Source organism: Staurois parvus, unplaced genomic scaffold, assembly GCF_062004578.1.
Source record: "Staurois parvus isolate SC_StPar_1 unplaced genomic scaffold, SC_StPar_1.0 ptg000729l, whole genome shotgun sequence".
Classification (NCBI taxonomy): Eukaryota; Metazoa; Chordata; class Amphibia; order Anura; family Ranidae; genus Staurois; species Staurois parvus.
In genome coordinates, this window is record NW_028318525.1 from 165,036 (window position 1) to 447,943 (window position 282,908).

The 282,908-nt window shown below is 42.4% G+C and overlaps 2 protein-coding genes across 13 annotated transcripts; one reads left to right on the top strand and one right to left on the bottom strand.

Annotated features, from left to right (window-relative positions):
- Positions 1-5,163: 5,163 nt before the first annotated feature.
- Positions 5,164-215,786, bottom strand: KTN1 (kinectin 1). 12 transcript variants are annotated; one of them, XM_089653942.1, is made up of 47 exons: positions 215,641-215,785; positions 149,713-150,273; positions 136,264-136,413; positions 135,301-135,465; positions 124,217-124,347; positions 118,098-118,211; positions 105,901-106,041; positions 102,021-102,127; positions 100,198-100,330; positions 97,649-97,736; positions 95,784-95,929; positions 93,655-93,723; positions 93,478-93,515; positions 92,940-93,030; positions 88,660-88,728; positions 85,328-85,365; positions 84,307-84,397; positions 80,966-81,034; positions 78,945-78,982; positions 78,774-78,864; positions 75,915-75,983; positions 75,784-75,818; positions 73,274-73,364; positions 72,476-72,544; positions 72,335-72,372; positions 71,121-71,211; positions 69,276-69,344; positions 68,118-68,155; positions 65,562-65,652; positions 64,404-64,469; positions 63,480-63,520; positions 62,190-62,277; positions 62,021-62,098; positions 54,814-54,851; positions 50,902-50,992; positions 48,670-48,756; positions 35,660-35,749; positions 34,784-34,864; positions 34,510-34,599; positions 30,783-30,875; positions 26,957-27,028; positions 23,100-23,183; positions 18,519-18,602; positions 15,540-15,623; positions 12,367-12,459; positions 9,720-9,843; positions 5,164-5,650 (listed from the first exon to the last, which is right to left on the bottom strand). In XM_089653942.1, the coding sequence occupies exons 2-47, from the start codon at positions 150,236-150,238 to the stop codon at positions 5,646-5,648; spliced, it is 4,275 nt and encodes a 1,424-aa protein (XP_089510068.1). In that variant the 5' UTR covers positions 150,239-150,273; positions 215,641-215,785; the 3' UTR covers positions 5,164-5,645. The 12 variants fall into 12 exon arrangements, with proteins under 12 accessions (XP_089510068.1, XP_089510067.1, XP_089510066.1 ...); XM_089653941.1 differs by having other exon boundaries at positions 95,778-95,929; XM_089653940.1 differs by having other exon boundaries at positions 135,289-135,465.
- An 18,662-nt stretch (positions 215,787-234,448) lies between these two features.
- On the top strand, positions 234,449-264,673 carry LOC149445310 (TATA box-binding protein-like 2). Its single transcript, XM_089653938.1, is given in 8 exon segments — positions 234,449-234,521; positions 254,043-254,493; positions 258,096-258,183; positions 258,262-258,353; positions 260,007-260,085; positions 260,087-260,169; positions 263,092-263,192; positions 264,536-264,673. Coding segments are annotated over 8 exon segments (1,044 nt in total). The 3' UTR covers positions 264,613-264,673.
- Positions 264,674-282,908: the final 18,235 nt, after the last annotated feature.

The following is a 282,908-nucleotide window of genomic DNA, read 5'->3' on the forward strand; positions in this document are numbered from 1 at the left end:
GACGCCTACCATTACACACACATGAACTTTAATGGCATCCCAGTCTAGTCTGTAGGGTTCAATATTGAGTTGGCCCACCCTTTGCAGCTATAACAGCTTCAACTCTTCTGGGAAGGCTGTCCGCAAGGTTTAGGAGTGTGTCTATGGGAAGGTTTGACCATTCTTCTAGAAGCGCATTTGTGAGGTCAGGCACTGATGTTGATGAGAAGGCCTGGCTTACAGTCTCTGCTCTAATTCATCCCAAAGGAGTTCTGTTGGGTTGAGGTCAGGACTGTGCAGGCCAGTCAAGTTTCTCCACCCTAAACGCGCTCATCCATTGTCTTTATGGACCTTGCTTTGTGCAGTGGTGCACAGTCATGTTGGAACAGGAAGGGGCCATCCCCAAATTGTTCCCACAATGTTGGGAGCATGAAATTGTCCAAAATGATGCCTTAAGAGTTCCCTTCACTGGAACTAAGAGGCAAAGCCCAACCCCACACCATAATCCCCCCTCCACCCAACTTTACACTTGGCACAATGCAGTCAGGCAATTACCGTTCTCCTGACAACCGGCAAACCCAGACATGTTCATCGGATTGCCAGACAGAGAAGTGTGACTCGTCACTCCAGAGAACATGTCTCCACTGCTCTAGAGTCCAGTGGTGGCGAGCTTTACACCACTGCATCCGACACTTTGCATTGCACTTGGTGATGTAAGGCTTGGATGCAGCTGCTCAGCCATAGATACCCATTCCATGAAGCTCTCTAATCACTGTTGTGTTACTCTGAAGGCCATACAAAGTTTGAAGATCTTTAGCTATTGACTCTGCAGACAGTTGGCAACTTCTGTGCACTGTGCGCTTCAGCACACGCTGACCCCGCTCTGTCATTTTATGTGGCCTACCACTCTGTGGCTGAGTTGTTGTTCCCAGTTGCTTCCACTTTGTTATAATTCCACTAACAGTTGACCGTGGAATAATTAGTAGCAAGGAAATTTCACGGATGGGGTTATTGCACAGGTGGCAACCTATCACGGTACCACCCTTGAATTCACTGACCCCCTCAGAGCGACCCATTCTTTCAAAAATGTTTGTAGAAGCCATCTGCATGCCTAGGTGCTTGATTTCTTTTTTTTTAAAGCTGTGGCCATGGAGATTGGAACACCTGAATCCAATGATTTGGAGGGGTGTCCCAATACTTCTGGCAATGTACTGTATCATGTGGCGTCATTGGAAAAGCTCAGTTTGGTGTGTATTGCTAGAGGTTTTTTTTTCTCGAGAGAGTGCATGTGATCAGCACAGTGCAAACGGCACTGTCTAGACCAGTGGTTCTCAACCTTCCTAATGCCGTGACCCTTTAATACAGTTCCTCATGTTGTGGTGACCCCCAACCATAAAATTATTTACCCAGTAATTATAATTCATGAGTGTCGTTTTACCTCCAATACTGCTGCTTTCAACACAGCAGCTGCTTTCTACACAGTAGCTGCTCTTTACACATCGGAAATATGTGTTTTCTGATGGTCTTAGGGGACCCCTGTGAAAGGGTCATTCGACCCCCAAAGGGGTCGCGACCCACAGGTTGAGAACCACTGTCTAGACAGAGGTCGGGGTTCTGCATCCTCCTAAAGCAAAATGAAAACTCCTCCGAGTGCACGGCTGGACTCTGATATAAGTCATAAAACTGCTCTAACTGCTGATGAAAAAAGGTATTTAGCAGTTTATATTTTCTAAAATAATTGCATTTCAGTGTTGTATGTAAGGTGGGAGAGGAGATTTAGTAACACTTGAAGGCAGTGCATTATGGGATATGATCTACATGACAATGAAATCAGAAAACATCAAAATTCAAAACAAAAAAATGACAGCTTCCTTTTTAATGTGAGAGAACATTGGGATGACTGGGACAGAAAGGACAGTGGATTTTCAACTAAACAAACTCTCCTGCAAATGTATGTTACAGGGAGCATACACTTCATTTATCAGTGACAGGGGTGCTTACAATGATCAACTTTTATTTATCCATGTAAAACTCTTATCCCAAAAGGAAAAAAAAAAACCTGTACTGTACTGTAGTTACTTGCTGTAACTACTTGTTTAACTGCAGAGTGAGCTGGAGTTTGGCTTTAATTTATTAGGTGTACTAGCAAATTGAAATAAACACTCCCCTCCCCCCAGATTAACAATGCTGCTGTCCAAAGGTGGCCCCTGTGGGGAGCACTCTGATACAGGTGATATGTTACTGGACAGATCACCAAGTAAAAATAGAGTGGGAAAAAAGCCATAAAACCACTAATGGAGCCACCACAAATAATGATTGGTAAACTGAAATATATTTTGGTTTTGGGTTTAATATTGCTTTAATCTGGTTGCTATGAGGCAACACCAAAAGAAATAACATCCAACACAGATACATAATTGTTAAATTGAACTTCTACCAAAATTAAATACTACTCTTTAATTCCTGCAGAAGACGCATGATCCATGCCTAGGGAATGTAATACTGTGGGAACATGCATGTGCCATTTCTACAGCACAAGTATTTTCTACTTAAGACTGTATGGGATGCAAGATCATTTTCAAGACAGGTCAAACCTAGCATGTAGTTGGTAACAGCAGGCTCTCGAATCGCTACCACAGGATGCAAACAATTTAGGATTTTTTTTTTGGTTTTGTTTTAAGCCTGAAGTAATACTGAAAGTTTAATAAGTTATCTTTTTGAGAGACATGCATCTCAATTTTTTTCTAACACGTAGAACTTTCAGTTTAAATACCTCCGCACTAGCGATGGATCTTACAAACCAAAAATTAACCCTGTGACTGAGACAGCTACGATCTGTAGCCCCAGGTAATACCTCCTGATTATGACAATGCTGAAAGAGTGTTCAACCTTGGACTCCAGGCCCCACCCCTTCGCCAAGACTGGCACAACTAAATCAAACTTATTTCACTCACTTTGGATGCTGGTGCAAGAGTCAAGAGCATCTCTGTGCCAGTTATTCAAAGTCAATCTGGCAAACCTCCTATAATATTTAGAAGTGAATGTTCTGCCTTAGAAAAGACACCACAGGCTACCTGCTAATAATTTGCTTTATTAGAAGACCTTCATGTTTGTCTTTTTGACACTAGTTTCCCTTTGTTACAAGAGCCTACACTTCCCAACTTAAACCGGATCAAAAGGTTATTTCCCTGTCCAAAGAGTGTTATTGACCATTGTGGCACTGTTATTGAACAGAGGTATGTGAGTTGGAGGAGCATGACGCTCAAGTCTGGACCATACCAAGTGGAACTAGTTTCAGAGAAGGACTCAGAAAATGGATTTTACATGGAGTACAAAAATCCTCTTTCTTGGGAATCCATTGAAGGACATGGGAAGTCTAACTTTCAGGTTACACTGCCACCTAAAAGGAGGATTTGACACTGGCAGAAGAAGAAAAAAAAAAAAACTATAGGCAAGGCAAAGCACGTACAAAAATCTTTTTTTTCTCATCCATTGGGAGAAACGGGAAGTCTTTCACATTCAAAACATCTAAAAGCAGTCAGAGGGGTGGACAACATGGCAAACTGCCATTGGCCCCATATGAACACCACAAAACTGGGTACTGCCTGCAACTCAAAGCGCTACCTTAAGGTAGCTGGATTCAGATCAGGCCAAAAAACTTCTGTCCACCTTAATCCAAATGGGAGATCCTCCAGTAGGAAGGTCCAATGCTGCAGAAAGCACAATTGCTGTAGGTTTCAGAAAGTTCATTGTGAGATGAGACTCCTGTGACCACAAAATCTCCTGCACCTACAGCGTTCTCAGGATTCCTTGCCAGTTCATCAGGTTGGCATCTGCCATGTGAATCCTCCAAAAATATGGGAATGAAAGACTTACAATTTCAGAGCCAGTTCCTTCAGCCGCAAAGTCAGGGATGACCTGGTCCCCCATGACAAAGATTGGTCTGTCCAGAGACTGGATCAACTTGTCCCATGACGACATATTATTGTGGAGTGATACTGGGCAAATGAAAATACCACTAAAGCGGCTACCATCAGACCTAGAACGCTCATGCAAAATATCAGACAAACCCTTGAATTAAGAGTTTGAATCGAAGACAGGAAGTTTCTACTGTGTAAGAAACACTCTGGTCTGAACTGTCTAGGACTAGGCCCAGATACTCCAAATGAGTTTATTCCAGCGATGATTTCTGAAGGTTCAGGATTCATATGAATCAACTGAATGTCTGGCTGGTCAACGACTTTCCCGCAAAATGGCACTATCAAAAAAACTGAGGCATGCAGGTAGTAGGAGGGGCTATCCTGGCCTGGCCTACAGCAGGTTAATAACATCCTGTGTTAATAACATTCCCTCAAGGAATAAGAAAGAAAAGGGTTTTCTGGCTAGTAAGGAGGCACCTTGTGGTTTTCTTTTTAAAACAGCTCATAGGTTCCCTTGAATATTAAATTGTATTACTGAATACTGTTATATGCAACAAACCATGAGCAGCATATGTTGTAAACACATACTTTTATTTATTACAGGTTTCAATTTCCAGCAATAGGTTCCTGATGGGCTGGGAGCTGTAGTGTTGGATGTGAGCAGAGGGTGCGTCTAATCTCCTTTAAAGTCTATCAATAGACAAAATAAGGGTATTGGCTAATGACATATAGCTGTATTAAAAAAAATAAAATGTCCTGCTACCCATTCCTCAGATCTTTATGCCATTTTGGAGTCCAACCACTATCAGAATATCCCAGAAGTGCCAGATACCTGTATACGCCACTGTTTACTGTGCTTTCATCCACTAGCAACTTCATCACAGCTATGTTCTAGCAGAGTTGCTAGCAGACACCCAGAAGTGTTGCATGTGAGGATTCTGCTGGAAGGTGTAGCTCTTGAGTGAAGAACCAACAAACGGACAATAGGAGAGACAAGTACAAAACGTCTCTTTTGCTGCTTTTTTTCTTTTTTACATTTTGATATGGTGTCAGGGTCACTTTAGGCGCTCAGATTTTTGCTGCATATATTAACATGTCATTGCTGCGTATTTGCATAAAAGACCATAGCATCTGCAGGCCACTGTGGAAACACAAAGACACCACCCAACTCTCACTCAGATGCCGCAAATTGGCCTCTGATAACCAAGACTCAGCTATAACAACTGGCCCATGCTTAATCTGCTGACATCATTCAAGAAGAAAATAAAAATAAAGTGTTTTATTTGAGGTCGAAGAGGTGTCTACTTCCAAAGTGGATTTAAGTAAAACAGTGTACAACGTCTGTAATAAAAGGATATATATATATATTTGTTACATCATCTTTACCATAGTTGATTCTTCTGCATAAATCTGTATTGAACAAAAAGGGAAGAAAAAAAAAAAAAAAAAAAAAAAAGGTAGACGTCTTTACTGCAGCTTCAGGAATGTAAAGATCTATATATCCAAAAAGAATTTCATTTTTTCATTTTTTTTACTATAAAACTAAACTGTCTGCGGAGTGTTTTTTTTATATTTATTATCGTCCGGTTTAAATCAGTAGTTTAATAAGAATTAGAAAAGACGTAGCACTGTTCAGTGTTTCTGACAAAGTAGAAAGGGTGAAGACATAAATAAGGCTTTAATTTTGGCAAAACATGATTACAATGTCTTCCATTTCATCCTCAGTGGTGCAGTCCCTCGGGTAATTCAACCTGCGGAGACAGACAACAGGACACACAATCAGCAAGTTAGTTTATTATTGAGATTCCATAATTATTAAATGAAGGACTATGAAAAGAACTCCATGCAAACAGCTAATATGCAGATAAAATGTATATATAGGGGGTGGTTTTACCTGTATTGCTTTGTATTTGTCAGCCATTTCTGATATTATAGGGAACAGAGTTTGAATTTTGGGGGTGGCCTGCAAACACCACCAAGCTCATCACAAGTTAATTTAAACATCAACTGATCCAGGTAGAAAAAAAAACAAAACAGCTAAACAGTGAAATCACGGTTAGGCAGCACAAGCAGCTGCCATGCTGATTTTCTTTCTCTATCAGACTGAAAGGCAGAAATTTGAGCCATTATGGGGTCCTTGCCTGGCAGGACAGCAGATCTGGTTATGTTCCTGCGCCTGCAGTTTAACAACACCTACATGATTTGTTCCTAAACTATTACTTAAAAGATTTGAGAAAAGCAGGATAAGTTAATCTTTTGTAACATGTTACACCCATATTCAGGGAGTAATATGTAATATGTTACAATCTGACCAGCCCCTGCACCCCAATTCCTGCTGTGACAGCTAGTGGGGAATCTTCTCTCTGCTAGCTTTAATAATTAAAAAAAAAAAAAAAAAAAGGTGGCTGAGCGGGGCTCCGCCCATCCGGCCACATCATTCATTCACAGCAATCTGTGAATGGGAAAACTACAAGTCCCGGCAACCTTTGCAGCTGGCAGCTTGTAGTTTTCAATGAACTACCGCAGCGCTTCACAGCACTGTGGTAGTTCATTGAGCCTTCTTGACAGTAGTATCTGCTTGCTCATACAGGATATACGAGAAGCCAGATATACTGGCAGGGCAAGGGGAGACCTGCATGGCACCAGCGATCTGCTGATCATTGGTGCAATGCTTTAGAGGCTCCGCAAACAAAAATAAATGCATATTTTTTTATTTGCATTTATTATTTTTTGTTAAAAGGTGAATTTATCCTTTAAATCAGATGTCTCCGACCCCTGCAGACTGGTACCGGTCCGTGGCCTGTTAGAAATCGGGCTGCACAGCAAGAGGCTTGATCTGTAGTGAACTCACATGGGCATGGGGACAGCTGCTGAGCACTTTACCACTCTGGCAGCTATCTGTTCCAAGCTTTGGTAAGGGGCAATGTGGTGCACAATTCAGCGCATCACACTGCTCCCTTTTTTTTTCTGTACAAAACTTTATCTGAAGTGTGCAAAACACACACTTCATTCATGATAATGTACAGCAAGAACTATGCACTGCACTGCTGTAAGTTGCCATGCGATTTGGCAAAGTGTACTGTGATATAATGCAGCATGCCTGCATTTTATTTCTGCAGCACAGCCATAGGTTGTGTTGCATGTGTTGCAGTGTGAATGGGAAACATAGGAAACAATTGTTTTGGGTTTGTCCTTGAGGTGAGAGACGTTTTACAATGCAGTAAAACATCTGTCACCACACACTGGTGAATCGGTCCTGCTCACATTAACCCCTGAACAGTCTCCTCTCTCCCATGTGTGACCCCGGGCAGCATTGGGATTGGACCTTCAGGCATTGGATTTACCCCACTTTATTCCATCTTCTTGCCTCTGACCTCATCAGTCGCATACTTGTTTGTATTCATCAGCCATGATTTAGTTCCTTTTGTGGGTTATTTTCTACAGGTCACTTGTACCCCCTGAACAAGCTAGAAGTGAAATGTGCTGGGACATCTTTCACCTTATCTGTGGTTTTTCTCCTCACTATCTACATGATATGCTGTTACTGGAATATTTAATATTAGACCTAGCATTTGTAGAACAAAGATGTTGACGGGTGGCTGAGCTGCTTACAATTTATATTTTATGTTTCTAGGGTTATTTTTACCCCAAGAACTTTTAATGGTGTTGTAATAAAAGTTCTTATTTTATATCCAAATATATTTATTTCGAGTTGCATTTCTGATCGGAGGTTTTCAGCACAGTAAAAGTCCCACTATTTTTCTTTTTGAGGCCTAATATATTACGAATGTTTGTTTTCAAATTTTCTCCTGCTAGTTTGAGGTCATGCCCTAGTGTTTTGGATCTCAGCTTCATATTAAAATTACTGCCCTCATGTTATATTCATCAGAACGTTTTCTTGCTCACGGATTTTAAATATATGTGAATGTGCATGTGTAAATATATACACACACATATATACATACACAGATGTTTGCCTGGAGTTCAGGTTTAACATGATTGCTTTCTTGGCACATAAAGCCCCAGGTGCTGATGCCTTTGGAAACCAGATAACTATTTGTCTTCAGACCTGGCTAGAAAAGAATAAAAAAAAAAAAAAAAAATTGACAGCTGGATGCTGACTCCTTTGCTCTGGGCAAGAAGAGCACCTGTCAGCGACCCTAACCTGCTGGAGTGGGACAGTCTCATTCACACAGACTACATTTGCAGCAACCATGGAACCAAGTTCATAAATGAAGCTTTTTGTTAACCCCAATTACCAAACAGATGGGGCGAATGCATACATTAGTGGCTGCTTATCTTTGGGTGATGGGACTCCGAGGGAAGGCTTGAATGATAACACTTTGATATAATACAGAGCATTTGGAGATTAAAGCACTTTCTAAAAGCACCTTATTATCTGCCGCATTATTTACAAGAAGATTACACGTTCATTTGCAATTTCTTTAAATGATGACTTGTGCTGCTGTAATGTATTTCTGTTAAATCGCCCTACAGGGAATTTGATTTACAGAGCAGCACATCTGCTAGGGAAATCTGCTGGCAGGAGCTACAAGACTTGCTAGTGGTAGTGAGGCTTTTTTTTATCTTTCACTGCCAAGTCATCCCAATCAGACTCTTCAAAATCTCGCTGCCTACTTCTCCGTTGGATAAGGATGGTGTGTGACAGTACTACCACTGGAAAGTGCCGTTACTAATGTCACTCACTCTGTCAGAGTGTTCCTTTTCACTAAGCACATTACTATGCATTTAGAACTGCAGTTTCCGTTGCTTTAACCATTCTTCCAGTACTGCCAAATTATATTCCATATTACAAACACCTCAATCTCAATATATCAAGCTGACTGGTTCTGGCCAGCTCAGTGGATTGCTTTAAAAAAGGCCTGGATTCTTTCTTAGATACACAGAATATAACTGGATACTAACATTTATAGGTAAAGTTGATCCAGGGAATATCCAATTGCCTCTCAGGGGATCAGGAAGGAATTTGTTTCCCAGCAGGAGCAAATTGGATCATACTTTGCTGGTTTTTTTTGCCTTCCTCTGGATCAACTGTGGGTATAGGATTATAACTTTTTTTTTTGTATGGTTGAACTGGATGGACTTTTGTCTTTTTTCAGTCAGACTATGTCACTATGACCGCACAACTTTGTGTATTAGGCAAAAAAATATACATTGACAACCAAACCTTTAGTTACCTACAAACAGTGCAGTGTACAAGCCTGATAGTTACAACAGCCCATGATTCAGAACTTCCAGGATTTAGAAGACAAATGTAAGCAACATGTAGTGCTTACATTTTTTGGTACAGTTTGGGTATATAGGTCTCACTCCAAAAGGGTTACTCAAGCTAGGAGGTATGGAGCAAGGTGAGATAGGATTAATATGCAACTAAAGTTCGCATCTCTTCCAATGTAACAACCCGGTTCTCAGGCTTTGGAGGCTTGTCACCCTGTATAAATTTGGACACATTTTGTTGATCCAACTTCTACATGTTAGCCAGAGGGGATAAAAGGATGATAGGTGCAACAAGCCCAGAGATTACAGTTTATAGATTTTTTGAGCAATACACTCCCCTCTGCTCACTCCATTTTTAAGAACAGGTGAGGGGCATCAGACAAGTGGATTTTACATCTATGTTGCAAGGAATATCTTCATAATAGGCTTACCATGAGAGGAGTTGATTCCAATACATACAATATAAATATTTTTGGGGGGCTCTCCCCGAGTTATTATATATCATTCAGAAAGCCTCTAGAGGACGTGAAACAAGGTAACGTACAATGAGTCAAACAAAGCAAGTCGCCCTTCATCTTATACCTATAATCTGAACGTTTTCTCTTCCCTTTGTGAGTTGCTGGTTCACTGCCTGAAGACACTGCTGCAATTGTGTGACAGTCTGGCTTAAGCTTTGTGGCATCTTCTCTATTCTGTCCTGCTCCTCCTGGGGAGAAGAAACACGTGGGACGTTACAATCTTGTAGACAACAAGCAGACATTAGTCTACAGAAGATGTGGGGTGAATGCATACTTGATGAATACATGAGTGTCTTATCTTCATAACACCCCTGATTATGTGAGGAAAGGAGGAAGAAAAAGTATAAACTGCCAGCCTATTTGAATTCAACCATTTAAGACCATAAATATTCACAACTTGTGTTGTCTGGCTGCATAGAGCACATATTCAAACTACTGCCTGAACAACTAATTTAAAGTGTTAATAAACCCACAACAGTAAAACCAGTCTGTATATACAGTAAAGCATGCTCCTTATGCTCCTCTTTCCCCCTTCCCGTGCCCCCCCCCCCCATCCTTTCCATCACTACCAACAACACCACCATCAATCCCGCCCCGCAAGCCAAGGTCCTTGGCGTCATTCTGGACTCAAACCTTTCCTTTCAACCTCATATCAAATCTCTCACAAACTCATGCAGGCTCCACCTCCGGAACATCTCCAAGATACGCTCCTTCCTTACCCCAGACACCACTAAACTACTCGTTCACTCCCTGATTATCTCACGCCTTGACTACTGCAACTCCCTCCTCACCGGCCTACCCCAGTGCAAACTCACCCCGCTTCAGACCATCCTGAACTCAGCTGCCAGACTCATCCACCTCACCAGCCGCTCCACCTCTGCCACCCCCCTCTGCCTCTCCCTCCACTGGCTCCCCATTGCCCAACGCATTAAATTCAAACTGCTCACTCTGACCTATAAAGCCATTCACAACACTGCCCCTAACTACCTCACCGATCTGATTCCCAGATACCACCCTACCCGTACCCTTCGCTCTTCACAGGACCTCCTTCTATCTTGCTCCCTGGTCTCCTCCTCCCACGCACGACTGCAAGACTTCTCCAGGTCCTCCCCCATCCTCTGGAACTCACTACCCCAACCCATCAGACTGTCACCTTCCCTCCTCACCTTCAGGCGCTCCCTGAAAACCCACCTCATCAGGGAAGCCTACCCCACCCTCACCTAACAGCCGCTGCCCTTCCCTCCTCCTTCCACTCCATCCCCCACAGCCATTTCCTCCTGTACCTCTACCCCCTCCCTCCTAGATTGTAAGCTCGAAAGAGTAGGGCCCTCTTACCCCTTGTGTGCTGTTTGATGTTACTGTACTGTTTCATGTATTGTCCCCCCTCTATTGTACAGCGCTGAGCAAACCCTTTGGCGCTATATAAACTCGATAAATAAATAAATAAAATAAATAAATAAACCTAAGGGGTTAATCATTTGCATTGTGTAAAACCGCTGTTTGATCCTGATCCTCCCCTTCTTCCAGTGCCCCACTCTTATCTCCTGATAAGACATATCGTGTGGAGTCAGTCTGCACATGCTCAGTTTGGTGTGTATTGCTAGAGAGGTTGTTTTTTTTCCTCTTGGGAGGGTGCATGTGATCAACACAGGGCCAATCAGCACTGTCTAGACAGAGGTCAGGGGTCTTGCATCTTCCTAGAGCAGAATGAAAACTCCTACAAGCTTTAACATGTGCTCGCCTGGCACTTCCATGTTGTGTGTACTGTGGGAGACCAGATATACTGAATGCAGGGTCCTGGGTTTAGTAACACTTTAAGCTAACAGAGCAACAGGACAGGCAGAGGCTGCAGGATCCCACTCCACAAGAGATGAATCTGGGAATTAGGGGCAATTTGGGCAGCACAGTGGCTAAATGGTTAGCACGTCCGCCTATCAGTACTAGGGTCATAGGTTTGAATCCCACCCATTGCACCAACTGCCTGGAGTTTGCATGTTCTTCATGTGCCTGCGTGGGTGTCCTCCAGATACTCTGGTTTCCTTCCACACTCCAAAGACATGCTGGTAGGTTAACTCGATCCTGTCTAAATTGTCCCTAGTATGGATATGTATGAATGTGAGTTAGGGACCTTAGATTGTATGCCCCTTGAGGGTTAGGGACTGATGTGAATGTACAATATATATGAAAAGCGCTGCGTAAATAGACTGCGCTATATAAGTACCTGTAATAAAGAAATACATTTTAAAAAGGCAGCCTCAAGGAGATGAACAACTTAAAAAAAGAAATATGGGATTTTTTTTTTTTTTCCCCAATATCATACTTACCTAGGTGGATGCAGCATCGTTCCCATGCTGCATCTGTCCCCCACCGAGTCTAAGTGTGAAAACTCCACGATCACATGAGCACTGATCGCCGAGTTATCACCGCCACTGTGAGCAGAGAGTGGTGACTGTCAGCACATTATGGCTCAAACCATCCAACCCCCACCCTTTTTACACTTACACACACACACTTTACATCTTCTTTGACTTAAGTCATTCCAACACTTTAATTACCATTCTCTGCTCTAGAAACAGACAAATTTGGCTTCTCTTAAATCAAATTGTTTGCCAAGTCACAGACAGTTTTCTTGGCATCAAGAGGGAAAAGATTTAGCCACATTCACAAGTATTCATTACCATGTACTTCACATTGTGCAGTCACTCACTTACCTTTTCGAGAGATATGCCGCTGTTCTCTATGACATTGGAGTCTCCAGAGCCCTTGAGTATTTCAACCTGAATGAGGTCCAGGGATTTCTGTGCCTGAACAATGGGGACAAGACACATCAGAAGATATAAATATGGATCAATAACAGCATTCAGCAGCAGCTGGCAAATACAACTGTACATGATGCTTTACCAGGTAGCGTAAAAGCAGCATTAAATTCCATGAGCAGCCTGACAAGTCCCAGGAGGCTGCTGGAGAGTCTGAAAACTCTGCACAAGGAGTCAGCTGTGAGAAATAAGTCATAGCTGGCTCTCATATCCACGGCAGAGATCCGAAGTCTGGCAAAGAATTTGCTTCAGTGAAGACAGTGCTGGACTTCTGGGCAGGTAAGTGCATGTTTGTAAAAATCAGCAGCTACAGTATTTGTAGCTACAGAATTTCAATTTTTTACAATGGGACTGAAGTAGTTATTTTCATCAGTCTTGCGATTCCCCCGGTCACAGTGCAATGCCAGGAAGACATCCCACTATTCACTACAATTTCCTCATCACACTTTCGAGTTTGCCCTTGTACTCGCCTTCTCCACTAGTTACTAGTCCTGCTACCTTCAACACCTTACCCTCTAGTTCCCAGTGACAGAAAACAGATTGGCAGCATTGTGTAAAGCTGCAGCAAACAGTTGACAAGGTCAGTCCTCAGTATAAAGGAGTACACCCCAATGGATTTGTCAGAAAACCTTTACTTTCCTATCAGAATCAATATTTTCTTTGGGACACTATACTACAAAAAATACTCCCATAAATGCGGGCCATTGATTCCAAACATGTATTTTTCTTAACAAATTAATTCAAGAGCGTGTTGTAAAAATGAATACACCCCAATGAAAGTGATAGGAGCAAAGCCACATTTTAGACAACAAAATTCTTATTAACAAGAATTCCACTACAGGTGAGTCTAATATTCATTAAACAGGTGTCCAGCAGACAATTAATTATAAAAGGGTGTTCGTTAGCATGAAATGGGAGGGGTTTTCTTTGTTGTCAGCAATGGCACCACATGGAAGAGAAATGTCACAAGGCCTAAGAAAATACATTTATTTACACAAGAAATGTGACGGCTACAAGAAGATCAACAAAGCTTTACTTATCAGTCAGAATACTGTAGCAAAATTGAAACAAAAATGTAACAAAGCTGGAACTGCAACCATCTCATAGAGACATCCAGGCAGTCCACGGAAGTTAACACCACGACAGGAGCGTCTTCTGATGCGAAGGGTTGAAGAAAATGCATGCATGGGTGTCATCCATAAAGGAAGCCTCTCCTAAATTCTAAGCACAAAAAAGCCCGCCTAGAATTTGCTAGGGCCCATGCTAAAAAAGAAGACTACTGGGACTCTGTGCTCTGTAGTGATGAGACCAAGATAAACTTTTTTGGAACTGATGGCTTCAAAACTGTATGGCGTCGCAAAGGTCCAAGGAGTGCAAAGAAAAATGCATGGTGCCTACAGTGAAATGTGATGATGGCAGTGTCCTTCTGTGGGGCTGCATGAGTGCTGCTGGTGTTAGGGAGCTGTATTTCATTGATGGTATCATGAATTCACAGATGTACTGTTCTTTATTGAAAAGGAATATGCTACCATCACTATGTGCCCTTGGTCGTCGTGCACTTTCCCTACATGACAATGATCCAAAACACACATCTAATGCCACTGTTTTCTGATAAAGAACAGTGATTCAGTGGCCAAGTATGTCTCCTGATCTGAATCAAATCGAACACCAATGGGGAATTCTGAAGAGAAAGCCGAGCATCACTCTCCATCTACTCTAAAAAGAGGTCGTTCTTAAAAAGATAGATGCTGCAATATGTCACCAACTTGTTCATTCCATGCCTAGAAGACTTGGTGCTGTCCTTACAAATCATGGCGGTCATATTAAATACTAGATGGAGTAGTTTTTGTTGTGAGGTGGATTCATTTTTCCCCTCAACTAATTTGAGTAAAACTGAAGATTTTGTAATCCAAGTTATATTATTAACCTTACTTTCATATAATAACAAATGTTCTATATAACTCAGTTTTGTAAAAAGTTTGGAAATTGTTCTTGTGTTCATTGAGATTTTGATTAAAATCTTACTTTTCAAAAGGGATGTACTCATTTATGCTGAGCAATGTATATTACATCCTACTGTCAGTGATTTCTGCTGCACAAGGAATAAAGGTAAGATAATATAAAGACAGATTTGAGGCAGATAGACTAGCAGTATTCTGAATAGCATTTCATGGCTTTAAAACATTCAATTTAGGGGTGTTTTTGTCTGCAGTTCCACTTTAGAATATACAAATTGTAAGCTGCTTAGGGTACAAAAAAGACAAGAAGGTGTCATGAGATGAAAAAATATGATATTATATACGCACGGTGTGTATATACACACACATCAACATTCATCTAAGCACAGATGAAGCAGTTTATTACCCATTAAGAGGTAGAACTAAATCTGCCAAGCAATGTCTAACCTTTGGGGGGGGGGGGGGGAGCTACCTGCTCCCACAATTGCCACTCTCACTTGGACCAGACCTTAAGAATTAAGAAGAAGAATAGCACAATCAGATTCTGGCAGTGTGGGCTTGTCTGGATTGTGTCAGTTGTCTAAATGGAGCTGTTGGCCTTTTGGAACATTTGTAAAAGCATGTCAGATGTTCTGATCACCACACTCCTGCTCAGTCCCAGAATGTACCAGGTGAAGCATTGTCCTAATGCTGGGTACTCACTATCTGCCTTTTTTTTTTTTCATTCAACCCAGAGGACTGAATGAAAAGAAAAAAATGAAGGGCTCAGGAGGTGCTCGCTGTACCATCGATCCGATGTTAGTACAGTGATCTTCCTGCTGCACTATTGTGTTCTGATAGGGGGAAGGCCCCCCTGCCAACCTGCCAAAACACACCGGTCAGCGCTAACAGCCACTGGCTGCCAGCACTGATCAGATACTGGTTTTCCAGCATGCCTGTTCGGCTGGCTTCTGTCAGGACAGGCGTGTGTACACATGGGCCGAATGTCGACCAGTTTCTACTGAACTGGCCGATATTTGGCCAATGTTTATGGTCCTAGAAGCCTGCCATCAAACACAAGTTCAATGACTTCCTGCACAATAGACATGTGGTGTGTTCGGATTTTCTCACCTCGTGTAAATCACTGGCCACTTTTTGACGCTCGCTTTGCTCCACTTCCAGTTTCCTTAGCGTATCATTCAGTTGACTCTTCAGCTATTGGTGTTAAAAGAAAAAACGAAGTTTTTCTCTCTGTACATTACAGTCATTAAGCAAAGCGACATTGAGAGACTGTGCCACCAGACCATTCATTTCAACAACAATCCTTCTATGAGAATACATATTCATTTTCATAGCACATTCATTCACATAGTATACCTTAAAAATTAAACATTCTGCTTAGATTGTACTTGATCTTTTCTCAAACTGCCAAAACTAAAGTATCCCTCTGGTATGCTTATCAGTTAATGTGTATACAATAACACCTTGTCTGTACTGTGGTGGAAGATCTTACTATCAGTGTCTGCCTTAAAGCAAGCTATAGATGATGCAATTTTCTAAACTGCAACTACAGGTTGCAGGAAAGAAAATCACTCGATTCCTCTTTCAACAGTCAGTGTTGATAGGGGAATCCCTCACGAGTGCTACCGAGTTCTCCTAGCAGGGAGCTTTCCCTGCTGGCAGAACACCGATTACTGCTGGTGGCTATAGATGCCTGCAGTAATCACATGCAAATCCAACAGGCTGCTTGTACTGATGTCGGTCGATGGATCGACTTCAGTACAACCAGCCTGCCCAAAGATAGATTGAATCTCAGCCAGTCCCTGAAGAACCGGCCGGGATTTAAACCATCTATGGCCGACTTAAGGGCACATCCATTGTCATTAGATTGTTACTTGAAGGACTATGGATACCTTTCATTTTGCTGTGCTCAGACCAATTTTTAAATTTAAAGCCCAAATTATCTTTGGCTATTTTATACTTCAATACAGTCTGGATGCATTTACAGTAATAAATACACCTGCTGAACTGGCTAAGATTAGACACATATATGGCTGGCTTAACAGAGTTAAAGATTTATAAACTGGGCTGTTGCATTGAATTAAAGGAAATGCTGTGTTCCTCTTTTTGAAGCAGGTCTCAGACAGACTGCAAGCTACTCTCCCACTGACAAAAACCTAAAATGTAAGATTTTTTTTTTTCATTAATTTGGGGTATGCTGTGTGAATGGGAGCACATACCATATCTGGGTTTTCTCATATTTGACCAAAAAAGTGGAAATACACCTATTAAGACCACTGCTGGTTGCAGCATCCAAACTCAGAACTGTTACTCAAGTGACACTCAACATTATTCCCCTTCACTCTGCCCTGGCTGCTACAGTAAGTTATTAGGTAAGTTGTCCTCAAAACAAAAGATATTGACAACCTGGTAAAGCCCAAGTCCACCATGGGTTATTTCCAGGCTATGGTCATAATGTCCAGTCCAGCAGGGACTGGACACAGAATCGCAAAAGAGAGACAGGGATGGTCACACTAAAAGCAATGGAAGAGACTAGCTCTGGCAGTGATGTAGAGAAAAATTTGATAGTAAAAGAAAAAGCTAGGTACCTGGATTTGTCTTGTTCCTGCTACAGATCGAGGAAGAGCTTTCAACAAAGGAAAATCAAGCAGAATTCCTTTTGTCTATACTGGTTTTAAATTATTGTCCCATAAAATATTGAAGCCCAAGTATCTACACAATAAAAGGAGCAGTCAGCACAGACTCCATGTTATGTAATTAGACTCCTCTTATGTAATTACAGGTCAGCTTTAAAAGGATAGGTTCAGTTTTAGGAGCAGGTTACACCCATATTTATCTACACCCATATTCACCCACTCCCCTCCCTGTGATAGCAGGCAGCGGTTCTTCTCCTCGCACCCGCTGTCACATATTGAAAACTGTGCCTCATGCATTCACAGCGACCTCTGAATAAGAAAACTACAAGTCCTGTCTGCCAATGCAGCAGACAGCTTGTAATTCTCAATGAAGTGAGAGGTTGCTGATGAATGCCCTCATAGCTCATTCACAAGCCCTGCAATTTTCAATCAGACAGCCTGAACAGAGGTATGGGCAGATGGCTGTAGGGCTTGTCTGAAGAAGCCCAACACTGCACCTGAGATGTACTAATCATGGGTGCAATGCTCTGCAGGCTCCTGTGAAAAAAAATAATAAATGCACATCTTTATCCTGCAAAAATACGCACATTAATTTTTTTCACAAATCTGATCTTGGCATTTAAATAATTTGGAGAGAAGAGAAAGAGAGAAAGGATAGTAAACTCAGAGAGAGGAAGGACTTTCTAGGAATGGATCCACCTACACAATATTTTTTCCATATCATCATTTGAGTGTCACCTGTCCAACTACAGATTATGTCATCAAACTTCAGTCATATTCATATTACATAAAAACCAAACATGAACTGAGAGGCTTTACTATTACTAGAGATCACCCAAATATCAATAAAACATTGTTTTCATTACAATTTTAAAAAACAGACTAACAAAAGTAATTAAAAACAGTTATGAGGTCATCACTAAAACATTCTGATCATCTCTTCTTTTCAAACTGCTTGAAAAGAAGAGATGATCAGTATAATTGAGTGATGACCTCATGACTGTTTTTAATGTTTGTCAGTCTGTATTTTAAAATATTTTGATATAACTTGGGTGATTCCTGGTACCAGAAAAGTCCGCCAGTTCATGTCTGGTTTTAATGTCTTATGTTGGTACACAGCAGGGCCAGCTAACATTTTTTCTATATAATTTTCATATTTATATTACGCAGACGTTATTGCATTTTTTATTACAAGATCAAGCTTAATACAAACTCTTGAAACTCAGTCCATCTGCAGCATAACAGACTTCATGCATGCATTGGTATTAACTACTTTAAGTGGATTAGAAGTTAAAAATACTGGTATTGTTTAATCATGTTAGAAAGGTAAACAAGCAAAAGACTGAAAGCTTGACAAAGGGATAGACCGTTCCTCATTCCACCCAACACAAAAGCTGAGTAGACAGGTAGGAGCAGGAGTCTCCAGAGACACAGAAGAGAGACATCTTCTTACCAAGGTCAGCTCTTCATTCTGCCTTACTGCTTCTGAATATGAACCGTCAAGCTTTCTTTGCAATTCAGTCAACAGATCTTTCAGCTGAAATGAAGTTCAGAGTTTGTAAAGCAGCTCTCCCATCACAAGTATAGAACACATGGGCCACACTTAACAAGGTGTATGAAAGGAAAGTGTAGATGTTGCCCATATCCACCAGTCTGAGTCTTCCTTTTATTTTTCTGTACCTGCTGAAAAGTTTCAGTTCGAATCCACACTGGTAAATATGATCAAGAAAGACATTTTCCTTACAGATACTTAAAGTGAACCTGTGCTTTGTCCATAGGGGAAAGCAAAAGGCTGACAGTAATGGAAGCTCCACCAACGGATTTTCAGCACCTTCTCTTTTCTCTATTGTTATGTTTGCTCTCTGGGAGCAAAGAGAAGTCCCTTGTAAGCTTTCAGCCATAATTAGAAGCTTACATAGGGCCTGGGACTCTCTCCTATCTCTTCATATGATGGCGCTGCCAAGAGGGAGAAAGGGGAGTGACTTGCAATATCCCCACACCCTGAAGTAGTGGATACATATTCTTGCTCTAAATGGACAAACAGGGAAGCAAAAGAGAAATAAGCAGATGGTGGTGCTGTCATTAAATTAGCCTGTTGCTTTGCCCTGCATTGGTAAAGCACAGTTTCACTATGAAGAATAACTGTTCATTATAACAGATTTCTAATATAGAATATATCTCAAAAGACATTGAGCAAATTTAGAAATACAACCTTTAACAGCTATCTTTCCACCCTGTAATTTAAGATCTAACTTTACAGGCCCAGGCAACATCGCTTCTTTGCGTTGCTGATTTTCAGCCAGTCTGAAGGTTGCACTGTAAAGCAGCATGGTAAACAGCACGATTACAATCAGGAGAGGGACAGATTTCCTTCTGGATGTGCATTTGCGATTTCCACAATAGGCTGTCGACCACATGTGATGGGGTATTGGACAAAGCGTATGTACACACCGATTTCCCCCCCCTCCCCCCCTGCAGTTTGTGGCCAAGACACCAACTCAAACAAATTCTCTACAGTAGTGGTCTCCAAACTGCAGCCAGGGTGCAGCCGTTTGCCTGCTCTTATCTGGCCCTTGGGGCAATATTTCATCCTTTGACACAAACAATGGGGCCTAATTTTCACCACTGACACCACTGATGAGGCACAATTATTCACAATGACACCAGCGATGGGGCACAGTACCACCCAATAACACTAATGATGAGGCACAATTTCTCCCAGTGACACCGACGAAGGGTCATGATTTTTCCCACCCAATGACACCAACAATAAAGCAAAATTCCTTGCACTGACACTAAAGTTAGTGCGTGGTTTACTCCCACTGATGCCAGGACATTTTCTTCTTCCAATGAACACAGTCCTACCCCCTAAAAGTATGATGGGAAGTAAACTGGCCCTTTGTAAGAAAGTTTGGTCCCCCTGCTCGACAGTGTGCTGCTAATCTGTGCACACACTTGGTAGGCTGAATGTACAGAATAATTGGAATGACTCGTGCATGTGATGACAGTTCTCAGAATACACAGAAAGAAGAGGTTGCTTTGTGTCTGGGTTTTGTTGGGATATGGTAAAAAACAAAAAAAACAATATATTTTACTTGCTTATCTCTGGATACAGTGGCTAAATGGTTAGCACTTCTGTCTGTCAATACTAGGGTTGTTGGTTCGAAATCTAACCACGGCACCACCTGTCTGGAGTTTGCATGTTCTCCCTGTGCTGCATGGGTTTCCTCCAGTTACCTCCCACTCTCCAAAGACATACTGGTAGGTTAATTGGATCCTGTCTAAATTGGTCCTAGTATGTGTATGAATGCAAGTTAGGGACCTAAGATTGTATGCCCCTTGAGGGTTAGGGACTGATGTGAATGTACAATATATATGTAAAGCGCTGCGCAAATTGATGGCACTATACAAGTACCTGTAATAATAATAAGATCAATGTATTTTACTTGTCTTTGGATATATTATAAAAACAGAACAAATGTATATTACTTATCCATCTCTGGATATAATTAGGAACCAAGTACTATTATCCTTTGGAAAGGGTCTACAGATAAATGCATGGACTTCCTAGTTATTAGTCAGTTTGCAAACTATTCTAATCACACTTTGCTTGGATCTCTTAATATTAGTAGCAGCTTCCACAATTTGTTGATAACAAATCCAAACATTATATTTTTGATATCAGACAGTTTTTCTGCTCTCAATACACTTTTTATTGTATAGAGCAGTTTACCGCTGCAAAATTAGCAATTGCCGAGACCAAAAAGGCAACAAAGCAGTAAAAGCCATGCCACGGAATTGCAAATGGAAAGTCTCTAGACCAGTAAATACAGCTTATAGTCCAGGGGCTTGCTAACCCAAAAGGGAATGAGCACTCAGGCATGCTACAGGATCAGTAATAGAGAAAGATGGAATTGCACATGAATAAACTTTTTTGACTAAATAACATATCAGAGAAGGGGGAAAGGGCATGATAACTCCTCTCTGGATGGCTGCCGGTAGGTCGAATCATCTACCAGATGGCTACATTTCTCAAGGACTCTAGTGGCTAGATCAAACGGCTATAGTTCTTGGTTTTCACGCCACCTTACCGGTCTCAAAGGCTCATTTTTTCTGATGTACAGTATTTCTCGGAGATGTAAAATAAATGGAAATGTTCATCCAAGAGTCTATCAATGGTTTTCTTTTTAGAAACCAGTGAAACCACCATCGTTTTGTGGCATCCCTTAGAAACGTAAGAAGTGGATTTATGATTCTGACTATTCATATTGCGGAGAATGCATCTCTTAAGATGAAGCTTATCATGCTGAGCATATATTTTATATACTAGCAAAAAACAAATGACCTTTCTACAGTGAGCCTGAATCTGTGTACAATGTACCTCTTATCTAAGTTTAAGTATGTCTGAACTTCCTTTAATATCCTTCTCCAGCCAAAAAACGTTTAAAAGGGATGATGTCATGAAATATTAACTGCTATTATTGAATGCTACTTTGGGAATGCCTGTCATTTGGATACTTGGCCTTCCAAGCTGTTTTAGTCACTGACCCTGAACAAGTATAGAAAAATTTACACCACACTTGTTATAGGACTGTGACTGAAAAATACTGAAGTCACACAAAGCCAGGCATCTAGCATTTTCAGAAAGAGGCAAAAAATGGTAACTTATTGGCAAATTTTCAGTTGGTGGGAGAGGGTAAGAATCTGTTAAGATTTACATGCTGTATGCTTTTCTATTGTGGATATTCCAAACATTTTCCTTGTCTACCTGTACTATCTGACTTCTCACAAATGCTGCGCACCCTACCCTCTAACATTAAATATCCACCCAAAATCCTTCCTTCGGTTCTCCAGTGTGTGGTGAAGTCACAGTGTTCTGTCCAGCGTGATTCAATCCTAGTGTTGGATGCAGTGTTTACCATCACGAATGTATGATTTTATTTTAATAATCCATTCTTTTGAGGCAATGAGCAGCTTCTAATTTTTTCTAATTATGTGATCCGTTTGCAAAAAGATCCATTTGCACTGGCTGCTGCGAACAAGTGTATTTACACCTTTTCATCAAGAATGGTGCTATCCACGACTCCTCCCAGGAGTCGTGGATAGCACCATTAGTATTTTTTAAACCACTGGGCACCATTTAGATATTAGAGTTCTCTTTCCCTTAGTTGTTTGACTACCTGATACCTGTAAAACAGCCCTAAAATGGACAGACTTTCCTTCTCTTCATGTTCTGACAACCAACAGATAGAATAAGTGCCAAACAAAGGTTCTCAACTCTCTTCACTCCTCCACCTCCCCTCCATTGCTGCCTTCAGAGTTTCATTACTGGCCTCTCATTGTAATGGACAGCTTCACTCATTATTATATTCAGTAGAGCAAAACATTGCAACTAGAGGAAGACAGGTTAAGCACCTTGGCTCTCTGAAGGGTCACTATAGGTATGTATCGTCACCTCTAAAGAGGAGTATACATTGTCAGTTTTTATTTTAGTTCAGCCTACTGGTTGAATGGAAAAAAAAAACTGACCGATTCCCACATCAACACAACCATGTGGATGCAGGGAACTCTCCCTATGAGCTACTGTATTCTGACAGGGTGGACTAACTCTGTCAGAATACCCAGATAAGCTCTGCTGTCATTGGCTGCATGTGCTGATCGAATGCTAGCTTTCCAGACTGTAAGACTGAAGATGGTCATTAGACCGGCTTCTGTTACCCAGTGGTACACACATACTGCAAGTCAGCCAGTTTCTGCTGAATCGGACAGCTTTCAGCACGCGTGTACCAGGTGTAAGCTCCAGAATTTAACCAAGGATGTGCAAAACTAACTTTTAATGCTAATTAACTTTTAACAGGTTCACCTTAAGCATACAGACTAGCTGAAACCCCATTCCTTGGGATAAAGGCAATTTCTATATACAGAAGAGCAGCTCTGTCCAACTTGAATCAATAGTTGCAGCAAATGAATCTTGGATCATTGTACTACACCATGCTCAGTGCAGTAAAAATCTAAAAACACATTCATAAATTACCTCTCTGACTTCTGACACATAGGTGGTTCTCTCAAGCTCTGCCTTTTCCAGCTCTGTTTCCAAATTCTCTTTCTCCTTTAGCAACTTAAGAAATATAAACAAGTATTACTTCAAATGTTACAGTCAGGATGCCAATGTTTATCTTCAAGCTAAAGCTTCAATTTACAGACCCTAGAGCATGCAGTATTTTCAATACTATGTATAATGTTTTTCTAATTTTAAAGCGGAACTTAACCAAAAAGAAGACGTTCCGCACTTTATACCCAACCTCAACCCCCTCAATATTTAGACTGCAGAAACATGGAAAAAGTAATGAGAATCGCCACAAACTTTCCTTTGACACATAAAATGTATATAAATCAGTGAGCGCTCTAATAAAAGCAGCTATTGCACTAAAAGGTAACCAAATAAAACCTCAAAACATATATAAGATCCATAAATAAAAGAAATGCAGCGCTCGAGCGGCCAGCCAGAGGTCCCCTCCAAGGGATGGATGGGTGTTTGCAGCCCGTCCACAGGAACTCCCTCCTCTGGATACTGCGATGGATTCCTTTGCAACCCAGGAACACCTGCTATGATGTATGCTACCCAGAGGGAGGATGTTCCATGCCTGGCCTATCTCGCTTCCTTAAAGGGGACCTCTGAGTGTGTATTTGCATGCGTATTTCCAATACGCATCTGGTGAGTAATTTTACCATATCTTCAAGCACAAGCACTGAAGCATTTCCATTACTGCAACTAGCACCCTAGCACGGATTGTCACTTTATGAACTTTATATTTATTTATATATTTCACTTTACACAGAAATTGAACTGCATGTTCAATTCAAGACCCTATTAAGTACAAAAGAATACTGAATTGTCTGTTGATCTGACAGAAATGCACTTGACCTCTAATTACTGTTATGGGCTGATAAAATCCATAATTTTTGCAGAGTATTTGGTGTTGGCCCTACCCAGCTGTCTTTTGCTAAACTACTCAAACTTTCTGCCTATTCTAGTGTCCTTACCTTGAAACCTTAATGTGATGAACTATGAGGACTAATTAGACACCTTGAATTGTTCACAGGACAGCACTAAATTTGCACCATGGATAAAAAACATTTTGCACTAATCGAACAGTCAGAAAACTTCCATTTACTTCACTGATCAAATTGGGTGCAAGAGGAGAACACTGATGTACTTTAAAGTAGAAATAAAGTCAAAATGTATATATACGCGCATATCATTTATATATATATATATATAGACACACACACACACACACATACACTATATTGCCGAAAGTATTGGGGCGCCGGCCTTTACATGCACAATATTGAGTTGGCCTACCCTTTCCAGCTATAACAGCTTCAACTCTTCTGGGAAGTCTGTCCACAAGGTTTAGGAGTGTCTATGGGAATGTTTGACCATTCTTCCAGAAGCACATTTGTGAGGTTAGGCACTGATGTTGGACGAGAAGGCCTGGCTTGCAGTCTCCGCAATAATTCATCCCAAAGGTGTTCTATCAGGTTGAGGTCAGGACTGTGCAGGCCAGTCAAGTTCCTCCACCCCAAATTCGCTCATCCATGTCATTATGGACCTTGCTTTGTGCACTGGTGTGCAGTCATGTTGGAACAGGAAGGGGCCATCCTCAAACTGTTCCCACAAAGCTGGGAGCATGAAATTGTCCAAAATGTCTTGGTATGCTGACGCCTTACGGAGTTCCCTTCACTGAAACTAAGGAGCCAAGCCCAACCCCTGAAAATCAACCCCACACCATAATCTCTTCTCCACCAATACATTTGGCACAATGCAGTCAGGCAAGTACCGTTTACCAGGCAACCACCAAACCCAGACACAGCCACTGAATTGCCAGACAGAGAAGTGTAATTCGTCACTCCAGAGAACACATCTCCACTGCTCTAGAGTCCAGTGGCGGCGTGCTTTACACCACAGCGTCTGACGTTTTGCATTGTACTTAGTGATGTAAGGCTTGGATGCAGCTGCTCAGCCATGGAAACCCATTCCATGAAGCTCTCTACACACTGTTGTTGTGCTAAACTGAAGGCCACACGAACTTTGGAGGTCTTTGGCTATTGACTCTGCAGACAGTTGCCGACTTCTGTACAAGCATGCGCTGACCCCGCTCTGTCATTTTACGTGGCCTACCACTTCGTGCTTCCACTTTCTTATAATACCACCAGTTGACTGCAGAATATTTAGTAGCAAGGAAATTTCACGGATGGACTTATTGTACAAGTGGCACAATGTTTGTAGAAGCAGTCTGCATGCCTAGGTGCTTGATTTTATACACCTCTGGCTATGGAGGTGATTGGAACACCTGAATCCAATGATTTGGGAGGGGTTTCCCAATACTTTTGGCAATATAGTGTATACACACACACACATATATATATATATATATATATATATATACACATATACACACACACTGCAATCATAAATTATTCAGTCTCCCTTCACGTTTTTCAATTTTGTTATGTTGCATCCTGATAATACAGTTAGAAAAAAAGATTTAATTCACTTTTTTTCCCTCATTAATCTACACTCAGTACCCCATAATGACAAAGTGAAAACAGTATTTTAGAAATGTTTGCAAATGTATGAAAAAGGAAAAACTAAAATATCACATTGGCATACGTATTCAGACCCTTTGCAACAACACTTGAAATTTAGCTCAGGTCGTGATTGTTGCTGAGATGTTTCTACACCTTGATTGGATTCCACCTGCGGTAAATTAAATTGATTTGACATGATTTCATGATTTGGAAAGGCACACACTTCTGTATAAAAGGCCTCACAGCTGACAATGCATACTGTATCAGAGCAAAATCCATGAAGTCAAGGGAACTGCCTGCAGAGCTCAGAGACTGTATTATTGCAAGGTACAGATCTTGGGAAGGCTACCAAAAAAAAAAAAAAAAAGGCTAGTGCACTGAAGATTCCCAAGAGCACAGTGGCCTCCATAATTCTCACATATAAGAAGTCTGGCACAACCAAGACTCTTCCAAAAGCTGTTCACCCGGCCAAACTGAGAAATCCAATGGTCACTGTGACTGATTTTCAGAGATCCTGTGTGGAGATGGGACAAAGTTCCAGAAGGATAACCATCACTACAGCTCTCCACTGATCTGGGCTTTATGGCAGAGTGGCTAGATGGAAGCCTTTCTTCAGTGAAAAACACATGAAAGCCCGCTTGGAGTTTGGAAAAAACACCTAAAGGACTCTCAGACTGAGGAACAAGATTCTCTGGTCTGATAAAACAAAGATTGAACGGTTTGGCCTCAATTCTAAAGCACACAGCCAAGACAACACAGGAGCATATTAGGGACAACTCTGTGAAAGTCTTTGAGTGGCCCAGCCAGAGCCCTGACTTGAACCCTAATGAACATCTCTGAAGGAACCTGAAAATGTCTGTCCACCGACGCCCCCATCCAACCTGACTGGGCTTGAGAGGATCTGCAAAGAACTGCAAAATGTCCCCCACACCAGATGTGCAAAGCTTGTCATGTCACAGCCAAAATGAAATCGAGGCTGTAATTGCTGCCAAAGGTACCACAACAAATTACTGAGTAAAGGATTTGAAAACTTAAGTACATGTGATATTTCATTTTTTTTTTCTTTTTAATAAAATCCACAGACATTTCTAAAATTCTGTTTTCAATTTGTCATTATGGGGTACTGAGCGTAGATTAATGGAAAAAAAAAAGAATTTAAATAACTGTATCTGGCTGCAAGAGAACGAAATTGAAAAAAGTGAATACTTTATCAAATATACACAGACACACACTACACTACACAGATTCTCCATTTTGTATCCAAAATAGATAATGTGGGCTAATATTTGCACTCACATTTTCTGTATCCTTATTTCGTCTTTTCAGTTTGTCAACCTCCTGTTCCAATAATTGAACTGCAGATGCTGCCTAAAAAAAAAAAAAAAATTAATCAATTCTACACATAAAAAAAAAGAAAAAAATAGGCAGTCCAATTTATTAAAACATGCCATATTGCTTTAAGTGAAAGTAAAATGACCTAATAATAGTAACAAAATTATTGTGCTTCTCTGAAAGGGTAGTAATTGTCTATATTATAAAAGAACAACTGCCTCCAGATATGACAGAGGCAATGGCAGAAATACAGTTCATAAATTATGGCACATACCATGGTGCAGATTTGTTCAGCTATAAAATGTAGGAGGAGAAGGAGCTTCAATCGTACCAATTATTGAAGCAAAGCAGACAGAGACTGCTCATACATCTAAACTTAACTATACATATGATTGCACAAGAACCTCCCATAAATATACCAACTATACCAACAAAGTGCAAAAACAAAGCTAGGCTCCCCATTAACCACTTGCCCTCCTGAGGATTTACCCCCCTTTCCTGACCAGGCCATTTTTTTGTTACAGCGCTGTGTTACTTTAACTGACAATTGTGCGGTCATACAATGCTGCACCCAAATGAAATTTATGTCCTTTTTTCCATTTATTGAGCTTTCTTTTGGTGGCATTTGATTGGTTGTGCGTCTTAATTTTTTGTGGTGTGATTATATATATATATATATATATATATATATATTTTTATATATATTAGACAGACAATTTTGGGGAAAAAAAACAATATTTTTGAATTTGTGCTATTACATGCCCAGTAAAAACATTTTAAAAATCAAATTTCAAAAAAATATTTAGGCCAAAATGTATTCTGCTACATGTCTTTACTAAAAAAAAAAATTCCCGATATGTGTAAATTATTTGGTTTAATTGAAAGTTATAGCATTTACAAATGGCGGTATAGATACTGGAATTTTTTTTTTAAATCTTACTAGTAATGGCGGCGATCAGCAACTTATAGCGGAACTGTGTTGGGCATTCAGACACTGGAGGGAACTGACGTGGTGTCACTGACATCCCCAGAGACACCAATACAGATCAGTGGTAAAAAAAAAAAAGCACTGACACGACACTACTAATGGTACTGGGCAGGAAGGGGTTAACATGAGGGGTGATCAAAGGGTTAACTGTGTGCGTTTTACTATGGGGCCGTGTGTTTGTGCTTTACTGTAATCACACTGCTTTGCATGGCTGTGCTGTGCACAGGCATCCAAAGCAGTGTGCACGAGCTAACAGGGAAGAGGATTATTTTGTTTACAAACAGTACTCCCTGTCGGAGATGCTCAGCAATCACCGGGCGCCGGAGAGAGTAATCACAGGCTGGGACACAGTGATTGACAGCGGCACGGGTAGGGCGTGCGCCCCCTACCTGGAAATGCAAAATCACATACATACACACACACATACACACACACATACACACACACACACACACACATATATATATATATATATATATATATACACATATATATATATATACACATATATATATATATACACATATATATATATATATATATACACATATATATATACAGTCATGGCCGAAATTGTTGGCACCCTTGATATTTCTCCAGGAAATCATGTATTTCTCACGAAACGTATTGCATTAACACATGTTTTGCTATACACATGTTTATTCCCTTTGTGTGTATTGGGACAAAACAAAAAAAGGGAGGAAAGAAAGCAAATTCGACATAATGTCACACAAACCTCCAAAAATGGGCTGGACAAAAGTATTGGCACCCTTTCACAACTGCGGATAAATAAGAATGTTACAAGCATGTGATGCTCCTGTAAACTCACCTGGGGCAAGTAACAGGTGTGGGCAATATAGAAATCACACCTGAAAGCAGATAAAAAGGAGAGACGTTCACTTAACCTTTGCATTGTGTGTCTGTCTGTGCCACACTAAGCATGGACAACAGAAAGAGGAGACGAGAACTGTCTGAGGACCTGAGAACCAAAATTGTGGCAAAATATCAACAATCTCAAGGTTACAAGTCCATCTCCAGAGAACTAGATTTGCCTTTGTCCACAGTGCGCAACATTATCAAGAAGTTTGCAACCCATGGCACTGTAGCTAATCTCCCTGGTCGTGGACGGATGAGGAAAATTGATGAAAGATTGCAACGCAGAATAGTCCGGATGGTGGATAAGCAGCCCCAAACATGTTCCAAAGACATTCAAGCTGTCCTGCAGGCTCAGGGAGCATCAGTGTCAGCGCGAACTATCCGTCGACATTTAAATGAAATGAAACGCTATGGCAGGAGACCCAGGAGGACCCCACTGCTGACACAGAGACATAAAAAAGCAAGACTACAGTTTGCCAAAATGTACTTGAGTAAGCCAAAAGCCTTCTGGGAAAACGTCTTGTGGACAGATGAGACCAAGATAGAGCTTTTCGGTAAAGCACATCATTCTACTGTTTACCGAAAACGGAATGAGGCCTACAAAGAACAAAACACAGTACCTACGGTAAAATATGGTGGAGGTTCAATGATGTTTTGGGGTTGTTTTGCTGCCTCTGGCACTGGGTGCCTTGACTGTGTGCAAGGCATCATGAAATCTGAGGATTACCAAAGGATTTTGGGTCGCACTGTAGGGCCCAGTGTCAGAAAGCTGGGTTTGCGTCCAAGATCCTGGGTCTTCCAGCAGGACAATGACCCCAAACATACGTCAAAAAGCACTCAGAAATGGATGGCAAAGAAGCGCTGGAGAGTTCTGAAGTGGCCAGCAATGAGCCCAGATCTAAATCCCATTGAACACCTGTGGAGAGATCTTAAAATTGCTGTTGGGAAAAGGTGTCCTTCCAATAAGAGAGACCTGGAGCTGTTTGCAAAGGAAGAGTGGTCCAAAATTCCGGGTGAGAGGTGTCAGAAGCTTATTGATGGTTATAGGAAGCGACTGATTTCAGTTATGTTTTCCAAAGGGTGTGCAACCAAATATTAAGTTAAGGGTGCCAATACTTTTGTCCAGCCCATTTTTGGGGTTTTGTGTGACATTATGTCATATTTGCTTTTCTGCCTCTGTTTTATATTTGTTCCAATACATACAAAGGGAATAAACATGTGTATAGCAAAACATGTGTTAATGCAATACCTTTTTTGTGTGAAATACTTGATTTTCAGGAAAAATATCAAGGGTGCCAACAATTTCGGCCATGACTGTATATATATATATACACACACACACACACACATATATATATATATATATATATACACACTCACATACACACACACACGTGATTTTCCGCACCCGTGCCGCCCTGTAGCAGTATATCAGCCATAGGGCAGTCGGGAAGCGGTGTATATGTATGTATGTGAGTATATATACACACACACACACACACACACACACACACACACACACACACACACATACATACACACACACACATATACACAGTAGCATTAGTCTATATGTCATGTCTTCCAAAGACTGCTAGCAGTCGGTTTAGCAGCCTATTTACAGTGCTCAACAGCTAAAGCTACACTTTGCCCATAGAACACAAATATCATTGGCAAATAACTAATTTTGGGAAAATAAGTATACTTATCCACTTCAATAATCTTAATGAATTCAGCCTAATAATTAGTCGCAGCAGCTAAGATCAGAGCTCTGTCTGAAGTTTTTCATTTGATAAAGCCAGAGAGGAAGCAGGCTGCTACTGCTTTGTATACTGTGTAAACAAATATTGTATACATATAATATTTATGCATCTACATTATATATATAAAAAAAAATACACTTGCATATCTATTTGTTACACTTACCTCTCTTAGTTCATTCTGAGACTCCTCCTGCTTTAGTTTCCACCGTCCCTCCTCTTCCTCCACACTGCGCTGCAACCTCTGCAGAATTCCTTCCTGCAAGTACAAGTATCACAATAGAAAAAATGATCAAAAAACTTCAGCGCAAATTAACAAACTCCTACTTCCTATATATATTAATGCTGCTGACACTCAATGTGTTCCCATATGTGTAAACAATTTTCCTATATATCAGTGCAGCATCAAACAATCTCATATGTGCAATTTATAAAATGTAAGTGCTGGTGCAATACTTCTATAACCATCTGTAAAGTGCATATTGTGCATAAACAATGTGATATGGATATCTCATAATTGAGAAAGTCCTTGTGTATAAAATCTTCAACACACAATTGCTTAATTCTTGTACAAATCAGTGCACGTTTCCATGTGCACAAAAACACCCTTCTGTGCTCCTCCACCACTGTCACACATATATACTCTCACCTTCTTATTTGACCTACAGATATTAGGTCAAACAGTGCATTCCCTTTTAACCTGGGTAGGTATAAACCCTTTGTAACTCCACTCTCCTTCACACTCTACTCCAGAGGGTTCCTCCTACTTCTTATCCATCATATCCTCCAACATAGTGTAGCATTTATATTCACCAATATTTATAAAAAAAAATTTGAGTGCACTCAAATTAAAAAAAAAAGTGTCCATCTGGGACACTGCCGTAGAAAAGCTTCCAATCTATCACATTCTGTGTGCTCTGGTCGCTCACAAAACGGCAGATCGCAAACTTCTGGTTGTGCGGCTTGACGTCATCGGCCCACCCTACGCATTACGTCACAACGTGACTTCATCAGGAGATCACTCCTGATGAAGTCTTACACCAGCACTTTAATTTTATAAATTGCACATATGAGATTGTTTATTGTGTGGCACTGATATATAGGAAAAAAAATAGTATCACAATAGAATTAAGTAAACATTAAACCTATTTTAATTAAGCCCGGTCATGCCCAAACCGGTGAAAGTGATGTGAGGAACCGTTTTGATTGATGGCTGTGATATCCTTTTGATTCATTACTTTTGTGAGTGCATGTTTTATTTGAATAAACTGTTCATATTTTATGGGGTTGCACTATGATCTATTCCATTTATTTTTGATCATATACACCTTAATTCCACTGGCTTTCTGAGGGCATGATCCCTTAAAGGGCCAGAACTAATGAAGTAGCTACTGAGGATCGGCAGTGGATAAGTAGAACTTGGTTTCACCCCTAAGCGTGTATGACCTATTTGTTAGGTCAGGGAAGAAGGTGAGTGCATGTGCACCTACCTGGTGATGGGAAACACCACAATACAACCAGCATGGTGGAGTAATGCATATAAGTTCACCATAATTCGGAGTCACATATAATTTGTTTAACCTCTCGGGCCGGCCGAACGCAAATGTGTGGCCTCCTTTCGTCTGGGCCTAGACGCCAAGCGGCCGCACATTTGCGTTCTATTAAAAAAACATATGTGCTAAGAGCGCACGCCCTGCGCGCTCCCAGCACATACATTTGGTACTCAAGCAAAGGTCCCGATATCTTACGATCGAGACCTTTCCTGATCATGTGACCGCCGTGAGAGCGAATCACGGCGGTCACATGACCCTATAACCCCATCTGCCTCCCGGCTTGTGGAACCCTTAAAGGGCCGGGAAGCGCCGGCGCCAAGGGGTTAATGTGAGTGGATACTTTAACACATTTCATTTTTGGTTATATAAAACGGTGTTGCAGATGGTATGTTTTTGTTTTATTTTGCACGGATCTGGAGTTTAAAAAAGCATAATACATGGAAGGAACACGTCACGCATCAGAAATCTGGAGACACATTTTCCTTATAAAGCGTGTTTTGGCCTGTTATAATCTATAGGTCAATGGTCAAGGTGAGCAGTGGGGGAGTGGGGCCACAAGTCCAGCATGGTGTTAATTATTGCTGGCTGATAACACAACATATATCTGGAAAAAAAAAATGTTCTTGGGACTGTCACTTTATGTTTCTAAAGCTTATGGTTCTAGTTATGATGAGATAGTGCACAACATTTTTTTCATTCAAACATTAAACCTGCATATTACTGAAGTTGAACTTAAGGCAGCTTATAAAGAAACCAATTGACACAGTTATGTATTTCTTTAGAAAAAAGCAGAAAGGCTCTCTTATGTTTCAGCTAGCAGGTCTCAGACTGTACAATCTGTTACACTGACAGAACCCTATTATAATTTACAGCTGACAAAACACTACTTAGCTAACATTGTAGACTGTATGTGCAATTTGTACAGCAGTTCTGGTAATTTATACTTTGGTAAACCCTGCTTGGTATACATTTTTTACCTGCCTATGTTTGCTCCTATGCTTTCTCTGTGATATACTCTCCCATCAAATTATTGGAAAAGTTGAATAAACCGTTAATAAAAAGATGGCTAAAGGTGTTGAATTGAAAAGAGACTGAACAAAGAGGTAAAAAGGTGCTTGTGGACATCACACGATGATAGAGAGGCAAGTCCTATGCTTCAAAAGGAGAAGTGCAGCCAAAGCTCGTTTGGCTGTACTTCTACTGTGTATCACAGGAGTGCAGTTTGTTCTGCATTCCTATGACCCATTTTCAGCTGACAGTGGGGGGTTGTTCAGAACAGAGAAGTGACCAAGTCACCAGCTCTCTGCTCACAGAGCACGGAGAACTGAGCAATCAGCAGACTTTGATCATTCAGGTCTTAGAGCCAGCGGGGGACAGATGCTGCATCCACCTAGGTAAGTATGATTTCTACAAAAAAACACCCATACTTCTCTCTTAAGTACCTGAATGTACTATGGTACTGACTTTCTGTAAGTCACTTCACAGCAGACTGCAAGAGGTAGGGTTAGCATATAGCCAATCAGAGCTATGTAGTGAGTTCAGTGTACATGCTTACATATGGAAAGCGTCAACTAGTACTCCTTTGTCCAAGCATAAACTGAAAAGCGGGGTACTAGACAAGCCTCTTGTGTAACTGCAAAGGAGCCAGCATGGAGGTCCAGGGTCTACCTGTGCTGCATGGCAGAGTTGCCTGGATAACACGACTGGCTAAATATAAATGACAAATCCTAGGGTAGGTAAAGCAATTTGCATGTATGTATTTCAAAAATGAGTGTAGCTGAAGATCTGCTTAAAGTGTTACTAAACCCATATCAGTAAAATCATGTATATGCCGTAAAGCATGCTTGTTATACTCACTGTGGAACCTAAGGGGTTAATCCTCCACATAATGTAAAATGGCTCTTTGACCCTCCTCTTGTACTGTCCCCAGTCCATCTGCTGACAGTACAGAGCCCTAGGAGTCCCTCTGCACATGCTCAGTTTAGTGTGCATTGCTAGAGTTTGGGGAGTTTTTTCCTCTGGGAGGGTGCATGTGATCAGCAGAGGGGATATGCAGAGTCAGGGGTTATGCAGCCTCATATGACAGTGAGAGGTGAACAAAAACTCTTCCCACAAGCTTTAACCAGTGCTCAGCTGGACACTGCTAAAAGTCACAAAACTGCTATATACTGCTGATGAAAAAAGGTATTAAGCAGTTTCTATTTACTACAATAATTGCATTTCCATTTTCTGTGTATTATGGGAGAACAGATGATATAGTGAATGCAGGGTCCTGGGTTTAGTAACACTTTAAGTAATAGCTCAGTACAGTATAATAAAATGTACCACAGGATATAATACCGTTTCTGCCAGCACCGATTTGTATTTCTCACACTCGAGCTTCAGCAGTATATGGATTTCTTCTCCTTCCTTCAGCTTCTGCTCCAGTGTCTTAAAAGAGAGACATTTTCTGCATTATCCATATCTACAATTTGCGTAAAATAGATTTAAGAACCAGACCAACAGACTTCACAATACTGAAGCAAAAACATCCAAATATTTAGACAAACTTCAAGCAGGTCATACAGTGTGGCACTAATCTGCAAACCCAACATCCAAGTCATGCAAAATTTACCTTCACTTTCTCAGCTCCACCATTTTCATTTAAACAGACTTTAGCCAACCTCTCAAATTCTTGGATCCATTTGCCATGATGCTAGGGGAAGACAAACATTCCTTCAATGACAATAAGCTGTACAAAATTATATTAAAAATTCCATCACAGATAAACATGTTAAGTTTCTCATCTACCATCAAAAGATCATTCTCTTGGACATCAGGCGCTCCTTCTTTCCTATTATTCCAAGTATACGTGTGGAAACGACCTTATGGCTATACCAGAAAGGCAGCAGCCCAAACCCTAGGAGGGTTTACCGCCAATATCCACCATTGGGCAGAGCCCCACTGGAGGAACATCTCCCTACCCACGCACACAACCTTCCACCTACGGCCAGTGACTGATCCAGTCAGTCCAACGCAGTCTTCAGCACAAACGAGTTTCTTAATAGGGAAATTTTCTTTGACATCCTGTCCTATAGACTCAACATGAAGGGAGTGGAAATCTTTTTAATAGGATGGAAATCCAAACAGTGGTTATAAGATCAAGTACCCCCACTGCAAGATAATCCTTTTATTCCTGTTTTGGTGGCAACTAAAATAGTTTTTGCGCTCACCTTTTTTTTTTCCCAGTGAAACTGGTGATCAAGGCAATTAGCAAGAAAGAATCTCCCTACGGGGCACATAGACAACAATAAAAACCCAAGTGGTTCTAAACCCTTACCACTATATTCAAATACTCAAAAAAAAAAATGTTTTGGCATCAGTAATACTCTAATTTGGAATGGCGAAAAGATACTCTTTTAAAGGGATGTTTGATGGATTTAAAGTGGTTTTCTACAATAAAAGGTAGCTTATAAAGTAGCCGTACTGACCCTTAAACTGTATTTCTTACCAAACTGGAAGAAACAGACACATTTGGGAAGATTTTCTGCAGGATTTCTCGTGCTTCCATTTCCCCAGTGTGAAGGTTCTGTGGTTTCTCCTAGAAGAGGACAAGATATCAGCCACCTGTTAACATGCAGGTCAAAGACTGAGAGATTCTGGACAGAGATTGGAGTAAAGGCACTAATACACATGTTATGTTGCTGAGGGATGGGGGGGGGGGGGAATCAAACCACAGACAGAGTAAATTACACTTCACATGCGAATGGAGTCTAACAATTTCAGTTTTTTTTTTCTAATATTAAAAGTAAACCTGTCAATTGAAGCTACCATTGCTGACTTCACTTGTCAAATTGCTAGTTTCCTGGCTGTCATTCTTACCCATTGACTTCAATATTCTGAGCTCCTGACCCAGAAACTGTGTGCAGATATGGACATCCAACTCTTGTCCTCCGGCTCCTTCATCTGTATACTCACTATAACTCAGTGACTTAAAGCACTGGGGCCTGAGGATCAGCATAACAGTCGGTAACTAGTATTTTCAGAAGGAGGCCAGCAAACAGTGCCCATATTTCTCTCAGAACAGGTTTACTTTAAAGATGAATCCATTCATTCTAGCACCCTAGCTGTAAGATGCAAGCAGTCATTAGTAATCCTATATAATAGATCCACAGCACACTGTATTTATGTGATGCAAGCACCATCACAATTACGTAAAATAATCCAATAGTCCAGGACAATGCAACTATTGTAAAGAGAGGAAAAGCCACAATTCAGCAGCTGGGAGTGCAGAGAAACGCACAGCTGATGGAGCTGGCATTAAAGCCCAACTCCGGGCTTCGTGCTCTTACACCCACCCTCTACCCACACACACTGTTGCGTTCCCTGTTACTAATATTTTATACTTATCTATTCTGAAGTCTTCAAGACAGTCACAGAAATTTGTGAGGTTCTGTTCTCTAAGATAGGCAGGCCTCAATGCAGAGAAAGGTGGTAAGCTGATGCACAGTACAAAGTAAATGTACAATGCCATAGTGATGTCCTTCACTCACAGTATGTCCTCAATCTTCTGGTTTAAGCAATACTCAGCCTCATTTAACACAGAGGACATCTTGTGGCAGAGAAGTGGACCGGTAGGTCTCCTTATGCTAGTTATAAACTGATGTAAGCAGGTGCTGGCTTTAAGCTTCAGTCTAGGTTCTTGCGCAGCCCGCATTTGCACAGGCATGGCAGATCATTCATTTGAGTGGGCTGCTGTGCCCATGTGCCCCACGAAACATTGGTTTCGTACTGCAAATTCCCTGCAGTCCCCGCACCAGCAAATATGCTGTGCGCAGGGGTGCCATTAAGAATGCATGGCAGCCCGGCGTGTCTTTACACTGCAGCACAATATGGCTGCGGGTGGTTGTGGGTGCAGGAACATCTGTGATTCCTGCACCCGCAAACACCAGCTCAGCTGCAGCTAAGTGTGAACCAAGCTTTATTGGAAAACTAAGGAAAGACATGAAAGAGTATACCTGCAAGTTTGATGTGCCTGAATGTATTAAAGGAGCTAATGAGGTTTTGAAAATGCACTTTTTGTTTAATAGATGTAAAGAGAAGATGGCTATAATTTCCCTGCAGCACCATCTGCACAGATGTCTCAAGCCTGACAAATACCTCTAAGCCACCGACTGTGGGACCATAGGCTGGAGGGGCAATATTAAAAAAAAGAGGGTGTTTTAGAATGACAAACTGGGTGGGGGCACAGAGGTAACCAATCCTGTAATTTCATCCTCACACCACCCTTTCAAATACAAAAAAAAATATGAAGCTAAGCCACAAAAAGACCCCAAAACTATCATTGTAAGATTTAAACCAATTACATACTTTGAGATCTTTAAGGCATTTGTGGTGGATGAAATTTCCTATTCATTAAATACACTGCTCAAAAAAAAAATGAAAGGAACACTTTGAAAACACACCAGATCTAAATGGGGAAAAATATCATGCTGGATATCTATACTGATATGGACTGGGTAATGTGTTAGGAACGTAAGGATGCCCCAACGTTTGATGGAAATGAAAATGATCAACCTACTGAATTAAAAGACACCCCGAAAATCAAAGTGAAAAAAAAGATGCAGCAGGCTAGTCAATTTTGCTGAAATTTTGTTGCATCAACTCATGACAGATGGTGTCCTGGGGTATTTCCTCTCAGATCTGGACCAGGGCATCACTGAGCTCCTGGACAGTCTGAGGTGCAACCTGGCGGTGTCAGATGGACGGACACATGATATCCCAGAGGTGTTCTATTGGATTTAGGTCAGGTTAGCATGGGGGCCATTCAATGTAATCAATTCCTTCATCCTCCAGGGACTGCCTGTATACTTTCGCCACACGAGGCCGGGTATTGTCGTGCACCTGGAGGTACCCAGGACCCACTGCACCAGTAGGGTCAGACAATGGGTTCAAGGACTTAACCCTGATACCTAATGGCAGTCAGGGTGCCACTGTCGAGCCTGTAGAGGTTTGTGTCCCTCCATGGATACGCCTCCCCAGACCATCACCAAAATGGTCATGCTGAACGATGTTACAGGCAGCATGACGTTCTCCATGGCTTCTCCAGACCCTTTCAAGTGTCACATGTGCTCAGGGTGAACCTGCTCTCATCTGTGAAAAGCACAGGGCGCCTATGGCGGACCTGCCAATTCTGGTGTTCAATGGCAAATTCCTATTGAGCTCTATTGTGCCGGGCAGTGAGCACAGGGCCCACTAGAGGACATCGGGCCCTAAGGCCACCCTCATGAAGTCTGTTTCTGATTGTTTGGTTAGAGACATTCACACCAGTGACCTGCTGGAGGTCATTTTGTAGGGCTCTGGCAGTGCTCATCCTGTTCATCCTTGCACAAAGGAGCAGACACCGGTCCTGCTGATGGCTTAAGGACATTCTATGGCCTTGTCCAGCTCTCCTAGGGTAACTGTCTCCTGGAATCTCCTCCATGCTCTTGAGACTGTACTGGGACACACAGCAAACCTTCTGGCAATGGCATGTATTGGTGTGCCGTCCTGGAGGAGTTGGACTGCCTGAGCAACCTCTGTAAGGTCCAGGTATCGCCTCATGCTACTAGTAATGACACTAACCCTAGCCAAATCCAAAACTAGTGAAAAACAGTACGAAGAGAGGAGTAGGAAAAAAAAAGTCAATGGCCTCCACCTGTAAAACCATTCCTGTTTTGGGGATCATCTCATTGTTGCCCATCTAGTGCACCTGTTAATTTAATTAAAACCAAAGCAGCTGAAACTGATTAACAACCCCCTCTGCTACTTAACTGACCAGATCAATATCTCAGGAGTTTAATTGACTTGATTCTATACACTGATTAAAAAGTGTCCCTTTAATTTTTTGAGCAGTGTATATACATGCTTTAACATACAGTTTGTCTACCTGACAGCCCTTTAGATATTCCATATCTCACCTGAGTTGTGTAAAGGTTGAACCCACCCTAAAAACTGATTTATTTCTGACCACCTGGGAGTTTTGGGTGTCCCCATCCACATTTGCATACGTCAGCAATTCCTGTTGTATTCTTTAGGATATAAAATTTAAAAATCATATAGGGAGAGTAGGAGCCCCTAATAATGTCCACATCAGGTGTACAGAGCTGGTAACACAATTCCAGAGATTTCACCAATATAACCCCAGAGAAATCTAAAAAAGTGCTAGATTGTTTCATGCTCTAGAATCTAAGAGCTGAAATAAGATTTGCTATGAACTACCTTCAAACTGCTCACAGATATTACATGTTGACAAGACTGGGGGTAGAAGCACTAGTCTCTACTGAAAGTCAGTATCCCAAGAGGGGTGAAAAAGTATTTTTTGTGTATACAGAAAACTATATAGTGTGATATGGCCGTAAACTGTGTCAATAGGTTAACATCTTCAAAATAACAGAGAGCGTCATTAGATTTTAAAAAGCTACATAAAGTTAATAAGTTGCAGAGTTCTTAAAAAATGTCTATATATATTATGAGCTTGGATTTTGCAAAAGAGTTTGACAAAGTTCCCCACACACGGGTAATGTGTAAGGTAAAGTCGATGGGCTTGGAAAAATCCGTATGTAAATGGACAGAAAACTGATCGTATTCAGAGAGTAGTGGTTAATGATTCATACTCTGAATGGTCTAGGGTTGTCAGTGGTGTACCCCAGGGTTCAGTGTTGGGACCCTTGCTTTTTAATATATTTATAAACGATATAGGGTCTGGGATTAAAAATCCCATTTCAGTCTTTGCAGATGACACCAAGCTGTGCAGTGGAATAACGCCCTTAGAGGATGTCTCCAACTTACAAGCCAACCTCAATGCACTGTTTAGTTGGGCAACTATGTGGCAAATGAGGTTTAATGTTGATAAATGTAAGGTTATGCACTTGGGGGCTAATAATATGCATGCATCATATATACTCGGGGGGGTACAACTGGGGGAATCAATGGTGGAGAAGGATCTGGGAATTCTGGTAGATCACAAGCTAAATAATGGCACGCAATGCCAAGCTGCAGTTTCTAAAGCGAGCAAAATCCTCTGTTGTATTAAAAGAGGTATAGACTCCAGAGAGAGAGAGATATCATATTACCCCGGTACAAATCATTAGTAAGACCTCATCTGGAATATGCAGTTCAGCTTTGGGCACCAATTCCCAAAAAGAACATTGGGGAACTGGAGAAAGTACAGAGAAGGGCAACCAAACTAATAAGAGGCATGGAGGAGATATGCTATCTTTTAGCATACCCCCTACGAGTATGTGCTAGAGCACGAAACGCGTCAGCAGGAGCTACAACGCTGTGATGCCGCGAGGCCCTGTGTTGGTCCGGTGGCCATCTTGCCTACATACGGTCAGTGGTTTTTTCTCTTGTTTTTTGCCTTCTATTGTACCTGTGACTGGATTATTAAATATTTGAAGCAGTATCACACTATGTGGCCTCCTTTTCTTGGACTCTTGATAAGTCTAACCACCCGCAGAGTTCTTTGAGAAGGAGAGGGAAGTTGCTGCCATCCACGAGTTATCCAGGGAGGAATCCATACCAGGCTATAGAGGCCCTATAAGACGCTTCAGCTGACCTTCTGACACATTGTATTCTCAAAATGCGCAATGAAGCTGCGCATCTGGTGAGTGCGCAATGTATTACTTGATTGTCACCAGAAGATTTGGGAAGGAATCGCTCCCTATATTGATATCTCACTAATAGACTTCACATTTAACCGTTCATGTGGACTTGGTTTGCACCTTATGCACGAATCTTCACTATGTTGAGTGATTGGTTATTGGACACACTCCTATAAGTTATATCTTAATTTACATTATTGGACTGATATTTATTATATGATTCATATTGCTGGTTTAATCCTTAATTTTAATGATATCTATATAAGTGCTGCACCTTTATTTCATACTTTATAACTGGATACTAACATTTATAGGTAAAGTTGATCCAGGGAATATCTGATTGCCTCTCGGGGGATCAGGAAGGAATTGTTTTCCCTGCAGGAGCAAATTGCATCATGCTTTGCTGGGGGTTTTTTTGCCTTCCTCTGGATCAACTGTGGGTATAGGATTATAACTTTTTTTTTTAATGGTTGAAATGGATGGACTTTTGTCTTTTTTCAGCCAGACCAACTATGTAACTATGTAGCTCAGAGGGTCCACACCACCAGGATTTGAAACTACCAATGGCTACTACACCAGTGACCAGAGAAAGCTGCATGTTCCCCCACTAAAGCATAAGTATTACATGGTAAGTTTGCCTTTTGAAAAATAAGCTTAAGATGGGTGGCTATGGGCACCAGCAGATACTACTAGTTGAAGCTTCATGTGGAAATGATGGAACAGGTTAAAAGCCAATTCCAATAACTATAGGGTTTTTCTCTGCTAAGTGATTGTTGGTGGTGTCTGCATTGCTCCACAGGCCTAAACACAAATGTTATATCAATGATCACTTTTGAGCAGTGTGTGCCCTGTAAGCACCCTACCACACAACATCTCGTTATCTGAAAATTGAAAGAGCCGAACAGATAAATTTGGATACAGTTGCTGTCTGGCCTAATCAGTTGAAGTCACTGTTGGCAGTGCTCATTGTATTCCAACTAGAAATGGGAAGGCCTGGAGAAAAGTAACTGAAAAATTGAGAATAGTTTTTTTCAGGTTTTTTTCCCCAAAGCCGTTTTCTGCTGGAAAAATTGGAGAGAAAAAAAAAAAAGTGTGGAATACGGTCTTTTACAATGATAAATATTATATCTATGACATGGACTCCAACTATATAACATTAGGACCATAATGAAAGATTGCTGAGACTTTATGTAAAGTCTTAAATTATTGCACGCTCTCTCAGCTGAAGACAAGCAAATCCTGGAATACAATTCAAGTAGCACTGTACTTCTCCAAGCAGTTCAAAAAGAAAAGAAATATGCATTTCTGCCACTAGAAGGCACTGCATGGGAAAGGCTCAAATTTAGCTTGTGGGTCCTATCTTGTACCTCCTACAACTGGGTGATTGTTAGCATACAGTAGATCAGGGATCTCCAAACTATGGCCCTCCAAGTGTTAAGGAACAGCAAGTCCCATTAGGCTTTGCAAGCCTCTGACAGCCACAGGCAAGACTCCCAGAGGCAGAGGCATGATGGGACTTGTAGTATTTCAACAGCTGGAGGGCCATAGTTTGGAGACCCCTGCAGTAGATTATAGTTTCTGTCCTCTCAAGCCTTAATTGACAGATAAGAGTGTAATTTATCTGCCAAATTAATTTGCCAACTTGACACATGAAAGGGTAGAAACGGTTGTTTTAATTTGTGCAAACCTTACGTTTTTAAAAGCCCACGAGGGAAAAAAAAAAAAAAGACAAATCTGAAGAGGAAGAAGAAATGGCAAATGATAGCAGTAGCTTAGAAAATGAGATAGATTAAATTGCATGTATGTGTTGTGCCTGATTCGCTTTTTTTTTTCTTTTTTTTTTTTTCCTTAAAGCACCACTCAAAAGTTAAAATTCACTATGGAACTTAAATATTGAGGTGGACCTTACATTCCCCAATGTCCATATCCAACTGGCAGAAATAATTCCAGTTACTTACCTATTTGCTATTGGTGCTAAGGGGCAAATCTGATTTTTTTTTTTTTTTTTTTTAATGTTGATTGGTTATTGCTTTTGAGGAAAAGGGTGTGGTTACAGGTTCTCATGTATAGTTGAAATGTTCTGAACATATACAGTCCTTGTTACTCGGTTTGTAATAAAAAATCAAATCCTGAAATGCAGGTCTAGTTTATTTACTGAATAAGCTGTACTTTTATTGCAAGCAAAATGCTTTAATATACACTGCATTTCATATTCCCAGTGTAGCAATATGACTTATATTGTAACTATTCCGCACCGATTTTTTTTACCCCAATTCTTTCCAAAAAATTTCCATTTTCTTTCCGGGAAAAAACAGGGAAATTATTTTTTTCTAATGGTTTAAAAATTTCTGGAAATTTTACATCTCTAAAAATTTAAACGCTGGCTGTCAAAATATAATAGTTGCAGTGGGAGATTCATCCATTTGTGCTATTTAATGGAAATCGAGGAATCTGTTAGATTTTTATCTGTTCTGCTCTCAGGCTAAAAAAAAAAAAATCTATTTCAGTATTAGCAGCTTAAAGTGGTTCTAAAGGCTCAAGTTTTTTTTTTTTACCTTCATGCATTCTATGTATGATGTTAAAAAAACATCTGTGGGCGTAGCCCCTTCAGCCTCGGCTATCCAGAGATTCACCCTCCTCATTGGCAGTGGGAGCCGCTGGCAATCACACCCGGTGAACCAAAGAGAAGAGAGAAAGGGTGGGGCCGAGCCAGGGCCCTGTGGGTGAATGGAGTGAGCCTGCTTGGGTGCCCCCTTAGCAAGCTATTTGTTCTTGGGGCACTTGGCAGGCGAGAGAGGCAAGGAGCGCCAGCAGGGGATGCTAGAAGAGGAGGATCGAGGCTGCTCTGTGCAAAAGCACTGCACACAGCAGTTACAGTTGCAAGAAAAAGTATGTGAACCCCTTGGGATTACATGGCGTTTTGCATGAATTGGGCATAAAATGTGCTCTGAACGTCATCTAAGTCACAGCAATAGAAGAACACAGTCTGCTGAACATAATACTACACAAACATTAGATGTTGCCATGGTTTAATTGCACATAACATGTAAACATTCACAGTGTAGGGAGGAAAACGTATGTGAGGCCCTAGCTTAATGACTTCTCCCAGAGCTAATTGGAGCCAGGAGTCAGCCAACCTTGACTCCAATCAGTGTGATGATATTGGATGTGTTGCTGACAGCTGTCCTGCCCTTAAAAAACACACACCTGTTTTGGGTTTACTGGTTTCAAGAAGCACTGTCTGATGTGAACCTTGCCTCGCAGAAAAGAGCTCTCAGAAGACCTACCATCAAGAATTGTTGACTTGCATGAAGCTGGAAAGGGTTACAAAAGTATCTCCAAAAGCCTTGATGTTCATGTGTCCACGGTAAGACAGACTGTCTACAAATGGAGAAAGTTTAGCACTGTTGCTACTCTCCCTAGGCGTGGTCGTCCTGTAAAAATGACTGCAAGAGCACAGCGCAGAATGCTGCATGAGGTAAAGAAGAATCCCAGAGTGTCAGCTAAAGACCTACAGAAATGTCTGGCACATGCTAACATTTTTGTTGACACATCTACAATAAGGAAAACATTAAACAAGAATGGAGTACATGGGAGGACATCACGGAGGAAGCCATTGCTGTCCAAAAAGAATATTGCAGCACGTTTGAAGTTTGCAAAGAGCACCTGGATGTTCCACAGCACTACTAGCAAAATATTCTGTGGACAGATGAAACCAAGATTGAGTTGTTTGGGAAGAACACACAACACTATGTGTGGAGAAAAAAAGGCACAGCACACCAACATCAAAACCTCACCCCCCACTGTAAAACATGGCGGAGGGAGCGTCATGGTTTGGGGCTGCTTTGCTGCCTCAGGGACTGGACGGATTGTTGTCATTGATGGGAAAATGAATTCCAGAGTTTATCAAGACATTTTGCAGGAAAACGTACGACCATCTGTCCACCAACTGAAGCTCCGCAGAGGATGGGTGATGCAACAGGACAATGACCCAAAGCATACAAGTAATTCAACAAAACAATGGCTGCAACAACACAGAATACGCCTTTTGGAGTGGCCCAGTCAGAGTCCTGACCTCAACCCGATTGAAATGCTGTGGCATGACCTTAAGAGAGTGATTCACACCAGACATCCCAAGAATATTGCTACACTGAAATAGTTTTGTGAAGAGGAGTGGTCCAAAATTACTCCAGATGATTGTGCAGGTCTGATCTGCAACTACAGGAAACGTTTGGTTGAGGTTATTGCTGCCAACGGAGGGTCAACCAGTTATTAAGTCCAAAGGTTCACATACTTTTTCCTCCCTGCACTGTGAATGTTTACATGTTATTTGCAATTAAACCATGGCAACATCTAATGTTTGTGTAGTATTATGTTCAGCAGACTGTGTTGTTCTATTGTTGTGACTTATATGACGTTCAGAGCACATTTTACGCCCAATTCATGCAAAACTCCACGTAATCCCAAGGGGTTCACATACTTTTTATTGCAACTGTATGTATGATATATATATTTTTTTTTAATTGCCTTTAGTATCACTTTAAGGCTGCTTTTCCAAAAGCTTACAACAGCAAACTATAAGCTCTATGCCCAAAGGAGGCAGAGCATTTTGAAGCCAAGTAGTGCTGCAGTGAAGTCTACAGAAAGAGTACCAAAAGGCAGAATACTTCATCAAATCACATATAGATAGTTGCAACGGCAAGCAGTGTGTTTTCTTTAGGAAGCAGCACCTGGCAACTGCTAGATGGCTCTAGAAAGTCCATGCCTGAAACAATTAATACCATACCTATATCTTCTGCATGCTAATAAACCACACTGCAAATACTTAATCATTAACATATTTTACCATATATACTCGAGTATAAGCCGAGTTTTTCAGCACATTTTTTGTGCTGAAAAACGGCCCCCTCGGCTTATACTCGAGTCAACGTCTGCAGATGACATGCTGTCCCTGTCATCTGGACACACCCCCGGGATTAATCCTCGCCGGTGATTGGCCGCCGGAACTGTAGCTCAGAAGAGGCACACAGGCGCCCAATCACCGGCGAGGAGGTGGAGCTTGGAGAGGAGGAGCCGAGCGGCACCGCGAAGATCGAGCGAGTGAAGAGGAGGAGAGCGGCCGGAAAAGGAAGACATCTGACCGGTAAGTGTGTACCATGGGAGAGGGAGGGAGGGAGCGAGCGAGCCCAGGCTGGAGCAGGGGTCACCAACGATGGGGCACTATTCCTCCCCCCACTGACACCAACGATGGGGCACTATTCCTCCCCCCACTGACACCAACGATGGGGCACTATTCCTCCCCCCACTGACACCAACGATGGGGCACTATTCCTCCCCCCACTGACACCAACGATGGGGCACTATTCCTCCCCCCCTCGGCTTATACTCGAGTCAATAGTTTTTCCCAGTTTTTTGTGGTAAAATTAGGTACCTCAGCTTATATTCGGGTCGGCTTATACTCGAGTATATACGGTAGGTATGGAAAGTCTCAGCAAAGGCTGTGAGTAAAAAAGCCACTGAATTCAAATCTAGTGTTGAGTTTTTCTGGCTTCAGCGCAACCGCAAAGCTGACTGTCAGTGCAATTTAATGGCTTGGTGACATCTGTGTGACTTAATTTAACAAATGTCAATGCAAGTTGCAATGAAGTCGCAGAGAGATGGTGCAGGAACCGTTTTCAGTCACTGCGACTTGGGTCGTTGAGTGAATCGAATGGTTTCATTGCTGCAAATGGGGTGCGACTTGCCATGCGACTTTGAACTATCCAGTTGTATGACAAGTCGCACTGGTGTGAACCAAGGCTTAAAAAGCAGCAAGCATAGTAGGCAGAAGGACACTAAGAGTGCCACTGCATTGCTTTTCAGAACTGCAAGCTCTTTGATGCTACTGCACAAGCAAACACTTCTTGATACCTGTAAATTTACCTGTTGTCTTTCCTAAAGACAAGGCCTCTAACATGTATGATCAATGCAGACTACACAAAGTGCACTTTTAGGTTTACCCACAGCACGTGCCAATGACCCTCTTCCCAAAACAAAATTAAAAACATTCTTTTTTAAAGCACGTATACACACACGCATACACACAAAAGGGAATTCAATGAAAAGATCAGCATGCCCATGGAACAAAACATAGAAATACAGAACAATCTAGCATCAAGAAAGAAGAGACAGAAATAAAGTGCAGAGAAAGACAAATAGTTATGATTTGAAATGGTGTTCATTGTAGCCAATCACGGCTTTGCTGCATGTTAATCTCTGCTGTGATGTAGAAACAAGGATATGAATGAAGACTATCCGCAACTCCATCACAGCAACAGCTAACAAGTGTGCAACGGCTCCATCTGCTGTTTTAACCAAGTGTCTGGGTGGGAGGAGCTACATGCTGGTTCTGCCATCAGTGCAACAATCATCAACAAAACTGGATACTTTAATGTTATAAAAGTATCTAAATTATGTAGAAAAATGACAAAAATGTCTGAGGCAGCTGCCTGCCCAATAATGAAGTGTGGGGGAAAAAATAACACACACACACTAAAAGCTCTAACACCGAGAACTGAGGGATCACATGACCGCCGATCACTCAGTTCTCAGTCCATTCTGAAATGAGAGTGGTCACTGAACTGTCAAGTCACCGCTCTCTGCTATGCTTCTCCAGCACTCAATGGAGCTCAGGACTGAGGAAGGGGCAGGAGTGGCTGGCTCAGACTCTCAGTGGCACACTGAGAAGCTGTGCCAAGCTGCTGATCAGGCATCTGGGTTGATTCCAGCATTATTGTCGGGATCCTTCAAAGCCTAAACCAGCTGCCCTCTTTTGACACAGAATTCTAAGCATTACCCTCCTTAGTGCTCAGTACTATGAAAGGTTGCTGAAAGTGGCTGATGTACATTACACTCACAATAGGCCAGGTAAACCCCCTACATTTTAATACCACTATTGTGTGCTCTGGATAGTTTTTGAAATTTTTGATGATTTTTACTTCCTTTCTGAAGCTACAATTTAACCCTAAGCTCCAGGCAGGTATTTATCATGAATAAAAAAATCATAATTAACAAAAAATGTGAAATTTATTTTTAAATGCAGCTAGGAGAAAGTGACTTTAATTGCAAGATCTGCCTCTTATGAACCCAGCACAGTGGAAATCAGTGTGGAAGAGGCAGCACATCAGGTGAGTGACATGTAAGTTCACCGACAAGGAACCTGTTCAGGGAAGGACTAAGCAAAGAGATGAGTCATCAACCCGCTGCTGTTCCTTCACTTTCCAATCACAGCCTGGGGAGAAAAAGGTGACCCCCTTCTGTATCTCATCTCAATGGTAAAAATTCAGCTTGCCAGCCCAGCTGTGCGATAAGAGCTGTGTAAATCTCAGACATTGATGGACAGAATAAATATCGTTTGGCACATGAGTCCCATGTATGAATGTCAACTGTGTATTTAGCTGTTTTTGCCTGAAGTTCAGCTTTAATGTGTAAAGTTTGTCTTTTTTGAGGGAGAAGGGCAGATGTTGGTCCAAGTGATTTTAAAGTAGATATCAGCAAAACTGCCCTTAGTAATCTAAGCACAAAAAAAAAAAATTACTGGTTAAAAAAGACCAGATGACACCCAATGCCACTGCTTCCTATTTAAATTAAAAAAAAAAAAAGTATGAGCTTTGTTGATTATAGGCTAAATAATTCAATAATTTGAGATTTTTTTGAGGTTTCACAAATTAAAATGGAAAGATCTTCAACTTTATTTAAAACAGTTGCCATTGTCACTCTTGGCAGTTACAGCATTTAATAGTATAGACTCTGTCCCATGTATAAGAGACTGGGCTAAGCACCAGCATGGCCGTACACTACACAGTCTGAGCTATGTCCCCACCAGTAGCATTACAACCTTGGCGGTCTTGTTGACTCTCTCTTGTAGCATTTTTTCAGTTGATGCCAATGCCTCCATTGCTTTCCAGTTTTTCTCCCGAAGGTCCTAATTATTTTTAGAAAAAGTTATTTCAGCGACCCATAAACTACAATCAATTCATGCGTCATATGGTCATTTTCATACTGAAGGTAACTTGCTGGAAAGAGGCCTCTTATTATTACGGGCTGCCTTAAAACTAGACTCTACCAATATTACCAGCAGATATACTGGATGCAGTTTTACACGGCAGCAACCATAATGCTCAACCAATGCTCAGCATATTATAGCAACAAAAGCAAATGCCAATGTTATGTTGAAATTTGAAACGCTACTATTGGGGCTCTACTTCCAATCTTGGCCAGAAGGATTGACTGTAAAAGTAAGGTTCACAGATAAGACAGAGCAGAAACCAACCCACCAAAGAGAAACAAAAATTAGGCCAGATTTTTTCCACAAACAACACTCCGAAGCATATTTTTATCAATGGGGCTTGTCCATAAAAACTGAAGCTATGCTGGAATTTTTTTCCCCACAGCCAATCAGGTTTCATGTATCAAAACAGAGGTGGGTGGACACTGGAGCCAAAAATAAAATGGCAGCAATAGTGAAGCAACCAGATTCCAAACTGTTTTAGAGTAAGGGTCAGTCCACTTAAAAAGTGATATTTTAGTTATAAGCTGAACCAAATTTGCGCCTGCGGTTTTTGGGTGTCCTTCCCATAGGTTTACTCTCAGCTTTTCCTGTTGTATTCTACACAGTATAAGTAAATTTAACAAATCCAACATGGAGAATAGGGGCCCTTCATTACAGGCACAGCCAGTATGTAGAGCCAGGAATTTAGATTTCCCAAGAGAAGAAATAATGAGGTGGTGCAAGATGGTATCTCCCAAAAACTGAAACATCACTTTTACATGGACTGACATTTTTTAAAAAGCTGGAATGAAATTTATATGCATCCAGTAAATAGTGACTCCAAAGACATGCTGGTAGGTTAATTGGCTCCTGTCTAAATTGTCCATAGTATGTATGAATGAGACTTAGGGACCTTAGATTGTACGCCCCTTGAAGGTTAGGGACCGATGTGAATGTACAACTATATGTAAAGCGCTGCGTAAAATTGACGGCGCTATATAAGTACCTAAAATAAATAAAAATAATAGTGAGGGAAAAGTGTAACTCAAGAGGAAGGAATACCAATCTTAGTGATGGGTGTAGAGATTGTAAGCTACTGCTGTGTTATCCTGACAACATTGGTTTTCTTCCAAATAGTCCATTCAAGTATAATCACTGGATGTGATGCATGGAATCATCAGTTTTTCTGATGGTCGATGTATAATTAACTGTTGTTGTGTTATATTTATACAAACTTGGCATGAAAATCAAATTTGGAACACCACTTGTAAGTTTTGAGGTACCAATGGGCACCAAAACACATGAGTCTCTAACTAATACACATAAATGTCATTATTCTGTAGAAATTCAATAACTGCATGGATTTTGCCATTTAAAAAAAAGATATGAAAGAGTGTCAAAGCTCGATAGCTGGGGATGCATATGGAGCTTCACCTTCACATGGTGAAATAAAAAGGCAGCAAATGAAGCAAACAATATGGCAAACCAGCAAAATGGGATAAAATGCAGAGGCAGAAATAGTAAGGACATGATAGAGAGCTGTGAAGAAAATTTGAAGTAGCTATACTGTATTTCAATGATGTATTCAGGGAAGTGTTTCCTTGTATTCCCCTACAGCAGCCATTGGTACACAAGGCTTCAAGTGGAGCTCCAGACAAAAGGTTTTGTTTCTTTTGGATAGAGTAGACAAGCATTGGAACCACTATCAAGATTTTATTGCTGCAGAGTTTTACTCCCACTTCTTGAAATGCTTTGTATAAGTGAAGTAGGATTGGACCTCGTCAGCAATAGAGGTCTAAAGCAACTCGATTAGTGGAGAGTCATGGAAAAGGTTCCTTCAAATGTTGAAGAATCACAAGGCCTTGTACACGTGTTTTTTTTTTGTTTTTTTTTTAATGAGGCCAGCACTTCTCACCCACTGTCACTAATCCATCAGTAAAACCAGACAGATTCCAATGCTTCCACACTCTACTCAGAACTGAAAACAATACCTGGCGTTCTACCTTGAAGAAAAAAAAAAAAGTAATTACACACACTCTGTGGAGGGAATAAAACTCCATAAATTTTTGAGGTACTCACATTATTCTTCTTCCTTTGTTGCTCTACTGAAGCTTTTTGAGATTCCACTTCCCTTAACAGCTCTGTTATAGATCTGTCTTTTTCTGCGAGTCTAAAGGCACAAGCATGAATCAGATACATATACTTGAAACACTAAAAATATTGTGTCCATACAGGCAGAGACAAGCTGAACATCCAAAATGACCAATCTATCTAAGAACTTCTCAGCAAAGGGCTTAAGTCTATTCCAGTAATAGATATTATCTATACAGTTGTGTTCAAAATAGCAGTCCAACACCACTAACCTGATCAATCACTGATTTGGGTATAAATTATATTTCTACATGGCAAATAATTTACTAGCAGGCGTAGTAGAGTAATAGAAACCCAACAGACCCAACAGTCATGACATGCATGCTGCTGATTCTGTGTAATTGAATTATAAAACCGCTTACCGACCGCCCTATAGCAGAACTACTGCTACAGGGTGGCAGGGCTGCACAAAATCAAGTATATATACACACACACATGATTTTGTATTTCTGACTAGAGGGCGTGCGTGCCCTACCCGCGCCACCATTGGCGGCGTCAGCTGTCGACCGGGTGATTCCCTGCGATTCACCCAGCGATCACCGAGTATCACTGACGGGGGAGAGGTCTGTATGTAAACAATACAGATCTCTCCTGTGTCAGCTTCAAACAGTAAAGCACACTGTAAAACAACCACAGCACACAGTTAACCCTTTGATCGCCCCAGATGTTAACCCCTTCCTGCCCAGTGTCATTAATACAGTGTCAGTGCTTTTTATTAGCACTGATCACTGTATTAGTGTCACTGGGGATGTCAGTGACAGTCAGTTTCCGCCCCCCCCCCCCAGTGTCAGAATGCCACCTGTAGCCCCGCTATAATGTCGCTGACCGCAGCCATTACCAGTATAATAAATAATCCAGTATACATATCGCCCTTTGTAGAATACAGTTTGGCAAAAAGTCAAAAATATATATATATTTTTTTTTAGCAAAATTGTCAGTCTGTTTTTGTTTATAGCGCACAGGTGATCAAATACCAGCAAAAGAAAGCTCCATTTGTGGGGAAAAAAAAGAACACATTTCATTTGGGAGCACCGTTGCAGCAAAATTGTCAGTTAAAAGTAACGCAGCGACGAATAACAAAAAATGGCCTGCTCAGGAAGGGGGGGGGGGGGGGGGGGGGGGGGAGTGTGTAAATCCTCTGGAGGGCAAGTGGTTAATTGAAAGGGGCATATTCAAAATAAAAGCAGTGTGAAGATCAATCAGTGAGGTCATTCAGTCCGTAAAAAAAACAGCTGGCCCTTATTTAAGAACGAAGGCAGCAAATGTACATACTGGGTATAATGCATTTCTCTCTGAAAATCGGAGCAAAATGGGTCACTCCAGACACTGTTCAGAGGAACAGCGTACTTTGATTAAAAATTTGATTGAAGAGGGGAAAAAATATAAACAAGTGCAGAAATTGATAGGCTGCTCACCTAAAATTATCTCAAATGCTTTAAAATGGAAACCAAAACCAGAAAGACGTGGAAGAAAGTGGAAAACTACCATTCTAATGGATCGAAGCTCCAGGGTGATCAAAGAAGGTGTAAAGTTACCTGTGAGTAGTGTTATAATTAGAAGACGCCTATGTAAAGCCAAGCTATCTGCAAGAAGCCACTGCAAAGTCCCATTGATAAAAAAAAAAAAACGAAAAAAAAAACAATGTGCTGAAGAGGTTACAATTTGCCAAAGAACATATTGACTGGCTTAAAGTGAAATGGCGCAACATTTTGTGAACTTGTTCTTTTTGGGTCTATTTTGGTTTGTCAGACGACTCCCAAACACTGAATTCAAGCCACAGTACACTGTGAAGACAGTGAAGCATGGTTACGCAAGCATCATGATATGGGGATGTTTCTCATACTACGGTGTTGGGCCTATTTATCGCATACCAGGGATCATGGATCAGTTGGAAAATATAAAAATACTTGAAAAGGTCATGCTGCCTTATGCCGAAGAGGAAATTTCCTTGAAAAGGTGTTTCAACAAGACAACGACCCCAAATACACCAGTAAGCGAGCAACATCTTGGTTCCAGACCAACAAGGTTAACATTATGGAGTGGCCAGCCCAATCCCCAGACCTTTATCCAATAGAAAACTTGTGGGGTGACAAAAATACAGTTTCTGAGGTAACACCAAGAAATGCAGAGGAAATGTGCGATGTAATGCAATCATCTTGGGCTGGAATGCCTGTTCAGAGGTAATACAAAACAAGAAAAAGAAAAGGGCACACCAGCCTTGCGCATTACCTCAGTGATGGCATTTTACTAGTAAAATGTAACAGATGTAAACTCAGAAACGCCAAAAATCACAAGCATGTAATAACCAAACAGCCCATGGCCTGGAATACGGTCATAGGCTCCTCCCACCTACTGGTGGGTGGGTATAAGAATGGGGAATACAACTATGTGATGCACATGATACCCATACTCAAAAAGGCAAGAACATAATATAATGACACCAATGGGTGAGAAGGACAAGGTATATAATGGCTAGTGTTACAGCATTGCAAATGGGCTCTGAGGAAGAGAGGATTCTCCCTCGAAAAGCATCAAATTCTTTGAGCGTCTCCTGAATCTGGGACTCGCACAATATTCCAGGCCATGGGCCATTGTTGGTTATGACATGCTTGTGATTTTTGGCATTTCTGAGTATTCATCTGTTACAATTTACTAACAAAATACCATCACTGAGATAATGAGTAAGGCTGGTGGTCCCTTTTCTTTTTCTGTGTAGTGCTTTTCTGGGCTTCCCCAGCATTACCTGGCTGGATTGAATGAAAAGGTCAATTTAGATCTATCCACACATGCCTGATCTGGTCTTTTGAGCACAGGAGGGTTTCTCTTCTACCTGCCAGAAGTTGGTCAAATCCATGCAACACAAATGTGAAGCCGTTTTCAGAAACAGTGGTTATACAACTAAATATTAGTTCAGTGATTCACAGGAAACCTAAATCATCAAACATTTTTCAGTGTATACAGTAAATGTTTGAGTTTGTAAAGAAAAATGCAAACACTGCTATTTTTTTTTTGAACAGCTTAATATTCCTTTTTCTAAACTCTCTGTAAAGTAAGAACACATTTGAAACATTTTTCTTCATGCTTTGATTTGGAATAGACTACGCAGTGTTCCCAATGTGTTTGTGTGTATGGAAATAAAAGCTATTAGAAGGATTTTGAGCTTTACTCACTTTTTTAAATACACTGCTATTATTTTGAACACAACTGTATGACAAGGTTGGATACATATAGACTCGGTTAAGTCTACATGTATCCCAGGACCGCCACGAAGCGTATGCAGTTTACAGCTATGGCGGCGATCAGCTAAATTGACTCTACGCTGTGTGTTAGGCCATCATCACCCTCTCTTTAGCCACTACAGCCATTAGCATGTGTACAATATGATTCTGCTGCCTTAGTAGCTAAGGAGAGGGGGGTAAAGCTGTGGCTATACTGCCTATTTTTACCACCTCCCAACCACAAGTGTAGAGTAAGCCTTCGTTTCATTTTAAGTGGGGGAGCTCAGAAATAACGCAAAACATAATTTATGACAATCCAGTTTTCCTTAAATCAACCTATTTTAACTGACGGTTTTAAAAATATCCATATGCACATTTTCAGCAACTGTCAGTTACTTGGCTCATATCCCTCCAGCCTTTCTGTGATCCAATACAAAAGAATACCAGAAAAAATGGGTGTATAGAGCATTTCAGCAAAACCATTTTCTGCAGCTAAACTAGTTTTGTTTCCGTCAAACTCCCTGTCCCTCTTTAGTCAATGGCATTACAGAGGTATTCCATTAAAATAACAAGGTACATTTAGCTAATCATAACTCAAATGACTTCAAATATAAAAACTTACGCTTTTAATAGCTCTTCACTTTGAGCAACTGAAGAAACCTGAAATGAAAAGACATTAGGTATTGACAAAATTGTAGTCTAAGGAAAGAAAATATGCATGGTAAAGCCAGTACTACATGGGACTAGAGGATTTATAGCTAGCTCGGTGGAACACTAATATACCGGTCTACAGTTTTAAAATGTAACCATTATGTATTTCACAATCAACAAAGGGTCTTCAGCACCACAAAGTTATATGCATGCTCTGCGACGTCACAAGTTTGCCGAACATGAATCACAAAGGCCACACTGATGCTACTGTAAATAATGTTTTATGGAAATAACCTATTCAACAGAATGACCACATAATCCAACCGCAACCCTCGGCAAGATTTCAATCAGTGCAGTCACTTACTAAAATAATATGCATCCAAAACACACTAAAAATATAAATATTGTATGGTGTAAAATAAGATACAAATACACAAGTTTTTCTAGTGTCTTATACTGTACAATTAAGATATTATGGTGATAGAAAAGGGTATTTTTTTGGTAACAAAAAAAAAATTCCCATTTTTGAGTTCATTGAAGGACACAGCTCTTCTATTCCTGACCATAGAGTTTATAGCACCACCTACAGGAGTAGGACACTAGGCAGAAAATGAACACAGCCCCACCTATGTGCAAGTCCTAGCTGATAAAAAAAACCCTCTCTGCGATTGGTAAGCCTGCCAGTCACAAAGCTGTGCAAGAAGATAGAAAAACCTCAAGAAGAGGGGTGGGTGCTGTGTTTGTCAACAAACTTATAGAAAGGGATCTTACAGAGAGTAACCGAAAAAAAAAAAATCTTGTTTTCTCTTACATTCATTGACGGGCACATACACAGCTCTTCTATGCTTGACCATAGGGCCTTCCCAAAGCAGAGAGGTGGGCAGCAAACCAAAAGAAAGAAAAAACTGGAGCAAGCAACCTAACATGCCATTCACCCTTCCCCCCCCCCCCCCCAAACCCAAGGAACCCTAAAAAACCCTTTGAGATATCACAAAGAATTTCACAACGTACTTACCAGCCCTTTCTAACAGTTTATGGTGAAAACAGAGGGTATGGTTTCTAAACTCTATGGCTACTTAGCGTTAGGACTGCAGTATACATAGAGGTCACTGCGGCTTACACACGTATATTTGCAAACATGTGCAAACAAAACCCTTTGTTTTGAAGGAAAACGGTTAGACAGGGCCAGTTTGGTGGTTTTGCAGGCTGGCTGGAAAATCCTTTGTTTGTGATGTGTGTTGCCCTTCCAACTGCACCTTGTTCCTAAAGCCACTTATAGGTTGGGGTTGGTTACCACTTTTTTCTACAACCCTTTGAGATCGCAGTAGGGAACAACCCGAACCCACTCAAAATGAGGCTTCTGAAAGACCAAAAGAACCAAGTTCAGGGCTCAGAACAATGAGTGGGAACGCACAGGAGGTTCCACATTGCAAACTCCTTGGATGAAGGTACGAACATGTGACCAAGGTTGGCAGAAGGAGAATGCCACTGCAGAAAACTGGCTGTCAATGTTACCCCAGGCAAGCATCTGTTCAATGCCTGCTAGAAAAGACCAAAACCCGAGTTACCAAACAGGGGCATGGATGGACACCCACAACCTCACACCAGGCGATATAAGCCATCCAGGTACCATGATAAATCTCCTGAGAGGTAAACCTGTACGTTTGCAACACAGTCTGGATCATCGAAACTGAAAACCCCCTTACTCTGACAACTAGGCTTAATAGCCATGCACTCAGAGGCAGAAATGGTAAGCAAGGTGGAAGATCGATTCTTGGTATGAAAAAAAATCTTCCCAAACGAGCCACCGCCAGACAGAAATTGCGACCAGCCAGCCACCAGAAAGACTGGAACCCCATCAGCCGCTACCCAACACAGATGACAAGGAATGAACTTGAGGAGGAAATGCATAAATGAAACAATACTGACCCCACAGTGCCACTAAGTGTGTCTGTCAGGGGTCCCTCACTCTTGCCATTAACCTCAGCACCTTCCTGTAAAGGCGAGACACCAGCAGCTTCACATCTAATATGTCCCAGCATAGGCAGATCTGACAGAACACGTCCAGGTGGACCACTCTCCCTAATCCAGCATCTGACGATAGATGCAAATAACCTGCCAGTTCCCAATGCCTGGAATGTACACAACGTTGAGAGCTAGTAAGGTAAAGGTAGAGGCCTCCCGTGCAGCTGTTGAACGCCTCAAACTGCCCTGGAGTTAACATAGACCACCACAGTGCGTCGTCTGATTGGATCCTGATCGGGTGCCATCAGGAAAGGTCTAACTATCCAGACACAGCCTAATCGCTTAAAGCTCCAGGACAGAGATGGGCAAATCGAGCCTCGTCTGCCGTCAACGACCCGGAGCTGAACTCAACCCTAGGACCACCCCCCTTTTGGCCTGCACTGAGTCAGACCCAGTATCAGACATAGATACTCCTGCCCTTTGGTCAGGGACAAAACAGACTCTTGATGGAGGATGAGCAAGTACGCATCCACAATGGCAAGGGAGGCAAGAAAATTACCCTGATGAAGGGAAGTCACCACAGAATGGATGGATTCCATTTTGACTACTGCACCCGCATGGTAATTCAGGGCCTTGAGGTCCAGGATTAGACTATTCCCATCCACTCCTGGAACTGTAACCAGGTTGGAGTAAAACCATCGTGACAGCTTCGGCTCGCGGATCAGGACAATCACTCTATGGAGTAGCAAATCCTGGCCTGCCCCATACAGGGCACACAGACAAGACAAGGGAAGACAAAGACTGGACAGGAAAAATTGCTCCAGAGGAGAAGAAGAAAATTCTATTTTGAAAGCCAGACAGAAGAAGCTTGTGGGTCCAGTTGTCACAGATGAGGGAGGCCCATGGGCTTGTGAACCAGCAAAGAAGACACTTCCCAACCCCACCCTGGAAACAGATGGGACCAAACCTTAAAGCTGAAGAGTACCTGTTCGTGGGCTTTGGCCCATGTGAGGCCAAGAACATTTCGCACCAGGTATTTCGGGTTCCTTGCAAGGCTTGGAGCCCTTGCATGAGGAGCCAGGAAGGGTAAGACTGCCCGTACAGGCAAGCAGATTTGCTGACAGACCTGCTTGGCACCAGCGATCTGTTGAACACTAGTGCAATGCTCTAGAGGCTCCAGAAACACAAAAAAATTAATGCACTTTTTTTTTACCTGCAAAAAAATGTGCATTTATCATTTTTTGAAAAAATGTGAATTTATCCTTTAAAAACGGTCTAGTGTCCTCTACATGGCAGTGTTTCGTATAATACTGTCTAGTGCCCTCTACATGGCAGTGTTTCGTATAATACTGTCTAGTGCCCTCTACATGGCAGTGTTTCGTATAATACTGTCTAGTGCCCTCTACATGGCAGGGTTTCATATAATACTGTCTAGTGCCCTCTACATGGCAGTGTTTCATATAATACTGTCTAGTGCCCTCTACATGGCAGTGTTTCATATGAAACACTGCCACAGTATTATATGAAACACTGCCATGTAGAGGACATTAGACACTATTATATGAAACACTGCCATGTAGAAGACATTAGACATATTATATAATACTGTCTAATGTCCTCTACATGGCAGTGTTTCATATAATACTGTCTAGTGTCCTCTATATGGCAGTGTTTCATATAATACTGTCTAGTGTCCTCTACATGGCAGTGTTTCATATAATACTGTCTAGTGTCCTCTACATGGCAGTGTTTCATATAATACTGTCTAGTGTCCTCTACATGGCAGTGTTTCATATAATACTGTCTAGTGTCCTCTACATGGCAATGTTTCATATATTACTGTCTAGTGTCCTCTACATGGCAGTGTTTCATATATTACTGTCTAGTGTCCTCTACATGGCAGTGTTTCATATAATACTGTCTAGTGTCCTCTACATGGCAGTGTTTCATATAATACTGTCTAGTGTCCTCTACATGGCAATGTTTCATATATTACTGTCTAGTGTCCTCTACATGGCAGTGTTTCATATATTACTGTCTAGTGCCCTCTACATGGCAATGTTTCATATATTACTGTCTAGTGTCCTCTACATGGCAGTGTTTCATATATTACTGTCTAGTGTCCTCTACATGGCAGTGTTTCACATAATACTGTCTAGTGTCCTCTACATGGCAGTGTTTCACATAATACGGTCTAGTGTCCTCTACATGGCAGTGTTTCATATAATACGGTCTAGTGTCCTCTACATGGCAGTGTTTCATATAATACGGTCTAGTGTCCTCTACATGGCAGTGTTTCATATAATACTGTCTAATGTCCTCTACATGGCAGTGTTTCATATAATACTGTCTAGTGTCCTCTACATGGCAGTGTTTCATATAATACTGTCGTGTCCTCTACATGGCAGTGTTTCATATAATACTGTCTAGTGTCCTCTACATGGCAGTGTTTCATATAATACTGTCTAGTGTCCTCTACATGGCAGTGTTTCATATAATACTGTCTAGTGTCCTCTACATGGCAATGTTTCATATATTACTGTCTAGTGTCCTCTACATGGCAGTGTTTCATATATTACTGTCTAGTGTCCTCTACATGGCAGTGTTTCATATAATACTGTCTAGTGTCCTCTACATGGCAGTGTTTCATATAATACTGTCTAGTGTCCTCTACATGGCAATGTTTCATATATTACTGTCTAGTGTCCTCTACATGGCAGTGTTTCATATATTACTGTCTAGTGCCCTCTACATGGCAATGTTTCATATATTACTGTCTAGTGTCCTCTACATGGCAGTGTTTCATATATTACTGTCTAGTGTCCTCTACATGGCAGTGTTTCACATAATACTGTCTAGTGTCCTCTACATGGCAGTGTTTCACATAATACGGTCTAGTGTCCTCTACATGGCAGTGTTTCATATAATACGGTCTAGTGTCCTCTACATGGCAGTGTTTCATATATTACTGTCTAGTGTCCTCTACATGGCAATGTTTCATATATTACTGTCTAGTGTCCTCTACATGGCAATGTTTCATATAATACTGTCTAGTGTCCTCTACATGGCAATGTTTCATATAATACTGTCTAGTGTCCTCTACATGGCAGTGTTTCATATAATACTGTCTAGTGTCCTCTACATGGCAATGTTTCATATAATACTGTCTAGTGCCCTCTACATGGCAGTGTTTCATATGAAACACTGCCACAGTATTATATGAAACACTGCCATGTAGAGGACATTAGACACTATTATATGAAACACTGCCATGTAGAAGACATTAGACATATTATATAATACTGTCTAATGTCCTCTACATGGCAGTGTTTCATATAATACTGTCTAGTGTCCTCTATATGGCAGTGTTTCATATAATACTGTCTAGTGTCCTCTACATGGCAGTGTTTCATATAATACTGTCTAGTGTCCTCTACATGGCAGTGTTTCATATAATACTGTCTAGTGTCCTCTATATGGCAGTGTTTCATATAATACTGTCTAGTGTCCTCTACATGGCAGTGTTTCATATAATACTGTCTAGTGTCCTCTACATGGCAGTGTTTCATATAATACTGTCTAGTGTCCTCTACATGGCAATGTTTCATATATTACTGTCTAGTGTCCTCTACATGGCAGTGTTTCATATAATACTGTCTAGTGTCCTCTACATGGCAGTGTTTCATATAATACTGTCTAGTGTCCTCTACATGGCAATGTTTCATATATTACTGTCTAGTGTCCTCTACATGGCAGTGTTTCATATATTACTGTCTAGTGCCCTCTACATGGCAATGTTTCATATATTACTGTCTAGTGTCCTCTACATGGCAGTGTTTCATATATTACTGTCTAGTGTCCTCTACATGGCAGTGTTTCACATAATACTGTCTAGTGTCCTCTACATGGCAGTGTTTCACATAATACGGTCTAGTGTCCTCTACATGGCAGTGTTTCATATAATACGGTCTAGTGTCCTCTACATGGCAGTGTTTCATATAATACGGTCTAGTGTCCTCTACATGGCAGTGTTTCATATAATACTGTCTAATGTCCTCTACATGGCAGTGTTTCATATAATACTGTCTAGTGTCCTCTATATGGCAGTGTTTCATATAATACTGTCGTGTCCTCTACATGGCAGTGTTTCATATAATACTGTCTAGTGTCCTCTACATGGCAGTGTTTCATATAATACTGTCTAGTGTCCTCTACATGGCAGTGTTTCATATAATACTGTCTAGTGTCCTCTACATGGCAATGTTTCATATATTACTGTCTAGTGTCCTCTACATGGCAGTGTTTCATATATTACTGTCTAGTGTCCTCTACATGGCAGTGTTTCATATAATACTGTCTAGTGTCCTCTACATGGCAGTGTTTCATATAATACTGTCTAGTGTCCTCTACATGGCAATGTTTCATATATTACTGTCTAGTGTCCTCTACATGGCAGTGTTTCATATATTACTGTCTAGTGCCCTCTACATGGCAATGTTTCATATATTACTGTCTAGTGCCCTCTACATGGCAATGTTTCATATATTACTGTCTAGTGTCCTCTACATGGCAGTGTTTCATATATTACTGTCTAGTGTCCTCTACATGGCAGTGTTTCACATAATACTGTCTAGTGTCCTCTACATGGCAGTGTTTCATATATTACTGTCTAGTGTCCTCTACATGGCAGTGTTTCATATAATACGGTCTAGTGTCCTCTACATGGCAGTGTTTCATATATTACTGTCTAGTGTCCTCTACATGGCAATGTTTCATATATTACTGTCTAGTGTCCTCTACATGGCAATGTTTCATATAATACTGTCTAGTGTCCTCTACATGGCAATGTTTCATATAATACTGTCTAGTGTCCTCTACATGGCAGTGTTTCATATAATACTGTCTAGTGTCCTCTACATGGCAATGTTTCATATAATACTGTCTAGTGTCCTCTACATGGCAGTGTTTCATATAATACGGTCTAGTGTCCTCTACATGGCAGTGTTTCATATAATACGGTCTAGTGTCCTCTACATGGCAGTGTTTCATAGAATACTGTCTAGTGTCCTCTACATGGCAGTGTTTCATAGAATACTGTCTAGTGTCCTCTACATGGCAGTGTTTCATATAAACTGTAACTCCTAGGCTACACATGCAGCTCTCCCTAGTTTGGAACGTATGTCTGCACTGTCCATATGCAATGCCTTACAAACCTGTTGCAACTGTTGATCATGTTTTTTTTGCAGTTCATTGGCCTGAATTTTCAAAATTTCATTTTCTTTTTTCAGACCCTGTCAAAAAAACATAAAAATAAAAGAACAATGAAGAGGTGGCCAGGGATAACACAACAACTGACAAATTCTTGCAGATCTGTTGCATTACCGTTAGTTCCTGAGTTGTGCCTGCAATGCTCCTCTCTCTCTCCAGTATTATTGCCTCCATATCCTTTATTTTTTGATCCTGTTTCACTCTGCAAAATATTTAAAAGAAAAGTTAAGTCTGTTATTGTGTGTTTATGACAATGCAGCATTCTCTGCAATTGAGATGAGCAAAGAGAATGCAAGAAACTAAAACAAGGGCAGTGGGAGAAGAAAAAGCACATGGAATAGGTTGTCTCTAGCACATTAGTTTCCAGGTTCCAAACCTTCTCCTGGTCGCTGTAAACTAGCAGACAGTTTAAAAGCAAACTACCAGCACACTAGCAATAGAGTCCAAACCCCAAAGCCTTCCTCCCTACCCTCATTTACTTGAAAAGCCATTTCAATTAGCCTGGGCTGATGGTGGAGGAATATTCACTGCCAGAATATTGCATTCTGACAGTGGCACCTACCACGGTCAGAATACACTGATCAGCAGCTGTACCTGCTGCCTGACAGAAATATTTCCAACATGCGGGGAAGCCCACACAATGATTGAAATTTGGCTGGTCCCTGCTGGAGAGGCCAAATTCTGATCGGAATATGGCCATCTTAACTTCTGGGAGATTGCTTTTATATCTGATATACACATCCAGAGGACATTTCGTAGAGAACGGAAAAAAGTCCAAATTCTTCCTAATCAACTAACAAGGTAACTATGTGCAGTCCTAGTCAAGAATTTATACTTTTGTATACATATTTAAAGGATAAGTTCACCTTTGGAACACGTTACACTTTCCACCCATTTCTAGGGTGGAACATGTAACATGTTTCCATGGCTGCAGTTGTGCCCCACCCCACAGATAGTACAGGGAGAAGTTTCCCCCTACAATCTGTCAGATTTGAAAACAGTGTGGCCGTATCACTCATTCACAGTGTTCTGTGAATGAGTGCCTACAAGTCCCGACAGTCTTAGCAGCTGTAGGCTTGTAGTATTCAATGAACTACCACGGCGCATTGGAGCAAAAAAAATGTGCATTTATTATTTTTCTCCTTATAATGGGTGTATCAGAATTGGGAACAAAGACAATGTGACCCCAGGTAGAGCACCTAAACTCTGTCCATCCCTCCCTCTCTTGGCATCGATTTGTCCTTTGCCTAGGCTCTTCAATATTTTCTCCTTTTTCCTTCGTTATCTGTTACTGTCAAACGCGAATACAGATTTACAAACAAATATAAAATTCTAGCCTTCATTACAAATAAACTAAAAACATGATGACACTGCAAAATAATGCAAACTGTGGCCAACACTTACATCCTCTGAAGGTTCGGTGCTTCTGTTGACCCAGAATCTTGCTATAAATGACAGATACAAAAACAAAATTACTTGAAAAGCACAATTCATTTTAAGTATTAAAATGCAGATAATCCAAAATGGATTTCTAGCAGACATTAAAGTAACCTTGTACTCCACAAGAATAAAAGTGAAAGTTCATCCAAACACTAAAACGTAAATCTACTCCTACCCCCATTCTAAGCCTATTCTAGCTACCCTGTAAAAGGAAATCTGAATACCTATGCAACTATTCTGAGGGCACTATGGTCTGGTCACATGATCATGTGACCAGACCAGAGCATGCTCAGCATAGGTAAATATACAAGGTATATATACAAGGTAGCTAGAATAGGCTTAGAATGGGGGTGTGAGTAGATACAGGTATTGTTAGTTTGACTGCAACTCCATTTTAATCCAATAGAGACTGTTCCCTTAGGCATCAGACTTTACATTGTAGCATGTTGGGGGGGTTGCATATGCATGCCTCATATCTGAAAGAACTACTTTTTCCTCATAGGTGCAGCAACAGATGAGGTGGTGGATGGCACTTTGTAGTTTGAAGCCGTTGTTGCCTTACTTTGCCCCTTTTCCAGCTTAGTGCTGGGTTTTCTTAATGTGGCCCAAAATCTTCCAGTCTTAGCTGAAGGATGACAGTGGGTGTTTCCACACTAATACACAATATGCTTTTAATTGCATTTAACTAAATTCGTTTTTCAGATTATAGACACTTTAAAATGGCCAGGAGGTACATGGATCTGGATAACATGACACTTTTGTTAAAAATATAAATGAAGGTAAAACTGTTTTTTAGTTTTTTTTTTTAGTGAAGAGGGTGTAGAACCACTGCCAGCTTGTTATTGATGTGTCCCCGAAGATTTACTCTAACTGTACTGTTATTCATACCTGTTGTAGTCTGTGCTGGACTTCTTCAATGTGGACTTTCAACTGTGAACACTCCTTCTGCAAATCCTATTCAAGCAAAGACCAACCACACAGTTAAAATTTATACATAGGAGTGCAACATATAAAAGTAAAACATGTTCCCTTGCCATACTTGCCAAAATAAAAAGGTTCACATAATAGGAGTCACCACAAAATGATAGCACTCTGGCTGCCAGAACATCCCAAAACCCAAATCTGTACAGGGCTCAGCATGCATTAGCACACCTATGCACCCACTGCTACTTTAAAGGGGAGACAGGGAAGTGTCACATGCTCACCCATATCCTAAAGTACCAGATATTTCTCAGAGTTCTAGCAGTGGGTATCACGGGAAAAGGAAGTACTGTCTGCCTATACATACGAGTCAATAGGTGTGCTTTGAAAATGATATCAATAAGTGATGCTTTCATTTACCATAAAGTGCAAGTGCATATAACAGAATAAATAAATGAATACATAAATAAGAATTTCATCATACAAATAAATACCATTAAAAAATAGATACTGAATAAAGAAAAGTGTTCATGCCATCTACAGTTCATGTGACCATAGTCCATGCCAGTGCCTTCTAGTAAGACCAAAGAATAAATACATGGTAAGCACCTTCCCATGTGTATCCTCCACCACAGATCACACAGCATCTTACCAAATTGTGTCGATCTCTTGATTGTATAGAGATCAACATGCACTTTGTATCAATCAGACCCCTGGGAGACCACTTGCTTCAGCCAGTAGGGATCTCCAAACCTTCCACTCTGTTTATGCCAAGAATTAACAACGCACTACACTGGACTCAATTTATCCTGTGTACCTGAGCACTATAATGTAACATGTATTGGCATCTTCTGACCCAAGAACAGATACTGAGCTGTCATTTGGAGTAGTAGAAGCCAGTTCCCTTTGATGAATGTATAAACATCCTTTAGGTCCATATATCTGTGATAGTTGACTGGTTAGCTCTTGGGCTAGCTCCTTAATCTGATCATGCATCTGTATAATCCAGGAAATGGACTGGCTGACATGGAGCCTCCGATTCCCAATTAAAACAGGCAATACATTAAAACCTGCCTATGCATAGAGCAGACCTGTCATTTTGCCTAGTATTAAACACATAATCACCTCAATCTGCCTTTCCTTCTCAAGAATCAGTTTCTCATGTTCATTAAACCGTTCCTCCTCCTTCTTTAAGGCCTCTTCTTTCCCCTTCAACCTAAGAAAAAAAATTAAGAAATAACAAGCATGCATTTAATGCTCTATAAACTACAGGATTTATGTAGAACTGCAAATGAAAACAGAAGTCGGACAATCTGCTCATCAGGCCTGCTTATGCTCACAAGAATCATTTTCTGTAAGCCTAGGTTCACACATCAGCGTTGCGAAAAAAAAGTTTGATTCAGCGGTGCAAGTTGACCAGCAATTAAAAAATGCAGTTTCCATGTCAGTTTAAAAGCTCTGTAATCTCTCCGTGGAAAATCAGATTGCACTGTGCCAAACTCGCACAGAACCCTTTTGTAAAATCGCAGTGCGAATCACCTGCACATATGTGAGCACCCTCCACAGAAACACTGCCTATTACAAATATCATCTGATTCTAGCTTGTAAAAAACGCATATATGTGAACTAGGGCTAAAAGGAGAAAGCCAACTTTTGTTTCAATGAATTTACAGAGTGGTTAGCCTCCTCTTGGAGAGTATTCAGCATTTATACCAGGTAAAAAGGATGGCGCTGGTTTTTCTACTAGTACACGAAGCTATAAATGTATTGCTACAAATAATAAAATTAAAAATACTATCACATCTTCACTTATAAATTCCACTCAGCTGCCGATAGGCCTCTAAGTTTATATCTAAACTGCTTTACACAGTAAATGTCCTTTTCAGTGTATATTTTTTACTGCAAGATAAACTCCACGCAGATAATATACAAAAAAAACAATGCATCTAAATTTTTAATGAAATCAATAAATTTATATTTATTGGCTAACAAAGATAGTGCAAGTATCCAAAGCAGTCATAATTTCTTAAAATCCCCTGTTCTAGCAGCTTTTGACTGGGAGAGGTAAGGCCACAACTTGGAGGCAATCAGGTTCTGCTGCATGCACATAAGCCGACAGCGATTGTACTGACAAGCTAAAGGAGCAGCACGATAGCAGCTCTTGAATCTTTGCTATTGCCTTAATGTACAATCAGCGGACGGGGAATGCATTCTTGACCAAGACGTGTGTCTACTGCAGTGGAGGATGAGGATCTGGCTATGCTACCTGGGGAGAGTATCTTGATCACAAAACTGACTTAAAGGAATTACAAATCACATTATGTAGTTTGACTACTTATTCAACTGCTTGCCCAAAGATCAGGTTTTTTTTTTTTAAATAGTTTATCGTTTTCTAAATTGAAAAAGTTACAAAACAAAAAACTTTGGGGCATTCCCCGGCTCAAAAAATATGAAACTACATTAACACCCATAGTCCAGCTCAACCAGAACAATCCTCAGTGATGAGGGCAGGAGTATACTCAATAGGATTGGAAACAAACAGAAATTTTGGAAACATTGAAGAAAGAACTTTAGAGAGATCAGGTATCTAATTGAGTATATTGGACCAGTTCACAAAGAATACTGAGAATAATTCTACTAGTTCTCTTTGTTTACGAGGAGGGCTGGAAAGTTGTGTTCGCCATAATTCACCCTGTTTGTACAGTGCTAGCAGAATGCATCTTATCAGTTGTAAACTAAATTTGACCACTATCTACCCAGCTTCTCTCAACATTTGCAACACAGTTAGCCTTGAAATAACTTTCTGGCCTCTGGGAACCCCTGCTAAAAATTATTATATCTACAACTCATGATAGTGTGGGAAGGTCAGTCAGAAGAATGTTCCTTACACTTGTGGTCACTGGGAAGAATTAACCCTTACAGATATCTAAAAGGATCAACAGTGTAAGTGGGAACATACCTGAGAGGCAGAAATTGCGCAAGGACACCCAGCAACCTCTGGAGGAACACTAGAGTTCCATGGAACCAAGGTTGAGAAACCCTGGTCTATTCTAAAAAAGGGTAAAGCTGGCCATAGATGGGCTGAATCTCTGCTGGTTCAGCAGGGACCGGCCGAGATTAAATCCATGTATGGGCAGGCTGACTGTACCCAAGTTAATCCATCGATCGACTTAGGTACAACGAGCATGTTGGATTTCTAGCATGCAATTATTGCCAGCGGCTATAGCCGCTAGTAATAATCACTGTGCTCTCATGGCAAGGATGGCTGCACACAAACGCCCCCCTTACCCATTGGGAAAACACAATAGCTCTGTGGGAGGGATTCCCCACCAACACTGCAGGAAAGAAAATTGCATCATCTATGGCCTGCTTTACAGATTTACAAGCTGGGTTTCTCTATTGTATGTTAATGACCGAGAGCTCACCCAGTCCCTTAGCCTTTTTATTGGAATAGATCACAATGAACTTGCTGAAGTTGAATCTTGCAGTTAGAAATGTAATTTTTTTTTATTTATTTATATAAGTTTTTAAGTATGTTGCATGAATTGGAAAACAAACACATAGTTGGGTTTTTCCTCAAACTTGACTACAAAACTGGAAATGCACGTTGAATCAGTGTTTAGCATTTCATCTTCTCAGAAACATTACAGTTAACTACAGCAACCTCTGAGTTATACATACTGATTTTGAAGGTCCTGAACTTGTGCAATACTGGAAACCTGAAAAAGATCAACCAAAAAGGATGACATAAGAAAACAAAAATCTTGGATCTTACAGGAGAACTTTTGTCTTATGATAAACGTTGGCATGACATAGCTGAGGTGGGTAGTGCAGAACACCCAGTAAATGGTTTACCCTATCAGTATATATACGCAGGTGGAACACTGCCCAATCTGAGCGTCCTAAACACAGAGTTGCTTTATTCCCTTTCCTCGGGGCAGATACCTACTTAGGGGGGTGAGGGGAGGAGAGAGGAAGGAGGTTTTTGTGCAAGACTGGCTCACAGTACATAATGCAAAGACTTGGAAATATAAGCCAGTCAACCCCCCCTAGTGAGAAGGCAAACACTAAAGTTGTAAACCCTGCCCCAGCCCTGTAAATGCTAGGCAGTGATAACAAGCTTTGCTACATTATTGAGGTATACAGTAAAAGGTAGGTTAGTACACACTATATCATTAAAAACCACCATTATTTTTTATTAACTCTAGAGCTTTAAAAACATTTTATGTAACTCATGGAGTGATGAGGGAACATCTGGTACACAGCACTTCATATGTCACTGTGCGCAGTAGATTGGCAGAGTCAAAGCAAGAGTATGAACATAAAAAGTCAGTCTTCAGTTAATAGGAAAGATATAAGTTAGAACTGCCTCCTTGGCTTCCTTCAAAAGATGAAAAGCTTTATAATTGTGATCCTCTGCAAAGTTCCCGCTGCCTGGCACCCTTCCAGCCCTCAGCTCCCCTCTGAAGCATACTGGGAAGTTGGAAAATACCTACAGACTTCTATAAGCCTGGCTTCTTCAATCAGCATGCTGTAGAGTGGAGCTCAGGGACTGGAAACGTTCCAGGCAGTGATACTCTGCAGATGAATTTTTAAAGCAGCTTCTTTACCAAAATTAACCTCATCACTGCAGGCCCAGAGCCTCTGTTTACAGCCTAACTATGGAATCATTCCAATTAAGTGCCAACAGAGACATAGGTGAGATCATGGTCTCTTGTGGGACCTGCTCCCACTGTGCTGGCTACTTGTTTGATGATGAATCCTTACTAAGACCACTCAGAGCTGTTCTATGTCCAGCTTCTGCTGTACTTTAGCTCAATATGTTTGTATGCTTGTTACCTGTTCAGCCTTTTCAAGCTGGCTGTTTCCTAAAGCTTCTTTCAGTGCTTCAATTTCTTTAGTCAATGCCTTGACAGCAATAAAAATAAGACAAATGGGAGACAAGACCACAACACTATGGTACACAAAAACAAAATTGCATGCATTAAAGGTTCATGTCCAGAGTCACATGAGAATGTATGGTGATTTATTACAAATCAACAAAAAAATGACAGCTGTCCAGTACCATAATGCTTTTAGCAGTCAATGTTGTTGCGCATTACAAGGACCAACTGGTGATAAGCAAATCGACTTGGAACTCAATATTCATGAGCCGTGCATTATGCATTGGACAGGAGATGAGTGCACACATATTAAGGGGGACTGCAATGAGAGAAGAGTGAGATACACTGCTGAATTTTGTTTAGTTGTTGCCTCTAATTTCACTATATGGTTTAAAAAAAATCATGTTCCACATGGCATGGCTTTCTTTAGAAATGAAACTATGTGATCACCATATCCATGTTAACATGGTATTCAATGGCTCTGAGATAAACAAAGCTGTTCGATGACAACCGCAAGGCAATAACTTCAATTTTATGAAGAGTGGATGGCATCTCCCAGACTATTGCCAACATCCCAAATATAATCTACAAAATGTAAAACGTATTAATACACTTTGTACAAGGCGATGACATTTGGCAGAGGGAAAGTTTTTAGCTTTCTTGATCAACTATGGTAATTGTAAAAAAAAGCAGCCCACAAAAAATTTTAATTTGTATGATAAAGGGGTTTAATTTTTACATGTGTTTTCACACAAAATCCACACAACTTTCACCCAAGATAAACAAACGTTTTCTAATTTATATCAACTGAAAAAAATGTGTGGCTCCTGGGTAAAAGTTATGGGAATCTTGTGTAAAAACATTTTATAATCAGTCTACAAATACTTTAGAGCAATAAATAACAACCTAAAAATGTAAATGGACCAAAAACTTTCCTTTCAAAATATGGCCTAAGGGAAAAGTAGGTCTGCTGAAATCACGAAATAAAAACATTTCACTTATTTGTTTTCCCCTTGCTATAGAAGAGAATGTTTAATTAAGGGACTGGGCATTGTGAAAGAACATGTGTGTGCCTACATCCAACCTCTCCACTACATCATGACACTAAAGCCTTGTGGTTTGCATAGATGTGGGGGTCATCAAGCAAGGAGCCAAGTGTAATGGACATACTGAGATTGATTTATCAAAAGGTAGGTAGGTTGTTCACTAGCAAGACAATTTCCCCCTTGCTTAGTGAAAACGTTGACGCTCTGCTGCCTTCTATAATTGAATCAAGCGCAAGCAAAAATACGTTTTCCCCCACACTTTCCTTACACATGATTCAGAGTTCTTTTGCAAAGTGATTTTTACCATATTCACCAGGCTACGGGAAAATGTCCCATGCGAAGTGAAAATCTTTGAAAGTGAACAGCCTATTACCTTTAGAAAATAAACTCCATACTGTCTAAATAAGGGTGCAATCCTATTTTGTACCTGAGCTCGTAATCACAGACCACAGAGCGCAACATATCTGTATGAAGCTTAGTGTTACACTTGTGACCCGCTTTCTACTTCAAACTTGGGCATATAAAAATGTTGGGTGTCTTAGACCTTTTCAGTCTCGTTTTATGCTAATATGGCAGAGACAAGCTACATTTTTACACCAAATCTTTCACAAATATTATAACATCATACATTCTTTTATTGTACTTTGCTTAATGAATGTTAGCATGCAAATACATGAAAACGATTGAACGCTCATAAACACAACAAATTTCTATTCAATAGTAACAAACTTGGAGGATTAATATTAAGTAAGTACCTGTACAGTCTTTCCCTCGTTATCAGCCCGTAACTGCTCAGCTTGGAGCAGATCTTCTACAGACCTGATTTTGCCATCCTTTTCATGGATGCTAGAATAGAAACGGTTAATGTTTACTTTAGGCAAGTTTTTTTTTTTTTTTTTTTTTTTAAATATTCATATTGTACATATTTTCATATTGTATATTTACTCTTGTGCCACAACTACAGGCACCCAGATCAAGACTGAAATTTAGTTCCTGGTAAATCAAGTAATCTGACCTCACAAGTGATAATGTAACAGGTACGTCACATTGTTTATAGGTAAGGACTTTCTTTCCTCTAACCATCGGACTACAATATTTATTGAGGTTAAAAGTCATCTAAAGCCAAAGTTTTTTTGTGTAATTTTGGATAGAGTGGTGATGGGTTAGACCAGGGGCGGACTGACAACTCATGGGGCCCCCAGGCAATAGGGGATCATGGGGCCCCTGTGTCCTTGCCCAAACTCAAAAAAGCCTATGAAAAAGGTACCAAGGGCATCTCATGGGGCCCCCTACTGACCCCGGGCCCTCGGGCGGTGCCCGAGTTTCCAGATGGTCAGTCCGCCCCTGGGTTAGACCCACTATCGGGGTTTTATTGTTTGTGAATCCTGCTGTTGAGATTCACTCAATTTGTCTAAAACCTAATGGTTGTCACTCGAACAAGAATTAAAGAGAAAAACTCCTGTGGGAACACCCACTCCTCTGTGACAACTGTCTAAAAGGGTAAATCCCCTTACTTTGAACAGAATTTCTATCACTGCCTATGGTATCTCTGGGACAGATAGTGAAGGGAAATCTCCACAGGGCACACAAAAAAAAAAAAAAAAAAAGCATGACAGGTGTTTGCCATTCCCTACATTTTCTAAAACTAAAGAAAAAAGTTTTAGCTTTAGAAACATTTTCATGGGTCGAGACACAGTGTGTAGGCAAAGGAATTGTGGCACTCTGGCCTAATTTGACATTCAAAAAAAAAAAAAAGGCAGAAGAGAATAGTGTTCCCATCGGACAGAGCAAGCTTCTTCCATTTCATTCTTTAAATAATAAAGTCGCGGACTCGTAACAACATTCTTGGTCGAGCTATGCTATTAATTTCCATCTTAAATTAGCCTTGTCCGAAATGAACTCTGCAGGCCTCTAACTTGTTCAGAGGTCCCATACTCAGCACTTTATGCTGAAGAACGCGGACACTTACACGTGCTTTAGATCTTCTACAACAGATGACAAGGCTACCTAAAAGGGAAAAATACAAACCGTCATTACAAAGGTATAAAAGAACCGGTACATGCTTTATGTGGGGCTGACAAACCTACCACCATTTTTATGAAACCATTACCTGGTCATTATGCTGAGCCTTCAGATTCTGCACATCCATTCTTAAAGATGCATTTTCATCTCTCATCAACTAAAACATAAATCATTCTAATTAAAATAAATGCTAATACTATCAAACAAACTAGTATTCGATATCAGACACCTACAGATTACTTGAACACAGGTTCAAGTAATGCATGAATCTGATATCGAAGTGATTTTATGACACACCTGTAGCTACAGTAAATGCTTGGATAAAGACAAAATTCCCCATAAACAGTATTAAAGTGCATCTAAACCCAAGAACATAAAGGGAAAAAAATATTATATTGCAGCTTACAAGTCTGTAGATGTGGTGGCTGCATTAGTTTTTCTTTAGACTTCGTTTTGTCATTTATTTTTATATCTGGTGATCCAAGTAACAGTGCTCATTTAGCATCATTGTCCGCCTAGGACAGGACTATAGAACCAACACCACTACCTTCACCCCACCCACCTCCTCCTTCCATACAATTTGGGAGAGGTTCTGTAGTCGTAGTCAATGGCATGTTTAACAGGCCAAAAAAATAATAAAAGTGAATTGCAGGGTTTACATACAGTTTAATGTAATAGGAGTGAGTGCCAGTGCTTATCGTTTTGAAGTATTGTGCAGCATTTCCTTTTTTGACTGCCTGGCTACTCAATTACACCCGGCTGAAAAGAATTCTTGAGAGGATTCTATTACCTTTCTAGGTCAGAAAGAACTGCTTAATTGCTATATTTATTAACACCGTGTTTTCCTCTAAATGTTAAAATTAACCAAAAAAGTATTAATCTCTACCCTCAATTCTTCTTCCTTGTTTGCAACCTGTATCAGTCCAGTTTCCAAAAGTTCTTCAACCGTCTTGATCTTTTCATCTTTCTCTTGCATACTAAAAAAAAAAAAAAAATAGCAACAAAGACTTTTTGAAAACTCATATCTATACAAAATGAATCCTCTGCTCTAGATATAGTGGTGCTATAGTGATGACATCTGTGGAAAGACTGGGACTAAAATGTAACCATAGACTTCAGTTATATACCTCCTGCTGTATACTATGCCATGCAATTGTACTAGGATTCTCTCCATCAATAAAGTTGCTTTTTGTGACCAGAATTTTTTTTTTCCCCATGACTTAGGGAGCATTCAAGCTTTAAGTAAAATAGAACACTAATCATTTACTACTCAAGGATCATGTACAAGGACATGTTGGGATCTAGTCAGTTTTCCTCTCCTAATGTGGTACAAATTTTTAAAGAACTTCATGATCACAAGATCTGAGAGTGAGAGACTTCAAACACTGAAAACCCACCTTTAAAATTGGTTGCAAATGATGAAGCTATTTTTTTTTTTTTTTAACACCTTAACTTAATGCATTCTCTGCATTAAGGTAAAAAAACCTTCTGTGTCCAAGATCCCCAGCACCCCTCAAATGCTTACCTGAGTCCAATCTTGATCCAGCATTGTGCAGGAGAGCAGTGGCTCTATCCCTCTTCACTGGGCAGATTGATAGAAGTGGGAGCCATTGACTCCTGCTGCTGTTAATCAAATACTTTGATGAGGGAGAAGGGGGTGGGGGGAAAGAGGCCTAGCCCCACTACCTGTGTCTATGGACAGACAGTGGGGCTCGAGAGAAAGCCTCTCCCTATGGGGGCAATCGCTGAAGAGGAGGTGCCAGGCGCACTGGCAGTGGACCCCAGAGGAAGAAGCTCAGGGATAATCTTTGCAAAACCATTGCACACAGCAGATAAGTATAAAATGTTTATTATATTGTTAAATCTAAATTATGATTCGGCATTTATATTGATGGCAAGCTTGCAAAATATTTGGTTTTTATGATTAGTCATAATTAATATTAATATGTGTAAGTGGTCTTTGACAAATGGTAGTATTTACTATTCTTCAATTATAGCTGAGACCAAAAGATATACAAGTTAAGCTGAAATAGTATATACCAGTTGAAAGTTGAGTAGACTATATTTAGAGATAGTTGGTTAAAAGTATTTGGTAGTTATGTCAAGGTTATTAGAAGTGACTTACTATTACATTACGTATTTTCTGTGTATATTTAGTATACGTCTCTAACACTGATACATATATAGTTTAGTGATTATACATTGATATGTTCTTAAGCTATACTATCTTTTAAATATATAGCTAAGGGTTACATCATTGGTACATCAGCATACATATGTTCCTGTCCATCAAACATCATATGTTTAGCATCTTTACCTTATATGAAATGGCTTTGCTAAGCAATAATATTTCCATAGAAGGTATTAAGATCACGAAGTATGACGTACATTTGCCTCTTAAAAGTGCATGAGACACAGAGACACGGGAACACACACTCACGGTCACACACTCTCTCTGATACACACAAGCAACATGACTCTTGCAAACACACGTCTGAGAAGCTGCAACAGGTGCTGCAAGACAAGAGATCATCATTAACGTCACTTCCGTCTTCTCTCTCGGACTTTGAGTTGGACAAGGACATGAGAATCGCACATGGCAAGAACAGCCATGACAGATAATGGTGACTTTTTCTTTGAACTTTCGCTTGTCAGTTTTACAGTAGTTTCATCTAGATGGAACTGTTCATAATACGCTTTACATTGTTTATTTGACACCATTGTGTGATAGAATAAAATCACACTTCATTTTTTATTACAATGGCTCTTTCATTCATAATCGCCTCAAGACACTAGAAGCAGTATTATATGTGTCTAAAAATCCAACAATATGAAAAAAAAAAAACCTTTAAACAAAATCACTTTAAGGTGCAAGTCTCAAACTTCTACCCTCTTGTATGTCCGCACAGATGGACATCTATGGGACCAGCACCAAACTCTGGCCAGCTGTGCTTGTGCCTCTTATACAGAAAAAAGAAGAAGCCAGTTTGACATGTACACTGCCATTGGCAAAGGCACGTCTGCCATTCCTATGACAGATGTGTCACCGCTTTCTGCATAAGGTGAGTGGCCAGGGGAAAGGGTTAAAGATAGAAGTGGGGGATAAGCAGTTGACCTAATAAATCTTAATTTGCACATCAGCAACCTGCTTTCTCTACATGTTTAGAGAAAGAAGGAATGCAATTAAAATGGACATAGCAGATTATAGTGGCAACACTAGGATTACATTCTTGGGCAAAAACAAACCTCAACTTGTTGCTTCATATAGTTCTGTACAACTGTAACTTCAAAAACATTTGCTGCTTTTAAGACACTTGTGTGTTACTGTTCAACTATTTCCTTTAATTCACAAATTCAAAAGTGGATTATACGACCACAATAAACCCCAACAATTACCTCTTCTCCATCTGCCCGAGTAATTCTTTGCTTGCCTAAAAATAAAAAATATAAACATTCTGAATACAATTTAATTACGTCATAGAGGCCATAAAAAATTGAAGAATATTCTTCTTTTTTTTTTTTTTTACCTGATCCAGTAACTGTTCCTGCAGTTTCTTTACTTGTACCTGTAATTCATTATTTAGACTTTGTAGCACCTGAAACAAAAATTACTAAATGAAACAAATTAAAGGATCAATCCACAAATGTTATAGGTCATTTCTGGTGGGCTGAGTCACTCATTGACTTTTAAAAGGCTTTAAAAGTAAGATCTCTACGCGACGGTTCATGGTTCTGTTCCCACCCATCAATGCCTGGGAGTTTGCACTCCTGTTGCATTCTGGGTAATAAAACCCAAACGAAAACATCCAACAGAGAGAGAGTGAGAGTCTCTTGTAATAACCAGGGTCGGAGTATAGATCTGGGAATTCAAGTTCAGACGTCTCGGCACTGGAGTCCCTGACAAAGATTGACAGAGTCCAACCAAACACGTAACTCTCCAGCAAAGGAAAAAAAAGAAACACTAAAATTTTAAAAATAAGACCAGTAATGTGCAACTATTCAATCCCTTTTCTGTAGGGCCTCAGTCACACGGCTGATAACTTCTGTGTCCTGTGCAGGGTCATGTTTTGCTGGTATGGGGAGGCACGCAACCAGGGGCGGACTGACCATTTGGAAACGCGGGCACTGCCCGAGGGCCCGGGGTCAGTAGGGGGCCCCATGAGATGCCCGTTACCTTTTTCATAGGCTTTTTTGAGTTTGGGCAAGGACACAGGGGCCCCATGATCCCCTATTGCCCGGGGGCCCCATGAGTTGTCAGTCCGCCCCTGCATGCAACACCTATGCATCTTTGTACCAGCAAACATGACCCTGCAATCCCTAGCACTTCTATGGGCAGTCCCATAGAAGTCTATTGGGGGACACAGCTGCACGGACACAGCTGCTGTGTCTCAAGGGGGATGATTTACTAAAACTGTAGAGTGCAAAATCTGGTACAGCTCTGCACAGAAACCAATCAGCTTCAAGGTATTTTGTCAAGGCTTAACAGAACAAGCTAAAGCTGATTGGCTATCATACACAGCTTCACCACATTTTGCACTTTCCAGTTTTAGTAAATCAACCCAATGTGACATCCATGTGTGTGCGTGTCCCCAAACTGTGCCAACACATCCACATGGATGGGACCCACAGTGGCCGTGTTCATTAAGCTGTGCCAATAGACATCTATTGGTCTGCCGACACAGGAATGCAACATCTGTACATCCTCGTGCTGGCAAAACAAGGCCATGCACAGCACATTGAAACAATTGGCAATGTGAATGAGGCCTAAAAACGTAAGAAAAATAAATAAATAAATCACTACCTAAAGACAATTTGTATTATATATAACATAACATAACATTTAATCATGTTTGACACTATGCAGTAGTAATGCGGACTCTGTCAAATTTACAGTTTATCTCTGCTGTCTTTTCGAGACCACAGCTTGTTGAATGTTGTGTATGCCCATATCTTTGTAGAGTTTAGGAATACTTAATTCTATTATTGTAAAGAGAAAACTGTAAATTTCTGTCCATAGATGGAGTAACAGCTGGTCTGTTTCGTAATGTATGTTGGCGGTCTCATTGCCCTGTTTATGGTAGTTATGAGATCACATTCGGATTTCTCAGGATTTTCATTTTCTCTGTTGGTACACTAATAGTAATCTCTGCCATCAGCTGAACAACAGGTCTCACAACAGGTCTGAGCATTAAGGAAATGTATGTCCATTCTGCTTCTGAGATTGTACTAGAAATTCTAGCAATATTACCCTCTGATGGGTTTATCCACTTAAGATTTTACCCCCTTCAAGACCAGAGCATTTTTTCTATTCAGCACTGTGCTACTTCAACTAGCAATTGCCTGGTCATACAGCACTGTACCTAAATTACATTTTTATAATTTTTTTTTCAAATAGAGCTTTCTTTTGCTGGTATTTGATCACCACTGAGTTTTTTATTTTTTTATAAACAAAAAAAGACCAAATAAATTTGAAAAAAATATTTTCTACTTTCGGCTTTTAAAACGTATACAATAAAGAAATTTTAAAAAAATCAAATGTAGGCCAAAGTGTATTCTGCTACATGGTCTTTGGTAAAAAAAAATACTAACTTTTCTGTTAAAGTTTAGGCGTCTACAAACTATGGTATATACTGGAATTTAGACAGCTATGACACTACACTGGTAATGGCGGTGATCAGCGACTTATAGTAAGACTGATAGGGTGACGGGCAATCTGGCGCTAGCTGACACTGCCTGGGAGGGACACTGACATCAATACTGACACTAAAAGTGATCAGTGTGAATATTGTATGCAGTCAGTGTACTAATGACACTGGCTGGGAAGATGTTGACATCTAGGGGCAATCAAAGGGTTAACTGCGTGCCTAACAAAGTGTAATGTGTGTAATGTGTGCTGCTAAAAGAAGTGGCTGTTTTTTCACCCTGCTTTACAGGGAGGAAAAAAAGCCACATATCTGCAAGTTGTTTGTAAACACAGGGCTCTGTACTGTGACTCACTAAACTGATCAGCAGGTCAGGACCTGCTGACCAACTTGTGCTGTACCAAATCACAGCACATAATGGACAGGGGGCACACACACGCACCCTATACCCGGAAATGCTGGATCACATACACGCAGGGCTGCCCGCTTGCAGCCAAATAACAGTGGGAGGGCTTTAAGCTGTTGGAAAAAAAAAAATCACATTGGGTTTAAGGAAATGACTCTTACCATGGCAAGTCATACATGAGGAAAGCTTGTGCATGCTTTTATAAATGGAATGTGTAGACTCACTGTGCACTGCTAATTTGCATGAACCCAATGTTGTTGTAAATGTAGACTTTTATTTCTACATAATCATTTACATTAATCCAAAAGATGCAGTAAAATAATTTATCTGGGGAGTACCTTGTGCTCCTCAAGGTTGGTGGTTTCTTTCCCAAACTGAGCTTCTAGTCTCTCCTCCAGTGCTGTAATTTTTTCATCTTTTTCAGTAACACTGAAGAAAAAAAAAATATTCATAGAATTTAGGGTCAAATACTGCATACAGATATCTCTATTATCAAGTGCTATTTTTACCTTCTTTCCAACTGTTCTAAAGTTTGGGAAGCAACTTCCTATAAAAAGGAACAAAAAAAAAAAAAAATTACAAATATATTACAAATAAGAACATTTTTTTTCAAATGTAAAAATAAATTGCAAACACAAATTTTTTTTATTAATGGAGAGTTTAGGGTTTACAAAAATGTTGTTCATCCCTTGTGACAACAATAAGGTTAAAAAAATAAATAAAATGTAAAAAAAAAATGAATTAAAAAAATAGTTTAAAGCACCCGTCCCCGCCCTGGGAAATGGACATGTACAGGAGTTAGACAAAAAAAATGGAAACACTACATGTTTTGCAGGTGTGAAAGTGATGACATGTTTTGCTTAGAAAGCGGAAGTGATGTAACACTCTTGCCTCTGCTGTGTGATGAGACACCTTGCTAACAGATGGGAATCCTCACTTTACTCATTGACTGTGTGCGCTGCTAGTAATACAGAGTCATGTCAGAGCTTACTGAGCTTCAAAGAGGGCAAAGGTTATGACGGCTTATACAGTTTCTGGGAAACAGTCATCCGATAAGCATAAGCACAGTCAACATGGTCAAATGAAAGAGAAAAGTACATTGCGCAGAATTGTGATCTGGAATAAAAAAACAACTGCTGCAAAAGTGACTGCAGAGCTCAATCTCAGTCCTGTGAAGACAATCTATATATCTGAAGATTACCTATAAAGGTTTTATAGATAATTTAAGCACCGTAGTTTGCCTCCATTTCATAGGAGAAAATTTTAAATCTTGACATGGTTGGTATCTATTTATCAATATCATCTTTTATATTTTGCCAAAAAACGTGGATATTATATTGTGTCTGTGTGTGCTAAAATACATTTCAGTGTATTTTTTTCCTGAAATTTTGCATTTGATAAACAGCTGCGCAAATTCCATGCAACATTAAAAAAACTGCAACAACCACCATTTCATTCTCCAGAGCCTCTGCTTTCAGTGGAGGAATTCCTTCACTGATACTGAGCACTACTCAATCCACTGACAGCAACGGTGGGTCACTGCTCCTCCCATCCCACTGACACCAATGAGGTATGGGCACTATCCATCCCAGTGACACCAACAATGGGGCGCTATTTTTCCCACTGATAAACAATGGGACCTCCCAATGACCACAAAGATGGGGCTCTACTGCTGCCACTGCCTACATAATTCATAGTCAGTGGGAGGAACAGTGCCCCAAGGGACAGATAAATGCAACAGCCGCATGCAGCCTGCGGGCCACAGTTTGGATACTGCTCTAGTGGATAGTTAGAATAGCATCCTGGCAGCACAGACACCACAACTCTGTTCTGTTGCAACTGGGTCTTCAGAAGGGAAGGAGAAGGTACTTACTGCCAGAAAAGTGTTTGAAGATGAATTCCAAGAATGGTATATTTTCTACAAAGATACAATGGTCCAACTTAAACCAATGTGACTATGCATCTATGTAAATACTATAACTGGCTGCTGGAAGCTGAAACTCACAGAAGAACACACCGCTATCCAGTGAGCTCTACTTGCTTCTGGGCCCTGTGCCGAGCGGCCAATCTGACGCATTCTAAACACAGGAAGTCAGCTATTTGGCACAGACCCTATTCAGAGAATGCTTTGCTTTCTCTGAATGAATAAACACATTCTCTGATTGGGCGAGGTGGAAAAGCAAGGTAGTAACATCATGTTCTCCACCTTGTCCAATCAGAGAACACTTGGCATTTGATCAGAAAATGCTAAAGCATTCTCTGAATGGCCCTGTACTGAGCAGCCCATCCCCTGCATTCAGAATACATCAGAACAACCACTCAGCACGGGAACCAGAAGCAAGCAGAGCTCACTGGAATAGATTCTACTTCAGTGATTTCCAGAGACATCAACCAGGTATGGTATATATACATAGTCCAAGCTCGATCAATGTGATCATATTAAAATACACCATACCTGGAATTCATCTTTAAGGTGACATTTTCAGTCCTACCTCAACAGTTGATAGTACAAGACAACACTATACCTCACCTGCTCACTCCTTACTGTGTGAATTTTTTGTAGTTCAGATTTCAAAGATATGTTTTCTCTTTGTAGTGTCTGAAAAAGAACCACAAACTTACAAAAAGGACAAACATTTTTCAATATTTTTTAACATATACACTAAGACAGTGACCAGGTTAATTATTGCAAAAATTCAAATTATATCATTTTAAACACTAATCTGCCACATTCATTTAAAAACTACAAAATTGTGGTCACATATTTCAGCACTGCCATCTACAAATACTGCAGAAATCAGCCTCAGGCTGGCAGTGCGCCTGTTAATGGCTGTGAACCAAGCAGTCATTAGATGTCTTGGTGTACAGACATGGAAAAGAGCCAATTCGAGTTGCTTTGTATCTAGTGATTACTGCAATGATCAGTCACAAGCACCTTCCGGGATATCAGCCTCATTGCCCACATATGTGTCACCAGCAAAAAAAGACATAACTTGCCCACCAAACCTTTAGTTAAATCACCTAGATATAGATAAATAGAACAGGACATAGTACAGAGCCTTGTGGAAGACCATTAGTGACCGGTTCCTGCTCAGAATGAATCCCATTTACAACCACACTTTGGTATCTATCCTTTAGCTAACTGCATATCCACTGAATCACCCTAGGTGTCAGGACCCAGATCTGAACCCATAATTTCTGCTGTGTCTGGTAGTATCTCTTCTTGATAAGCCACCTGAGATGCTGTAGAGCTCCATGGACAATTCCTTGGACATTCTTGCCTTGCACCTTGTTTCTAGCAAACCTTGAGCTCTTTGCTCCTCCCATGAGCTTCCTTTTTAAGCCATGATTTTGGACTGCCAGATTAATGTGCTCTCTCTCTAGCCAATATCTTGCTCTTGTCACTCCTACTGCCATCCGTATCTTTCGCTACCACTCATTACCGACCTTTGCCTTGTTCCTCGACTGCTCTTCCATTTGATGCCAACCTGCAACCACTTGTTACCAACTATTGATTTGTTTACCGACTATGCTTCTTCTTAATCCCTACTTGCTATGTCCGCTACTGGACCCCTGCTTGCTTGTCTCCTGATGAGTCGATCCTGAGGACCTTAACCTGGTACTAACAAGCAGCTAAACCAATCTCCTCCACCAGGAGCTCTGATGAATACGAGTTAGTGCTCAGACCTCGCACCTCGGGTAAGAGTGTGTCATCCGCCAAGGTAACCTGCTTGTATACTTATCCTGATGACCCCTGCCCATGAAACAATAGCTACAGGAGAAGTACAGCCAAAGCGCTTTTGGCTGTACTTCTACTGTGGATCACAGGACTGCAGTTGGCTCTGCACTCCTGTGACCTGTCTTCAGCTGACAGCAGGCTGAAGCCCGCTGTCAGCTGATGTCACTCAGCCAGTCCAGACTTGAGAAAGATCCTGACTTTAAAGTCGGGATCCACCCCAGAGTCTGGAGCGGCATCTGGCTCAGCCACTCAGCGTTTGGGCTGAGAGCGTGAGCCAGCCGCTCCCTCCCCTCACAATCCAGCGCTCCAATGAGTGTGTGTTTGTGGGATTTTTTACACCACAGCAGACATGCAACGCCCCAGTGTGAACACATACATAGGGAAGCATTTTTCATAAATTTTTCTAGCGGTTTTTTTTTTTTTTTTTTTAAACACAAAAGAGCTTCCAAACACCTCAGTGTGAATGCAGCCTAACTTGACTACAACAGATGGTATCAATGTTAAATTAATGACACCCCAAAACAGGTTTCAAAACACCGTGCAATTGCAAGAATCGGATTGCATGGGTGTTCATACCCATGTGATCTGATTCCGATGCCGTGAGAATTGAGCCCATACAAAAAGGAACGGGCTCAAATCCCACTACAAAGTATTGCATGTGATTTGAACAGGAATACAGTGTGACTCCTGTGTGAATCGCATGTGATTTCTAGCGCCACTATAGTTTGAGTCATTAGAACCCCAACATTCAGTTAGAATGCTGACTGACCTGTCTTATAAAAAGGCACACATCACAGAGAGCCGCATCAAATCAGCAAAAAAAAAAAAAAAAAGGGGGCTGAATAGATGACACAGTAAGCTTCTTACATGAACCTATCTGTATCTGCACTAAGGAAGAAGTGTCCATACTAGACACTCCTTACTAGGAGAACTCACTTCCACTGGCCCTCCCCTACCAACCGTATCTACCACACTGACAAGTGCATGGCTGAGAAACTGTGTACGGAGGTGGGTAGAGCCTGATGGGGAATGGAGAAACTAGTTCTCCATCAGGCCAGCTTTACTCCTGATTGGCAGAGCATGGAAGTGAGCAGATCTATAGTTGCTATGCAGTACAGTAGTGGTTTCTGCTCACTACCACATGCAGTCAATCAAAGGTAAGGTGGACCTGATGGGGAACTAGCCTCTCAGTACAGGGATACTGCTGTACTGTGCAGGAAGCTGTCACATGACAGCTTCCCAGCACATTCAGGCCCTGCCCTGAATACTGGCATACCTCTGTATGCCAGCTCAGATTTGGTCTTAATTGCCGCCAGTTCCCTAATCTGAGAACTGGTGACTGTCACTGGCATAGTGACAGATTTAAAAAATGGTGTTAGTGCGAACTACCTGAATTTGTTGCACATGTCAGTAATATTCCCAACATTGGTGCAAATGCTTGCCTGAATTAGATAAAGGCAGTTCTTAAGAGAACTACAGTCAGAAAAGTGCTCTTAGGGATGTTTTGAATTCCATGGTACATACTCAAGTGAATACTGTACTTAAAAGTTACCTGTAAGATGCTGTATTTTCAAAAGAATTTTATTTTATTATAGGACATCTACCACAAATTAAGATAAAGAAGACATCATAAAATGAAGCCTTTAAAACAAAGGAGTTTTCTTTTAAATATATATGTAGAATTGATGAACGTATTATAAATAAGGTTATCAGAATGTGTTAATGAATTAAAAACCTTGTTCTATATATATATAGTTTATAAATGTACATGCATACAAGGCCCATTACACTAAAAACTCTACTGTGTAGTGGTCATGCATTTGAGCCTTGATGATCCTTGTATATCTGCAGTCACGGCACCTCTGAACAATAACCAAAGACTCTCTGTAGTCGCTTATGATGCAAAACCCTCACAGTGCTCCTGGTAGCCACAGACCACGTGATTTAAATTGCCCTGGATTTAGATCACAAAATGGAATTTAAAAGTAGCAGTTTATATATATTTTATCCATAGCCAAAATAGTTGCTATTTTCCGCAAAACAAAAGGATTTAGTAACGCCGATATGCACAACTGACTCATATGACAGGTCTGCTTTGACAGCTTCAAAGTATGCAATTCCATTATGTTTACCTTTAGCTCCTCTCCACTGTTGGCAAAATTGGCTTGCTCAAGAGCCACAGCATCTCTCATCTGCTTTATTTCCTTTTCCTTTTCTCCAATGCTGTAAAAGTAAAATATTTCAGGTATTGCCCCATCTTAGATCATGCCAGACAATAAAAAAAAAAATCCAGGGCAAAAATCTGTAAATTAACTCAAAACAAGACCTGCAAGAAAAGCTGTTTTTCTCAAAGGGGAACTTCTACAAAAATGCAGAATTTTATCATGTACTGCTGTTGAAGTCATAAAAGCTACCATCACACACTATGGGTGTATGGAACATGTGCAAAACTGAGCGCTTTCCTGACACGCACAGAAACACCCGCCCTTTAGCAGCAATGGGCCAGTGCTATTTATACTTAATGGCACCACCTCGCATCTGCAAAGGTGATTTTGGAAAAGGGTTGGGGACTTTTTTTTGCATGTTTTTCACACTTAAAGCAGCCCACTGAAATGAATGGGCTGCCCTACATATGACATGCAGAAATGTGTGTGCACCTGCATGGTGTGAGTAGAGGGGCAAATATAAAAGAGCAGATAATGTTCTCCATTGCACACAGCACAGTAGGCCTGCATTTTACAAATCCACAAAACACAGGCCGTGGTGTAAAGCATCAGTGTTGGCAGTATGCAAAATTAATTGTTTTCTGCATTGCACTTCAAATAAATAAGAAACACTAAGATAGGAGTAGAGACTGATACTGTGACTGGTGCCAGACTCTACACACAGTTTTCTCCTTTTTAATGAAAATTAATTAGGATGTGTTTGCTTTCTTTTATAAATTGCCACTAAATATAATTAACACTTTTAAGTCAGAAAAAAAGGTAAAAAAAAGGTTAAAAAAAAAGGGGGGGGGAATGTATTTTTTTTTTACAAGGAACTGCTCTTATTTCATGCATTAAAAAAATGACATTTTTACAAAATGACACAAAAAATGTATTCATAAATCACATTGTGTTGATTATATATTAGTTGCTTGCTAAAACAACTTACATTTTTTGCAGTTCCTCTACAAGGACCGTGGCTGAAGCCTGAAAAATAATGTGCAGGGTGTTAGTTTTGAATATTAGTAGACCATACTTTTAAAAATGCACACAGAGTAAAAGCTGTCCACAAAATATTTGCTAGCAAATAAAAATCTTGTTATTAAAGCCGAGCTTCAGGGAAGCACTTACGTACTACATTAAACTATGGATATGGGTAGATTTGTAATGCTCTGCAGTCCGGCTCAAGATCCAGGCACACAGAACACTCAGATCCTCACCTTCAGTGTAATAACACATCTTGGTCACGAAAACGACTCCATATCACTCCTACTAACTGCTAAATGTCTCATTCCTCGCCTGTGGAACAGGAACGATGCCCTACTCTACTAGAATGGAAAGTGAGGGAAGATAAAGCCATAGAAGTAAAACGATGAGTTCACAAGCTCAGATAACTACGAGAGGATTTACAAAATATGAGTTTGTTGGCTATATTATTCTCCACAGATCACCAAATTATCAATCTATGCTAGGTCTACACAGGACTGCTAGGACTGTATAAAATCCCTCCTATTGTTCTTGTTTACATAGTAATAGTACAGATTAACTAACTCCATAAGATATCCTTGTTGGAGCTCCAAGTTATTTTTTTAAGGGTGGAAACACTCCGCATCTTTACCACTGAACAATCTGATCTACCAATTCAAACTTCTTGTTAAAGCGCAAAACTGGACTCGAATTATAAAAGACCTTCACCCAAAAGGGAAAGTTCTCCTTGTTTGCCTCTACTATGTCATGTGGTCAGCTGTGTCCAAAGAACACAAAGATCACAAGACAGTGCCGGGTGCGCGCCGCTGGGGGTGCGTCTTGGGAGGACGTCATAGGTTAAGAAGCCTATCCTGCTTCTAACTAATAAACTGGTTTTACGTTCTCCATCAGTTCATTCCCCACAGTTGTAACCTTTTGTATCACTTAACACTCTTGCAGATTGTAAGCTCTAGCAAGCAGGGCCCTCTGATTCCTCTTGTACCAAACTGTATTATAAATAATGTCTGCTTTCAGTTTGTAAAGCGCTCTGCAAACTGCTGGCGCTATAAAAAGCCTGTATAATAAAAATAATAATACCCTTAAGGGTATTAACACTACATGCGTTGCAGCGTGCTCTTTTTCTGCATCCAAAACGCACAGAAAGTAGGTTATGTGACTGTTATGGGCATAGAATCAGGGGACACAGGATCACAATTGTGACCCCACTCATGCTCCATGGGCCTTGTGCTGTCTCCCTGTACTATGACAGGCAAAGTGGAATACAGAGCAAAGCGGAAGTTCTGAGTTTTTGACTCCATTTCCAAGTCCTGAGCCAGAGAGTAGTGGAGGAAGGACTGGGTGAGGTCAGCCGACACCGAGCTAAGCGAAGGAGGAGAGCACCGTCCAGGAGTTGGTACTGCTGTCATTGGGGAGGTTTTAAAAAAAAAAAAAAAAAAAAAAGAAGAAGATACTGGTCGGATCTGCGCAGAGAACAAACCCAAACCGCCCCATCCCTCCCCACAACTTCCCAGAACTCCTGCTGCCACACACAAAAATTCTCACAAAATCCTGTAGAGTCTTGAGGGACTGCAGACTCCAGATGCTGCAGATTTTACTGTGACAGTTTGAGCAGAGGGGGAGCTGGATGAGGAATCTCATTGTCAGATGGGGTGGGGGAATAATATGACATTACCAGGATGGAGGGTGGTGGGGGAATCAATAATTCCTTGGGGGGCCATGTATCGTTACTAGGAGAACGGCACCTGATGAAGTTGGGGGGGTTCAAGGGTAATCTGTCATTACCTGGTGGGGAAAGGGGGTCATCTGTCATTATTTAATGAGGGAAGGGGGTCATTACCAGTAGAGGAAGTCATCAGTCTTTATAGGAGGAGGGAGTCATTAATGATTACCTAAAGTGGGGGGTTGTTGAAGGAGGAGGTAATCTGTAAATATAAAGAGGAGGCAGGAGGGCATGTGTCAGTACCAGGAAGGGGATGTTACTTTTCCCTAATATCCTGCACCTCCATATTACTGCATCCTGGCCACGAGAGAGGTAATTGAGTGCTGTTTAAGAACGTATAAAAGAAAAATGTTTAAAAAGAAAGAAAAAAAAAGAAGAAGGTGTGATATCCGCAGTGGCACACTCTCCGATCAGCCGCCCAGCCAGACATGTACAATACCCCCTTCCCACCCCTGCATGTGCACACAAGCTGGGGGCGGGCAGGCCACACGGAGCTGCTGGGTGAAAGCGTTGGGCTTGTATGTGGATCTGGAAGTCAGAGGGCCTGCTGAGTTTCCTCTTTTACATACAAACCTACCACTTTCACCTCAACAGCTCAGAGTGTGGCCTGCCCCCACCTTGTGTGAACGTGAAGATAGCAGCAGGAGAGAGAGAAGAGAGACAGCCACCATACAGCTATCATATCTTGGCGCACGTTGGGGGGCCCCAGGAAAGCGTTTGCATTGGCGCCCACAAGCTTCAAGCTACACAGCACAGTGGTCTTTACCTGCACTATACAGATGGGCATAGGAGATTCCAGCCAGGGCAGTGCAGTAATAAAACTCAGTAGTAACAAAAAGTCAACAACAAACCAGCTAGGGGACGATTTATCTGTTCCAAAATGTTTCTAAAAGGATAAGTTCAACTTTGGAACACATGTTAAATACTCCACCCTGCCGCTTGATCTCACCAACCACCCACAGAGTTCTGTGAATGAATGAACTATAACTCCCGACAGCCTTAACGACTGTCAGCTTGTAGTCCTCAATGAAGTACTACTGTGCTGTGGAGCGCCATTAAAGAAAAGAGTTGATCCCAATTTACAAAAAAAAAAGAAAAAGAAAGGGGGGGGGGGGGGGGGGGAATTGGTGGGAGGCTTTTATGAAAGAAAGAAACCCTATTGGCCTCTTCCATCAAAAATGCTACTTCTTGCCTGTCAGCGGTAATGTGCACTGACCAGCACATGCGCAGCTCAGCTTATATTTATGGCACCCCTCTTTGTCCAAGTTGATGTGACTCCAATGCACATGCCCAATAGTGATGTCATTGGGGCAAATGCCATCCAAGGAGCCGAACATGAAAGGAAGACCGGGTGAAGACAGAAGCACTCATGACCAGCAGGAGCACTGACATCGCACTGCTGAAGGACATCATTTGAATGAAGTCAGCCATAATGTGCAACTATGAGGTACATACTACCACATTATGGCATAAAGCTCTGGGGGACGTTTTATTAAAAAAAAAATAAAGCTTTATACAAGTCTACCTGCCTGCACCTGGGTTTATAACTTTTTTTTTTTTTTCTTTTTTTTTACCTGAGTTTGCACTTGTGAAATGTATTTTTGAATCTGGATGTTCATTGATTCATTCTGTTTCCTTAAACCCTGCAATAAAGTATTCGAGGAAAAATTAAAACCTCCGAGTTTTTATATAAACAGGTTCATTTAATGCCCCCATCCCCAGCAGCTCATTTCCCCCTCAACCCTCGGCGTTCTGTTCAGCTGTGAGCAGAAGAGAAAATATTTAGCACTTCTGGGTGTGGATGAGCATGTGATTTGTTCCCCTTCCACTAATGTGACAGCACTGGTGCGTGGCCCAATGCAGTCAAAAGAGGGTTGAGAGTACTTCAAATACAAATTATACAGGGTTTCCTTTGTTTTTCAACACAGCAGAAGAGGCGCACCGAAAAGGAAACCATAAAGCGAGCCTGCTGCTTTGTCCAAAAAACAGGTTTGGTATAAGTTGAACTCCAGGCAAAAAGCAAAATTGCTAATTTAAATGTGTTTATTTACCCATTAAAGGATCTGCAATTGTGTACAGCAAAACGTATAGTAGTCACGTCTTTGCCACACGTTATATTAACCACTTGCACTCCAGAGGATTTACCCCCCTTCCTGACCAGGCCATTTTTTACGTTACGGCGCTGCATTACTTTAACTGACAATTGCACGGTCATGCAACGCTGCACCCAAATTAAAGTTATGTCCTTTTTTACCCACAAAAAGGGCTTTCTTTTGGTGGTATTTGATCGCCTGTGCTTTTTTTTATTGCACTACAAAAAAAAAAAAAAAAAAGCCGCCAATTTTGAGGAAAAAAACACTTATTTTTGACCTTATGCAATTAAACATGTCCAGTAAAAAAAAATTTTTTTTAAAAATCTAATTTCGTCATAAATTTAGGCCAAAATGTATTCTGCTACATGTCTTTGCTAAAAAATAAATCCCAATACGTGTAAATGAATTTGTGAAAAGTTATAGCGTTTATTTATCTTTACTAGTAATGGCGGCGATCAGTGACTTCTAGCGGGACTGCAGTGGGCATTCTGACACTGGTAGGAACTGACTTGGTGTTACTTAATACATGAAATACTCAGTGCATATAAAAATCACATGAATAAAGTCCCAATAGCAAATCAAAGTCCACAATCCACTTACAATGTGACAGTGCTCCAATTCATTTCAAATGTATGGATTAACTTCCATGATCCACTAAGTGACGGTACTTCCAGTATGGAGCCACGGACCAGATGTCCAGGTAGTTACATTACGCTTACATTACGAGACTACAGTTATAAAACGGGTGCAGCTAGAGGGCTCTTTATGAGCGCCACCCTTTCAGTACCAAACTTAAGGAGGGACCCCAAAGGTGCATAAGTGTCTGAGGAACCAGGGAATTTGGCCATGATGGATGTTTAGCGAGAGCGCAGCCTGACCTGAGATCCAAGGACCCAGATGTACCTGATGAGAGAGGAATTTGCTTTCATGCGTACCTTAAACGCACTTCTGGTGAGTGCGTATTTCACTTATTTCCTGTTCACCTGTGGATTATTTATCGTGGTTTGAAAAGGAGATACGACAGAATTTGTATATCACACTCCTGGTGTGGTTTTGGGACCATAAACTGAACCTTTAATTATGATCTAAGATTATTATTTGCACACTTTTTTCAATTCATGTTGATATAGCTCTACTGGCATTATTAGCGCTGCACCCTTTTTTCTATATATATTGTCTTGGAAGGTTATGTTGGTTACCTTTTTGGTGTTTTTAACAGCTTGCATCGAATTTTCACAACAGTGGGCGCTCGCTATACAATCTATATTTAGTTACATTACGCTTGTTACTTCTTATGTTTGTGGGTTGGAATTTGGCATATTTTTTCAATAAACGTTAATACATAATGCAAGGATTTTTTCTTTTCCCCATGGGGATGCAAAGAGGAGGAGAAGGCACCGCTGATTGGAGTATAGTGAATACCATTATGGAGCAATTATACAGCAGGAGAAGCACTGCCATCTTGAGTCCATAATAGGGAATTTATCAAGCATATTAGACCTGTATACGTTGATATATAGGTCCTGTTCTCAGGTGAGCGGCCATCCATATGTGTGGTGGGACACGCTGGTGACGCATACAGTTATTAAGATCACGGAAGTTAATCCATACGTTTGAAGTTAACTGGAGCACGGTCACATTATAAATGGATTATGGACTTTGATTTGCTATTGGGACATTATTTATTCATGATTTTTATATGCACCAAGTATTTCGTGTATTGGGTGTTATATTTTCCATCTCTGCCAATCCCTTCACTGGCTCCCGATTGCCCAGCGCATCAAATTCAAATTACTAACTCAGACCTACAAAGCCACTTACAACGCCGCCCCAAACTACCTAACTGACCTGATACCCAAATACCACCCTACCCATGCCCTTCGCTCCACAGAGGACCTCCTACTCTCTAGCTCCCTGGTCTCCTCATCCCACACCTGATTGCATGACTTCTCCAGGACTTCCCCCATCCTCTGGAACTCCCTACCCCAATCCATAGACTGTCAGCTACCCTCCTCAACTTCAGGCGCACCCTGAAAACCCATCTCTTCAGGGAAGCCTACCCCACCCTCACCTAACAACCGATCTCCTCCACTTCTCCCACCACTCCATCCCCCACAGCCACTTCCTCCTGTACCACTTCACCTCCCTTCTAGATTGTGAGCTCGAAAGAGCAGGGCCTTCTAACCCCTTGTGTATTGTACTGTTACTGTTTTGTCTCATGTTCTGTCCCCCTTGCTATTGTACAGCGCTGAGCAAACCCTTTGGCGCTATAAAAATACTGTATAATAATAATAATAATAATAATATATGTAATAAAGTATTATGGAATAGCGCAAGGTGTGAGATCACTAGCAGTGGTTGCAGCAACTCTTGGCAATTTATTATTTTTAGCAGGTGGGTGGCACATTTATTTAAGTTAAAAAAATCAGCTGCTAAAAGCACTTAAAAAAAAAAAAAAAGTTAAAAATCGCTTTAAAGTATATCTCCAAGTATGAAATCAATCAAAAAAACCTTTGCAATTTTTTTTTGTTCTCACACATATTAAAAATTAAAAGGAATATTTGTTATCTTTCTAGGTGTTTGTTTGCAGCAGGTTTTGGGCAGACTGCAAGCTACTCTGAACAATTTGAAATGAGAGCAAACTTAGTCTGCCCTCACTGACAAGCAGCATAGCAGAGAAAAACTCCAGTTTTGGAGTTTTCAGAAGAGAACTAGTAAAACGGTAAGCAATTTCAACCCCATCGAGCTGCCACCTCCCAACTCTTTAAGATGTTCTAAATGCAGGGAGATGCAGGCAGGCATTCTGAACATGTGAATGCTGTGATTGGCAGTCACAGTGGTCACATGATCGGAAAGCTCCCGATTACAAGTATACATTGGGGGCCTTCTGGTTCCCATCGGTACCTGTGAGGGGAGCATGCAGGGAGTGCGCTCTTAACACAGGAAAATGTTTAAACAGAGATGCATGGGGGGGGGGGGGGGGGGGGAGGGGGGGGGGGAGGGGTGCCACTAAGTGCAGTATTAAAAAAACGAATTTAATAGACAAGTGGTGATGTACACTCACAGAAAGAGAAGGATGTCGCTTGTCATGAGTAAAAAATCACCGTCAGTCCTTCCCAACCAAGCCTGCCCAAGGACTTCCGATCTCACAGCTTTCAGGCTCCTCTCCACCTTTCCATCGATGTCTTCAGTGAGACACAGATGGATCCTATAGGTTGGGTAGGACTGACGGTGATTTTTACTCATAAGTGACATTCATATCTTCTTTTTGTGACATCATCCCTTGCCTATTAAATTAGTTTAATACTGCACTTAGTGGGGTCTCCCCTTGTTTCTTTCTTGTTCCCTATATACAGAGCTGGCATAATCTGAGGATGGCTGCCGGTGATGCTGCTGTTAATTAAAGGATTAATGGACATTCTTGGACTTTTAGTTAATTGTTAGCACAGGACCTAGTAACTAATCCCTTTATTGTGTCCTTGCTTTTTCCTCTTACTCAGGGACACATATATGTGGTCTCTCGAGCCCACCCACTGAGAGGCTGCATAAATGCGTACCTCCAGCAGGCACTGGTTAAGTGATTTTATGTGAATAAGAACATATAAACACATATAAAGCAGATGTTAGCCCAATTTGGCTGCAAAAGTGGAAATACACTTTATGCAAAACACAAAATGGATTACAACTGTGTATTTAGCCGTTTGCCTGGAGTTCTAATTTAACATGAATTTTGTTAAACACAATACTAACGCTTTCTGTACCTTCAGCTCTTCTTCACTGTTAGCAAAACTAACACGTTCCAGAGACAGAGACTCCTCCATCTGTTTCATCTCCTTATCCTTCTCTTCAATTCTAAAAAACACATTAAGAAAGGTCACAGTTTCAATAAAGACTCTTCAGTGGCTGAGCAGCCTAGGACTTAAAGCAATCTGTCAGTGAAAAGAGCCTTAAACTCAAGAGAAAGAGAAAAGAGACCAAAAGAAATCTACAGGAAGAACATCAGGGCTCAGGTAAGTTTGTGTCTGAGATTATTTTCCTCTCCATAAAAGTTAATGAGAATGCAAAAGCAGTTTGAAGCAACTCAGAAGCAGCGCAAAACCAACATTGCTAAAAAATCCGGGAAATTAAGACTTTGCATTTTAACCCAAGTGTATTTGGGGGACTTTTTTTTTTTCGAAGACAACAGCAATATTTAGAGAATGGTGACACGTCCACCAAGCACAACAAAGTAGTGATTACAGTCAGGCTCAAAATTTCAAATACGTGACAACAACAAAAAGACAAAAAAATTCTACTTACGTTTTCTGCAACTCCTCCACAATGACTGATGCAGAAGACTAGAAAAAAATAGCAAAAGAGAAAGATCAACATACATACCCATTTTTGAACATATATAATAAACACTTGCTTCACACTTTCTTCTCCTCAAATGACTGCAAAAGGAAAAAAAAAAAAAAAAAGGTAAATTCTTCTTACCTGAGCTTGCACCTGGGAATGGTATTTCTGAATCTGGACGTTCAGTGCTTCATTTTGCTTCAACAAATCCTTACAGACAAAAAAAAAAAAGTTAGCCTTCTCTTAAATTTTTACATGGCTTCCAGCAATTTATTTGAACTTTTTTCAGTTCACAAGTAATAAGAATTCATACAAATTTTGTCAGTTTATGTTGCAAATAAACAAATACAATAATCACTTAAGAAAACCCGGAGTCAACAGTCTCTACGACTCCCTAGAAGTAATATACAGTGAGGAACAGAAGTATTTGAACACCCTGCGATTTTGCAAGTTCTCCCACTTAGAAATCATGGAGTGGTCTGAAATTCACATTGTAGGTGCATTCCGCCTCTGAGAGACAGAATTTAAAAACAAAAATTCAGGAAATCACATTGTATGATTTTTAAAGAATTTGTCTTGCACTGCTGAACATAAGTATTTGAACACCTGAGAAAATCAGTGTTAATATTTGGTACAGAAGCCATTGTTTGCAATTACAGAGGTCAAACTTTTCCTGTAGTTCTTGACCAGGTTTGCACACACTGCAACAGGGATTTTGGCGCACTCCTCCACACAGATCTCCTCTAGATCTGTCAGGTTTCGGGGCTGTCGCTGAGCAACACAGAGTTTCAGCTCCCTCCAAAGATGTTCTATTGGATTTAGGTCTGGAGACTGGCTAGGCTACTCCAGAACCTTGATATGCTTCTTACGGAGCCACTCCTTGGTTATCCTGGCTGTGTGCTTTGGGTCGCTGTCATGTTGGAAGACCCAGCCATGACCCATCTTCAATGCTCTGACTGAGGGAAGGAGGTTGTTGCTCAAAATCTCACAATAAATGGCCCCATTCATCCTCTCCTTAATACAGTGCAGTCGTCCTGTCCCCTTCGCAGAAAAGTACCCCCAAAGCATGATGTTACCACCCCCATGCTTCACAGTAGGGATGGTGTTCTTGGGATGCAACTCATCCTTTTTCTTCCAAACACGACGAGTGAAGTTTAGACCAAAAAGTTCTACTTCGGTCTCATCTGACCACATGACTTTATCCCAATGCCTCCTCTGGATCATCCAGATGGTCATTGGCAAACTTCAGACGGGCCTGGACATGTGATGACTTGAGCAGGGGAACCTTCCATGCAATGCATTATTTGAAACCATGACGGCGTAGTGTTCTACTGACAGTGACCTTTGAAACTGTGGTCCCAGCGCTCTTCATGTCATTGACCAGCTCCTCCCTTGTAGTTCTGGGCTGATTCCTCACCTTTCTTATCATCAATGATACCCCACGAGGTGAGATCTTGCATGGAGCCCCAGTCCGAGGGAGACTGGCAGTCGTCTTTAACCTCTTCCATTTTCTAACAATTGCTCCAACAATTGATCTATTTTCACCAAGCTGCTTGGCAATTGCCCCATAGCCCTTTCCAGCCTTGTGGAGGTCCACAATTTTGTCTCTGGTGTCTTTTGACAGCTCTATGGTCTTGCCCATGGTAGTAGTTGGCGTCTGACTGACTGTGGGGTGGACAGGTGTCTTTAAAGAGCTCAGACAGGTGCTACTAAGTTAGATTAATGAGTGGAGTAGAGGTGGACTTTTTAAAGGCACAGTAACAGGTCTTTGAGAGCCAGAATTCTTGCTGTTTCTAAGGTTTTCAAATACTTATGTTCAGCAGTGCAAGACAAATAAATTCTTTAAAAATCATACAATGGGATTTCCTGAATTTTTTTTTTTTTTTAATTCTGTCTCTCAGAGTGGGAATGCACCTACAATGTGAATTTTCAGACCCCTGCATGATTTCTAAGTGGGAGAACTTGCAAAATCGCAGGGTGTTCAAATACTTCTGTTCCTCACTGTATATCAAATATTCATATGCCTTACCACCAATATTTTTTCATATGAAATGTGTTTAAGTCCTGAACCTCCTAAATATTTATAATACAATGCATTCAGCATTTCCCCAGAGAAATAGTTATTTTAAGCTGACACTGGGAGAATAGGTTCATATAGGAGTCAGGTGAAAACCTGGAGGACCAAGGTTGTCCACAATTACCAAGTGTCAGCAGGGGTATCACAACAAACATCTTTGTTAAAGAAAAGCCAAACAAGACAGTACCTGCACCTGAATCTGAAGGTTGTCATCTTGCCCTGCCTCCATGAGCTGCATGAGTCTCTGCTCCAGTTGCTGGTTGCTCACCATAGTGTCCGTTAGCTTGCTGTGTAGACTCTGAATTTCTGCATCCTTGGCAATAAGCTTTGATTGAAAATCTGTAAAAAGGAAATGTCAGGTGATTACAAAAAAAGACAAAAGAGGGCACATAATCGCATTCATAATCAGCAATAAACCGGCCTAATAAAATATACAAGCTACAAACTTCTCTTAGGGTTCATGTCAAAAGGCATTTGCTGGGTAGTCCATTAGAAGAAACGCAGGTGCGTTTGAACAGAAACCAGGTTTGACATGAAAATGCTGCTTTTGACCAGCTTTCAAATTCAAATGCACCTCAAGAGGACATGCTGCACCCAGAGAAATGCAGTGGAACACAAAGCAGGGACCTCTAAACTGCTAAGCGGGCTGCTCCTTTAAAGTCTATTAGATTTCAGTGACCTGCATTTAACACACACGTCAAGTGCAGGAAAACCATGCCCTTTGACTCAAGTCCTTCAATAGGCTATCACTGGGAGGATGAGGGAAGGCAAACTGCTACAGGCAATAAGTGCAGGTGAGGTGCCCATAGTTGCAAAGTAGCCTTCAAAGCCTTCCTGTCACAGCTAAATGCTAGGCTGTTCAAAGAGGCAAAGCTTCCACACTTCAGGGGTGTTGGAGCTTGCTGCCAAGTCTGTCTACCACACATTCCTACTGGGACATCTTCTCAGGCCCTCTTACATCTGTAGGGCAGGAGGTGAAATAGAAATCTCTACAACAGGACACACACAGTTAAAAAAAAAAATAAACAGGAGAGGAGGTTTAACTTTCCTACTCTAACCAATTCTAAATCAGTTTTGCTAATAAATACTTTTTACAGAACCAGAAAATGCATGACTCCATTAACAGAAAATTATCTGAAGCATTGAGTGCTAGATCCTTTTTTTTTTTTTTTTTTTGCCCATTGACTTCCTGGCTTTGGGGATTTCAGACAGAGTACACTACAGTACCCATCTGATGTAAAGTGAAAGATTACTATATTTAGAAAAACAGAGAACAGAGCATTAATTATTCAAAAACAAATGTAGTTCTGCCATAGCCAGCATACAAACTGTTCCAGCAGTATGAACAAAATCCAACATACAAGTGTTTTGTTTAAATCTCATGCTTATGAGCTTTGTTGTAAGCTGACTTGCAGCACTATGTATAGTATCGTGCCTTTAGTTTGGTGGACAAGCACCTGAAAGGCAATCTGTCATTTCCTAATCAGCCATGACCTGCCGATTTATTTTTCTGTTATTCTAGGTATGGAGGAGCATGTGGCCATCGCCTCTTATTCCCAGGACATGGTGCATATGACTGAGTGATCAATTGTCACATCTCAACATGGTCAACAAGTGGGGAAGGGAGAATGTAATTAATCCTGTGTAAGCTCCAATATGAGCAGGGCCCTCGATCCCCTCATGTTTTGCATTGTATTGGTATTGTTCTGTCACATGTTCTGTTCCCCTCTGTAATGTACAGCGCTGAGCGAACTATTGGCGCTTTATAAATACTGTATAATAATAATAATAATATGGAACTAACAAAAAGATAGGATCCACCAATTCAACAGACAGTGTGGTGGTTGCTGAGTTTGGACAAAGTAACAGGTTTTAGGTTATATCTTTGCCAGTCGCTTACAAACCCCCAAATGTGCTATATAGTTCTTTAAGTCTTTTTTAGGATGAAGCTAACATTGAACCCTTTAAAAACAAACCCCATTTATTTTACAATCCAGGACTCTACCCATTTTTAAAAATACTGACTGAAAAAAAGAAAGGAGGTGAGAAAAAGTTCACCTTGCTGAGCCTTTTCTGCATCAGATTCTCGTTTCCGTAGATATGATTCAATTTCTTCCCATCTTCTTTCTGCGTCCTGTATCTTAGCCTGTCATTCACAGTAGATCAGAAAAATAAAACTGAGAAAAATATGCAAGAACAATTCCAATAAACCATACTGCATGTATAAGAAAGAAAAAAAAAATCTGCACAATAAAAACTCGTTCGTAAACTAAACAAGCACTGTGGAACATCTTTATTGCACAAGCAAATTTAGCATTTCATATTCACTTTTTGACTGTCTCCAATGAAAAGTCCATACAGTTCCACAATGGCTAGCTACAAGTGATTAATATGAAGAAATCATTCGTAATATGACCATTTACCAAACAAAATAAGTCCCCACAAATTTTTACACAGTTGAATTTTTAATTATATTTATAGTATATTATGACGCATGAAATAGTTTTTCATAACTGAAGCAACGATTACTACACCATTGTTCATTTAGCCCTGATAAAGAGGGGTCCATTAGAAAGCCCAAAAGGGGGTGGTAGGTCCTTTTACGGTTTTATAATGAAAAACTCTTCCTGGTCTCTGAACATTAGGTCTAGTACTACTGTAACTAAACAAAGTAGGATTTTGGCATTCACAATGCTTTACTTGGAGTCCTTTGCAGGACACAAGAAGTCTTTCACCTTTGGCTTATACCGCTGCCTACAGGAAGATTAGACACTGGCAAACAAAAACTGTAGGTCAGCCCAGGATAACATTTACTACTGTCAGTATGCCACGAAGCCACATTGTTCTTAGAAAAACTAGAAAAAGTTATTTGCATGAAGAGGTTGCAAGTTCAGACACTTCTCACTAATAAGTGCACTGTCACTTTAAGATGCTATTCATACTAATGCAGATACGTTTTCCTAAAATTAGTGCAAAATATGAATAAAATTAAGAACAAAAACAAAGATCAATAAAACGACCATATATGTGAAATAGAGTGCAAACAGTTCCAAAGTTGAGAATACCGAACTATGAATCAATCCGAATAAGTGCTTTCCAGAATGACACCAGTGCTCACACGCTTTGCTGTGAAACAGCTACAATATCCCCAATGGAAGTCAGGTTTGATATGGCTCCAGACAGATGGAAAGACTGCAACTAATAGAAACCAAATTTGTCTCTTGGTGCTCCAGCCACAATATCTCAAACAGCTACTTGGGTCTGCTATGGTTACTTTCATATAGCATATGAAATAAAGAGACTTATAGTAAACAAATCTTAAAATCATAAAAATGTATTTCAATAATTCACTCACATGAGGTAAATGGGAAAATCGCAGTTTGCACAAACCAAGATGATCTCACAAACCTAGACTCCACCCAACATGTTACCACCACATAGTCATCATCAAGGAATGAGAGTTCGTACACCAAGCACAGGGAATCCCTTTATAGTTTTTCATAACAGTTAAGGCACTTCCCTCACAGAGGTGATGGCAATAAGGAATACCACATTGTGGGTTAGAGTAAAAGGAATGTCTCTAAATACGTACAAACTGCATTTTTCAAGTGCATAGAGAAAACCAGATTGAGATCCCAATGCATCACAGGGAAACAACCAGAGGGACCTACATAGAAGACTCCCTGTACAAAGGTCTTCATCAAGGAGTGAGAGACCAACTGTCTCTGAATCAAGATTGAAAGAGCAGAAACCGGACCTTTGTTAGTGCTAGGAGCAAAAAGATGGGTTCAGAGGATTCATCCTGTGGGAAACTTCTGGGATGGAAGCCCCAAGACACATACCAAGTAATAAATGCCTTTGATATTCAATAATAGATCCCGCAGGAAGCAAACCTTCTAGCTTTTAGCATCATAGCAATCACCAAATCATATATGTCCCCATCTTTCAGAACCAAGATTTTAAGAGCCATGCCATTAAAGCCAGAGACTGTGAAACAAATTGATAAACTGGTCTTTTGAGACAAAAGATGGAACGATCTCAAAGAACCCACAGAGGTCCACCAAGAGTCATAGCAGATCTGTATACAACATCCATCTGGGCCAGCCATAACCCTGGTATTTTTTTTCTTTTAGCTGACAGCCAGCTTTCTATCGAAAGTGGTCCTAGTGGCTCTTCAGACACCGGTTTGATTTCCGTAGTGGCAGGAGAAGACGTCCCAGAAAATGCTTGGTCTTCAAGTGGTTAAGGTAAGAAAAACGGTTAGGCTTTATACCCACGTTTACTGTTATTGGCAGACAAATCAATGTCAAACAAACAGAAAGGGGCAGAGCTAAAGAAAACATGCCACATTCCTGAGAACACCAGCAAAAAGTGTGGTGTGATGGTTGTGGGCAGCATTATCCTGTATTGTTCAAGAGTTTTTATGTTTACAATCTTAATTTCCTTTATGGGCAGCAGCATAATCCAACAGTATAAGAATTCCTGGGTGAGAAATGAGTTTTGATTAGCGTTGAAGACTAATTTAGTAAAATGTGCACAATCACTATTCCACTGTACATTCTGTCCAAGTCCTGAGAACTTCACATGAACAGGACATATTTTCTCACCTTCAACCCTGCCACCACCTGCTCCTGATTCTTGTTATGCTGTTCCTCCTGAGCCAAACTGCTGTTCTTATCATTCAATTCTTTCACGAGCCTGGTATAATCCTGACGCAGCTTAATAAGCTCATTAGACTGCCTGGGGGAAAAAACAGAGCTCTTCAGGACTATATTGTATATCTAAAAATCTAATGCTATAAAAGAATCATACTATTAAAGCGTCTGATCTAAAGACTGAACACTAAATGGAACACACTTGACAAAAATGCAACATTTTAAGATGTGATGTACAAAGCCTCCTGATACATTCAGAATTAAAATGAACCGAACCTGACGTGTCATTATATAGGACATAATACTAATATCAGTAGGGATATAAAAGTGAGAGACTTTCAGCTGGTAGGTTTGTTGAGACCTAGAAATATCAAGACATTCAACTTGCGCTTTGTGAGGAGATCCTGAAAGACTACACTTTTACCATAAGTTGTGATAAACAGAAAAGTGTTAAAAGCTGACTTTTAGTGATTTTTTTTTTTTAAACATTACTAGGGGCAGTAGTTACAATGAATGAAGTGTTCAGTGTGCAGGTGGGTGCTGTGTTAGACTGAAGCATTCATTCCTCTGCCCCCAAGGAACCCTTCAGCTCTTCTCTTACCCTATGCTGTGGTGGTTAATATGAGTGGCTGCACCTGTGCCAGGCACTCATCAAAAGTGAACTATGCCTGCCTATTTTTCCTCTGTGCTCCACTCATAGAAGCCATACTGTTGGTTGCCACAATGAAAAGCACTTAAGGAATGGAGGAGGCTGATCGTCCATTCATCTGACCATTCTCCTTGCATTGTGGGAACAAACAGCATAGCATCTATAAATGGAGCAGGGGGGAGGGCATAGTTGGCTCTCTTGACAAGTGCCTGTGCACAACTGCAGCCTCCCTAAAGAATATGTAAATCTAATATTTCATATTCCTGATATATGTGCCTGCTGCACCATGTACTTGTATGAGAAAGTATCCTGTTCTCGTTATATTGCTTCCTTTGTGTGAAATCTCTAATGTTCCTGCCAGTCCCTCTGCTTCCCTGTTAAAAACCGACCACACTAATGTGCTGGGAACTCAGCCTGCTCTCCTCCAACAATCAGACTTGTCCCTTACACACACCCTCACCCCCACCCAGCCTTTCACTGGGAAGATTAGTGTAATGCTGTTTCTTCTCCCCTGGCTCTTAAGCAGACGAGAAGATGGGGTATGCGATCACTTATAAAAGGAGGGGGGGGGGATGTTTATACTTATATTAAAACATATAAATGTTTTACCTTTCACTTCTATTTTAAATTGAATGGGTTGTTTTACAAGGTGACTGTTCACAATTGACCCACCGCAGCACCAAAAACAAAAATCACATCACAGCTGCATGGGGTATCTGGGGGCAGGGGAATGTAGATTTCAACCTAACACAGCAGCTATCAGTACATGGGACACTCTTCATTCATTTTAAGTACCATCCCCAATTGTTTTTTTCTTTTTAATTCGCTAAACTTCAGCCCCCAGCATTCCTATTGGTGAGCTTTTTCTAAAAATTAACAAATTTGAACTATGAATTGAACGATGAAAAAAAAGCAGCTGAACACAAATTTTTCTAACATGTCCTTTCCAAGGACGTCGATTACACAACTGACTTTTGTCGTGCAGGGAAGACCACACACTGATCACAATTTGACAAGGCTCCACTTGCTAGCTTGACTTAACATCTGCAGCTGCTGTCATTTACTCCTACAAAGGTTCTAGAGTGTTCTGCCACAACACAGGGCTTACTTGCAGAAGTACACTTACTTGCTTTCCATCTGATTGGTGGCTGAGCTCACTGCATCTCTTAGGATACCATTCTCCTGCTTCAAATGGGCAAGCTGGTTCTCCAACTGCTCACGAACCTGCTGAAACTAAGCACACGAAAAAAAAATGCCAGATTAATTCCCCTTAATTCCCCTTATACATAGCAAAGTAAACAAGCATCTAGTAAAAACAGAATTGGTCACTTACAGTAATATATATCCACAAATATAACATGTAAAAGCCCAACACCAATTAAAACTTTTTTTTTTTTTGTTTTAAACATCACTTTGGATTGAGTGGTGAAGGTTTAAAACATTTGTTTTTCATTTCCTTTTGGTATTCTGTGTTCCTGTTAGGCCCATTTCATACAGGGTGGACTCTGGTTTGATCAGCAGGGGATCTGTATTCTGATTCCCTGCTGATCAGAGCTGAGCAGGAGGATGAGCCATCTCTGTCCGCTCAGTTTATTCAGACAACACAGACAGAGCCTGCTCTGCTCTATGGGCGGCCAAGTGTAAAAAAAAGACTGTCCATTTACACCTGACTGCTCTCCGATCAGTTGAAGGGGGATAGATCCCGTTCCTTTTTTTTTTTTTTTAAGCAGACTAGATTGAGATAGATGAGTGTAAATGGACGCAAATCCTTTTACACCTGGTGATCCATGAGACTGAATAGAGCGTACGATCAGGTCTGCTTGAAAAACTGACAGGCAAACCTGATCGGATTGTCTGTGTGAAAGGGGCCTTAATGTCAACAGGCAAAAAAAAATAAAACCACAGAGAGTCTGCATATAGATGATGTTTCATACTTTCTAACAGTTGGTATGTTAAATTTTCACTGTCTTAAAAAGCTACTGGCTATTCAACAGTACATTCTATGGTATTTTCCTTCATTCCTTCCATTACGGCTACGTAAAAAGGTTAAGTAGCAAGGTAAGGTTTAAAGGAGCTGGGACAGCACAGACTGTAATTAGACACTCCCAGAAGAGAAGAAGGCTATGATGTGCAAGGAGAGAGAAGGCTGTACCTAGGTAAAGGACACACCAGAACATCATAAGCATACTGCAAATTTATCAAACATAACTTATGGAAAAGGAAAAAAAATGCTGCAAGCAAGAAAATTGATTTTTTTCTCTGTGCTTTTAACTGTCATTTAAGTTTGTGATAGGGTCTCTTTAACCAAGGGCCTGCTGGGAAGAGAAGTATACAGATTCTTCTATTACATGTTGGCTCAGTTTTATTTTTTTATCCTCATTAAGCAGGTCATCCTTGTGTTGCCTTTGTAAGAAAGTCCCCATCCCACTGTCCTGCCTATGAAACCTGAATGTAGTTGTTGCATTCCACATTAATATCACAGCCCCAAAAAAAAGTTTTTCATGGTGCCTTGCTGTTCTTGGGGTTAATTTGGGGAGCTGAAAATTGCATTGGCTACACTGTCGAACATACATAGTTGTGAAAAAAATCTTGCTGATCAACTTGTTGTTCTATTACCTAGTTTGTGCTTTTGTGTACAAGTTAATCAGATATAGTGAGTGTTTACATACTTGCAACTGTAATTTTCCATAAAAAACAGTGTGATATAGTTAGGATTGTAATATAGTTATGATCGACCAGAGTGTTCAGCGGTATATGGCATTTATGCTGCATCCCAAAAACTAGAGCAGATAGGGAAAATTGGTGCCATGTGGAATCATGTTGGCCTGTGTCATTACACAGATTTGTTCTATTAAGAGCATTTACTTGGAGAATAATGAACTACTTCTGCAATCTGATGACGATGCTATATAAAATGATACATTTATTAGTAATAATAGGAGTAGCAAAACTAACAAAAGTAGAAGCAATAGCCTGTCAAGTTGCATGGACCATCTCATTTGCCTTTTGCCATAAATGTGTCATTGTGACTTGTTTTACACTCTGGCCTCTTGCTCTGAGGGAGGACGCAATTTATTTATAACCGCGCAGCTACGCACAGGTACGCCTAAGGATGCCTCAAAGGCACCATCTGTTCGCAGATTACATTCGGTCTTGGTATTAGAGGAAGCTGAGCCACAGTTGAGTCCATATCCATAAACAAAACATCTGTGCCTAAGGTTATTTAAAGCAACACTAGATATGTCACCAATAAGAAGACATTGAGGCACTGGGCTGTGATGTACAGCAAGATGAGCACAGCATTACAGTGCTCAGAGAATTCAGCACAAGAAAAACAGGGATCTGCATGACGGAGAAAAACTAAACAGACTAGTGAGTGCCACAAATCTGCTCAATATCTACAGATCCATTCATAAAAAGGATACAGAGTGTCTGCACATGAGTAGCTTGTCTATCAACTGTCCCATCAGTGTTAAAGGGAAGACAAGTGAAGATGGCAGGAACAATCCACTGCTGGACGTGGGGGAGCACTGTTTTCCAAAGGATCGGGTAAGTATAGTCGTTCGGTGCGCCCCTGAACAAAACAAGTCAACCCATGCAGTGCGGGCACAGCCCCAGTAAAAAAGAAAAAAAAAATTCCCAGAGTTCTTCTTTAATGTTTGAAACCCTTGTTTCTAGGTACTGTTCGTACTTGTAAATGTGCATGGGGCAGCCATATTTGTCCACTACATAGGCTGCTTCCTGCTATGCAGTGCTACACAATGAATTTGTTTTCTTTCAAAAATTGTGATAGTAAAGCGGTAGCAAACCCCAACCTTTAAAGTAAAATAAAATAAATAAAATAAAAAAAAAAACAAAAACAAAACCTGCAAGACAATAGCATAATTTGCTAGTATGCATCGCATACTAGCACACTAATAGCAAACTTACATTAAAAAGAAGCTCTCCAGCGGCGCGCTGCTACCATTGCTAGGGCTTCCATCTTCACTCGGTCCACCTTTTGGGTTTGCAAGATCCGGCACCTTGGATGGCTGAGATGCGATAACGTTACTCCCGTGCATGTGCGCGGGAGTCATTTTTTGCTGCATACAGTTTTGAAGCAAATGGCACGGGTATGCGGTCCCCTTAGAGTGCATGTGCCGTTGTCTTTTACAGGTAAATATCTCCTAAAAACAGTGCACGTTTAGGAGATATTTACAGAAAAGTAACAAAAATTCTTAAAGCTGAACTCAGGGATTTCAAAAATAATTCAAAAGCAATATTTTTTTTAACTAAGCCATGGGCAATAGTTTAGCATAAATTAAATATTTAAATGCAAATATTGTTATTCCTAAAAAGGCCCGACTATGAAAGGCTGAAGGGGGGTTGCAGATGCATGATCAATTCAGTCTATGGTACTTTAAAAGCACTGCTTATATCTAATGATTTATGATTTTATGTCAATTTTTTATTTTTTTTAACTTAAAGTTTAACTAAAGGCAAAACTTTTTCTTCCATTTTGGATAGAGTGGAGAGGGATTACAACACCTATTTGGTTTTTATTGCTGTATGTGCCCTCATTAGGGAGCTTCACCCCTAATAAGAATATATTTTGGATTATCTCCAAAAAAGTAATAGGAGGGGAAATCTTCTGATGGGGACTCTAGTTCTGGTTTCCTGGGAGGCCCCAAGGCAGGGATTTCCTCTCACTTCTTTTTTAAGCTATGGGACAGGAAGTGAAGGTAAACCTTCTCAATGGGACACAGATGGCAGCAAAGAACTGACAGGGGTTATATTTACTCTAACCAGGATAACAAAAAAAGTTTTGCCTATAGTTCTACTTTAAAAGGAATAACTAATGTAATAAACGCAGCAATCTGAAACATCAAAAACATAAAATGAAACAGGCTCATAACAAGTCTTCCATACTTCAAAATGTGAGCCCAACATGTCTGTTTTGCTAAATATAAAGCCAAAGAAAAACAGCTTCACTGCACCACGCTAATCCTGGACTCCCCTTTCCGTACCTTAACTTGCATTTGCTGAGCATCCTGGAAACTGCTGTGTAATTTGCTTTGAAACACTCCATTTTCCTTCTCCAGCATGCTGATCCGCTCCCGAGCCTTTACTTCAACCAAATTTGACTTTTGTTTTTCAGCTACCAATTCCTTTAATGAAAAAACATGAATAGCTGCAAGTTATAATATGCAAGACAAACAAGTATTTATTACGCAACATTGACTGTCAAGATGTCTTCTGTAAGAAGTTGAATGGATTCCTGTATCAAAAAGTACCCTGAAATGGGAATGCTGACAAAAATGAACATGCGGTTATTTAAAATAATGGGACAGGCCAGAAAGACATATGACAAGAAGCTGCAAAACTGGCCAAAGTCCCTTCTAAACACAGAAGTAGTGTAAGGCTGCTTTGATTATTTTTTTTTTTTTAAACTCACTTTTTTGTTATTTTCCTTTTTGTGTTGCCATGTTACCATCTCCGTTATTGACAATATTTGCTGTCTGCATAATGCTCTGTTAACACCTCAATAGATCAAATCTGATAACATTGCTGTATCAGAAATGGGATTTTTTTGAAGCAGCAGTTCACCCAACATGGATGTTTGTTTTTCATGGAGTTAAAGTGACCCTGTCACCACAAGGTTGGAGATATACAGTGGGGATCAAAAGTTTGGGCACCCCAGCTAAAAATTTGTATTAATGTGCATAAAAAAGCCAAGGAAAGATGGAAAAATCTCCAAAAGGCATCAAATTACAGATTAGACATTCTTATAATATGTCAACAAAAGTTAGATTTTATTTCCATCATTTACACTTTCAAAATAACAAAAAACAAAAAAATGGCATCTGCAAAAGTTTGGGCACCCTGCAGAATTTATAGCATGTACTGCCCCCTTTGCAAAGCTGAGACCTGCCAGTGTCATGGATTGTTCTCAATCATCGTCTGGGAAGACCAGGTGATGTCAATCTCAAAGGTTTTAAATGCCCAGACTCATCTGACCTTGCCCCAACAATCAGCACCATGGGTTCTTCTAAGCAGTTGTCTAGAAAACTGAAACTGAAAATAGTTGACGCTCACAAAGCTGGAGAAGGCTATAAGAAGATAGCAAAGCGTTTTCAGATGTCAATATCCTCTGTTCGGAATGTAATTAAGAAATGGCAGTCATCAGGAACAGTGGAAGTTAAAGCAAGATCTGGAAGACCAAGAAAAATATCAGACAGAACAGCTCGCAGGATTGTGAGAAAAACAATTCAAAACCCACGTTTGACTGCACGATCCCTCCAGAAAGATCTGGCAGACACTGGAGTTGTGGTACACTATTCCACTATAAAGAGATACTTGTATAAATATGGTCTTCATGGAAGAGTCATCAGAAGAAAACCTCTTCTATGTCCTCACCACAAAAATCATCGTTTGAACTTTGCAAGTGAACATATAGACAAGCCTGATGCATTTTGGAAACAAGTTCTGTGGACCGATGAGGTTAAAATTGAACTTTTTGGCCGTAATGAGCAAAGGTACGTTTGGAGAAGAAGGGGCACAGAATTTAATGAAAAGAACCTCTGTCCAACTGTTAAGCATGGGGTTGGATCAATCAGGCTTTCGGGTTGTGTTGCAGCCAGTGGCACAGGGAACATCTCACGAGTAGAAGGAAAAATGGATTCAATAAAATTTCAGCAAATTTTGGATGGTAACTTGATGCCATCTGTGAAAAAGCTGAAGTGAAAGAGAGGATGGCTTCTACAAATGGATAATGATCCTAAACACACCTCGAAATCCACGGGGGATTACATCAAGAGGCGTAAACTGAAGGTTTTGCCATGGCCTTCACAATCTCCTGACCTCAACATAATTGAAAATCTATGGATAGACCTTAAAAGAGCAGTGCGTGACAGACAGCCCAGAAATCTCAAAGAACTGGAAGACTTTTGTAAGGAATAATGGGCAAAGATACCTCAAACAAGAATTGAAAGACTCTTGGCTGGCTACAAAAAGCGTTTACAAGCTGTGATACTTGCCAAAGGGGGCAGTACAAGATATTAACTCTGCAGGGTGCCCAAACATTTGCAGATGCCATTTTTTTGTTTTCTGTTATTTTGAAAGTGTAAATGATGGAAATAAAATCTAACTTTTGTTGACATATTATAAGAATGTCTAATCTGTAATTTGATGCCTTTTGGAGATTTTTCCATCTTTCCTTGGCTTCTTTATGCACATTAATACAAATTTTTAGCTGGGGTGCCCAAACTTTCGATCCCCACTGTAGATATATATAGATATATAATCACAATAATTTCAGTGCTCTCCAGCAGCAACAGGTATTCAACCAGGCCAGCTGAGTGGGAACACCAAAAATACCCAGGTGTACAGAACAGAGATAGGAAATATAGTAGGATGATGTCACTGTTGGAATACCTAATATGTAAAGGAGGCCAAGCTCCAGGCTCTACCTATACTGGTGCACTGACCCTTAGGCCTCGTACACACCAATGCAGTTTGCATTTGATCCGTTTGCTGCAGTGCTGTTTGCAGTGCCTTTTGCAGTTTTGCACATGCATTTATGAAAAATGCCCAAAAACCGCTTTAAAAACGCACTACATGTGGTTTCTGCAGCCTCTCCATTGAAGTCTATTGAAATCTATCCAAAAATGTACCATTTTAAAAAAGTCCCTGACCCTTTCCAAAATGCAGTGGATGAAAAATTAATAGGAATGAACGTGTCCCATAGGAAACAATGTTAAATGGACTGGAGTGTGTTTCTGCAAAAAGCACTAAAAACGCATTGGTGTGAACCAAGCCTAAAAGCACCAAATACATGCCCTAATACTGGCAGAAAATGCATGATTATGTCATCATTATCGCCGTGTGCAATTTGAATGATCGATCTGTGAGAGTGTCAGCATCACCAGAGATTAGACAGGTTGGGTTTCATTGTCTTTATATTTTAACATGTAAACAAGGTAGTCATGTTAGTCTGATTCAGAGATATAAGGCGTCATCGTAACATCATTTACTGTAGGAAAACATCATACTTTGGCATATCAATCACTGTGCGATAATGACTATTTGAAATGTGTTAAGGGGAGGGGAAATACACATTTTTGTTTCCCGCATGCATGAACTATCTGCTTTAGCAGCAAAACCTAATGTAATATATTTAAAGAAGTAGGATCACCTTCCTCTTAGGCCAGCCATACATTATACAATTTTCTTATACAACTTTTACTTTAGATTTCCCAAAACCGTATAATATGAGGTCAAACCTAAACACTTTTCAATTTGTATGCAAATTGGGCAGGCTCTTGCACTACATACAGTGAAGGAAATAAGTATTTGATCCCCTGCTGATTTTGAATGTTTGCCCACTCACAAAGACATGATCAGTCTAAAAATCGAACGGTAGGTGTATTGTAACACAGAGACAGAATAGCAGCAACAAATTCAAAAGAAATGCATGTCTAACAAATTATGCACTGATTTGCATGTTCATGAGGGAAATAAATATTTGATCCCCTTCACAAAACATGACTTAGTATTTGGTGGCAAATCCCTTGTTGGCAATCATAGAGGTCAGACGTTTCCTGTAGTTGGCTACCAGGTTTACACACATCTCAGGAGGGATTTTGGCCCATTCCTCTTGGCAGATCCTCTCCAAGTCATTAAGGTTTGGTGGCTGACATTTGGCAACTCAAACGTTCAGCTCCCTCCACAGATTTTCAATCGGATTAAGGTCTGGAGACTAGCTAGGCCACCTCAGGAACTTAATGTGCTTCTTCTTGAGCCACTCCTTTGTTGCCTTAGCTGTGTGTTTTGGGTCATTGTCATGCTGGAACACCCATCCATGTCCCATTTTCAATGCCCTGGCTGAGGGAAGAAGGTTCTCATCCAAGATTTGACATACATTGCCCCGTCCATCGTCCCTTTGATGTGGTGCAGTTATCATGTTTGACATTTGGGATGGTGTTCTTGGGGTCATAGGCAGCATTCCTCCTCCTCCAAACACGGCGAGTTGAGTTGATACCAAAGAGCTCGATTTTGGTCTCATCTGACCACAACATTTCAACCAGTCCTCCTCTGCATCATTCAGATGTTCAGTGGCAAACTTCAGACGGGCCTGGACATGTGCTTGCTTGAGCAGAGGGACCTTGCGGGCACTGCAGGATTTCAATCCTTGTCGGCGTCGTGTGTTACCAATTGTTTTCTTGGTGACTGTGGTCCCAGCTGCCTGGAGATCATTGACAAGATCCTCACGTGTAGTTCTGGGATGATTCCTGACTGTTCTCATGATAATTGACACTCCACGAGGTGAGATCTTGCATGGTGCACCAGACCTAGGGAGACTGACAGTTGTTTTGCATTTCTTCCATTTGCGAATGATTGCACCAACTGTTGTCACCTTCTCACCAAGCTGCTTGGCAGCCCAGTCCAGCCTTGTGTAGGTCTACAATCTTGTCCCTGACAGCCTTGCACAGTTCTTTGGTCTTTGCTATGGTGGAGAGTTTGGAATCGGATTGTTTGATTGCTCCTGTGGACAGGTGTCTTTTACACAGGTAACAAAATGAGATTAGCAGCACTCCCTGTAAGGCTGGCCATACACGATACAATTTTCTTTAGATTTTTGCTTTAGATTTACCGAAAACCATATAATATGAGGTCAAACCCAAACAACACTTTCAGTTATATCCAATTAGGCAGGCTCTTGCACTACATAGTTGAAGGTACATCTAAAGGAAATTGGGCAGAAATTGGACAGAAAATTGTATAGTGTATGGCCAGCCCAAGAGACTGCTTCTAATCTCAGCTTGTTACCTGTATGAAAGACACCTGGTAGCCAGAAATCCTGCAGAATGATAGGGGATCCAATACTTTTTTCCCTCATGAACATGCAAATCAGTGCATAATTTGTTAGACATGCATTTCTTTTGAATTTTTTGTTGCTATTCTGTCTCTCAGTGTTACAATACACCTACCATTCGATTTTTAGACTGATGATTTCTTTGTGAGTGGCAAACATTCAAAATCAGCAGGGGATCAAATACTTATTTCCTTCACTGTAATTGAAAGGAAATTTAAAGGAAATTGAATTAAAAAAAAAAAAATTTGTATAATGTACGGCCAGCTTTACAATTTAACAGCAGCTCCAAAGTTATATTCAATTTCAAGCGATCAAAAGGAAAATGAAAATAATATCTGGGGAGGAATGTAAACTGACACTGTGTGATTACACATTTAGATCAATAAAAATAAAACACAAATAGTAATAAAACAAACCAGCAAATATGGTAAAGAGTTATGCTACATACTGTATATACTGTGTTGTGTACATATATCACATTTGTTTTTTGTTTTTTTAAACAGTCTCTTCAGCCACAGCACAGTCAGCTAGTTCTGGGAGTCCATTTATCAGGCACGCTCTGTGACAGCTGTGTCCAAACGATCACAGATTCACAAATTAAAGGGCCAATCATCATGTGATCAGTTGTGTCCAATCACAGCTGATCACATTGTAAACAGACTTGCCGGGCATCGGTTGTCATTTCCTTGCACGTTGTCACAACGTGAGGAAGGAGAGCAGGTAACCAGCAATTCTGACAGGTAACATTTACATTAATAATCAGGGCACAGATCGTCAATGCCCTGACTATCAATGCAGCACCATCAGTGAAGAAGAAAAATTACTTATTTGCAAAATTTTATACCAGAAACTAACAAAAATGTTTTTCTACAAACCTTTCATTTTTTCTATTTGTTTAGCAAATAAATACAAAAAAAATTACAAAACCCAGTGGTAATTAAATACCATCCAAAAAAGCTCTACTTGTCTAAAAAAAAAAAAAAATGATAAAAATGTTATATGGGCACAGTGTTGCATGACCACGCAATTGTCATTCAAAGTGTGACAGTGCTGAAAGCTGAAAATTGGCCTGGGCAGGAAGGCAGTGAAAGTGCCCTGTAGGCAAGTGGTTATTATGGCATACCACCTGGAATACACTTGTTCTACAGTTACAAAAATACACTATTTTGACATTTAAAAAAAAACGCCCTTGAAAAAAAACACGTAACATCATTACTAAGATGAATAAAGTAATTACATCAAACTTGCCAGTTTATTTCTTTATGATTAATAAAACCATGAACAACTGCTGCGACTACAACTTTCCATTGTACGCAGTAACCTGCAGACTTTCCATACTGCTCATTGCTACAAATGAATCCCTCCAAACGTTCAGCAGTTTAGGTTAAAAGCTTCAAATTTCAGCCACATATCCACTCAAAGACATGGCCCAAAATTCTGTACAGAAACTGTACAACTTTTTAAAGGGACCCTTACATAGCACACTCAAAACTCCCACTAAGCACAGGAAACTGCCATTGTTGCAAAGTTGGGTACATTTTTTCGTTCAGCAAAAATCTGAGCAGCTCAAGAGAAGGTATCTGTACTAACTATTCAATGTTAATACAGCAATTTCCCTCTGGAACTGCCCTGCCAATCAGTTGCTGGTTTTCAGGAACAACGGTATTTTAACATTCAGGTTATATCAGCCATCAACAAAAGGATTGGACACTGGCAAAAAAAAAAACAAAACAAAAACCAACCTTTAGGCCAACCCAGGATAACCCCTTCTACTATCAAGCCTTTTTTAGGCTTAGTGGCACCAACAATAGATGGGTATGACCAGTGTCCTTCACTGAGCTCCATGAAAATAAGACTTGCAAAAAATTCCTTTTATTTGCATTCATTCCAGGAACAAAGCTCTGCCTTTAAATCATTACTTACTAGGTATAGTGCCACCTGCAGAGTAGAACACTGTTCAGAACTAAAAGACAAAATGAAAGCCAAGGAGCAGCCCTTGCTGGTGGCCAAACCCCCACAAACTGTGGAACATGCGCCGTTAGGCCTCTTCTACACAGGGCAGTCTTCGCCAGGAGTCTGCTTGCTCAGCAAGTAGATGGCTGGTCCGTGTCTGCTCTGCTTATGCACAGCGGACACCAACACATCCCGCTCTTCTCTATGGGCAGTCGGATGTAAACCGACCACGTGTCCATTTACATCCAACTGCCAGCCGATCTTCTAGACCAGTAGTCACTAAAAGGCGGACCGCAGCCATGCACCGCCATGTACCCTCCCTCGGGCCCAGGTGCGGACTGGCCATAGGGCACACCAGGCATTTGCCCTGTGGGCCAGGGCTGCAAGGCTTAAGATGACCAAGCCACACAGCGGGAGGTAAGCGGCGACCATGGTCTGGACAAGGCTAATATAGACCACAGCCGCTGATCACCTCCCTCTGCGCAGCTATGCCTAAAGCAGGGCCAACAGAAGGAGCGAAAGTGATGGCTCCAGATGACAAGCAGGAAGCACAACTGACACAGGGACACCTCCACGGCCGGCCGCTGCACTGAAGGGATAACGGCGGCCTCTCATCTTCACCCACCGGCACACTGACAGCTCTGTAGTGGCGGTGGATGGGGCTGTCTCTGCTAGACGGAAATGTCTCTTTGATGGATGGCAATGTCTCTTTGCTCAATTGGGTCCAGCAAAGAAACATCCCAAGCCAGCAAAGACAGCCCAGTCCAAGAAGGGACATCACTGTCCAGAAAAGAGACATCCCAACCTTGCTACATATATTTGCTCTGTTGTTAGGGACGCTGTGTTGTGTTAAGGGGCGCTGTGATGTAAAGGGGGGCAGCGATGTGAAGGGAAAAGAGGACACTGTGGGACTTCTTTAAAGGAGGGGACTGTGATGTAGAGGGGACTACAGTGTGAAAGGTACGCTAAAGATCATAATGTACCAGGGGACTGTGATGTGTTATATCGCTAACGAGATTAGGACCTCTGCTGGAAGAAAATTTTGCTGACCGGACATCCGTAAATTTTAATTCAAGACCTCTGCTCTAGACAGAAGCAAACAGATCCCCATCCATCTGTTTTTAGCAGATTTGATTGGACATAGGTGGGTGTAAACTGACACAGTCCATTTACACCTGCCACTCCATGGAGGAGAATGGAGAATCCAATCGGGCCTGCCTAAAAAACCGATAAGCAGACACGATCGGGCTGCCTGTGTGAAAGGGGCCTTAAATGACACATCAGCAGAAAAGACATCCAATGAACACAGAGAAAAGGAGTACCACAAAAATAATTTTCCCTTTCAGTTGTTGGAGGACACAGATCTAGTTTAGATCATCACCTACTGAGATGTTCATAAGCAGTGCTGCAATGTAGCAGGCACAAATTTGAGAAAATAGACTGTCCCAAAGAAAAACAACCAGCTGCAAAATGTTACCCTCAAAACTGGCCTCAGCTGATACTACATACACCTTGTAAAATGTGGTAAACGTATGTGCCGATGACCAAATCGCTGCCTTACAAACCTAAGAAATCAATGCTCGATGGCAGAAAGCCAAAGATGTACTAACCAATTTCAGTGTGCGGTTACTGGGAACCGGGGGTCTCGGTGCTTGATAGCATACACCTATTGCCTGAACAAGCATGAAATGGTAACAGCTGAGATTAAGGCCCTTCTATATGCCCTCTATAGCCATGGACAGGGAATCTGCGAAATCCAGATATGGCATTTAAACACACCCTAATCTCAGTAAGTACATCAAATGAGTACGGCGGCTTCTTTAGGGTGGACTTGTGACAAAGCAACGAAAGCACGTCTTCATTCAAGTGGAAAACCGATACCACTTGAGGCAAAAAGGAGACTTGGGTGCAGAACAATCCTATCCTTATAAAGAATGAAAAATGGAGGCTGGTAAGACAACAACTCAGAGACGCTATGATCCAAAGTAATGCTACTAGAAGGGCCACTCTCTAAGAGTGTTAGCAGCAGAACTACCTTAAATCATTGCAAAGAATATTTTAATGCACACAAAACCAGATTAAGGTCCCACAGTGACATCAGTGGTATGACTTGAGGGAGGATGGAAGTGTGCAACACCCTGAAATAGGACTGCCAATGTTAACCTTTAATGGTGTTTAAGGCCAACAACTGCTCTAGCCTGCACTGAAGAAAAGCCGGGGGAGGGGCAAGAGAAAGAACAAAAGCGTACCCCTAGATACACACCAGACAAAGTACATTTGCCAAGTACGAAAACATATCTTACGAGATATGGCTGGTCCAGCCTTAGAGCTCATCTATAGTTAAAATGTCAAATCTTATATTAATTTCCACATTGTATTTCAATTATTTCTGGCATATTCCTATTATTCTTAACAATCTTTAAATTTGTATCCTTACTTTGTAAAGATCCCCACACACTTACCTCCTTGAATTCTGTGACATTCGATATACCCTGTGAGTAGGCACTGCTGTGTCACATATTCCACAGAGAATGCCTTCTGAACTACTGAGGTACTGAGAGGGGGAGTTACATAGTTAGTCTGACTGAAAAAAGACAAAAGTCCATCCAGTTCAACCATAAAAAAAAAAAAGTTATAATCCTATACCCACAGTTGATCCAGAGGAAGGCAAAAAAAAAACAGCAAAGCATGATCCAATTTGCTCCTGCTGGGAAAAAAAATCATTCCTGATCCCCCGGGAAGCAATCGGATATTCCCTGGATCAACTTTACCTATAGTCAGTACAGGAATCACTGCATGCAGGCATTAGGCTACCATGGGATTTGTAGTTCTTAGAAACTAAACTGCAGATGAGAAGCTGCAAAGCATGCAGGGAACTCAAGATGTTGTGAAAAGTGGATGGCCAGCAACCAGGCAGCACTCACAACATGAAGAGGGATTTCTCAAGAAATCTTACATTGGATTGTCAAATATGACTATTGCGTTTACTGCTCCTACAATGTTGACATTACAAAATGGAAGTGTATGCTGTGAATAAAAAAACTCATTTATGGATAGCTGACATGGATGATAGCATCTAACAGCCCTCTCTTCCTTAGAACTTGGCTTTGAAACAGCCAAGCCATTATCACCAGCAGCTGTAAAGCAGGGTTGTAAATCAGCCCATAAGACACAACAGGTCTTCTCAAAGGAGGTAGAAACCAAGGAGTGTCCAATAACTGACCAATATGATTCATGTACCCTGACCTATGGGGCCAATCCAGAACCCCCAGGATCACTGAAATTAATCAACTTTTACCTGCAGGTAAGCATACACTATATAACAGTGTAGTCATCCCACAGAGTCACCAATTTGATATCAAGGGTACTTTGCTCTGGCCAAAAACTTGCCTACCTATAGATGGAGGCACACCTCCAGAAGATTGACATCAGGTGCTCCCTACCGCTGACAGATTTGTTGAAGGGCCCACTCTCCTAAGTCTAGACCTTTTCGAGGTACTTTACTTCCTTTCTACTCCTGATATGTGCACTGCAGACAAAGCCAGCACACAATTCTCTGCTCATCTTCGAAAGCAAGAAACTACCCCCATGCTCTGCACCAACCCCCAATGGCTTCCATATGCCAACACTGTGGCACTGTAACTGCACCTGCACAGGGTGTACTTCAAGAAGCGGCATCCAGTGAAGCAGAGCCACCCTGATGGTTCTAAACTCCAACACACTGATGGGATGCAGGGACTCCTCCCAGCTCCAATAACCCTGGGTGAACAAAAGACCCAAGTACTCATCACCATCCGCTAAATACCTCAAAGAAAGCAGTTGTTGCATCCCCAGTTTCTCTGATGGGAGAAACATCTTGGTCTGGTTGGTATCCAAGATAAGCCACAGGTATTCCAGGTGAACTGACCGAACCAGGAAGGGCTTGGTGAAATTTAAAATCCACTCAATACTTCGACAGCGTACAAAATGGTGTTTGACAGAAAGGCTCCAGCTTTTTGTAAGACTCACCTAAAAGATGATAATTTATGAACCCCATGACTGGTATCACTCTTTACCTCAAGGTGGATAACACAGGGCTACTGCTTTGGCATACACCTGAGCAGCCATGTCTAGTCCAAAGGGCTCAGACAGCAAACTGATAACACTCTCCCAAAACTGCTAAGTATAAGGACTGCTGGCGACCCTGGTAAACAGATCCATGGATACATGTATTCTTGATATACAGCATATGATGCCAGAAACCCCCATGATGTTCAGACGAACCTACCCAACATTTCTAATCCATTTGGAACTTGCAGATTCTGACAAAAACGTTCAATCCCTTAACATCCAAGACAGGATCGTACTATTGTCCTTCTTAGGCACCATGAAGAGGTTTGAGTAGAAAACTTTGTTGTTGAGCTTTGAGCATTGTAAGAATCACAGACTCAGCAATATGACTTTCCCATAAAATCTGGATTTAACCGGCCATGTTGGCAAAACTAGCAACCAAGAAGCAGCATGACAAATCTGCATTTGTGACAGAAGATGACTATCTTGCCATGACCAGTGAGCGTCTACCTGAAGTTCTACCAAGCCAACATACCACATTTTCCTAGGATAGTCCGTCGTGAGCAATGAGAATCACTACAATGCCCTCTGTGCAAAACAGATCAGAAAAACATTTGGGGGGAGGAAAAACAGAGATCAGGGCATGCTGAACCCACAGAACAACTAGGGTATCCACTTCTTCCACCAGGATACCTGGATACAAACCAGTCAGTTAAGAGATCTACATCTGACCTCACCCACCTGCAGTATATGCTGTAAAATACCAATTATGTTTAAAAACCTCCCTCCCGTCTGATAAAGTCTTCCTGCTAAATACCCTATTGCCTGGAATGTAAACACATGAAAAGGCTGGAATGTGAAGTTCTGTTTTTGGACTCAAATGTAAACATTACAAAAATCTTTTAGATATGGCCAAATGAATGCCATTATGACAGGAGAAGCTCATACTTCTTGGTAGTATCAAAGCTTGCTGCTAAGCCCTGCTCCCTTGGCCCATTACTACTTTTAGATGGGCTGCCTCACCGAGCAACAGTACTGTGCAGGAGACCAAAAGGATGGGTAAACTTTCAGCAATATGAAGAATATGAGAAGGCCTTTCGGAAGAAGTAGGGAATTGGTCATAACCAGAGGCTTCTTTAAGAATCTGCAGTTTTTTCTCCCTGGATATACAGTCTGCTCAAAGAGGAGTAGGGGAAAAATGCAGACACACAGCAAGTTTCACATGCTGATCTAAATGATTACCAAAGATCCAATAAAGGTCTAATACCTGAGAGATTTAATTTTATTCAAGTCATATTTAGCCCCTAAAACACAGCTAGAGTGCATGGATCAGACAGAACACAATACCTGTGTGAGCTGCTTGCACTGCTCCTTGATGATTGCAGCCTCATCCCTGGCAGAAGACAGCTGCTTCTCCTTCTCTTGTAACTGCAATGCAGCAGCTGGGCCTCCCTTATTAGCCTAAAAGAAATTAAGAACCAGAGTGAAAAGCTGAAACAACATTGTTATATTAGACCCACTATTTAAACTGCAATGCAACCATTAGCCCAGATGGAAAGTAGCAATCTAAGAAAAGTGGCAAATGTACACAAAATCTACAATGAACTTAATGTGTTAAGGCAGATGGAAGTAACCTACGAAAGTATCTTAACTCCAGGAATGGCCAAAGTGCAAATACGAGCTAGAATGTGCAAACTGCAGATGCCTTTAAAGCGGAGTTCCAGCCTTTTTTTTTTCTCTCCCCAATGGTCTCCCTTTTCACAGTCCGTTTGGCAATATATAGATTTTTTTCCTAAATACCTTTAATTGATAATTTCTGTGTCCACTTCCTGTCCCGGCCGCCTAGGCGATTACATCATCAGGCATTCCCTAGGGCTTCTGGGATATCAGCGCCATCTATCCCAGCAGTCCTAGGGAATGCCTAATACCAAAGTCTTGTGTTATTATGAGACCGGAAGTGACGCGATAGCAGGTATTTCTTCACACTGTGCAGGTGCAAGATCGTTCCTTCGTCACACTGTGCAGGCGCAAGATAGGCTCGCGTCTTCTTCACACTGTGCAGGCGCAATAAAGTGCCGCACCTTCTTCACACTGTGCAGGCACAAGAAAGTGCCGCACCTTCTTCACACTGTGCAGGCGCAATAAAGTGCCGCACCTTCTTCACACTGCGCAGGCGCAAGATAGTGCCGCACCTTCTTCACACTGTGCACGCACAAGAAAGTGCCGCACCTTCTTCACACTGTGCAGGCGCAAGATAGTGCCGCACTTTCTTCACACTGCGCAGGACCGAGAACGGGAGGTCCATGCTGGGTAGCCAGCTGCAAAATTTCCCGGAAGAAAGTCTGAGCGGGCTTCAGGTGCCCACACTTAAGAGGACAGCGTTCACAATATGAGGGTGCAGTAAGTAATTTTATTATTTATAAGGAAAGCAAAGGATTACAAGTACAGGTGATCTCAACTTGCATTGCCTAAGCTGCCACTCTCACGTGGGTGCCTTTAGAAAAAAATCAAACGGCTGGAACTCCGCTTTAAGGTGGACAGCCCAGTGGTTAGCACTTCTTCCTGACAGTACTAGGGTTGTCGGCTCAAATCCCAACCATAGCATCACCTGCATGGAGTTTGCATGGGTTTGAACTTATTAGTATGATCAACAATGTTTATTTTGCTTTTGGCCGAGTCAGGAGTGCTTTAAAAAACAAGCCATGTAGTTCCATCTAGATTTCTATTCCATTCTATATTTATTTCTTTTAATATGGGAAAGTTTGCCTGGAAAAACTTATACAGAAGGAATCATGGATGCAGTACAGCCAGTAACTCTTCAGCCATAAAGAAGTTCATTTGAATTTTTTTCCTTTGCACTATTAACAGCCAAGAAAACTACAATAGGCAAATGACATAGTCTGCAGAACCCATTGTGATATTTCCGACGGAGGCTGGCACAAACTGTTCCACAAAGCTGGAGTTCACCCAACCCTGAAATGAAACCCACCCACATTTAGGATCTCGATTTGTTAATCAGGAAACACCACCAGGAACTAGTCAACGGAAAGAAAGAGCAGAGAGAAACTCATCGCATTCTTTCACAAGTTTTCAGTAAATAGTGATCAGCATTGAGAAACAAGGCAATAAGATACTGACATTCTATACTTTACACATGGCATAACATACTCCTCTGGAACAGGGTGCTAAACTATGTAAATTATTAGAAAGCTGTTTACTAAAGACTACGGATGACTGTTTACCTCCTAACAGAAAACTACTAGCACACTTGGATTACACATTTAAAATGGTTAAATGAACAAAATACATTTTAAAGCAGAACTCCAGCCTTACCTTCAGTGTTAAAAACTGCTTACTCTGACAACACTACACACTGTGAGCTTATACAAGTGTACATTAGAAGCTGCAGCAGGTCAGGTATCATAAGTGGACACTACCTAGAAAGTCTGTATGCAAATACAGTTGTGTCCAAAATTATTCAACCCCCAATGCTGTAAAGGGGTTTAGGGACTATAGTGTACATTTGGAATTGTATTCAGAATCAAATCCTACAAGGACGTTGTAACTACCCAAATGCAACTAAAATGACATCAATTGTTTATGTAATACAGTAGTAAATGGTTCTTATGTGGTTTCTTCATTGCCACAATTATTCAACCCCTTAAAGACTACCACTCTGAAGAACAGAGGTTCATACAGGTGCTTTCCATCAGGTATTGAAAACACCTGTGGATGTCACCGAGCAGCAATCAAGCATAATAAGCACCAATTAGGCAGCTTTAAAATGACTGTGATACTCAGCTCCTTCTAGACATTTACTGGTGTGGTTACAAACATGGTGAAGGCAAGAGAATGGTCCAGGAAGACAAGAGAAGAGGTGATTTCTCTTCACAGGAAGGGCAATGGCTATAAGAAGATTGCAAAGATGTTAAACATACCAAGAGACACCTTAGGAAGCATCATTCGCAAATTCAAGGCAAAGGGCACTGTTGAAACGCTACCTGGTCGTGGCAGAAAGAAGATGCTGACTTCGACTGCTGTGCGCTACCTGAAGCGTAGAGTGGAGAGAAGTCCCCGTGTGACTGCTGAGGAACTGAGAAAAGATTTGTCAGATGTGGGTACAGAAGTTTCAGCCCAGACAATAAGACGCACACTGCGTAATGAAGGCCTCCGTGCCAGAACTCCCAGGCGTACCCCCTTGCTGTCTCCAAAGAATAAGAAGAGTCGACTGCAGTATGCCAAAAGCCATGTGGACAAACCACAAAAGTTGTGGGATAGTGTTCTGTGGACTGATGAAACAAAATTAGAACTGTTTGGGCCCATGGATCAACGCTATGTTTGGAGGAGGAAGAACAAGGCCTATGATGAAAAGAACACCTTGCCTACTGTGAAGCATGGTGGAGGGTCAATCATGCTTTGGGGCTGTTTTGCTTCTGCAGGTACAGGGAAGCTTCAGCGTGTGCAAGGTACCATGAATTCTCTTCAGTACCAGGAGATATTGGATGGAAACGTGATGCAGTCCGTCACACACCTGAGGCTTGGGAGACGTTGGACCTTTCAACAGGACAATGATCCCAAGCATACCTCCAAGTCCACTAGAGCATGGTTGCAGAGGAAAGGCTGGAACATTTTGGAGTGGCCATCGCAGTCACCAGACTTAAATCCGATTGAGAACCTCTGGTGGGACTTAAAGAAAGCAGTTGCAGTGCGCAAGCCTAAGAATGTGACTGAACTGGAGGCCTTTGCCCATGAAGAATGGGCGAAGATACCCGTAGATCGCTGCAAGACACTTGTGTCAAGCTATGCTTCACGTTTAAAAGCTGTTATAACTGTAAAAGGATGCTGTACTAAGTACTAAGATTGAATGTCACTTGGGGGTTGAATAAAACTGATAATGCTGTGAGCACAGAAAAGACATTTGTGGTTATTTCATTATAACTGTTATGTTATATTTGTCTGACCTACAAGTGCCTCTTTAATGTAAATGTAAGCAAGATGACTGAATGATCAAAAGCAATGTCAAACTGGCCAAAACACTCAATTTCAGTGGGGGTTGAATAATTTTGGACACAACTGTACAGCTTGCCAAGAAACGTCCACTCCTCCAAACTCACATCCACTTATCTAGGCATTTTGAGATTTACACAATTCCTCCCAGCCCTCTGCTTGCATCATGGATGAGAGTTATTAAGAGAAGTACTGAGGCAGGGAGCTGTGGTGCCATCTACAGTACCCTGCTGGCTCCTCCCACAAGACATGTTCTGCCTGCATAGCATTCAGAAGCACAGAGATCCAGTGATGACATCATGGGGTCTATAAAAGGTATGTAAAGAAACTGGAAAAGGATTTTACATTTCATTAAAAAGTTGATTGAGGGTGCGGAAGAGAAGAAAAAAACAGTTACCGTATTTTTCGCCGTATAAGACTCACCTGACCATAAGACGCACCTAGGTTTTAGAGGCAGAAAACAGGGGAAAAAAAATTCTGAACTAATGGACTGCAGACACAGTACAGGAGATGACCAGAGACTGCAGACACAGTACAGGAGATGACCAGAGACTGCAGACACAGTACAGGAGATGACCAGAGACTGCAGACACAGTACAGGAGATGACCAGAGACTGCGGACAGCACGGGGATGACCAGAGACTGCGGACAGCACGGGGATGACCAGAGACTGCGGACAGCACGGGGATGACCAGAGACTGCGGACAGCACGGGGATGACCAGAGACTGCGGACAGCACGGGGATGACCAGAGACTGCGGACAGCACGGGGATGACCAGAGACTGCGGACAGCACGGGGATGACCAGAGACTGCGGACAGCACGGGGATGACCAGAGACTGCGGACAGCACGGGGATGACCAGAGACTGCGGACAGCACGGGGATGACCAGAGACTGCGGACAGCACGGGGATGACCAGAGACTGCGGACAGCACGGGGATGACCAGAGACTGCGGACAGCACGGGGATGACCAGAGACTGCGGACAGCACGGGGATGACCAGAGACTGCGGACAGCACGGGGATGACCAGAGACTGCGGACAGCACGGGGATGACCAGAGACTGCGGACAGCACGGGGATGACCAGAGACTGCGGACAGCACGGGGATGACCAGAGACTGCGGACAGCACGGGGATGACCAGAGACTGCGGACAGCACGGGGATGACCAGAGACTGCGGACAGTACAGATGACTGCTGACCTTTGGGGAGGTGGGGAGCGGGTACCTGAATTTGACAGGTACCCGATCTTACTTCCGCAGAGTTTTTGTTTGATCTTACCTGTTCCTCAATCCAGCCGTGCGCTGTCTTCCCGGCTTCTGTAATGGCGCTCGGCATGACAGCCGGGTGCCCAGTGCGCATGAGCGAGAAGCACTTGCGCTTTGTGATTGGTCCAGCGGCTTCTGGGATCTGTCATGTGTCCCAGGTACCGCCTTACCATTCACAAAAAGCACCGCTTCTTGCGCATGCGCACTTGGCACCCGGCTGTCATGCCCAGTGCCCACACTACAGAAGCCGGAAGACAGCGCGCCGCTGGATAGAGGAACAGGTAAGGTCCCGCTGCAGAGCTGAGCGGCCGGCCCGGTATTCTGACACGGCCGCGGTGGAAATACCGGACCGGCCGCTCCATATTCGCCCCATAAGACTGACACTGACATTTCCCCCCCAGTTTTGGGAAAGAAAAAGTGCGTCTTATACGGCGAAAAATACGGTAAGGCAAAATAGAAGCAGACTATGTATAAGACTATTACAATCTGCAATGTTTTAGCCCAATAATAGTTTAAGAAATGACAAAACTGCTAAATTATGCAAGAAGTGTAACCACAATGACTTATAATTAGAGTTGCACCGATAGTTTTTTGGGTTTTTTTATCATCAAGTATGGGTACCAACACTTGTACTCAAGTACTCGCTGATACCAATTACCAATACCTTTGCTGTGCGAGTTGAGCCCCTATAAAATGAATGGGCTTAAGTCACACTGCAGAGTATTGCATGCAATTTGAACAGGATTGCGGTGCAATTCCTGTCCAAACCACATGTATTTCCCCTGCAGGTGCGGTGTATTTTGAGATATTTTGTATGGCTCAAATATCACTGCACCCGCAGGGAAACTGCATGTGATTCGGACAGGAATTGCACCGCAATTCTGTTCAAATCACATGGCACTTCCTTGCATTCCAATTTGAGCCCATTCATTTTTTATGCAAATGCTCAGTACCAGTATCGGAGCTACCCTACTTATAATGGTTTGGGGTTAAATTTAAAAAAATTTAAAAAAATAAAATTAAAAAAAAAAAAACACATATGGACATACCTCTGCTGTATAAATACATATGTGCAGATTTAAAAAAAAAAAACAAACAAAAACCGAGAAAATAGAACTGAATGCCCACTTTTAAAGCAGCTTTTTTTCCCCAGTTAGTTTACTGCATAATACGGCAATGTGTGTCATCTTACCTTATGTACCATGTCCTTTACAGAATTGGATTTATCTTTCAGCATTGCCACCACAGACATAGCCTCGTCATCTGAGAAAATCATGCTCCTTAAGGTTGCAACAAAATCCTTAAACTTCACTTCTGCATTTTCTGAAAAATATGTACAAAACGGATATTATACAAAGAGAATATACACTACACAGAAGGAATGTTTCAATTGTCTTTACTCTGAAGAGCCAACAAATATGGATTCCAGATAATAAAATATCTGACATCTTCTATGCCAGTTTATTGCAAGGTTCACCTCAGTACTATATGTCCAGGCTAGGCTCTGTGTTTACAGACATTAAAGAAGTTACAGGCCATTACATTTTTTTTTTTAAGTTTTTATTGGCGTAAATGTTCATACATAGAAAATAATACAGAAAAGTGTTCTTCGTTTTGCCTTTTTACTTTCTATTAAAGCTACGTATGCTGTATATGCTATAGTGCTAATCATAATAAAGCAAGGTGCAGCAACTTGCCCGTTTTGAGTCAACTCTTGTCTCCACTCCCTACCCACCTCCGAGCAACATGTCTTTTGGTCCCCCCCTAGTCAACTTCCAGTACTGCCCCTTTTACAGAATACAGTACCAAGCATGATTTTGTGGTGCAAAGTATTTTGTGTGGAATTTGTTAACAAGTACAAGAAAAGCAGTAAAATAGACCCCTGCAGCCAGCAAAAATAAACAGCATCCCCCAGCAACAAAAGACGCCCTACCCAGCAACAATAGACCCACACACAAAAATAGATCCTCTGCAATGACAATAGATCCCCAACATCCAACATCATTAGACCCTCCAACACCACTTGCCATTACATACATTTGGTGCTGGAGGTGCGAAACTGCGTTCCCACTGAAAAAAAAGGCACTGTGTAGTTTTCTGTCCCCCCATTGGAAATCAAGGCAGCAGCAGGAGAGCGGGGGGGGGGGGGGGGGTTTAGCTGGTTGGCTGGTGGGAGCCAAGTTGTGTGCTTCAGTGGACATACAGAGCACAGCTCTGGAGTGAGCCGGCATGAGTGCCCCCATAGCCAGCGGCTTGCTATGGGATCACTCAGCGCGGTGGGGAGGAGCCATCAGTACCGGCAGGGGACCCCAGAAGAGGAGGCTCAAGGCTGCTCTGTGCAAATCCATTACACAGTGTGTACAAGCATGACCTTTTTTTCCCTTTAGAATCACTTTATACATGCTCATCAATTCAAATGAAAAGAATACTTGAACAGTGAATTAACACACAGGAGTGCAATAAAAATAAACATGACCATTAATATTACCTACAGCTTCTATTTTACTGTGATCTGCTTATTTATTCTGCCTTTGTTGTTTTCCCATCACAGAAAATACTATATAAAGAGTCTCAAGGCCTAACCTGTATTAGTTATTACCGGTTTCCTTATTATTCTGTGCTTCTAGGGTTTCCTGTGATTCCACCCATCTGAATCAAATGTTTTTGGACATTCTCCAATTTAAAAAATTATTGTTATGTCATCACAATTTTTCCATACTTTTAAGCCTGCTGCATCTGTGTGCAGTATGTCAATTTTAATGCCATCATTTTTCTAGCAGAAAAAAAAAAAAGAACCCAAGAAATGTCTTGGTAGCCTTGTTCATGACTGTATAATCAATAACCCCCAGTAAGCACATCAATGGGTTACAAACTTTAGTGCAGATAACTTAAAATTATTAATGTGTTTAACTTTTGACCAAAAGGGCCTAACCTTGCCACACTCCTACACCATAAGAAAGCATATCCCTTCAGTTATCAGGCACTTATGATATAATGAATTTCCTCTCTTTCCCATTTCATGTAATCTGACGGGTATAATATGTCTATAGGAGATATCTCAGTTGGGTCATTTTATCTTTGGAGGAAAGAAGTGTGTCCAAATATGTATTCAAAACCTCTGTCCAAGCTTCCTCCAATAGATTGGGTATATAAACATGCCATTTATCTCTAGCGTGATGTTTAGCTTTAGTCTGAGTCAGGGAGATTTAGTATCTGGAGATTTGTTTAATATATTCCAAGGATATAAGAAATGTCCTTATCTTAGTAGTAAACAATCACATCTCGTCAACCAAACTCCACTGCAGCCATATGTTTAAACGGAATATATTTATATTTCCAGGTTACAGGAATATTCATTTCTCAAATCCTCAGAATCTTAGCATATAACTGGTGTGCATAGTTTATTCTGCATTTAACTCATCTAAACCCCCCTTTCCTCCTACTCATTAAATATGAATTAAATCATAAAGGAGCCATTGAAATTTTTGATGTCAGAACATCAGTGGGCAGCACAGGCTCTCGCAGTTGATCAAGTAATGATATGGAGGGGCTATATCCGAACACAAGATTACGGTCCAAAGTTTGGACCTAGAATTCAAAAGGGCTACAAAGCTATCAGTTTGAAGGCTAAACACAGATACTTGCTGGTACCCCAAGGTGTTACAGTCAGTGCTCCGAGGTCTATTAATAAAACAATGATTTGCTGTTGGACTCCAGGCAAATTGTTACATTTTCAAATGCATATGTATGAATCAAGTCATCTATAAAAAAAAAAAAGATAAGCAACTTTGTTCAGCCAGTCCTTTCCAAGTAACCCTGACAGGCATCAGAAACTCAAGCTGGTGACCTGATTTTTCTCTACTGCAGTTAACCACTTACCGACCGCCCACAGTACTTTTACTGTGGACAGGCAGCGCAGGCTGGTTGGATCACATACATGTAAGGCATCCGGCCTGCTCCGGGTTAGGGGTGCATAGCGTGCCCCTCCTGAGACCGCTGTGTCTGGTGGAATGCAGATCTCTGTATGAGATCAAATGATCACAGTGTCAACAAATCTGCTATAAATGAAATCATTTATAACAGTTGGGTTTCTTATGCTGTGATTGGTCCTCAGCTATCACATGGTACCTGGGCCAATCATAGCACCGTTATTAGCTGTAGCCAATAACTGTTACTAGTGACCAAAGCGGTCATGAATGTAACCCATTCATGACAATTGAAAACTCCGCTCTTACAATGAAGCTCATTGTAACAGCAAAGTGGTAAAAAAAAAAAAAATCCCTGATCAGCCCTTCTGAGTAGTGCAGTGTTACTATGGTGACAATGAACTACTCAGATGAAAGTATGTAAAAAAAATGAAAAATCAAATGTTAAAAATGGGGGGAGAAAAAAAAAAAAGTTCACTGCGTACCATGGTATATCTAATGCCTTGGAAAATCTTTTGTACCCTTCTCCTGACTGACACCTTTTAACAATGAGATCCCTCGAATGCTTTCGAAGCTCTCTGCGGACCATGGCTTTTGCTGTAGGATGCGACTAAGAAAATGTCAGGAAAGACCTACAAGACCAGCTGAACTTATTTGGGGTTATCAGAGGCACTTTAAACACTTCAAGTCCGGACACTTTCACCCCCTTCCTGTCCAGGCCAATTTTCAGCACGATCACACTTTGAATGATAATTGCGCGGTCATGCAACACTGTAACCACATGAATTTTTTAGCATTTTTTTGAGACAGATATTTATCTGGTATTTATTTACCACTGGGATTTTTATTTTTTTTTTTTGCTATATAAACGAAAAAGTCCAAAAATTTTGAAAAAAAAAGTGTTTTTCTTATAAAATTTTGCAAAGAAATAATATTTCTTCATAAATCTTATCTTTTTAGTAAAAATTAATAAAATAATCAACACAAATAAGTTTATAACCAAAAATTATAAATTTTTCAAAAAATGTTTTTACATTTTTATTTATTTATTTATTTATTTTTTTACATACGGTCCCCCTAGCAGTAGTGTCACCATGGTGACAATGTACTACTTGTGGGGGGTGATGATTTTTTTTTTTTTTCTACACCGATTACTTTTACACCCATAAAGGCTGTAAAAGCAACCATTTCTCCTCTCTGGCTGCATTCTTGCAGCCATTAAGAAATACTGTGAGAGCTGTGATTGGTCACAGTTTGTTACATGGTACAATGCTGTTGTGAATAGCCTTGTACCATGTGACCTCTGTGATCATTCACAGATTTCACACATAGTAAGGAATGTTAGAAGTGACATCTTGCTTACTACTCTTTATGTGATCACTGATTGGCCAATCAGTGATCACATGATCGGGACCTCACACAGAGGTCCCATACAACGATCGGTGTTCCACTGTGTCCAGAGGACACAGCGGGCACCGGATCGCGGTGCTGCGCACTCCCAGGGAGTGCGCACAAGCAGGGGTCAGGGAGGCCGTTTATAAACATCCACCCACCCCTGCACTACTCCCAATCCAGCCGTTTATATACATGGGCTGGACGGGAAGTGGTTAAATGATGGCAGCTGTGTACTGACTCCAATTTAACATGATTTTGAATGTCATTGCTTAATTCTGAACACAGCTACATTCCCAGTTATAAGAGGGTGTGCACACTTATGCAACCACATTATTTTAGTTTATGTTTACTTTCCTCCCTAAAAGATTTCTGTTTGTTTTTTAATTGAGTTGTACAGTTTATAGGTCACATTAAAAAGGGGAAAAAGTTCAGAAATTATTTTTCTTTGTCTCATTTTTTAACATCACAGAAACCTGACATTTTAACAAGGGTGTGTAGACTTTTTATATCCACTATAAATGTATGCCAAATTGTATTTCGCTACGTCTTTGGTAAAAAAAAAAAAAATCCCAATAAGTGTATAATTTAATTGATTAGTGTGAAAGTTATAGCGTCTATAAACTATGGTATATATATTGGAAAACTGATCAACTCTTATGTACTGACTGTCTCTCTCATTTCTTGAAGCTTTTAAAATGTAAGGGAAGTATAAATACACCTAAATGGCCCCCTTTTTGAAAGTAGACAGTCTGAGGTATTTCGTAAGAGACATGATGAGTTTTCTGAAGTGGTAATTTTGTCACTTTTTTTTGGAAAATGAAGAAATTTTACTTTTATGCATACTGCCAACAGTGTAATATAGTGGCATGACTGTTCTGCCAGTGATATCAGGGATACTGATTGGTGACAGTATGTTAAAATAAATTAAATAGTTTTTTATTAAAATTAAAAAAAATAAATAAATTTTTGTTTTTGTTTTTTTGTTTTTGTTTTTTACCCATACTTTCAACAGAGTAGTTCAGTGTCACCATAGTGATACTGTACTACTCTGGAGGGTGATGAGGGATTTTTTTTTTTTTACACTTAGCTGTTACTGTGATCATCACTGTAACAGAAATCAATGTTTTACACTGATGAACGGATTACATTCAAAACAGAAAAGCATATGGGAGGGCCAAAGGGGTCACCCTTACAGCGGCTTTAAGGAAGGACCAACCGCATTGTAACCAAACCATTCAGCTTTATTGAGATAAAAATTTTCTAAAATTGGTCAAATTCCCAGCAATTCTCCAATCACCATTAAAATAAGGCAGATAATGCTATCACCTTAAAAAACAAGCCTGAGCTCCGCGCACCCACTCAAACACATTGCCATGCACACGCTGGGTTTGAGAGTATGTGTAGCTTAACAGGCCATCAGTCTAAGGAATGGGCAGTCAAGGTAGACAATTTGTCACGTACCTGACAGACCAAATCGACCTGTCCGCTACCACTCAATGAGTGAGAGAACTAGCCCCCTCCAGAGCACGATGGCCAGACTCCAATGGGTCACCAAGTATACCGTGAAGCAAGTACACCAAGATCCCTGTATGGGTAAATATCCTGAGGAGCTCCGCTGTCGTGTACAGCATGAGTTGCATGTGGCAAGTCTGTTGTTGCTGCAGAGCATAATATAGGAGTAGGTACCCCAACCTGTGTGGAATAGGGTTAGTCCACAGTGAGAAACTAGATGGCAGGCTGAGCATACGGGTAGTGTGACTCAGTAATCAAGAGGCCAACCAAAAAGTAGATCACTTAAATCAAATCCACCTACATGCCACAGTTCAGGAAAAACAAATGGCTAGGGGTCTTCCTGGACCTAGTACAGGAAGATCTCACCAAACTGGGCTGGGACAATCCCATACAGGAAAATCTTACCATTAATGAGAGAAGGGAACTAAAAGAACTAAGGGAAACTAAAAATCTAGTAATCAAAAAAAGTGATAAGGGTGGCAATGTGGTCCTCTTAACTCTTAACTGAAGAGCTATACGAAAAAGAAGTCCGAAGACCGCTCGCAGACAGCTCTACATATACTAGACTTGGTTACAATCCTTTTCCAGGATTGGTGGCCCTACTGAATGAGAACCTGTCTTTCGCATGTGAGGCTAGTCTGAGTATCTAAGCTTGGGGGAGTTTAATACCCCCATGTTTTACATCATTCCAAAAAGATACACAAAAATGTCACAAACCCCCCGGGTCGACCCATTGTCTCAGCTATTAAGGGCCCATTGGAAAAAATTGGCAAATACATTGACTATCTGATCAAAGATATGGTAGTTAGGCTGCCCAAGTAAGTGAAAGACACCAAGGATGTTCTGGATAAAAGTGAGATCAGTGTTGTTGAAGGGGCACTACTTGTGGGAGTTGACGTGGAGTCCTATATACAGCTATACCCCATGAATGGGGGGTGGCGGTGGTGTCCCACTATTTAGATGCAAACTTTCCAACTATGGGGGCCCAAAATTAATTTATCATCAAATTACTGGAGTTGGCGCTGCAGAATCATTTTTTTCAATTCTGTGGTGTGAACTACCAGCAGATTACAGCCATGTCTATGGGGGCCCCTTCGGGCCTCAGTCTATGCCTGTCTCTATCTGGGATGGTGGGAAGAGGATGCAGTATATAACTCACCAATGTACCTCGGCCATGTGCGTCTGTGGCTGAGGTACATTGATGATGTCTTGATGTTGTGGAATTGCTCTATTGGTGAGCTGGAGAGGTTTATGGTGGAACTCGGGAATAACTCCAGCAACATAAAACTAACCTTTACAGTGGACATTGGGGAGGTATCATTTCTAGATCTCTCCATTTGGATTGAAAATGATAAACTCAAGACAAAAACCTTTAGGAAACAGACGGCAGCGAATACACTCCTTCACGCTACCAGTCACCACCCTAGTTCCCTTGTTAGAGGTATACTCGTTAGAGCAGTTTCTTTGGATTCTCATAAACTGTCCGAGGATGAGGACTATAAGAGTGAAAAGGGTGACCTCTATAGTAGATTTAAAGAGAAGAGATATTCACACCGCACGCTTAAAGAGGCCAAGAAAAGAGCAGCTAGTAAGTGGCGACATGACCTCATTAGACCTAGGGAGGTGGTAAAAGAGAAAGATATATCTAATGATAGCCCAGTGAGAATTATTACCCAATTTGGGACCCAGGGGAATGAGGTGCATGAGATTTTTAAACGACATTGACACGCTCACATGAATTAGAAGCAACTGTAGGCCCAAGACCCTTCATGGTAGCGAAGAGAGCGAAAAACCTAAATGACATGCTTGTACAGTCTGAGTTCATTACCACTTGCCTACTGGGCACTTATACCCCCCTCCTGTGACAGTGTAAGGAAAGTGCAGCCGACAACCAGCACCTGCATTTACCCGGTGATTTGCTGGGTCATTGGACACAGCTGATCACGTGGTAAAAGGCCGCTGTGATTGGCCTTTTACCACATCACACGATCAGCTGTGTCCGTAGGACACAGAGACCATGAAGATCAACGGATGTGCGCCGCTGGGGGCGCACGGGAGGGTGCATTCTGGGAGGACGTCATATGACACCCTCCCATAACTGGACAACCGCACTGTAGCCATCATTCAGCTATAGCTCGGTTGTCCAGTGGTTAAAACAACAGGAATAAACTGGTTGACAGACCTTCCAGAGATGAAAGGAATGCTTCCCTGTGGGCATTGTAATATATGTAAATTGTTGAAAGAACGAAGGTGTTCACCGACTCTGAAGGGAAGAAAAGTTACCAAATTAGACAATTCATTAACTGTGCTACAAGAGTACTCTATATCATAGAATTTCCGTGTAAGAAATATTACATGGTCAAAACTAAACGTCAACTTCGCATCAGGGTAGGTGAACACCTTAAAAGTATAAGGCTGAATGAGAATACACCGATAGCCTAACATTACACCGAATTTCATGGTGCTCAAACAACTGGATTGAAGGTCAAAGGCTTTTATGCCCTTAAGTCATCACACAGACAAGGTGACTTCAACACAGTGCTACTGAGAAAAGAAAAAAAGCTGGATTTCTAAGCTAGGAACCATGACACCAAAAGGACTCAATAATGAAAGGAGTCTAAAAGTGTTTCTTGAACCATAAATATATGTGGACCTTCATATCCGCCTCCCATTAGTTAATTTATCTTTGATCCCCCTTCTTTCCCCTAATGGGGTGGATGCAGATATGTCTCTATCTGTGGATATTCATTTGATGTATAATTTGACTATTGCCTAGTCCAGCTTTGAAGTATATTGTGATGTCTAGATGGTGAGCTTAGGTTAACCCATGTACAATACTATTATAAATGAAATGTTATTCATCTAGAACGACCAATATCTCTTATACCCTTTCCTTTATATCTAACAATACTATCTGTATCTTTTAAATGATTGCTGTCACTTTACGTAATGGACATCCCCCAGCCATCATCATTGGTTGAAAGGGTTGATAGCACCTTTAAGAGCCCAGTGGTGTGAATGTCCTGACGAAGCTCACGGTCACGCAGGCGAAACACGATGACGTAGACAGCATCAACAAGCCATGGGCCAGCCCCCACTGGCGGCGCAGGCACCAGCTACCTAGAAACTTAATAGCGGACTTTCTCGCTTGCCTAATAACACGTGGATCCTGAAATAGATCGCCACACGCAAAGCCTGCCACCACCCAGTGGAGGACTGGATATCAGAGGGCACAGCATTAAAAGCCTGCCTTCATGAAGCTACATCATACCATGTGGCAGACTGGACACCAGTGAGCACAACCCGTCATTAGCACCAACCAATACACGGGAGTGGTGAGAGTCCTCAGGCATATTACATGTGACTGCTTATCAATACATATGCCACCTTTTCAATCTGATTAGAGGACACATTGACTGTGGCTTCACCACTGTGCTATCGGCATGCTTTTCTTATATTCTGTATCCAATTTATGAGCTAAGCTCCCTGTGCTGATTGGGTCTGTCCACAATACGGGATATATTCCCTATACTTATTATAAGGGCTTGGGCTGTACATGGACTGAATTAAGTGACAGATTCACCTTTTGGTTGGCCTCTTGATTACCAAGTCACACTACCAGTTTGCTCAGCCTGCCCAGTTCATCTAGTTTCTCACTGTGGACTAACCCTATTCCACACAAGTTGGGGTACCTACTGTTATATTATGCTCCGCAGCACATGCAACTCATGCTGTACATGATAGCGGAGCGCCTCAGGATATATACCCATACAGGGATCTTGGTGTATTTGTTTCATGGTTTATTGGTGACCCATTGGGATCTGGCCATCATGCTCTGGAGGGGGCTAGTTCTATCACTCATTGAGTGGTAGCGGACAGTTTGATATGATCAGTCAGCTACGTGACAAATTGTCTACCTAGACTGCCTGTTCCTTAGACTGATGGCCTGTTGGGCTACACATACTCTCAGACCCAGTGTATGTATGGCAGCACGTTTGAGTGGGTGTGCGGAGCACAGGCTTGTTTTTTTAAGGTGATAGCGTTATTTGCCTTATTTTAATGGTGATTGCTGGTAATTTGACCAATTTTATAAAACTTTTATCTCAATAAAGCTGTATGGTTTGGTTACAATGCGGTTGGTCCTCCTTTAAAGCCTCTGTAAGGGTGGCCCCTTTGGCCCCCATATGCTTTTTTCTATATAGGACTATGGCTTTGGAGTACCCCACTGTAAAATACACGGTGAGTCGGTCACCCATGACAAGTAACCGTGGGTTGAGATCTCCCCTAAGGGGGCTATATACCCTTATATAATACACATATTATCTTTGTTACATTCTTAACAGCTGTGATTACCATCGTGCGCTGTGATTGGCCCATAGTTATCACATTGTACAGGTTGTTGTGATTGGCCCAGGTAGCAAGTGATAGCTGTGGGCCAATCACAGAATCACTATAAGAAATCACAGTTATGAATTAAATTTATTCATAATATCTTTGTTGACAATGTAATCACATGATCCTCCGGGCCAACCGCAAACCAGTACCCGACAGGTAAATTGCTTAACCTGCTGGTGCATGTACTGTTGGCAGTCTGAAAATGGTTAAAGGAGAACAATTGGATTTAAATTTATACAACAGAAACAAAATAGCAGTAAACGATCTATCCCTACCCTTATTCACAGCAGCATAATGGAAAAGAAAAAGGGTTCTCTTTAAACCTTTAAATTAATCTGACATGAACACAAGGGCTGCCATTGTGGACCTTCTTCTGAAAATGCACACCTGCTAATTTGAATACTTTTAAGTCACTGACCTAAATCAAGCATGCATTAGGGGAAAACCAGAGGTCAATTTCTACATACTTATTCCAGGTGAAAGACTCAAAGAACTGAAGCAAGAAGGTCCACATGACATGCCAAGTATCTACTAATTTCAAAGAGAGCTCAGCAACAGCAGCCTTCAGATTTGTATCAGGACAGCTTTACAAGCTGTTCGAAAGTCATGGCGCCGCCTCTAACATCAGCCGATCTGGCGTAAAACTTTCTCCTGCCCCTTTTTAGCGATCTTAACTGTGCAGCCCTGCCCCAGGCTACAGTTTTTTTCCCTCCAGAAATTGTCCTTTCAAATTTCTCTTCATTCTCCGCATGCGTGACTTGGCCGATTCATTGCAATAGAGAAAGCAATACTCTACACAAGACTGCTGAAGGCTGCCATAAGTTTCAAATAGGAATGAATGGGGTTGCTTCAGGCATATACAGAATAAGGACAACCTGGCTAACTGAGGACCACAGAACAAAGTTTGCTGGAACAGGCTAGGTGGGTTGAACAAAGGGTTGGGGCCATGCTTTAAAGGAAAGCATGTATGGTGTAAATGTCCTTTAAATATGCATTAATATAAATTTAAATAAAAAGAAACAAAGCTTGGTATTACCTTTGTGCTCACCTTTGTCGGTAACGTTCTTGCCCTTCTTACCGCCACTCTTGTGGGTCACTTCTGGTATCTCCACCTTCTCAAAGTTGACAGCTTCCTTCTTTTCCAGAGGTGGCTCAGAGTTGTCCATCAGGGGGATATACACAGTGGGCTTAATAAGCGGCTCATTCACCAGTGCTGAAAGTGAAGACAGAATTGTAATTTTGAAAAACTCAATATGATTTTCATACTTTACAACTAATAATTACAAGACAATATAATTGGATACCTTATTTTTGCCAGAGACAGCAGAGTACTGCCAGATCTGAGAGCCAATGTAGAGTTAACTTAGCACTACTTGTTCTTTTATTACGGGGTGGTTTTAATCCAGGAAATATGATTAGGAGCCAGCCCGGTCATAAAGGAAGATCCTACTTTTTGATGGTGCCATCTGCTATTATTGCAGAAGCCTATGAAAATTGTTGATTGGACAAGGAATTCTCAAGGCTCAGGATGAAACCTAAGTGAGAGGTGTCAATGTAGGGGTTTCAGAAAAGTGCCTGGTTTCTCATTCTCGGGTGAAGATGGAAGCCTGGGGGAGCCGCGAGAGCACTCCACTGGAGGGCTATGTTTCAAATTAAGTCCTTCATAATGTGCTAGTATGCAAAGCACACTAGCAAATTATGCCTTTACCATTCAGGGGTTGTTTTTCTTTGTTTCTTTTTTTTTATTTGATGCGGTTTACTACCGCTGTAATCCCCTGAATACCAGACATTTATAAACCCATACTTGGCCAACAAGGGGTTAACAAAGCTCTCTGTTATAAACCTACTATTTTATAAAGGAACATGAAGGTTTAACAACAAATCAGTGCCTTCAAATAAAAAAAATGACTAGACAAACTGCACAGAAACTTCCCTAATATATGTCTGCATTATAAATGCACAGACCCGTAAGATGCTGGTTTATATCCAATTCCACTCCAACACTACTTACGGTTCTCGGTTTTCGGTTTCTTTTTCGGAGCCGACTTCTTTCCTGACCCAGATTCCTGTGGCTTCACCTCTGCCAGCGGAATGACCGCTGCCTGCTTCTTGGACGGCACCACCTGTTCATTTTTTGGTTCTGGGCTAATCGGGGTGTCATCTAATCAAAACAAAAAACACATGTTAAGCCTGAAAGTCTGGGAAGTGTCAGCAGTTTTTGCATTCAGAAAAATACCAAAATGACTACAGACTATTCTTAAACCAGCAAAATGAAATGATTCCGCAATGTCCGCATGACTTCCTGCAGCTATCATTTTTCAGAGGGGCACAAGTTAAAATCTGTATATATTTTTTTTTTACTAGAAATTACTGTAACTCCCAAAAATTATTTTCTGAAAGCAGAGACCCAGAGATTAAAAGGGCGGTAGCTGCAATTTATGTTGCAAGACATTTGTCCAGCTTTCTATCAAACACATATTTTCTGGGGAAAAAAATACACCAACATGAATTTTAGTACAAACAAAATAAAATGATACTGAATTTTTTTGTAAAATATAAAAGACTGAGATACATCGAGTAAATAGATACTAAAATTGTGCACACTGAAACATTTTAAAAAGCCTTTGCAGATCGTCAGTTTAGAGAGAACAAACTAAGGTGTCCTTTTATGACACAGAGAATAGCTGCGATTCAACAGATCTCAGCTATTCTCTGGTCATTCACAGTTTATGACACTCAGGAGATCATGTCAGCCCTTCTCTGGAAATCTGTGTTCTCCCTCCAGATTCTCCAGCCCAGAGCTGCAGAATCAGAGGGACCGAAAACTAAGCAGAGATAACTTACCTCTGCTTAGTAAACTGATCTTTTACTGTAATCTCACGAGATTATAGTAAAATGAGCCGTTTTTCAGAGTGTGTAGACCGTTCTCCAGCGTTTGGAGACCGTTCTTCCTTCGTTCGGAGAACTGCTTCATAAACTGCATTCACAGGAGAACTGTGTTCTCCGAGAATGCCGGAGAACTGAGCAGCGATCTATTACCGCTGGTTCATAAATGGACACCTAAGGCCCTAGAACCCTTGATTTCCTTACATAAAGTCCTCGCCCTATGCTGCGTTTGATGTGAGGTGCTTATGAGGGTGATGAAGGAACTGAAACAGGAACTGCACTGCATCTGAGCACAAACCAAAAATGCACTTTAATTCATTAATATTCAAAGCAAACGCCCCCAGCCATCCATATCTCAATGCTTAATTTAGCTGAGAAATCCTTTGGAAAAAAACACAACCTGGCATTTCCGGCAGTGCCCATCTTAAATAAGGGCAGATGATTAGTGTAACATTTACTTCCTGGAATCCACCTGCCCTTAACTCAGGCATTGGCTGAGCTGAGAACCCTCCCTATCTGAAGACTGCTGGGATTTATGACACTTGCCTAGGCATGGGAACCAGGAAGTAACTGAAAAAAAAATGTAAATTAAAGTCTCAGCAAAGAAAACAGGATATACTTTCCTATCCATTTACTGTTAGTAGCATAAGGATTAAAAATAGCCCATGTTGATTGAGAAAGTGAAGTTCCACTTTAATTTAATTTATTTTTTTTAAATATTTACATTGTATAGTTTGTTTTTTTAAAATATAGAACTTAATTGCTGGAGGAGGGCTAGGGGGAAAACAACTCCACTACATGATAGCATGGACAGGTGCCATTGGGGGTTTTATTAGACCCCCAATGTCTCACCTGCCCTTTAATGTAGCCATTTAAGCAAAGACCATGTTTAAATAGCTGCCTCCTCAGCTGCACTAGCGGAGGAATGACAGCGGTGACCCCAGAATGTAATACACATTGCATTCGGGGTCAATAATCGCAGGAGGGATTGGAGGATGACGTTCCTCAAGTTCCTCCTGCACACTGGACAAGCGGTTTCCCACGGTCCTGGGCTCCCCGGAGGAACATGAGGGCCCTAAGACAGGGATCAGGTAGCCTGGATTACTTTTATCAGACTCTTCACTGTGAGGTGGTTAATGATAAAGATCTATTCAAGCTATATAAATCATTAAATACAGAATTTGGGATATATAGATATTTTCTGATCTTTACCATACTTTCATACTTCTGGGTATGTAGAAGCAAGCGACCGCACTGGGTCAATCAAACCTATAAAATAGTTGAGTCCATAATCTTGTGTGTAGTGGGTGCACTGAAATGAAAATTCTGGTGCCGAAATCGATATAGAAAATTCCGAATGCATGTGGCCGAAAACCAAACTGAAAAGTCTGCGTATGTGGGGGTGGGGAGGCTTCAATTTGTTTTTGTATTTTTTTCAACTTTCATGTATATTTTTATATTTTATTTTTTTTAACTTATGATTTTATTGCTATCACATAGGGGACCAATAGTCCCCTAAGTGATTGCATATGAGTGACAGGTCCTCTTTGAAGAGGGGAGCAGGTGGGGGGCAGTGTGTGCAAGAAGGGGGCAGGAGAGGAGCACAGTGTATACAGAGAGGCTCCCTCACTGGCTGTCACTATATGTCAGTACCGGTTTATAAATGCAATTGTCGGGTTTTTATTTTCTTCACTATAGTCATAGAATTAGCTGTCACTTTCCCTTGAGCTAAAGGAAGCTTTGTTTCTTTTAGCTGTGGGGAAGTGACAGCTAATTCTGTGAGCTACAGTGAAGGAAAAAAAAAAAAAAAAAAGCCGGCAATTACATTTAAAAACCGGCATCGACATATAGTGACAGCCAGTGAGGGAGCCTCTCTGTATACACTGCTCCTCTCTGTATACACTGTGCTCCTCTCTGTATACACTGCTCCTCTCTGTATACACTGTGCTCCTCCCTGTATACACTGTGCTCCTCTCTGTATACACTGCTCCTCTCTGTATACACTGTGCTCCTCTCTGTATACACTGCTCCTCTCTGTATACACTGTGCTCCTCCCTGTATACACTGTGCTCCTCTCTGTATACACTGTGCTCCTCTCTGTATACACTGTGCTCCTCTCTGTATACACTGTGCTCCTCTCTGTATACACTGTGCTCCTCTCCTGCCTTTCTTAGCCGTCCCCCCCTTCCCTCACATCTACAGTACACGGTCTCCTGTATCGGCACTTGTATCAGTAAATTCAGCAAAATGCCAATAGGGCTATTTTCGGCCAACATGTTTCGGTGGCCGTAATTTCGGTGCATCCTTACTTGTGGGAGCCATTACACCATTGATTAACAGCTTCAACAGGGCTCCACTTTTACTATCCGCAGCTGACAGAAGCAACAGGGAAGTGAAGGAAAAGTAAGTCTAAGCGTCTGTGGAGGTTTGCATTAAAGGAACCCATATGGGCACAGCCTAGATTCAACTTTGGATGTCATCCTATCCACAAACCAACATTGAAGCACAGATATCTAATACTTAGCAAACCTTCAGAGGAAGGGCTGCAAAAAAAAAAAAAAATACTGAGGCAACGTCATGTCCCTTCGTCACTGGATTAGTCCAGGGGTCTCCAAACTTTCTAAACAAAGGCCCAGTTTACGGTTGTTGAGAATTTAAGGGGGCCGGACTAGGGTCACTGGGAATAGAAAATGCCCTAACTTTGTCAGTGGGAGGACTAGTGCCCCGTCCTTGGGGTCAGTGGGAGGCATTGTGCCCCGTCCTTGGGGTCAGTGGGAGGCATTGTGCCCCGTCCTTGGGGTCAGTGGGAGGCATTGTGCCCCGTCCTTGGGGTCAGTGGGAGGCATTGTGCCCCGTCCTTGGGGTCAGTGGGAGGCATTGTGCCCCGTCCTTGGGGTCAGTGGGAGGCATTGTGCCCCGTCCTTGGGGTCAGTGGGAGGCATTGTGCCCCGTCCTTGGGGTCAGTGGGAGGCATTGTGCCCCGTCCTTGGGGTCAGTGGGAGGCATTGTGCCCCGTCCTTGGGGTCAGTGGGAGGCATTGTGCCCCGTCCTTGGGGTCAGTGGGAGGCATTGTGCCCCGTCCTTGGGGTCAGTGGGAGGCATTGTGCCCCGTCCTTGGGGTCAGTGGGAGGAATTGTGCCCCGTCCTTGGGGTCAGTGGGAGGAATTGTGCCCTTACTTTGGGGTCAGTGGGAGGAATATTGGCCCATCATTGGCATCACTGGAAGGAGTTATGTCCCATTGTTGGTGTCAGTGGGAGGAATTGTGCCCTTTCAATTGTGTCAGTGGAAGGAATATCGACCCACTGTTGATGTCATACAGAAATTATGCCCCATTGTTGGTGTCGGATAAAGACAAGCAAAGGGCCACCTTAGGGCCCCGGCCACAGTTTGAAGACCACTGGATTAGTCAATCTCCTCCACCATTTCACCAGGTATTTACTTGATGGGTTTTGCTATACACCAAGAGCTTCATTTTAAAAATGCTTCGCTCTGTGGGAGGAGAAAAATAAGTGGGCGGAGTCATGTGAACAGTTTGTTCCTCTTTTTTTTCAAAAGAAAATTCTCTGCAGACATGTGAACATGACAGCTCCATACGAACTTAAAGCTCACACAGGAAGGCTAGGATCACACTTGCTGAGTCTCTGAAAACCTATCGGGGGGTGGATGGCTTTTCAGAGTGTGGCTAAGCAGCCACTGTCAGGAATTAAAGTGAATGTAAACCTCAGGCAACAAATGTGAACAAAGCATATCCCTCTAGAGTGTGTACTTGTCTCAGTCCAGAGTACTAAGTGTCACTGCTGCCCTGTTCCTCTGCTATCAGTACGATTCACTTCTGACAAGTTTTCCTAACACCAAGAGAAAAATGGTGACGGAGAGGGAGCTCCAGCAAACTGACAGCATCAGCTCTGTTCCTGTGTGCTGTGTGTATCTCTTCCCTCCAATCAGCTCTCAGAGTTCTACTCACTGAGCTCTGCAGAATACCTTCAGCTCTCCAACCCTTTTTTTCTGAACTCTCAGACAAGCTTTGAAAATTCAGCACTTTGAACAGATGTAAAGCAAAAACTGCATATAAACCGGTACAACTTCTGTAGAAGGATTTACTTCATCTCTGTGTATCACCTGAGGCCATTCACTTCACTGGGCATATTTAAGGGTTTACAAACACTTTAAGGATACGATCCTGTCACCTCCTGAACTCCCCTTTTTTAGCCTTCTGACGCTTTTCAATGGGGCTAATGTGCTGCAGATGTAAGCCAAGCACTTACAGTTGCAGTGTGGCCCTACTGACCTCAATGGGCAAGTTTGACACTGCTGTCTGTCAACTTGACATGCCTTGTTAACCGCCTCCCACCCGCCATATAAGGAAATGACAGGCGTATGGCGATTCTCTCGTTCTGGGAGGACGTCATATGGCGTCCTCCCACTCTATGGGCGCACAGCGTGGCGATCGGTAGTGCACTGTATCCCTCGGACACCGATCACCGATCAACGGAAAGAGCCGAAGATGGCGGCTCTGTCATGTGATCAGCTGTGTCCAATCACAGCTGATCGCTTTTAAATAAGGAAATGCAGGTTATCGGCATTTCTCTCCTCACGCTGACAGCTTGTGAGGAGAGGAGAGCCGGTAATCAGCATTCCTCAGAGGGGACATGTACACAGATCATCAGAGCACTGATCATCAGTGTGCCTTGATGATCAGTGTAGCCCCATCACTGCCACCTGTCAGTGCCCATCAATGCCAGCTGTCAGTGCCCATCTGAGCTGCCTTTCAGTGCCACCTATCAGTGCCCGTCAGTGCCAATTATGAGTGCTGCGTTTCAGTGTCACCTATCAGTGTCCGTCAGCGCCATATATGAGTGCTGCCTTTCAGTGCCCATCCGTGATGCCTGTCAATGCCCATCAGTGCCACCTACCAGTGCCTTATCAGTGCCCATCACTGCAGCCTCATTAGCGCACATCAGTGAAGGAGAGAAATCACTTACTTACAAAATTTTATAACAGAAACTAAGAAAAAACACTTTTTTAAAAAAATTATGGTACAGTGTTGCATGATCGCGCAATTGTCATTCAAAGTGTGACAGCACTGAAAGCTGAAAATTGGTCTGGGCAAAAAGGGGGTAGAAATGCCCTGTAGGCAAGTGGTTAATTATGTCACAGCTACATCACAACTACAGAATGCTTACAGCCCCTCTGGCTGTATTTTAGGCTTTAGGTGAATGGTCAGTAAAATGGTGACTTTCTTTTACCTCCCCCAGGCCACCCATATGAAGGAGGCCAAAAAAATCCCATGTGTAATTTCTATTTTGCATGCACTCCTAATGCAGAGTTCTACAAATATAAAAAAAACTGACAGCACAATCAATGCCAGCAACAAGACAAAGCAGATGCAAAGCATCCTATTGATAAAACTGAATAATAACCACCTTGACCAGAAAATATTTTTTTCTCTTTAAAAAGCAATAATAGTATATACCCACTGGCACTTCTGCTCCAAGAGTATGTCAGCACAGAGGCGCATTCATTCTGGATTAATGGCTCTATATTTAGGTTGTATCTGTGCGATAAACCAGTGACTCTGAATGCAATAGGGTCACAGGGACAGGAAGGAATCACTTCCAATACTTCAAAATGAGGAATAACCTCCCGATTTTCTTGTATTATTAAACAGACACTCTCACCTTGTCTATTCAATGACCGTATCTTTGTAAAGTGCTCCCCCCCCCAATTACAGTCTGCCTTGCAGCTCTGCCACAAAGCCCTCCAACCCACATCTGCCCTTCCAGGATATTTTTCTGAACAACCTTTTGGTCGCTATAATTTTATGGTTGTTTTATATCAGGACAAAACACGGGGTGATGATGGCTTAAGGAGAGTATAGGGAATCATTCATACTATCTTTCAATGTCAATGTTCGTTCACAACACAAAATCAAATAGGAACGTAAAAGTGTTTGCAGTGTAATGCTACTCACTGCATGCAAATGCCCTGCACTGCTTTCTTAAATACTGCACTGCTTATTTTGTGAGCACTGAGATGTGCTCAAAGCCCTTTAAATATTAATTGGCTGCTTATCTTAATGCACCTCAACACACCATAGTGAGTGCTTTGAAGCACACTGCGTTAAGACTTACAGATTTAAAGTGGATGTAAAAGTATATATTTATTTTTAAATAAACAAACATGTTATACTTACCTGCTCTGTGCAAAAGAATTGCAAAGAGCAGCCCCAATCCTCCTTTTGTGAGGTCCCACACCAGCACTCCTGGCTCCTCCACTACTCTTCATCTTCCTTTGGGTTTGTATACACTTTATACAGACAAAGCAATTTGCCACTAGAGGGAACTCTAGCTGGCTCAGTGTACTTACTCTTCTGAGAACAGTTTTGATAAAATATCAGCCAATTTATTGACATGGAGCAGTAAAGCACAACCACCGGGCAGCACTGCAAAGCAGAGGCCGAGTATGCAATAAATATAGCTGCTCCCATGTACTGTACATTAATAATCATAAACTATATACAGGAGCAAGATTTTTCATAGCTATCAAAACAAAAAGAAAAAAAAAGGACAATACTAGATGATCCCATGAAAAGTATTACAGGCACAGTTTAGGACCACAGTGACAATAATTCCTTAGGGCCTCGTTCCCACCATACGTGCATGAAAACTGACGCGCAGATTTCACTTTTTACATCGGTTTTCATGTGCGCTTCAAGGAGTTTTATACACATTGCAGATTCCTGCGCAAAAAAAAAAAAATTTGCACGTGATGTTAGTGTTGTGGTGTGAGCAGGGCACATAGAGAACAGTGAGTTTGTGTTGCCCTTGCAGAACGCGTGCAGAAAAACTGCCATCTCTGCACCATGGTGTGAACGAGCCCACTATCAGTTATCACACCATGTCCTAGCATCCTTGTCCGACCAGAATGCCACATCTTATTCCACCTAATACTGCATGACAAGCGCTTTCCTTTTCATCGCCTTACAGCTAAAGAAGAGGCTCATGTAAACAGGCGACCATAGCTCATCATTTAGTACAAAAAGTTTGCTATATTAAAAAGCAAACATTTTAGACCATAAAACCAATGAGGCGTCTCACAGTTAGGATCCAATATTATAAGGGCTCAATCTACCCAAAACTACTTATTTTAGCTTTTAAAAATTCTACTTGAGATAGACTTTTTTTTTTTCAACAGGGAAGAAAATTATTGGGCAACTGCCATCTGGACTTCTCCTTTAAATGGGTACTAAATGCTTTTAGCAAGTACAAAGATTGTCAAACTTTGGGGCTCAGAAATGGATACCATCACTCTAGGTGTGATCCCATGGACTGTTCATAACCTGGAGTGGAAAGAAATCTCGGTGCAGCCCTCGTCAGACCGGGGAAATCCAACAGTGCACAAAAACATGAAAACAAAGAGGGCACAAATGCCTAGTGCATTACCTTAAAACAATTCATTGAAAATAAAAGACAAAGGTTTTACTCACAAACCAAGAAGGTGATTGGCATGTGGTTGCATAAACACACAATGTGAACCGCTCTTCACCTCCAACTGAAGACAAGATGGTGTGAGCTTCTGACGCGTTTCAGGGACCCTGCCCCCTTCCTCAGAGCAAAGGCCTTTTTGTCTGGTCTTCAAGAGCGGTCCATATGTTGTGTTTATGCAACCACATGCCAATTACCTATTTGGTTTGTGAGTAAAACTTTTGTCTTTTATGTTCAATAAATTGTTTTAAGGTAATGCGCTAGGCGTTTGCATCCTCTTTGTTTCCATGTTTTTGTGCTAAAGGCTTTTGCCTTAATGCAGGGGTGGGCAATTCATTTTCCCATGAGAAGGAGAGACTATTGTGGAGGGCCAAACCGATAGTACCTGACCTGCACTTGTATGTAGAGTGGCAGGCTGAATCACGGTCATCCCCCAGGGAGAAAGACTGAGGGCTAATTCACATCATTCACCGGCTAGTGTGCTGTGCAGTCTGGCAGGACCCCTGCAGTACCAATGCGCCAATCTCTGAACATCGCACTGTTCACCTTTTTTTCTTTTTCTTTTTTTTTTTTTTAAACAAACTTTTGAAAATATCACACGGATATTTAAAGTGTTACTAAACCTAGGACCCTGCATTCACTATATCTGGTCTGCCACAGAACATGGAAATGCAATTATTTTAATAAATATAAACTGCTAAATACCTTTTCTCATCAGAAGTATATAGCAGAGAACTGGTTAAAGCTTGGAGGAGTTTTCATTCCCCCTTGATTGTCCTATGAGGCTGCAGGACCCCATGACCCTCTGTCTGGACAGCCCTGATTGGCCTGTACCGATCACATGCACTTTCCCAAGAAAAAACAAAACAAAAAAACTCTAGAAATACACACTAAACTGAGCATGTGCAGCTTGCCCCTAAGGCTCTGTTCTAGATGGATTGGTGATAGTAGAAGAAGGGGAGGGTCAGAGAAGACAAAACAAAACATCATTTTTACACAATGCAGATTAACCCCTTCGGTTCCACAGGGAGTATAAAAACCATGCTTTACTGCATATACATACTGATTTTATGGTTGTTGGTTTAGTAACACTAAGTTCAACTGGACACCAGATAATTTGAGGTGACAGAATGCTTCACACTGCGCTAAAATACCTACTGCGGGCAGCATTTTTTATCGCACACAACACCGCAATGCAGTGGTGTGAATGGTGCACAAGCAGTAAGAGACCAGGCATTTTACCCGTCATGTGCTGGGACTGTGCTGGAATAATAACACAATGCAGTCCCACTGCATCTGCTGTGAATGAACCCTAAATGTGCAGCTGCAAACGCTGGACATCTCACTAATAATAGTGAAGGCACTGACAGACTGATCGCAGCGATCAGAGGAGGAGGAGGATCAGGTACGTGCTGGGGCAGAGCGATCAGAGGAGGAGGACCAGGGACATGCTGGGGCAGAGCGATCAAAGGAGGAGGACCAGGTACATGCTGGGGCAGAGCGATCAAAGGAGGAGGACCAGGTACATGCTGGGGCAGAGCGATCAGAGGAGGAGGATCAGGTACATGCTGGGGCAGTCCGGGATGGATCACTGTCGCCCTAGCGGGAAAAAAAAAAAGACTGCAGCTGCAAGCACAGGGTAGCTGGGTAATCGCAGTATGTCTGCAGTCGCTGTCCATCCCCTGCAGTATGTCTGCAGTCGCTGTCCATCCCCTGCAGTATCTCCCCAGTCTCTGACCATCTTCTTTATCATGTCCACATTGCATACCATCTCTTATCTCATGCCCATAGTCTTTTGACATCTGTAATGTATAATGTATCTGCTGTCTATGACTCAAAATATTGACTGAATTTTATGTGCGTCCCTTTGGTGAGGTTGAGGGTCACACAGGAGGGCCCTCACATCAAAAAAGTTAATCACTACTGAGGATTTCTGTTTTTTATTTAAAAAAAAAAAAAAAAAAAAACATAACATAGCCGTTAGTATCACTTGAAGGACAGGCAACACCGAGCAGAAAAACTGTGAAGCAAACTTCCATAAATGTGAAACTGTACAGGTATTGGATGTTCTACTCAAATGATTGGAAAGGATATTGTTCTCTCTAATATAATGCATATCACTCGGGGGGGGTTGTGGTCCTTTAACTGCTTTCCGGCCATAATCTGTAGATTAACATTCCCTTGCAAGAAGCCCCATGCTGAGGGGAAATTTTCCCACTTTGACAACTCACAAACAGCACTGTAAGGTCTCTTGCACGAGTGAAAAAGGAGAAAAGAATATGTTACATTTGGATGCAGTAATTACGTGTATACTTGAAAGTACATATGAGCATATACGTATAAATTGAAACATTGGTACTGAGAAGAGGATGATTTTTCTGCACCTGTTTGTTGGTACACTGAAGTGATCTGCAAGCCTCTGTAAGAAAGATCCTGTGTATAAAGATCAGTAAATATTACATCTGTGTGCAAGAGAGCCAAAGGGTACATGTACAGGCCGTATGAAAACTTGGCAACCAGGACACAATCTTGCTGGCAAGCAGAAGCTGGCAACAAGATACTCTTTAAAAAGTGCTCTGTACTCACACAAGGAGTATGAATTGTTACAATGCTTATGTATGTTAATTCTCCTTTTTTCTTTTGTATGCTTTCTGGACATCCAGTTCAAGATAATCAGCGTTTTTTTTCTCCTGAAGAAGCCCACCAGGACGAAACATGTTGGGAATCTTCACAAACATTTATGTTACTGTTAAAAGTACTGGTAACCACTTGCTTTGCTGTTGAAGTGTTTATAAACATCATGATTCTTTTAATTTTGTAATTAAATAAATTGTGAATGATTTTAGAAATCTGTGTGTTAAACTCTCGTTGTGTGTGAAGCACCACAGAAAAGTCCAAATTTTCTTTGACTAACTGCACACAATGAGCAGTGTAAGGCGTGTTTACATGTGTATGACACTACAGTATTAGTAGCCCAATTACTAGAACACAGGAGGTCTCTCAAAGAAGCCACCTAGCATTCTTCAGTTGCTAGAACAAAAGGTGGCTTTTGCTTTCAATAAAGTTAAATCTTTCCAAAAAATATCTGAGGAAAAAAAAAAAAGGAGTTTCCTCTTAGTAAATACAGCAATTTAACATTTTGAAACTAACAGAAAGCATCTAAAAATAAATAAGTGCAGGAGAGAAAAAAAAAAAAAAAAAAAGTTTAAAAACAGAAGAAGTTTAGGGGGTTTTTTTTGTTTTTTTTAACTATACCTAGGTGGATGCAGCATCGGTTCAATGCTGCATCTGTCCCCCACCACCTCTAACACAGAGCTGAGCAATCAAATTCCACTGATCACTCAGTGCTCCATGAGCAGAGACCTGGTCACTGTGTAGTTCAAGTGGTTATACCAGGATGATGCCTGTAGCTACAAGCATCATCCTGGTATTTTTTTTTTTTTAGCCGATGGATGGCTTTTATGTAATCGCAATCCTAGCAGCTCATAAACCGCTGGATTGCTGCTCCAGGCAGCAGGAGGGGTCTTCCCCCTGCCTACCGATGCCACTCCAGGCTTTACCGTCTCAGCTGTGAGCCCGGACTGAAGCCAGGGGTTATGCCCACTTACCACAGAGCTGATCAGGGATTGGATCGTCCTTGATCATCTTTATGGTATAGGAAAATGGAAGCGATGAGTATTGTGTCACTTCCGGTTTTGCCAGATATGAACGAAGACAATTTGGGCTTGGGAAAGCATCTGATCACATTGATTTTGGTGTGATCAGAAGCTTTTAAGGGCAGAAGACATATTGGGTCTAACAGACACCAGAGCTTTTCATAAAGAGGACCTGTCACCACTTGTTATCACAAGGGATGTTTACATCATACATGAGGTATATTGCTGCAAGCATCAGAGCGAGAGCAATAATTCTAACATCAGACCTCCTGTGTAACTATAAACTGGTAGCTTGTAAAGGCTTTTAAAGCATCGGCTATGGAGATTTTAGAAATACCATAGTTTGGCGCCATTTCACAAGTGTGTGCAATTTTAAAGCATGACATAGTTGGTATCCATATACTCAGCGTTAAACTATCTTTTATATTGTACCAAAAATTGGGTATTACAGTATATTGTGTGCATTATACTTAATTTAAAGTATTTTTTTTTTTTAAATTTACATTTGAAAAACCGCTGTGCAAATACCATGTGGCATAAAATAAATTGCAAACCCCACCATTTTATTCTTCAGGGCCTCTGAAAAAAAAAATGTTTGGGGGTACCAAGTACATTTCTAGCAAATTATACTGATTTTAACATGTAAACAAAAGTGTCAGAAAAGGCCTGGTCTTAAGTGGTTACACGGTACTTTCTTTTCCCACTGCCAGCAGCCCTGAAGCAAGGAAAAGCAGTATAGAATGCTGTAAGTTAGGAGATATGGGAGCAATTAAGAGAAACTCTGACCTTTGGGCAAAAGGAAAGTATGACAGAGTTGAAATCTGAGCCTAATCTTTAGGGCCCCAATTCATTTCTCTTGCGCATGCTCTGCTTATGCAAGTACAGGTATGTCAAAGTTCTTTAAAGTGTTAGTTTACCTTTACAATTGTGTATTGAGGTAAAGGATGTTTGTAGATTAAAAAAACTGTGCAGCTCTGACTAAAGTTGAATAATACCTTTGCTATAGGTGTAGGCCACTTACGCAACTCATGAAACGTGGCTAGAATACTCCCAGGACATTGCTAGGACATTGCCAAGTAAGACCTAGTTGTTTCTTTTCTCCCCCACCATCACAGAAGTGAGCTCTTTCTCCAATTCAAAACCCATCACATGCACTCACTCTTGCCTGATGCAGAGCTCTGAGCTCAGTGTTTGAGTGCTAGCTGCTGTGATGGAAGAGGTGAGCAGTAACAACTAGGCCTCACTTAGAAAAGTTCGGGGAGTCGTCATCTGGTAAGGCTTAGGGAGGTACATAAATTACCTACATCTATAGCAGAGGGACAATATTCAACTTTAGTCTGAGCTGTGGTTTGATTTTATCTACAGACACCCTTTACCTTCATAGGAAAGGTCATATAAAAAGTTTAAGATTAAAAAAAAAAAATATTTAGTACCTTGTCCATTCTTCTGCTTTTTCTGCCCTGTTTTCTTCTTGGATCCAGTCGTTTCAGGTGGTGGAGTTGGCTGTTTAGTTACAGGAACAGATTCCGGCTTCTTTACAGGTATCTTTGTTCCATTGACTTCCTTAGTAACCGGCTCCTTGACCACTGGCTTTGGAGGCTTTTTCTCCTTCTTCTTGCGCTCCCTGACACTGCCAATGGTCTCTGCGGGAACTATAGCAGCAGGAACAACGTGCTCCTCTTCGCTGGGCAGAGCATCTCCCAAATCAAAATCACGTAGGGCCATCTCGGAATCTGATTCATGAAGGTTTCCGTTCTGAGTTTCTTTCTTCTTGTTCTTTTTTTTGTCGGTTTTCTTTTTGTCTATTTTAGCAGGGGGCAGCTTCTGGTCTTTCTTCTGCTTGGCAAGGACCTCGTCATATGATGTCTCCTTCATAAAGAGCCAGAAGAAGAGCAGGAGGGCTGTGATCACCACAATTGGGAACAGGACAATAAAATAAGTTGACTCGTAAAACTCCATTGTGCTTTCTTAATCTTGTGTAGTACTTCTCCTTACTAGAAAAAGGAAAGATGGTCAAATTAGTTATTTCACTTATAAAAAACATATAATTCAATCATAATCATTTTAATCAATATATTTTAGTTACAAGCCAAATAGCAAAACTGTCATCATTGACCCTTTCTGAACTTTTTGGGTTTCTATGTCACCCACTGGATTATCATTTTGGAATCCTGTTTTGTAGATAGATAAGTATAACCCAATCTTTTTTAATCAAGGTGATAGCCAAGTATACTGTATTCTCCATGTTGAAATTTGCAGCCAAAAACCTACATTGCCCAGCACTCATCTTGTGAGATTTAATAGTCTCAGCACTCCTAGAATCTCACCAAAAGACATGTACAGTCAACCTAGTTTAAGTACCCCAAGCAGAAGCCTGAGTATGATGATTTTTTTTGTTTCCTGAAGCATGTTTACGGCAGGAGTATAAATAGAGGCAGATGTAAGGTCCACTTTAAATTTAAATTTTTATGATGGACTGCCACTAAGATGTCAGCCCAGAACACAAGTCAAGGGTTGTGGTTTAGATTCATTGACTTCTAACAGCAAGCACAGTAATTAGCTTTATTACTTTACACACTACACAGTATTAAAAGTAATAGTAGCCATGAATCTTTATTCTTTCATCAAAGGAAAAGGTTGAAAGTATTTTTAGCAGCTATTACTCAGCTTTGTAGTTGAAAGAACTGCACTCTAAGTTCACCAGCCGGTCCCTTTAAACCCCAGGAACATATGTCTGCTGCAGCAGCAGCGGAAGAATGAAAAGCATTTACCTAGAGGGCATCTGAAGCGCTGAGATTATGGTGTTCAGCAAATAGTCTGATTGGATCATGTTAATCAAGTGAAGAGCAAAAGGATTTCATGATGGTTGGGCTGTCGCTCACTAGCCTTGACAAAAACTCCCTTTATTATGCTCCCATTTGCTTTTACAAGGCAGTGGGAGCCTGGCAGAGCCTGGGCAAACTGTCTGAGCACAGAACAGTGATTGGATCCAGACTATACACACAATTGTCAGTGACACGCTGTCATAGTACATAGGGGAAATGACAGTAGGGGATTGTTCTGAAGGGAATATACTGCAGAGATGTTTGTGTATCTTACAAGATCATCTGACAATACACAGTAAAGTGTACTTTTTTTTTTTTGTTTGTTTTTTTTAAGGCAAAATGTGTAATATACAATTATCCAAAGCAGCCAATACGTTCGTCTATCATTTGCTCTCACTGTTAGAAAAACCCGTGAGCTCAGTTGTGAATACAGCACCTCACCAATCATTACATTTTACTTCAAACACATTAAATCTTTCCATTAACCAATAACGCAGTCCAGGAAATATTGAATTATTTTAGGCGCTAAACGTAATTTAAGTTACTCTTTTTTATATACATAATGGGGCTTAGAGAATACATCTTATGCAAAACAGCAAATCGCTTGCCAGTCATTCTGCACTGTGCAGCCTTCCTCCCCGATTACCCATTTAATGTTGGCTATAGTCAAGATAGGGTTTTATTTTACACTAAGGGCCAATTCACACATTATGTGGTAACAGATGTTTTACTGCATTGTAAAATGCATGTCACCACAAGGATACACAAAAAACTGTTTCCTGTGTGTCCCATTCACACTGCAACGCAACCCAGAGCTGCAATAAAAACGCAGACATGCTGCATTTTATGGCAACACACTGTACAGAATTGCATGGCACTGTACTGCAGCTAAGCACATCGGGCTGATATACCAATCCATGAATGCAATGTACATTTTGTACACTTCATATAAATTCTGTTCAAAATAAAAAGGAAAATAAAAAAAGGGAGAGCCATGCGATTCGGAAGGCTGTGTTCACACTAGAGCGGACAGCTATCAAAGTGCTTTACCTGTAACTAGGGGGTAGTGTGGTACGCGATTCAGCGCATCACATGGCCCTTTTTAGGTTTGTTTTGGCCAAACTAGATTTACAAAACCTACACTTGATTCATGGCGCTGTACAGTAGCGCGATGTGCTTCTGTACAGTGCGCTGTGATAAAATGCAGCATGTGTGCATTTTATCACAACAGGCTGTGTTGCAGTATGAATGAGACACATAGGAAACAATTGTTTTCTGGGTGTCCTTGTGGTGTCACTGCACTGTGTGTGAATTAGCCCTTAATGATCATAACCAAAATGGTTTACTCTCAAGCATGCATAAGAATGGACTACATAAGTAGTCACAAGACTTTGCATCCTTCTAACCCTAAACCTGCAGCTCATTCAGGTAAAAAAAAAAAAAAAAAGTTAAATTTTTTCTAAAAGGGTGCAAACAGCATGCCACGTTCTCTACAAGATCTTTTATAATACTAGCTGTCCTTTTTAAAACAATCTTCTGAGGGCAGATGATATAAACGACGACCAGGAAGAAACCATTTTCATGATTCAGGTTAGGTTCCCACAACTGCAGCTGCACTTTTATGTATTTTTTTTGTGTAAAAACTATGCATTGTTGCACCCTTCATTTACACCTTATGAACCAGTGAGCCTTGGAGGTTTTTACTTTAATGCATTTTATACATTAGGGTAACGCTTGAGGTGATTGTAGTCGTATTAATGCATTTGCGACAAAAACAATTGAGTACTGTCTGTGATACTTTTTTTATTTGCACTAACATACAATTTTGAGGACAAGCTTTCGGGGAGCGTCCCCTTCTTCAAGGTCCAAGCAGTACTATACAAATCACAAAGTTTTAGCAGAATATTAGAAGAGATGAAAAAAAAAAAAAAAAAGGCTAGAGATAAGACACAGCAAAAGCAAAGGGGGGGGAGACAACACTCACATCACAGAGGGTAAAAATCCTTCGGTGCCAGAGGGTCCCCCTCAACCCCCCTTATACTTACCTGAGCCCAATCTCGATCCAGCAATGTGCAGGAGAGCAGCGGCTTGTTCCATCCTCACTGGGCCATTGGCTTCTGCTGCTGTCAATCAAATTTTTTGATGAGGCAGAGGGGCTGAGCAGCACTGTCTGTGTCTACAGGGCAGCTTGGGAGTGGGCCCACATAGAAAGCATCAATCTCTGGGGACACTCACAGAACAGGAGGAGCCAGGAGCGCCAGCGGGGGACCCCCGAAGAGGAGGATCGGGGCTGCTCTGTGCAATACCAATGCACAAAGCAGGCAAGTATAACATTTTTTGTTAAAATTAAAATAAATCGAAGCTTTATTACAACTTTAATATATGGCCATATTTTATATACATTGCGTAACACTGACAAAGTTGCTGCTTTAAAAGTATAATATGCTTTATCAACAGAAATAGTTTCTAGTTAACACATGCTGTGTTTTTTTTTTTTTTTTTGTAACAACCAGAATGTTCCTTAATTGAAAACACTGGCATGGTACAACTACACCAGAAACAAGGTAGTACATGGAATGACAGTATCGCACACACAGTGCAAACATGGCGACATGTACTTTTTAGAGCCATTTTGCTAATGGAAGCTTGTAGTTTGATGAGTCCTGTCCATCACTTTTCACATCCAACCCTCTGGAGGCGGCTGGCCGCTGGGTTCATGAAGTGCAGCGCAGCATAAACTTGTTATCCATTTTAAATAGGCTTAACTAAATCAGCCTGAATGTTTTCACAGCTCTGCTTATTCTGATGCTCATATGTAAACCAAAGTGTTCTTTAAGCTGTCCTTTTAAACCCTTGGTTGCCTCCCAGCTGCTGGTTTATATGTGTACATCTAAACCCAGAGAAATGCAGATATAACTACTGAACGACTGGATGCACTACAATTGAAAAGAGAAGAGAGCAACAAATTACAATGGTCATTACTGACTTCAGAAAATGTTCCCTTCTTTACTTCACCCGTGTCCCAGGCTCTGTGGCTACCTTTTGATGATGCCCGATACTCACATTTTCTGAGACTATATATAAGCTGGACCTCCACCCCCATGCTATCTTTTCTCAACCCCACTCAGGACATTTTTATTATTTTTGTTTTATTATTTTTTTTATTTTTTTTATTATTTTTTATTTTTATTATTTTTTATTTTCTGAGACTATATATAAACTGGACCTCCACCCCCATGCTATCTTTTCTCAACCACACTCAGGACATTTTTATTAATATTTTTTTTTTATAGAGTCATATCTGCTGTCTCTGGTTTGAACCTATGGTGGAGCAGGTTTAAACAGAAAAAGGGGAAATACCTTTTTTTTTTTTTTTTTTTTTTTTTTGAGGAGCACAGCCTAAGCTTTTACTTTCATCGCCTGGGTGGCAATGATGCTCCTAGTTGCCTGAAGCCTTCTGGGATAGCCACATCACGCTTCCCAGGAGGCTTCATAGCTATATGGAGCATCATCAAGGAGCCAGCTGTTAGGACCCATTAAAGACTTCCAGCTACCAATGATATCACAGGAGTCTCCATGTGGCCACCTTCGTATATAGCAGGACAACTCTGGACATGTATAAGTTTTGAAGATAAATCAGGGAAGCAGGTAAGAGGGAAAAAAAAAAAAATACGTTACACGGAGGGTCATGAAGTTCCACCTTAATGGCTAGGGAGTGCCAGCTTTACATCTACATGCCTATTCTTTCACCAATCATTTCTGTCTAAACCTGCCCCGCCATAGGTTCAAAAATGAATCTGAAGATATTTTGTTGCCCCCAGCTGCACAAAAAAAAGAAACATAACCGAGTTTGCCTTAGAATTTTCTCTACAGAAAGGGCACAGCCATCTTTGTTTGGGTTTTGCCCAAAGTTAGCGCCTGCTTCCAAGAATGAAATACTGACTCACACAAAATCATACAATTCAGTGGTCAAATTCCACTTTATTGGTAATCAGATATATCCACATCCAATGTGTTTCAGAGGATTGGGGCACCCCTTTCATGAGGGTACTGGGCATATGGTAACTCCCCTCGTGGCTGAGTTTCATGAGATTTCCTAGTTCTCATGTACAAAAAATATTAGAAAAAAAAAAAAAAAATAAGCAACCTGGGCACCAGCTAGAGTCAGAACTCTAAATAAAGGGGTACTCTAGTTCCCCACAACACACTGTTTCTTTAGCTGGCCACACACAAATAAGTTGTTCTTTTTCATTAAGCCACGCTAAACAGCATGGATGGATGAAACTCGCACCTTGGTTGTTGTATTCTGACAGCCAGCTGTCAAAATGCCTGAACATTAACTGCATTTAACTGGATGCAGGTACAGTGCAGCCAACAAATTTGAACCCAGCTCCTTCTATTTTTTTATTTTAGGCTAGAGGGTGACCACCCACTGAGAAAACTTGCTCTGTGCACGACCAAGCTTTATGAAAAGCGCTCCTCACTCAACACACGCTAATGTCACTTAGGAACCAGGACCCAGCCTGGGTCTTCTATGAGTTGAGCATCTTAGGACTGATATTTGGGCCCAATACACCAATACCAACTTTGGCTTCAAGATACCAACACAAAGACTGGCCATTCAGCATTGCCATACTCCCCATATATTGGATCAGAAATGACAGTCATGTAAATCCTGGTGCCTATCTAGTTTCTGCATGTGTTCAAAAAGTTTCTGAAGAGGAAACCAGACTAAGGAAGTGCTTTCTCCTGCCTGCAGACTTGACGACATCAACTCGGCTATGACATTGTACTGGTAGTCAATGACTGCTTTTTAATAATAATTGTGGATCTTCTAAAAAAAATAAATAAATACATTCAATTTCTTTATATTGCGAGTGATGAGAATTGATTGCTTCATTGCACACTAAGGACCTCTTCTGGGAGTGTCTAATTACTATCTGTGCTAGCCCAGCTCCTGCGTCCTTTTCCTCCCCTTCATAAAAAACCTTTTACATAGCTGCAGGAATGAGTGCTGGAGAACACTACAGTGCCACCTGAGAGACAGCTCTGAGTCTGCCATGGCTGTTGGCATCCATGACAGTATTGCCCAAACGTAGTTCCAGGGCTTTTGGGCATCAACACAAGGAAGGCTTTTACCGGTAACATATCTAAAATTTGTTAAATGCACATATAATCCTATGGGAAGATGGATGATGAAATGAATGGTCAGTAAAAGGGTCTCTATCAAGGTATGGCGCATTGATCATAAGCAAATGCCACTAGCATTCTCCTTGAACAAGAAGTATCAGTGAGTGCTGCCTATTGTAGGAGACTTCCTCAGTGAGCTGGCATAAGGCTCCATACACACGGGGAGTTTTAATAACGTTGGTAACGTTAGCTGTATAACGTTAAGTTAAAAACGTGAGTTTTTCAGCGGTTTTTAGCGTTTTTGCATTAGCGTTTAGCCACATTTTTACAGCTAAAGAAAAGAGGGGTTTTTTTTTGCGAAAAAAAAAAAATCCAAAAAGCACCAGTTTGCCACGATTTACCGCGTTTTACAGCTAAAAAAACTCCACTAGAAACACACTAGTTCTGGGGTTTTTCCAGCCAAAAAACGCTGATTACAGTCTATGTGTGCATGGACACATAGGATAACATGCTGGGGAGTTTACTGGCTGTAGAAAAATACATCAAAAGCCAAAAACAGCCGCTGTAAAACCGTCCAGTGTGCACGAGGACTAAGTAGGAACTTTCTATAATGAGACATTGAATAAAATACTGCTGAGTAATGAAGTATAAATATGACCGGAAGGCTTCCTGCTAAGCCTCCTTGCAAGGCAACAGAGAGATTCCTGTAGAGACGTGTGAAGTCATGTTGCAGAGTGTTTCATAAGCTGCCCCTTCATTCTTAGAAACTCCATTTCTGCCTAAGACAGAAAATATCTCTTAGGCACAGAACTGACCACACGAAACACAAAATAGATTCTAAGGTCAATATTTCAAGAATAACTCTGACCTAATTAACAAAAACCATCAATAATACATTAACAGCTGTTTAAGTCAGTGTAAATTGCCTAAATTGGAACTATAGGCATTTTTTGGAAAATTGCTAGCAGGTAAGCTTTGATTGCAGAAGAGACTACAGATCTCTTCATCAATAAACCTGCCAGAAATCATCTTCTAATTGTGTACTGAGCTGCACATACACAATAAAAGCTGGATATGTATACTAGAATTTCAAAAAAATTTGTATGAAGTTTCTTAGGAAAATTCATAGGAAGTTCTCACAACATTCGAGTGGTGTTCGAAAATCCTTAAAAAAAATTGGCGCTTTATGACGCAAGTATGCCATTATGGGCAAATATGTTGTGCATACTTGCATGTTATGGCAAAAGCCCTGAGGAACCACATATATTCAGTTATAATTCAGGTAATGGTAGATTAAGAAGACTACAGAGAAGATATTGAGGATCTCACTGTGGACCTCTGCTTCTGCCAGCTGACCATCATGCTTAGCTGTCAGCTTTAAAACTCTGGGGCACAAACCTGGAACACAAATGCAGACCTGGATGTCCTATTATTTATTTATTTCAGGTACTTATATAGCGCCATCAATTTCCGCAGCACTTTACATAAATATATATTGTACATTCACATCAATCCCTAACCCTCAAGGGGCGTACAATCTAAGGTCCCGAACACACATTCATACATAAATATACTAGGGCCAATTTAGACAGGATCCAATTAACTTACCAGCATGTCTTTGGAGTGTGGGAGGAAACCGGAGTACCCGGAGGAAACCCATGCAGGCACAGGGAGAACATGCAAACTCCAGGCAGGTGGTGCTGTGGCTGGGATTTGAACCAATGACCCTAGTACTGCCAGGTGGAAGTGCTAACCATTTAGCCACTGTGCTGCCGTGCTATTAGGCATCATTTTTAGCAGTAAGCCATCTATGGAAGCCCTTGAACCCATGACACCCTAGTCCAGCCTTTCCTCAACCTTCTTACCCCAGAGAACCCTTGAAATACAATTCATGTCTTGGAGAACCCCTGATAAAAAAAAAAACAATTTATTGTGGGGGCAGTGAGAAAAAAAGTCTAAGCCTAGGTTCACACCTAAGCTTTTTCTGCGGCATTTTACGTTTTACAGAAATGCACTACAATCCATTTAACATGATTTCCTAAGGGACAGGATCACATTTTCACCCAGTGTGTTTTTTAGAAAAGGTCAGGGACTTTTTTTTTTTTTAAACGCACAAAGGTTGCGGTGTTGGTTCTATAGATTTCAATTGAAATGCTACAGAAAAGCATGTTGTGTGTTTTTGCTGAGTTTTAAATCTCCCTAGAAACAAGAAAAAACGCGTCAAAAATGCATGTGCAAAAACCGCAAAACGCAATGTGGAAATGGATCAAACGCAAACTGCATAGGTGTGAACCTAGCCTAACATTGGTGGTCAGAATGCCATCCTTTAGAGAAATAAAAAGATCACTGTTGCCGCTGGCTCTGCCAAGTGGAATTTGGCCTGGAATTATTGAGTCATAATGGAATGGGAGGTCAATCAGCTGCAGGTCAAGGAATCTCCTAGCAACCTCTGGAGAAAACCACAGGTTCCATGGAACCTTGGTTGGAAATAGCCAGTCAATTCACTAAGCCACAGCTATTCTCTTAAAGTGACATTAAACCTTTGTTGCTGGGTGTTTTTTCTCTCCACTAAAATAACAAACGTGGTATACTTACCTGCTCTGTGCAATGGTACTGCTCAGAACAGTCCAAATGCTCCTCTTTTTGGGTTCCCCTCTGGTGCTCCAGGCTCCACCTCTTTGGCAGGTGCGCATGTAGAAAACCACTTTCCATGGGGGCACCCATGCAGGCTTGTTCCCAAGCCAACCTGTCGGCGTCCATTGACACAGAACGGGCGGCTCAGCCCTGCCCCCTGCTGGCTTGACACAGCATTTGATTGATAGCAGCAGGAGCTATCAATCTGCCCAGTGAGGAGGGAGACAGTGACAAGAACCACTGCTGCTCTTGTGCACATCCTTGGATCGGGCTCAGGTAAGTATATGGGGAGGTGCTGGGGATCCTGCAGGACAGAAGGTCTTTCATCTTAGTGCAAAGAATGCATTAAAATGGAAAATTTTAAGGCTGTAGAACCGCTTTAACTAAAGTGGACCTTTTAGTAACTCTTACTGCTTAAATGAATTCCTGACATGTCATAATATAAAGCAAACGTATTCAGTATAACTACAAGCAAAACTTGTGATTGCCCTGATGGTGTCAAATTGGAGGCTAGGGGTGCCACATGGGGGTGGGGAAAGTCTATCTAAGCGTCAACTGGGGCACACAAAGATTGCACTGGGCTACGTCTCTTTTTCGGTGGCTGAACCAAAGGAAATGTCATTAGGAACAACTAAGGAAAAGGGAATTAAACTGCACCTGTTGCACTGTTCTGCATGAAGCACAGGATCACATAAAAGACGAAAGAACTCTAATGCCCCGTACACACTAAGAAAATCGGACGAACGATCGTCCGATTATCATTGATTGTACACAGCAATGCCTTTATTGTACAATATGAGAATATTGTACGATAAAGGCATTGCGTACGAACGTCGTAGCGTAGCTGTGGGAGTGATGTAATGTACCTGTGACCCTGTAGCCACACCTTTCGGTGCCATATTTGTTATCCCTCATCAACGGATCTTTTGTGACGAATTTTTGAAATCATCATAGATACCGTATCCGAATGTTCTGAAAATATTGCAAATTGCCATTATGGGTTTTGGAATTCTGGTTTTATTTTTACAACAACATGCAAACACACATTCATTGTGATTCAGCGGCATATGGAATGTTTGTTTTTTGGGGGTGGGTTGAAGATAACTGTTTACTGACAGTAATGGCTGTAATGCTTACGAATATTCTTTGGTGATTATTTTCTTCAGGTTCTTTCGGGTCATAAGCAGCTTCCGATTATGCGCGGTCTTTTGTGTCCAATTCTTCTCGTATGAAAACAGTACACATTAAACGAAAATCGTTTGTTCTGTTCCCAAATGACAAAAATTTTGATGTTTGCACCATCGTTAATTTTTGTTCGTAAGATCAGAATCGGCTGTCGAAAATGATTTACACACTGTCAGAAAATTGCACGATTGCTCGACGGACTAATACGTTCGTCCTATTTTCTATTAGTGTGTACGGGGCACAAGGCTAGCTTCACACAGCTGCAATGTGAAGCAATTTTCAGTACTACTTGGATATGGTCTGCATATACTATGGGGTCCAAAATCGTGCTGGAATCGCAGCAAAGTAGTACAGGAACCTTCTCCAAGTTCGGTCTGTGCCGAGTCAAACTGAGTGAACAAACACCACTGAAAACAATGTGATTTCCATTGCTGTGCAGTTCTGTGCAACTCAAGTCACATCTGAAAACGCACTAGCATCAGCGAAGACTCATTGACCATTTTTAATGCAAACACTGTTTAGGTAAAAAAAGAAGTCTGCAAAAATTGTAATTAAAAAAAAAAAAAAAAAAAACACACACAAATATAAATGACATAACCAGCAAGTGCAATTGGCAAGAACCGCGGTGCCACTTTGTTTATAGCAGTTCCCAAGTACAATTGGAGGAAGGAAACACAAAGGCGTTACACACATCAACCACACACGGATTGCTGGAATCTGCCAAGTTACTATGGGCAACGTGTCAACTTTTCCTTTTAAAAAAAAAAAAGCCTTACAGGATAAGTTCACCTCTGGAATATCTTACGTTACACCCGTGTTTAGGGTGGAACATGTAACATGTTCCTATAGCCGCACCCGCCGCACCCCTCTCCCCTCTATCATAGTACGGGGAGAAGTTTCCCTGTACTATCTATCAGATTTGAAAACAGCGTGGCAACGCAGGGCTCCGCCCACACGGCCGCGTCACTCATTCACAGAGATCTGTGAATGAGTGCCTACAAGTCCCGGAAATCTTAGCGGCTGTTGGCTTGTAGTTTTCAATGAACTACCACAGCGCTGTGGAGCTCCATGGTAGCTTCCTGTCAGATATCTGCTTGCTTGTACATCCCATATGGCTAGCAGATATTCTGACAGGTCTGCAGGAGACCTGCATGGCATCACTGATCTACTGATCACTGATGCAATGCTGCACAGGCTCCTTTGGACAAAAAAAAATGCACATTTTTTTACCTACAATAAAAATATGCATTTATTATTCTTGTCCAAAAGGTGAACTTATCCTTTATAAGGAGAAGTATAGCCAAATCTAATTTGGCTATGCTTCTATGGATCACAGGAATGCAGTTAGTTCTGCACTCCTCTGGCCCCTTTTCAGTTGAAACAGATGCCTGGACTGGCAGCTGGCTCAGTCTCTCAGCAACCCACTGAGAACCAGAGCCAGCCGCTCCAGCCCCCTTCACAGTCCAGCACTCCAGTGAGCACTGGAGGGGCAGAGCAGAGAGCCGGTGACTGCCAGTCACTGGCTCTCTGTAGGCTGAAGACCAAGAACTGAGTGATCAGCGGTGATCAGTCATTTCTTGGTCTTAGAGGTGGGTGGGGGGACAGCTGCAGCTGAGATCAGTGCTGCAGCCACCAAGGAAGCCATACTTCTATTTTAATCATGGCTCAAACTGTTACCCCTAACATTCAGTAAGATTCAGCCTCTCCTCTGCCATCCAGCACTGGAAAACAAGAAATGGGGACACCTTGTCACCTCTACAACAGCTCAGACAGACTCTTCCTTGGAAAACTCTGCAAGGAAAGATTAGGAAGACATTTCAGGATAACTATGTGTAGGCTAGAATATTTAGGGTATTTTCACACCATATGGTACATAAAAACCCATGCCAAAGCATCAAACATGCATGTGCACTGAAGTGCATTTAACATGCATTTTCATGCTCATTGTAATGCATTTTATCCGTCCCCTACACTCCACTGAAACCGCCCTCCTCAAAATCACTAACGACCTACTCAACGCCAAAGCCAAGGGCGACTACTCTGTCCTCCTCCTCCTGGACCTCTCTGCGGCCTTCGACACAGTTGACCACCCCCTCCTTCTTAATAAACTACTCTCCCTTGGCATCGGAGATGCTGCTCTCTCTTGGTTCTCATCCTACCTATCCCGACGCTCCTTCAGTGTCACCTACAATGGTGCCATCTCCCCCTCCCTCCCCCTCTCTGTTGGGGTCCCCCAAGGCTCTGTCCTTGGACCCCTTCTCTTCTCCATCTACACCTCCTCCCTGGGCAAACTCATACAATCTCACGGCTTCAACTATCACCTCTATGCTGACGACACCCAAATCTACCTCTCCACCCCTCACCTCACCCCCACTATCTCCGCCCGCATCACTCACCTCCTAAATGACATCTCAGACTGGATGTCGCTACATTTCCTCAAGATTAACCTCTCCAAAACCGAGCTTCTCGTCTTTCCCCCTGCCCACACCCCCCCCCCCCATCCTATCCATCATCACCAACAACTCCACTATCACTTCCGCCCCGCAAGCCAAAGTCCTTGGCGTCATTCTTGACGCGAACCTCTCCCTCCAACCGCATGTCAAATCACTCACAAACACATGCAGGCTCCATCTTCGCAACATTGCCAAGATCCGCTCCTTCCTCACCCCAGACACCACCAAACTTCTAGTACACTCCCTCATCATCTCACGCCTTGACTACTGCAACTCCCTCCTCACTGGCCTACCCAAGTGCAGGCTCTCCCCGCTCCAGACCATCCTGAACTCAGCTGCCAGACTCATCCACCTTACCACCCGCTCCACCTCTGCCACCCCCCTCTGCCTCTCCCTCCACTGGCTCCCGATTGCCCAACGCATCAAATTTAAACTCCTTACCCTGACCTACAAAGCCGTTCACAACACTGCCCCTGACTACCTCACCAATCTGATCACCAGGTACCACCCTACCCGTACCCTTCGCTCCTCACAGGACCTCCTTCTATCCTGCTCCATGGTCTCCTCCTCCCATGCACGACTGCAGGACTTCTCCAGGTCCTCCCCCATCCTCTGGAACTCACTGCCCCAATCCATCAGACTGTCGCCTTCTCTATTCACATTCAGGCGCTCCCTCAAAACCCATCTCTTCAGGGAAGCCTACCCCACCCTCACCTAACGGCCATCCTCCCTCATTCCTCCTACCACTTCATCCCCCCCAGCCACTTCCTACTGTACCTTTACCCCCTCCCTCCTAGATTGTAAGCTCGTAAGAGTAGGGCCCTCTTACCCCTCGTACGCTGTCTGTCTTTGTTGTACTGTGCCATGTATTGTCCCCCCCTATTGTACAGCGCTGAGCAAACCCTTTGGCGCTATATAAACTCGTAGTAATAATAATAATAATAATAATAATTTTATGTTGTGGTGAAGTGACAGGTCTCTGGAAGGGTCAAAACATTTTTTTAGATCTTTACTTTCAGTTGCTTTGCATTTACATAAATTCATGTGCATTGCGTTAAATGCAAACAGGTTCAATTTTAACCCAACAAACGTACACAATATTGCAGTGTGAACAAGGCACACAGAAAACCACATGATCTATGTGCCCTAGCAGTAATCTGGGCACTTCATATTTATAAAGCAGTGAATGTGAAATTAATCAAATTTTCACTGCAGGTGAATCTGGTCATCCCATGTGCTTTAAAGCAAATCATTAATTATCTCTGGATGTTTGCTAAATGTCACATTCCCCACTTTATACCTCATGAGATAAAAGCGGCAAAGACAATCCAGCATCTTTTTAAACTTTGCATCCGTTATAGCCACAAGTTTTGCCACACATCAACGGCACATTTTTACACACATAAAAATGTGTTTCTGTATTGTTTTGGGGCAGCTAACAAATGGTATCATCTCAGCACTCATCTTATGAAAGTGAGCAAAAATCAGATTTAGATAGAAGTCACTATCAGCTGCTTGAAAACCCCTGTACATCATCTGTCATCTGATAGGAGGAGAGAGCAGAGTGACAGGCAATAAATGATCAGTCCACTGCTTCTCTTTCACTGTCCAAGGCTTGGGCAGAGACAAGATCTAAGTATCAATGCAATAGAGAAAAGTTATGCATTCACCCTGTTTAAATCAACAGACAAAAATAAATATGGGAGTGGTTTTACCTGGCAACAGATTTACACAAGTATTTCATCCGTATATCCAACTGTTGGCCTGGAGTTCAGCTTTGAATGCTTCCAAGGTCAATGCACATTAAGAGTCTTCCCATAATCAGCATACCATGCTACCGCCATGGACTGTACTAGGCAATCACACATGACTAGACAAGAGGATAAACTTAGCTGTGATCTGTTCATTCTCTGAAAACTCACAAGTGGGTGGAAATAAAGGGAAATGATCCTATGGTTACTTCTGAGACAAGCAAAGCACCAAAACCCACAGCTGACCACAATTCAAGAGAATGTGCAATCCAAAGAGAGGACCTTAATCGCCCTTTAATTGCTTCACATTTGCAGCTCTCAAATAAACCCACAAGAATTTTTTAAGTGTATCTACAGCCAAACCCCTTTTTTTGTTTGGGCGAGTACATATAGTTTAACCCCTTGACACCGACGGCACACAAATATGCGGCCTCACAGAACTGGGCATTTTTCCGTGGGGCTGCATATTTGCGTACCTGTCTTTGTGCTGGGAGCGCACCGCTCAGCACACTCCCAGCACAGAGACTGCGGTGTCACTGAGAGCCTCGGGTCCCATTCTAACGATCGGGACCCGGGACTCCCGATTACGGGTCATGTGATCGCTGTGATAGCCTCTGATTGGTGATCAGTCACTGTGCAGCCCGGCCCCCTTGTTTTTTCTCTCTCTATGAATGGACATAGAGAGATAAAAAAAAATGTTTGTAAAAATAAATAAATATTAAAAAATAAGAGAGAAAATAAATAAAAATACCTAGATCAAGGTTTGATCTAGTTCAGTACCAAGGTTAGTGTCTGGGTCAAGGTCAAAATTTAAAAAAAAAATTGGTATCAGAATCAGTGTGTTTTAGGTAAAAAAAAAAATAACAAAAACAAAACGCGCACTATTGTTCTGGGCTGTACTACGAGTACAAACAACAAATAACATACACATATATGGCATCCCTGCGATCGTCAAGAGCTGGAGAATTTATTTTGGATTGCTCTATGGAGGTAGGTTATGGTCGTAACAAGAAACACAGCTAAATAAAAAAAAAAAACTATTTTTTTTTTACTATTTTGGGCCAGATTTCCTTTGATAATAAAAAAAAAAAAAATTAGGAGCTATCCATTACCATTTACCACCAAATGAAAGCCCAATTTGTCCTGAAAAAAAACGCGGTATAATCCACCTGAATGTACAAAGTAGTTGTGATGATATGTACGGTTTTACTAACACATGTCAACGTTGCAGAATTGTGCTTAGGCATTTAGATTTGTTTTACCCTTAGGTGTGAAGGGGTTAAGGACAACAAACCAATGCATTGAGGTCAACACACCATAATGCACAGCACAGCACAGAACATCCAAGTCTAGTAGGCACCGAGGAACCCACATTGCAGTGTTATGTGCCACAACACTAAGTGAAGGCGCCCTAATTGTTTTTTTTTGCAGTCTACATACTTTTTGGCAGCCATCCCTTCACTTCCACTTGTGTCCTTGGGATGGAATGTAAAGTGGAATGCCCTTTTTGACAGAGGTCACCAGGACAGCTGTCACCACTGGAAGGCTTACCCTCACCTCTCATTCTAATGACCACTGAAAAAATTTGGATTTCAAAATATTTTCTGCATCGGTGGAATTGGTAACCAGGACAAAAACAGATCAGTTTATAAACCAGAAAAAAATTGGAAGAAAGTCAAAAGTCCTTAAATGCATACTTGGTGAGAGAATGAAGGCACTGAAGCTAGAGAATGAAGGCACTGAAGCTAGAGAATGAAGGCACTGAAGCTAGAGAATGAAGGCTCTGAAGCTAGAGAATAGGCATGACAGCCGTTCAGCCAGTATTTTCAGAAAGCAACGTCAGCCTATGGTAGTCTTCATATTTCTTTCATGGCAGGTTTCCTCTAGGCTCCATTCACATCAGTGCAACCCATGTTTTGCGGGTAATGCAGTGCATTCATTTCAACCCACCGAAACGTGTGTAAAGTCCTGGACCCTTTTTTACAGTCCCGCCACAAGGAATCATATGGTGCCGTGGCACTATTCGGTTTTGCACACAAAAATACTGGCATTTTTCCGATGTGTGGGGGGGCCATTAAAAATTAACAGCACCCTTGCATATCTGCTAAAGAGCAGAATGTTTTGACTGCAGATCGGGAACGTGCGGGATTTTGCAAGCTTTCCTGACCCACAAAAGTGTGACAAGAAAAGCATTTCAGAGAAACACTGGAGTATTCTGCATATGTAAGGAACTGTGCTGTCCACAACAGTCACGGACTATAACCAACAGTACCCACATCGTCCATCAATACTCTCATTCCAGAGATCTGACCATAAACTATACCAATGACAATGCAGCACTCTGGTCATAGAAGCATTTAAATGGTGACAGTAACATACTGTAGGATGGTTAACTTGCTGGAAGATCATTTTCTTCAGACAATCATTTGAGAAGTTGTGATCACTACGCACACAAGGAAATTACAATCCACCTAAACAAACACAAAACTAGTTTGTGGTTCCGCCCCTTACAAACAAAAACAATCTAAGGCACAAAACACAGCCAAAATAAAGAACAGAAAACCAGCACAAGGGACATTGACTTACAGTCAATAGGATGTGTCCTTTGTGCTGATGCCTTTTTTTGTTAAGGTGAAATCCTCCGCCATCCATGCCCCTGCCAACCCCCTCCGACATAATCATCTGATGTAGCAGGGGTTAACAGAACTAAGGGGCTGTCACATGTTCTCATCAAGAGCGCCCGGCTATGCTCGTCCTTTCCGTCCAGCTCTACCATCCACTGGCCTTGTTTACACGGGGCATACTAAAGCATACACATGTGCACGGTCATGCTTACCTGCATGGATGTTCTGTGCATCCCTGTGCAGGCAGTCCCACTGTTGTCAATTAGGAGTAGTGGCTGCACAGGCACAGAAGCTGATCCCAATCTGACATAGGTGTGGATGTGCAGCCTCATACGTAGACAGCATGCGTTTGAGGCCGTGCCCCTGCATGACTGTCAGACTGGGAGCAGTGTCTGTGCCCATGCAACCGCTGCTCCTGATTGACCTCAATGAGACTGCTTGTACAGGGTGCATGGAACACCTGTGCATCTCTGTGCGATTACATATGGGCGTACGTTTTATGCCCCATATTAACAAGGCCATAGAAGCCATTCTACAGCTTCAATGAATAAATCAAATCTATGAATTGGAGGACAAGTAGATAATTGATAGCTCCCCCCCTCCATTAATAGATCTTGTTTTATTCATAGACGCTGTAATTTGGTTTCTATATATGGAGTAGCTGGGCGGAAAGGGTGGGCATAGTGGAACATTCTTGATGACAGCCCGTGCCATCCCCTTAGTTCAAATAACCCCTGCCTTACTGGAAAATTACAGCAGTGGGTTGTGGGCCGGATGGGCCGGACAGAGGAATATGTCTTACGGACTAGATTATGCCCCTTGTGCTGATTTGTCTGTTTATTTTGGCCACACTTATGCCCCGTACACACGATAACAAAACTGTATGAAAAATTTTGCAGAACCACTGATCGAACGATTTTCTCTTCGTTGATGAGCAGGATGTTTTAACCAATAACGATCCTGTGAACGAAAAAATTCAGTTGAACAGTAAAAAATTTTGTTGTTTTGCATACCAACGACCGATTTTCTATGCATTGGTATGACAATCGTACGAAAAAAATCTATCAAGCACTATCATGCATGAGCGGAAACAGAAGATGGCTCGGATGTTTATGTCCAAGGAATCTTCGTAAACACGAATGAAAAGTCCAAATGTTAAAAGTAGATTGGCCTAATGAGATAATGAAACCAGAATGATGCATATTATATTTTAAGTATCACTATTTATGTATATAGGTAATGTAATAAACTACATTATACTCATTGCTGGTAATTGTTGGGTATATCACTTGTTCTGGCTGAAAGGGCGTGGCTACAAGGTCACATACACACCACATCACTTCCACTTGTACGGAAGATGTCAACACTACGTATTACCCGAAGAACGATTTTTTTTAGATTGGTTACTGTGGGCCATGATTTTGACTAACGAATGAACGCCTCTCGGTCGTCGGGTGACTGATCGGTCCATTTTCTAATCGTGTATTCCCATCTTTAGGCTTTAAAGAAAATTCGCTGAATGGTCACTGAAAGGAAACTAATGTAAAAGTAAAAAATATAAACAAGCAACTGAATGGCTGATTAGGCAAACTTTTGCTTAAGAATATCCATAAAAAAACAGTTCCACTGCAGATCTCCTGCACACCTGAAATCCAATACAGATCCAGAACTAAAAACATTATAAAACATGGCGGCACATGTGCTGTGAAACTGCCCAATATGAATCAGGGTTGCCTGTGTGTGAACTAGGACTACTAACCCAGAAGTGTATTGTGGCCCTTGCAGTGCACAGCACAGGATTGCTATTAGCCTCGTAATTGTCAATTTAGTGCACACATCCATGTAGCTTGCCAGTCAATCATACAACAGGATACAAGATTTCGATGAAGCTTCACATAAATGCCATTTCAGAGTAGGATGCATACAGTATGTTCTACTGTAAGAAAACCTGCCACTGGAACAGATATGGATGGCAATGAATGCTTTGTAAAGAAATGTGCAAAATGTATTCTCTTTATAAAAAATATTTATACACGGTTTTTACAACATTAGCAGCCATTTAATTGGTTCTTTACATTGGTGGGCAGGGAGGACTTCTTAATCATGTGATCACCGATTGGCTCTCTTAGTGGTCCCATGATCAGGCACCCACCCCACCAGCATCCAATCACAATCAGAGATTGGGAACAGTTTGACAGCATGGCCATTGTGCTGCTCCCAGCAGAGAAACCGTGGCCGTTATGGACACACATGTGCAGTATGTGGGTGTGAATACCTACCTCCACTCCACTGCACATATGCATTATGTGTTAAGCAAACATTTAAAGAAAAATAAAAAACAACCCCCCCCCCCCCCCCCGTTTTAACCAATCTGTATTCATGCAACCGCTCAGGATTCCAGCCTTCTTTTATCTGGACTCTCTAAAGTGGAAGGGACCTTCTTTGGGTACCCGTGTCGCTTCCTGGTGATTTGCACACTTAGCTGCCTGTCAGGGGGGTTCAGGATCCAAAAGACTACAGAGGTATTATGACATCACAAGCAGGGACAGGAGCAAGACTCGCCATTGGCAGGCCCAGATTGCAGCAGTGTATCACCAGCATTCACTATCAAAAAAGGAGCTGCAAAGGGTTATGTAACAGTGGACTCAAGTAAAAATGTAAAAAAAAATGTGTGATATCTATTTAAGCTTTTAACTTCCTGTCTGAGCTGACAACTCTCAAAGTGATTCTAAAGGCTCATTTTTTAAAATAACATGTTATACTTACCTGCTCTGTGCAATGCTTTTGCACAGAGCAGTCCCAACACTTTTTCTGGGGTTCCCCAATGGCACTCCTGGACCCTCCCCCTGCCAAGTACCCCCATAGTAAGCAGCTTGCTAAGGGGGCACTTGGCAGGGGGAGGGAACATGCAGGCTCGCTCACGATCCAGTTCTGTGTGTCCATAAGATACACAGAGTGCAAATAGGCCCCGTCCTCTGCTCCCTCCTTAATGGCTGTGATTGACAGCAGCAAGAGCCAATGGCTCCAACTGCTGTGTCTGAGCCAATGAGGAAAGAGAAAGAGCTGAGAGAGCCTCTGCTCTCATGCACAACGCTGGACTGTGATCGGGCTCAGGTGAGTATTGAGAGTATTGGGGGGGGGGAGCTGCTTGCAGCTATATGCATGGATGTAAAAAACCTGTGTGCAGCACCCCCAACCCCCTCACCCAAATACTCTCCTGAGACCCCTCCCGATCCAGCGATGTACATGAGAGCCTCGGCTGTCCCAGGCCTCTCGCTCCTCATTGGCGGAGACCAGAGCGGGAGCCATTGGCTCGCACTACTGTTAATCGCAGCCAATGAGCCAATGAGGAGACAGCAGGGGGGGGCAGAGCTGTGTCTGTGTGAATGGACACAGCAGTGGCTCAGGCAGCTTGCTGTGGGGGCACTTGGAAGGAGGGAGGGGCAGGAGCGCAGTGGACCCAAGAAGAGGAGGATCAGGCCGCTCTGTGCAAAACCACAGCACGGATCAGGCAAGTATGACAGGTTTTGTTATTTACAAGAAAAAAAAAAAATCTGCCTTTACAATCACTTTAATGCACAGAATGCATTAAGGCAAAAAAAACTCTTCTGCCTTTAGAACCTGTTTAAACCGTCAGCGGTGCTGTCCGCTTTTTATAGCCAAATCAACCAGTATTTTTTGGTACCTGCAAGTTTATAAAAAGACAAAACAAGTAGAAATGGACAAGTTTTAATTTGACTCGTTTTTTGTGCTGATCTATAATTGTGGGTGCTTTTATCACATCAGACCTCAACTTTCATCTCAATTTGACAATTGTAAACTAATAATCTTTAATCGTCAGTAACATTTCATAGCTCTACAGCAGGTTACTGCCTGCCTAGCCCTTCCCTGGAAATGTGCCAAGACAGCTCCGCCTGTCCATTTACTTCCCTGTCTGATCACCCTCCTCGCAATGTCTGCTACGTTCTCCGCAGTGCGTTCACATTCCATGTATCTACGCCTCATCACAACTCACAGCTATCACATGAAGGTTACAAATGACTCAACAATTCCCACCAAGAAGTCTGTAGCAAAATTGACACGTCATAAATTGTTTAAAAAAAAAAAAAAAAAAAAAAAAGGCTCAGCTTCGGTGCACTTTTTTCTTTTTTTTAAATGCAAATACCTACAGTATATGGGTATTACAAGGGTAATATTAGCTATCGCTTCCTGTATATAAAAGGCGACCTACAGCCAAAATTTTTTTTTTTGCTAATATTGGGAAAGATTTAGAACTTGACAGGTTTTTGTTGTTTAATTTCATTCCGTGTTCCCACTGGCAATAGCCTCTCCTCTTTCTATCCTGGTGAAACCAGGACAGATAGTAAGAGGAATGGACACATCTGGAGCAGGAAGACAGAGCATTGCAAAGCTACAGCTGGCATAAATGGATCAAAATGTGGCCTGTTTAGAAGGGACGAGCCAAATTTCGTTCCATATGTGGCTGCCCCCACTTGACAGAAGTTGATCTAAGATTGACTTCTGTCAAACAGGCTTGTTGGAAAATTCTCTGATTAGTGTATTCTGACAACAGACAGTCCCCACTGTCAGAATATGTCTCAGCAGGGAGGATTCCTCTATCCATCTAGACTTTGTAGATGGAGGAATCTGTTCATTTCTTTCCATTCAGCCAGGTGGCTGAACAGTAAAAAAAAAAAAAAAAGCCAGCTTTAAAAGGCAGCCCAAGGGAAAGAAGTATGAGAAACATCCCAACAGGGCCACTGACAGTAATAAAAACATGACAAAAAGGTACCAAGCCTTACGTTAGCCATATATGGCTTGAATGTTGTCTGCATCCTGTCAATTCTGGAAAAATCCATCTGCAGTTGGCCCTGTCTGCAACACCCGCCTCTACCAAAGTCAATTTCAAAATTAACTGATCCAAGTGAAAAACCAACACCCAGTAACTGCATTCTCTAGCTCTTCTACAGACTACTTAGGACACCCTGAAAGTCACAGGGACAGGGAGTAAAGAAATCAAAAAACATATCCCAACAGGGTCACGGACTGCAAAAAAAAAAAAAAACCTGACAAAAGGGTACTATGCCCGATTCATTCTAAGAAACATTTGTTTTTGTTGCTGCTTCAGTCCCTTTGGATACATTTCCCATCACATGCTGTCCTTGTGATACCCAAGAAGTCAAGTCAAAAGGAAATCGCTCACTTAAAAAGCAATAAAACATAACAGGAGTTCGGTACTCAAAAACTTTGGCTGCAAGTTGTCACATGCAGTTTAGTGCCAATCAGAAGGCAGTCAAGATTTGTGGAAAGCTTTTACCTAAGTTAGCCAGGTTACTAAAGAAGACTAATAGGACAGGCTCTACCTGGAGGTGTGAAAAAGGAGCATGAAAAGTATCTGTCTAGAAAACCACTACAGAACAACCCCCTTCTTCTCAACTGTATAACATATATTGTAGTGTTATGTAGTCCAGCAAAAGACAACTCAGGCATGGCTGAAAATACTGCTTGGGGTTTCAACATGGCAGAGCAAGCATGATCAGGAATTCGGGAGATTTCCAGCAGGATCACCAGGTAGTTTTCTTACTTGCAGCATTTTTAAAGTGGAGTTGCACCTGAAAAAAAAAATAAATAAATAAAAGTCAGCAGCTGCTGTAGCTGCTGACTTTTAAAATACAGACACTTACCTGTCCCTCAGTCCAGCGTTGTCCTCACCATTACTGGTTTCACCGGCCGTCTTCTCTCCCTGGCACCGGCATCTTCAATGTGGGCTTCACAGCCCAGTGCCCATTGCGCATGTGCGAGACGCGCTGTGCTTTGTGAATGGCCCCGTAGTCTTGTGGGACCTGTAACATGTCCCACAAGAACTATGGGTAGGGAGGGGATGTACTCTCTGGTCATCTCCTGTACCGTGTCCGCAGTCTCTGGTCATCTCCTGTACCGTGTCCGCAGTCTCTGGTCATCTCCTGTACCGTGTCCGCAGTCTCTGGCCATCTCCTGTACCGTGTCCGCAGTCTCTGGCCATCTCCTGTACCGTGTCCGCAGTCTCTGCTCATCTCCTGTACCGTGTCCGCAGTCTCTGCTCATCTCCTGTACCGTGTCCGCAGTCTCTGCTCATCTCCTGTACCGTGTCCGCAGTCTCTGCTCATCTCCTGTACCGTGTCCGCAGTCTCTGCTCATCTCCTGTACCGTGTCCGCAGTCTCTGCTCATCTCCTGTACCGTGTCCGCAGTCTCTGCTCATCTCCTGTACCGTGTCCGCAGTCTCTGCTCATCTCCTGTACCGTGTCCGCAGTCTCTGCTCATCTCCTGTACCGTGTCCGCAGTCTCTGGTCATCTCCTGTACCGTGTCCGCAGTCTCTGGTCATCTCCTGTACCGTGTCCGCAGTCTCTGGTCATCTCCTGTACCGTGTCCGCAGTCTCTGGTCATCTCCTGTACCGTGTCCGCAGTCTCTGGTCCTCTCCTGTACCGTGTCCGCAGTCTCTGGTCATCTCCTGTACCGTGTCCGCAGTCTCTGGTCATCTCCTGTACCGTGTCCGCAGTCTCTGGTCATCTCCTGTACCGTGTCCGCAGTCTCTGGTCCTCTCCTGTACCGTGTCCGCAGTCTCTGGCCATCTCCTGTACCGTGTCCGCAGTCTCTGCTCATCTCCTGTACCGTGTCCGCAGTCTCTGCTCATCTCCTGTACCGTGTCCGCAGTCTCTGCTCATCTCCTGTACCGTGTCCGCAGTCTCTGCTCATCTCCTGTACCGTGTCCGCAGTCTCTGCTCATCTCCTGTACCGTGTCCGCAGTCTCTGCTCATCTCCTGTACCGTGTCTGCAGTCTCTGGTCATCTCCTGTACCGTGTCTGCAGTCTCTGGTCATCACCTGTACCATGTCCGCAGTCTCTGGTCATCTCCTGTACCGTGTCCGCAGTCTCTGGTCATCTCCTGTACTGTGTCCGCAGTCTCTGGTCCTCTCCTGTACTGTGTCCGCAGTCTCTGGTCATCTCCTGTACTATGTCTGCAGTCTCTGGCCATATCCTGTACCATGTCCGCAGTCTCTGGTCATCTCCTGTACCGTGTCAGCAGTCTCTGGTCATCTCCTGTACTGTGTCCGCAGTCTCTGGTCATCTCCTGTACTATGTCTGCAGTCTCTGGCCATATCCTGTACCACGTCCGCAGTCTCTGGTCATCTCCTGTACCATGTCAGCAGTCTCTGGTCATCTCCTGTACTGTGTCCGCAGTCTCTGGTCATCTCCTGTACCGTGTCCGCAGTCTCTGGTCATCTCCTGTACCATGTCCGCAGTCTCTGGTCATCTCTTGTACCGTGGCCGAAGTCTCTGGTCATCTCCTGTACCTTGAGGGAGGGGGGAAGACAACTTCCGATTCCGATCACCTAGGCGATCACAGTGAAAGTGGGAGGGGGTACCTGTCAAATTCGGGTACCCACTCGCCCCCCCCCTTCCCCCCACTCCCCAAAGGTGCCAATCCTTAATGGGGAGCAGGGGACAAAGGCTTAAAGCGGAACTTCCCCTTTAAGGTGGAACTCCACTTTAAAGAGACAAATATGTACATGCATTGCAAGTATGTACAAAAATGGTTTTATTGTAGGTGTTCTGGCAAACATTATAAATATTCTATCAGGTACAAGTTCATTAAACAATGTTACTGATGTTTGAAATTATGTAGTATAGAGTTAGTAATGTTATAGATTAGGTTATAGGTTTTGGATTGTATGTAAATGGTCGAAAAAAGTTGAAAAATTTAAATAAAAAAATGTATCGGATAAAAAAAAAAAATCTTTTTTGGGGGCTTAGACAGATGCCAACAATGGGCAGATAAGTGATAGAGAAATAAGGTAAGCAAACATTACAAGTTGCCCAACAAACCTGACAAGCACAGAGACCCTGGATGAGTTTCAGCTCAGGTATCAAACACCAAAAGTAAACCAACTTATCTCACACATTACTGATAAACCCCAACCACTAGAAAGTTAAGCCAGTCATAAGTCTTTCAAATCTCACCTGGCTCAGCAGGGACTGGCCGAGATTTGATCCATGTATGGTCTGGCTGGTTTTACTGAAGTCAATCCATCAATCAACTGCAGTACAACCAGCCTGTTGGATTTTTTGCATGCGATCACTGCAGGTGGCTATAGCCACTAGCAGTGATCATTGCGTTTTGCCAGTGGGGAAGGCTGTCCACCAGCAGAACACAATAGCGCTGCAGGAGTGATTCCTCCATAAACACTGTGTTGATGGGGGAATTGAGCAATTTTCTTTTCCTCAACCCGTAGCAGAAGGAAAGGAAATTGTATAATCTGTGGCTTTTCTGATAAGCAATCCTTTTAAAGGCAATTAAAAGGTCAAAATTGACAAGCCCTGTCAGTAACAGTGGAGTGTTCATGTTATGAGAAGCACAGATCAGAAATCCAAGAAAATGGACAAAGTTGCTGCTAGTAAAGTCACCGTTGCTAAAATACTGCATCACTAGAATGACGAAATGACAGGAAAGGTTGTGGTAGGAATAAGAAAAGAACTGGAACTCTGGAGTCAGTGTTTTCAGAAGGCCATGTATAACCAACATGTATGCCTGTAACACCCTAGTATGCATGTTTATGCAATAGGTAAAGAGCTATGTAGAGAATAGCAGAAACATTCTGAAACACAGCAGACTTTTCCAACTGAGCCCGCCTCAAAATAGGACTGAAATGTGGAAATTACCATTTCCATCAATACTCAAAGTCTTAACATTGGTATAAGGCAGTGAATTTGCTGGACTCCCTATAGAAGTATATGTTCCCGTGTCAGAGTCAGTAAAATAAAGATGGCAGCCCTTGACCTTACAGCTTCAAAAACAAGGCAGCAATAGCATCTTCCACAATTCAAACCTTACAGCTTATTTTAAAGTCCACCGGCCATAAAAGAAATACAGGAACTGTCATTGCTGATGTCCATCTGAAAATGCCAGTTGCCTGGCAATGCTCATCAGAAAATTCATATCAGCCATGTGGCCTCCAAAAGCACCTCTATAGAAGTCTGAGGGTTTAGGCTCTGTTCGCATACAGGAGTTTTAAATCGTGGGCCGAATCACCGTGATTCTGCCCGCAATTTGAAAACGTGCAGTTAAAATGTGAGATCGCGCATCAGTGTGTTCAGGTGCCTCGAAATTCAATGGCACCTGAAAAACGCAAGGCATTTGCTGGCGCGTTTGCGAGTGTCAAACACGATGCAATCGTGGCATGTTTGATGCATGATAAAGTGCGCGCCACTCATGGCAAAAATGCCTTGCGTTCTCAGGAGCCACTGAAGTTAATGCCACCTGAACACGCAATTTCACATTTTAATAGCGCGCTTTCACATCACAGGAAGAATCGCGGCTAAAATTCCCATGATTTAAAAAAGCCTGTATGTGAACAGAGCCTTACTGCACAGGCACAGCTGGCGGGAAGGAAGGTGGCGTATGCATGAGGCAGAAGAGGGTGGGATACTTTTACAGAGCGGGGCTACGCAAGGAAGAACACCATTCTTCGTATAAAGTGTAGCTGAACCCATGTACAAAAATGTAATATCCTGCAGCTTAGGACCTGGCGTTTTTGAAAGTGGCTAATGCTTTTACAAGAGTTTAGGTGCGTTTACAAGTGTAAGGTGCTTGGATGTGAATTCAGTTCATTGGTCAGAAGAAGCACTAAATGAGTCTAGCTTTAGCATGCGGTTGCACTCTTTCTGCCAAAACGCTGCTGATACCAGACGCACTGACCCTGGGTTTTTTCCCTGCTGGTAAACGCTGCTGCTAGTAAAAGCTTCTAAGGACTCATGCACACGGGGCATTTGGAAAACTCTTCTGAACGATGGAAACGGACTGCTGGAAAACATAGGATAAAAAACCGTCAGTTTAGCTGCGTTTGCAAACCGTGTTTATGAGCGTTTGCATTTCGAAGCGTTTTTAAAAGATAACCTCAGGAGACCTTCGCAAATGCCCAGAATGCACTGAAAAATAGTAAAAAAAATTACTATTTCAGACATTTTGAGAGGAATAGAAAAATGTCTGAAACAACAACACGCCCAATGCCGCTAAAAGTGGCTGCAAAAAAACGCCCAGTGTGCATGAGGCCCACCAGTCCTTAAATGCGTAATAGCATTCATTTTCTTTTTTCTGGGATTCATTTTTACAAGATTTCATTAAACTAAATAATGAGGAGCTCCGTTCTCACCCAAAGAAATACGTTAGGGCTACAGAATCTCTCTACCTTTTCTTATCTCTATAATGGGGGCACCTAACTTTTTTGTCCTATTCTATAGATACAGTATAGTGGAGTGAGTTTGTTCCCTACAACAGGATATGTATTACCCATTCTGTCGGGTCCTAAAGACCTGCAGCAAGCATGCACCCATCACTAAAAATGCCTCCTGTGAGTCGCGACATGGACATCCCAGGAGGCGGCAGGCGAGTCCCACATCATACTTACCTTGATAAAACAAAAAAAAAGGTTTGAAATAAATTAGAATTGAACATCCAATGGCAGAAGAGGGACAGAGGAGGAACCAGGAGCAAAGAGGCTGTTTAATGAATGAAGGTCTTCTTGTAGTTACTATTGAAAATACAAATAATGCTACACAGTTCTTTAAAGATGACTGGTTTCCCTATATTAATCCACATCCCTGCTCTCTGGGGGGCTTTATTAATAAGTGTGCATATGTGCTGTAAAGGAGAGCTCAGGGATCTTGCAATGGTCAGCGATGCATGTATTGCAGTTGCCTGCGGTGTAACATTCATACAGTCCTAACACGGGCTCTGATTTCATGTTGACTTACCGTCACCCATGTTAATTTCCCACCCACCTGAGCCCCTTGCAGGACAGCTATCCCAGAATCCTTTGATCCCGGATCCTACGTGAATATAAATCATGTGGTTACAACACAAACAGTGAATGTTCTGGAGTTTCAGCTTAAATAATAAACCCAACGATGTAAAAAGAACATAAATCCTTCAAGAATGGGGAGTTCACAGTCATCATATAAGCCCACCTGATTATTCTCTGTACTGAAATGATCGGAACTTGTATTTGTTTGTTTTTGTGTTTTCAAAATTGTTTTGGTAAATCATTTATTTTACTAGACAAAGCATCTATTACCTAAAATCAATCAGAGGTGTGGAAATGTTTTTAAAAACTACTTGTCCAGGGACTAAATCGGGGCCCCAATCTACTTGTCCCTCATGACAATCTACTTGTCCTAATAAAAAAATAAATACATTTGAACCAAAACCGCATTTAAATCGGAGGTGCTTTTAAAATCAAAAAGGGGCTTTATAGCGACTTAAACATGTAATAATTTGAATATTGCGCTGTTTATCTCCTTCTCCCCTCCTGCCTCTCTCCAGCACCGCACCCAGGGACTAGCAGGGAGGGGAGAGACCTTGCAGTGTAATGAGCACAGATTGGGTGCTTGTCAGGAAAGGGGAGTGTCAGGCTTATCCGTGATCCAAAGGGCAGTCAGAGCCATTTTTGCGTTTTTTGCACACATTTAAAAAATAATTTTAGACCTGAAGATTACACAAAACCCGCAAACATTATATATTTTCTGAAACCAGACACCCTAGAGCAGTGGTGTTCAAACTGTGGCCAGATGATGCTTGCTTTTATCCGGCCCTTGGGGCACTATTTCATCCACTGATACCAACAATGGGGCATAATCCCCCCAACAGACCCCAATGAAGGGGGACAATTCTTGCCAATGACACCAACAATGGGACACAATTCCTCCCATTGACAACAACAATGTGGCCCAATTTCTCCCAGGGACACCAACAATGGGGCTCAGTGACACCAATGATGAAACACAATCCCTTCCAATGACACAAAAAAATGGGGCTTTTTTTTTTTTTTGCTAAAACAATTGCATTTCCATGTTGTGTGTACTGTGGGAGACCAGATATAGTGAATGCAGCGTCCGGGGTTTAGTAACACTTTAAGTCAATAAGCCTGTAATTCACGCAGAACCCGCACCACTCAGAAAACATACAGGGCCCTTTTTACATTTGCACTGGATATACAGTCAGGTCCATAAATATTGGGACATCGACACAATTCAAAAATTTTTGCCTCTATACACCACCACAATGGATTTGAAATGAAATGAACAAGATGTTCTTTAACTGCAGACTGTCGGCTTTAATTTGAGGGTATTTACATCCAAATCAGGTGAACGGTGTAGGAATTACAACAGTTTGCATATGTGCCTCCCACTTGTTAAGGGGCCAAAAGTAATGGGACAGAATAATAATCATAAATGAAACTTTCACTTTTTAATACTTGGTTGCAAATCCTTTGCAGTCAATTACAGCCTGAAGTCTGGAACGCATAGACATCACCAGACGCTGGGTTTCATCCCTGGTGATGCTCTGCCAGGCCTCTACTGCAACTGTCTTCAGTTCCTGCTTGTTCTTGGGGCATTTTCCCTTCAGTTTTGTCTTCAGCAAGTGAAATGCATGCTCAATCGGATTCAGGTCAGGTGATTGACTTGGCCATTGCATAACATTCCACTTCTTTCCCTTAAAAAACTCTTTGGTTGCTTTTGCAGTATGCTTTGGGTCATTGTCCATCTGCACTGTGAAGCGTCCAATGAGTTGTGAAGCATTTGGCTGAATATGAGCAGATAATATTGCCCGAAACACTTCAGAATTCATCCTGCTGCTTTTGTCAGCATTCACATCATCAATAAATACAAGAGAACCAGTTCCATTGGCAGCCATACATGCCCACGCCATGACACTACCACCACCATGCTTCACTGATGAGGTGGTATGCTTAGGATCATGAGCAGTTCCTTTCCTTCTCCATACTCTTCTCTTCCCATCACTCTGGTACAAGTTGATCTCGGTCTCATCTGTCCATAGGATGTTGTTCCAGAACTGTGAAGGCTTTTTTAGATGTCGTTTGGCAAACTCCAATCTGGCCTTCCTGTTTTTGAGGCTCACCAATGGTTTACATCTTGTGGTGAACCCTCTGTATTCACTCTGGTGAAGTCTTCTCTTGATTGTTGACTTTGACACACATACACCTACCTCCTGGAGAGTGTTCTTGATCTGGCCAACTGTTGTGAAGGGTGTTTTCTTCACCTGGGAAAGAATTCTTCAGTCATCCACCACAGTTGTTTTCCGTGGTCTTCCGGGTCTTTTGGTGTTGCTGAGGTCACCAGTGCGTTCCTTCTTTTTAAGAATGTTCCAAACAATTGTTTTGGCCACGCCTAATGTTTTTGCTATCTCTCTGATGGGTTTGTTTTGTTATTTCAGCCTAATGATGGCTTGCTTCACTGACAGTGACAGCTCTTTGGATCTCATATTGAGAGTTGACAGCAACAGATTTCAAATGCAAATAGCACACTTGAAATGAACTCTGGACCTTTTATCTGCTCATCCAGACTTCAGGCTGTACTTGACTGCAAAGGATTTGCAACCAAGTATTAAAAAGTGAAAGTTTCATTTATGATTATTATTCTGTCCCATTACTTTTGGCCCCTTAACAAGTGGGAGGCACATATGCAAACTGTTGTAATTCCTACACCGTTCACCTGATTTGGATGTAAATACCCTCAAATTAAAGCCGACAGCCTGCAGTTAAAGCACATCTTATTCGTTTCATTTCAAATCCATTGTGGTGGTGTATAGAGCCAAAAATGTTAGAATTGTGTCGATGTCCCAATATTTATGGACCTGACTGTATGTGAATGTCCACAATGTCATGAAAATTAAAGCATTCTAAAACACATCTGCACATGTGTGAACCGTGGATGAATGAAAAATTCCTACATGCTTGCTCTGGGTCAGAGAATCAACTACTGAAGCCACCTAGTCAGCATGACAGCCAGGCCCCTAGTATTTGCAGAAAGAGAATTCAGCAATGGCAGACTCCATATCACCCCAGGAGAAATGTCCTTTAAAATGGCATTGGCAAACAGCGCAGCACAATCCATCCTAAAAAAAAAAAAACGCAACTGTCAGATCAGACAACAGCCGAAACTGATGTAATAGTCTGGAAAATGTCAGCCAACTGACTACTGTGCTTGGCCGACTCACAGAAAAAAGCAGCTCACAGAACACAGAGGAACTTGCTTCATAAGCCCTGACAGTAGTAGACATGCATGAAAGGGAAAGGGATCTTCCTATGGCCCGAGGAGTCCTTGTCGAACATTCAGCATACCTCAATACTGTAGGTCAGAATCATTCTTCACAAAATAAACAAAATAATAATTAGTGAAGTGTCAATAATAATAAAACAGAACAGGTAGGACAGGTAAGCTCGCACCTTCTGTACTTTAGCCCCAGCAGGCAGCACACAGCTGACACTCCTCTGGGTGTGCCACTCTGGGAGTGTGGAAGATCATCAAGCTGGAGGTTTTCTTCTAGAGGAATGGCAAACTATATACCCAAATATGTATCAAAGGATGCAAGGCAGCCAACACCATCCTCTGAGGAATCTCCAAGCGTTTTGTCTGGTACACAGAAGAAATTTCCACGTGTGACTTCACAAGTTCAATGTAAATATTACAGTGTGTTCACGATTTAAAAACCCTAATGTGAATGTGTACTTTTGGCTGAAGCAGTAAAACCGCAAGCTGGTGCTTACACAGGGTACAACAAACAGCACTTGGGCCACGGGAATAGCTACTGAATCACCAAGCATTACTGGAGGTAGGACACTGAACATTTGTCAGGTTAGGCTGCTTTTACACTGATCCACTTTTGTTTAACGCAAAAGCGGAAGAAAAACAGAAGAAAAATTGTGACCGTGTATTCATATGCAGTGCTTCCCTGATTTGTTGCAGGTTCAATGCATTTGCTGCATTGTTTTTTTTTTTTTTAATTTAAATATTTATTAATTTTTCATATTATTACAAAAATTCCATAAGAAAAGACACAATACATATAAATAATCATTACATTTCTACTTTGCCCCTTCTAATACCTCTTTTCTTTCCCTCCCCTCCCAACCCATTTCTACCCTCCTTCCCCCTCCCTCCCCTCTGCAAGTTCTCCAATCTTTCAAGGCCCAATAACTTTAAAAGACTTCCTAGTTTAAAATTTTCTATATTTCTCTTTCAATCCTGATTTTTCCCATTTTTCCCATCTCGTATAGTATATTCCCAACCTGTCTTCCTGCATATAGTAAGATTTTTCCATTCTACTAATCTGATTTACTCTATTGATCCAGTCTTCCTCCTTCGGCACCTCTGTTTTCTGCCAGAACTTGGGCATCAACCCTTTTGCAGCATTTAAATAGTACCATACGCCTGATTCTTTGTATTTATTTACTGTTGTCTCAACATTATGTAGGAGACACATCGTTGGGTCTAACCCTATGTCATTTCCAGTTATTTCTATTAATTTAACTATTGACTTCCAGAAAGCCTGAATTTTCGGACATTGCCACCATATGTGAAACACCGTGCCCATCTCCCCACATCCTCTCCAACACATTTTTGAATTCTCCCCCTCATCCTGTGCTCAATGCTCGGTGTAATATGCCATCGTGTCAAACACTTATAGTTAATCTCAACGTCTCTCATACTAACATTCTCGTGTATCAATCTAAATATCTTGTTCTGTTGATCCTCATCTAACACCACCTCCATATCTCTTTCCCATTTCGTTATAAAAATTAACTTTGTGTCTGTGTCTAATTCTGTGAGTATTCTATAAATTTTAGCAATACCATGTTTCCCATCTCTACGTATTTCTAACAACCTTTCAAACATATTCCACTCCTTTTTTAATCTCAGGGGTTTTGGTAACTTTCCAATAAAACATTTTAACTGGTGATATTTCCACTCATCTATTCCAGTAAAAATGTCTCCCTTCTTCTCTTTTAATTCTTTAAATGGTCTCAATTCCCCCTCTACCAGTACATCTCTAAGTTGGATATCTTCCCTTTTGAACCATCTCCCTGATATCTCATCCTTTCCTGGGGGGAAATATTCAGTATTCACAAGAGGCATTAATATAGAGTTGAATTCCCATTTCATCTTTTTGTGTAAATTATCCCATACCCTTAAAACATTTAAAGTGTAAATACTTGTGCATTCTTTAATTCTTCTAAAATGTGCTGGGACCCATATCATCTTACTCAAACTAATCCCACTCAGTTCATTTTCAATTTTTACCCAACTCTTCCCCTTATGGTTAAATGTCCAATCGTAAATTCTTGCTAAGATTACTGCTTTATAGTATCTCTTGACATCAGGTAGTCCCATTCCCCCTTTCTCTTTAGTCCTACTCAGTGTTTCGTTTGATATTCTTGGTTTTTTATTCCTCCAGATATATCTTAACATTTTTTTTATTATCTTAAAAAAAGCCTCTGGGAGTTTGATTGGAACCATTTGGAATTTATACAGTATTTTAGGTATGATTACCATTTTAACTCGTTTTTTACGTCCTATCCATGATGGGTTTACTCCTTCTAATATTTTTAATTCTTCCTTGGTCTCATTTATCAAAGAAATATAGTTTAATCTATACAGTTGTTTATATGAAATAGCGAGTTTTATTCCTAGGTATTTTAAATCTTTTTCTCTCCATATAAAGGGGAATTCTTTTTGAAGCTTTTCCTTTTCACTCTTTAATTTGTTGATATTCAAGATCTCTGTTTTTGTTGGATTAATTTTTAAATTCGATAGTTCACCATATTCCTTCAAGATCATCATTATGTTTGGTAATGTTATTCGGGGGTTGCTTACATAAAACAATAAATCCGCATAGGCCGCTACTTTGTGTTCTATATTTTCTATCTGGATTCCCTTTACCGCTCCGTTATTCCTTATGGTTGACAACAGGGGTTCCAATGACAAAACATACAACAGGGGGGACAGCGGGCAGCCCTGTCTTGTTCCATTGGACATCCCAATGGATTCTGACCTCTCCCCATTTACCGTAATAATTGCGGTGGGCTCCTATATAATTTACCTATCCACTCCCGCATTCTCTCTCCAATCCCCAAGGCTTCTAAGTTGTCCATCATGAAGCCCCAATCCACTCTATCGAACGCCTTTTCAGCATCAATCAACAATAGTACCACCGGGGCTTTCCCTTTTCTACTTTTCTGAATAAGCATCAGAGTTCTCAACCCGTTGTCTCTACCCTCTCTTCCTGGTACAAAGCCCACCTGATCTCCATGTATCCATTCAGGCATTAGATCTTTCAGCCTATTTGCTAGAACCTTTGCGTACAACTTAGTATCGATGTTCAATAATGAAATTGGTCTATAGCTGCATTTTGATGCAGGTTTGGTGCGTAAAAAAAAAAAATGCACCTCATTGAAATGAATGGAAAACACAGCAAAAGCACAACAAAACAGCACCTGCATTGCGTTTTTGGTATGGTTTTTGAGTCATGTCCTTTAACCTCTTCCAGTCCGGACACTTTTACCCCCTTCCTGTCCAGGCCAATTTTTAGCTTTCAGTGCTATCACACTTTGAATGACAATTGCGCGGTCATGCAACACTGTACCATATGAATATTTTAGCATTTTTTTGAGACAGATAAAAGCTTTATTTTGGTGGTATTTATTCACCACTGGGATTTTTTTTTTTGCTATGTAAATTAAAAATTCCAAACATTTTGAAAAAAAGTGTTTTTGTTATAAAATTTTGCAAATAAATAGTATTTCATCATAAATCTTGGCCAAAATTTATTCCGTTATATTTTTAGTAAAAAACAAATAACCCAAATTAGTTTATAACCAAAAATTATAATTTTTAAACTTTTTTTATATTATTTTTTTTTATTATTTTTACATATTGTCACCCTAGAAGTACAGTTTCACCATGGTGACACTGTACTACTTGTGGGGAGTGATGAAGATTTTTTTTTCTTTTTTTACACTGATTGCTTTTACACCCATAAAGGATGTAAAAGCAATCATTTATCCTTTTCTCTGGCTGCATTCTTGCAACCATTGAGAACTACTGAGTGAGCCGTGATTGGTCACAGCTTGTCACATGGTACAAGGCTCTAGTGAATAACCTTGTACCATGTGACCTCTGATCATTCACAGATTTCACACGTAGTAAGCAATGATGTCACAAGTGATTTGCTAGTCCTCCATACAGCAATACAAGTCTATGAATGGTGTTCTAGCAACCTGCAGCACCCGGAGATCTGCAAGCCACGGGCCACCAGAAAGGATACATTTGCTTTCTTTTCTAGTACGTGTAATGCTTTTGTATAGAGTTTTTATGACCAGTAATTAATAATATTCATAAAAATAATATCTCCTTTTCAATTTGGTGGCCATCAACTATTCAAATTTTAAAGCCTCCAATCCAAATAGCTAAAAAAGCTTTAGGTCCATTTTCCACCTCCCAATTTGCTATTTAGAGAGCTCCACAGCTCATACTAAAAAGTGTGTGCACTGATAAAAGGGCCAGTTGGGTTTGCTGAATAAAACATTTGTGGACATGAAACATGCTGACAGAGTGGGAGAGGTAACCTAGCTGAAATACCACTTCCCCTTCACTATCCAATCACAGGCTGGGAAGCAGGGAGACCTAGCAGTGTGGCTTAAACGCAGGTCAGGTCACCGGTAGTAAGGACGGTGTGAATCTTAGGATTGGATGCACAAATAAAATTCCTTTGATAAGTCGACAACACTAGTTCAGCATAAGAAATACCTACAGAGGTGCAACAAAATGCTACACTTTGCCCCCAGAAGGACAGGAGTAACCAACATAAGGCTGGCAAGACTTCTTTAAGTGGTGTCTTGCCAATGGGACACAGACAGCAAAAATTAAACATATAGGGGTTTTACACTTTCCTCGCTCTATCCAAAACAAAAAAAGTTTTGGCTATAGCTACACTTAAAGGGAGTATATATATTTTTTATATGCATATGTAAAAACAGATTGGCATGATCACTTTGTAAAAAAAAAAAAAAAATATCAATAACTAAATGTTTGTGTACAACTCATTACATATGGGCATGGTGACAGTAACTTGCTCATTACATACCCAAGCTCAGTTTTCTACTTTGTATTGCTACGCAATTGCTGTGCTTTATTGATCTAACTATAATACAGCTCTATGTGTACAATACATAGGAAGGTGTATAAACAGATCAAGTCATTATCTACTTATCGAGCTTCCTGGGTCATTGGCTTCCTGGGAGCTCAAAAAAAAGGAAGCCATATGTAAACCCTTTTAACTTTTACTACTCATCAAGTATGACAGGCATCTGTTAAGCAGAAGTGATCAACAAAGGATCCAAACGATGGGCAACACAAGATTTAACATACAGGCCTGGCCCGTAGAGCTGCTTAAAAACAGGTTTTTCTTTATTTCAATTGGAGCGCCTTTAACTTTGAAAAGTTCTAAAACAGAAAGGTGCCTCCCTTTTTTTTTTTCATAAAAAGCTGACGTTTATGGTGTGTCCCTGCCTCTCCCAGTCATTATCACTGAAAAAGATAAAAGGTCAGTGAAGGATTGAGCGCAGATGTGTTCGGTTAAATGACAAGCATGCAGCTGTCAGTGGAAACTGATTCTGAATGGAAACTCATTTTGTTACAACTTACAGAGCCGTACCGCTTGATGCAAATCAGAGTTGGTGTAATAGGGGTAACGTTACAGAGTTATGTGCCATTGCTGGATAGGATTTGAACTGTGCTGTTTTGGGACACAACACAAATAGCATTTGGCATTACCATTGAGCCGATCACATAACAAGGTAATGAGAAGGGAAGAGAACCAAACAAGTATATTCATTTTTAGTAATCCAAGCCAAACAAATGTGTAATCGTGGGAAATTATAACTGCACACACACTATATATATATATATATATATATATATATATATATATACATATACATATACACACACATACATACACACACATATACATATACACACACACATATATACACACATATACACACACACACACACACACATATACACATATATACATACACAAACACACAGATCAGGCATGGACTCCACTAGACCTCTGAAGGTATGCGGTGGTATCTGGCACCAAGCCATCAGTAGCAGATCCTTTCAGTCCTGTAATTTGCTTGGCTGGACCTCCATGGATCCGAATTGTTTTTATTTTTCCTACCACATCCCACAGATGTTCGACTGGATTGATTTGAAGTCAACAATTCAAACTTGTTGTGTTCCTCAAACCATTCTTTAATTCTTCAGACCAGGCCACCTTCTTCCATTGCTCTGTGGCCCAGTTCTGATGCTCAGGTGCCCATTGTAAGCACTTTTGGCTGTGGACACGGGTCACCATGGACATCCTGACCGTTCTACAGCTACGTAGCCCCATACTCAACAAACTGCAATATACACAGTGTTCTGTCACCTTTCTATTGGAACGAACATTCATTTTTCCAGCAATTTGAGCTAGAGTAACTCTTCTATTGGACTGGAATATAAGGGGGTCTACAGGAGTCAGCCTTTTCCTCCCCACACCATGAGCCTATGATCGCATCGCCAGTTTGCTGGTTTTCCGACCTTGAACCACTTTTGGTAGGTACTGAGCAGTGAAGACTGGGAGCATCCCACAAAATCTGCAGTTTTGGATATGCAGTTGTCTAGCCACTACAATTTAGCCATTGTCAAAGTCGTTCAAATCCTAACCATTTTTTCGGCTTTGAACACATCAACTTCAGGGACAACATGTTCACTTGCTGCCTAATATCCCACCCATTTTCAGGTGCCTTTGTAAGAAGATAATCAATGTTATTCACTTCAGCTGTCAGTGGTCATAATATTATGGCTGACCAGTGTATATACAGTATACTGTATATCTCACACACAAAATAAATGTTCTATATAGAACTACACAACAGCAGGGTCACATATACAATTCTAGCACTAGACCTTCTCTGTAACTTTACACTGCTAACCTGTAGAAATTTTTAAAGCATCACCCATGGAGATTTTTTTAAGTACCATAGTTTGACGCCATTCCACGAGCGTGTGCAATTTTGAAGCGTGACATGTTGGGTATCTGGTTACTCGCCGTAACATCTTCTTTCAGATTTTACAAAAAAATTAGGGTATAGTGTGATTTATTTTACCAAAGTGTAGTTTTTTCCAAAAACTGGCCATTTCAGTTTTGGTAATCAGCGAAGTGTATCCTGAATTGTTTTCGGCACCAGAATTTTCATTTCAGTGCACCACTTGGTGATAAAGGTATTTAGTGAAGGGCATTGCTGATTTAAAGTAAAGCCCCAGACACACAATGAGAATATCGGAAGAATATTCTTGCATGCTAGTCTCATATCGAAAGTGAAGAGGTTATTAAAGTTAAGAATATTCTTGTGTGACAGAAAAAAAATTGGCAAGTGGTGTGATGTATTTGTATTGTATTTTTGGACAAAAACGGCACTGATTAAATGAAAAAAATCTTAGTTCTACTAAACCCAGGACCCTGCATTCACTATATCTGCTCTCCCACAGTACACACAACATGGAAGTGAAATTATTTTAGTAAATATAAACTGCTAAATACCTTTTCTCATCAGCAGTTAGAGCAGTCTTGTGACTTCTATCAGTGTCCAGCCCAGCACTAGCTAAAGCTTGTAGGAGGAGTTTTCTTTCTGCTCTAGGATACAAATCCACTGACCTCTTTCTGGACAGTGCCGATTGGCCCTGTGCTGATCACATGCACTCTCCCAAGAGGAAAAAAAACCCTCCCTAGCATGTGCATGCTATGGTTCAGTCTGGAGATAAGTGGTGGTCCCTTAAAAAAGGTGAGGAACAAAGAAGAAAGGATCAAACAGCCTTTTCACACAATGCAGAGGATTAACCCCTTAGGTTCCACAGTGAGTATAACAAGCATGCTTTACTGCATATACAGACTGATTTTACTGTTGTGGGTTTAGTAACACTTTAACCCCTTGACGTTGATCGCACGCCTTGATGTCGAGCGGCCGCATATTTGCGTGCAATTAAACAATACATATGTGCTGAGAGCGCGCGCCCTGCACGCTCCCAGCACATATGTCCGCTACTCCCGGAAAGGTCCTGATCTCCCCTTTTGATCGGGACCTTTTCCGATCATGTGACCGCAAATCACAGCGGTCACATGACCCTAAAACAACGCCCTGCCTCCCAGCTTCTGAAACTCTTAAAGGGCCGGGAGGCGCAGGCGTCAAGAGTTTAAGATTTGGTATCATAATAAGAATAAATAAAATTTCATGCTTGTCCCTTTTAATAATTTCAGGCAAAAGCTGTGTTCTAACGTTCAGATTATTGTACAAATCACTTCAAAAGCGGCATTTTTCGTACAATTTTCTGATCGCGTGTACTAGGTTTTAATCTGCTGCCTAAACAAACTGAGCTACCTCCAACATAATGGGCCCCGTAAGCTGGTCGTTGGTACCTTTAGGTTCCATGTCCCTCTCAGCTCGGATGCTTGTGATAAGTTAACGCACCTCACTGGAACCACAGCAGTCTACTCTTCTTTACAAGCCCCACAAACCCAAAAGGCATATATAATTGGCAGTAAGAACAGAAATAAAAGAGTGAACTGGATAGTGCCGATAAAACACCTTTTAATAGAAACAATAATAAATTACAAACTGGTGACTTTATCAGAGCATACAACCAGGAAAATCAACACCAACCTGAGGTCAGGTCATCAAACTGACGCAGCAACTATCATTTCTGGAAAAGCTGGCAAAGGAGAAATAGCATGCAGTGATGGAAACAGCTGTGAATGACTCCAAGGCACCCCAGAGTTTAAACTGCTAAAAATACATCCAGAGTGGTGGGAGTAACATTGCAACTGCGTCTGCATCCTGAACATTAGTACCTCCACTTACATGTTTCATCAGAGTCTAAGCCCTGGTTCACATATATGCGGCCGTGCGGGCCGGGATTTGAGCGGGCACAAGAGCCCATTAATTTGAATGGACTCCCATGCCCCGTGACACGCAGGGAAGAAGTCCCTGCACTTCTTCCGAAATCGCAGCCCGCACAGGAACCTCAGTTCCCAGTACGGTTGCGTTTTCCAGTGCGGGCGGCGTGCCATTAGAACTAATGGCACCTGTCCGCAGGTCGTCCTCTGTGTGGGTGGTGCGGCTGCACGGATTTTCATCGGGATCCGCAGTGGCACCACCCGTACAGATGTGAACTTAGCCTAAATGGAGGTACTAATGTCCAGGCTGCAAACTCGGGATGCTGTGCCCAAGCAGACAGGGCCAGCCAGTCATGACGTTAATGGAAGGCGATTTTGCATTGAAGACAATGGAAAATGCAGAAGCCAAAGTTGCACTGAAACTGAAATGCTATTCACACAGAACCACATGCGATTTCAGCACACATATGTGAGAACCCAGGGTGAGAGAACGCTCACAGACTGCTCAGTGTGTAGAACAGAACTGCCATGGTGGGGACACGCACTTGATGGCCAATCTGGGGAGACTACAAGGATCTACAGCTATCCAGCTTGTCACCCAGTGAGCTGTTAATTGAAACTGCAACTCCCTCCTCACTGGCCTGCTTCACCACAGGCTATCCCGCTTCATTCGATCCTGAATACGGCGGCCAGACCCATCCACCTTACCAACCACTCCATTTCCGCCACCCCCCTCTGCCATTCCCTCCACTGGCTTCCGATTGCCCAACAGATCAAATTCAAAATGCTAACACTGACCTACAAAGTTGTATGTAACTCTGCCCCAAACTACACCACCAACCTAATATCCAAATACCACCCAAAACGCACTCTCCGCTCCTCACAAGACCTCCTTCTCTCTAGTTCCCTGGTCTCCTCCTCCCATGCCCGCCTCCAGAACATCTCCAGGGCATCACCCATCCTCTGGAACTCCCTACCCCAATCCTTCAGACTATCACCTACTCTGCTCTCTTTTAGGCGCACCCTGAAACCCACCTCTTCAGGGAAGCCTACTCCGCCCTCTGCTAATTGCCGATCTCCTCCACTCTTCCTACCACTCCATCCCCCACAGCTATATCCTCCTGTACCACTATCCCCTCCCTCTTAGATTGTAAGCTCCAAGGAGCAGGGCCCTCGAACCCCTCGTGTATTGCATTGTATTGTTATTGTACTGTCTCATGTATTGTCTCCCATTGTAATGTACAGCGCTGAGCGAACTGTTGGCGCTTTATAAATACTGTATAATAATATTAATTGAAGAAATCACCAGCAACATGTCAAAAAAGTCTTCAAGGTACAAAACAATTATTGGGGTGGCCATCAGTACCTAACAACCTATTGGTCAAGAACTATAAAATATTTGATGTGTCCTTCAATAAACTGAAAAGAAAATTGGTAACCTGACAATCTTGCCCTGTTGTAAATAAACCCCACTCTATTCTTTTGTGGTTTTACGCAAACCAGCTATGCATCTGAAAACAAATGGAGCAAATAACAAAACCTATTTAGTCTCATTTACCACTAATATGTACTTCAGCACATTAGATCACACTGTGCAAATAAGCACCCATATGAACTGGAGAAGAATCTAGATTTCAACTTTTGCCCTTTATGTCATAGCTGGACAAACATGAGCAAGCTTCATGGGAAAGAAGAAAGGCTTGTAAGGACCATCTGACAATACGTCCAGTAATACCATGTTCAGGCGGAATAGCGAGGCGGTGACATCACATGCTCCACCTTGCTCAGAGAACATTTTGCATCCAATCAGGAAATACAAAGCGATCTCTGAATGGTGCCTGTGCCGAGTGGTCGACCTCCTGTGCTCACAATGTACCAGGCCAGCTGCTCAGCATGGGACCCTGAAGCAAGTGATGATTACTGGATTAGAGGTGTCTACTACATTGATTTCTGGCTTCCAGAGGCATCAGCCAGGTATGAATTTACCTGGAATCATCTTGAAGTATCTATGAACTTTACATTTACTGGAAACTAAAAGTGGATTCTGTTATTGTCCTGGAATGCACAGAGACTGAACATAGAGGAGATAGAATTAGTGTCCCGAAGCATCGCTTCATTGCTGGAAAGTCTGACCCGAGCCTGAGGCAGCCCATACATTGATATTTTATTTCTGCTCAACCAACGGGTTGAATGGAAAAATGTATTTGATTCCCCATCCACACATTCAAGGTGATTGGGGAAATCCTCCCATTGTGGAATTGTATTCTGACAGAGGAGATCCTTCCCCACCATCAGAATACAATGATCAGTGCCTGCTGGCTATAGCCCATGGCACTGATCATTCAGGAAAATCCTGACAGGCTGGTTGTACACAAGGTGTTCTATCAATCGCCTTGGGTACAACCAGCTTGCCTATACATGGATCGGAGCTCGGCCTGTCCCTGCTGAACCAGCCAAATATCAATCCATGTATAGTATTGTCGGCTTAAAGCAGTAGTAAAGGTTAAAAAAAAAAAAAAAAAAAACTACAAACACTGAAAGAAAAGGCATAATGTGTCAGTATGCATTGCAAACTAACTGCCTCTTGCTTTAACCTCCTCAGCGGTATGATTCTTTCCGATTTTTTGTGCTGAAAGCGGTACCATTTTTTTGCATGGAAATATGTAGTTTTTTTATTGTAGGCTGTAATTTTTAGGAATAACTCACTGAAATCTGTCCGAACAAGAGTCTAGTAAACATTCCGGATATGATAAAACTTGAAACACGAAATCATAAATTATAATTTAATAAATAATCATAAAAAATATAATAATAAATTTAATTCAATAATATAATCAAACCAAAAACACTGAAATTTGAAATACAGAGGCAAATTCGCACATCGCTGAGCAAAGTCGCAAAATCGTTTTCAGTGTCTGATGACGAATTTCCCCACGAATCATTATCACTCAATTCTACAAGTGGTTCTGATTTACTATCGCTGTTCTCTAGCTGTTCTAAAACCGCTTTTGACGTAAAGGGACGCTTTTTGGACGCCATGGACTTTTCTAGGTTTCCAGGCAGAAAGAACAGTAAAAAAGCAGGCAGGGCACAGGACAAAGCAGTAGGGACAAAATATTTGTGAAATGCATTGAAACAGCAATGACAGCAAAAATGACATTTTTTAAAAATTTCAAATTTCCCGCCGATTCCGGTGCCCGTATGTCCCGACGTCACAGGGACCGGAACACGGAAGCCGGATGCCGGCATCGGCCGGAGGAGATGGCCGGGGACGCTGCAGGGGACACATCGCGGGAGCGAAGGACAAGGTAAGTGCTGCAGGGACCCCCAGAGAACGCTGCATGGTAAGCCCGAGTGTAGCTCGGGGTTACCGCTCTTGGTATTGAAATTTTACCCCGAGCTACACTTGGGAATACCGCTAAGGAGGTTAATACATATTAACAGTCATGTGGCCCTTTGTCCAGTATACTGTGTGTAAATTTAGATTTCTCTAGTTCAGACACCATGTAAGCCACATGTGTCAAACACAAGGCCCGCCAGGCCATTTCATGTGGCTCTCACACCTTTCCTACTGCTGCGGCACCCCCATTGTCTCCCTCCCACCACCTTGTCTCAGCAGTTGGCAACAAAGAGGAGGACAGAACTCCTTTGCCAGATCCTCCCTGCAGCCGTGGAGAAGCTCTTTACTGACCCCCATCTCAGTAGTTGGCATCAAAAGCGAATACAAAACCTCCTACAGACCTTGCACCCCTCTGTGTAGCCACAGCACCCCCCGGTCTCAGCATTCAGCAGACTCTGGTCCTCCTCCAGACCCTTCTTTCCAGCAGCAGCACAAGGTAAGAAGGGTGCACTGTGATATAAAGGAAAGTCTCCTAGATTGTAAGCTCCAAGGATCAGGCCCTCCTAACCCTCTTGTACTGAACTGTATTGTTGCTGTATTGTCTCCCGTTATATTGTAAAGTGCTGAGCAAACTGTTGGCGCTATATAAATCCTGTATAATAATAATATAATAATAAGTGGGGGGGATTCGACTTCTGATGGTGAGGGGGTTCTTGCCATCTAAGAGCAGGTGGGGTGCTGTGGACATCTGCTTACAATTATTATGAGAATAATAAAATTCTATGACAGTTGAAAAGGAGGGTCGTACACCGCCGTCACAGACCGTATCACACCATAGAAGTTTCTTGTGGATGGTACCAATGGTGGGCAGCTCTCCTATTCAGGCTTGCATTATCTGCTAGAGTAGTGAGAGTGGCCTCCATGTGGCTCTGCATCGGCCTTGTCACAGCTAATGTCTTATGTTATCACTAAAGCCGGTAATAATCAAGTGCAGAGGCAATTTTTTATTATGATAAAGTAGATACATGTATATAGTCTTACAGATAGTACCAACTCTTTGAGGGCAACCATAATGCTGATGGGGCCCTCGATGAAATTGAGTTTGACACCCATGATATAAGCCATTCCACAATCCAATCGGCATTGATAAAGGTGCAGGGTAACGGAGGTTCTTTCTAAATAGAACAGGCTCCAAAATGTTTCACCTACTTCCTGGGCAACACAGATATTTGTATATAAAAGTACCGGTCATGCCTCCTAGGGTACTTTGTTCTCGGTCAATTCTGCTACACTATAATCGAAAAATTCAATTTTTACTCAATACAATCAGACACAGCAAGCCACCTGCTTTATAGGCAGAACTTCAGTTGGACTTCACAATCCAATTCAAATCATGCAGAGCGGTTTTTAACTTGAGATATGGTTTTGCCAAGGATGAAGGCAGCTTGGTAATTAAAATATGTGAAGTGGTTGTAAAGGCTGAAGGTTTTTTACCTTGATACATTCTATGTATCAAGGTAAAAAAAAACCTTCATCGGGCAGCTCCCCCCGCAGCCCCCCCTCCCAAATCCTTGCCTGAGCCTAATCTCGAATCCAACGATGTGCATGAAAGCAGCAGATCTCCGTGGAATCTCTCTCCTCATTGGATGAGACAGCGGTGAGAGCCATTGGTTCCCACTGCAGTCAATCACAGCCAGTGAGGAGGGAGTGGGGGTAGGACTGAGCCTCGTTCCATGGACACACAGAGGGGGCTCAGGAGCGTGCTCAAGTGCCCTCAAAACAAGCAGCTTGCTCTGCGGGTACTCAGCAGGGACACAAGAAGAGGAGGTTTGGGGCTGCTCTGTGCAAAACCACTGCACAGAGCGGGCAAGTATGATGCATTTATTATTTTAATGAAAAAAATAAAAAATAAAACCACTTTAAAGCTGAAGTTTAGGTATGGCAAGTTATACACAATAACATTGGTCCAGCCTGGACTAACGTGAGTGTTTATGTTCCACAGCTGTGAGTTCTCAGTGGAAAATGGAAATCACTGTAGCAGGCAATGCTACCATTGTAAATGTGGCTAGCTGCCATGTCTGAGGCCGAGTGGCAGCCCTTCTGATTACTGAATACAGGAGTCACTGTTTCCGAATGGACCTCAATCAAAAAACACATTGCATTAATTCCGAGAATGCAAAGAGTTCTCTGAATGGACATCAACATCCTGCCTCTCTACCTTGTCCAATCAGAGAACAAGCTCCTTCATTCACAATGCAGCAGGGCAGTTACAAGGGTGCTGGGAGAAGCTTTCCCAGAAGCCATGGGAGATGACTGTAGTAATGGTACCTCTTACAGTGATTTCCAGCTTCCACAGGGACTCCCCTGGTAAGGCACATACATACTTACGTTGGTCCTAGCTGGAGCAATGTAACCATGTTTAACCTCTTTGCGCCAGCTGCACGCAAGTGTGTGGCCTCCCAGCCTCTGGGCCTTCATGCCAAGCAGCCGCACATTTGCGTGCAATTAAGAAAAACATATGTGCTGAGTGTGCGCCCTGCACGCTCCCAGCACACATGTCCGCTACTCCCGGAAAGGTCCCGATCTCCTCTTTCGATTGGGACCTTTCCCAATCATGTGACTGCAGTGATAGCGAATCACAGCAGTCATGTGACCCTAAAACCCTGCCCCCCAGCTTTTGAAACCCTTAAAAAGCCGGGAGGCGCCGGCACCAAGGGGTTAAAAAATGTCCATACCTAAATGTCAGCTTTAGCCAATGTCAGTCCCCACAGGGGTCCAAATCCTACATCTACATGCTGTGCCTCTACATTTTGCCAATCTCCATTTGAGATACACAAAAAATTTGTAATGTATTGTGCTGCCATGCAAAAGCCAACAGAAAGCCTTCCTTCATGTATCCAAACTAGAAACGGAGGGATCAAGAGAGTGAAGATACAGAGCTGTAGAATATATCAGAACCAGATACAGCACATGCCAGCTGGTTGCAAATCAGCTTAGTCAAAGTGAATCTACATTTTTTTTTTTTTAAATAACAAAACACATTATGCTTACCTGCTCTGTGCAATGGTATTGCACAGAGCAGCCCCGACGTGCTTCTTCTCGGGTCCCTCACCAGCGCACCCCCCCCCCCGCCAAAAGCCCCCATAGTAAGCACTTAGCCCGCTCTCCAGCGGAACTATGTGTCCATTGACACACAGAAGGGGTGTCCAAACTATCGTCCTCCAGGTGTTGAGGAACTGCAAGTCCCATGAGGCCTTGCAAGACTCTGACATCCACAGGCAAGACACCCAGAGGCAGAGGCATGATGGGACTTGTAGTACTTCAACAGCTGGAGGGCCATAGTTTGGACACCCCTGACACACAGAGTGTGGCTTAGCCCTGCCCCCACTCTCCTCAGTGGCTGTGACTGACAGCAGCAAAAGCCAATGGCTTCTGCTGCTGTGCCTGAGCCAATGATAAGGGAGAGAGCCTCTGCTCTAATGCACAACACAGAACTGAGATCAGGTATATATAAGGTGGGGGGGGGGGGGGGTAAAGGTTTATTTGTTACCTTAATGCATAGAGTGCATTTCAGGGGAAAAAAAAAAACACTTGACGCTGTTTTGTGGCCTGTAGCTGTTACCTGTTAACATTTTTATGTTGGGAAATCCGTATTCTACAGACAGCTTTGCAGGCCTTAGAGGAACACAAGATGATGACTGACAGAATGGTAAACTTGGTGCTACATGGAGGAGTATTCACTCGTCCAAACCACTCATTTTTTCCAACTTACATAATGAAGTTTCCTATTTCTGATTCCCATTTTCCTTTCCCTCATTTTCTCTCTCCCACATACAGAAGCGGCATATGAATGTACACCAGTGTTCTTACTTCTACATGAGGTGGATTTTTGCATACCGAACTGATCTTATTTCTGGACAAATCACACCAACACCATTTGTGGAGTAATGGATATATATCTTTGTTGTATCACAATGATCTACCCATCCTTTAACAATCTAGATTTCTGTTTTACACCCTGTAAGGGGGTACTTGCTAACCATTACCACTTCTGTTCTTTATTTAATCATGTGCAATTCATACCAAGGAAAATACAGAAGTTATCTGTAGAAGCACATACTGTATATCACGTTAAACACAAAGTTAGTGGGCCAAACCCAGCCCACCAGGCCATTTCATGTGGTCCTTGCACTTCTCATGCAGCTGCGGTATTCCCCTCATCTTCAACCCTGCCTTGTCTCATCAGTCGGCAGAAGAGGAGGACAGAACTACTCTGTCAGATCCTGCCGTCTTCCGTGCTGCGAGAGATTCATCACTGCCCCCTCCCTGCCCGTCCTAGCAGTCAGAACTGCTCCTACAGATACTGCACCTCTCTGTCCAGCCGAAGAGCCCACTCATCTACACCTACCCTGGTCTCAGCATTCAGCAGACCCTGGCAGCTGACTCCAGCTCTCCTCTTGTCCTCCTCCAGATCCTGTACTGTTTCCCAGCTCCATCCCCAACTTCTTCCTGGCAGCAGCACAAGGTAAGGGGGTGCACTGTGATGTAAGAGAGGGTGAGGGACTCATGACGTCTGATGGTGGGGGGGCTCTAGATATCTGATTTAAGGGGGTGGGGTGCTCTGGGCATTTATTCTTACAGATACAACAGGCCATTTGATGCAACCATAGTGCTGCTGCTGCCCACGATGAAATTGAGTTTGACACCCCCGATGTATATGAAGGTGACAAAGCAAGCTGTACAAGTGTAACTCCGCTCCACCACTAAAGCTGGCCATGCACTATTAAATATTTTTCATTCAGTCTTCCTCCATCCATACTCTACAGTGTGGCTGGACAAATCTTCCACTGTGGCTATTGTGTTCTGCACCAGCAGCTGGCAGAATAGCAAAATAGTGGCTGAATCTGACTGAATGCAGGAAGAGATTTGCATTTATAGTGGTTGTAAAGGCTCAAGGTTTTTTTTACCTTCATGCATTCTGTGCATGAAGATAAAAAACCTTCTGTGTGCACCAACCCCCCACCCCCAGCGTGATCCGGCTCTCCGGGGACTCCTCATTGGCTGAGACAGCAAGGGGAACCATTGGCTTCTGCTGCCATTCAGTCACAGCCAATGATAAGAGAGAAGAGGTGAGGCTGAGCCACGGCTCAGTGTATGTATGGACAACTGGCTTGGGTGCCCCTATAGCAAGCTGCTTCCTCTGGGGGCACTTGGCAGGAGAGAGGGGCCAGGAGCACTGGAAGGGGACCAGAGTAAAGGAGGATCAGGCTGCTCTGTGCAAAACCACTGCACAGAACAGGTAAGTACATGTTTATTTACAAAAAAAAAAATTGCCTTTAATATCACTTTAATGTTCAATAACTCTGGATCTACGGATCGTTTTGACATGTGGTCTATATTTTATTATTGCCCATTTTCCATTTCTTAGGTTTGTGGTATATTTAATGTTATAAACACTCTTTTTTTCTTTTTAATTATGACCCAGCCTCATCCTCTGAAGGTCTGACAATTCCCAATCGAATTATCTGTGACCCCAACTGGCTGGCAATCAGAGGACATATGCCCAAGGCATTCTATACCTTCATGAGATCATGAAGATATGTCTTCTGAACCACACGGAGCTAATGACTACAGATGACAATACATTTGTAAATCCAAATAAATCCTTCCCAGTGACTGCGGAGCCCCATACTGACATCTCTGCCATTTCTTGTGCATTCTGAGCAATGTATGAAAAGTCTACGGATTACTGGAAAGTGTACATTTCTGTGGCAGCACTTTGTTATGTCTACATGACTGAGCCGGTAGCTCTCGTGTCACAGATGCTGCAGCAAGGAAGGCATGCTGCTACGCTATTACAGAAACCGGTGGTGACAGAGAACTACCACTGCTGACCTACTTCTGAAAATACCAGCTGAGTGGCTGCCTCTCACTTCAATGATGACTTGCCGGCCTAAAACAAAAATGAAGCAAGTGATGTCAAAACAATGAATCTGCATCCTTCAAAGGGCAATGCCCTGTAAAGAAAAATGAAGCCACTGGAGCAGTATGACAAACTATCATCTTTTTTCCTTGATGGATCGCTTTTCAGAGGGCAGCACAGCAGCAACTGGAAGGCATTCAAGAGCCACTACTGCTGCCTCCTAAATGCCGGTTTTATTTTTACTTTACTTTTTAAGTTGCCAAACAACAATTTTGCATAGCCGGATCATGTGCAACTGCGAGCTGAGTGTTTGGCTCATGGTTGCAGTATGGCGCCACTTAACTCAAACTGTCAACGGTTGTCATACGTGTCATGACCATAGCTTGTGTACAACCGTGTCCGGCAGTATTATTACAATTAGGGTAGGTGGCCAAACAGCGGTAAAACTCAGCTGAGAGTTTTTACTGTCTCCAACTCCCCTGGCCACCCATCTAAAACAGCCTTGAAGTGAAACTAAAAGTATAAAGTGGTTGTAAAGGCTCAAAGTTTACCCTTCAAGCATTCTATGCATAAAGGTTTAAAACCTTCAGTGTGCAGCATCCCCCCTATATACTTACCTGAACCCCCTCGCAATCCAGCAATGTGCATGAAAGCCTTGGCTCCCTGGGGTCTTTCCCTCCTCATTGGCTGATACAGCAGCGATAGCCATTGGCTGCTGCTACTGTCAATCAGAGCTAATGAGCCAAAGAGGAGGGGGGGGTGTTTAGGGCAGAGTTGTGCTCCATGTGTGAACTGCCAAACAGAGCAGTGGCCCGGGAGCAAGCCTGCTTGGGTGCCTCCATAGCAAGCTGCTTGCTCTGGGGGCAAGAGGGGGATCACGGCTGCTATCTGCAAAACCACCGCACAGAGCAGGTAAGTTTGACATGTTTGTTATTTTGGGGGAGGGGAACAAAACAAAACAAAAAAAAAACCTGCCTTTAATATCACTTTTTTTGTTTTTAATAACAAACATGTTATACGTACTTGTTCTGTGCAAGGGTTTTACACAAAGCAGCCCAGTCCTCCTCTTCTTTTCTCCCCTACTTGAGCTTTGGGATCCCCCCTGCCAAGTGCCCCCCCCCCCCATAGCAAGCATTTTGCTATGGGGGCACTCGTGCACACTGGCTCCTGAGCCCCACTATGTGTGACCATAAGACACAGAAAGGCGCTCAGCCCTGGCCCAGCTCCCTCCTCACTGGCCATGATTGACTGCAGAGCAAGTATGTATTACATGTTTGTTATTAAAAACAAAAAAAGTGATATTAAAGGCAGGTTTTTTGTTTTGTTTTGTTCCCCCCCCCCCCAAATAACAAACATGTCATACTTACCTGCTCTGTGCAGGGGTTTTGCAGATAGCAGCCGTGATCCCCCTCTTGCCCCCAGAGCAAGCAGCTTGCTATGGAGGCACCCAAGCAGGCTTGCTCCTGGGCCACTGCTCTGTTTGGCAGTTCACACATGGAGCACAACTCTGCCCCAAACACCCCCCCCCCCTCCTCTTTGGCTCGCTGGCTCTGATTGACAGTAGCAGCAGCCAATGGCTATCACTGCTGTATCAGCCAATGAGGAGGGAAAGACCCCAGGGAGCCAAGGCTTTCACGCACATCGCTGGATTGCAAGGGGGTTCAGGTAAGTAGATCGGGGTTGGGTAAGTATAAGGGGAAGGTGCATACTGAAGGGTTTTTACCTTCATGCATAGAATGCAAAAAAGGTAAAACAAAACTTCAGGCTTTGCTACTACTAATCAGCAATGACAGCCTACATTTCTCCCAGAAGTTTCCCTTTGCTGAAACCAGCAAAGGATATTAGAGAATTTCAGGCTAAATAAAATATTTAGCTGTATGTAAATGAAGGGGGAATTTTTCATTTGTATCCGTTTCTTGGAGGCATTAGGAATTAAAAACAAACAAAAACAAAAAAAAAAGTGATCATTCTTCCTGTGAGTAGCTGGTGATCATGCATCAAGTCCCATGTCTTTTCATGTCTATGGATAGGTTTGGTGTAGGCACTCCTAGAGTGCACAATTAAAACATGAAAGGACAAGTGCACAGAAGCTGGTTAATATGTAATTCCACTGGTGATTACTATATTGACTGTAGCTCTGACAAGACACCCAGTGTGCATACGCTTGTTCAAAGATAGTGACGCATTAAAAGAAAAATACTGTAAGAATGACAGCCATTGTACCTTAAGGCCTCATGTACATGTATGTGAACTGTCCTAGACGCTAAGCTCTCCTTTCAGCAGAAATACTCTAAACCAGGGCTTGAAAAAGCCGCTCGCCAGCTCGCCAAATGCGAGGGAAAATCCTTGTGTGGCGAGCACAGATGGAGCGGCTCCACGCCTCATTGTGAAGCAATGTCTTCCGGCCTCGCCATTACACTGGCAGTGTCACTGAGGGGACAAGTGCAGGAGAGGCCCGCTCTCCACCGCCGCGGGGGGACACGAGGAGAGGCCCGCTCTCCACCGCCGCGGGGGGGCACGAGGAGAGGCCCGCTCTCCACCGCCGCGGGGGGACACGAGGAGAGGCCCGCTCTCCACCGCCGCGGGGGGACACGAGGAGAGGCCCGCTCTCCACCGCCGCGGGGGGACACGAGGAGAGGCCCGCTCTCCACCGCCGCGGGGGGACACGAGGAGAGGCCCGCTCTCCACCGCCGCGGGGGGACACGAGGAGAGGCCCGCCAACGGTGCACATCACTACACCCGCCAGCTTAAGGTAAATGACATTAACTAAACTTATATCTTTTAAAAGAGACTTTAGTTACTAAAGTCTCTTTTTAAAGATGCAGGAGATAAAAAAAAATACAAAATGTTCACTACAGGTTTACAGCTGTAAAACGTGATATTTTCATCGCACCCTATTGCTATTAAGCTATTGCTGTTATGTTTAAATTGGCATAATAAAGCTATGTAATTATTGCAGTTTTTTATATTTTGGACTCTTTATTCTAAAGAAAAATGTAATTTCATAAACTTTAAAGGGGCATGGTTGGGGGCAGGGCTTGGAGGCAGACCTGGGCATGGTTGGGTGGGGCAACTGATGGAGAGTAAGGTTTGTGCCTGGCTAGTAGGTCTAGACACAAAATTTTAAGCCCTGATCTAAACGTAGCACAAATGTGTGTAACCGCGATAGCGCGTTTAGCACTTAGACATTTATTCATTTGATTGGCCAAAGAATTTCCCATTTACATGAATTGACGCCCAAGTGCCAAATGCAGCTAGTGTTTAGTTGGGTTTTTGCAGCGTCAAGTGTTTTTTGGGCAAAACATTCCTCTCCTGAACGTGATTCTTCTGCATTCAGGACAGGACCGTTCAAAGTGTTATTAAACCCAGGACCCTGTATTCACTATATCTGGTCTCCCACAGTACACACAACATGGAAGTGCAAAAAGTCTTGTGACTTCTATCAGTGTCCAGCAGAGCACTGGTTAAAGATTGTAGGAGGAGTATCCTTTCTGCTCTAGGAGGATGCAAAACCCCTGACCTCTGTCTGGACGGTGCTGATTGGCCCTGTGTTGATCACATGCACTCTCTCCCCCCCCCCCCCCCCAAAAAAAAAACCCTCTCGAGCAATACAAACCAAGCTGAGCATATGCAGAGTGACTCCACTCCATATGTCTTATCAGGAGATAAGAGGGGGACACTGGAAGAAGGGGAGGATCAGAGAAGACAGGATTAAGCAGCCTATTTACACAATGCACAGGATTAACCCCTTAGGTTCCACAGTGAGTATAACAAGCATTCTTTACTGCATATACAGACTGATTTTACTGTTGTGGACTTAGTAACACGTCAATTGCCCCTAAACTCTGGTAAGAGCCTATGTTTACAAGGACACAAAGGCTTTTATGGAGTTGAGTTCAGAGACAAAAAAACACCAAAAGCTCCAAAAGTCATGTTTAGGAGCACCAGTGTACATGAGGCCTTAACCTCTTCCCGTCCAGCCCATGCCAATAACCGGCTGGACGGGAGCATTGCCGCAGCGGGGGAGACGTTTCTAAATGCCCCCCACCTCAATTACCTGTGTGTGCTTCCTGGGAGCGCGCAGCACAGCAATCTGTAACTGCTGTGTCCACCGGACACAGATCACTGTACAGGGCCCGATTCATGGGATCACTGACTGGCCAATCAGTGGTCACATGAACAGTGGTAAACATGATTTCACTTCCTGACATCATTGCTTACTACGTGTGAATTCTGTGAACAATCACAGAGGTCACATGGTACAACGCCATTCACAACAACCTTGTACCATGTGACCAATTACAGCTCTCACAGTATTTCTCAATGGCTGCAGGTAGGCAGCCAGAGAGAAGGTGACATTATTGCTTTTATAGCCTTTATGGATGTAAAAGCAATCAGTGCAAAAATTTATTTTTTTTATCACTCCCCACAAGTAGTATAGTGTCACCATGGTGACACTATACTACTAGGTTGACGGTATGTAAAAAAAAGCAACACATAATATAAAAAAAAAAGAATAAAAATGTAAAAAGATTTTTTGAAAAACAATATTTTTTTTTGTTATAAACTGATTTGGGTGATTGTTTTTACCAAAAAGGTAGCAGCATACATTTTGGCTAAGATTTACGAAGAAAGATTATTTGCAAAATCTTATAAGAAAAACACTTTTCAATTATATAGCAAAAAAATAAAAATCCCAGTGGTGAATAAAAACCACCAAAAGAAAGTTTTATCTGTCTCAAAAAAAAAATGCAAAAAATCTCATTTAGGTACGGTGTTGCATGACCGCATAATTCATTCAAAGTGTGATAGCGCTGAAAGCGGAAAATTGGACTGGACTGGAAGGAGGTGAAAGTGTCCGGACTTGAAGTAGTTAAAATCAATTGGCAGCCACCATATTTCTTCCCAACCATTACCTAGAAGGAACATTTATTTCCATTCACATCAAGTAACAGAGTTAGATGCCAGCTATAATGTACAGATTTCCTTAAAGTTCTTCCATAGACAGCAGAGTGGAAGAGAAATGTCAATTCTCACTTTTACAATTCCAATAAATGGCTCACAGTTATGATGAAGGACTATGCAATGCACACATTGTACTTTATCTTTCCTCCAAGGAAGATGGATGGTTCAGTTCCATCACACAGAGATCATGATGGCGTTGCAATTGGCGGTGCATCCAAATACTGAAGCCTCCTGCACAGGGCTAAAAGCCCGATGTATATGAGGCCTATACTTTGGAGCCTTACTTCTTCTGTGGTACCATGCTTGGAATGGGTATGAGAGCTGCATTAGCCACTACACAATGCCATGGTCTGCCCAGGAGGCATGCCAATTATTAGCATGTCTTTCAAATGTGAGCAGAAACAAGCATGCAAACTCCATGTACCTACACTAAGCCAATGTGCTGCCACGTCAATTCAGAAGAGAGAAAGATGGCCTTAAAAAGTCATTTATAGTTGTAAGTGATGCTTCACTCTACATTTGTGGGAAAAAAAAAAATCAGTACAGCACATCAAGTCATATTGTGATTGAAGGTTATTAAAAATTACCTTTCCTTTTCAATCTGCAGTGCTGATATTTTCTGTAATATGCAATCCAATATGGCTACCTACCTACAACACCCCCTCAAAATGTAATTTCCTGCTTGTGTGATTGGCTCACTTATTTTTTCCCCACAAGTCTGCATTAAAATACAAGTCACATTCTTGGCATCCCCGGCAACAAAAATGTAATTTTACGTGAGATACTCCTAAAGGGAAATCACATCTAAAGGGATGCAGACTCTGCCACTTTCCTCAGTAGAGCTCTGTAGGTGCAGCAACTGATTGACAATTCTGAAGTCCTTCCTATACAGACTCACTGCACATGTGCACAGACAAACTGCTATTACTTCTGAATAACAATAAGGTAGGAACAACATTTGTTAAAACCCTTGCAATGTATATGGGGGGAATTTATTTTTTCTGAACAAAAGTGGAGTTATTCTTTAAACCTGTTGCCAGCTCTGTGCTTTAGAAGCAATTAAAAGTAAACACATTGGTATAGCCACAATCATTGACACCCATATAATGACGGTACAACCGTGTCTACCAATCCAGAGTGTGTAAAGAAAGCTATTTCAGAACATCGCCCACATATAGTAATGTTTTTATACCAGGAAGTTCCTTTGTTTGGCTAAAAGGACAGCCATCCTTTGTAGTCTATTTCTGCCTTGTTTTTCCTATTCTTGGCCCCCATACATCACATATCCTGCTGCAAGAATAGACACTGCACACTGCTTGGCTCAGGTGAGCACCTGGAACACAGCAAAGGCTCCAAGTAAAGTGACCTCTAGTTCTGATTAGGGCTATGTTCACATGACCGCACTGGTAGATTCTCACTGTCGGTTGTAAACGCTGCCTGCAAACACTGCGTGCGACAAGCGGCGACTGTCGGATTTGTACTTTGTATAAGTCATTGGCTGGCGCTGATGTGAATACATATGAATAGAGCCTACAAGTGACCCTGGATGCAGACAGCGTGTCCAGAATCTGCATTTCTGCCAAGCACTTTCACACACAAACTGGCCGCAGCTACTCAGCCAGTTTAGCGCAGGGTGTTGCTGCATCCAGAAAGGGAGTTTAGCAAACTATCTGCCCCCATGCAGCTATATGAATGTAGCCTTAGGGGCCACCTTTGTCATATATGTGCAATGCAAGCAGAGGCAAACCAAAGTATAAGCAGTCCTCATGCATGCTGCGTCCGCATACTCAGCTCTTCATAAAGGTCACACAAGCACATTTTTAATTACAAAAATAAAGAAACCCCCTGAAACCATGATTGGCTGTGAGTTCTACCATGACTCCAAGAATCGTTCTATGATTTCCTACTGTATACAATGATTTTTACATGCATTAGGCTAGTTAACCTATACCATACCCAGTCAATGCAAGTGACAATCAAAAATGTTACAACACTTACAAAGATCTATTATGGAAAACAGTAGATGTACCAAACAGACAAACTGTCCACAAACACAGAGGTACAAGATTCAATCTCTGGTGGCCTGATCTCTAAGGACTCTTGCACACTGCAGCTTGAAAAAGCTCAGTACAGTATTTTTTTTTTTACGGATCTAAAATGCAGCCTGTGGTTTACAATGTGCCTGTACACAAAGGCGAGTAAACATGCGCTGCGTATTCTTGAGTAAAAAAAAATTCTGTTCCTGGTCAGTAATTTGCGCCTGTGCACACAAATACACGCCTGTGCACACAAATACCTGCATATGAGCATAAATATTGTTGGATTTTGCCTAGAAACATATTTTGTGCAAGAATACGCATGCACATGAAACAAATGCCTGACATTACATCCAGAAATGCTAATGCTCAATCTAGAGCGACATGTGATCAAATCCATACAATCTAGTTGTACAACAACTTCTAGAATGGGTTCAGCCCCTGGTATCCATCTTTCCAAACGGACACTATAGCTGCATGAGCCACTAAACAGCAGGATTGAGAGCAGCACACATATGTGCCCCACTCTATGGAATGGAATCCGTGTCCTTAGCAATGCATAGGACTGGCTGGGGGAAAACACAAGGCCCCAGGGTCAAACGCGGCCCTCCAGGCCATTTCATGTGGCCCTCGCACCTCTCCTGCAGCTCTGCTCCCAACTTCTTCCCTGCAGTGGCACAAGGCAAGAGGGGTGCAATGTGATGCAAGGGAGGGCGGGGGACTCGACTTCTGATAGCGGGGGGCTCTGGACATCTGCTTATAATTATTATGAGAATAATACAATTCGATGACAGTTGAGAAGAAGGGTGCACACCGCTGGTATCATCCACGAGAAACTATATTGGAGACTGCTGACAGAACACCATGGCAGAACCATCTTCTGTCTCGGCATTCTCCAATAAAGTATCTTGGATGATACCAGCGAGGTGCGACCCTTCTTAAATCATCTGCTACAAGAATGTGAGTGGGCTCTGTGCTGGACTACACCTGCCCTTCACAGCTTACATTTCAAGTTGTTTCTAAACCTAGCAATCAAATGCAGAGACAATGATTTAATATGATAAACAGCAGATACATTTATATAGTCTGACAGATACAAATGGCCCTTTGGGGGCAACCATAATGTCGACGTGGCCCGCAATGAAATTAATCCTGACACCCCTGATCTACTGGAATGAAGTATAGCCAAAAAAGTAGGCCCTGAAGAAGCAGAATTTTGTTGCTGCGAAACACATTGACCCTGTATACGGATAAAATGGGACTAGCAAAATAAGAACCGCCAATATTGGTTTTTTTACTTGTAAATAGCACATCGTTTGTTTTATCTGGTCTGTGGAGAGTATACTCTGTGTATACGTAAGGGCAGATTTATTGTTGTAAGAAATAATAACCATTTTATATAACGGATGTCATGTAGAGACTTATACATGCATGGACTTTGCATGCTGGAATTTAAAGTCCTAGTACTAGTTGGTTCAGGTGGAACTTCACCCTCTCAGTCAACACGCATGATTTTCTATTTTTATGCTGCTAGCATTAGTAAATAGACAAGAAAGCATTTTTTATATTTCCTTTTACATTTCTTAAGTTACTTCCAGGTTTTCACGCCTAGACAAATGATGTCATAAATCCCAGCAGTCTTCAGGAGGGTTCTCAGCTCAGCCAATGCCTGAGCTAAGGGCAGATGAATTCTAGGAAGCAAATGCTACATGAATCATCTGCCCTTACTCAATTTGGCCACAACCAGAATTACTAGGGAGTGTTTTTCAATGCGATTTCTCAGCAAAATAAAGCATGAAGACAAGAATGGGGGAGATTGCTTTGAATATTAAAAATTAATTTAACAAGTGTTTGTGGTGCTCGGATACAGTGAAGTATCCTTTTAAGTTGTGTATGAGATTTCAGGGATGTCAGTATCCATGACTTACATACGTTGCACGTTTAGGAGATATTAAAGCAGAGTTCCACACAAAAGGGAAGTTCCGCTTTAAAGATTGGTCCCCCACTCCCCATTAAGGATTGGCACCTTGGGGGAGCGGGTACCTGAAATTGACTGGTACCCGCTCACACTTCCGCTGCGATCACCTAAGCGATCAAAAGTGGAAGTTGTCCTCCTACCCTCCCTCCCTGTAGTCTTCTGGGACACGTGACAGGTCCCAGAAGACGATGAGACCATTCTGGAAGCGCGGCGCTGCTCGCACAGTGGGCACCGGGCTGTGAAGCTGCAAGCGGTCACACCCGGGTGCCCACACTGAAGTTGCCAGCCCCTGGAACACAGGACGGCTGGTGAAACGGGCTGCGGGGAGGACACTGTGGGATCGTGGGACAGATGAGTGGCTGTTCTTTAACCGCTAGCCTACAGGGCACTTATACCCCCTTCCTGCCCATGCCAATTTCCAGCTTTCAGCGCTGTCGAACTTTGAATGACAATTGCGCGGTCATGCAACACTGTACCCATATGACATTTTTATCATTTTTTTGGTGACAGAGCTTTATTTTAGTGGTATTTAATCACCACTGGGTTTTTTATATTTTCTTAAACAAACCAAAAACCACTGAAAATTTTGAAAAAAAAAAAGTTTTTACTTAATTTTTGTTATAAAATTTTGTAAATAAGTGATTTTTCTCCTTCACTGATGTGCGCTAATGAAGCTACAGTGATGGGCATGGATAGGCTGCACAGATGGACACTGTTAGGTGGCACTGATGAGGAGGCACTGGTAGGTGGAACTGATGTGTATTGACAGGCATCACTGATTGGCACTGAAAGGCAGCACTGATATATGGCACTGATTGGCAGCACTGATTGGCATTGATAGGTGGCACTGAAAGGCAGCTCAGATGGGCACTGATATGTGGCATTGATGTGCACTGATGGGCACTGGCACGAGGCACTGAAGGACACTGACAGGTGGCACTGCTGGGGCTACACTGATCATCGGGGCACACTGCTCATCAGTGCCCTGATGATCTGTGTACGTGTCCCCTCCACGGAAAGCAGATTACCAGCTCTCCTCTCGAGCTGTCAGCGTGACAGCTCAAGAGGAGAGAAATGCCGATAACCGGAATTTCCCTGTTTACATGTGATCAGCTGTGATTGGACACAGCTGATCACATGACCGAGCCGACATCTTCGGCTCTTTCCATGATCGGTGATCCGCTGTGTCCGAGGGACACAGTGCACCGCCGATCGCCGCACTGCGCGCTCCCTGAGCCGCGCATGCGCAGTGAGTATAGGACGACGTCGTATGACATCCTCCCAGAACGAGAGAACCGCCTTGCGCCTGTCATATTACTATATGGCGGGCGGGAGGTGGTTAAAAGTCAGCAGCCACAGTTTTTGTAGCTGCTGACATTTTTTTTTACAGTGTGAGTAGAACTCCGCATTAATTTTATCTACAGATAAGAATTCTTATAACCTTACATGTAGGTAAAAGTATACAGAATTATTTACTACCACTTGAAAAATGTATTTCTACTTGGTGGTGTCAGAGCAAATACTGCATGTGTTGTGAGGTTTTACATCTACTGTAACATTTCAGCCCCCACCTCTAGAGTCAGCTGGTCTAAAGCCCAGTTTATGTTCTATTATACAATTTCCAAGTTGCACAATATGTAAAATGCAATGTTCCTCGAACACTGACTCACCATTTGTAGGGTGTTAACAAGCAATTTCCATCAGAATTAATATTTACTGCTGAGCTCAGCCTTTCTCACCCTTTATACCCTGGAGGAATCCTTCAAATATTTTTCTGGAGAATACCTGCTGTAAATGATTATGCCTACAGTTCACAGTACATTTTGGAATTAACATTTTAAACATTTTGGAATGTTTAAAATATAATAAATATTCCATATGTAGTATATTTGACTCCTTGGGCAGATCAACATTTTTTTTTTAACAATCTTGAAATGAAAGTGGAATTCCATGCTAAACCCAAACTAATCCTAAATGATCCCCCTTCTGACGCCTATATTGACTAAGCTGTCTCAGAAAAATGGATATGCTCACCTATTTTCAGTCTGGTCATGTGATCCCCCGTGTCAGCCAATGGCAGGGGAGAGGGGAGCACTGCATCAGTGGCTGGAGCTGGTGGGAGCCAAATCACATGACTGGACCAGGCTGGAAATAGGCAAGTATGTACATCCTCCTTAGGCTAGGTTCACACCTATGCAGGTTGCATTTGAGCCATTTCTGCATTGCATTTTTGATGCATTTTGCTTTTGTTTTCATTTTTCTTGCTGCTAGGCAGATTTAAAATGCATCAAAACACAATACATGCTTTTCTGCAGCATTTCCATAGAAGTCTATAGAACCAAAAATGCAACTTTTTGCTTTCAAAAAAATCCCTGACCCTTTCCAAAAAAACGCACCGGGGAGGCATTTTTTTTAAACTAGTTAGGTTTATCCTGGAATTCTGTTTTGAATGGATAACATAAAAGCAATGCAAACACTTTAACAGCCTTCGTTCACACTGACACGGTGCGGAATTCGCAACGTTTTCAGTGTGAATTCCACACTGCATCACAATCGCATCCCGTTCACACGGACCAATGCGGGTGTGTGTATGTTAACTACACCAACACATCGGTCTGCAAAATGCGGTGCAATGTGCAGAATCGGATCACATAGATGAGCGGCACAGTGGCTATGGGCGGCACAGTGGCTTAGTGGTTAGCACGTCTGCCTTGCAGTAAATGGGTCATGGGTTAGATTCCCTACCATGGCGCCTCCTGCATGGAGTTTGCATGTTCTCCCTGTGCTTGCGTGGGTTTCCTCTGGGTGCTCTGGTTTCCTCCCACACTCCAAAGACATGCTGCTAGGTTAATTGGATCCTGTCTAAATTGGCTCTAATATGCGTATGAATGAATGTAAGTTAGGGACCTTAGATTGTACACCCCTTGAGGGTTAGGGACTGATGTGAATGTATAATATATATATGTGTGTAAAGCACTGCGTAACTTGACAGCACTATACAAGTACCTGAAATAAATAAAATAAAAATACCTATGTGATAGGATTCTAGTGCGGACCAAAAAAAGGGTCCTGCACCTTTTTGGTGCGGCTGTGGTGCGAATAGAGCCATACAAAATGTATGGCTCTAACTGCACTGCATACAAATCACATGTGATTTGTACATGGATGTGGTGCGGTTCCTGTGCGAATCACATGGGATTTCTGCAACCGCTAGGCTAAAAGTTGTACCTTCCTCACATTAAGGGAGACTGTAGATGTGATTCCCCCACCCCGGCCATGGTGGTCAGTGTAGGTAGGTCAGTTTAGCATTGTCACCTCCTCACCACCAGTTTTAACCCTGTAAATGCTGCCCGGCCCCATCTGCTTGACAATGTTTGCTGTGGCGTGTGTACATCCCGCCTGGCTGTCTTTGCAGCTTAAAGGCTAAATTCACCTTTCAGGGTGAAATAATAAATGTGTGTATTTTGTGGAATTTTTCCAGCAGGAGCCTGCATAGCATTGCGCCACTGGATGGCAGGTGTAATGTCAGGCTCCTGCAGACACGTCCTCCAGCTGTACCTCTGTATGGACTTCGTTTCACATGGGACTGACATAGGAATGCGCTTCACATTTCTGTGCGATTCAGTACAGCACATTTTTTAGCCTATTCATTTGAATGGGCTGAAATTCCACCAAAAGTAATACATGCACTACTCTTCAAAACCGCACCACAACAAATCACACGGTACAGCAGTATTATACCATCTGGTGCAGGAAAACACACTGCGTCTGTGATCTGCGTTTGAGATGTCATTAAGAATAGATTGACTCGCAGCCGATTGCAGTCCCAGTGCATTTTGAACAAGGTGTGGGAAATGGACACAGAACGCGTCTTTCCCGCACTGCGTTCTGATGTGAACTGGTCCTCAAAGCTGAAGGAAGTGTCAGTGGGCTACGAGGGTGCTCATCAGTGCTCACAGTCCACTAAGAATGTCAAACGCCGCCCGCAGGAGCACATGGGACTGGAAGTTTCCTCATTCACAGATCTGTCAATCAATGACGCAGTTGTGTGGGCGGAACCCAGCACAGCTGCACCAATTTTAAAATGTGACAGTGGGTGCAGGGAGAGGAACCCCTGCCTGCTGTGATTGGTCGAGGGGGTGCTGTCATGTTACATCTTACACCCCAAGTATGAGTGTAAGGTAAAAACACACAGGAGGGTGCAAATGCTCTAAGAGGGTGCGTCCCCCAAAACATGTTAGTCAGCCAATCGGAGTGTGTTTGAGCCAGGTGACACCACCCTTCAACTGGATGAAGAATTAGGATGCCATATGCTTGCATTTCAGGACTCTTGTAAGTCTTTGTCATTGTGTTTTCATCAAACATTCATTCGGGAATGCATTCGCCGTCTGCGGCCTCCTGTCAACTTTTACAGTTTGGCTGCCATGACTTCCAGTCTGAGGAAGGCTACATCGCCAGTTGGTGCTCTTGGTACCTTCTGGTTGTCTCTGCTCCTGGACCCCAGATTCACAATATGGGGGGCCGTGCAGCCTGCGTTTGCTCTGACACGGCAGCCTGATCATTTGAATGGGCAGCTGCCCCATGTTCCCCACAGGAAAAAGATGATGAACGTTTTTAAAAACATAGCCGCAGGGAAATCGGTTCAGGCACCTGCGATGTGAGCCGAGATGTGTGGGGTGTCATTCAGAATAAATGGCACCCCGTGTGTCTCGTAGGAGCAGCGCAATTTGTCTGCAGGTGGTTGCAGGAACAGGGGCAATTCCTACACCCGCATGCAGCCTGTGGGCAAGCGTGAACCTAGCCCGAGTGCTGGAGAAGTGGCACACTCTTCTGATGTGTGTAATGTGTTCTAAAGGTCAAGTTATCCTTTAAGGGGGAAGGGGGGGTTAAAAGCACACCTCAACCACGTGTTTATACCACCCCACCAATCACAAGTAAAAGGCTGCATTGACCCCTGTAAATAATGGAAAAGTGTTCCCGCTCACTTTTTCATGCATTTCTATACGTTGCTCATAGGGCAGCCCTATTCCTGGCAAACGCGCCAAAGAAGCTCCAGAACCTTATTCTAGGCGTGCCGCATCACGCATTCTCCTCAATGTCTGATCTACGCGTTTGGGGATCCACTGATCAATAATGGCACCCCAGGTGTGATGTGTCTTTGTAGTACGATTCCTGTGTGTTTCATTGCTCATTCAGGAAAAGCAGAGAGTGAATGCAGCCTCAGCGAGGACTTACAGTGCTGTACAGCCCCAATGCCAGGGAGGATTCGTGTTTTCCCCGGAGTTCAGCTTTAATGGTGAAGCAGTGAAACCTCTCTGTATGGACGTAGTACAGGAATCCGGGTATAGGAGATCCTTACACACGGTGACAACGCCAAAGCAGTGGGGGGTATGCATGAGGACATTGTCACCGGACAGCACAGATCACAGGGTAGGAGCCCAGTACAGAGGAAGAGGACAGAATCCAGGACTGTCCATGGACACCGATCACACGGGAGGACAGATCCAGGACTGTCCGTGGACACTGATCACAGGATATGAGCCCAGTACAGATCCAGGACTGTCCGTGGACACTGATCACAGGATATGAGCCCAGTACAGATCCAGGACTGTCCGTGGACACTGATCACAGGATATGAGCCCAGTACAGATCCAGGACTGTCCGTGGACACTGATCACAGGATATGAGCCCAGTACAGATCCAGGACTGTCCGTGGACACTGATCACAAGATATGAGCCCAGTACAGATCCAGGACTGTCCGTGGACACTGATCACAGGATATGAGCCCAGTACAGATCCAGGACTGTCCGTGGACACTGATCACACAATATGAGCCCAGTACAGGGGAGGAAGACAGATCCAGGACTGTCCGTGGACAGTGATCACAGGATATGAGCCCTGTACAGGGGAGGAGGACAGAACCAGGACTGTCCGTGGACACTGATCACAGGATATGAGCCCAGTACAGGGGAGGAGGACAGATCCAGGACTGTCCGTGGACACTGATCACAGGATATGAGCCCAGTACAGGGGAGGAGGACAGATCCAGGACTGTCCGTGGACACTGATCACAGGATATGAGCCCAGTACAGGGGAGGAGGACAGATCCAAGACTGTCCGTGGACAGTGATCACAGGATATGAGCCCAGTACAGGGGAGGAGGACAGATCCAGGACTGTCCGTGGACAGTGATCACACGATATGAGCCCAGTACAGGGGAGGAGGACAGATCCAGGACTGTCCGTGGACAGTGATCACACGATATGAGCCCAGTACAGGGGAGGAGGACAGATCCAGGACTGTCCGTGGACACTGATCACAGGATATGAGCCCAGTACATGGGAGGAGGACAGATCCAAGACTGACAGTGATCACACGATATGAGCCCAGTACAGGGGAGGAGGACAGATCCAGGACTGTCCGTGGATACTGATCACAGGATATGAGCCCAGTACAGGGGAGGAGGACAGATCCAGGACTGTCCGTGGACACTGATCACAGGATATGAGCCCAGTACAGGGGAGGAGGACAGATCCAGGACTGTCCGTGGACAGTGATCACAGGATGAGGACAGATCCAGGACTGTCCGTGGACACTGATCACAGGATATGAGCCCAGTACAGGGGAGGAGGACAGATCCAGGACTGTCCGTGGACACTGATCACAGGATATGAGCCCAGTACAGGGGAGGAGGACAGATCCAAGACTGTCCGTGGACAGTGATCACAGGATATGAGCCCAGTACAGGGGAGGAGGACAGATCCAGGACTGTCCGTGGACAGTGATCACACGATATGAGCCCAGTACAGGGGAGGAGGACAGATCCAGGACTGTCAGTGGACAGTGATCACACGATATGAGCCCAGTACAGGGGAGGAGGACAGATCCAGGACTGTCCGTGGACACTGATCACAGGATATGAGCCCAGTACATGGGAGGAGGATAGATCCAAGACTGACAGTGATCACACGATATGAGCCCAGTACAGGGGAGGAGGACAGATCCAGGACTGTCCGTGGATACTGATCACAGGATATGAGCCCAGTACAGGGGAGGAGGACAGATCCAGGACTGTCCGTGGACACTGATCACAGGATATGAGCCCAGTACAGGGGAGGAGGACAGATCCAGGACTGTCCGTGGACAGTGATCACACGATATGAGCCCAGTACAGGGGAGGAGGACAGATCCAGGACTGTCCGTGGACACTGATCACAGGATATGAGCCCAGTACAGGGGAGGAGGACAGATCCAGGACTGTCCGTGGACACTGATCACAGGATATGAGCCCAGTACAGGGGAGGAGGACAGATCCAGGACTGTCTGTGGACAGTGATCACATGGAGGAGAGTCTAGTCCCTGCTCTGCACTCAGGTGCCCCCAGACAATGATCAGAGGAGGATTACTATGACTGTCACCCTCCACCATACCCGGCCAGGCCCAGACACATGAGATGAAGGTCCCGGGCCCGGTGGGTTGGGCTGTGACCCTCCATAGGGCGGTCTGTCACATGGCCCTACATTCCGGGGCTCCACACCAGCCGGAGGTCCCGGGGGAAGGTGAACACACGGGGGGGACAGTGAGGTGCCCCTCTCCGCCCTCCCAGGCCTCTCCCGTACTACCACAGGGTGGACACACGGAGCCGCCCAAACCGAGGCCTACCCAGGCCCGGGTCCTCACCTGCTCCAAGCCGCCGCTGCTCACGCTGCCCTCGGCCTCCTGTGCGCTGGATGTGCGGCCAGTTCCCCTGCTCTCATTCAGATCCCTAGACGGGAGGAGGGGAGGGCGGGGCCGGCGGAGATTAGAATGGAGCAAGGGGCGGAGAATAGAGGGGAGGAGAGGGTGGGAACTAGATAGTAACTGGAACTGGTCGGCAGGAGGGGCGGAGACTGGAGAGGAGTAGAAGATATGTTGGTGTGGAGGGGGCAGAGATAAGAGGGTGAAGGGGTGTGGATTGAAGAAAGGGCGGAGACTAGAGAGGAGGAGAGGGCGGGGGCAGTAGAGGCGGGAGGAGGGGCTGGACCGGTTTAGCAGCACGTCCGCGACGTGTCTCTATGTCCCCGCCCACTCAGCCGAGATTGCCGGGCTGGCGGCGTTTAATCTGGACTGAGAGTGAAGAGAAATCTGTGGAGGGATCGGGGAGACTGCGGACCGCGACACACCGGCCCCGGGACATCGGCAGGAGAGAAAGACTTGCCGTGCTGTACGCTGCGCGAAGATGGGTGTGTGCGCGATAATCTGTGCGATCAGATCGGTGTAATAAAGATAACATCGTGTATAGATCGGATCGGGATCGTTGTTTCCATATGAAGATGACACGCCACAGCAAACACAGCTACTGACATTGTAATGACCCGAAAGTAGCACTAGACACCACATGTCATGGAGGATAAAGGGAGCGAGGGATATAGTCCGTGCCAGGGTCCTACGGAGGAGATTCCCCTTCACTTCCTTTCCCACAGACAAAGCAGGAAGTGAGAGGAAATCCATCCAACTGAAGACAATCCCGGGGTGTCACCAGAACTAATGTCCCCAGTGAAAGAGTTCTCCAACCCTTGATGCATACTAGCACATTATGACACCTTTCAGGGGATTTTTTTTGGGTGGTTTACTACCACTTTAATCCTGACCCCTGCGTGTTACTCCTGACCCCTGAACTCTGCACATTACCTACTCCTGAACTCTGCACATTACCTACTCCTGACCCCTGAACTCTGCACACTACCTACTCCTGAACTCGGCACATTACCTACTCCTGACCCCTGAACTCTTCACATTACCTACTCCTGACCCCTGAACTCTGCACATTACCTACTCTTGATCCCTGAACTCTGCACACTACCTACTCCTGACCCCTGAACTCTGCACATTACCTACTCCTGACCCCTGAACTCTGTACATTACATACTCCTGACCCCTGAACTCTGCACATTACCTACTCCTGACCCCTGAACTCTGCACATTACCTACTCCTGACCCCTGAACTCTGTACATTACATACTCCTGACCCCTGAACTCTGCAAACTACCTACTTCTGAACTCTGCACATTACCTACTCCTGACCCCTGAACTCTGCACATTACCTACTCCTGACCCCTGAACTCTTCACATTACCTACTCCTGACCCCTGAACTCTGCACATTACCTACTCTTGATCCCTGAACTCTGCACACTACCTACTCCTGAACTCGGCACATTACCTACTCCTGACCCCTGAACTCTTCACATTACCTACTCCTGACCCCTGAACTCTTCACATTACCTACTCCTGACCCCTGAACTCTGCACATTACCTACTCCTGACCCCTGAACTCTGCACATTACCTACTCCTGACCCCTGAACTCTGCACATTACCTACTCCTGAACTCTTCACATTACCTACCCCTGACCCCTGAACTCTTCACATTACCTACTCCTGAACTCTGCACATTACCTACTCATGACCCCTGAACTCTGCACATTACCTACTCTTGACCCCTGAACTCTGCACACTACCTACTCCTGAACTCTGCACATTACCTACTCCTGAACTCTGCACATTACCTACTCCTGACCCCTGAACTCGGCACATTACCTACTCCTGACCCCTGAACTCTGTACATTACATACTCCTGACCCCTGAACTCTGCAAACTACCTTCTTCTGAACTCTGCACATTACCTACTCCTGACCCCTGAACTCTGCACATTATCTACTCCTGACCCCTGAACTCTGCACATTACCTACTCCTGACCCCTGAACTCTGCACATTACCTACTCCTGAACTCTTCACATTACCTACCCCTGACCCCTGAACTCTTCACATTACCTACTCCTGAACTCTGCACGTTACCTACTCATGACCCCTGAACTCTGCACATTACCTACTCCTGACCCCTAAACTCTTCACATTACCTACTCCTGAACTCTGCACATTACCTACTCCTGAACTCTGCACATTACTTACTCCTGAACTCTGCACATTACCTACTCCTGACCCTGAGATTTGCACATTACCTACTCCTGACCTCTTAATTCTGTGCATTACTTACTCCTGGCCACTGAACACTGTGGATTACTTATTGCTGATCCCTGAACACTGCACATTACTTAATCCTGGCCCCTGATCTATACACATTATTTACTCCTAACCCCTGTGCATTGCTTACTCTTTACCCCTAAATTCTGCACATTGCTTACTCCTGACCCTTGAATTCTGTGCATTACTTACTCCTGATCCCTGAATTCTGTGCATTACTTACTCCTGACCCCTGAACTCTGTGTATTACTTACTCCAGACCCCTGAATTCTGTGCATTACTTACTCCTTGCCCCTGAACTCTGTGCATTACTTACTCCTGACCCCTGAACACTGCACATTACTTACTCCTGACCCCTGCACTCTGTGTGTTATTTAATACTGACACCTGCGCATTACTTACTCCTGACCCCTGAATTCTGCGCATTGCTTACTCCTGACCCCAAATTCTGTGAATTACTTACTCCTGACCCCTGAATTCTGTGCATTACTTATTCCTGGCCCCTGAATTATGTGCATTACTTACTCCTGACCCCTGAACACTGCACATTACTTACTCTTGACCCCTGAACACTGCACATTACTTACTCCTGACCTTGAATTCTGCACATTGCTTACTCCAAACCCTTGAACTCTGTGCTTTACATTCTCTTGACCCTAAGCAGCATTTTCATTTAAGCACTACCCACTATTACCACAATATGGCCACACCCACAGTTCTCCACAGCGTGCTACATGCGCCATTCCGTTGTCCAGGGTATTTTGTCTTTATCCTTTCATGCTCCGCCTTTTGTTCTAAAACTCTGTGACCAGTTGTCTCAGGGCATGGTAAAAACTGGTGTGTGAATTTGTGTGTGGCTACAAATTGTTTTGTGGGCATGCTCAGTAGGGTGTCCCCAAAATGTATTTAACCACTTGCCTACCAGGCACTTATACCTCCTTATTTACCAGGCCAATTTTCAGCTTTCAGCGCTGCCGCACTTTGATTGACAATTGCGCGGTCATGCAACATTGTACCCATATGAAATTTTGATCATTTTTTTCTCACAAATAGAGCTTTCTTTTGGTGGTATTTAATCGCCACTGGGCGCTTTACTTTTTGCGCTATAAATTAAAATTGCAAAAAATTTGAAAAAAAAAAAAAGTTTCTTTGTTTCTATTAGAAAATTTTTCAAACAGGTAATTTTTCTCCTTCACTGATGTGCGTTGATGAGGCAGCACTGATGGGCACTGATAGGCGGCACTAATGGGCACTGATAGGCAGCACTAAAGGGCACTGATAGGCAGTACTAATGAGGTGGCACGGATAGGCGGCACTGATAGGCAGCACTAATGAGGTGTCACGGATAGGCGGCACTAATATGCAGCACTGATAGGTGACACTGATGATGGGTACTGATAGACGGCACTGACTGGCATCACTGCTGGGCACTGACTGGCGGCACTGACTGGCACAACCGCTGGGCACTGACTGGTGGCACTGACTGGCAGCACTGCTGGGCTGCACTGGTGGGTGGGCACAGGTGGGTGGCACCGGTGGGCACAGGTGGGTGGCACTGCTGGGCACAGGTAGGTGGCACTTCTGGGCACAGGTGTGTGACACTGCAGAGTGGCACAGGTGGGTGCACTGCTGGGCACAGGTGGGCGGAGCTAGTGGGCGCACTGCTGCCGGGTGCGCACCCCCCTGGGGCGCGCAGGAGAGCGCGTTCTGGGGGGACGTCATATGACGTCCACCCAGAACTGGCCGGCCGCAGTGCAGCCGTCATTCGGCTATCTGCGGTCGGCAACTAGTTAAAAAATCTGGTAACCTAACTGTAGCTCAGTGATTCTCAACCACCAGGCTACTGAGTAATGCTGGACTGTGGCCTTACCTCCTCCTGCGCCTTTCATAGAGCCCCCCAAACCTCCCATAGTGGTACACAGACTTCCCGAGCCCATGAGAGCCTTCGGCCTCCACAGTGCTCACCAACCTCCCACAATGCTGCCCAGCATCCCATGCTCCCCAACCTCCAGGAACCACATCCCTGACAGGGCCACCAAACCTTCTGCAAGGTCCCCCAACCCCCTCCACAACCCCCATTCCCCCACAGTGACACCCAGCTCCATCCAGAGCTTTCCAACATTCCAACACACTTTTTTACTTCCCATATGTTTATTGTGTGAATATTATTTGTTACTTTCAGACCATGGAAGATTTTTTGAAGAATTTACTGGGCCCTGGTCTCAATGGGACTGCCTTGGCCTCCTATTATTGGAGGTGTGCAGCTACAGCTTCTTCTTGGGATAGCTCAAGGAGGTTCGGACTAGGATCTGAACACTCTTGAACTCATCCATAGTTGAGAAGCACTACCCTATTCTAAACAAGCAGTTAAGATGGTAATAAACCCAAAACAAAAAATGTAATATACTTCATAGGAAAGAAAGGAAGGAGGGAAAGAAAGAAAGGAAGGGGGGAAAGAAAGGAAGGGGGGGAAAGAAAGGAAGGAGGGGGGGGAAGGAAGGAAGGGGGGGAGAAAGCAAGAAGGGAAAGGAAGGAGGAAAAGAAAGGAAGGAAGGAGGGAAAGAAAGGAGGGGGGGAAGGAAGAGGGAAAGAAAGGAAGGAAGAGGGGGGAAGAAAGAAAGGGGGAAAGGAAGGAGGGAAAGGAAGGAAGGCGAGAGAGAAAGAAAGGAAGGGGGGAAAGAAAGGAAGGAGGGAAAGGAAAGGGGGAAAGCAAGGAAGGGGGAAAAGAAAGGAGGGAAAGGGGGAAAGAAAGAAAGGAAGGGGGAAAAGAAGGAGGGAAAGAAAGGAAGGAAGGAGGAAAAGAAAGGAAGGGGGAAAAGAAAAAAAGGAAGGTGGGAAAGAAAGGAAGGGGGAAAAGAAAAAAAGGAAGGAGGGAAAGAAAGGAAGGGGGAAAAGAAAGAAAGGAAGGGGCAAAGAAAGAAAGGAAGGGGGAAAAGAAAAAAAGGAAGGAGGGAAAGAAAGGAAGGGGGAAAGGAAGGGGGAAAAGAAAGAAAGGAAGGGGCAAAGAAAGAAAGGAAGGGGGGAAAGGAAAGGGGGAAAGGAAGGAAGGAAAGGGGGAAAAGAAAGAAAGGAAGGAGGGAAAGAAAGGAAGGAAGGAGGGAAAGAAAGGAAGGGGTGGAAGAAAGGAAGGGGGAAAAGAAAGAAATTAAGGAGGGAAAGAAAGGAAAGGGGGAAAGAAAGGAAGGGGGAAAGAAAGAAAGGAAGGGGGGAAAGGAAGGAGGGAAAGACATAAAGAAGGGAAAGAAAAATAGAAAGGACGGAAAAAAATAAAAGGAAGGAGGGAGAGAAAGAGAGGAGAGAAGCAGGAGACAGAAAGAAAGAGAGAAGAAGGGGAGAGAGAAGACACAAGGCTGCCGGGGAGTGTGGGCAGGGCAGACACAGGAGGAGAGGGCGGGAGGAGGAGGGGCAGCTTTCTTTCTCCTCCCCCGTCTGTGGTGGGGGGAGCTGTCAGCACTGGGGACAGAATGTGCTAACAGATCCCCCGCAGCGGTGCAAGAGATGAGGAAGGGGGAGCAGCCGTGGGGGAGAGCATACAGGAGCCCAGAGCATGCAGGAGATGGATAGGAGGGTTAGCCGGGCGGAACATAGAGGAACCGAGAAATGCACAGTCCTCTATGTGCCGCCCCTCCTATCCAGGCAACCCGACCCACCAGGCAAATGCCCGATGTGCCCTATGGCCAGTCCGGGCCTGATTTGAATCACCTCTGTCAGTGGTAAATAGATGGGCTCCTCCATGTAATCTGATACTGTACATTCTGCTGGAGAGCTTGAACTTCAGAAAAACAGCAGCGTTGATGGCTGAATCACCAGATGGAAATATAAGAAAGAAAGCCAAAAATAAAAATAACTAATGCAGCCATCACATCTAAGGACTGGTAAACTGCAATATAATTAATGTCTGCTTTTGGGATTAATACTGATTTAACCCCTGCAGTTTGGGGGGCAGCCCCACTGTAAGGTAGAAATTCCAGGTTTCAGCGGTTACTGCAACGTCATATATGCTTTATCTTGGTGGTAGACACTGCCATTTCTTTCCATTTTGGACTGAAAACAGAGATGGTATGTATATATGTGAGCCTAGGTGACCTGGCCTTGAATACGAAGGCTGGCTGATAGACATGTGACATACAAGCCCATCTGTAAGTCACCTTTCACTTTGTAGTTGTAGGGAGGTGTGAATTCAGATTCTCTGTGTCAGTTGCTTGAAGATCAAGTGACTGCAGCACTCAGCACAGTACGCAGTACCAGCATGCTCTCTCTTGTATAACTGGATTTTTTTAATGCCTTCTGTCTGTGGCGTGGCAAATCTACTGGTTCCAACCTGCATGAGTCATATTTTGCCAAAGGTGGCCTCTCCCATAAAACTGAATGGTTGTGCAGATGGGTTTTCTATGCATGGAAAGGTATGTTGGCTGCAGTAAGTCTCTTAGTCCCCGGGTACACTGGTGCAAATTGTCATGCGATTTGATTGTTTCAAATCGCATGACAAGTCACACCCTATTGTCCGCAAATGGAAGCAGTCAAATCGGTGCAACTCCAACTCCAGTTGCACCGATTTTGAAAGTAGATCTTGCACTAATTTTTGCAAGTTCAGGTGTGGCTTGCATAGACATCTGTGCCTGAAGTCGCACAGATGTCTTCCAAGTCACACCTGAAGTCGTACTGACATCCAATGTTGAAATCGTGTGAATTCAAGTGATGTTTGTTTAGTGTAACCGAAGACTAAAACTGATAGTAAACTTAAAACTTAAACTTAAAAATCTATTTAAGTATGTATTCTTAACTCAGAAAGTCCCTTTTTTTTGCTCTCAGCCTCCTCCATAGCTGCCGTGATCTGCCTTCCTGTTAAAGTTGCCTTTCTCAACCAGGGTGCCCAGGCACCCTGGGGTGCCTTGAGGTTCCTTCAGGGGTGCCTTGGCAAAATGTGTAAAAGTTTCTCAAGACTTGTATACAAGCCAGTGGGTGGAAGAACCAACAAGAAAGCCCAAGAGGTGGGCACAGTGGTTACATATGGTGACAAAACTTCGGGACTGGTAAAACAAGTACAAAACATGAGTTCTAATATTTTCAAAATATCATAATTTTATTCACTCAAACAGTGTTTTTTTTTTTTAAACAACCACTAAGTAACCGCTGTGCCCACCTCTTGGGCTTTCTTTTTGGTTTAGCTGAATTGTTTTGGTTACGGTGACAACGCCTAATTGAGGTGGAGGACAACTGGTATACTGATATATCCCTTTAAATCAACCCTGAGTGTCTTTTTAAGCCAGTGGGTGGAAGAAGCCTTACTTTTAGTTATACAAAGCCACAGGTTTTCATTGTGCACCATTACGACCTTTTAGCCGACCACGTCCTGACAACCAATGACATCATCAGTTGATAAGGAGGATGTCAGTTGCCTGCACAGCATCCTTGTTTGACCCTCCCCTGCCCCTCTCCATCAGTACTGGGGTCATGTTAGCTCAGTGATGGAGAAAAACTGGGAAAAACACTAATACAAGTCAGGACCAGTGAGCAAAAGTGTATTTGATTTGGAAGAATAAATCACCTTTAGCGTTGGGTGTCCATTTGTGGATGTTGCTGCATTATATAAAACTAGTAGAATAGGTTTTTTTACATTTTAGAATGGGGGAGTCTCAAAATTGTCCATAATTTTAAAGGGTGCCTTAGGACTGTCCCTAACTTTAGAGGGTGACTTGAAATTGTTCATAATTTTAAAGGGTGCCTTCATTGAAAAAAGGTTAAGAAACATTGTGTTAGAGGGTGGCTACATTTGTTTTCCATGGTTCTGCTGTATACAGCTGCAAGAAAAAGTATGTGAACCCCTTGGGATTACATGGAGTTTTGCATGAATTGGGCATAAAATGTGCTCTGAACGTCATCTAAGTCACAACAATAGAAGAACACAGTCTGATGAACATAATACTACACAAACATTAGATGTTGCCATGGTTTAATTGCACATAACATGTAAACATTCACAGTGCAGGGTGGAAAAAGTATGTGAACCTTTGGACTTAATAACTGGTTGACCCTCCTTTGGCAGCAATAACCTCAACCAAACGTTTCCTGTAGTTGCAGATCAGACCTGCACAATGATCTGGAGTAATTTTGGACCACTCCTCTTTACAAAACTGTTTCAGTGGAGCAATATTCTTGGGATGTCTGGTGTGAATCGCTCTCTTAAGGTCATGCCACAGCATTTCAATCGGGTTGAGGTCAGGACTCTGACTGGGCCACTCCAGAAGGCGTATTCTGTGCTGTTGCAGCCATTGTTTTGTTGAATTACTTGTATGCTTTGGGTCATTGTCCTGTTGCATCACCCATCCTCTGCGGAGCTTCAGTTGGCGGACAGATGGTTTTTCTTGCAACTGTATAGGAACACAGCCACCCTCTGCTCCTCAGGAGCTCATGGAGTTCATTGCATGGAGGTAGAAGAACACAGTAAGAAAGGATTTCATGAAAAAAAAAGATTACAGGGCCATTACCTGGATGTGTAAGAGTTATTTCTGGAGATGGACAATATAGTTTAGTGTCTAAGTGTATCTAAAGTTAAAGGATAAGTTCCCCTTTGAGAACAAAATAATACATGCACATTTTTTTGCAGGTAAAAAAAGTGAATTTATTATTTTTGTCTGCAGGAGCTTGAAAGCATTGCACCAGCGATCAGTAGATCACTGATGCCATGCAGGTCTCCTGCAGACCTGTCAGTATATCTGCTTGCCCGAAGTAGGAGCAAGCAGATATACTGACAAGAAGAATGAATGAGCTACCATGGCGCTTCCCAGTGCTGTGGTAGTTCATTGAGGACCACAACCCGACAGCCACTAAGGCTGTTGGGACTTGTAGTCTTTCATTCACAGATGACTGTGAATGAGTGACGAGGCCATGTGGCCACAGCCACATTTGTTTTTAATTTGACAGCTAGTGAGGGGGGAGAAGATTCGCCCTCTAGCTGTCAAAGCAGGGATCGGGGGAGGAACAGGGGCAGTCTGATCGTAACATGTTACAGGTTACACTCTGAATATGGGTGTAACATGTTACGAAATGTGGACTTATCCTTAAAAAAAAATTTTCCACTATCTATTTTCCCGCTGGAGAGATCCACCCTCAATTTGGAGGCCACTGTCATCAGAACTGAAAGTGAGGGAAAATCCAAAATTTGGAGTTGTCACCAGAAACAGAAATAGAGGGGAGATCTACATTTGTTTCAGTGACACTGGGGGAGATTTACTAACACTGGAGAGTTCTGGTGCAGCTTTGCATAGAAACCAATCAGCTTCCAGGTTTTATTTTCAAAGCTTAACTGAGCAAACTGAAGTTAGAAGCTGGTTGGCTACCATGCACAGCTGCACCAGATTCTGACTTCTCCAGTTTTAGTAAATCTCCCCCAGTGTCTAAAGCTGGCCATCTACAGTTTGTTTTAATTCAACCAGAGATTCCTCCATCCACACAAATGAGATGAATGGAGGGATCTGTGTTGTGGGCATTCATCCGTGGATGCCCTAATTCCAAGAATGACCTTGGCCTTCGGTCATTCAGAATGATTGAAGACAACCATGTGCATGAGGTCTAGCAAAAGGGAAAAGAAAAATTGAGGCATTAAAGTAAACCTGTCCAAGAAAACATACTTATATTGTTGCTATTGCTGCCTTTCCTTCTTGAAATGCTGCTTTCTTATCCAATGGCTTTTATAGCATTTAGTCCCGATGCACGAGAGCCTGACAGAAGGCATAAGGGACCATCCATCCCTGTCCAACCGCAGCAGCTTTCATCCATGTATAGAGTTTTACAGGTGACATCTTGATTACTACTATTCATGTGATCACTGATTGGCCAATCAGTGATCACGTGATCGGGACCTCACACAGAGGTCCCGTACAGCGATCGGTGTTCTCTGGACACAGCGGGCACCTATCGCGGTGCCGCACGCTTCCAGGGAGCGCACACAGGCAATGGATGCGGGGGGACGTTTAGAAACGTCCACCCGCTCCGGCAGCTCTCCCTTCCGGCCGTTTATGTACATGGGCCGGAAGGGAAGTGGTTAATATAATGCCTCTTTTCTCTATTATTAGATTTTCTGCACATGGTGATATTAGATTTTAAGAAGTTGCCTGTTGCACCTGAACTCATATGGACATACTGTACATCTGCTAACATCTGTACGAGTTGAGATGCACACGTTCTGTTCCACCTCTGCTTATTGTTGTTTACATTTCTCCCACATGATGAAATGACTAAAAGCCAAGGTCTTTCTGTGCCTGCACCACTGTTGCATGAACGCCTCATTCAGGTGGAGATGTAAACATCAATGGTGACACATAAGTTGGTTGGAGACTGAAATGACAAGAGGGCTCCCTTTGTGGCTCTGGTCTGGGCACCTCCGAGGATGGAAAGAGAGGCACAAGATACAAAGTAGCACGAGTGCCAATAACTGGGTAGCAGTAGAGCCTTTTCTGTAGCCAGCAGTGGTGAAACCACACCAAGAGTAGGTTGTGGTTGGTAGTCAATGGAATGGCATCAGGAAGAGAAACCATGGAAGCCTGGTGTGGAAAGTCTAGGGTGAGCATTAGGATCTGCAGTGGCGTCACTAGGGTTGGTGTCACCTGGTGTGCTAAAACATGGTGTCAACTTCCCCCAATAATGATTTCCCATGCAACACCCACAGTGCTTGTCCTGCCACTGTGGAGTGAGAGCAGGACAGAGCAGTAGACATTGGGCAGGCTAGAGCATCAGGCTGTCTCCTGTCTAGTCTGCCACAGTGCCCTGCAGGGTGCTGGGCATGCTAGTTTCAGGTAGGGTTCAAGAGAGCACCAGGTACAGACTCCATCCATCCATATCTCACCCTGCACCTCTCCTCACCTATAACCTCTGCACCCACCCCAACACAACCCCCTCTCCTCTGCCCTCACCCCCCCCCCTCCCCAAAGATCCATCATCTTCCACATAGTTACCTTTCTAAAGGCACCTTTCTGTACCTGGCTCAACTACCTACTACAGCCAAGTGAACACTCAATTATGGGTACAGAAATCCCCGACTAGATAAGAGATAGGGATTACAGTGAAGCTCACCCCCACTGCCCCCCCTTCCCATGCTGCACTTGTCCCACCACCTTCTCTGGCCAGCAATGTATAAATGTCAGCTGTTTCCCCATGCACTGGTTGCTTGACTAAGGGGGCAGAGCCCCTGAAATGCTTAGCAGTACCACCCATCCCCACCTTCACAGGTAGGATTTGACAGCTGCACTCTCTGTCACTGCAACTGCACACCCTACCGGCTTGTCCACCAATTCCTGGCTATGCTGGATGTTCACTCTGCTGCACATCATGCTCAGCTGGCTGGAAGTTAGCATATAATGAACAGATGGAGATATGCCAAAGGGATAAAGCCCCTGTACGCCGGGACTGTGGGACGAAGGTGAAAATGTGGAAAAGTCCCACTCTGGTGTCACCCCTCTGGCAGTTGTCACCCAGGTGCGGTCCACAACCCTATAACAACACCACTAAGGATCTGGGATGCGCTCAGGATGCAAGCAAGGTCAGCACAGAAGTATAGCAGGAATGTAGCCGGTAGCCAGGTCAAGATCAGACAAGAAGGAGCAGGAGTGAGCGTAGTCAAGAGGCACTAGTCAAGAGGCATGCCAAAGTCAGCAGTGAAGAAGGCAGAGTATGGTCAGAGACAAGCCGAGGTCAAGATCCAGAATTTAAAGGACAAGGTCAGGGGCAATCTGGGTCAGCAATGGAAGGTAGGTCAACAGGAACATGAACACAAGTCATGTGGAAGCTGAAGGACATCCACTGATTAGCACTCTTCAGGGCCTTTAAATAGGCAGCTTGGCCCAATTCCCGGGATTACACATGCGTGTGCATTTATGTGTGTACAGTGTAATATACGGTCAAATTTGGCCAATGAACACAAAGTTTCAGTTTACACAACTAAATGCCGTGGACCAAAACCAAGTTGTGTGAATGGGCCCATATTATAGAGCACCTCTGGATTTAGATCTACATACAGTAAATAACAGATGTGAACACTGGGATTCTTCTCATACTGCCGCTCAGTATTGCTGTTGCATACAATGTCTTGGTGGGAGTGTTCTATGGAAGTCATGGGTATTATCCTGTGGAGGTGTCATATGTGCCTCCAGCCTTTCTTCACATTCCTGCATGTCATTTTCACTCTTCAAATCATACAGCTGTCATATTTCTGCCTAAATACTCTGACACCGAAAATCCTTGGCATGTGGAAGACCAAATCTTGCAATTTATAAAGACAGAAAATAACTGCAAATAAGTAATGCACAAATTAAAGCAGAATTAAACCAAACCCAAAAATGTAATATATTTCAGCTTGCCAGTCCTTAGTGGTGGCTGCATTCATTTTCTTTTCTTAGGCTTTTTTCACCTGTGATCTGGCCAGTAACACACCTCTGTGAGAGTGCCTCCACTTTGGATGAAGGAGCAGAGGGGGCACCTTTGGACAGCAGTATTGGACAGCAGGGTAATGTTAGATGCATTGGCATATTTAAGTACACCAACAAATTGAAACCAAACAGCAGCTCATATTCTATAAGCAGTCACAGCAAACATTTTCTTTCCTTTTGAGATAAAGGTTGTATATAAATGAATAAATCTGATCATTGCAAATGGTTTGTCTCAGCCCTGTAAATTGATACACCTGGAAGAGAGCTTGTTCTTTTGAGAAAAAAAAAAAAAAAACAACAGACTTATTGGCTGAATTGCCAGATTAAATAGAAGAAAGAAAGCCTAAAAAGAAAACGAATGCAGCCATCACATCTAAGAATTGGTAAGCTGCAATATAATAGGTGTTTGCTTTTGGGTTTAATGCCATTTTAATCTTAGGTTTAGACTAACATCCTGCAGCTCTGTGAAATTACCAGTATGGAGGAGCATGTGACACATCCTCTACCTTCCCACTTGAGTATCCAATCACCAGGCTCCAGCACTGTCACATAGGGTAAGTTGGGGGCACAATGGGTAGGGTACAGTCAGTATTTGCTAGTGACCTTTTAGGGAGAGTGATGAAGATCGGAGCTGTGCTGAAGGAAACGTTAAGCTCGGATGCCTAGCACAGAATGGGTGAGGATGGTACGGCTTTTACATTTTATGGCAGCTTCACTTTACTGCTGTAAATATTCTGCATTGTTCTTGGTATGCTTCTAAAACTCAATAAAGACAATAGAAAAAATGACTTCTTTGGCTCTAATTATTCACAGTTTGAGATTATGGTTGCTATACTAGATATGTGTGACTTGTTTCATTATAAATCAAAATTCAGACAAAGTTTTCATTATTCAGATGTATCCAAACTTCCAAATCACAAAAGTAACAATTTTCAAGGAATCCAAAATAAATTATAATGAAACAAAGTATCTGAATTCAAAAATGAATTTGAAATGGAACATATTGCAATAAATACAGCAAGGTATAAAAGCGAATAAGATGACGATTCTTACTTAGGGCTTGTTCACACTTAACTAAACTCTTACCAAACACTCCTATAGCTTTAGTAACCATATGGAAGAAAAATATATTTGAAATATATTTGAAAAATATTCTTCCCTAATATATTGACATATATTTGAAATGCTACAGTTTTGGCCATATTCAATATATTTAAAAAAAAAAAATATATATATATATATATATATATATATATACACACTGTATGTTGAAATTCGTTTTTATTACAAAGTATATGGAAAATACCGTATTTTTCGCTCCATAAGACGCACCTGACCATAAGACGCACCTAGGTTTTAGAGGCTGAAAACAGGAAAAAAAATATTCTGAACTAATGGACTGCAGACATAATACAGGAGATGACCAGAGACTGCGGACATAGTACAGGAGATGACCAGAGACTGCGGACACAGTACAGGAAATGACCAGAGACTGCGGACAGTACAGGAGATGACCAGAGACTGTGGACATAGTACAGGAGATGACCAGAGACTGCGGACACAGTACAGGAGATGACCAGAGACTGCGGACATAGTACAGGAGATGACCAGAGACTGCAGACACAGTACAGGAGATGACCAGAGACTGCAGACATAGTACAGGAGATGACCAGAGACTGCGGACACAGTACAGGAGATGACCAGAGACTGCGGACATAGTACAGGAGATGACCAGAGACTGCGGACACAGTACAGGAGATGACCAGAGACTGTGGACAGTACAGGAGATGACTGCTGACCTTTGGGGAGGGGGGGGATCGGGTACCTGAATTTGACAGGTACCCACTCTTACTTCCGCGGAGTTGTTCTTTGATCTTACCTGTTCCTCTATCCAGTGGCGCGCTGTCTTCCCGGCTTCTGTAGTGTGGGCGCTCGGCTTGACAGCCGGGTGCCCAGTGCTCATGAGCGAGAAGCGCTGCACTTTGTGATTGGTCCGGCGGCTTCTGGGACCTGTCATGTGTCCCAGGTGCCGCCTTACCATTCACAAAGAGCACCTCTTCTTGCGCATGCGCACTTGGCACCCGGCTGTCAAGCCCACACTACAGAAGCCGGCAAGACAGCGCGCCGCTGAATAGAGGAACAGGTAAGGTCCCGCTGCAGAGCTGAGCGGCAGGCCCGGTATTCTGACATGGCGGCGGTGGAAATACCGGACCGGCCACTCCATATTCGCTCCATAAGACGCACTGACATTTTCCCCCCTTTTTTGGGAGGAAAAAGTGCATCTTATGGAGTGAAAAATACGGTATTTAAAAATACATTTCAAATACACTGTATGTCTTTAAAAATACAAATCTACATTTTTGGAATGCATTTACAGATATATGTAAAAATATATGTTAAAATGACTTTTTATATGTTAAAAAAATCTGAAGAATATATTTTAAAAAAATATATTTTTTAAACGTATATGGTTTTTTTTAATATAAAAATGCATTTCAACATGCAGTATATATTTATTCATTAATTGAAATATATTTTGAAATATATTGAATACGGCCAAAATTGTAGCATTTCAAATATATGTCAATATATTTGGGAAGAATATTTTTTAAATATATTTCAAATATATTTTTCTGCCATGTGGGTATAGGCGTTAGACAGGAGTTAATGAGCTTTACTATGGGCTTTAGACAGGTATTATTGAGCTTTAGTATGGGTTTTAGACTGGTTTTTACAAGCGTTAAAAACACTCCCCAAATGCTCTCTGTGCAGTTTTGAAGTGTTTTATAAGCATTTGACAAGCGTTAAAATCTCACCACAAACTAAATAAACTGTAATGTTATTAACGCTCTGCAACCGCAATGCAAATGCCCTAGCAAATACCTGCCATTGCGTTTGAGGAGCGTCACCTTAGACTTGAATGTGAGGCGTTGAAAGGCTTCAAACCCCTCCTGATTCGACATGATGCTTCAAATTTGAAGTGGTGCTACGCTAACACTTCATGTTTTGATAATGTAAACAGCACTATGTGCTGCCCATAGTATCATTTGCATAGGCATTAGAGAAGCATTAAAAATGCCTCTCAAACGCCTGCTTTCAATGCCAGTGAGAACAAAGCCTTAGACTGCTTCATAGAATAGAAAAGAATAAAAGATAACAGAACAGAATATAAAATAAATGAATAGAATATAAAATAAAAGAATAGAATAGAATACAATGGAAAAGAATAGAATAGAAAAATAAAACAGAATAGAATGAAATAGAACAAATACAGCCCAAGTATCACCCAAACCATCCTCTCTGCTCCTTCCACGACCGCCTGCTTTCTAGCTCCCTTGTCTCGTCCTCCCATGGTCATCTCCAGGATTTCTCCAGAGCCTCCGCCATCTTCTGGAACTCTCTACCCCAATACATCCGACTATCGCCTCCTCTAATAATGGAATTTTTTATTACTCATCCCCCACAGTTATTACCTTTTGCACCACCAGCCCCTCCCTCTTAGATTGTAAGCTGCAAGGAGCAGTGCCCTCCTAACCCTCTTGTATTGAACTGTATGATTGCTGTTTTGTCTCCCTTTATATTGTAAAGCGCTGAGCAAACTGTTGGCTCTATATAAATCCTGTATAATAATAATATTAATAATATAGCCATCTTCCAAAATTCAAATTTGAATCGATTTGAAAATAACGAATATACAAAATGAATTTGAATATACAAAACAAATTCCAAAAACAAATCATTCTAAAATAACGATTAAGACGAAACAAAATGACTAACTTAACAAATTAATCCGAAACAAAATAAACAAATTTTTCCATAGTGCTCATCCCGATTCTATACCCTGTCAGTGAAGAAGTGATCAGAAAAAGTTTTAGACTTCTCCTGGAAGGGTATTTTCAACTGCAAGAGATTACATGCTTTGTTTAGGAATTATAAATAAGAGACTAAAAAGCATAATACTCCTGATGAAGTCCTTTAGCAAACTGCATAGGTTAGGCAGGTGATGTCATTGCACTGTTTTAAAGTATCTACCTACCCTGAGGGAAAGGATGAGATGGGGCTTTACCAATAATAGAGTTAAGGGTGGCAGTGACAGTGGTCCCATACTTGCAAGTTGTTTGTCATAGGGCATATTGCACTTATGTAAGGAAAGCTCAACAATGTTTGTTTTTTAAATAAAGCAGTATTACACCATTGGATTGTATTTTATGTTTATATCCTTCACACACTGAAAGATAGAGGTCAATTCACTAAAGGCTAGCACATGCGATATGAAGGTCACGTGACCCATTTTATGGAAATATCACATGAGATAATAATAATAAGAGTCAATTCATTAAAGTAAAATATAGAATGTGAGATAAATACCACACATTTGTTAAAATAGTGAGATAAATCATTAACAATTCACTAAAAACACACACATTCGTAATTTATCACGATGTATCAGTATTCTCTGAGTTCAAGAATGAAGATAAATTTTAAAATTTCATCAGAGGGAGATCCTTTTGTGATTGAAAGCACACTAGAATGTTTTCAATACCATAAATAACTCAAATTTTAAGAGCTAAATATCACAAAACATAAATATTTAACGCATTCGGTAAATAATGCATTTTTTTGTGAATTGACTACTTTTGAGATAAACACCACATGAGTTATTATAATGCAAAAATTCATGTAGTTTATATCGCTTAGGTAATTCTTTTCAAAATAATCAAGTATTGCTTAGAGAGATCTGGAGATAAAGGTGAAAATGCACATCCAAACTTTAAGCTGGCCATAGATGGATTAAAATTCGGATAGTAGATCGAACCATCTATGGGCAGGTAGGTTGGATCTTGACTGACTTCTATACAACTAGCCTGTCAGGGTTTTTTTTTGCCTGATCAGTGCCTCCAGCTATAACAGACAGCACTAATCGTATTCTGATGGAAAGGAATTCTGCCTGTTGTCAGAATACCATATCTCTATGAAAGGGATTCCCCCATCAACACTAAGTGCGTTGATGGGGGAACTGAATCATTTTTTTTGTTCAATCTGCTGGTTGAACAATAAAAAAATGTACCCTTGCCTTTCACACATCTGTCCGCTGATCACCGCTGAGCAGGCAGATGACACAATTGTGTCCACTCCGCTTGTGCAGAGCGGCCCACTGTTCTCTATGGGGCGGTCAGATGTAAGTGGACCTCCTGTCTGTTTATATACGACCGTCATACAATCTGCTAGACCAATGGTCTCCAAATTGTGGCCCGGGGGTCAGACGTGCCCCTTTCTCTGCCTTTATCTGGCCCTTGGGGCACTATTCCTTCCACTTCCAGTGATGGAGCACTATGCCTCCCACTGACATCAACAATGGGACACTACTCCTCCAACAGACACCAATAATGGGGCAGGCACAATTCCAGCCACTGACAGCAATAAATGGGGCACTATCCCTCCCACTAAAATCAACAGGGCACTATTCCTTCCACTGATACCAGCAATGGGGCACTATTCCTCCTACTAAAACCAATGATGGGGCAATGTTTACACCCACTGACCTGGGGCATTTTCTGCTTCCATTGGCCACAGTCTGGCCCTCCTAAAGCCTGAAGAACAGTAAATTGGTCCTTTGTTTACAAAGTCTGGAGAACCCTGTGCTAGACGGATGGGGAACGGATCCCCCATCTGCCTGTTTTTAGTGCATCGGATACAGGCTGGTGTAAACGGACACATGTCCATTTACATCCACCTTCCCATAGAGAACGGGTGGTCTGATTGAGTCTGCCTGAAGAACAGACAGGTGGACCGATCGTTCTGCCCGCCTGAAAGGGCCCAAAGCGGTTGTGGATAATGCAGTGGGCTACACTTGATGGGGAGTTCAGAACACATGCAGTGCTTTGGATAATTAGTGAAGGTGATGGATCCATTTCCAAGGACATTCTTTGTGTAGTGAATGAAACACAGTTGCACAGGAAGACCGTGTACTTTACATTGTATTTATTATTTGTAGCACACATTTGAACTGTAGCCCTGTTTGTGTATATGGATACAAAAAGTATCATGACTCCAACACTGATCCTATCACCAGATAATTTTGGTCACTTTGAAAGTGCTGCAGTTTTCATAGCTGAAGGTAAGTTGAGTTGAAGCTGTTTTCAGCCCAACAGCTTTCCATCACAATGCGTTAATATGCATTATGGCACATGCTAACGTGTTGCTTTAAGGCAGCCCACTCCTTATGCCAACACACCACAACAGATGAACATAAGTACATGACCATTTCTTAGAAATGAAGGGCACCACAACGCACAATACATATGGTGTGGTGCGCTGTGCTGGGTTGTGCACTGGGGCGTTATTCACAATGAATGGCATGCAATAAGCATCCAGTATATCAGAACACTGAACAATTTTCATAGGAGCGGCAGTCCTTGCCACATGTGTAAATATACCCCAAGTGTTGTTGCACTCAAAGGGGTGATGCATCAAATTCAGATACTTAAGCCTAATACACACAGGTGAATGGCGGGTGGCATCAGCCGGTTCAATAGAAACCACCCGACATTCGGCCCGTGTGCATGGCAGCTGATCCAATAGAACCTGGCCAGCTTCTGTCGAATGGGCATGACTGAAAAAGGTCTGCCAATTGGCTCCTGATCAGTGCTCTCAGCCAGGGCTGCTGTTAGAAACCACAGGGCCCCATACAGCCAACCTAACAAGTCCCCCCTCCCCCCAAAAAAAAATAAACACAGTTTACTAGGCTTCCATTATGAATGAACACAGTGAGTGATTGGTACTGATTACATTAATTTCAGAAAGGAAGGGGCTAGTAAATGTGACTTATTTACCAGACCCTTCCCCCACTCTCCATCCTTAAGGATCCTGTTTTGTGCTTGCATCTGCTGATGGTAAAGAGAGGGGGGAAGCCGGCAGCACTGAGGGGGCAGGGACATACAGGGCGCCTGGGCAGCAGAGGGAAAAGTATGGTGCACAGGGAGGGTGATGGGTGCAGTGGGTGCGATGGGGGGGAATTTACTGGAACCAATCCCCTGTATGCCTCTTTCAACAGCAGCTGAAAGCCAGCAGGAGGGAGAGGAGAAGAAGCCAGCTTTCAGCTGCTGCAGAGGGAGCCATACAAGGGATCACTTCCAGTAATTCCCCCCCTCACCTGTGCCGATCACCCTCCCCACCCACATCAGATTCACCGTGCTGGCCTGGGCCCCGTACAGGAGGACTAGTGGTACCTTTATCCATGGCCCTGCTCTCAGCCAATGGCTGAGAGCGCTGACCAGAGTGTTTTGTTCTATTCAGAACAGAATAGCACAGCAGGGGAGATCCCTGACATCTGATAGTAAGTACAGCGACTCCTCCTGAGCTGTCAGGTTTTTTCTGTTCAGCCCACTGGTAGTGTGTACAAGGCTTTAGGAGGAAGGATAGGCGGGTTGAAAGATAGGTAAGTTGATATGGGGAGAGGAATGTCATGATATTTTAACAATGATGTCATTAAATTTGGGGAATTATAAGCAGACAAGACATCCCCCACCCCCACACATACACATCCATTGTATACATGTGGCTGTGGCCCGCAGATTATTGGCCCACTACTAGTTACAGCTTCCTGGTGGGCTCACTCAGGTGGGTTGTGACTAAGATTTGAATATGCCTAAGCCCAGCCACGTTCAAATTGCTCTTCAGATGGCAGTGAGGAAACAGTTGCAGGGTGTCCCCATTCAGTTGCTAGCAACAGCTTACCAGAATCGCTATTCCAGGCGGAGAATTCCTCACCCGCTTCGATTGTTCTCAAGATGGATAAGATTGGCCTAGCAAACTCACTGCAGAATGTCATTGGCCAATGATGGAGAGATTCGTCACTCATCTGGCCAGTGAGATACAAGGAATTGGGTGAGTACTTCCTATTTGCTGCCATCATTATGCTGCATACACATGGGCACGTCTGTGCAGCGTACGGACACTTCATATTTCTGGGGTCTGGCATGACCTAGATACAGCCCCCCATACACAGGAATACACTGCATATTTCTGGGGTCTGGCATGACCTAGATACAGCCCCCCATACACAGGAATACACTGCATATTTCTGGGGTCTGGAATGACCTTGATACAGCCCCCCCCCCATACACAGGAATACACTGCATATTTCTGGGGTCTGGAATGACTTAGATACAGCCCCCCCCCATACACAGGAATACATTGCATATTTCTGGGGTTTGGCATGACCTAGATACAGCCCCCCATACACAGGAATACACTGCATATTTCTGGGGTCTGAAATTACCTAGATACAGCCCCCCCCCCCCTCCATTCACAGGAATACACTGCATATTTCTGGGGTCTGGAATGACTAGATACAGCCCCCCCCCATACACAGGAATACACTGCATATTTCTGGGGTCTGGAATGACTAGATACAGCCCCCCATACACAGGAATACACTGCATATTTCTGGGGTCTGGAATGACTAGATACAGCCCCCCCCCCCCAATACACATGACTACACTGCATATTTCTGGGGTCTGGAATGACCTATATACAGCCCCCCATACACAGGAATACACTGCATATTTCTGGGGTCTGGAATGACTAGATACAGCCCCCCCCCCATACACAGGAATACACTGCATATTTCTGGGGTCTGGAATGACCTATATACAGCCCCCCATACACAGGAATACACTGCATATTTCTGGGGTCTGGAATGACTAGATACAGCCCCCCCATACACAGGAATACACTGCATATTTCTGGGGTCTGGAATGACTAGATACAGCCCCCCCATACACAGGAATACACTGCATATTTCTGGGGTCTGGATAGACTAGATACAGCCCCCCCATACACAGGAATACACTGCATATTTCTGGGGTCTGGATAGACTAGATACAGCCCCCCCCCATACACAGGAATACACTGCATATTTCTGGGGTCTGGAATGACCTAGATACAGCCCCCCCATACACAGGAATACACTGTATAATTCTGGGGTCTGGAATGACCTAGATACAGCCCCCCCATACACAGGAATACACTGCATATTTCTGGGGTCTGGAATGACCTAGATACAGCCCCCCCCCCATACACAGGAATACACTGCATATTTCTGGGGTCTGGAATGACCTAGATACAGCCCCCCCCCATACACAGGAATACACTGCATATTTCTGGGGTCTGGAATGACCTAGATACAGCCCCCCCATACACAGGAATACACTGCATATTTCTGGGGTCTGGAATGACCTAGATACAGCCCCCCCATACACAGGAATACACTGCATATTTCTGGGGTCTGGAATGACTAGATACAGCCCCCCCATACACAGGAAGCTCAGTGCATGTGGGGGAAGGGCGTATTATACATATAATGGCACAGAAATAGGCATGTTTCAGGTCTGTCTGCACCAGTTTCTGTTTCCATACCTCCCAACGTATGAACTTCAGAATGAGGGACACTTGAGGGCGGAAGTGACCTGTGGCGTGCGTAGCAAAAATGGGTGTGACCAAATGATTAACAGTGGGAGGGGCTAAGGGGCATGGTTAAACAAAACCTTGTACCTATAAAATATGCTTTGATTGCTGTTCCACAAGCAAGGGTCTCACAGACACAAACCCCAGCACAATCATTGAAAAAAAAAGAATAAATAGCTTCCATTACAAATGGTTTTGCACAAACTGTGGAAGAGTGCGTTAGACAAAGTGTGGCAGGATTCAGGGATGTGTTATGTACAGAGTGCAGGATTCAGGGATGTGTTATGTACAGAGTGCAGGATTCAGGGATGTGTTATGTACAGAGTGCAGGATTCAGGGATGTGTTATGTACAGAGTGCAGGATTCAGGGATGTGTTATGTACAGAGTGCAGGATTCAGGAATGCGTTATGTACAGAGTGCAGGATTCAGGGATGTGTTATGTACAGAGTGCAGGATTCAGGGATGCGTTACGTACAGAGTGCAGGATTCAGGGATGCGTTATGTACAGAGTGCAGGATTCAGGGATGTGTTACGTACAGAGTGCAGGATTCAGGGATGTGTTACGTACAGAGTGCAGGATTCAGGGATGTGTTATGTACAGAGTGCAGGATTCAGGGATGTGTTATGTACAGAGTGCAGGATTCAGGGATGTGTTATGTACAGAGTGCAGGATTCAGGGATGTGTTATGTACAGAGTGCAGGATTCAGGAATGCGTTATGTACAGAGTGCAGGATTCAGGGATGTGTTATGTACAGAGTGCAGGATTCAGGGATGCGTTACGTACAGAGTGCAGGATTCAGGGATGCGTTATGTACAGAGTGCAGGATTCAGGGATGCGTTATGTACAGAGTGCAGGATGCAGGGATGCGTTATGTACAGAGTGCAGGATTCAGGAGTGTGTTATGTACAGAGTGCAGGATTCAGGGGTGTGTTATGTACAGAGTGCAGGATTCAGGGATGCGTTGTGCACAGAGTGAAGGATTCAGGGATGTGTTATGTACAGAGTGCAGGATTCAGGGATGTGTTATGTACAGAGAGCGGCAATAAAATACCAGAGCAGGACCCGAGCAGTAACCCAGGGTGCTGTGAGAGGTCTTGTGCTGCGGCCAGACCCTACAGCCAAGGAGTCTGCCCTTTTGCTGTGTGCCCTCTGCTGTGTGCCCGGACTAACCATTGCCTGCCAGACTGCCCTCGGCTGTGCGCCCGGACTAACCATTGCCTGCCAGCCTGCACTCTGCTGTGCGCCCGGACTAACCATTGCCTGCCAGCCTGCTCTCTGCTGTGTGCCCGGACTTAACCCATTGCCTGCCAGCCTGCCCTCTGCTGTGTGCCCGGACTAACCATTGCCTGCCAGCCTGCTCTCTGCTGTGTGCCCGGACTAACCATTGCCTGCCAGCCTGCCCTCTGCTGTGTGCCCGGACTAACCATTGCCTGCCAGCCTGCTCTCTGCTGTGTGCCCGGACTTAACCCATTGCCTGCCAGCCTGCCCTCTGCTGTGTGCCCGGACTAACCATTGCCTGCCAGCCTGCTCTCTGCTGTGTGCCCGGACTAACCATTGCCTGCCAGCCTGCTCTCTGCTGTGTGCCCGGACTAACCATTGCCTGCCAGCCTGCCCTCTGCTGTGTGCCCGGACTAACCATTGCCTGCCGGCCTGCTCTCTACTGTGCCCGGACTAACCATTGCCTGCCAGCCTGCCCTTGGCTGTGTGCCCGGACTAACCATTGCCTGCCAGCCTGCCCTTTGCTGTGTGCCCGGACTAACCATTGACTGCCAGCCTGCCCTCTGCTGTGTGCCCAGACTTAACCCATTGCCTGGCTGAACTGCCCCTCTGCTGTGTGCCCGGACTTACCCATTGCCTGCCAGCCTGCCCTCTGCTGTGTGCCCGGACTATCATTCAAACTCTAAGACAGCTGAAAGCTAAAAATTGGCCTGGGCAGGCAGGGGGTAAAAGTGTTTGGTTAAAGTGCTTGGAAAATGCATGTACATTTCCGTATATTTTAGTTGCATTTTAGCATGTGTTGACGTGTTGATGCACGTTTTAGCGTATGTTGAAATGCATGGCATTTTATAGGATTTATTATAATTATTATACAGGATTTATATAGCGCCAACAGTTTGCACAGTGCTTTACAATATAAGGGAGACAGTACAATTACAATACATTTCAGTACAGAAGGAATGTGAGGGCCCTGCTCGTGGAGCTTACAATCTAAAGGAAGGGGGAGGTGATACAAAAGGTGATAGCTGTGGGGGATGATCTGGCGGAGGTGATTCAAGTACAGTTCTTAGGTGGAGGTGGGGTAGGCTTCCCTGAAGAAGTGAGTTTTCAATGATCGCCTAAAGGTAGACAGGGTGGGGGCTGACCGGACATGCTGTGGTAGGGAGTTCCCGAGGATGGGAGAGGCTCTGGAGAAGTCCTGGAGGCAAGCGTGGGAGAAGGTGATGAGGGAGCTACAGAGGAGGATATCATGGGAGGAGTGGAGCGGGCGATTTGGGCGGTATCTGTGGATGAGGCTGGCGATGTAGCTAGGGGCAGTGTTGTGGATGGCTTTGTAAGCTGTGGTTAGTATTTTGAATTTTATACATTGGGTTATTGGAAGCCAGTGAAGAGATTGGCAGAGAGGGGCAGCAGTAGCTGATCGGTTGGTAAGGTGTATGAGTCTAGCAGCAGCATTCATAATAGACTGAAGGGGGATAGCCTGTGTAACGGTAGACCAGTGAGGAGGGAGTTGCAGTAATCAAGGCGTGGATAAGTTGTTTTGAGGTGTCATTGGTCAGGAAGGGGCGGATTTTGGAAATGTTCCGGAAGTTGAGGCGGCAGGATTTAGGCAGTGATTGGATGTGGGGCCCAAAGGAGAGGTCAGAGTCTAGGATTAAGCCTAGCACCCTGGCATGAGGGGAAGGACCAATGGTTGTGCTGCTGAGCTTAATGGTAATTTATTGTGACATCAAATGCTGTGGGTCATAAAATAAATCACAAAACAAATATTTTTTCTTTACTTGCACTGCGTTGACCTGCATTTTCTATGCATTGACTAGCCACTTGCCCTCCAGAGGATTTACCCCCCTTCCTGACCAGGCCATTATTTGCATTACGGCACTGTGTTACTTTATCTGGCAATTGCGTGGTCATGCAACACTGAACCCAAATTAAATTTATGTCCTGATGAAGTCACGTGACTTCATTTCCCCCTGATGAAGTCACGTGACCCTGTGACGCAACGCGTAGGGGAGGGGCTCTGACGTCACGACGTTGCATCGGAGAGGCTTGGAGATTTCAGTACGGACGGAGGCAGGCAGAGAGAGAGAGACAGAGGAAGAGGTTTGCTCACTCACTGCTAACTGCATTTGTGTACGCTGTCCTGGATCACCAGGGAACCTTATAATGCTGTGAAATAACACTATCAGTAGCAATAAAATTCTGCTACAAAAAAGGATAAGGCACCATGGTCTTTTTTCTTTGACTTATATTCCCCACACTGGAGAAAGGAGGATATGATAAGGAGGTGACCCCAGGAGGGGAACAAGGAGATCCCTATAGAGCTGGTTTAAATACTCACCTATGAACAGCAGCCTAAGGAGAGAGAGGAGAGTACAGGAGTATCCATAATATATCTACACTTACCCCGTGGAAACATCCTATACAGCAGTATTATTCCATCAATCCTGGAAGGATTTAAAGCTTATTTGCCTGAATTTATTTGGGCAAATATTAAGGTGAGCGCATAGGGAGATCACAAGGCACCTGAGGAAAAAGGGAATAAGGATTCACCTGCACATTGCACTTACTTTAAAAGACTTTTCATTTTATTTATTCATGTATCATTAAGTCTGCACTTGCACATTAATATTAGTATATGTTTTTGCACAAATATTGATTGATGAGTGGCACTTTTTAATGTTAATTTATTTGATTGATATCAGCTCAATTTATTTAGGTGTTTATATAACCATTTTTTGATTCACCTGTCACAGTGATCATATAATTTTTTACCCACTAAGCATAGTGATTTCTGATGAGGTTTTAATATATATAATTATTGGAAGAGAGTAGATTGTATATATATCACAATAAATAGCTATAGGAGCGCGGCACTATTAATATTTTGTTACTGTATGAACACTAATTAGTGAGTTTGTGTGAGTGCCAGCGCACCAAGCGCATGACACTAGTATTTATAAATCATTCACTGAAAACCTTATTTATAATAGCTCACAAGTATTTATCATTTATAGCATAAATTTATGTCCTTTTTTTCCCACGATAGAGCTTTCTTTCTGTGGTATTTGATCGCCTGTGCGTTTTTATATTTTTTTATATATATATAAAAAAAAAAAGCCGACAATTTTAGAAAAAAAAACAATATTTTTTACTTTTGCAGAGCCATACAAAGCAGCGTACTGGAGCTGACAGGAGAGAGAACTGTATTACATACAGTTCTCTCCCCCTGTCAGTAATACTCAGAGATCACAGTGCCAGCGAGTAATCACAGCCAAGGCCATGAATAGCCTATCCAGAAATGCAACATCTGGTATATACATGTGATTTTGTGCACCCCTACTACCCTGTAGCAGTATTTCTGCTATAGGGCGGCAGGAAAGCGGCTAGGGTTGCCACCTCATTCGTTCAAAACAGAACACATATTAATTACACAGGTCCTGTGGTTGATTAACCACTTGCCTGTCGGGCTCTTAATTAAACACAATTAGTGCCTTATCTGCATTCAATTAGCCTCAGAACCTGTGTAATAATGCGTGTTCGGGTTTAAAGGGATGAGGTGGCAAACCTAGAGTTGATCTGTGTTGCGTTTGAATGCACATATGTTGCATTTTAACACAGCGCAGGTAAATGTGTGTAAAATGCAGGTCAACGCAATGCAGCGCTGTGGTTTGAACGGGACACATAAGAAACAATTGATTTTAGGTGTCCTCCTTACAGTCACCTGCACTAAAATGTGGATCAGTGCACTAGTATGAATGGGGCTAACCATCTTCACCATGAGGGGTCAGTGACAGGCGCTGCCTGATTAGGACACCTGAGCTCAAGCTGGAACACATGAGTGCAGAGTGATATGAAAGGGTGGTCTGCCTGACCCTGAAATCTCTTCTTAAAACAGGTGGAGGAAGCAAGTAATCATTATTATCATTTTGTCTATAATCTGTGATTCTGCAGCCCAGCCAACCAAGGTTTGAAATAATGCATCCTGGGATTTTTCTTTATTGTGAGAAAAGTTGATGAGTGTGGAAGAAGTCTTACAAGATGGATGGGGAATCCTCTCTGGAACGATACTTAGACCAATGTGAAGCTCAGGTATACTGATTAGTATCCTTTAAAAATTGAACATCTCATTTTTTTCAGTGACTTATTTTTCTTATCTCTTTAGATTAAGCTACAAGAGATTAATTTTTGTATTCTCATGAGGTTATGTCCTCTTGTTAAGCTGGATTTAACCCAAAAAGGAAACCTTATTGTATTGCAGTTTACCAATTCTTAAATGTGATGGCTGCATTAGTCTTTCTTTTTTAAGCTTGCTTTCTTTTTCTATCTGGTAATCCAGTCAATATATCCTGTTCTGTTTCCACAGAACAAGCTCTCCTGAAAATGTATCAATGTTGAGGCAAACCATTTTCCACTGATGGGTGCATATAATCCACTTTATTCATGTAAAACCTCTTTATTCTACATCCCCCCCCTCCACTATGCAATTCACATGCAGCTCTGTGCAGTGCAATTTCTAGTCCATTCACATTGCCAAAAGTAGTGTATGTGCTATTTTTAAAACTGCGCTGTAATTGGATCCCATGTGATCCAGTGTTGACAGCTGCTGAAGATTGAAAAAGCAATGCAGTTTTTTTTTTTTTTGCATGCGGGTTGAGCTGGGTGCAGGCATGTGAACCAGCCTTAAGGCTAGGTTCACATATGTGCGGGTGGTGCCGCTGCGGATCCGCATGAAAATTTGTGCAGCCGCACAGAGGAATGTGGACCTGCGGGTGGGTGCCATTAGTTCTAATGGCACGCTGCCCACACTGGAAAATGCAGCCATACTGGGAATCGAGATTCCCGTGTGGGCTGTGTGTTCAGAAGTGCAGGGACTTCTTCCCTGTGTGTCACGGGGCATGGGAGTTTATTCAAATGAATGGGTTCTCATGCCCACACCAAGCACGGTCGCATATATGTGAAGCAGGGGTCATACAGGAGGTTTGTTGGTTTGATCACCAGGTGAAAACTGGGGGTGGGCACAACTGACTGGTAACATACACTATCTGTTACATCTTTGGGTTTAATGCCACTCTTAGCCCTAGTTCCCACCCCCCCCCCCATTTTTTGCTATATCAGGTGCGACTTGCATTGACATCTGTGCATGAAGTCAAGCAGATGTCTGCCATGTCGCCCCTGAAGTTGCCCTGACATCTGACTTTGGTATTTGTGCGGCTTCAAGAGAAGTTGCACGATTTCCAAGTGGTATCCACTGTGAACCAAGGCTAAGGGTCCATTCATGCCATGTGCATGAGACTGCAATCCTTAAAGCAGGCGTGTGTCCCTGAACACTTACAATCAGCTTTTGCTGTGATTACCTCCCCCTTCAAATGGTTTGGGGTGCTATTAACAGGGGCAGACTGACAACTCATTGGGCCCCCGGGCAATAGAGGATCATGGGGCCCCTGTGTCCAAACTCAAAAAAGCCTATGAAAAAGGTACCAGGGGCATTTCATGGGGCCCCCTACTGACCCCGGGCCCTTGGTCAGTGCCCAAGTTTCCAAATGGTCAGTCCGCCCCTGGCTATTAATCAATGGCTCCCTCAGCTCACGTTCTGTTCAAGAGCAGTGCATTTCTCTTGTGTGCACAAGTGATCATGTCAGCTTAGCCTTAGCATTTCAAGTGTTTTTTGATACATTAAGATCAACTCTTTATTTATTTCAGGTACTTGTATAGCGCCGTCAATTTACGCCGCGCTTTTACATATATATTGTACATTCACATCAGTCCCTAACCCTCAAGGGGTGTACAATCTAAGGTCTCTATCTTACATTCATACATGCACATACTAGGGGCAATTTAGACAGAGCCAATTAACCTACCAGCATGTCTTAAGAGTGTGGGAGGAAACCAAAGGACCCGGAGGAAACCCATGCAGGCACATGGAGAACATGCAAACTCCAGGCAGGTGGTGCCGTGGTTGGGATTTGAACCAACGACCCTAGTACTGCCAGGCGGAAGTGCTAACCATTTAGCTACTGTGCTGCCCCTTTGACACAGAATGGGTTAAAGTATGTATAGTTAAAGCTTTATTTTTTTTTGGGGGGGGGGGTAATTCGTGGGTTAAGACCCTACCAGTTGTGTGTGTGGTTTTTTTTTTTGTTTTTTTTTTGGGTTTTTTTTTGTGTTTTTCGCCTTCTGAGTTTTTTTTCCTTCACCTTCTGCACTGGAGACACAACAGGAAGTAAGCTGCATTTCCCTCTTCGATAATATTTAATGCGCAGGTGCCCTACCTGATAGATCTTCCCTCCCCTCCCAGTGACCCTGATCACCAGTAAATATAGAGGGCGAATCTACCCAACAGAACAATACATTTCATGGGCTCTAATCCCTATGTTCTATTAAAGTCTATAAATTGATCTATGGGCAGTATTGTACAATGAATCCACCCACATAGTGTAAATAAATCATACTAGGCCTAGCTGATCCCTACCTGAAAGCTTTGTATTAGAAGACATTAGCCTGCTCTGATATTTTATTGTAATGACCAACGTTCAGTCCTTCTGCCTGGTAAACACAAAGCATGATAATGAGAAAATATGTAACCTGGGGAAACGCATGGCAGGGAATATACACCTGTATGCAGTTTTCCCTTGTCTGTGCTGCCACCTAGAGTATTCCAATACAGTTCTTCTTGCCGGAAGCAGTGACCATTCCTGGACATTCCTGTCCTTGGCTGGTCACATGTACATTAAAAGCTGCTCTTTTCACTTATCAGTTTTAGCCATAACTTCATTTTTCTTAAGCGTTTTTTTTTTTACATGCCAACGTTGGTCCTATTGAAATAATTTGGTGCTCAATTGTCTAACTGGCATGAAGGCCTGGATCACACCTATGCAGTGTGCTTTTAATGCAGTTCTGTGCGTTTTTGCACATCGCACATGGTTTTCCTTTTTATAAGAAAAGTGTATAAAAAATACACTACATACACTTCATTCTGCCGCATGCCTATTAAAGTCTATTGAACCAAAAAGTACACAATGTTGGTGCAGGGTTTTTTTTTTTAAATTAAAAAAAAAAAAGTTCCTGACCTTTTTCCAAAATGCAGCGGCTAAAAAACGCATAGGTGTGAACATGTCCCATGGGGAACTGTTAAACGGACTGTAGTATGTTTCTACAAAATGCTCTAAAAACACCTAGGTTTGAACCAGACCTTGGGCAGAAGTTAATACCCCCCCAATGCAAAAATACTCTTTCCTGATGAGAACAAAAAACAAACTCCCTCTATCCTGGAGGGGATGAGTTACCATCTTTCAACGTAGATCCTTAAATATGAACTCCAGGTATGGATGTTTTATAATTGGTGCTAGCTTGGACCATGCTAATTAGGTATGTAATTCTGTATACTAGACTGATACCCCTGGAACCTGACCTCTCTGGTCCAGTGATCTCCCCTTACTTCCAGGTTCCATGCCAAGCTGCTGGCCTGATGTTTTCTAGATACAGGAGGTCAACTGCTCAGCACAGGTGCCACAAGGAGGAGAGTTGGGATGGTGACTTGTATTCCTTTTCTGCCCCTGTGCTGAGTGGCTGACCTCCTGTGTTGAAATCGCAGCAGAACTGCTTGGCACAGGACCTGGAAGCAAGTGGAGATCACTGGAGTAGCAGTGTCTACTTCAGTGATTTCCAGCTTTGGGGGCATTGGTCAGGTATGGGATATACAGTTACATTGTAAATGAGACCAAAGTAACAATGTTTAAAATATCCATACATGGAATTCATCTTGAATACACCTGAACACTGCGTCCTGGGCAAATTCCTTGGCATTCATAAGAACTGTCCGTTTAAAAATCTCATGTGTTCTGAAAGTGGTGCAGCATGTGCCTAATCTCTGTACCTATCTAGAACTTTTACTTGGATCTGGCACATGCTGTGCTACTTTTAGCATGCACGCTGCAAAGCCTGTCTGCATGAGTTTCTTCTCCGTACACCCTAATTGGTGCCACTTTAGTAATTCACAAATTGTTGGTTTCTTATTTTGAATTTGGTGCATTTGTTGCTCTGCGATGTGAAAGTGGCGCATTTCTGGACTAGCTGACTGTTACACAGGTTGTCAGAACCAAATGCTTCATGAATTTGCTACAATACATTTTACTATGGATTAATGCCAGAAAAGAGGTGCAGCATTGATATTGCATTAACCATTTTTTAACAGTGTAACCAAATTTCCTATGACAATCGATGTTCTTTCAAATTCTTTAATAAAAATGTGTAAAAAAAGTGAAATAATTTGGTGCATATTGACGTGGTCTTGTGAGATGTTACCATTTTATGGTTTGATATAGCAGAGACTGAGTTTAAAATGCTTCTCCTGAAAATAGTGTTTTTGCCACTGCCAGCTTGTATAAACCATTGCTTGCAATGGCAAAACTCCAGCTAAAACCTACTTTTAGTATGAAATGGAGTGAGGGCAAAGAAATCCCTTTTGTCAAGTTTTGTTCCATCTATGACATTTATTTCAATGGGCTGCTAAACTTAACTACATTGAGAAAGAAGTGCAAGCACTACTTTTCAGATCGCACTATGCCAGATCTCATGGTATAATGGTACCATGCAGGGGCGGACTGACAACTCATGGGGCCCCCGGTCAATAGGGGATTATGGGGCCCCTGTGTCCTTGCCAAAACTCCAAAAAGCCTATGAAAAAGGTACCAGGGGCATCTCATGGGGCCCCCTACTGACCCCGGGCCCTCGGGCAGTGCCCAAGTTTCCAAATTTGTCAGTCTGCCCCTGGTACCATGTGACCTGATGGCCACAAGCAAGCTGCATTTGAAAGATGAGTTTGGTGTGCCATATTTAACAGTATAATGGCACCTGACTGCATCCCCCAAGGACAGCACGTTGATATGCGGTTTAGGAAACGCACACAGAATGCACCTTTCTGCCACCACGTTCAGTGTGAACTGGTCTTTACAACAGTTGTCTCCTTGTGCTATTACGTTTCTACTGGTTGTCATGTAATCTCCCCAGAACAGTGTAAAATCTACTGCATATCAGCTTGGGGTGTAGAGGTCATAGGCTCCATTTGCATGGGTGTTTAGCCATACAGTAGCTACGAATTCCAGTAGCAAGAATCTAATACCTGTGGTTGGGATGCACAGCTGTGTGCCGATAGCAGTGACCACAGAGCCCATACAATGCAATGACAGGTGGTTGGTGGCCACAGCAATTTGTGACATTTCACACAGCCTGCAGAGATTGTGGCTGGATTCCAAGGTAGCAGTAGCTACCATAGACGCACAGCTGCCATTCCCAGCCACAGGAATCAGATTCTCGCCACCGGATTCGCAGCTTGGCTAAACACCCCTCTGATTAGAGCCGTAAACTGTAAATCCACCCAAAATTTGTTTCCGGTGGAGTGAGGAAGGATTAAACTCCCTGTTGGGTTTTATTGCTGTCATTTGTTTCAGAAGAAGTTGGCTGCTTCCTTATACTGTGTATTTTTCCTGGCATAAGCTGGAGTTTAGGAACGGTGGGGACCAACATACAGAATAAAGGCAATATTCCCAGCCCCCCCCCCCCCAATCCATGTGTACTGGACTGAAATGGTCTCTGAGGTCACACTGATTCAGTTTTACCATTCCCAGAGTTTGCTCTCATCCCTGGATCAAAGCATTGCAAAAGAGACTCCTAAACCATCACTTTCTTGCTGCTGCTGTGCGACAACGTATTACTTTTTTTTTTTTTTTTTTTTTTTTTTTTTTTTTTTTTTTTAGAAATCGATTATTTCTGCATCCTCCCAACACTGTTATATAATTCTGCATGGAACAACTCCTAGCCCTCCAGCAACAACTTAATATATGACCCAATTAGTTTGGTTATTTCTCCAAACCTTTTTCTAAAACATTCTCCAAATTGACCCTTTCTGTGACTCCTTCAAATCGTGCTCAGTTTTTCCAAAGCACTGCCTTCCTATCTCATTCTCTAGTATACCATGGACCAGATCAACCCTCCCTATAAAAAGAAAACCACATGACCTCTGTTCTCACCCTCATAATGGGCTTGGAGCTGAGGGGGAGGAGACTTCTTGACAATAGGGAGGTGTTGCAGCAGCAAGAGCAGTTCACACATATGCGAATTTGGTGCATTTTGTACAGCATCCAATTTGCATGATCTGTGAAAACAATTATTTTCATTGTGCTTGTTCACATGTCTGGTGCAGATTCAGTGTGACTTCTCCTATCCTCCTGAGTCCTATCCATTTTCTGACTAGTGGGGTCTGGCTCAGGTGCGAATTCAGGCCTTAGACTTCTATTATTATTATTATTATTATTATAATACAGTATTTATAAAGAAATAGTGGTGAGACCCTCCTGCGCTCCAAATAATGTGTTTAAACAATTAAAACAAATTAAATATATGAACCCCAAACAGCTGCTAGCATTAAATCATATACCAGTGATCAAGTGAATATAAACCATATAAATGCTGCGCTACATTCAAACTTATTAAGTGAATGTGGAATCCAATGACACAAATCCAATATAGTGACAATAATAATGAAATAAATAATACGTGCTTACTAATAACAAAATTATCAAATAAAACACCCAAAAAATGAAAAAACACAAACTTAAATCTATACACATGTGCATAAAAATACACATACATATAGTTACATCACACGTGCAAATGTGAAGTGAAATGATGGTTGCTTATTAAACGCAAACAAAAAGTCCAATATAAAAATATTGAAGGTGAACAAAACTGTAAACGGTGTTTCCAATAATACTGTAAAGTGACCACAGGTGAAAACAAATCGTGCAGGTATCTGGGTGTAGATAGAGCTTATGAATCCAACCACCTTCTGGATTAGCCCCTCACCTCATCACTTCGACCCTTGCGGATCAAAGAGCAATAATGGATCCCTCTCACAGATCCTCCAGGCACCACAGCACTCCAAAAACGCTTTTCAGGATTTAATATTCCCACTCAAGCTCTTCTCCAGGTATAGGTGAAATATCAATCTCTCCTCGCTGTTCCTTCACATGTGTGTTTCTCTGTGCTCACCTATGGGTAGATAGGTGAGCACAGAGAAACACACATGTGAAGGAACAGCGAGGAGAGATTGATATTTCACCTATACCTGGAGAAGAGCTTGAGTGGGAATATTAAATCCTGAAAAGCGTTTTTGGAGTGCTGTGGTGCCTGGAGGATCTGTGAGAGGGATCCATTATTGCTCTTTGATCCGCAAGGGTCGAAGTGATGAGGTGAGAGGCTAATCCAGAAGGTGGTTGGATTCATAAGCTCTATCTACACCCAGATACCTGCACGATTTGTTTTCACCTGTGGTCACTTTACAGTATTATTGGAAACACCGTTTACAGTTTTGTTCACCTTCAATATTTTTATATTGGACTTTTTGTTTGCGTTTAATAAGCAACCATCATTTCACTTCACATTTGCACGTGTGATGTAACTATATGTATGTGTATTTTTATGCACATGTGTATAGATTTAAGTTTGTGTTTTTTCATCTTTTTGGGTGTTTTATTTGATAATTTTGTTATTAGTAAGCACGTATTATTTATTTCATTATTATTGTCACTATATTGGATTTGTGTCATTGGATTCCACATTCACTTAATAAGTTTGAATGTAGCGCAGCATTTATATGGTTTAGTATTTATAAAGCGCCAATAGTTCGCTCAGCGCTGTACATTACAGAGGGGAACAGATCATGTGACAGAACAATACCAATACAATGCAAAACATGAGGGGATCGAGGGCCCTGCTCTTTCGAGCTTACAATCTAGGAGACTTCTATGGGACCGCTTCTCAATTGCACATCCTTCAGGATTAAATCCTGACCTGATTCTGCTGAACTACTTTGTCAATTAGCTGTGAAAACTGAGGTTCAACTTGCACCACATGTGTGAATCTAAGTCATGTATGAAATTACGAATACACAAGTACGCTGTAAGGAGCTGGGGGTCTGCAAGAGGCAGAGGAACTACACCGAGCTTCCCAGTGAAGAGCTTGTGGGTGGAGTCCTCCCACAGTGGTACTTTTTCACGCAGAGCATGCTCATCAATGTCTGGGACTAGGTAAAGGCTGCAGTCCAGGGGCGGACTGACCATTTGGAAACTCAGCACTGCCCCAGGGCCTGGGGTCAGTAGGGGGCCCCATGAGATGCCCCTGGTAACTTTTTCATAGGCTTTTTTTAGTTTGGGCAAGGACACAGGGGTCCCATGATCCCCTATTGCCCGGGGGCCCCATGAGTTGTCAGTCCGCCCCTGCTGCAGTCATGTGAAAAATCTAACATTAAGGCAGTTCCCTGACTTGGAGATGAGCTTACACTGTGTGCAGTAAGATAGAGTTCCTCTAAAAACGTGGTGTCCTTGTGCCTTCAGTAGATGCATTAGGAGGGATGTGGTGAGCCTGTTCCTGCTCCACCCGTCCAGCATACTTGTTACCTCCGAATAATAGAATGTGTCCCTGCCGAGCACATAGCATGAACCTCGTGTGCTCACTGTTGACTCCCTTGCTTCCAATACTTTGCAGCCAGGTCATGTATCTCCATAATGCTGGTTTGCTCCTGGTTGCTATGGGAGGACTGCTCTGGAGGGGTCCAAACAGTGACCCCCCTCGCTACAGGAGGACCTGCTACCTTACCATGTATCACACCCTTGACTGGTTTCTTCGTGTCTTGCTCTTAATTTCTCATAGCAATGCCACAACTTTCTTGACTTGTTCCTCAAACCCCTTCTTAATGTCGCGACTTCATACCCCTTTTGTGTTTTACTGACCCCGGTTCATTAGATATACCAGAACTATCCTAACTACAATTGTGTGGCTGCCCAGGCATACCTCTGAGATGGTAGTTCATGCAGGCAGTCTCCATTGCTGGTTGTCCTCTGGAGCCCCTAGTATCTTCAGCCCACTTCAGGGCCCTCACACAAGTTGAACCAGGAGTGGAAAAAGCCCAGGATCTCGGGGGGGGGGGGGGGGGGGGGGGGCTATTAATCACCAGGTCCCAGCCAGTGATTCTCTGACTATTGCTGAGGATTTCTGACAAGGGAAAGACCTGTATGTAAACAATACAAATCTCTCCCATCAGATCCTACACACTGCTTTTGTATGGCCATACAAATTAGTGTGCTTACAGTGTAACGCGCACACAGCCCTCATAGTAAAACCGCATACAGTTAACCCTTTGATCGGCCCACATGTTAACCCCTTCCTGCCCTGTGCCATTAGTACAGTGTCGGTGCTTTTTATTAGCACTGATCACTGTATTGGTGTTACTGGGGATGTCAGTGACGGTCCCCCCCGGTGTCAGAATACCTGCCACATGTTGTCTTCTCTGTTACGACGTACACACAGAAACACTCCATAAGACATTTGTTACAATCTGTTGTCTTCTATTAACGTGGGTGGATGATGAGTGTATATTTATAAATGTATTTTCCCGCAGCAACTAGTGCAACAGTTCTTTTCCAGAGATGCATTTAATCAGCTCAGCGACCATCCATAAAACAGAGGTACAGACAAGGCAGATGATGGGGTACCCAGAATACTCATCCAATCATCAAACCTTCAGAGAACCCACTTTCTCCTGACCCCACTCAACCAAAATAACCTTCCCTAATATACACCTTTTTCCCATTCACCAAAGTGTCAATCAATCTGGTTGATTTTATGATCATGTTTGGTCTTAAGGCTGGCCATACATTATACAATTTTCTGCCCAATTTCCTTTAGATTTAACTTCAACTATGTAGTGTAAGGACCTGCCTAATTGAATACAATTGAAAGTGTTTAGGTTTGACATCGGCTTTTGGTAAATCTAAAGCAAAATTCTTAAGACATTTTTAATGTTAGTGTCTAGACCTAGAACAGCTGTATGCATAGGGTTTTTTATTTATTTATTTTTATTAAGTATTCTTGCATGGCAAGACCACTTACTGTTATCTCACATGTATATTCTTCTTATTATAGCCAAATTTACCCCCTAACTCCTCCCACAGTTTTTACACTACATAGACAGTAATATACAGAAACGTGCGGATTGTTCCCAATTGGTGTGCTATTGCTTTGTGGAATGTTTCGCCAAATGGTTTGCGTTTTTGTGGTGAAATTGGTCCCATAGGAATGAATGACAGAATGTTCAAAACTAAAGTGTGAGCTGAAAAATCAGGACATGATTTCTAAACTGCCATCGCTCTGTCATTTTCAAGCCCACCTACACAAATCTTATATCAAAACGTTCAGCTATCCCTGCTGCCAATAAAAATGTCCACGGCTAAGCCATAGTCCTGATAGTTTTCACAATATGACTATTTGTTTACAACTCACGCCGCCCTTTCACGTAAACCATTTTAATTTCGACGTATTGGGACTTTTTTTTTTTTTTTTTTAGCAAAGACAAGTAGCTAATTTATGATGAAATGTTTTTATTTTTTAATTTTTTTTTTTTTTTTTTTTTTTCCCCGGACATGTGTAATACCAAGTGGTGTGGTGTTTTTTGTTTGTTTTTTACAGCGTAAAAAATGCACAGGCAATCGCCACCAAAAGAAAGTTCATTATTTGTGGGGAAAAAAGATGTGGATTTCATTTGGCTGCAGCGTTGCATGACTGTGCAATTGTCAGTTAAAGTAACGCAGTGCCGTAATGCAAAAAATGGCCTGGTCAGGAAGGGGGGGGGGGGGAATCGTCCGGTTGTAAGTGGTTGAAGGAAGAAAGTGACATTCTTGAGACCAATTACAGGTAGTATCCAATAAGGTCACTGGTCTGGGCTTCAACAAAATTGCAGCCTCCAACAAGAAGAAAAGGGCAATGCTGGAGGCAATTTACAGCACACACTAATTCTAGTTTTGGAATGTTGCCGGGGGGGGGGGGGGGGGGTTTGCTTTAAGAGAAGACCTCTTCTTCTTCTCTTTTTTTTTTTTTTTTTTTTTTTTTTTTTAAGTTATTAGTGCGTTTTGGGTGTGTGGGGGTTTTGTTTTTTTTTTTCTCTCCACTCTAATCATTGCACTTTTGTTCTCCTCTCAGGATGTCCTTCACTCTATCCCTCAAATGTACACTCCAATAACTTCCTACGATGACCTAAATATCCAACCAATCCCTGAAACATCCTATAGATCTGATCTGGACCAGTCCAAAGATCTTTCTGCAGATCTGGACCTGAGCTTTCTGCCTGATGACCTAAGTCCTCATGAAGAAAAGAGTAACCAATCAGAATTGCAGGATAGTGGAATTTGCCTGGATGCTTCTGGTCTCTCACAGCCATTCACCCCTTGTGAAAACAGGGATTCTTCCCAAGATGCTTCCAGCCTTCGCCCCATGCCTATAACTCCTATGACGCCCATGACTCCGATGACCCCTGTAGCAGAGTCCTCTGGGATCATTCCTCAGTTACAGTACGTTCTATGCCCAGGTGGTTTGTGTGAAATGTAAAGCCAAATAATGGAGTGTGATATTGTCAAATACTGGACTATTGAACCAGGGCAAATGCAATTTTGAAAAGCAGATTGCCGCCCAACATTTTGAGCTTGAGTCCTTAACAGAGATAACACATCAAGCAATTTGTGACTTTGTTCTAACTTCACTTGCTGCATGATTTTCTTAGGTCAATTATGCCAGGCACTACTGCTAGTGACAACCAGACAGTATGCATATTTAGAAAGTTGGTAGAAGCAGCCTTCCTGTTTCTTTAAAAGAAAGCATTGGTGGTTTTGAGAGAGATGGAGCAATGTGTGTATGTAGATAGATCGATAGTATCTCCCAGAAGTGAGTACACCCCTCACATTTTTGTAAATATTTTATTATATCTTTTCTTGTGACAACACTGAAGAAATGACACTTTGCTACAATGTAAAGTAGTGAGTGTACAGCTTGTATAACAGTGTAAATTTGCTGTCCCCTCAAAAAGCTCACAGCCATGAATGTCTAAGCCACTGGCAACAAAAATGAGTATACCCCTAAGTGAAAATGTACAAATTGGGTCCAATTGGCCATTTTCCCTCCCCGGTGTCATGTGCCTCCTTTAGTATTATAAAGTTTTGGGCGTGAATGGGGAGCAGGTGTTAAATTTGGTGTTATCACACTCTCATACTGGTTACTGGAAGTTCAACATGGAACCTCATGGCAAAGAACTCTTCGCATCAAAAAAAGAATTGTTGCTGTACATAAAGATGGCCTAGGCTATAAGAAGATTGCCAAGACCCTAAAACTGAGCTGCAGAACGGTGGCTGGGACCATATAGCGGTTTAACAGGACAGGTTCCACCCAGAGCAGGCCTCGCCATGGTCGACCAAAGAAGTTGAGTGCATGTGCTCAGTGTCATATCCAGAGGTTGTCTTTGTGAAATGAACCTGCGCTGGGGATGGACTCGATGCAGGCTACAACCACATTAAGAATGTCCTGGAACATGCACACCTTGCTGCCTTCAAATGGACCGGGGGAATCCAAATATACTGAATGAGGAAAGAACAAAGAGAGGGCACACAGGCTTAGTGCATTACCATAAAAAATGTTTAATAAGAAAGTAGGTGTTGTACTCACAAATGAGAGCCTCTGAGGAAGAGGCAAGTCCTCGAAACTCATTAGCCTATTGGATGTCTACACTCCCCATTGCAGACTGTTACTCAGCGCGGTGTTGACCCAGCTGTTCTTTTATGATGTGCCTTGACTTTATTCTCATTTGTGAGTACAACACCTACTTTATTTCTTATTAAACATTTTTATTGGCAATGCACTAGGCCTGTGTGCCCTCTTTGTTTCCTCATTCAGTGTCTTTGTGAAATGTATGAGTGCTACCAGCATTGCTGCAGAGGTTGGAGGGGAGGGGGGTCAGCCTGTCAGTGCTCAGACCTCGCGCCGCACACTGCATCAAATTGGTCTGCATGGCTGTCGTCCCAGAATGAAGCCTCTTCTAAAGATGATGCACAAGAGAGCCCGCAAACCGTTTGCTGAAGACAAGCAGACTAAGGACATGGATTACTGGAACCATGTCCTGTGGTCCGATGAGACCAAGATAAACTTATTTGGTTCTGATGGTGTCAAGCGTGTGTGGCGGCAACCTGGTGAGGAGTACAAAGACTACAGTCAAGCATGGCGGTGGGAGTGACATGGTCTGGGGCTGCATGAGTGCTGCCAGCACTGGGGAGCTACAAGTTGAGAGAACCATGAATGCCAACATGTACTGTGACATACTGAAGCAGAGTATGATCCTTCGGAGATTGGGCTGCAGGGCAGTATTCCAACAGAACTACCCCAAACACACCTCCAAGACAACCACTGCCTTGCTAAGGGTAAAGGTGATGGACTAACCAAGCATGTCTCCAGACCTAAACCCTATTGAGCATCTGTGGGGCATCCTCATACAGGAGGTGGAGGAGTGCAAGGTCTCTAACATCCACCAGCTCCGTAATGTCGTCATGGAGGAGTGGAAGAGGACTCCAGTGGCAACCTGTGAAGTTCTGGTGAACTCCATGCCCAAGAGGGTTAAGGCAGTGCTGGAAAATAATGGTGGCCGCACAAAATATTTACACTTTGTGCCCCCTTTGGACATTTTCTTAGGGGTGTACTCACTTTTGTTGCCAGCAGTTTAGACATTAATGGCTATGTGTTTTATTTTGAGTAGACAGCAAATTTACACTGTGATTTTATGGCTTTAAAAATTCAGTGTGGGAAAGGGCCTGCCTTTCTGATGGTCAAAGCAATGGTGGCTTTACCCAAGCACCCCATTATCTGAAGCTATGTGATCCAACATATTTGGGAGGGGCTGATGCTGGGGTACATTCATCAGCCTGTCTGAGTTCCTTTTGGCTCTGAAATGGAGGACAAATGTATTGAGGTTAAAAGCCAATACAAGAACAGTGGGGCTTACTTGTTCAAAAGCACGGTCAAACTACTTTCATGTTCCCCCCCCCCCCCCCCCCCTTTTTTTTTTTTTTTTTTTTTTAATCGCTCAATCCTGATGCCTTCTATCTCTGTATGTTACGTTTATTTAATGTCTGATTGCATTAATACTTAATAATAAAAATGTCTTTATTGGGAGCATAATAGTTGTGTTTTTGTTTGTGGTGTGTTTTTTTTTTTTGTTTTTTTTTTTCCAGTACCATACTTTCATGTCTTGGAACAGACACCTTTTTGGACAGCAGCATTATAAATCTGAGGATGTAAGGGACGAAGGCTTAAAGTATAAATTCCAGTCAAAACCTAAATCCACTCTCACCCCCCATTCTAAGCCTATTCTATCTACCCTGTGTATTTTGAAGTCGCTCCAGTCTGGTCACGGGATATCTCCAGCACTGGCTTCCCTGTAGAGCAGAGAGCAATGACAACAGCTGCAGACCTGTGATGTCACCCATAGGCTTACTATGGGGCATTCCTTGTTGGCTGTCCCTCTACATTGAAGCTGGGCTGGAAGTCGGTCATGTGACCGGACTGGAGCACCTTCAGAATAGATAAGTGTAGATATCTTCCTCTTACGGGGTGCATAGAATAGGCTTAGAATGAAGGTGTGAATAGCCACCACATCCAATTTGTCAGCTGCAAAATATTGTTTTGGGGATTAAATACTGCGTTTAAAGGTGACAGTGAGGAGCCTCCATAAGTGGACATGAAAGTATCTGGATTACATTGAAAATGTACTGCTGTTTAAACTCTTCAGCTCTGTCCAAAGGTTTAACATAGTATATTTAATCTGTAGGCTAAACGCTATCTTCTTGTATAGCCAGTTTTAATCTGACCCTCCTCTCTACCCCTGGGGCAATGATCAGCTAAATCTATATTTACTTCTGCAGATTCCCTGCCCCATGATAGCCTTGTGCCTGAGCGGCTAATAACCAAGCAGCAGTTTTGGGGGGGGGCAAAAGCTGAGAATATTAATATATTTTCATTGATTCCTGGTGATAGATTACAAAATTGTGATCTTAATTATATATAAGTTAAAAATTTTTGCTGAAGTTCAGATACCATTACACAGCTACAAACCTACCCTGCACTCTTCTTTCAGGAATATTGTGTCCACAGTGAATTTAGCTTGCAAGCTAGACTTAAAGAAAATTGCCCTACATGCCAGAAATGCAGAATACAACCCAAAGGTGAGCTTGCATGTGAATTAACTTTACCATATAGCATGTTCACTTACAAATACTAAGCCCTTTATGTCTTGAACCTAGAGATTTGCTGCGGTTATAATGAGGATTCGGGAACCACGAACAACGGCACTTATATTCAGCCTCTGGAAGATGGTCTGCACTGGGGCAAAGAGGTAACATTGCATGTTTTGGTCCACTGAAGAAATAAGACCTTTTTAGTAGCCCACACAGAGGTTACAGTGTATATGCTGTAGTAGTATAGGGCAAAAAATGCCCACACTAGAAGATCGATCCTTTAGATCCACTGCAAATGGCGGAGGGCTTTGCTAGGGTTCTCTTAATACTAGACACATCATTCAGATTTGTCTTCAGCTTTCATTTATCCATGTAATAAACTCAGGTTATGATGGTTCTGAGCAATTGATGCACTCAAAGCCTTAGTGTCTCTAAACCCACAAATCAGTCTGTATATGCACTGAAGCATGCTAGTTATACTCACTGTAAGGAGTTATCCTCCACATTGTCTAAAAAGGGCTGTTTGATCGGTCGTTCCTGATTTCTCCCCCCCCCCCCCTTTTTTTGTTTGTCCAATTCACCTGCCATAGTGCAGTGTGTGTCAGTCCAGAGGGTCAGGGGTCATGCAGCCTCATAGAACAGGCAGAGGAGAATGAACACTCTTCCAATAAGATTAACTTGTGCTCGTCCAGCAACTGATAGAAGTCACAAGACTGTTAGATGCTTCTGATGAGAAAAGGTATTTAGCAGTTTAGATTTACTAAAATAATTGTATTTCCATTTTCTGTTGGAGACCAGATATAGTGAATGCAGGGTCCTGGGTTTAGTACCACTTTTTAACTAATTCCGGACCACGCTATACCCAAAAGACTTAGAGTGCAGCCGGCTAGTTCTGGGAGCGTATCTATGGACGTCCATCCAGAACCCCCACCTTCTCTTCTGGGGCTGTCTGCTCTCATCTGTCTCTGCCCCATAGCCAATCCCCATTTTATGAGGCAGGCTTGCTTCAGAGCCAAGCTGTGTGCATCCATAGACAGTGTGGCTCGGCCCTGCTCCCTCCTCACAGGATTTGAATGAAGGCATCAGGAGCCAATGGTGCTCTAAGGTGCCTCTGTGCTCTAAGGTGAAGAGACCAATGCTGCTGCAGAAGGGCATAGTGCTAGATTGTGAGGGGACAATACAACTACTGGGACATGATTTAACTTATTGCATGGAATGCATTACAGGAAGTCTTGCCTTTAGAACCACTTTAAAGCTTAACTCCCTTCTCTTCCCACATCTCTTCCCAGGAAGCTTTGTGTTTTATGAATGAATACAAGACTTCCTCTAATTTGTTGAGGTGGAGATTGCATGTTTAACAGCTAAAAGTCAAAATATAGTGTGGGTTTTTTTTTTTTTTTTGTGGTATTGCAAAAAAATGGCCAGGTTAGGAAGGGGGTAAATCCTCTGGAGGGCAAGTGGTTAAACAGCACTCCTACTGGGAGCATCTGTTGGTGACTGTCAACAATGAAATTCACCATAACCTGGAGTTCTGGTTTAAAAGATGTAACTCCTTTTTGCATGGTATGCTTGTAGCCTCAACTCAAGCTGTGTGCACATTTCTGGGAAAAGCTGTGACTTTGTTATAAGTAGGTGGCATTCTATAAGGTATTATTGCACAGAAGAATTTAAGAGTTTTTTACAGTTTCAGACTATATGGCTTTAGAACTGAAAATCCACTTTTTGAATAGGAAATGAAGGCTTGTTTAGCATGTGTTTAGGTTTCCTTTTAACATATGCTAGCATTACTCAAAAGGTTAATTGTTTGATAGTGAAGAGCAGTCACGGCTGGCAGCTAGAAAGTACGCTCGAGTTGTACAGAAGCTGGGATTCCCTGCAAAATTTCTCGACTTTCAAAATTCAGAACATGGTTGGAAGCTGTGACGTGAGGTTCCCCATTCGGCTCGAAGGACTGGTTCTTACCCACCAGCAATTCAGCAGTAAAATTGGCTTTCAGGGTTCCAAGGTACCAAAGCCCCATTAGGGTGAGTGAGGGGGTGGGAAGCAATGTGAGGGGGAGGAGGGAAATTTTGCATAGAATGTCATGATAGGAGAGGCATTTAATGGACTTGCATGTAATGTCCTCCTCTTGCTATCAGATTATACTCTTCTAGCACAGAGAAACATGTGTTACTGACACAGGTCTGCATTTTATGATGCATTGTAAAAGTCAAATGCAGCCCAGAGTAAATTCTGCAAATGGCAGTATTGGCTCTAATCGAACAGTGGGGCTAATCCTCTGGTAGCAATGGTTAAAGTATAACTAAACCCAGAAGAGGAACTTTATATATTGCAGATTACCAGTCATCGGCCTGCAAAATGAGCAAATACAGAAAATACCTGTTGACTTGTGATAAACGATCTTGTGTAAATTACTGATATCCCCATCACCATTTAATGCAGATAACAAAGGCAGATATGCTTGGAAGTCCAGTCTGTGAAAATCCTGGCTCCCTCCCCTACACTAGAATTAAGAACAGTAGTACATAAACTTGTATATTTTGATACCTTGACAAATGTCATTCAAAAGTGATTCAAATTTGAAATGAAAGGACTATAACGAATGAAAACCGGTTCCTGCTGGAAAGGGGGTGTGTGGGTTATTTTTCTCTCAAATCTGCTCCTTTTGAATTGTCCTAACAAAAAAAAGAGAATTTTTAGTATTGGTGTAATTCCAGTTAAATCCTCAATCTGGGTGGCATCTAGAAAAGGCTTGACAACTACCAGGTTTTAAGTGCTCATACAGTTTTGGTGACTGTGTAGCGGAGGTAAGGGGTATTCCATACTTGTAACCAGAAAAGAGGGGGTAATCCCAATTCAAGACATACTAATTTATATTTGCTGGTGTTGCCCTTTTCCAGATTTCCCTAATTAACTCATTGGGCACCAAGTCTGGGTCTCATAGGAGGGCTGCCCCAGAGTGAGTTCATCTGGGCTATGCTAGGTACCTGGAACAGGATAACTCTAATACACATGGGGTACTTTTTTTTTTTTCTTTTTTTTTTTTTTTTTCCCCTCTCGTGCTCTTTTCACCAGTGCTCTGGGACAAGGCTGAGGCCACTGTGGGGGAATAGCCAACCTTAAGATGGGCCTCTACTCTTAGATATGAACTTGCACTATAACTGTTAACCTTCATTCCTCGCGTAAATGTACATCCTCCCACTGTAATTTGCAATTGGGAGGGACACAGAGCCTTGTCCACAACCACCTGTCCAGCATTTTCCACTACCATTCCCAGTAGCAGAGTGGGCCCTGCAGTGCACCTAGTGTGGGCTCCACAGTGCACTTGACTTGACTCTTGAGCTTCCATACCTCTGTACAGGATGGGAACCTCTGCGGTGCGAGTCCGTTCCTGTTGCTATGGGAGACAGACTGTGGCGGAAGGAGTGCCGACATCTCCCTTGCTGTTAGAGGTCGTTCCACCTATAACAGGTACACACTTCAGACAGGCTGCATGAACACTGTTGACATTCATTACCCATGATAACACCTTGTTGTACAGCACCAGGATGACTTGTGCTGTCTCTTCATACCCCAATAGGCAAGTGACCCAACAGCTGAATGGGCTGTGTACTTGCATTGCACTCCTTTAATTGACTTCAGACGAGGCAGAAGGCAAAGTTTAAACACTTTTTAGAGACTCTGAACATAACTCCATAATGTAATAAAACCATTTTTGTCCCTACACCCCTCATCCTAATTTGAGCTATATGCTGTTCTGGCATACCTGCAAAAGTCGAGTCCATGTGCTAAAAGGTCCATCAGTGGCTGTGGTTTTCAAGGCGAACCCCAGGTCCTGATAGCTCTCTACATTACAACAGGCTACCAGGAGATAGATTCAGACTTTCCACAACCCCAGGGCTCAGGGGCTCTCTGATCCAGACCCCTGTCCTTCCTTTTTATCGTATGTAGCACCCTTCTAGTCAGCTAGGGAGAGCTAGACTCCACTTATTAGGGCTGAGTAGCGTGTGTGCGTGAGCTAGCAGGGATCAAATTGTGGTCCAAGCTGAGAGGCTCTGCAGATGAGCTCTCTGGAATTTCCCCCTGCTCTAGGACTTTGGAAAAAGATCTAGAAGCAGTGGGCAGATCTGAGGAGTGCCTAGTCTGTCCTGTTAGAGGATCCTGGCCAATCCCAAACAGGAGGCTTGGCAAGGGCCCAAGACAGCCTTAAAGAGTAGCCAAGTCTGCTCAGCTGCAGGAGAGATTGGGTGGAAGAGCAGGAGCCTGTGGGGGGGGGGGGGGGGGCGGGCAGATGGAGAGGGGCTCACCTACAAGCAGGGACCATGGGAGGAGGGAAGCTCAGGACTTTTGGCCCTGAGAGAGGACCACCTGTGAATTGGTTAAGGAGCGGCCTTAACCAATTCACATTTACCAATTTACATAATTTCCATGCATTCTTCAATTTTATACACGTTACAGATTCCTGTGCAGAAAAAAATATTTGCCTGATACCAGTGTTGTGGTGTGAACAGGGCACAGAGAGAACAATAATTGTGCATGTGTTCTGCAAAAGCATAACAAAATAACTGAAGTCTCTGCACTGTGGTGTGAATGAGCCCCAACTCCAACCTTCCTGTCCAGGACAGCATCTAACTAGCTCAACCGCAACCCATTTACAAGTTAAATAAGCCATTGAAAGGGTTTTGTATATCTGATGGATGCAAAAAAAAATGCTTCATACAGCAAGAAATCTTGCTGTCATTTTGAAGTAGATGTGAAAAGGCAGTCCTTGTGGAGTTCACCAATATTAAATATTTAAGAATAATGCTTGCAATGCTGTGTTCTAGTAAAATGTGCTTTTAGGTATGTGATTTAAGGACTTACAAGTTCTCAACTTCATCTCAAAATGTTGTATGCTTCCAGCTATGAACCAGAATTGTTTCCAGGCCTCATTTACAGGATGGTGAAACCAAGGATTGTACTACTCATTTTTGTGTCTGGAAAGGTGGTATTAACTGGTGAGTCTCACAAGTGGTCACTCTTTTGTACATTTCTTATCCTAGGGGAAAAGACAACAGACCAATGCTTTATAGCAGCAGGGTTGACTAGTTAGGGGTGGGTGTTGTCAGATTATTAGTTTGAGCCATAAATGGTTAATTAGAACTAGGCTTTGCAGTTTTGCACCTGTGATGGGTAATGAATCCTACCATTGTTTCTGCTTGGCATGCAGTAGATGCACAAGTAGCTGTAAGCATGCAATGCCGCTCTCCAAATCTATTCCATAGAAACAAGTGTTTGCAATTAGAGCATCCATGCATTGGACAACCTTCAGCACCAACTTTTCTGCTTGAAGGCGTTGTGCTTTCTCAAACTCGTGTAGTTTATTAACCACTTCCAGTCCAGACACTTTAACCCCCTTCAAGTCCAGGCCAATTTTCAGCTTTCAGTGCTATCACACTTTGAATGACAATTGCGCGGTCATGCAACACTTTACCTATATGAATTTTTTAGCATTTTTTTGAGACAGATAAAACTTTATTTTGGTGGTATTTATTCACCACTGGGATTTTTTATTTTTTTGATATATAAATGAAAGTCCAAACATTTTAAAAAATTTCTTATAAAATTTTGCAAATAAATAATCTTTCTTTATGAATCGTGGCCAAAATGTATTCATCTTTTTAGTAAAATAACCCCAATTTTTTTTTTTCATACTGTCACCCTAGCAGTACAGTTTCACCATAGTAACACTGTACTACTTGTGGGTTTTTTTTTTTGTTTTGTTTTTTTATACTGATTGCTTTTACAGCCTTTATGGGTGTAAAAGCAAATCATTTCTCCTCTCTGGCTGCATTTTTGCAGCCATTGAGAAATATTGTGATCTGTAATTGGTCGCAGCTTGTCACATGGTACAAGGCTGTTGTGAATAGCCTTGTACCATGTGACCTCTGTGATCATTTACAGATTTCACTAGTGATGTCAGCAAGTGACCTCTTGCTTACTATTAATGTGATCACTGATTGGCCAATCAGTGATCACATGATTGGGACCTCACACAAAGGTCCTGTACAGTGATCGGTGTTCCGCTGTGTCCTCTGGAAAGAAAAATCTGTTTGTTTTTTTTTTAATGTGGCTGGCATGAACATATCCTAACGTCTAACGCTGAACGCCAATTACCTGTACATAACATTTTGATGCCTGGACCCATATTTGGTCTAATTTCTTTACAACCTAGTGATGTCAGTGGACATTATACAAAGAGATGGGAGCACCAAAGTGCTACATTGATTGTATAGGGTGAAATTCTACTGATCAGTGTTAATATTCAATTGTTCATTCTCCTTGTTTTTCTCTTTTGTAGGTGCTAAAGAACGTTCTGAAATATATGAAGCATTTGAAAATATATATCCTATCCTGAAAAGTTTTAAAAAGCAATAAGTGCTTCATTCCAAGGCAAATCTTGTCTTTGTATATTTATGTATATAGTTTAAAAAATCTATAAATAAAATGTGTGCTTCGTAATGACATATCTTGGACCCCCTTTTTTTTTTTTTTTTTTTTTTTTTTGTGCAAGAAACTTCACAGGACTAGGATCTAATAAAAACAAAAATAAATATAGAATCGTGCGAATGAACGTATCCACATTACATGTGCTTCCCATAATAACAAATAGTATTATGACATAGGCACAACCCCCCCCAAAAAAAAGTTACCCCCAGAACTGCAGATTTTAACAGGTTCTTTGCCAGACTCTACAGGGACCATCAGTCACAAAAGCCAGTCTATCAACTCTGGATTCAATTAACTGTCTAGGGGTCAGCTTTTTGTAGTTCATTGTTTGCAGAACTCTGGGTGGGGGAGGGTGGTATGGGATGCTGAATAACTTGACACTCTTGATTAGGCTTTCTTGAACAGTCTTCTGCCAAAGGTTATTGGGAATGGCCAAAATGGAGACCCTGTAAGACAGGTCTCTGAAAGAGCTGCTGCTGGCAAAGTCACTGGTGTGATCAGGGGCGGACTGACAACTCATGGGGCCCCCGGGCAATAGGGGATCATAGGGCCCCTGTGTCCTCGCCCACACTCAAACCACACCCAGAAAATCCTATGAAAGGTATCGGGGACATTTCATGGGGCCCCCTACTGACCCCAGGCCCATGGGCAGTGCCTGAGTTCTCCAATGGTCAGTCCGCCCCTGGGTGTGATGAACATGGTGCCCAACCTCCTGCCCGTCTCGCCAACTTGCAACAAAGGATCGATCAGTCTCACACCACACTATCACTTAAGTAACCACGACAGCTGCACCATGCACAAACATTTTCCAGCTTGCAGGGCCACAATAAGTGCCAACAGACTGAGCGATTGTCACTGGGTTAATTTACCTAAGCAATTAACCCTTTAAGCTACCATCCCTGTCTTTTGACTGAGGGGGAAACATATTCTTAGCAAAAGCAAATATGAAAAATGTCTGCACACAGTTACCACACAGGGATTATTTTAGTTTGCATTAGAAGCCTTAGGGACAGTTTAACTCTTTTCAAAATGGGATTTAACCACTTGGCCTACATAGGATTTACCCCCCCCCCCCCCCCCCCCGTTCAGGCCATTTATTTGCGTTGCAGCACTGCGTTTCTTTAACTGACAATTACACAATCATGCAATGCTGAACCCAAATTAAATTTTACAATTATTTGTTTTGTTTCCCCTCCCCCAAGAATTGAGCTTTCTTTTGGTGGTATTTGATCGCCTGGGTTTTTTGTTTTGTTTTTTTGCGCTATAAAGAAAAATTTTGACTTTGCTATTAAACATGTCCAGTAGAAAAGAATTAAAAAAAAAATCAGATTTGGGCCAAAGATGTATTCTGCTACATGTCTTTGCTAAAACAAAAATCCCAATACATGTAAATTTAATGGTTTACATGAAAGTTATGGCGATACTGGAGTTTTTTATTTTACTAGTAATGGCGGCAATCAGCGACTTCTAGCGGGACTGCGGTGGGCATTCTGACACTGGGGGGAACTGACTTGGTGTCACTGACATCCCCAGTGACACCAATACAGTGATCAGTGCTAAAAAATGGCACTGGGCAGGAAAAGGGTTAACATGTGCAATATAAGGGTTAACGCTGTACTGGGTGTGTCTTTACTATGGGGCTCTGTGTGTCACACTGTAATCATACTGCTTTGGATGGCTGTGCTTTGCACAGCCATCCAAAGCTGTGTGTACAAGCTGACAGGGAGAACTGTTTTGTTTACAAACCATTCTCCTCTCCGTCGGAGATGCTCGGCAATCACTGGGCGCCAGTGAGTAATCCTCTACCGGGACCCAGTAATTGACAGCCACGGCTGCGAATGGCAATGCAGGTAAGGGCACGCACGTGGCCCTACCCGGAAATGCAAAAAGTGTTTATGTATATATTTATGCACCTGTGCTACCCTGTAGCAGTATATCTGCTATAGGATGGTTGGGAAGCGGTTAATAATGATGAAAAGGTGAAAAAAAAAATATTTACAGAATAAAAGTGCATTAAACATTAGTAGGGAGTTGACAATGAACACTTGCAAAGTCCTTTTGGTTTTAGCAGAGTCCAAATGTCCAAGAAAAAATTGTGCCGTATGGTTAAATGTTCTTTTGGTTTATATTTTAAGAAAAAAAAAAATTGCAAGCAGATTTGATAGCTTGTTTTTATCTGACACAAAGCGGTGGGGGTTGACATTATTCAGGATTTATATAGCGCCAACAGTTTGCTCAGTACTTTACAATATAAATCTGACCAATCATCCAGTTCAAGGTGTGGGTGCTGGGATGTCATCATGTTTATGAGCGCCCCAAATTAGTTTTATCACTTCCACTATGTACAGGTTGCAATCTGGAAACTGGTAATTTATTGTTCAGCTTTTATATTTTGGATGGGTCTGTCACCCAGGAGATAGACTGCTTTCTTCCCTTTCATATGGGCTAGATTAGTCATGTATGACCTTCATATACCAAATATTAGTGTCTTGGTCCTGTTGGATTTTATGAATTGTGTGGATTTTAAGTTGTGAATTGGGTTGAGGTCTCAGGTTGCCCATGCCTGGCTGCTTTCGTTGGAGATGATTTATGGCACGCTACATGTTACTAGTGCTTTAATTGCCCTACACCATGTGTGACACAACTGATTGGATTCTGTCATTGTTTTACGATAGGTCAGAGGGACATGTTAATCTGTAGGCTTTTTTTTTTTTTTTTTTTTTTTCTTATGGTCTGTAGAAACAAATCACCTGCCAGGCCTCATTTAGTGGTTTACAGCTCTGACCCAGGCCTATGTGCTGGTGTCGGCTGTCCCTAATTTGAGAACAGGGTCTTTGAAGTGTGTGAAGTTGACTATGAATTATATAGTTTGCAGGAGGAGGGAGGGGGCTCAGGAAAAACAAAAGGGCTGAGACCTGACAAGATGGCTGTTGCCTTTAGCTTCTGTGTGCCTACTGTGCACAACCATTACAACTGTCTCTCCAGGAAAGCTGAACTTCTCCCAGCTTCCTTCAAACATCTTTGCTTAAAGACAACCACTCAGTTCCTTGCTTCCTCAAGACACTCTTCAGTAAGGGGGGGGGGGGGGGGAGATTGTACCGGTGTGTACTGGGCACATGAATAGCTGTGTGTACCAGCCATTTTGCTCACGTCACAAGTCTCGTATGCCATTTCAACATAAGGCATACTGTTACTTTGTCTAGGCCACCTACAGCTTTTGGAAACATTTTGTCTGAAGGCACAATCGCAGCAACATGTTATATCAACAATTCACAACCTTTTACAGAATAGTATTCCATCAGATGCGAGTAAAGCCTGCGTGGTCTGGTCTAAAGATCTCCATAGGGATATCTCCTCTGATGAATGGGAACACATTTTTCATATCACCCACAAAGGCTCGACCAATGTCTTGATTCAAGAGATGAACTATATACTTTCGGCCAGATGGTACAGGACCCTGGCTGTGATAAACATATGTAATTCTTCCACTTCTGATTAATGTTGGAGGTGCCAGCAGGCAATTGGTTCACTTCTACATGTGTGGTGGGATTGCCCCCTGATTTAACTCTTCTGGTCTATGGTTCATTCTTAAGGTGACATCCGAAGCTCTAACCTACTCTTCAGCCCAGTATTTATTACACCTTTCAAGACTTCCTCAGAAGGGGTATAAAAATTCACTCACTGTACATATGCTTAATGCAGCCAAAGCTTGCATACCAATCCACTAGGACTCTCCCAAAACACCTAGCTTGGTAGAATGGGTCACACGAATCTCAAAAGTCGCTGAAATGGAGGAACTTCTATATATTGCCAAACACTCTCTAAATTCACAAAAACCCGTGCCTGTCATTTCCAAACTACAGAGTTTCAACAAATAATGTTGCCTACCTCTATTCCTAACAACGATCATGGCACCCCTAACTAACTGATATTAACAGAATCCATGACCCATGCATTGAGACAGTGGTTTTTCACCCCTTCCACCCTTGTAAGGACACGACTATGCCTTACAAAGCCCACACTGAGGGGTAGGACACAGCGCATATCTCCCCCTTTCTTTACCCTCTATGTAAGCTCAGTGTCAGCCAAAGGTTCACCTCTCTAACACATTTTGTCTCCCCCCCCCCCCCCCCCTTTTTTTTTTTTTCCCCTTCTTCCCTCCTCTTTCCCCTTTCTTATTTCCATCTCCTCCTCTTTTCTGGGGTCCCCTGAGATTAATCAAGTATTGGGAGGACAGCATTGGCCACAGTGCATATAGTTGAACTCAATATTGCCCTTTTGATGCCTCCGCTAGCTTGATAATGGAAATTGCAGTTTCCGGGATTGAGGGCCTATAGGCCATCACACATTTCTAGGATTTTCTGTAATGATCTCAATGACCATTGTTGTCCATGTTCCTTTTAACTTTAAGAGACCTGATTTGTTATAAGACTGTCATATGCCCTACTCTATTATTTTTACCAATAGTTGCAACGCAGATATCATTGATGTATACCTTACTTATATGTTGCAGTACCTTACCTGTATTTGCAGTTATATTCCAATAAAATTTGTTTGGAACAAAAAACAACGTATAGCACAGTGACCTTACAGCCCCCCCCCCTTTTCAGTTTATACAATATACAACTCTTAACTGATGCCAGAGCCTTCTTGGCAGACCAAGCCTGATACAGGCCCTCTCATGCCTATTAGCTGAATTCACACTCTAGTTTGGGACACCTAAAAATAAAAATGTCACCCTCACAAATGTGAGCAATCAAAAACCTTTTTTTTACTAGCAAAAAACAGCATTTTTTTTTTTTAAAATGGTGAACTTCTCCTTTAATGCCCCATTCAAGATGGAGTTGAATCGGTACACTGCTAAAGCTGACCGGGGGACACAGTGTGCCTAATGCTTGGTTATATATGTATGGGGGATTTGCGATTAGGCAGATGGTGGTATAAAGTGTAACAAGTTCTGCCCCATTTCTTAGAACTGTCCCTCCCCTGTAGAAGGGAAACTCTACTCCATATTGTCATGTCCCCAGCCAGTGACCTGCTCATCACATACCTGACCAAAAACCTAAAGAGGAGCTCCAGTCTCTGTTGAAAAAAAATAAGTCAGCAGCTATAAAAACTGTAGCTGCTGACTTTTAAACAGTTATTCACCTGTCGCTCAATCCAGCGCTGTTCTCATCATCTTAAGTAGGGTTAGCCGGCTGAGCCAGATTGCGGCTTCACAGTCAGGTGCCCACTGCACATGCGTGAGTAAAACAGCGCCTTGTGAATAGTCCCACAATCTTCTGGGACCTGTCACGTGTCCCAGAGGAGAGTGGGGGGAGAATTTCTACTTCAGATCATCTACGCAATTGCTGCCCCAAAGGTGCCAATTCTTAACAGTGAGAGGGGACGAAGCCTTAAAGCAGAACTTCACCTTTTGGGAGAAGGTCTGCTTTTAAGATTCAGAATAAAAGGAATGTCACACATGAATTCATCTCAACATTTTACCTTCACAATACTTTCCATGACATATCACATTTGACATACTAACAGACTGTGCAGTGTGGAATGCCACAAGCGAGAATGAACATTCTGCAGCAATCGCTTCAAGGCAGAGAACTAGCACATACCTTAAAGTTAAAGCAATATTAAACCCAAAAACAAACAATTTATTTCAGCTTACCAATTCTTGGTGGCTGCATTTGTTTATCTTTTTAGACTTTTTTTTTCTATTTACATCTGATGATTTAGGCAGCCTGTTATCTTTGCAAAAGAGCAAGCTCTCAAACAGAATATATTGGTTACAGGGATGAGACAAACCATATACCACTGACAAGGGAGAATAAAATTCCCAACTTTTAAAGGCAAATTTGTCTTTATTATATTTTGCATCAAAATTGAACAGAACAAAACCTGAGAAATAATAATATATATAAGTAAATGAACATAAAAATAGCACAGGTGTAGTGATGAGCCATGTGGATAAGTGAAAATGTTTCCATACAACAGCAAAATGGAAGGATCAATAACATAGTACAGAGTTATGAAAGAGTGTAATTTCCAGGGGGCATCCCCGGGCAAGATGTATGAAACCAACTGAGATAACTCTGTACAACCACATATATAAATCTGAGCTTAGAAAGAAGAAAAAAAGAGAATAAAGAGGAGAGAAAGAAAAAAACAGTTGTAGAAGTAATGAAAGATAAGAAGACAGAGGGTCGAGAGTTGGTAACGGCAAAAAGCATAACCAAGCCAGCTCTCCACTAGTATCCACCTGGGTGCGGTCTGCAAGGCCAAGTCTGCGTGCATTACAAAATGAAAAGGAATCGGGGGAGCAAGGTTCAACTCCCCTAGGGCACAGCAGAGTAACACGTATCTCAGAGAGTCGAAGAGGAGGAGAAATGGAGCCAGACCGTCCACAGTAACTTACAGTTGTGTTCAAAATAATAGCAGTGTGTTGAAAAAAGTGAATAAAGCTCAAAATCCTTCTAATAGCTTTTATTTCCATACACACAAATGCATTGGGAACACTACACATTCTATTCCAAATCAAAACATGAAGAAAATTTATCAAATTTGTGTTGTTCCTCTAAAAAAATTGAAAAAAGTGAATATTAGGCTGTTCAAAAAAATAGCAGTGTTTGTATTCTTCTTTACAAACTCAAACATTCACTATATAAACTGAAAAATGTGTGAAGATTTTGCTTTCCTTTGAATCACTTAATTAATATTTAGTTGTATAAGCACTGTTTCTGAGAACTGCTGTACATCTGTGTTGCATGGAGTCAACCAGCTTCTGGCCCCTGTGAACAGGTATTCCAGCCCAGGATGATTGGACTACATTCCACAGTTCTTCTCTATTTCTTGGTTTTGCCTCAGAAACTGCATTTTTGATGTCACCCCACAAGTTTTCTATTGGATTAAGATCCGGGGATTGGGCTGGCCACTCCATAACGTCAATCTTGTTGGTTTGGAACCACGTTGTCGCACGTTTACTGGTGTGTTTGGGGTCGTTGTCTTGTTGGAACACCCATTTCAAGGGCATTTTCTCTTCAGCATAAGGCAGCATGACCTCTTCAAGTATTCTGATGTATTCAAACTGATCCATGATCCCTGGTATGCGATAAATAGGCCCAACACCGTAGTATGAGAAACATCCCCATATCATGATGCCTGCACAACCATGCTTCACTGTCTTCACAGTGTACTGTGGCTTGAATTCAGTGTTTGGGGGTCGTCTGACAAACTGTCTCCGGCCACTAGACCCAAAAAGAACAATCTTACTTTCATCAGTCCACAAAATGTTGCGCCATTTCTCTTTAGGCCAGTCAATGTGCTCTTTGGCAAATTGTAACCTCTTCAGCACGTCTTTTTTTCAACAGTGGGACTTTGCGGGGGCTTCTTGCAGATAGCTTGGCTTCACATAGGCGTCTTCTAATTGTAACAGTACTCACAGGTAACTTTAGACCTTCTTTGATCTTCCTGGAGCTGATTGTTGGCTGAGTCCTTGCCATTTTGGCTATTCTTCTATCCATTTGAATGGTAGTTTTTCGCTTTCTTCCACATCTTTCAGGTTTTGGTTGCCATCTTAAAGCATTTGCGATCATTTTAGCTGAGCAGCCTATCATTTTCTGCACTTCTTTATATGTTTTCCCCTCTCCAATCAACTTTTTAATCAAGGTACGCTGTTCTTCTGAACAATGTCTGGAACGACCCATTTTCCTCAGAATTTCAGAGAGAAATGCACTGTAACCAGCATGTACAACATTTGCTGCCTTCCTTCCTTAAATAAGGGCAATACTTGCCAACTGTTTTTCAAAGAATGAATGACCTCACTAATAGAACTCCACACTGCTATTATTTTGAACATGCCCCTTTCAATTAGTGATTCAATTACACAGAATCGGCAGCATGCATGTCATGACTGTTGGGTCTGTTGGATTTCTATTACTCTACTACACCTGCTAGTAAATTATTTGCCATGTAGAAACATCATTTCTACCAAAAACAGTGATTGATCAGGTTAGTGATGTCTGACTGCTATTATTTTGAACACAACTGTATATTTACCATGGGTATCATTGGCAAATGCCAGCATTTCCTCCATATGCATGATGTCATTAAGCACAAAAACCCACATCAGAAGAGGCGGGGGAGTGGCCATTTTCCAAAAGAGGGGTATCAATTGGCGGGCTGCAGATAGAAAGAAATGTACCAGACTCTTCTTCTGTGCTGTCAGTAAGCCCGGTAATATAGAGAGGAGAGCAATCTCCGGCAAAGGGGCCAAGGACTCGCCATAGATCCTGCTATATACAACAAAAACCTGTGGCCAGAAGGGTTGTATTTAATCACAATCCCACCAAATATGGAGCTGAGAACCAACAGCTTTAGTACAGCGCCAGCAGAGATTAGGTGTAGAAGGAAAACTTTTGTGTAGGGAGAGGGTTCCTGTACCATCGAGAAAGGAGCTTAAAGTTATTTTCCTGTGAATAGGAAGAAATGGACGATTTATGAGTGAAGTGGAACGATGTGAACCATTCCACTGCCAATATTTCTTTACCTAGATCTCGAGCCCGCGCCCTGGTGTAGGAAGGAAATTCGGAATGAAGAGCATTGTGTAAGACTTTATAGAGGGAAGCTAGGACATGTCTCGGCGGTTCAGAGAGGGAGCACAACTACTCAAACTCAGAGAGTGGACGATGGGTGTAGAAGGAAGAGTATAAGTGTTTGCAAAATGAGGACACATGTAAAGTGGTCAATCAATCCCTAGGCCCACCCTGAAGGAGCGGAAGACCCAATTGGGGGTAGATAAAGTCCCGAGCTACAGGCCATGAAGGGCGCGTAAAGGGACCGATACTAGAAGAGCCCAACCCTTGAGGAAGAGCGGGTTATCAAATAGGGGTGATAAGGGAGAGGGATCGGAAGATAAGAGAGCAATGACGCCCTGTTTATACCACAACCGCAGTACAGCCACAGTCAATGGGGACAGGCTGGGAAAACACCGATAGTCATGGCTATAACCCCATGGGAAAGCCCGGAGATCAACTTGAGTTCTATCATGCAAGAAGCTTTACGGAAGGGTATGGGAAACCAATCAAGCATCCGGGCTAGTAATGTGGCTCTATAATATAGCTCAAAGTCTGGTAGACCCACTCCGTCTTCGAGTTTCAGGTAAGTAACCTATATTTTAACCTTGAGAACCCTCGGTGCCAAATAAATCTGATCGAAAGGGAGCGTAGTAAGAGAAACTTCTAGGCACAAAAATCGGGACAATCTGGAAAACGTATAGCAACTTAGGTAAGGTGTCCATCTTGAGGGTGTTGATGCGACCAAATCAGGGTAGAGCTGAAGTGCCCCAGGAAGCCAGATCTTTTAGAATATGTGAAAGCAAGGGTAAGTAATTAAATATAGAGCATTAAGATTGGCAGAAATTATGACCCCCAGGTAAGCAATAGCCTTTGGTCGCCATTGAAAAGAGAAATTAGAGCGTAGGTTCACCAACACATGGTCCATTTTAGATATATTAAGTTTGAAGTTACTGATAAGACCGAATCTACGGAATTCGTGGAAAAGACTGGGTAGTGAGATAAGTGGCTGTTGAACGTAAACTAGAAGGTCATCTGCATATAGGAATAGTTTGTGATGTGCTAAGGGAGTGCTTATGTCCAGGATTGAGTCATTTTCTCGTATAGCTCTCGCAAGATGTTCCATTACTAAATCAAAGAGAAGAGGCGAGAGAGGATAACCTTGTCTAGTCCCATTCGATATGGGGAAGGGTGAAGAAACTGTACCATTCACAAGGACAGACATCAAAGGATGAGAATAGAGGGACATAATCCGAGCAAGGAATCGGGAACCCAAACCTACCTGGTCTGGGGTAAGACATAGAAAACACCAGTCAACGCGATCGAACGCCTTCTCAGCTTCAAACGACAGGAGGCATGCCTTTAAGCGAGCTACTTAATATAAGAGATAAGATGGATTGTTTTAGAAGTATTATCCCAAGCTTCGTGACCAGGAACAAGTTGATAGAAAAGGTGAGAGGTGGTTCACTAGAAGTTTAGCAAAGAGCTTAACATCTAGATTAAGTAGAGCAATTGGGCGATAGCTACTGCAAAGAGAAGGGTCTTTACCTAGCTTAGGGAGAACTGAAATATTGGCGAACAAAAAAGCTGATGAAGGTACGTTCATATCGTCCATAACATTAAAAGCTTGGGCCAGAAGCGGGGCCAGTTGGGAGGCGATTGTTTTGTAAAATCGCGGGGTAAACCCGTCTGGACCCGGGCACTTACCAATTTTCAGGGCTTTAATTTCCCCAAGAACCTCCGTAATCCAGGAGGGCTCTTCTAGACCCAATGCATCCTGGGCATCCAGAGTTGGCAATTCCCAACTTTTAAATATTTATGCAAAACTTTATCCTAAAAGGAAAAACCGTTTGCTGTAACTGCTTAGTATTAGATGTACTAGCAAATGTAAATACGATAAAATTGACACTGAACTCCAGCTAACACTCCGCTACCCCCAGACTGACCATGCTGCAATCCATAGGTTCCCCTGTTCTCATTCATCCAGAGTGGGGTACTCTAACATAGGAGGTGTGTTTTTGGGCCAGATCACCAGCTAAAAACAGAGAAAAGCCTCAAAAAAGTAATGCATTCACCACATCTCTGGATTGCTAAGTTGTAATATATTATATTTAATACTGCCTCTTCCCTCTCCTGCATTCCCCCCTTGGAAGCACCACAGCCTTGGGACCACTTCCCCATCTATACTAAGTACACAGCCCCAGGCTTCCATCACCAGGACCTGCAGCTGAGAATCAAAGAGAACATGGTACATCTGGTAGTATCCCAGTCTCTTTCCAGTGCCCCCTCTATAGCTGTGCTCAGTTGGGCATGCTTCAAGATGATATACTCATTCCCAGGCTTCCACCACTATTCACATAAGAGGAATCTCCTTACGCACCCTGCTACAGGACCTGCAGAAGAAGGTCAGGAGAGCCAGGGCAACTGCAACTTCTCACATGATCTGTTCCACCTCACTTGGGAACTCAGCCCAGCACAGGGACCTTCAGCTCATCTGAGTACAGGATTACTTGTTTGCAGCTCTGGGGTGTCCTGTTCCATACCTTGGACTCTGACTTGGCTCCACCAACATCTAGTATTGAGATGCGGACTAACTCCCACCTTGAGATCGCTAGAGGAGGGATTTCTCTGAAAGAGGAGCTAACACCTGCTTATAACAGTCCACTTACCTTGCTATAATATTAATAGATGTATTGTTCTGTCCTCACTCCTCATTTCGATGTGTATAATTCAACATGCAGCTAAACCCCCGTATTCTGCAATAAGCCAGACTGAATGTAATCTTGAAGCTTTATTAACAAATCGGGGTGAAACTATAGGAAAAACGTCTCACCAGCAATGCTGCCTGTGAGGAATGCAAAATTCTCTCTGATTGCACAAGGCGGAGAAGTGATGATGTCATGCTTGTCATGTTATGTAGAATGAACTTTCTACATTCATTCAGAAAATGCCATGTATTCTCTGAACTGCACCCATACTCCTGTGTTGCGAATGCAGCAGTGCAGCTGCTCAGCACAGGAGCCAAAAGCAAATGATGACCACTGGAGTAGTGGACTCTGCTTTACTGATTTCCAGCTTCCCGGGGCATTGGACAAGTATGGTGTATACATACAGTGAGGAACAGAAGTATTTGAACACCCTGCGATTTTGCAAGTTCTCCCACTTAGAAATCATGGAGATGTCTGAAATGCTCAGCGACAGCCCCAAAACCTGACAGATCTAGAAGAGATCTGTGTGGAGGAGTGGTCCAAAATCCCTGATGCAGTGTGTGCAAACCTGGTCAAGAACTACAGGAAACGTTTGACCTCTGTAATTGCAAACAAAGGCTTCTGTACCAAATATTAGCACTGGTTTTCTCAGGTGTTCAAATACTTATGTTCAGCAGTGCAAGACAAATAAATTCTTTAAAAATCATACAATGTAATTTCCTGAATTTTTTTTTTTAATTCTGTCTCTCAGAGTGGGAATGCACCTACAATGTGAATTTCAGACCCCTCCAAGTGGGAGAACTTGCAAAATCGCAGGGTGTTCAAATACTTCTGTTCCTCACTGTAGTTACATTGCCCAGCTTGGAGCAATGGAACTATGTATAATACAGTCATATATGGATTTCTTCATTTAAAGCATAACTAAAAGCAAATTTTTTTTTTTTTAAGTTTTTGATAGTGTGCAGAGGGATTAGAACCCCCATCAGGTTTTTATTACTTTCTGTGCCCCTCATCAGGGAGATTTACCCCCTCTATCTGTCTTGTTTACTGTTATCAATAAAAGTAAAAGGAAATCCCACATTTCGGGCTGTCCTAGAATAATAGAATGAAATATTTCTAATGGGGACACTAGCTCTGGTGACCTGGGGGTCCTCAAGGGATTACCTTAATTTTGGAGGGATTTCTTCCCACTTCCTGTTTTGGCTATGGGATAGAAAGTGAAAGTAAATGTCCCCAATAGGATGTAGATGCCAAAAAAGAGCTGACGGACTATAACCCTTCCTTACGTTATCCAAAATGAAAAAAAAAAAAGTTGCTTATAGTTCTACTTTAAGCTGAGCAGCAGCCGATCATTGCTGCGGGTATCTGAAGGTTGAGGACTGAGGATCTCCAATGTAAACAGCAGTTCCATGCAACACATTTCATGGATGGTTAGCAAGCACCCTGCTCTGGAATGTACTAAACTGCATATTGGGATGATTGGATGATTGGCTGCAATGCTCAACACTCTCAGTAGGTGTCAGTATATTTTTACACACATATATGGTAATGATTTTGTTGTTACTTAAAATATATTTTTCTTTTCTGCAGTGCTTGATACTATGTTGCAAAGTAGTAGTGGCTAATGTTTAACTCTTCACTTACTGATATATATGCAGCTGCAAAATGGCATCATAAAATAGTGGAAACATTACTCAATATATTAATAGGAATAGATTTACTGATTTCATACAGTACATGTATGTGTAAAGCACTACATTTAATTAGGAACCTGGAAAATGATGTTTAACAAATGAAGATAAAAAAATTACAAATGCCAGGGAAAAAAATTAATGCATTTCTGATAACAATGTGGTTATTATTGATCTGCATGGGGATTATGGATGGAATATAATGGTTACACATCCCATACAAAATAAACTTCACCTTTTAAGATACAAATATGGGTAAATTTACTTTTTTATATGGGAATTTGGGGGGAATATCATGGTTACACTTAACCTATTTCAGGAAAGCAAATGCATAGAATTATTTTTCTACATGGGGATTATGGGTGCATTTTTGTGGATACAAATGCCAAGAATCATATTTGATCTATTTCTGAAAAGATTATGTACACAGTTATTTTTCTACATGGGGATTATGGGTGAAATATCATTGTTAAACATGCCTAGAAACACATTTAACCCCTTTCTGATAAGAATAGATATTTTTTTACATGGGGATTATGGGTGGATTATTGTGAATACACATGCCAATGACCACATTTGACCTATTTCTGAAATAATTATAGGTTTAATTTTTTTTTTTACATGGGTAATATAGGTGGAATATCATGGTAAAACATACCTAGGAAAACATATGACTTGTTTATGATGAGAATATCTATCACGTACCTGGTGATGGAGGCCAATGGAGAGAGGGCTTCCCTTGCAGCTAAGTTCCGGACTCCCCTGAGAGTGGGACAGCGGGAGTCTGGCCCAAAGTTGCACAGGTCGCCTGTAGGAGTGCTGGTTGGTGGTCCACTCAGAAGCACAGCTGGTGCATGGAGATAGGTCTGCAGACAGGTGGCGCCTGTGCGAGGTATGCAAGCCCTTCCGGGATTTGGATGTTTACTGGATAGTCGGTGCAAGCCAAGGTCAGGTACCAGGTGGGAATCAGAGCAGTCGTAATCAGATGGGATAGTCGAGGTCATTCACAGAGGAGCGAGAGAGAGTATCCGTAAGCCAAGCCGAGGTCAGATCAGGGGTAAATCAGAGTAGACAGGTCCAGGAGCAAGCCGAGTCGGTAACAGGTAAATCACAACACAGAATAGCAGGAAACAGGAACAGGGCACAGAGAGCTAGAGATCATCCAGCAACCAGAGGAAGTGGTGAGCCTCCTTATAAAGGCCGTCTGGCACCAGACTGAGGCTGATGTGTCCTTCTGCGGCCATGTAGAGTATTGGCTGAAATGCCAGATCTTCCAAAACTACTGCCATGGACAGGACCCTGACAATATCTATCTTTCTACATAGTGATTATAGATGGAATATTGTTTTTAACATGCCCAGGAACATATTTGACCACTTTCTGCTAAGAATATGAGAATAGCTATTGTTCTACATGGAAATTGTGGGTGGATTATTGTGGATACGCATGCCAAGGACCATATTTACCTATTTCTGAAATGATTATGGGTATAGTTATTTTTTACATGGAGATTAAGGGTGGAATATCATGGTAAAACATACCTAGGAGCACATTTGACTTGTTTCTGATAAGAATATGAGAATAGCTATTTTACTACATTGGGATTATGGGTGGAATATTGTTTTTTAACATGCCTAGGAACACATGTGACCCCTTTCTGATAAGAATAGGAGAATAGCTATTTTTCTATATGGGGATTATGGGTGGATGATTGCATATACACATGCCAAGGACCATATTTGACCTGTTTCTCCTAAGAATATGGGTATAGTTATTTTTGTATATGGGGATGATGGGTGGAATATCATGGTTAAACATGCCTAGGAACACATTTGACGTCTTTCTGATAAGAATATGAGAATAGCTACTTTTCTAAATGGGGATTATGGGTGGAATATTGTGGATACACATGCCAAGGACCATGTTTGACCTATTTCTGAAATGATTATGGGTATAGTTATTTCTCAAAAATGTCTTCCAGGACAGCCCCTTGAGAGTTCCTCCCTCCGAGACAGGAAACACATAAACCCAGAACCTTAAAAGGCGGACCTCCAGGCCTCCCTGTTCAGTATTTGTGTTTCCTCCAGAAGGATAGGTTGCACTTTTGGGAACCTGTATAGGGGCCCTAGTCTCAGGAGCGGTGCTGGTGGCTCCTGTCTAAGTAAGTACCACCTCCTTGCCCGGCGTGATCCCTCCATCTCAGAGAGGAGTTGGATTGCGCTCCTGTTGCCTTTCAGTCTTCAGAGGAGGAGGACCACTAAGGATGTCCAGCACCACCACCAGTAGAGACTGGCAGAATCAGCGTCCTAACCGCCGGGCGGGTGGCCGGTCATCACTTCCGGGAGGCGGAGCTCTGTGCTCCAAGCTGGTTAACTAGAAGTTATGGTTGTGGTGACGTCATCGGTGGGCACCGGGAAACTCCTGGTTCCGGTCTCCATGAATGGCGCAGGCAACAATACTTGGGCTGCTGGTGCAGGGTGAAGAGACCCAGCAGAGGCTGTGGCTACCATACCATAAGGAACATAATGGAGGGCGCTGGCCACCCCCAGCAGGCAGACCCTGGTTCCTCAGGCACCGGTTCCTCTCAAGTGACTTGCTGGCTTCCTCTTGCTGACTCCTGGAGATGATTTTTTTCTCCCAGTCTCTGAGTCTCAGGTGACGGCGATGCACACTTTTGGTTTCTCCCCCAGCACAGTGGTGTTTGGGATGGGGAGACCAGGCTAATTGTCTCCTGTATTGTGTTTCTGCTTATTGTAGGTTAAAGTCCAGGACAAGACACAGAATCAAGCCCCAAAAAGGAAGTGTGCAGTTTGTGTGGCGAAATTGGGTTCAGTTTGGGGAAAGCCCTTATTGTGTGGATAGTCTAATTAAAGATGAGTAATTTATAGCCTGTCATAAGGTTCTCATCTCCATTAAGGATGACATGATGTCTACATTTCAGTCATTTAGATGCTAGATAGAATGCCGACGCCGCTGGGGTCTTGGACTCAGTCTACGGGTACTGAGGTATTGGAGGCATTGAGCCGAAGGGACGAGTACCCGGAAGAGGATCCTAGGTCCCTTGTGTCCTCTCATGAGGGGTCTGGCTCAGAGGAGGACCACGGAGAAGGTTGCTCCTCCAGGGGTTCCAGGTACAAATTGGCCCTTGATGATGTAGATGTCCTCCTTAAGGCTATCTTTGAAACCTTAGAGATTGAGGAGGAGGACGTATGTCTGTCAAAGCATGACCTCATGTATCAGGGTCTACATGCTAAAAAGACTAGGGTCTTTCTAGTCCATAATTCCATGGTTTATACCATTAAACTGGAGTGTGAGAACCCTGAAAGAAAGCCCTTTTTCTTTGGTAGTTGAGGAAGACAGATCCCAGCCATGGAACAAAGTTCAAAAGCTGGACTCCCCCTTATCTAAAGTCTCTAAGAAGACAGACCTAGCATTTGAAGATATGTGGGCTCTAAAGGATGCTATGGATAAGAGAGGAGAAATTTTGCTCCGGAGGTCCTGGGATTCTACCTCTATCAGCTTTAAACCAGCTTTATCGGCCACTTGTGTCGCCAGAAATTTGGAATACTGGTTTACCTATTTACAAACGCATCTTTCAGCAGGGACTTCCAGACAGCAAATACTAAGTCTTTTCCTTTGCTGTTTAGAGTGGTAGGTTTCCTCGCTGATGCCTAGGCCGAATCAGTTAAACTAGCCGCAAGAACATCTGCCGCAGTGAATTTAGCTAGAAGGGCATTATGGTTGAAGACCAGGGCCCTTTCCAAGTCCAGGTCAGCAATGGTCAGGTCCTGCCCAGTTTGGGATCTGTCTTTAGTCTTTAAAGCTTTGGTCCTTCTTGTTCCTTTGAACCTCTGGAGAAGTCCTCAATAAAGTTAACTTTAAAGACTGTATTTTTGGTAGCAATCACATCGGCCTGTAGGGTTTGTGAATTACAGGTGCTTTCCATCAGGGAGCCCTTTTTGTCAGTTTTTGAGGATAGAATTTTTCTCAAAATGGATCCTGGGTTTCTTCCCAAAGTTTCCTCCTCCTTTCATAGGTCCCAAGATATAATTTTGCCGACCTTCTGTTCTGCTCCCGCAAGCAAGGAGGAAGAAAGATTAAGTTTGTTAGATGTTAGAAGGAGCCTTTTGGCCTATCTTAGCAAGTCCAGGGAATTCAGAAAAGCAGATTCTCTTTTTGTTCTTTTCGCAGGGGCGCGGAAAGGTTTCAGTGCTTCCAAATCCACCATAGCTAGATGGATTATGATTGGCTATCACAGAATCATATAATTAGAGATTCTGCCCCCATTTGTTAATGCACACTCAACCAGATCCTTGTCAGCATCCTGGGCAGAGAGAGCTGTTACCTCACCAGAACAGATTTGTAAGGCGACTACTTGGTCCAGTTTCTTTACCTTCGTGAAATATTATTTCCTGGATCTCCTTTCTAGTGAGGATCAGGCATTTGGGCGCAAAGTCCTCCAGGCAGTAGCCCAGCTCTAGTGGGTAAGTTCTTGATTATTCTCTCAAGGGGCTGTCCTGGAAGATGTTTGTGAGAAAACCAGAGTTAAACTTACCGGTTTATTGATGAAGAAATAACGAAGGAGTAGCCCACACCTGGCCATGAAACAGTTTTTGATTCAATTGTCCAATTACGTTTGGTCCCTTGAAAAAGGGGGGATGGCTACTCTTAAGAACTGTAATTCCTAAACCTTTCCTCTAATTTGGATGTACATACCCTCAAATTAAACCTGAGAGTGTGCACTTTCAGCCCCTATCAATTATATAACTATAGCTTGCATATGTTTTGGTAAATACCTGAGAAAAACTATAATGGTGCCTGTGTCCAAATATATATGGACCTAACTCTATATCCAAAATCTTTTCAGGAATAGATCAAATATGATCCTTGGCATGTGTTTTCAAAAAAATGCACCCATAATCCCCATGTAGAAAAACAATTATATACATTTGCTTATCTGAAATAGGTTAAGTGTAACCATGATATTCCCCCCATAATCCCCATATATAAAAGAAAATGTACCCATATTTGTATCTAAAAAGGTGAAGTTTATTTTGTCCGGGATGTGTAACCATTATATTCCATCCATAATTCCCATGCAGATCAATAATCACCACATTGTTATCAGAAATGCATTCATTTTTTTCCTTGGCGATAGTCATTTTTAATCTTCATTTTTTTAAACATCATTTTCCAGGTTCGTAATAAAACTGTTCAGACTGTAGTGCTTTACACACACATGTACTGTATGAAATCAGTCA

Bases quoted from the DNA above. Each gene is read 5' to 3' on its own strand.
- KTN1 (XM_089653939.1), bottom strand. From the start codon at position 150,238: ATGGAGTTTTACGAGTCAACTTATTTTATTGTCCTGTTCCCAATTGTG. The intron at 102,128-105,900 runs GTACGGAAAGGG...TCGTGTGCTTAG, and splicing joins CTCAGCAAATGCAAGTTAAG to TTTCAGCAGGTTCGTGAGCA. The intron at 72,545-73,273 runs GTAGAGATTAAT...TTTATGTTTTAG, and splicing joins ACAAGGAAGAAGAATTGAGG to TTGATGAGAGATGAAAATGC.